Raw genomic sequence first — 254,864 nt, 5'->3', positions numbered from 1 at the left:
TGTCTCGATCCAGGCATCCCCAAACTGGGCCCTCCAGCTGTTTTGCGACTACAATCCCCATCGGAGTTGTAGTCCCAAAACAGCTGGAGGGCCAAGTTTGGGGGGGGGGGTCCCTGTTTTAATCCATCAGGGAAACTCACCAACAAGTCTCATTTTTCTCTGAGTCTTAGTATTTAACTGCCTTTACTTCTGGGGGGTGTCCTGGTTGATATCCAGACTCATCTACATTTCCAGGGGAAATCTTCCTCTCCAGAAAAGTATAATTCACTCACCAAACAATTTCTTCATTTTACAGGACTTGGTAGAACTTCCAATTTGGACAGCTTCTAGCAGAACAGGGAGAGGTCTTTTGGGCCTAGTCGGAGACTTCCTTAGAATAGAGATCAAGGATGGAAAAGGAAGATTCAGCTGCCCACGAAGCAGGAAGAAGTCCTTGTACAAACCAGGCTGGCAGCCCCAGGGAATTCTGGGAAAGAACAGTGCAGAAGGTCCTGGGGAAGGAGGACACAATCGGCTCAGATGTGCAGCGCCAGCGTTTCAGACAGTTCTGCCACCAAGGGGCCAAAGGGCCCAGAGAGGTTTGCAGGCAACTCCACCATCTCTGCTGTCAGTGGCTGAAACCAGAGCGACACACAAAGAATCAGATTCTGGACCTGGTGATTCTGGAGCAGTTCCTGATCATCCTCCCAGAAGAAATTGAGAGCTGGGTGAGGGAATGTGGAGCAGAGACCTGTTGCCAGGCAGTGGCCCTGGCCGAAGGTTTCCTCCTGGGCCAGGACAAGAAGCAGGCAGAGCATCAGGTAAAATATAGTTTTGTCCTGGTACTTCCAAGGGGCTAATAATAATAATAATAATAATAATTTATTTGTACCCCGCCCATCTGGCTGGGCTTCCCCAGCCGCTCTGGGCAGCTTCCAACAAATGTTAAAATACATTAAAATGTCACAGATTAAAAACTTCCCTAAACAGGGCTGCCTTCAGGTAAATGTCAGGTAGTTGCTTATCTCTTTGACCTCTGATGGGAGGGCGTTCCACAGGGCAGGTGCCACTACCGAGAAGGCCCTCTGCATGGTTCCCTGTAGCTTTGCTTCTCACAGTGAGGGAACCTCCAGAAGGCCCTCGGCTCTAGATCTCAGTGTCCGGGCTGAACGATGGGGGTGGAGACCCTCCTGAGGGACGGTGTGCTAACGTTCTCTGTAATTGTCAAACCTTTTCTGGGATTCATCCATGTAGGAATGTCCAAGACCTTTTATTTCTATTGTGCCTTTACTAATCCTTCTCCCCTTTCTCTGTCTTTGATACCTTCATGGTTATTTCAGGTAAAGGGTCCATTTGCAGAAGTGTCTGAAGATTTCTTTGCATCGGAGAAGGTTCTGTCAGAGACCAGACACAATCTCTTGCAAAGGGATAATGTTCAGGAGATAGACAGACATGCCACCTCACTGGGTAAAGAGTAGCTTCATCCCTTTCTATTGATTATGCTATAAATTCTTGGGATGTGTTTTTGCTCTTTGGAAACTTGGTTCAAAAGTGAATTGGCATCCAATACTTGAGAACTTAAACCAGTGCTACTGGCTTCACACTTATGACTGTGTTTCACAGGTGATGAAATGAGGCTGGCAAAACCTCCTCGGGCTTCTCCTTTTTGCAATGAACAAGAAGCAGCTACTGTGGAATCGGATCAGGTAGGTGGATTGATCAGTGTTGAAAGAGGCTTGGAACCACCTAGGGATCTTATTTTTCTGCTCGCCCCTAAACAGATTTCTCTCCTCCTCTTTTTTTCTTTCAGAGCAGCCCTACTAGGGAGGCTGTGAATACCATTAAAGGAGGTTTAAGTTCCTCAGGATAATAATAATCTTTCTTTGAAGAATGTTATGGGTTTTGGTAGTTGCAATGAACCTCCCTGTCACACTACCCTCCCCTGTTACTAAGTTTATTTATTTTTATTTATTTTATTTTTTGGTCAGGTGTTCCGGGTCAAACTAATTAACCACCCCCACCTGTCCCTCGGAGGTCCGTCAATGAAGTTAACTCCCTTGTAGTTACAAAACGGGAGTATCTTAGTAACCGGAGTGTCTTTGTCCAGCTGCCGCGGCCATTTATATTCCTTGCTCTGGGCTTCAGGGCTTAAACACCTTATTGCCTACAGCCCCAGGGTCTCTCTCTCTATATCCCTCACTGTAAACCCTTTTAGCAACTCAGTGGCATTCACAATGTTTCAGCCCGCTAGCCCCTCCTAAGTGAAACCCCTAAGACACAAACTAACACCCCGCAGGACAGTTTGAACTCTTCCCTGGGTTCACCTCTTCATGAGCAGTTATAACCCGCTGGACCCAAGAATCGACGATGACTGACTTATAGCAACACAAACTAGTCTTTATTTTTTTAATAGCATAACGGTTTCAGTAAATCATTAGTTTAAACGTAGTTTCCTAACAGCATAAAAGGTTTTCTATTCAGTATAACATACTAAACCTTCGACCTAGCCTAACCTACCCACCACTATCCTGGTCTCTAACCCTCTCTCCCTCAGTCACCACTCACTCCCTCTTTCTCCCTCCTTGACCAACTGCTGTTCCCTCCTTTTAAAGGGCAAAAAGTCCCGCCTCCTGCGAACGAGCTGCCATTCACACAGAGTGTATTTTAACTCCTAACAAGCTGGGGTTTCTGACCATACCCTGACTTAGGGCAGATCCGTTACAGTAGTCCATTAAGGGAACTAAAGAGAAGGCAAGTTGCACAACAGTACTGGTCCTGGCATGGGGGCAAGAAGTGAAGGACACTGAGAGGGGGAAAGTGGGGCATTTGTAAACAGTGACAGAGGTTTGAGTAAAGCAGGGATGCAGTACTGCTGTGGGGAAAATGGTGGTTTTTAGCAATAGTAGAGGTTTGAGTACAGAACTCAGGGATATTTGAAGTCTCCACATCCTTTATCTCTTCTCTCTCCCATGAGGCAGCTGAAGAATGGGAGAGGGAGAAGTTTGAGTACAGCAAGAAGGAAGAGACACTGAAAGGGGAGAGGGAAGCTGTTTTAAACAATGACAGAAGCTTGAGTAAAGCTGGGGGTGGAGTGCAGGGCCGTCTTAAGCGCATACCGCGCCATGGTGCAACGATCCCTCCGGCGCCCCCTGTGCCCTGGGGAGTGGGGGGGCGGCAGGCCCCGATGACGCAGAGGAGGCCCCTTGGGAGCCGCTCCCACCACGGCTGCTCCCGCCGCTCCTTCAGAAGACAGCGGCTCGGCGGGCAGCGGCTGAGGGGATTCCTCAGAGTCAAAGGAGTGGCTCCTCGTCCAACGCAGCCCGCGCCGCTGCCGCCGTGCACTTCTGGGAGCCACCCGGCCTGATGCTCGAGGCGGAATTCTCCATGCCACTGTGCGGGGAGGGAAGGCCGCCTCGGGGCTCCCCGCGTGCAATGGGAGCCGAAAGCGACCGGCTCACTGCCCGCCCAGAAGGAGGAGGATGGGAGGAGGAGGCAGCGGCGGAGCCATAGGACTTAGTGGCTTGTTGCGCCCCAACCATCTGGCGGCGTGCAGGGGAGGCCGTGGCAAAGCTGCGCAGATCCCCCACTCGCTGGGGTGCCCCAGAGAGGCCAGCGCCCTGGCGCAACGAGCCACTAAGTCCAATGGAAGAGACAGCTCTGGTGGAGGGACAGAGAGGAGAATGGTGGTTTTAAGCAGCAGCAGAGCTTTCAGTAAAGTGGAAGTAAAGGACACACAGGAAAATGGCAGTTTTAAACAGCAGAGCGAGCAGAGAGTAACACTGAGGGCAGGGAAAGTGGCACTTTAAAGAAGAATTCAAATACAGCAAGAAGGGAGTTGGAAACAGCTTTGTTGTGTTAGCTTTTTTTTTGGTGTCAGCGACTGTGTTGTCCCCATCATTGATACTTCTCCTTGTTAAAACTGGTTTGGTTTTTTTGTTTTTTTGTTATTTTTTTTCCAAGAAAACAACATTTATTTATAAAAAATACAACAAGATCGGTTTATGATGAGAAATGTGGCAATAAATACAATTCAAAGAAAAGGCAATTCTACATGGATACATTATGGCACAGGAAATAAAAGTCAACGCACCGTCAAAACATGGAGACTTCTGTGGGCTCAGAATTTATACAAGCTCCCTTTTTAAGCAAGACAGCTCTTTTTCTATAAGCTTGGTCAATTTAGATGAATGGAACACACACAATCACAAATGCACATTTATTATGTCTACTGTGAGTTTAGAGGTTAGCAAGCAAGTACTTATGAATAGACAGAAATCTTGCAGGTAATAAGCCACAACCTCAGTTTTTGTGGCATGGTCCACAATTAAGTCTTACAGTTTTCCACATAATGGAACTGTAAATAAAAACATTTTTTAAAAAGGAAAGGGCTGATATAGTATGTAAAATGCTCATTTCAGAACAAGGTTGTAAAAAAATGCATAGTTTTTATTATTAAAAGACTTGGCTGTATAAGAGAACTCCCCCTTTCACAGTATTCCTTTTTACTTCATATGCAGTTATTGGTTATGCTGTAGACTGCAACTGTTACAGCACTAAAGGCAACTAGAGAAGGAAAGGGCAGAGAAAGGAAAAAGGAATGTTATGTAAGGCAATTATTTCCTTAGGTACATGAAGCATAATGTGTAAAGAAGACGGGTAACAATTCCACAAGGCTAGTTTCGTTCTTTACTGAATAAAATAATAAACTAATACTGAGCTTTTGAGGCAAATCTAATAATCAATGCCCTGGTCACTGTACTGACCGTGGTAATCTCTCTGATATTCATCTTGGTATTCGCCGTGATAGTCATCTGGATATTCTGCCTGATAATCGCTATCGCTGATTTCTGACCCATTAGTTCCTGTTCCTTGACTCCCATTATGAATGACAGGTTCTGTTGGTGCAGCACAATACTTTGGGTCATATACTTGCCGTCCAAGCCCATAAACGCTCATCCCTTTCTGGGAAGCCACTTTGTTGGTGCCCATTTGTAGTGAAATAGTGGTGTTGCCCATGGGTTGTAATGTGAGCTTCTGGTCATAAATGTCTCGTCTTGTACCTGGTGCAAGCATCCCTGCCTGACTAGCCCCTTTGTTAGTACCCATCTGCAGGCTTATTGTTGTCTGGTCAAGTGGTTTATCAGTTTGCATCTTTGGATCATAGAGATGTCTCCTAGTCCCATAGGCAGTCATGCCTGCCTGGCTGGCACATTTATTGGTTCCCATCTGCAAACCAATCACACTTTGTCCAGCCTTCAGTTTTCCTGCATCAAAACTTCTTGCTTGCTTTTCTGCGTATTTGACACCAATATCAATTGTAGTATGAAAGCCTTTGGTTTTTGCCAGACCTGCTAGTGCCACCAGTGATGTCTGAACCTGGGTCATATTTCCGTTTTCAAAGAGATCATTTGCTTCAAATATATCATGTGGTTTCATGCCATATTGTTGTATGGCCTTTATAAAATTCCCAATGTTTTCCAGCTGATGCCAGTTTAGTTTGGATTGATTGATTTTCTTTACTGATCCTGGGTGAAGTTTGTTGATAAGGTCGCACAGTATGATGCCATCCTTTAAACCCAATTGAAAGTTGGCTCCAATGCTCATGCCAGTAACTTCTTCAATCCAGTTGCGGAGATCTTCCTCTATCTGTGGATCATATTTCAAAGCAATCTTGTTCTTGACCTCGGCCGAGAGCCCGTACGAGGGGCCCTTGTTGAAGTGGGTCATGGCGGCGCGTCGGTGTCCGTGTGCCTTACGCCTTGTGGCGCCAGAGGTGGTAACGCTCTGGCTTGCCTATGATGCTGCTGCTGCTGCTGCTACTGCCTGCCTGCCTTCCTGCGCTCAACTGGGCGGCTTTCTCGGTGCTGCCTGAGCGAGAGAGCGAGGGTGGGCCGGGCTCGTAGGGGGAGAGGGAAGGAGGAAGGGAGGGACGTGGGCCAGGCTGCCTGACAGGGGAGCCCCCCTGGTTTGGTTTTTTTAAAAGACCAACCACTCTTTGTCTTTCCATCAGTGCTTTACTCAAATCTCTGCCTGTTTAAAAAACAACAACCCTTTTTTGTCTATCTGTCCCTTGACACCCACTTTACTCAAACTTCTGCTGTTGTTTGAGTACGGTGAGAAGGGGGAGACTGTGAATGAAAAAAGCTGGCTGTTTCTCCCTTTTCCATTCTACAGCTGCCTCATGTGAAAGAGATAAAGGATGTGAAGCCTTCAAATATTCTGTAGTACCTTCAAACAATGTATTTCACTCCTGGTACCATGCATTCCAGATTCAGTGTAGTGATTTAGAAGAAATATTTTTTTAAAAAAAACCTAAACAAAACACCACCCATATATGTTCAACATCTGTCAACTGAACTTAAACTTTTCTAACTGAATAAGCTAACTGACCTGTTTGCTCTTAAGAGTCTATCCATCTTAAAGAAGCAGTAACACATTTTAGCAGGGTGTGTGCGCGCAAAGGGGGCTGCACAATAGAAGAGGGGATAAGGCATGAACATGGGACTGCGTAAGAGAGAGTTGAGAAACATAGGAAGGAGGGTGGAGGAGGGGGAAAGTGAAGTTGAAGATAGGGGTGCAAAGGGAGTTGCAATAAATGAGGGAGTGGAAAGGGAATTGATGGTGAAATAAAGGGCATGAAAGGGTCTGAAGAACAGGAAGACATGGTGGCTTCATAACTGCGCAGAAGCTGGAAAGGGTCCTTAACAATTGCAGCATGTGGGAGGAGGAAGATACAGGAGATTACCATGAGGATGTTTTTTGTCTTATTTTGCGAGTAAGAACAGTGAGCCCGTAAGTGACTGTGGAGGAGGCCAATTCTGGATCCACACGTCCTTCCACAGTGGGGACATAGGTTTCTGGGTGGGAGTTGATCACAGTGAGGGTCTGCCAAGCGTGCCTTCCTCTTAGCACGTTTCTCCCTTTTGTCCTGAGTTTGAATGTCTTCAAAGCCCATGACACCTTTGGTAAAGGCTGTTCCCCAACTGGAGTGCTCACAAGCCAGTGTTTCCTGGTTGTCGTTTATACTACATTTCTTAAGATTTGTCTTGAGAGAGTCTTTAAACCTCTTTTGTTGACCACCATCATTACGCTTTCCATTTTTAAGTTCGTAATAATACTAATACTAATACTAATACTTCATTTGTACTCCGCCCATCTAGCTGAACTTCCCCAGCCACTCTGGGCGGCTCCCAAACGAATGTTAAAACAATAGAGTAGCTGCTTTGGAAGACGATCATCAGGTGGTTTTTGTGCAACAGTAGTTGCACACTATAGCTAGTTTAGTAGTTGCTTGGGGTTAGAAAGAGAAGCTCTAGGGAGTTAATGGGGCGAATGGGAAGGGAATTCATGAGTGGAGTTGGCACAGACACTGCTCCTAGTTATCTATAAAGTAGCAATTATTTTCCTTTCTTTCACCACACCAGTGTGGTGTAGTGGTTAAGAGCGGTAGACTCGTAATCTGGGGAACCGGGTTCGCTTCCCTCCTCCTCCACATGCAGCTGCTGGGTGACCTTGGGCTAGTCACACTTCTCTGAAGTCTCTCAGCCCCACTCACCTCACAAAGTGTTTGTTGCGGGGGAGGAAGGGAAAGGAGAGTGTTAGCCGCTTTGAGACTCCTTCGGGTAGTGATAAAGCGGGATATCAAATCCAAACTCTTCTTCTTTCAGGGTCTAGGGTCGTTTGAGGAGTTTTCTGTGTATTTTACCGAGGAGGAGTGGGATCTGCTGAATCCTGACCAGAAAGCTCTATATAAAGAAGTCATGGAGGAGAACTGTTACAGAACCCATTACAAAATCCACACAGGAAAGAAACCATACAAATGTTTAGAGTGCGGAAAGAGCTTTTGTCAAAGTTCGGACCTCATTACCCATAAAAGGATCCATGTAGGGGTGAAACCATTTAAATGCTTGGAATGTGGGAAGGGCTTCTGTCAGAAGACACTTCTTGCTACCCATCAAAGAATTCACACACAGGAGAAACCACATAAATGCCTGGATTGTGGAAAGGACTTTCGTTACAGTTCTGCCCTTATTACTCATCAAAGGATCCACACAGGCAAAAAGCCATATAAATGCTTGGAATGCGGAAAGAGCTTTTGTCAGAAGATAAGTCTCATTTCTCATCAAAGAATTCACACAAGGGAAAAACCACATAAGTGCTTGAAATGTGGAAAGAGCTTTCGTCACAGTTCTGCTCTAACTACCCATCAAAGGATCCATACAGGGGAGAAACCATATAAATGCTTGGAATGTGGAAAGAGCTTTCGACACAGTTCTGCTCTAACTACCCATCAAAGGACCCACACAGGGAAGAAACCATATAAATGCTTGGAATGTGGAAAGGACTTTTGTCAGAAGATAAATCTCACTAGTCATCAAAGAATTCACACAGGAGAAAAGCCTTTTAAATGTTTGGAGTGTGGAAAGAGCTTCGGTCAGAGGGCTTACCTTACTTTCCATCAGAGAATCCACAAGGGGGACAAACCACATAAATGCTTGGAGTGCGGAAAAAGCTTCATGCAGAAGAGAAGGCTCACTTCCCATCAGAGAATTCATACGGGGGAGAAACCCCATAAATGCCCGGAATGTGGAAAGAGCTTCTGTCAAAAAGCAGATCTCACTATTCACCAAAGAATTCACACGGGGGAGAAGCTACACAGATGCCTGGAGTGTGGAAAGAGCTTCACTCGGAAGACAAATCTCACAATTCATCAAAGAATTCATACGGGGGAGAAGCCACATACATGCCGGGAATGTGGAAAGGGCTTCAGTCAGAAGGCACACCTCACTACCCACCAAAGAAGTCACACGGGGGAGAAGCCACACAAATGCTTGGAGTGTGGAAAGTGCTTCACAGAGAAAAGAGCTCTGGCTTCTCATCAAAAAATCCACACGGGGGAAAAGCCACATAAAACTCTCGAGCGTGGAAAGGTCTTTAATCACAGTTGCGACCTTATTAATAGGCCTACCTGTGGCAAAATGGCTAGCAGTAGCAACAGCTGCAGCAACACGGGCCAGACTGATTTCCCCCCAGTTATATTAGTCCATCTTCCTCCTAGTACTACTTGCGTTGGGCAGCATCAGCTACCTATCCCGATTCCTCACTTTCCTGAATCTTCTGGTAGCGGGGACAAGCCTTCTCTTACTGCCGGGGTGTTGTTTGAGGAGGCAGGAGGCACTGCCAGCAGCAGCAGTCTTGCAGAGTCATCTATTTTAGTCGGAGAAGGGAGAGAGCTCAGCCCACTGATGGACATCAGCTTATCTGAGGAAGTGTCTGTATTGGATGCCCTCAGCTTGATTGAAGGGGAAGATCTCTTCCACTGCTCTTCCCTAGGCAGAGGTGCTTCTGTCTGGAGCACTGTGGAGCAGCAGGAGCACACCCCACCAGTGCCGCAAGGGGGTACCTCCTGCGGTTCCCCCGCTGCTCCTGGGGTGGCGCTGACCCCCCAGACCGAAGGCAGCCAGCCTGATTCACCGCAGAAGCGGCAGAGCACCGTGTGGGAGCACTTTGAGGTGGGGGTGGATCCCAGCACCGCTGTCTGCAGCCACTGCAGGCGGGTAATGAGCAGGGGCAGAGACGCGGCACATTATAGTACCAGCAGCCTGCGCTTGCACTTAAGGAGGCAGCACCCGTCCATCGTGCTAGGAGCACAGGAAGCCAAGTCCCAGCAGTCAGGGAGCAAGGGTAAACGGGTGGCAACCTAGTGCCAGGAGTAAGGGCAAAGTCCTCTGCCAAATCTCTTGTCTCTCCCATGCCAAGAAGCCTAGGCAGGCAACAGTAGGGAGGAGGTGGAACAAGGGAGGTGGGTCACGAGGTGGAGGTTTCGAACACCAGACCCGATCGCAAAATGCACGGAAGACGGTTGTGATGAAATGGATTGGCATCAAAACTAAAACCATATACGTGTAACCAAGTGTTTGGTAAGAGTAATTTAAAGTAGTTCATAGGTAACAATAAATAATAAACATGGAATGAATAAACTTAATAAAAACAGTTTATCCAAATATATGCAACGTTATCAAAACTCTACTTGGCGTCAAATGCTTTAGGTCTTCTAGAGTGATCTTCATTACATGTCTGTATGTACACAGCCACTTTTTGGCTTGAATATCAGATGTTGGAAAACAGTTTGCAAATAATGGCAAATACCGGTACTGTATATGTCTCTAATAGCATTTATTATATCTAATAATATTGATTCTATATTTGCAGGTGTTACACTGCATGGGTGTTGTTGTTTTTTTAATTATTTGCTACATTAAATTGTTCTTTCCAGATAATTGGTTATGTGTATATGATTTTAGGTGTTATCCCAAACTGTTGTTTTAGAACAACCTGATGGCTCTTGTCTTATTTCATGCACTATTTTTGTCACGCTACCTTAAGTGGGAGAGTGGTGCCCCCCAGTGCTAGGCATGCAGGGAGAAAGTGTGTTCCCTTGGGTGCTGTTACCAGTGCCACATAATCCTGGTTCCTCAATTGTGAAAAATCAATATTTTAGTGCAGCAGCATCTACACATTGGAACTCCCTGCCTATTGACACCAGACGGATGCCTTTGCTGTACTCTTGTTTTGCTCCTGCTTAAAACAGTTTTATTTAGACAAGCCTATCCAGACGCATCGATGTTGATGTCTTTGAATCCTTTTCACTCTTAATTTAAATGATCTGTATATGTTTTCAGTTGTTTTGAACTGTTTTCATTGATATTTTTGATATTTCTTGAAACCCACCAAGAGGTTTTACTACAGTTATACAAATTTTGTTAAATAAAATAAAAACCAGCCGGGAACCACATGCCAGTGGTGATTATAGCCAGAGACGAAAGTCATGTGAGTTTTGCATTCCAACCACAAAAGAAGCCAGAGGATTCTACTTCCATTTGCTTCCATCTTGGCATACAAGGGGCACCAACACAATTTAGTCACCCATTCCAGCCAGGCAAAAGTACTTGAGGGGTATGTGTGTGGGAATGTTTTGGATAGTAGAAGATATATTGATTACATTAATATAGCAGGGATTCAAGCTTGTTTCGCAGAACAGAAAGAAAATGACTATAAGGAAAGAAAGACGAAAAGAAATGCAAATGCAATTTTCTGAGAACCTTGGAAATAGAATACAGTATTTAAATTACTGTCTGTATCCCCTCATTTTTATTTTTATTTTGGTATTGTGGGAGAAAAGAAGGGACAAACAATGGGGTTGAGTCTTCTTAGAGGTTCACGCATCCTGTTGAAAGGGAAAATTATTTCATGTGAAAATCTCTGTCAGGAAATGCTGTTCCACTCACCTTCCAATCCGGTTACGATGATTGTCCTCTCCAAATCGAGACCCTCGCACTCAGTGGCAGATTCAGTTAGCGGGTTATCTCGTCTCCTTCTTCCAGAGCATGTCTGTTTTTAAAGCCCAAATTCATATCTAACTTAAAAAACAGAGGAACTGCCGCTCATGGTGACTGTGTTGGAGAGTTAGTGATATATGCAATGCTGTGCACTCAGCGTTCCTCGTCCCACACCTTAGAAGCGAGCAACAGGTATTGGATGATCTGCGAGTTGTTGTTTTTTGTGCCAAATAATATAATAGAGCAAAGTACACTAATAAGAGAGCTTACCCCCCCCCCTTTCCGTTGTGTTCCAGCATAACAACTTAGATGTTAATCCTTCGTCCACTCAGTCTTTTTTTTTTTTTGGCACCTCAGTGGCTGGGTTAATTAGCAGAGTAATTTCTCCCTCCTCGCTCAAAGCATGTCCAAAATTTAAATCCAATTTTTCATCTTAAGAAATGGAACTTGATTCGCTCATGGAGACAGCATCCAGGAGAGCCAGACTCTCTCGTGGGCTTTCCATCCAGTGCCCCCACCCCCTCCTTCCTTCCAAATTTGGGGATGGTTTGCTGGGCATCTGCGGATGAGACTCTGTCTTCCCGTACCCTTGAGAAGATTTTGGGAGGCTTGAGAAGATTTTGGGAGGCTGATTACTCCTATCTCAGTCTCTAATTACTCCCATGGGGTGAGATGATGGAATTTTCAGCCATCTGCCATGGCTCCTCAAGCGGAAGTGGAAGACCCTGTTTTCTGGGACACATTGATTCCACCACTTGGGGAAACAAACCAAGTCAGGGGGGGAGAAGATGTCCAGCCAGTATGCTCCTCCCTTGAGAGAAGGTGTGCACTGGAATGAATTCCGTCCTGTGAGCTGCCTCCCCTGCAGTCTGAGGCAGGACAGATCCTGCCCAGCCATAGATCCACCACTCGGAAGGATGAAGACCGAGAATTTGGATGTCATATAGAGGAGGGTGAAAGGTTGTTTTCTGCTGCTCCAGAGAAACGGACACGGGGCAATGGATTCAAACTACAAGAAATAAGATTCCACCTAAACATTAGGAAGAACTTCCTGACAGTGAGAGCTGTTCAGCAGTGGAATTTGCTACCAAGGAGTGTGGTGGAGTCTCCTTCTTTGGAGGTCTTTAACAGGTCTTTGGAGGCCATCTGTCAGGAATGCTTTGATGGTGTTTCCTGCTTGGCAGGGGGTTGGACTGCATGGCCCTTGTGGTCTCTTCCAACTCTATGATTCTATGATTCTACCCCTTTTATTTAACCTGCCACCTAAGATATCTAGGCGCAATATATCTATAAATCAAAAGAAGAGGTGAGGGTTTCAATATTACCTTGGTCCTATAACTCCCAAGAAAGGACGAAGTGCTGGTTTTCACCTCTTTCTCACGAGGTGGACAAGGAGGAAGAGGCCATGGCACCCTTCGCACTTCAGAAGTAACCCCACCTCTGACAGAGGAAGCAGTGCAGGCCACCCTCAGGCAGAAGGAGGGAGCTGGTGGGTTGCACCCAGTTGCCTGTGGAGCCAAGCCCTCCAAGTGGCTCTGGGAAGTGAGCCCAGCTGCATGTTACAAAGGGTGGGGACAAATTCCATCCTGGTCCCAGAAGTGTGGCCCTCAGCAAGACTTTTTGGGTGGAAATCTCCACCCCCAACTTTAACTATAGGGGTCAGTGTCCCATGTCCTCTAGTTGGGGTGCTTGTGATCATATTTTGCTCTGTTCTGTTTCCCACAGTCCCAGCCCTGTTCTATTCACCTAGTCACTTGTTGAAATATTCCCCCATTCACCAGCAGATAACTGAGCTTCCCTCTACGCCTTGTCAAGTCCGGTATTGCCGATTAATGATTCAACAGGAGAGGCCAGTGTACATGCTGCCAGATCTAGGGATATTTCAGTTGGTTAGACAGCAGCCTTGGGGTTGCCACCTGGTGTTACGATCTCAGGCAGGCAAGCAAGCTCTGAGAAGAATTACTGAGCCTTCAGTAGGTTTATATATATGTTTATTTACAATTAACAGAGAGAGCAGCATTGCACCAGCTACTCTTGGATATGAGTTGCTCAGTCTGAGTCCACGCCTCCTAAGAAGGGTGGCAATGTCTGTTCTTCCCTCCCTTGCCCGTCCTCGAAGGGAGAGTCCTCTAAACAATGCCTTCCTAATCCTGGTTGCATAGCAACCCTCAACAAGGTTGTCTCCCCCCTCATTCTCAGACAGCAACTTTTCTAGTTCTGCTGCTCTATCAGCGACTTGAAACTCTGAAGAAAAGGCAACTAAACTCACCCATTCTTGCCCTGCCTGTGACTGCGTCCTCTCATTTTCAGTCACCCCCCCCTTTTGCAGTAGAGCTGCATGGATCTGGACCCCTGTTGCTGGGTCCCAGGCAGGGGCAGAGCAAGGGGGCGGTGGGTGGGCCGCCTGGGTAGCGCCCTGGGGGGTTGACACTCGGGGCGGGGCCCCACCCCTGCGATCCCCGCCTCCAGGCAGCGGCGAAAAAAGCCGCTGAAAGAGGGGGCTTTCCCCCTTCCAGCAGCTTTTTTCGCCGCTGCGCTCCCTGAAGCAGCAGGAAATGGAGAGGGGCAGGCCAGCGAGGAGGGGTGTCACCCCCCTTGCTGGCACAACCCCTCTCCATGCCCCGGGACAGCTCCGCTCCCAGAGCGGAGCCGGCGGGGTAAGGAGACGGACGGGCCAGCGAGGGGAGCGAGATCCCCCCTCGCTCACCCAACCCCTCTCCATGCCACGAGATGGCTCCGCTCGGGGAGTGCAGTGGCAAAAAAAGCCGCTGCGCTCCCTGAGTGGAGCCCGCGGGGAATGGAGAGGGGTGGGCCAGCTGTCTCCTACAAAGGGTGGCAATGTCTGGTCTTCCCTCCCTTGCCCCTCCTCAAAGGAAGAGTCCTCTAAACACTGCCTTCCTCCTCCTGGTTGCATAGCACCCCCCTCAAGGTTGTCTCCCACCTCATTCCCTGAACTTCTTGGTTCTGCTGCTCTATCAGCGACTTGAAACTCTGAAGAAAAGGCGACTAAACTCACCAATTCTTGCCCTGCCTGTGGCTGCGTCCAATCATTTTCTGATTCGCAACCTCTTTTGCAGTATAGCTGCATGGATCTGGGCCCGTCGATGGGTCCCAGGGCAGGAGTCTCTGCCCCTTTCCCTCCACCCTTTCTCCTCCTTCCCTCTGTGTCCTCTCTTGACCTCCGCCCCCCTCCACCTGATATTACTCCAATTTTCAGAAGAGAGTAGGAAGAGGGGCCATATAACTGGGAGGTTTGTGGAGGGAGAGAAGAGTTTGTTTCTCCTCCCTTTGCATCTACAAACAGGGCTGAGGGGAGGGGGAGCTGAAGGGCGATAGGAAGGTAGAGAAGGGCTGGGGTGGGGAGACTCCTCCCAATGTTTGCACTGCAAGATCCTCTTTGAAGCGCAGACGTTGAGCCAGCCGTTCGGGGGGGGGACTGAAGAAATTAGTTGCCTGAGATTAACCAGAGAAGAGGGCACCCCCCGCCACCAAAGCATCCTTACTGGCACACGGAGGAGTCACCTGGGGGCAACTATCTTCACCCCACAAAAAAGAAAGGCGTGGTCTTCGACGCAGCCTCCTCAACACTGCTTTATATACAGTGCTACCTCAGGTTAAGTACTTAATTCGTTCCAGAAGTCCATTCTTTGCCTGAAACTGTTCTTAACCTGAAGCGCCACTTTAGCTAATGGGTTCTCCCACTGCCGCTGCGCCGCCAGAGCACAATTTCTGTTCTTATCCTGAAGCATTATTTCTAGGTTAGCGGAGTGTGTAACCTGAAGCGCATGTAACCTGAAGCGTCTGTAACCCGAGGTACCACTATATTGGGGCACATCGAGCAGCAGGCTGGACAACAGCCACAAAATGGTTGCCTTTGTTAAGACAACATGGATCACACCGCCATTCAGATCAGAAGCAAACCACAATCCCACCAATAATACGCATCATGCAGGAGCATTTCCTAGGAGCATGTCCAGTTGCAAAGGTGGAGGGAAGCTTTCCACCCTCAAGGCCCAGAGGTGACTCCTGCCTTGGGGCAGCTGGTGGATTTGGAGGAAGGTGACCCTTGGCACTCTCCATTTAGGACCTGCCTGAACCTCCTTCCACATTATACTCATCCATATTGTTTCTCCCCTTCATCATTTTGGGGATAGCATTCTGCACACACTTGTGTCACTGTGCCCCCACCCGCACATTGCTTTGAGATGCTCTGGAAGGTCCCTTTTTCCCTGTTCCCCTTTCCCTCCTCATGCAAGATGCGCAGCTAGGAACAGAGCCATTGCTGGTTATGCCCCTTTTATTTAACCTGCCACCTAACATATCTAGGCACAATATATCTATAAATAAAAAAGGTGAGGGTTTCATTATTGCCTTGGTCATATAAGTAGGTGCTTTCGGTCTTTCTGTGTCTTCATGATTCCATTGTTGCAATTATAACACTGGGAGTAATGCTGCTGTTCCTATAATACTAATCTAACCAACTCTGGTTCCAAAGCAACACCCCAAGTCTCAGCTCCACTTTGTGCAACTCTCCATTCCCAGATACAAACATTTCCAGCTCACTCTCAGTCCATCCTCATTCAGCAGCAACACTCCAAACACACACTCCCCCTCGCTATCTAACGGTATACTAAATATTATATTATGCTTACTATTGTGAAATGTTACCTTTGTTACTTTAAATATATGTCTAGACAATGTTACAAGCAACAAAAGCTCACATATGCTTCATATATTTAAGATTGATTTCCTGTTACTGATGTGAAGGAAAGTGTCAACTCGGAGAGAAACATGTTCTGCACTCTGAATAGATACACCCCATGGAAGTTGGTAGATGTTTTGGAAATCATTCCATAATAACCAAAGTAGATTCCTCACTCCTTCTATTTAAACCGTTTCTCTTTTTTGAGTTACTTGATGGCTTGTAGAGTTCCCACTCTTACAGCTCTTAACACTCAAGAGTCATTTGATGGTTTGAAAGACTTCCACTACAACTGAACTTCTATCCAATTCCCTAGCACTCTGTATGAGTTTGTTGATGTTTTGTAAGAAGTCCACTCCGACTGAAGCTCTTTCCACACTCCATGCATTTAAATGGTTTCTCCCCCGTGTGAGTCCGTTGATGAATTCTAAGGTGTCCAATCTGAGTGAAGCTCTTTCCACATTCCATGCATTTAAATGGTTTCTCTCCCGTGTGAGTCCGTTGATGAATTCTAAGGTCTCTACTGTGACTAAAGCTCTTTCCACACTCAATGCATTTGAATGGTTTCTCTCCCGTGTGAGTCCGTTGATGAATTCTAAGTTGTCCACTCTGACTGAAGCTCTTTCCACATTCCATGCATTGAAATGGTTTCTCCCCCGTGTGACTCCGTTGATGAATTCTAAGGTATCCACTCTGACTGAAGCTCTTTCCACATTCCATGCATTGAAATGGTTTCTGCCCCGTGTGAGTCCGTTGATGAATTCCAAGGTATCCACTCTGACTGAAGCTCTTTCCACATTCCATGCATTGAAATGGTTTCTGCCCCGTGTGAACCCGTTGATGAATTCTAAGGTCTCTACTCTGACTGAAGCTCTTTCCACACTCCATGCATTGAAAGGGTTTCTCCCCCGTGTGAGTCCGTTGATGAATTCTAAGGGGTCCACTATCAGTGAAGCTCTTTCCACACTCCATGCATTTATATGGTTTCTCCCCCGTGTGAGTCCGTTTATGAATTCTAAGGTGTCCACTACCAGTGAAGCTCTTTCCACACTCCATGCACTGAAATGGTTTCTCCCCCGTGTGAGTCCGTTGATGAATTCTAAGGTGTCCACTATAAGTGAAGCTCTTTCCACACTCCATGCATTTATATGGTTTCTCCCCCGTGTGAGTCCGTTGATGAACTCTAAGTGTTCCACTCTCAGTGAAGCTCTTTCCACACTCCATGCATTTAAATGGTTTCTCCCCCGTGTGAGTCCGTTGATGAATTCTAAGGTGTCCATTCGAACTGAAGTTCTTTCCACATTCCATACATTTAAATGGTTTCTCCCCCGTGTGAGTTCGTTGATGAGTTCTAAGGTTTCCTCTTTCATTGAAGCACTTTCCACACTCCATGCATTTAAATGGTTTCTCCCCCGTGTGAGTTCGTTGATGAGTTCTAAGGTTTCCTCTTTCAGTGAAGCACTTTCCACACTCCATACATTTAAATGGTTTCTCCCCAATGCAAGTCTGTTGATGTTTTCTTATTGTTCCACTGTCACTGAAGCTCTTCCCACACTCCATACTTTCAAATTGTTTCTCCTTTCTCTTTTCACACTGTATGTATTTAAATGGTTTCTTCGTTATTTCCATTAACATGGCCCTACAGAGTTCTGACTGCCATCTCAATTGTCTGCTTTGGAGGGCGAAGTGGGGAGGAAATCCTATTTGTTTTCTACGAAGAGAAGAAAGGAATATTACACACATCAATTAGCACCTGCTCTTATTTTAACATTTCTCTCTTGTCCTCCATATGTTCCAATTTTTTGGGAAATGGAAATGGCATAATGGCAAGTAATGGTAATGCATCATCAACTTTTCATAACCCTTAATCATTGTTATTGAGGTAGCATTATCTTAGAATACAGTTGAACGGTGGTATTTACTTTATAAATAAAGAGGTTTGTCACAGGAAAGGGAGCTGCTCTATGTCCATGAACCTATCCACTCTTCATCAGGGTCCAAAGTTCACCATGAAGTTCTTCATCCTCCGCACAATAATCCTCCACCCCTTGGGCCACATTGTCCCCCCTTCTTTATTAATCACCTGCACAGTCCCTTTTGCCTCAGGTGGTGCATATTGACCATTTTAGGAGACCCTTATAAAAGTCTAGTGACAAGGCTTGGTGCATGTGGTTGGCTGAAGGAGTGCTCAGGTAGGAGAATGTTCCTGGGGTTGGACCTCCATCTGTCAGCCATGCATTACATGGAGAGAGCTGGAGATGCAGAAGGAAAGCAGCTTACCCTAATTCATTCTGGAGGTGCGCTGCTAACCTGAAACTGTTCTTAACCTGAGGTACCACTTTAGCTAATGGGGCTTCCCACTGCTCCCGATGCCGCACAATTTCTGTTCTCATCCTGAGGTAAAGTTCTTATCCCGAGGTACTACTTCTGGGTTAGCAGAGTCTGTATCCCGATGTGCTTGTAACCCGAAGTTTCTGTAACCTGAGGTACCACTGTATTGAAAATCCTAAGCCTACTGGCTCAAGTGAAGAGGATTTAGCCAAAATTAGAGCATGGACGCTGAAGAATAGTGAACCCAGAACCATCATTTTAGATGGGATCCATGATGAGCTGTTATCCATGATTGACTGCAAGTGTTGATGCGTCTCAAATATTAAAGGATTCAGAGTACATATATGGAGACACTCATTATGCGTCTAAACAGATTGCAAAGGCCAGAGACACACCCAGAAAAATTGTGTCCTTCAATTGTAACAAAGAGGGCCACAGTGCAAGGAATTGTAAGGCTCCAAAGGCTCAGATCTCCCCTTCCTTATAAACAAGATAAGGAAAAGAAGGGGAGATCTGAACGCCATTTTTCGTATAAAAGGGAATATTGTACTGATATTAATGATATTGCAGAATCTCACATTGAAATCACAGGTGGCAATGTAGCTGAAGCTAAAGGTGCATCTTCTGTGAATTTAAAATTTAATTTAAATGTTTTGCATGTTCCACAACTCAGTTACAGTTTTAACATGCTTAGTGTGTCAAGTTTGGATAGCAAATGTTTCCAGATAACATTTGTAGTTCTTTATCTCTTTGACCTCTGATGGGAGGGCGTTCCACAGGGCGGGCGCCACTACCAAGAAGGCCCTCTGCCTGGTTCCCTGTAGCTTTGCTTCTAGCACCGAGGGAATCGCCAGAAGGCCCTCGGCGCTGGATCTCAGTGTCTGGGCTGAACGATGCGGGTGGAGACGCTCCTTCAGGTATACAGTACGGTATAAAACCTGTAAAACCTTCATTTCCTCCTTGCACAGAGCAGAGAAGCACATAGGCTGCAGTGATTTGACATAGTCTACAATGGACCTATGAATGTTTCCTCACTAGAGAAGAACAGGTACATACTAAATATTTCTTGATGATTTCTCATATCGTGTTGCATATTTCATCAAGGAAAAGAGTGAGACAGTGGACATGTTCCAGAACTACCTTGCAATGGTGAAGAACAAGTTCCAGAGAGCTCCAGCTATGCTGATGACTGACAATGGGGGTGAGTACTGCTCATGTGAGATGCAAACTCTCCTGCCGAAAGAGGGAATTGAACATGTAACCACAATTCCCTACACCCCACAACAAAACTCCATAGCTGAGAGAAAGTTTAGGTCCATCATGGAAATGACTAGATGCATGTTAAAAGATGCATCCCTACCCCCAGAAGCTGTGGGCGGATGCAACAAGTACTGCAGTATAACTCTAGAACAGTTTGCCAACCAAGGGAGCTAAATGCACACCTTTTGAACTTTGGCATGGGAGAATTCCCAACCTGGCACACATTCTTGTATTTGGAAGTCTATGCTACTCCCACGTTCCCAAAGAACATAGACGCAAGCTTGACTCCAGAGCGCAAGCAGGTATCCTTGTGGAATACGCGTCTGGAGGGAAAGAATACAGAATAATGGACTTACAAACTGGTAAAGTGAATGAACATCAAGCAATCTACTTTGATGAGCACAACAAGGCTGACACTAAAAATAGTGTTGTGGATTTATGTGAGGAGTCAGAAAAAGTCAGACTTTAGGGACAACTTCAGCAGGCTGCTAGGGCCTGGAATCAGAAGCTGCACAAAATTTTGATGTAGCTTGAGTACAAGCAAGGGCATGCCGACAAGTCCCTGCACAGCAAGTCAAATAATGGACAATTTTTCATACGTTTTAGCTTTTGCTGATGACTGGATTATTGCCACAGCAAATGACAGACACTATGCACAGGTTGTGAAATACCTAAGCAAAAAGGTCAAGGAACTGGTAAAGATCCGGTACTGACTCGGAATCCAAGTTGAAAGAGAAGAAGATGGGTCATTTATCCTAAATCAACAGCAAAAGATTCATGACATTATCCAGAATTTGCAAATGCAAGATGCACACCCAGTTGCAACACCCATGGCTACTGACTTCTTAAAGAATCAGCAGGATTTGAAACCATTGCCTGACAACATAGAATACATGTCAGCAATTGGTAGACTTTTGTATCTTGTTACCACTTGTAGACCTGATTTAGCAAATGCTGTGGGAATTCTTAGTAGGAAGGTAAATATCCCCACTGAATATGCCTGTGCGGGTGTGAAAATGGGGGTACGGTATTTGAAGGGCACAATGAATTGTATATTGAGATTGCCAGCTGTTAGTAAAGTGGTACCTTGGGTTACATACGCTTCAGGTTACATACGCTTCAGGTTACACCCGCCGCTAACCTAGAAATAACGCTTCAGGTTAAGAGCTTTGCTTCAGGATAAGAACAGAAATGGTGCTCTGGCAGTGCAGCGGCAGTGGGAGGCCCCATTAGCTAAAGTGGTGCTTCAGGTTAAGAACAGTTCAGGTTGAGAATGGACCTCCAGAACGAATTAAGTACCATATTTAGTGCTCCATGGGACGCACTGGACCATGAGGTGCTCCTATATTTTATAGGGGGGAACCAGCAAAAAAAAAATGAATTCTGGTTTTCCGCCTCTAAAAGGCTTGGAGTGGAGCGGGGTAGGAAGGGGCAGCCAGGTAGGAAGGAAAGATAGAAAGAAAGAAATAAGGGATGAGAGAGAGAGAAGTTAGGAAAGGGTGAGAGAGTGTGTAAAAAAGAGGGAGAAGGAAGGAAAGGGTGAGAGAGAGAGGAGAAGAGAGAGGAAGAGAGAGGAAAAAAGAAGGGAGGGAGGGACGGAAGAGAGAGAGAAGGAAGGAAGGAGGGAAGAGTGAGAGAAGGGAGGGAGGGAGGGAGGAAGTGGTAAGAGGGAGAGAGAGAGAGGAAGGGATGAAGGGAAGAGAGAGAGGGGGAAGGAAGGAAGGAAACAATGACTTAGTGCTGACCTTACAAGACCCAGAATACAGTGCAGTAAAAGCACTGGAAACAATACAAGAGTTTGGGCAAGTAGTAGGCTTCAAATTGAACAAGGCTAAAACCAAAGTGCTGGTTAAAAAATTGACATTGGAGGAAAGAAACAGATTGCAAACTCTTATTGGGCTTAGCTTTGTTAAGAAGGTTAAATACCTGGGCGTTAACATGACTGTAAAAAAAAATTAAATCTATATAAAGACAATTATGAAAAATTATGGAAGGAGATGAAAAGAGATTTAGAAATTTGGACAAATTTGAAGTTATCCACTTCAGGCCGAATTTCAGTAGTAAAAATGAATGTATTGCCGGAAATGTTATTTTTATTTCAATCACTGCCAATCATTGATAAGATGGATTGTTTTAAAAGGTGGCAAAAGGATTTGTCGAAATTTATCTGGCAGGGGAAGAAACCAAGAATTAAATATAAGATTTTAACTGATTCAAAGGAAAGAGGTGGATTCTCCCTGCCAGATTTAAGGATTTATTATGAAGCAGCTGCCTTTTGTTGGTTGAAAGATTGGTTTACATTAGAAAATGCTGATGTATTAGATTTGGAAGGACATGATAATGTTTTTGGATGGCATGCATATCTTTGGTATGATAAGATCAAGGCCCACAAAGGTTTTAAATTGCATATAATTAGAAAATCTCTGTTTAAAGTATGGATGAAGTATAAAGATTTGTTAGAAAAGAAAACACCCAGATGGTTGTCACCATTAGAAGCAAAAGCCCACAAAAGAGCAAATACGGATAGACAATGGCCGAAATATAGTGACATTTTGATACAAGAAGGAGAACATTTTAAGTTGAAATCATATGAACAATTGAAAGGACATGTTACAGACTGGTTGCAGTATTACCTGATTAATGAGATATTTAAGTCAGATAGAAAAATTGGTTTTCAGTTAGAAAAATCTAAGTTGGACACAGAATTGATAGAGCCAAAGATTTAAAATCTTTCCAGAATGTATAATTTACTGCTTGAATGGCATACTATAGATGAAATGGTTAAATCAACAATGATAGATTGGGCAAGGCATGTGGGGCACAACATCATGTTGGAGGATTGGGAAAAATTGTGGAAAACTGGTATAAAATTTTCAGCATGTAATTTGCTTAGGGAAAATATAGTGAAGATGATGTATAGATGGTATTTGATACCTGTTAAACAGGCAAAAAATTATCATAGTCAAAATAATAAGTGCTGGAAATGTAAAGAAGCAGAAGGAACGTTTTTCCATATGTGGTGGACGTGCCCAAAGGTAAAAGACTTCTGGGAAAAGATTTATAATGAAATGAAGAGGGTGTTGAAAAACACATTTAAAAAGAAACCAGAAGCCTTTTTACTGGGCATCCTAGGCCAAGAAATTACAAAATGTGATAGAACTTTATTTATGTATGCCACAACAGCAGCTAGAATTTTGATAGCTAAAAACTGGAAGACAGAAGTAATTCCAACGATTGAAGAATGGCAGATGAAAATGATGGACTATATGGAGCTCACAGAGATGACCGGGAAGCTTTGTGCCCAGAGGGACGACGCGGTGGAAGAAGAACGGAAGAAATTTTAATTGTACTTTAAAACATATTGTATGATTGATAATTAGATATAATTTGGAAGAAAAGTTAAACTGTAGATGCAGAGTTAGGTTAAGTGTTTAAGATAGATGAAATATGAGTTAAAATAATAGTTAAGATTAATAAGTAGGTATTTTTATAGTAAATAAGGTTTTGCAAGATGTTTAGAAATTACTAAAGATGATAGACAAGGAACGCAGGAAGAGGAGATAGGAGGAAGTCAATATACAATGTGAAGGACAGTTGTTAATGATAATAAATAAGCATTTTTGTTTTTATTGTATGTTTTCATTGTAGGTTTGTTTTTTAAATAATTGTATTGTTGTGTTTATGTTTGCGTTGTTGTTTTTTGTTTTATAAAATTTAATAAAGATATTTAAAAAGAGAGACGGGGGAAGGAAGAGAGGGAGGGAGGGAGGAAGGGGTGAGAGAGAGAGAGCGAGAGAGAGAAGGGAGAGAAAGAAAGAAAGAAAGAAAGGGGGGGGGAGGAAGCCTGCTCTTGCGAGAGGCAGTGGCGGAATGAGCATCCCAAGAGGAAAGCTTCTCCTGCGCAACCTGATTTCAGGTTGCTCCTCCCTCCCCCACCACTCTGCCGCTGGCAGCGGAGGGGTTGGAGGCAATCCAGTGCCTTTGCTCCATGGGACGCACTTTTTCCCTTTCTTTTTAGGAGGAAAAAAGTGTGTCCTATGGAGCAAAAATACAGTACTTAACCAGAGGTACCACTGTAATCCTTAAAAGTTTGGGTATACTGATGCAGATTGGGCCAGGTGTACCACTGACAAAGGTGGATATGTACTTATGTTTGGAGAAGGTTCAATAAACAACTAACAATAACAAATGATTACACAGGCTGTTGAGGGGGGAATCCCACCCATTTCCATAGCAATCTTCCCAATCCCTTAAATCCCACAGACATGAGAACAGATATAGTGTGAATAATGGAAACCAGGTGGAATGGAGAGGAGTGGGGAACAGTTATCTCTGGGTACAAACCCTTTAGATGTGGATAAGACTTTAGTTGATAAAAGCCTCAAAGGGCGGAAATAATAAAGTGGGCATCCTCCCTTTCCTCTTTCCCCCAATGGTTGGACACCCTATAACAGGCCCAAGCACCCGATCCAGCAGCTGATCTGGGACTTATGGCAGGACAAGGACTGAGCTTCGAGGGAGGAGAGGGTGGGTGCTTTCGGGCTCCTGTTTGGGGATCTGTCCCTGGTCGACTTCAAGTCATGGCAGATTCCTGGGCAGGAGGGAGAAGTCAAGGCAGGCAGCCCCCAGGTCTCTCTCTCTTTCTCCAAGATGGCTTCGATTCCTCCCCCAGGGATGCTTCCCTCCCTCCCTCAGCCCCCTAACTTCCTCTGCCCTCATCCCTCCGCCCCTGAGGGTCTCCCTTGCCCAGCGGCCCCCCCTGCCGGCTCTCCCTTCTTGCCAAATTGCTCCCATCCGGAGGGGCCTCGCCAGATGAGCAAGGAGGGGGGAGAGGAGGGAGGCAGGGTGGGGGTCTCTATCCAGGCCTCTATCGCCTCCTTTAACCCTTCCATGGACTCCCTCTCTCTGATTCTCTATACACAAAGGGGACCCATCAAGGCACGCGGCGCCCCAGGGATTCCTGCCAGGGAGAATCTGGAACTCGCAGAGAGGGGCGGAACTGGGGCCTCGGTTCAAGTCCCAGCCCTTGGGGGGGGGGGGTCCTCACATTTCATTCCCGCAAAAGCGCCCGTGGGGGCCGGGCAGGGCAACTGAGCATCTCTTGACTCTGAGGATGGGGGGCTGCACAGGAGATCTTGCAATGGAAACCCTGCGAATGTAGGGTCTCCGATCTGCAGCCGGATTGCCTGGATCGGGAGCTTTGCAGATAGCGCTACGAAAGTTCTTCGGGGAGGGGGTCTCTGCTGCCTTTCTCTCCCCGCCCATCGCACCCTCCCCCCCCTGCAGCTCTACCTCTTTGTCCTCTCCCGCCCTCCGCTTCCACCGCTCGCTATTCTATTCCGATTTCCTTTCCTGCAATACAAAGGGCTGGGGGCTCTCCAAGGACGCGCCCCCCCCCGGGGACTAAATGAGCAGTGCCTAAATCAGCCCCTCCCCCGCTGGACAGATCTACTTTACTTTCAACCCTCCCCCCCCCCCGCCCAAAAGCCTGCCCTCCGTTCCCAGCTGCCCTGATTGCAGATTCAGGGGGAGGAAAAGCACACCCTTCTCACCCTCCCCACAACCCCAAATCTCCCCCCCATCCCAAAATAATGTTTGCACCTTTTTTTCCTCCTCCTCTGCACACGTGCTCCTCTTCCGGGAATGTGAAAGGCGGCCCCTCCCCTCCAACCTTGGCTCTCCCCCCTCCTCCAAATCTTCCTGCCTCTCTAGGAAGCGGAGCTCACTGATCCATGGGGAGGAATGGCTGGCCCCTCCCTCCCAGAACACACAAATTCTCCTCCTTCCTAACAAGCTCCGTTAGGCTGTTTCTTTCCTGAGAAGGTCGGAAGTTCGATCCCCGGAGACGGCAGGGAAAGAGACCCCCCTTCCCCTCCCCACAACCTCAAGAAATGCCTCAGGGGCACGAAGGTGTCACAGCTTACAGTCCCCCTTTGTCTCTTTTAATCCCTTGCCGGGAGAGGGGGCGGTCCCTTCATTTCCATACCCATTTCACAACGTGGGGGAGGCAGGGCGGTGGGGTAGAGTGTCCCCGTTACAACAATTGCTACTTATTACCAAACTTAAAACCATGGAAATGCCTGGTCTGAATTGGGATACTGTATTGGATTCTTCAGGGACCCAGGTGGCGCTGTGGTTTAAACCACAGAGTCTAGGGCTAGCTGATCAGAAGGTCGGCGGTTCGAATCCCTGCCACGGGGTGAGCTCCCGTTGCTCGGTCCCAGCTCCTGCCCACCTAGCAGTTCGAAAGTTCGAAAGCACATCAAAGTGCAAGTAGATAAATAGGGACCGCTCCGGCGGGAAGGTAAACGGCATTTCCGTGTGCTGCTCTGGTTCACCAGAAGCGGCTTTGTCATGCTGGCCACATGACCCGGAAGCTGTCTGCGGACAAACGCCGGCTCCCTCGGCCTATAGAGCGAGATGAGCGCTGCAACCCCAGAGTCGGACACGACTGGACCTGATGGTCAGGGGTCCCTTTACCTTTATTGGATTCTTATCTCATTATACATGATACAGCTTTTTTTAGCCATCTCACCCTAACAGTCGTGAACTGGTATACCACACCTATTGGCCAAACACCCATTCCCACCACACTTCTGAGTAACACCCTTCCCCACCCCCTCACGATATATAAGGGTCTGGTGACTTCTGTTTCAGTGTATCTGAAGAATTGTGCACACAGGGCGACACCTGGCTTAAGAGCAGTACATGTTGTCCGTTACAATGTGAAAAGGATCTAGGAGTCTTGGTAGATCACAAACTTGACATGAGTCAACAGTGTGACGCAGCAGCTAAAAAGCCAATGCAATTCTGGGCTGCATCAATAGGAGTATAGCATCTAGATCAAGGGAAGTAATAGTACCACTGTATTCCGCTCTGGTCAGACCTCACCTGGAGTACTGTGTCCTGTTCTGGGCACCACAGTTCAAGAAGGATACTGACAAGCTGGAACGTGTCCAGAGGAGGGCTACCAAAATGGTCAAAGGCCTGGAAACGATCCCTTATGAGGAACGGCTTAGGGAGCTGGGGATGTTTAGCCTGGAGAAGAGAAGGTTAAGGGGCGGTATGATAGTCATGTTCAAATCTATAAAAGGATGTCATATAGAGGAGGGAGAAAGGTTGTTTTCTGCTGCCACTTCTACCACACTAACCAGGTCATCACTATTGGTTAGGACCAGATCTAAAATGGCTGATCCTCTTGTTGCTTCTCCCACTTTCTGGTATCTGAAGAAGTGTGCATGCACACGAAAGCTCATACCAGGAACAAACTCAGTTGGTCTCTAAGGTGCTACTAGAAAGAATTTTCGATTTTGTTTTTTCTGGACAATGAAATTGTCTGCAAGGCCAGTGAGGAATCTGTTCGACCTTATGCTCTTGGCTGAGTTTGACATCCAACAAATATCAGGGTAGTTGAAATCCCCCATTACTACTATCTCACTTCCTTTTGAATGCTTGGCCATCAGTTCCAGGAAGGCATCATCTGTGTCCTCAGTTTGGCTTGGGGGTCTATAGTAAACTCCCACAATGAGATCACTGTTATTTTTCTCTCCCTTAACGTTGACCCAGATACTCTCAACTTGACTTTGGAGTTTCAAATCCTGGATCTCTTCACAGGTATACACATCCCTGACATATAATGCTACTCCTCCTCCTTTCCTGTTTGGTCTATTTCTCTGAAATAGATTGTATCCCTCTATTACTACATTCCAATCATGAGACTCATCCCACCAGGTTTCCGTGATGCCTATTATGTCATATTTAGTTTTCTGTACCAAGAGCTCAAGTTCATCTTGTTTATTTCCCACGCTCTGTGCATTAGTATACAGACATTGAAGACCATTGATCAATCGCCCATGGCTCTTATTTAAGGATATTTTCCTCCCACCACTAGGTCTGCGTGCTGTTTGCTCCATTTGGTCCTTGACATTTGGATGATCATCTTCAGTACTTGATAGACTCCTACCTTCAGGACCACTGTCTCCCTCCCCCACATAAGTATCCTTCTTTGGAGGTCTTTAAGCGGAGGCTTGACAGCCATCTGTCAGGAATGCTTTGATGGTGTTTCCTGCTTGGCAGGGGGTTCGACTGGATGGCCCTTGTGGTCTCTTCCAACTCTGATTCTATGGTTCTATGTTTCCTCTCTAGGAAGCGGAGCTCATTGATGCAGGGGGAGGAATGAGTGGCAAAAGGGGATTCTTCCCCCACCCCTCCTCCCAGAAAACATAATTTTCCTTCCCTCCAAACAAGCTCTATAATTCCATTTCTTTCCCGAATAGGTCTCAGGTTCCATCCCAGGCAGCGGCACGAAAAAGACCCCCCAAATCTCTGAAGAGACTCCTCCTCGGGGCATGAAGGCCACACAGCTTGACACCCCCACCCCACTGGAGTAACCCCCCTCCTGCCCCCATTTCAATTCTCTGCTATGCGATGCAGACCCACGCAGAACTCGCACCAGGACCCCGCAATGTAAGCCATGAGCAAATCTCCTCCAGCGACTCTCCCAGCAAATAGGCATAGGGGGTGCATGTCCCCGATGGAGCCCCAAAGAGCAAGAGGCAAAAGGCAGCTCCATCACGTCAGGTTCCCATAGATGGGGGGGCGCTCTAAGGCCATAGCTCTATGGGCACACAAAATGTTTCCAGGACAGAGGAATGAGAGGCGGGAAGTTTTGGGCAGGGGAGGAGGGGCGACAATGGACAATCCTCCCCCTTTCATATTTCAGGAAAGGAAATTGGAGTAATATCAGCAGGGGGGCAGAGGTCAAGAAAGGACACAGAGGTAAAGAGGCCAAGTGGGGGAAGGAGGAGAAGGGGTGGGGGGAAAGTGGCAGAGACTCCTGCCCTGGGACCCATCGACAGAGGCCCAGATCTATGCTGCTGTACTGCAAAAGTGGAGGTGACTCTGAAAATGAGAGGACGCAGTCACAGGCCGGGCAAGAATGGGTGAGTTTAGTCCCCTTTTCTTCAGTTTCAAGTCGCTGATAGAGCAGCAGAACCAGGATATTCAGAGAATGAGGGCGGAGACAACCTTGGGGGGGTGCTATGCAACCAGGAGGAGGAAGGCATTGTTTAGGGGACTCTTCCTTTTAGGAGGGGTAAGAGAGGGAAGAACAGACATTGCCACTCTTCGTAGGAGGCATGGACTCAGACTGAGCAACTCGTGGCCAAGAATAGCTGGTGCAGTGCTGCTCTCTCTGTTAATTGTAAATGAACATATAAACCTTGTAGTGTAGACCCAAAAATCCTTGGTTCTGAAAGCAAGGAATTGTGGGGCTGGGGATTGTTGCTTTGCTGTGGGAAACTGACCGAGGACTGCCCTCGGCCAAGAATGTAGAACGACTTTTACGGCAGATCCGCTGGGGAGTGTGAGATTCACAAGTGGAAGAGTGTCACCCTGATACCCTGATAAGAACCGAGGGGGCCAGCTGGTCATTGTTAAGGCTGAGAGAAATTATGGAGGGAACATCAAAAGAGGCTGCAGCAGCCCTTCTTCTTGACAGGTGAAGAGTAATGATCAAAAGACGTGGATTGGTTAATTGGCTAAAGGAATTGTTTCTCATAGGAGAAAAATCGGGAGTCCACGTGGGGTTGGGGGCTATAACTATCTGACCCCTTTGTGAAGGGAGATCTCAGAAGAATCTCAGAAGGGGAGCCTAAGAAAGCTTAGGAGGGGCATGCCTTCCTCAGAGTCTAGGGCGGGATGCCTGAGAGAGAAGTACCTGTCTTTGAGATGTAGATTCAAGCTAAGAATTAGATCCTTGCCATTCAATGGATAGGGATTAAGTAAGTCTTTAACGCTAGCATACTAGAATGTTTTTGTTTTCTTTGCATGTAACCATTCTTTGCATGTAACCTGTCATAGGGGACCCAGGTGGCGCTGTGGGTTAAACCACAGAGTCTAGGGCTTGTCGATCAGAAGGTCGGCGGTTCGAATCCCTGCGATGGAGTGAGCTCCTGTTGTTCGGTCCTAGCTCCTGCCCACCTAGCAGTTCGAAAGCACGTCAAAAGTGCAAGTAGATAAATAGGGACTGCTCTGGCGGGAAGGTAAACGGCGTTTCCGTGTGCTGCTCTGGTTAGCCAGAAGCAGCTTTGTCATGCTGGCCACATGACCCGGAAGCTGTCTGCGGACAAACGCCGGCTCCCTCGGCCTATAGAGCGAGATGAGCGCCGCAACCCCAGAGTCGGACACGACTGGACCTGATGGTCAGGGGTCCCTTTACCTTTACCTTTAACCTGTCATTGGGAACTATACTTTATGTACCTTTTTAGTAACTTTCAAATAAATGTTTAAAGGAACTGTTGTTCTGCGTTTTTGTTCGTCTCTTGAGTTATGCTTGGCTAAATCCAGGTCTGCCGTGAGTCCCTGCTATCATAAGGGAAAGTATTTATCTCTGGCTCTGTTTCTGAGCCAAGAGGCTGCACAGCCATTACGGGTGGGGGCTGCCCTCTTGTCCCTGTCCTGGGTTTGCAGCTAAGGTGGAAAACTATAGAGGGTGGTGGCAGCGAAAGAAGAGCGTTTGGCTCAGCTTGGAGAAGCTGGGTCAAAACAGAGTAACGCGTGCACCCAGGGCACCAACAGTGGGAAACTGTTGGGCAAGTTGGGGGCACGGTTACTACAAACCTACTGAAGGCTCAGTAATTCTCGGAGCTTGCTTGCCTGCCGGAGATCGTAACACCAAGTGGCAACCCCAAGGGTGCTGTCTCTAACCCACTGGACTATCCCTCGATCTGACTGCATGTACACTGGCCTCTCCTGTTGAACCATTAATGGGCAATACCAGACTTGACATGACGTAGAGGGAGGCTCAGTTACCTGCTCGTGAATGGGGGAATATTTCAACAAGTGACTAAGGTGAATAGAACAGGGCAGGGACTGTGGGAAACAGAACAGAGCAGAATATGATCACAAGCACCCCAACTAGAGGACATGGGGCACTGACCCCTAGAGTTAAAGTAGGGGGTGGAGATTTCCATCCAAAAAGTCTTGCTGAGGGCCACACCTCTGGGACCAGGATGGAATCTGTCCCCACCCTTTGTAACTGCCTTGGGGCAGCTGGTGGATTTGGAGGAAGCTGACCCTTGGCACTCTCGGTTTGGGACCTGCCTGAACCTCCTTCCACATTATACTCATCCATATTGTTTCTCCCCTGCGTCATTTTGGGGACAGCATTCTATACAGACTTCTGTCACTATGCCCCCACCTGCACATTGCTTTGGGATGCTCTGGAGTGGTCCCTTCTCCCCTGTGCCCCCTTCCCTGCTCCTGCAAGATGCGCAACTAGGAACAGAGCCATTCCTGGTTATGCCACTAAATACCCCTTTTATTTAACGTGCCACCTAACATATCTAGGCGCAATATATCTATAAATCAAAAGAAAAGGTGAGGGTTTCAATATTACCTTGGTCATATAAGTAGGTGCTTTCAGTCTTTCTGTGTCTTCATGATTCCATTATTGCAATTAAAACAGTGGGAGTAATGCTGCTGTTGCTATAATATTAATCTAACAAAGCAACACCCCCATTCTCAGCTCCACTTTGTGCAATTCTCCATTCCCAGATACAAACATTTCCAGCTGACGCTCAGTCCATTCACATTCAGCAGCAACACGCCAGACTCATAGATTCCGCTCCCTTTCTAACAGTACATTAAATATTATATTATGCTTACTATTGTGAAATGTTACCTTCATTACTTTAAGTACATGTCTAGACAATGTTACATACAAACAACAAAAGCTCACATATGCTTCATACATTTAAGATTGATTTCCTGTTACTGATGTGAAGGAAAGTGTCAACTCGGAGAGAAACATGTTCTGCACTCTAAATAGTTACAACCCATGGAAGTTGGTAGATGTTTTGGAAATCATTCCATAACTAAAGTAGATTCCACACTCCTATTTAAACCGTTTCTCTTCTTTGAGTTACTTGATGGCTTGTAGAGTTCCTACTCTTACAACTCTTAACACTCAAGAGTCTTTTGATGGTTTGAAAGACTTCCTCTACAACTGAACCTCTATCCACTTCCCTAGGACTCTGTATGAGTTTGTTGATGTTTTGTAAGAAGTCCACTCCTAGCACTTATATGGTTTCTCCCCTGTGTGGGTTTGTTGATGAATTCTAAGGTGTCCACTCTGATTGAAACTCTTTCCACACTCCATGCATTTAAATGGTTTCTCCCCCGTGTGAGTCCGTTGATGAATTCTAAGGTATGCACTCCCAGTGAAGCTCTTTCCACACACTATGCATTGAAATGGTTTCTCCCCCGTGTGAGTCCGTTGATGAATTCTAAGGTGTCCACTCTCAGTGAAGCTCTTTCCACACTCCATGCACTGAAATGGTTTCTCCTCCATGTGAGTCCGTTGATGAATTCTATGGTTTCCACTGTGACTGAAACTCTTTCCACACACCATGCATTTAAATGGTTTCTCCCCCGTGTGAGTCCGTTGATGAATTCTAAGGTATCCACTCCCAGTGAAGCTCTTTCCACACTCCATGCATTTAAACGGTTTCTCCCCTGTGTGAGTCCGTTGATGAATTCTAAGGTGTCCACTCTCAGTGAAGCTCTTTCCACACTCCATGCATTGAAATGGTTTCTGCTCCATGTGAGTCCGCTGATGAATTCTATGGTTTCCACTGTGACTGAAACTCTTTCCACACTCCATGCATTTAAATGGTTTCTCTCCCGTGTGAGTCCGTTGATGAATTCTGAGGTATCCACTCCCAGTGAAGCTCTTTCCACACTCCATGCATTTAAATGGTTTCTCCCCCGTGTGAGTCCGTTGATGAATTCTAAGGTGTCCACTCTCAGTGAAGCTCTTTCCACACTCCATGCATTGAAATGGTTTCTCCCCCGTGTGAGTCCGTTGATGAATTCTAAAGTGTCCATTCTGACTGAAGCTCTTTCCACACTCCATGCATTTAAATGGTTTCTCCCCCGTGTGAGTCCGTTGATGAATTCTAAGTGTTCCACTCTCAGTGAAGCTCTTTCCACACTCCATGCATTGAAATGGTTTCTCCCCCGTGTGAGTCCGTTGATGAATTCTAAGGTATCCACTCTCAGTGAAGCTCTTTCCACACTCCATGCATTGAAATGGTTTCTCCCCCGTGTGAGTACGTTGATGAATTCTAAGGTGTCCACTACAAGTGCAGCTCTTTCCACACTCCATACATTTAAATGGTTTCTCCCCTGTGTGAGTCTGTTGATGTTTTCCTATTGCTCTACTGTCACTGAAGCTCTTCCCACACTCCATGTTTTCAAATTGTTTCTCCTATCTCTGTGCACACTCCATGCATTTAAATGGTTTCTTCATTATTCCCATTGAACATGGCCCTACAGAGTTCTTACTGCCTTCTCCATTGTCTGCTTTGGAGGGCGAAGGGGCGAGGAAATCCTATTTGTTTTCCAGGAAGAGAACAAAGGAATATTACACACATCAATCAGCACCTGCTCTTATTTTAACATCTCATACATTCTCTCTTCTCCTGCATACGTTCCAAATTTTTGGGAAATGGAAATGAGATAATGTCAAATAAGGGTAACGCCTCATCAACCTTTCATAACCCTTAATCATTGTTAATGAGGTAGCATTATCTTAGAATACGGTTGAATTGTGGTAATTTCTTTTTAAATAAAGAGGTTTCTCAAAGGAAAGGGAGCTGCTCTATGTACATGAACCTGTCCACTATTCATCAGGGTCCAGATCACTTTGCTACTATAAGAAAAGATTTTGACTGTTCAGAATCGTGAAAATAAATGTAATAAGTGGATTTTAAATTCAGGAGCTTCTAGCCATTTTTCATACAAAAGGGAATATTTTAATGACATTAATGATATTGCAGAACCTCACATTGAAATGGCAGGTGGCAATGTTGTTGAAGCTAAAGGTGCATGTTCTGTGAATTTAAATTTTAAACTAAGACTAAGGATGGTGAGGTGTATGTTCAAGCCAATCTAATAAATGGCATAAGGTTGATCTGCCCTAGGGTGTCATGCTCAAACCAGAAAGATGTGGCGGACCTGAAGCTGTTACATAGAAGGCTGGGACACGGGGACACCAACGCAATTCAGGACCTACAGAAAAGAGAACTTGCAAGGGGACTGCAGGTAACAAAGACCAACACAGTAGCAACAAAGTGCATAAGCTGTTATACAGAAAGCTGTAAAACCTTCATTTCCTCCTTACACAGAGCAGAGAAGCACCAGAGTTATTGACATACTCTGCAGTGGACCTAAGAATGTTCCCTCACTAGGTACATACTAATATTTCTTGCTGATTTTTCAAAGTATCATGTTGCATATTTCATCAAGGAAAAGAGTGAGACAGTGGATTTCATCAAGGGAAAGAGTGAGACCTGTATTCTATGTTGTCAGGCAAAAGATTCATGACCTTATCCAGAATTTGCAAATGCAACGCCCATGCCTACTGACTTCTTAAAGAATCATCAGGATTTGAAACCATTCCTGACAACATAGAATACAGGTCAGCCGTTGGTAGACTTTTGTATCTTGTTACCACTTGTAGACCTGATTTAGCTAATGCTGTGGGAATTCATAGCAGGAAGGTAAATGCCCCCACTGAATATGACTGTGTGGGTGTGAAAATGGGGGTACGGTATTTGAAGGGCACAATGAATTGTAAATTGAGGTTGCCAGCTGTTAGTAATCCTGAAAAGTTTGGATATACTGATGCAGATTGGGCCGGATGTACCACTGACTACAAATCCACAGGTGGATATAGTATGCATTATGTTTGGGGAGGGATTCAATAAACAACTAACAAGAACAAGAACAATTGTAATAATAAATACACATGCTTGGGGGGGGGGAACCCCACCCATTTCCATAGCAATCTTCCCAATCCCTTAAATCCCACAAACATAAGAACAGATATAGTGTGAATAATGGAAACCTGGTGGAATGGAGAGAAGTGGGGAACATTTATCTCTGCGTAGGAACCCTTTAGATGTTTCTCCACAGAAACACAGGCATGTGGGTAAGACTGTAGTTGATAAAAGACTCGAAGGGCAGAAATAATAAAGTGGGCAACCTCCCTTTCCTCTTTCCCCCAATGGTTTGACTCGCTATAACAGCCCCCAGCGCCCAATCCAGCAGCTGATCTGGGGCTTATGGCAGGGCAAGGACTGAGCTTCGAGTGAGGAGAGGGTGGGTGCTTTCGGGCTCCTGTTTGGGGATCTGTCCCTGGTTGACTTGAAGTCATGGCAGATTCCTGGGCAGGAGGGAGAAGTCAAGGCAGGCAGCCCCCAAGTCTCTCTCTCTTTCTCCAAGACGGCTTCGATTCCTCCCCCATTGATGCTTCCCTCCCTCCCTCAGCCCCCTAACTTCCTCTGCCCGCATCTCTCCGCCCCTGAGGGTCTCCCTTGCCCAGAGGCCCCCCCTGGCCGGCTCACCCTTCTTGCCAAATTGCTCCCATCTGGAGGGGCCTCGCCAGATGAGCAATGGGGGGGAGGGAGAGACATGGTGGGGGGGAGTATCTATCGCCTCCTTTAACCCTTTACATGGACTCCCTCTCTCTGATTCTGCGCGGAGCCAGGATCGCGGCGCCCCAGGGATTCCTGCCAGGGAGAACCTCGAACTCGCAGAGATGTGCGGAACTGGGGCCTCGGTTCAAGTCCCAGCCTTTCGGGGGGCTCCCATTTCATTCCCGTAAAAGCGCCCGGGGGGGGGCAGGGCAGCTGACCATCTCTTGCCTCTCAAGAGGAGATCTTGCAATGGAAACCCTGCGAATGGAGGGTCTCCGATCTGCAGCCGGATTACATGGATCGGGGCCTCTGCAGATAGCTCCCCGTAAGTGAGTTGTTCTTCGGGGAGGGGGGTCTCTGCTCCCTTTCTCTCCCCGCCCATCGCACCCTCCCCCCCCCCCTTTGCAGCTCTACCTCTTTGTCCTCTCCGGCCCTCCGCTTCCACCGCTCGCTATTCTATTCCGATTTCCTTTCCTGCAATACAAAGGGCTGGGGGCTCTCCAAGGACGCGCCCCCCCCCCTCTGGGGACTAAATGAGCAGTGCCTAAATCAGCCCCTCCCCCGCTCGACTGATCCACAGAAAGAAGGGGGAGGGGGAGCACTGCCCTACTTTCCTCACATCCCCCCCCCTCGCCCAAAAGCCTGCCCTCCCTTCCCAGCTGCCCTGATTGCAGATTCAGGGGGAGGAAAATCACATCCTTCTCCCCCTCCCCACAACCCCAAATCTCCCCCCACCCAAAATAATGTTTTTCACCTCTTTTCCCTCCTCCTCTGCACACGTGTTCCTCTTCCGTGAATGTGAATGCCTCCCCTGCAACCACGGCTCTCCCCCCTCCTCCAAATCTTCCTGCCTCTCTAGGAAGCGGAGCTCACTGACCCATGGGGAGGAATGGGTGGCCTCTCCCTCCCAGAACACACAAATTCTCCTCCTTCCAAACCAGCTCCGTTAGGCTGTTTCTTTCCTGAGAAGGTCCCTGGTTCGATCCCCGGAGGCGGCAGTGAAACAGACCACCCCCCTCCCCACAAGCTCAGAAAAAGTCCTCCGGGGCACGAAGGAGTCACAGCTTACACTCCCCATTTGCCTTTTTTAATCCCTTGCCGGGAGAGGGGGCGCTCCGTTCATTTCCATAACCCATTCTAAACATGGGGGATTCAGGGCCGTGGCGTAGAGTGTCCCCACCCCTGACAGAGGAAGCAGTGCAGGCCACCCTCAGGCAGAAGGAGGGAGCTGGTGGGTTGCACCCAGTTGCCTGTGGAGCCAAGCCCTCCAGGTGGCTCTGGGAAGTGAGCCCAGCTGCATGTTAACAAAGGGTGGGGACAGATTCCATCCTGGTCCCAGAGGTGTGGCCCTCAGCAAGACTTTTTGGATGGAAATCTCCACCCCCTACTTTAACTATAGGGGTCAGTGCCCCATGTCCTCTAGTTGGGGTGCTTGTGATCATATTGTGCTCTGTTCTGTTTCCCACAGTCCCAGCCCTGTTCTATTCACCTTAGTCACTTGTGGAAATATTCCCCCATTCACGAGCAGATAACTGAGCTTCCCTCTACGCCTTGTCAAGTCCGATATTGCCCACTAATGGTTCAACAGGAGGGGCCAGTGTACATGCAGTCAGATCGAGGGATAGTTCAGTTGGTTAGAGACAGCAGCCTTGGGGTTGCCACATGGTGTTATGATCTCAGGCGGGCAAGCAAGCGCCGATAAGAATTATTGAGCCTTCAGTAGGTTTATATGTTTATTAGCGGACCAGGCCACACGTTGCTGTGGCTCATTTTGTGAAATGGAAAAGGAAGATATAAAAGAGAAAGCGCATGCCTCCCCACAGCTTCTCCTGTTGAACTCCCGCATGCCTCCTGTCCATCTTTCCCCCCATTTTCACCTGGCTTCCCACAGTTTCTCCTGTTGAACTCCCGCATGCCTCCTCTCCGTCCCCGCCCTGTTTTCACCTGACTTCCCACAGCTTTTCCTGTTGAACCTCTGCCTGCCTGCTCTTCATCTTTCCCTTTTATGCCTTCCTCCCCACAGCTTCTCCCGTTGGACTCCCGCCTGCCTTCTCTGTCTTTCCCCTCCCGCTTTTGCCTGCCTCCCCGTAGCTTCTCCCATTGAACTTCCACTTGCGTCCTCTCCGTCTTCCCCGCTCTTTTGCCTGCCTCCCTGCAGCTTCTCCTGTTGAACTCCCACCTGCCTCCTCTCTAGAGATGTAAAATTTCCAGAAATTTTGAAGCTCAGGGGGGGGGAACCGTCCCCCCCCGGGTTTTTGGGGGGGGGAACGGAAATTTTCGGAAAAATTGAAAAAATGCTACATTAGCACTTCTTTTTTCTTTTCCAGATTTAAAGTCATTCTGTTACTTTAGAAACATAAAATATAACTATGGACAATTTTAATGGGCATAAAATTATCACAACTTAATTAATTGGAATAAAAAAAATTTAAATAATCATTGTGCATTTTATGTTATCAAAGAGGGTAATTGAGCCATTGGTGCTTCAGCTTGTCCCAGGTTCCTTTTGGGGGCAGGTTCCAGGCTGCATTGGGGGTGGCATTGTTTTGCAGCAAGGTTTGATGTCTAGGTGGCTTGCCTGTGCAGTTGCAGGGGAACACAGATTTTGTTTTAAGTTCAGTTCTGAGGTTTGCTACTACATTTGCTTTTAGCTTTTTGGTTTACTTTGTAGGTAGTGTGGTGTGGGTACAGTTGTTTGGGCGCCATATGTGAAATTGAAGGCATAGCACGCATCAACTGTCTCCTCAGATCTGTGTAAACTAGTTAGCTGAGTTGGTTTTTCTTGTCTGGGTGCAGTCTTATGTCTTGCTGAGTTGGTTTTTAAATCAATTATTTCAGAAGGTCTAGTCCCTAAAAAAAGTTCAACAACTAAAAACGAACTGAATCCCTAAAAAACGGGGCATTTCTCATCCCCCCAAAAGTAAACAACTTTGAGCTGAACCCAAAAAAACGGGGGTAGATCACTGCCAGATTTTAATTCTGAAAGTAGATCACAGTCTCTTGGGAGTTGGCCACCCTTGGTATAAGACATGTAACTAGAATAAAAATTAAAAAAAAAATTCAAGCAAATAATTGTAATAACTACCGTAATAAAGCACTGCTATAATTATATATAATTTTCCTAAAATTTTTGTTTCATTCGCCTTTCTGTGCTGAAATGTCACAACCTGAACGACCATGGCTTGCCCCCACCCCTAGTTTTGATCCTGGGTACGCCCCTGGCCAGGGCTCCTGCCTTGGGGCATCTGGTAGATTTGGAGGAACTTGACCCTTGGCAATCTCGGTTTGGGACCTGCCTTAACCTCCTTCCACATTATACTCATCCATATTGTTTCTCCCCTGCGTAATTTTGTGGATAGCATTCTACACACAATTGTGTCACTGTGCACATTGCTTTGAGATGCTCTGGAACGGCCCCTTCTTCCCTGTGGCCCCTTCCCTCCTCATGCAAGACGTGCAGCTAGGAACAGAGCCTTTCCTGGTTATGCCACTAAATGCCCCTTTTATTTATCCTGCCACCAAACATCTATGCACAATATATCTATAAATCAAAAGAAAAGGTGAGGGTTTCAATATTACCTTGGTCATATGTGCTTTCAGTCTTTCGGTTTCTTGATGATTGCATTATTGCAATTAAAACAGTGGGAGTAATGCTGCTGTTGCTACAATATTAATCTAACCAACTCTGCTTCCAAAGTAACACCCCCAGTCTCAGCTCCACCTTGTGCAACTCTCCATTCCCAGATACAAACATTTCCAACTCCCTCCACCAAACACCAAAACCAGCTCACTCTCAGTCCATCCTCATTCAGCAGCAACACTCCAGACTCATAGACTCCCCCTCCCTTTCTAACGGTACTCTAAATATTATATTATGCTTACTATTGTGAAATGTTACCTTCATTACTTTAAATACATGTCTAGACAACATTACCCGTGTTTCTCCTAAAATAAGACACCGTCTTATATATTTTTTCCCTCAACGAAACACAGTATGGCTTATTTTCAGGGGATGTCTTATTTTAACCGCGTCGCATCAGTACGCTGCACAGCCACGCCTCTCCAGGCTGTTTCAATGGGAGGTGTCGCATTACTATGGCTTATTTTCGGGGTATGGCTTATTTTTGGGGAACGGCTTATATTTCGCAAATGCATAGAAATCCTGCTATGGCTTATTTTATGGCTATGGCTTATTTTAGGAGAAGCACAGTACATACAAAAAACAAAAGCCCACATACGCTGCATGCATTTAAGACATCTGAAGGCATCCCTGTTTAAGGAAGCTTTTAATGTGTGATATTTTAATGTATTTTTATTAATTTTTTGTTGGAAGCCGCTCAGTGTCTGGGGAAATCCAGCCAGATGGGCGGGGTACAAATAATAAGTGTTATTATTATTATTATTATTAGTAGTAGTAGTAGTAGTACTAGTATGATTTCCTGTTACTGATGTGAAGGAAAGTGTCAACTTGGAGAGAAACATGTTCTGCACTCTAAATAATTCCACCCCATGGAAGTCAGTAGATGTGTTGGAAAGCATTAAATAATAACCAAAACAGATTCCACACTTCTTCTGGGACCCAGTTTGGTGTAGTGGTTAAGAGCGGTAGACGAGTAATCTGGTGAACCGGGTTCGCATCTCCGCTCCTCCACATGCAGCTGCTGGGTGACCTTGGGCTAGTCACACTTCTTTGAAGTCGCTCAGCCCCACTCACCTCACAGACTGTTTGTTGTGGGGGAGGAAAGGAGACCGTTAGCCGCTTTGAGACTCCTTTGGCTACTGAAAAGTGGAATATCCAAACTCTTCTTCTTTTATTTAAACAGTTTCTCTTCTTTGAGTTACTTGATGGCTTGTAGAGTTTCCACTCTTACAGCTCTTAATACTCCGAGTCTTGTGAAGGTTTGAAAGACTTCTAGTACAACTCAACCTCTAGCCACTTCCCTAGCACTTACATGATCTCTCCCCTGTATGGGTTTGTTGATGTATTGTAAGAAGTCCACTCCGACTGAAGCTCTTTCCACACCCCATGCATTTAAATGGTTTCTCCCCCATGTGAGTCCGTTGATGAATTCTAAGGTCTCCACTCCGACTGAAACTCTTTCCACACTCCATGCATTGAAATGGTTTCACTCCAGTGTGAGTCCGTTGATGAATTCTAAGGTCTCCACTCTGTCTGAAGCTCTTTCCACATTCCATGCATTTAAATGGTTTCTCCCCTGTGTGAGTCCGTTGATGAATTCTAAGGTGTCCACTCCGACTAAAGCTCTTTCCACACTCCATGCATTTAAATGGTTTCTCCCCCGTGTGACACCGTTGATGAATTCTAAGTTCACCACTCCCAGTGAAGCTCTTTCCACACTCCATGCATTGAAACGGTTTCTCCCCCGTGTGAATCCGTTCATGAATTCTAAGGCTTCCACTGTGACTGAAGCTCTTTCCACACTCCATGCATTTAAATGGTTTCTCCCCTGTGTGAGTCCGTTTATGAATTCTTAGGTGTGCATTCTGACTGAAGCTCTTTCCACATTCCACGCATTTAAATGATTTTTCCCCAGTGTGAGTCCGTTCATGAATTGTAAGTGTTCCATTATCAATGAAGCTCTTTCCACATTCCATGCACTGGAATGGTTTCTCCCCCGTGTGAGTCCGTTGATGAATTCTAAGGTCTCCAATATGACTGCAGCTCTTTCCACATTCCATGCATTTAAATGGTTTCTCCCCCGTGTGAGTCCGTTGATGAATTCTAAGGTCTCCACTCTGACTGAAGCTCTTTCCACATTCCATGCACTTAAATGGTTTCTCCCCCGTGTGAGTCCGTTGATGAATTCTAAGGTGTCCACTCTGACTGAAGCACTTTCCACATTCCATGCACTTAAATGGTTTCTCCCCCGTGTGAGTCCGTTGATGAATTCTAAGTGTTCCACTCTGACTGAAGCTCCTTCCACATTCCATACATTTAAATGGTTTCTCCACAGTGTGAGTCTGTTGATGTTTTCTTAGTGTTCCACTGTCACTGAAGCTCTTCCAACGCTCCATACTTTCAAATTGTTTCTCCTTTCTCTTTCCACACTCCATGCATTTAAATGGTGTCTTCGTTAATCGCATAGGACATGGCCCTAGAGAATTATGACTGCATTCTCAGTTGTCTGCTTTGGAGGGTCAAGGGGAAAGGAAATCCTTTTTTTCTAGAAAGAGAACAAAGGAATATTACACACATCAATTAGAACCTACTCTTATTTTAACAATTCATACATTCTCTCTTTTCCGCCATATGTTCCAACCTTTCATAAACCTTAATCATTATTAATGAAGGAGCATTATCTTAGAATACGGTTGAACTGTGGTATTTATTTTTAAAATAAAGAGGTTTCTCACAGGAAAGGGAGCTGCTCTATGTCCATGAACTTGTCCACTATTCATCAGGGTCCTAAGTTAACTATGAAGTTCTTCATCCTCTTCACAATAATCCTCCACCCCTTGGCCACATTTTGTCCCCTTCGACCTCCAGATCTTTATTAATCACCTGCACAGTCCCTTTGGCCTCAGGAGGTGCATACTGGCCATTTTGGAGACCCATGTATAAGTCTAGTGACAAGGCTTGGTGCTTGTGGTTGGCTGAAGGAGTGCTCAGGTAGGAGATTGTTCTTGGGGTTGGACCTCCATCTCTCAGCCTTGCATTGCATGGAGAGAGCTGAAGATACAGCTTACTGTATTCGTTCCAGAGTTCCGTTCTCAACCTGAAACCATTCTTAACCTGAGGTACCACTTTAGCTAATGTGCTCTCCCACTGCTCCTGCCGCTGCACAATTTCTGTTCTAATCCTGTGGTAAAGTTCTTAACACGGGTTAGTGGAGTCTTTGACCCAAAGTGTTTGTAACCCGAGGTGTTTGTAACCTGAGGTACCACTGTATTGAAAATCCTAAGCCTACTGGCTCAAGTGAAGAGGATTTAGCCAAGATTAGAGCATGGAAGCTGAAGAATAGTAAAGCCAGAACCATCATTTTAGATGGGCTCCATGATGAGCAGTTATCCATGATTGACTGCAAGTGTTGATGCGTCTCAAATATTAAAGGATTTAGAGCACTAATTATGTGTCTAAACAGATTACAAAGGCCAAATACACACCCAGAAAAATTGTGTGCTTTAATTGTAACAAAGAAGGCCACAGTGCAAGGAACTGTAAGGCTCCAAAGGCAAAAAAAAACCACAACTTATAAACAAGATAAGGAAAAGAAGGGGAGATCTGAACACACTTTCCTACTATAAGAAAAGAATTTGACTGTTCAGAATCAGGAAAATAAATGTAATAAGTGGATTTTAAATTCAGTAGCTTTCAGGCATTTTCCGTGTGAATGGGAATATTTTAATGACATTAAAGATATTGCAGAATCTCACATTGAAATGGCAGGTGGCAATGTTGTTGAAGCTAAAGGTGCATGTTCTGTGAATTTAAATTTTAATGTGAACAATGAAGTTATGCATATTACTGTTGAAAAAGCTTTGTATGTTCCACAACTCTATCATAACATACTTAGTGTGTCCAGTTTGGACAGCAAAGGTTTCCAGATAACATTTGGGAATGGAAAATGTTTCACTAAAAATGGTGAGGTGTATGTTCAAGCCAATCTAATAAATGGCATATATGAAGTTGATCTGTAAGAGAATCAGTGCTAGGGTGTCATGCTCAAACCAGAAAGCGGTGGTGGACCTGGAGCTGTTGCATAGAAGGCTGGGACACAGGGACACCAACGCCATTCAGGACCTACAGAAAAGAGAACTTGCAAGGGGACTGCAGGTAACAAAGAGCAACACAGCACCAACAAAGTGCATAAGCTGAGTTACTCAGAAAGCTATAAAACTTTCATTTCCTCCTTGCACAGAGCGGAGAAACACCAAAGCGCTTGACATAGTCTGCAGTGACTTGATATCGTCTACAGTTGACCAATGAATTGTAATAATAATAATAATTTATTATTTGTACCCCAGCCACTCTGGGCAGCTACATACTAATATTTCTTGATAATTTCTCAAAGCATCGTGTTGCATATTTCATCGAGGAAAAGCGTGAGACAGTGGACATGTTCCAGATACAGGATGTCCAGATACAGGATGTGTGACACCTGGCTTGAGAGCAGTACATGTGAAAAGGATCTAGGAGTCTTGGTAGACCATAAACTTGACATGAGTCAACAGTGTTATTCAGCAGCTAAAAAAGCCAATGCAATTCTGGGCTGCATCAATAGGAGTATAGCATCTAGATCAAGGGAAGTAATAGTACCACTGTATTCCGCTCTGGTCAGACCTCACCTGGAATACTGTCTCCAGTTCTGGGCACCACAGTTCAAGAAGGATACTGACAAGCTGGAACGTGTCCAGAGGAGGGCAACCAAAATGGTCCAAGGCCTGGAAACGATGCCTTATGAGGAACGGCTTAGGGAGCTGGGTACGTTTAGCCTGGAGAAGAGAAGGTTAAGGGGTGATATGATAGCCATGTTCAAATATATAAAAGGATGTCATATAGAGGAAGGAGAAAGGTTGTTTTCTGCTGCTCCAGAGAAGCGGACACGGGGCAATGGATTCAAACTACAAGAGAGAAGATTCCACCTAAACATTAGGAAGAACTTCTGACAGTAAGAGCTGTTTGATAGTGGGATTTGTTGCCAAGGAGTGTGGTGGAGTCTCCTTCTTTGGAGGTCTTTAAGCGGAGGCTTGACAGCCATTTGTCAGAAATGCTTTGATGGTGTTTCCTGCTTGGCAGGGGGTTGGACTGGATGGCCCTTGTGGTCTCTTCCAACTCTATGATTCTATGTTAAAAGATGCATCCCTACCCCTGAAGCTGTGGGCGAATGCAGCAAGTACTGCAGTATATCTCTAGAACAGATTGCCAACCAAGGGAGCTAAATGCACATCTTTTGAACTTTGACATGGGAGAATTCCCAACCTGGCACACATTCTTGTATTTGGAAGTCTATGCTACTCCCACGTTCCCAAAGAACATAGACGCAAAGCTTGACTCCTGAGAGCTAGCAGGTACAGTGGTACCTCGGGTTAAGAACTTAATTCATTCCGGAGGTCTGTTCTTAACCTGGAACTGTACTTAACCTGAAGCACCACTTTAGCTAATGGGACCTCGTGCTGCCGTTGCGCTGCCAGAGCACAATTTCTGTTCTTATCCTGAAGCAAAGTTATTAACCTGAAACATTATTCCTGTGTTAGTGGAGTTCTTAACCTGAAGCGTATATATCATCTGAGGTACCACTGTATCCTTGAGGAACACGCGTCTGGAGGGAAAGAATACAGAATAATGGACTTACAAACTGGTAAAGTGAACGAACATCAAGCAATCTACTTTGATGAGCACAACAAGGCTGACACTAAAAAGAGTATCTGAAGAAGTGTGCATGCACACGAAAGCTCATACCAAGAACAAACTCAGTTGGTCTCTAAGGTGCTACTGGAAAGAATTTTCTATTTTGTTTCGACTATGGCAGACCAACACGGCTACCCACCTGTAACTAAAAATAGTGTTGTGGATTTATGTGAGGAGTCAGAAAAAGTCCATGATCTTGTGTACTTTATTCATTAACCTTACCATGTCCAAAGCTGTCTTCCAAGGTCATAGCCCCCTCTACAGGTGATGCACAAGGAGAGGAGGCAGAGGACCAGACTCCTAGCGGTACCAGAGATGGAGGATCCGTATGGAGACATGCCATTGTTGGAGGAGGACGAGGAAGCTGATGCCTGGAACCACAAGTTAGATGCTTATCCAGAACCAATAGGTGTCCCACCCGTATGTCTCTCCTTCTTCACAGGGTCGCCGTTACCTCAAGAACCTTCTACATGGGAGGAGATGCCAACTGCAGAACCCTGTCTCTGGAGGAAGGCGCACAGAAGAAGATGGATTGCACTGCATCAGAATAAGACGTGGACCCTTACTGACCTACCTCCCGGTAAGAAGGCCATACAAAGTACAGGTAAGTGGGAGTTTAAGATTAAGAAAGGATGAGAAGAGGGAGTGCAGCACAAGGCTTTTCTCAACGCTATGGCGAAGATTATGATGAAGTCTTTGCGCCAACTGTGAGGTACAGCAGCGTAAGAATGCTTTTGAGCATTGCAGCCTCCAAGCAAATGGAAATTAGGCACATTGACATTGCAACTGCCTTTCTTCGGGGTCAAATCTCAGACTTAAGCAGGCTGCTAGGGCCTGGAATCAGAAACTGCACAAAATGCTGATGTAGCTTGGGTACAAGCAAGGACATGCCAACAAGTGCTGTCAAGTAATGGACAATTTTTCATACTTTTAGCTTTTGTGGTGACTAGATTATTGCCACAGCAAATGACAAACACTATGCACAGGTTGTGAAACACCTAGGCAAAAAGGTCAAGGAACTGGGAAAGATCTGGTACTAACTCACAAACCAAGTTGAAAGAAGAAGAAGAAGAAGAAGAAGAAGAGGAGTTTGGATTTGATATCCTGCTTTTCACTACCCGAAGGAGTCTCAAAGCGGCTAACATTCTCCTTTCCCTTCCTCCCCCACAACAAACACTCTGTGAGGTGAGTGGGGCTGAGAGACTTCAGAGAAGTGTGACTAGCCCAAGGTCACCCAGCAGCTGCATGTAGAGGAGTGGAGACGCGAACCCGGTTCCCCAGATTACGAGTCTACCGCTCTTAACCACTACACCACACTGGCTCTCCAGAGAAGAAGATGGGTAATTTCTTTTAAATCAACGGCAAAAGATTCATGACCTTATCCAGAATTTGCAAATGCAAGATGCACACCCAGTTGCAACGCCTATGGCTACTGACTTCTTCAAGAATCAGCAGGATTTGGAACCATTGCCTGAAAACATAGAATACAGGTCAGCAGTTGGTAGACTTTTGTATCTTGTTACCACTTGTAGACCTGATTTAGCAAATGCTGTGGGAATTCTTAGTAGGAAGGTAAATGCCCCCACTGAATATGACTGTGTGTGTGTGAAACGGGCGGTACGGTATTTGAAGGGCACAATGAATTGTAAATTGAGGTTGCCAGCTGTTAGTAATCCTAAAAAGTTTGGGTATATGGAATCAGAAAGGGCCGGATGTAGCACTCACTACAAATCCACAGGTGGATACAGTATGTATTATGTTTTTTTTTGGGGGGGGGGGTTCAATAAACAACCAACAAGAACAAGAACAATTGTAATAATAGTTACAGATAGGTAGTATGTAGTTACAGGTAGGTAGTGTGTATCTGAAGAAGTGTGCATGCACACAAAAGCTCATATCAAAAAAATTCTTAGTTGGTCTCTAAGGTGCTACTGGAAGGAAATTTTTTTTTTATTTTGTTTCAATTGTAATAATAAATACAAATGCTGGGGTGAGGGGGTAACCCCACACATTTCCATAGCAATCTTCTGAATCCCTTAAATCCCAAAGACGTGAGAACTGATATAGTGTGAATAACGGAAACCTGGTGGAATGGAGAGGAGTGGGGAACAGTTATCTCTGCGTAGGAACCCTTTAGATGTTTCTCCACAGAAACACAGGCATGTGGGTAAGACTGTAGTTGATAAAAGACTCAAAGGGCGGAAAGAATAAAGTGGGCACCCTCCCTTTCCTCTTTCCCCCAATGGTTTGACTCGCTATAACAGCCCCAAGCGCCCAATCCAGCAGCAGATCTGGGACTTATGGCAGGGCAAGGACTGAGCTTCAAGGGAGGAGAGGGTGGGTGCTTTCGGGCTCCTGTTCGGGGATCTCTCCCTTGTTGACTTGAAGTCTGGGCAGATTCCTGGGCAGGAGGGAGAAGTGAAGGCAGGCAGCCCCCAAGTCTCTCTCTCACTTTCTCCTAGATGGCTTCGATTCCTCCCCCCCAGGGATGCTTCCCTCCCTCCCTCAGTCCCCTAACTTCCTCTGCCCTCATCCCTCTGCCCCTGAGGGTCTCCTTTGCCCAGAGGCCCCCCTGGCCGGCTCACCCTTCTTGCCAAATTCCTCCCATCCGGAGGGGCCTCGCCAGATGAGCAAGGGGGGGGGAGGGAGACAGGCTGGGCGGGGGGTCTCTATCCAGGCCTCTATCACCTCCTTTAACCTTTCCACGGACTTCCTCTCTCTGATTCTCCACACAAAGAAGACCCATCAAGGCACGCCTCGGCACCTGCGGGGAGCCAGGATTGCTGCGCCCCAGGGATCATAGCTGTCAACCCTCCCTGCTGTTTCCCAATGCTATAATAAGGGAATTTCCCGCAAAAAAGGGAAAGTTTGACAGCTATGCCAGGGATTCCTACCAGGGACAACCCGGAACTCGCAGAGAGGTGCGGAACTGGGACTTCGGTTCAAGTCCCAGCCCTTGGGGGGGGGGGCTCCCATTTCATTCCCGCAAAAGCGCCCATGGGGGGCAGGGCAGCTGAGCATCTCTTGACTCTCAGAGGATGGGGCGCTGCAAAGGAGATCTTGCAATGGAAACCCTGCGACTGGAGGGTCTCCGATCTGCAGCCGGATGGCATGGATCGGGGCCTCTGCAGATAGCGCCCAGTGAGTTGTTCTGGGGGGGGGGTCTCTGCCCCCTTTCTCTCCCCGCCCATCGCATCCTCCCCCCCCCCCTTTGCAGCTCTACCTCTTTGTCCTCTCCGGCCCTCCGTATCCACCGCTCGCTATTCTATTGCGATTTCCTTTCCTGCAATACAAAGGGCTGGGGGCTCTGCAAGGACGCGCCCCCCCCTCTGGGGACTAAATGAGCAGTGCCTAAATCAGCCCCTCCCCCGCTCGACTGATCCACAGAAAGAAGGGGGAGGGGGAGCAGTCCCCTACTTTCCTTTCAACCCTCCCCCCTCGCCCAAAAGCCTGCCCTCCCTTCACAGCTGCCCTGTTTGCAGATTCAGGGGGGGGGGAACACATCCTTCTCCCCCTCCCCACAACCCCAAATCTCCCCCCCCAAAAAAAAATTTGCACCTTTTTTCTTCCTCCTCTGCAGACCTGCTCCTCTTCCGGGAATGTGAATGGCGGCCCCTCCCTCCAACCATGGGTCTCCCCCTCCTCCAAATCTTCCTGCCTCTCTAGGAAGCGGAGCTCACTGACCCATGGGGAGGAATGGGTGGCCCCTCCCTCCCAGAACACACAAATTCTCCTCCTTCCAAACCAGCTCCATTAGGCTGTTTCTTTCCTGAGAAGGTCCCAGGTTCGATCCCCGGAGAGTGCAGGAAAAGAGACCCTCCCTCCCCACAACCTCCGAAAAAGTCCTCCGGGGCACAAAGGAGTCACATCTTACATTCCCCCTTTGCCTCTTTTAATCCCTTGCTGGGAGAGGGGGCTGTCCGTTCATTTCCATACCCATTTCACAACGTGGGGGAGGGCAGGGCCGTGGCGTAGAGTGTCCCCGTTACAACAATTGCAACTTAAAACCAAACTTAAAACCATGGAAAGACCTGGTCTGAATTAAGATACTGTATTGGATTCTTATCTCATTATACAGGATAGAGCTATTTTTAGCCATCTCACAATCGTGAACTGGTATACCACATCTATCGGCCGAACAGCCATTCCCACCACCCTTCTGAGTAATCCCCCTCCCCACCCTCTCACTATATATAAGGGTCTGGTGACTTATGTTTCTGTATATCTGAAGAAGTGCGCATGCACACAAAAGCTTATTACCGAACTTAAAACCATGGGGGGGGTCATGGATTCTTATCTCATTATACAGTACATGATACAGCTATTTTTAGCACTATCACCTGGGGAGTGGGAGATTGTGGGTATCTCTTTTTGTCTTTGATAGGGAAATTTACCAGCCATCACCTTCCCCACCGCTATGCCTCCCCGGTAGCGAGTGCGGGACTCGTAAAAATCGTTAAAAGCCCGACGATGAGCGGGCATTCTTTCTCCCCCCTTTTCCGGCCATTCCCCTCCACTTTCCAAGTCACACAAGCACCACATAAAACCCTCGCGATGAAGGGTTCCCCAAAATCCCAATCTGCGTTCCGAAAAGCCCCTGGAAAAGCGCTTCTGTCAAACAGCGCTCCGCTGGTCTCCATTTTCTCAATGAACGGGAAACCCACCAATCAGGAGCATGCATTCAGCTCAGCCTGCAAAATGGAACGTTCAGGTCAGCTACAATGATTCAATCATCACCTTCACGCTTGACTGAACACTAAGTGGGTTTTGACAGGCTCCCCGCTGGGAGAACAATGGAATCGAAACCAAAATGTAACCAGTTGGGGAAACTATTAATTATAACTTGCAACAATGTATCAAATGGACAATTTAGACGCTGGGTGGCCCAATTTTGACAGCTCGAAATATTTATTATTGTAAAAATCCACAACTCCTGAACGCAGTGTCCGATTTGCCTGGTTCGGGTGTCTATTTGCTCCTTGTAAAATAACCTTTCCAACCCCTCGGTCCCCGCCATCCTCCGGTCATCAGAAGTATATTATTTCGATGCTACATAATTTTTGGACTCTCCACTCAGTGACTTTCATAATCCCCTAAGCAGCGAGTCACGTCCGCAGGAGGAGATACCCCCTCCCGATAATCCAGTCAAGCACCCATCCATCAGCTACCATGGCAGCAGACATCCTCCTAGGAGCTTTCTATTGTCCTGACGCAGAAGAAACCTTCAATGTGTATTACACCCACCCTGGATCCATTCACCGGTTCCTGCCATCCTTCCTGATATGCAAAACTTGTTTTTCCCCTATGTAAATTTTACTGTAACCTCCTCTCTCCCCTCCCATCTCTGACGTTTCTGTGATGTATTTCGCTATGTATTCTGGGCTATCGCGGGAACTTTTAAAAGTCCAGGACACCCTTTGTTCGGGGTTCAGATTTATCTGGAACCTATTGCGCAATAAACTTTGTGCTTTGCTTTGCTCTGTGGCGGCTGGACTCCTTTTTGTTCCGCAACGTCTTCAGGTCTTTGCCTGACGATCCAGGTGGACGGGTAACGTTGTCCTCAGGGTCTCCGTTTTCCGTGACAGTTCTTGGTGCCGAAACCCGGGAGGCTTGCGGTCCCCCCGTGTTGCCGACCGGGGCTTGTGGGTTCTTCAGCCGGCACCGGGTCTCGTTTTCCCGAAAAGATCTCCAAAGCTTCCGGCCGGTCACCGGGTTGGAATTGTGAGCCTCCGGGAGCCAGCCCGAGAGCAAAGGAACGCTCTGCCGGCTTCATCTGGATCCAGGGAGACGCGTGAGACGCGTGAGTATGAGTTAAAAAATCCAGTGCACTGGTGGGAATTGGGGTGGTATATCCTGGCAACAAAATTCTCTGCCTTCCTATCTATCGTTTTTCTAGCCTTTTCTCTGGTCCAACCTCACGAGGGACCGCGCTCAACTCGAAAAAGGGGAGTTCTGAGCTCTATCTCTTTCTCTCCCTCTCCGGTCAGCCGCACCGATGGGCTAAAACCCCGTCGAAAGCAAGGGATCGGAGCTCTTTTTCGTACCTTTGCCAGCCGCCCCGGTAGGAGAAATCCTATCGAAAGCAAGGGGCAAGGGGACTTCCTTTCCTATTTAACCTCAGCCGCACCAGTCGGGACACGTGTACACGCATGTCGTGTGTGAACCCGCTTCTGAAAGCAAGGGAGGTTTTCCGGAACGATTGCTCTATCTGGGGGTCGCCCGATCTGGCACCGCACTGCGCGGGCGTTCAGTAGGGTCCCTTTTCTAAGTTTAACGATAGGTAGGAGTTGCCAGGAGGGTGCTCGGCTTAGCAGGGCGGATGGTGGCAGAGTGGTGAAGGTAAACCCCAGGAATACGTTAGTTGCAACAGTTGAAGGTCTAGGAGGATCTAGACGGTATAGGTGTTAGCTACGGTTGATTGGACTAGTCAGCTCAGAGTGTTGTCCTGTGGCTACACTCCCTTACCCTTTCCCTCTTGTTTTATTTCCCCGTTTAGACCCCAGTCGACTTAAAAAATGGGTACCCAAGCCTCAAAGCATGAGCGGACTCCCTCAGGGAGGAAGGCTTCTAAGAAGCCATCCAAATCCTTGCGGGACCCTGACTCTCCCATAGAATTTGTCCTCAAGCATTGGAAGGCACTGCCTGGACACGCTTTCCTGTCCAGAGAGAAAATGGAGGATTTATGCCAAAACAAATGGCCGGCCAACACGTCTAGCGCCGAACCGGAGTTGCGTTGGCCCTCAGACGGATCGTTCAACCCAGACCGCCTGAAATTCCTTAAGAAATATCTGAGGGAAGAGAGGCCCCGCCAGCTTGAGTACCTGGTAGTCTTCGAATCGGCCAAAGATTTAATACCCAAAGGAGATGCTCTCCTGCAATTACCCGTGCTAAATAGGAAAGGATCCAATAAACTACGGAGAAACACCATAGAAAGGACTCTACCTCCTCCTTATGAGGCGCCTCTAACAGACGACTCTATGGAACAAGCTCTCTTCCCCTTCTTAAACCGTGGGGCCACTGCACCTACTCCAGAGGAACTAACAGATGACCCTGATAGCGAGGAAGAACAAGGGGCTAGTGGGGGTGGAATGCTCCTTCGGAATGGAACCCAAACCGGGCAGACACCCGCTGTCGCGCCTAAAGAACCAGCGCCGCAAATGCCCTTAAGGGCTCTACCGATACCCCCGGTAGATCCGGCCGACCCTCCCCGAATGATATATACCCACCACCCGTTCCATACGGCCGATCTAATTAACTGGTCAAATCAAATGCCGTCCTTGAGAGATAACCCCGACATCTGCTACCGCCAAGTCAGCACAATTTTTTCTACCCATAACCCGACCTGGGCTGATGTCCACGTCCTCCTGAACGCCCTCTTCAACGAAGCAGAAAGGGCTGATATATTGACGAAAGCAGGGGAGGCGCTGGAACTCCCCAATTACCAGACAGGTAAACCCGACAGAATTGAAGCCCTGACTACACAACACTTGCGGGTCGAACCAACATGGGACTATAATACACCCGAAGGAACATGGTACATAAAGACCTTTAAAAGGGCCATATTAGACGGAATCAAGGCTGCTGGACAACGTACTATAAACTGGACAAAGGTCCAATCCGTTCTCCAGGGCCCTAATGAGCACCCTTCCGACTACTACGCCCGACTTCTGTCAGCCATTAAGACCTGGGGAGGGATTGACCCTGAGAACACCCAGCATGAAGTTATAGTGAAGGGGTTCTTTAAGGACCAAGCAACCCCTGACATCCGTAAAGCCCTAAATCTGCAAATCGGATACGACGGCAAAACCATTAGCGAAATTCTCTCCATAGCCCGAACTATATTTAATAATAGAGATGAAAGGAAGAAGAAAGACCATAAGCCCGACGAGGATAACGTGTTGGCCCTTAACGTGGAGACGATGCCACACAGAGGCAGGGGAGGAATGCCAAGACACAGAGGAAGAGGGGGGGGGCCACCAGCCATACGCAGACCATGGGGCCCCTCGGGGGGGGTTGCTTCCATTGCCAGGAAGAAGGACACATAAAACGATTTTGTCCATATTTAGCCTACCCCCCCCTTCAGTCTCCCTCTCAGCCTTCTCAAGGCTACGAAGTTCAACCAGTAATACCAAATAGTCATCAAAACTGGGCACCGCCGCAGCACATGCCAGTGTACGGGAACCAACAGATGATCCCAGGCGGCTCACAAGCCTTAGCGCCTCAGCCTCAGATGCAAAGACCACCTCAGGCAGCAGGAGTATTCCGGACCGCAAAGCAGTTAGCCAACCTGTCCGTCCGAGATGCCCAGCCTCCTGCAACTCAGCAAACTGGCTTCACCCAATCCGCCCCAACCCCGGGCGGGACGATACCAGAATCTTATTGACAATCAGAGGGGGATCCCTATCCGGCCCAGTCTATTTGCCCTGTTCTCGCTCTTTCCCCTGAGGACCCCATATGCACCATCGAAATTGATGGGCACTCCTATGAGTGCCTCTTGGACACTGGGGCCACCTTTTCGACATTAGCAAACAGCCACTTGGAGCCAGGAAGGGAAACTAAGCGAGTCATGGGACTAGATGGGATCCCCCGCACCTGCCCCCTGTCTCAACCAGCAAAGGTCACCCTAGGACCGCTATTGACCGAGCACACATTCTTACTTACTAGCAGCCCCGTAAATCTCCTTGGAAGAGACCTCTTGTGTAAATTGAATGCTACTATCAAATGTTCCCAAGACGGCATATATTTACATATGCCCGAAGAATCCATCCTTGCCTTCCAAGGAATCCTACAAGATGCTAAGTCGGAACGCCAGTTCCCGGACCTGCCACTCGACCTAGAATTAGAGATGCCACCCTGGTTATGGGGCACAGAATCCACCTCGGTGGGACTCTTAAAGTCAGCAACTCCGGTTAGAATTACTTACCGAACGGACATCCCGTACCCCTGTACTAAGCAGTACCCCTTACCCACTGAAGCGGTGGAAGGATTGACCCCTATGATCCAGGACTTTTTGGAGAAAGGAATCCTAGTTCCCTGTGCCTCACCATGCAACACCCCAGTACTCCCCATTAAAAAGCCAGCTACCGAAGGGGCCCCCGTCCGGTATCGCTTTGTCCAGGACCTCAGATTGGTCAATCAATTTGTAATACCCCGTCATCCAGTCGTGGGCAACCCAAATTCCCTCTTGAATGCCATCCCACCCGGGACCTGCTGGTACAGCGCTGCAGATCTTTGCTCCGCTTTCTTCAGTATCCCCGTAGCCCCAGAGAGTCAGTTCCTCTTCGCATTTACTTGGGGACCCGGTCAATTAACATGGACCAGACTGCCCCAAGGATATGTGGAGTCACCGGCAATTTTTTCGGCTGTCCTCCACCAAGACCTACAGGATGTGCGTTTACCAGCAGGCTCCGCCTTCTTACTTTACGTAGATGACATCTTGGTATGTTCTACCAGTGAGGAAGCGTGTAAGATCGACACCAAGCACCTCCTCATTGAGCTAGCATATAAGGGGCATAAGGTCTCCCCGAAGAAATTACAATTCTGTAAGCAAAATGTGAAATATCTTGGCCATATCCTAGGGGTAGGCACTAGGAGCCTAGCAACAGACCGAGTGGAAGCCGTTGTCAAAATACCCCTACCCCAGACGAAAAGACAATTACGCGGGTTTTTAGGAATGGCCGGGTTCTGCAGGGCGTGGATCGTTTCTTACTCCGAGATAACGAAGCCCCTATCCGCCATGACCCGACAGGATCACCCCGACAAGTTAGTCTGGAGTGAGGAGGCATATAACTGTTTTGAGCGTTTAAAGAGGGAACTCCGCTCTGCACCAGCCCTAGGTCTCCCAGACTACCGCATCCCCTTCAACCTCTACATCCATGAACAAGACGGGGTGGCCTCAGGAGTATTAACACAATCCCTCCGCGATCTACAGAGACCCGTCGCCTATTACAGTGTGCAGCTAGATAATACCGCAAAGGGGGCAGTAAGTTGCCTGAGAGCCATTGCTGCTGCTGCTGTACTGCTCCAAAAGGCCCAGGATACTGTCCTGGGTCATGAGATTACTATCCACGTTCCCCACGCCGTTGCCACCCTGCTAACTTTAAAGGGAACCCATCACTTTTCCAATCCACGCCTGAACCGATATGAAGCCCTGTTACTTACTCCTTCTAACGTCACTATCAAGAGGGTCAACTCCTTAAATCCCGCCACCCTCCTCCCGTTGCCTGGAGATGGCTCACCCCACCACGACTGTGCCCAAATAGTACGACAGGCAGAAAAGCCCCGAGAAGACTTAGACCACATCCCTTTACAGAATCCTGATCTCATCCTTTATACTGACGGCAGTTCCAAAGTGATCAATGGAGAACGGAAGTCCGGATACGCAGTGGTCTCTGATTTTGAGGTAGTAGAGGCTAACCCGATAAATCCACAATATAGTGCCCAGGCTGCAGAATTAGTTGCCCTCATCCGGGCATGTGAACTGAGTGAAGGAAAACGAACTACTATCTATACAGACAGCAAATATTGCTTCGGGTTAGTACATACCACTGGGCAGATCTGGCTCCAGAGAGGTTTTCTAACTGCGGCAGGTTCCCAAATCTCTCATGCCGCACTAGTAGAAAGACTATTAAATGCCATACATATGCCCAAGGCCATTGCGGTTGTACACTGCAAAGCCCACACCAAGGGTAAAGACCCAGTTTCTAAAGGCAACAGAAGAGCTGATAGAGCTGCCCAAATGGCCGCACTACAGGCTCCACAAGACGGAATGGACTTTCAATGTGTCCAAATCCCAGCAAGCATTGACTTTAACATCATGTACCAATCAGCCTCCGCTGAAGAGAGGTCAATGTGGACCTCCCTGGGAGCCACACAAGTTAACGGCATCTGGTTGCTCCCTGACGGAAGGGCCGTCCTTTCAAAAGCCTGGACTCCAAAAGTAGTGAGGGTGGTTCATCAGCAGACCCACTGGGGAAAGGAGAAACTCATAAACTACATCCAGAGATGCTGGTATGCCCCAGGGGCAGCCGTAGCCGCGGTAACTGCTACAAAAAACTGTATAACATGCCAGACCTTTAACCCTAAACGTGAGCCCAGGCGACCACCGGGGGCCAGACCGTGGGCTTTTGTTCCCTTTGAAAGCCTACAGCTTGATTTCATCGACCTCCCCCCGTGTCAAGGATATAAACATGCACTGATAATCATTGACAAATTCTCTTGTTGGACTGAGGGATTTCCTGCTAAAAGAGCCACTGCCACCGTAGTGGCCAGAGCTCTCTTACAAGATATCATCCCGAGGTTTGGGGTTCCCCGCAGATTAGACAGTGACAGGGGAAGCCATTTCACTGCTCAGGTAGTCCAGCAGGTGGCACAAGCCCTAGGCATAAAATGGGAACTTCATACACCATATCACCCAGAATCTTCGGGGCAAGTTGAAAGGATGAACCAGGAAATAAAGGTCCAACTGGGCAAAATCTGTAAGACAACCGGACTGAAGTGGGTGAATGCACTACCTCTAGTCCTCCATAATATTAGGAGTGCACCCACGGGACCTCTGAAATTGTCCCCCTTCGAACTTTTATTCGGCAGACCGCCCCCTGTTTATACCACTCAGTTCCCCCTCTCTGAATTGGAAATAGGTGAATCGGAACTAGTGAATTATGTCATTCAACTCCAAAAACAGTTACAACGTCTCCACCAATATGCGGCAATAGAAGGGCAGAACCTGCCAGCTGATGCCCCAGTACATTCATTCCAGCCAGGAGACTGGATTCTAGTAAAAGTATACCAGAAAGTGCCACTGCAACCTTCATGGGAAGGACCATTCCAAGTGCTCCTCGTTTCCCTCACTGCAGTTAAGGTTGGTGAAAAGAACTCTTGGTTACACCATACAAGGTGCAAACTCACCCAACCTCCGGAAGACAACCAGGAAAGTGGGGGAGAGGACTATACTTTTGATAAACCCCCTTCCACCCCAGATTCTTTCATAGACGGCCAGGACCAAGACCAGGATCGGGACCAGGATCGGGTCCACCAGACTTCGCCTCCGGACCAGGATCGGACTCTACAGACCGGACCTGATTCGGAGCCACAGGATCGGGCTCTACAGACCGGACCGGATTCGGAGCCACAGGATCGGGCTCTACAGACCGGACCTGATTCGGAGCCACAGGATCGGGCTCTACAGTCTGGACCGGATCCCGACGCCACCGAGTGGACATCAGAACTCATACCAGACGGCATCCGACTGCGCTTGAAACGCAATTGATAGCTCAACGCACCCTAGCAACGCACCCCAGCAACGCACCCCAGCAACGCACCCTAGCAACGCACCCCGGCGTCGCACCCCAGTTCCTGTTCGTCGTACCCCAGTTCCTGTTCGTCATACCCCAGTTCCTGTTCGTCGTACCCCAGTTCCTGTCCATCGTACCCCAGTTCCTGTTCGTCGTACCCCAGTTCCTGTCCATCGTACCCCAGTTCCTGTTCGTCGTACCCCAGTTCCTGTTCGTCGCGCCCCAGTCCCTGTGTCACCGTTCCCAAGTCTTGAGGCGTCGTTCCTGCTTGTGTTTTCAGACTTGCCGCTATTGACAGCTTTTGACAGCTGTTTGACAGCCCTCCGTGTTTTCGGACTTGCCGCTATTGACAGCTTTTGACAGCTGTTTGACAGCCCTCCGTGTTTTCGGACTTGCCGCTATTGACAGCTTTTGACAGCTGTTTGACAGCCCTCCGTGTTTTCGGACTTGCCGCTATTGACAGCTTTTGACAGCTGTTTGACAGCCCTCCGTGTTTTCGGATTTGCCACTATTGACAGCTTTTGACAGCTTCTGACAGCTCTCCGTGTCTTCGGATTTGCCACTATTGACAGCTTTTGACAGCTTCTGACAGCTATTTGACAGTTCCCTGTGTTCGTTTCCAAGACTTGCTGCCCTTTTGACAGCTTGCCTTTGACAGCTTGCCTTTGACAGCTTGCCTTTGACAGCTTGCCTTTGACAGCTCCTCCTTAGAAATGAACTCCGTCACGGTACTCTTCCTTTTCCCTTTCTTGGGCAGGCCCCTCGCTTGGACCTCTGAACACTGCCCTGGAATAATGACTGACCACCAATACCTGGACTTTCACCTTTTGGAACAGGGTGGCAAGCAAAATCCGGACCGGATTGGGGATTTTGATTTCTGTCTCCCCGAAAGCAGGACTCTGTTACGCCACTCACTGGTCCCCAAGATGAATGGGACCCAGCAGTGGGAACTGTTCGTACGCTCCAAGGACTATAGGAGGCTGGGCTCAGCCTCCGTCATCCTAGATCAAGGGAGGTATCGCCTTACCTGTGTCAATGGCTCATACCTCCTCTTTAGCCATGGAGAGGTATCCAAGAGCCCTAATTGGACTGAAGTGCAACAAGGTGGGGGCTCCCACACTTTTACTGACACTTCTTCTCCCCCCACGCAAAACCTCATTTTTGGGTTTCAATGTACCCGCCTGGTACCACCGCCTTCCAGACCCCTGATCCAAGGTATCTGCCTGAGACGTTTCTGTTGCTTATGGGACCTGGGTCCCACTGAGGACTGGAGGGGCTCTGACTACCTGGAGGGCTGGTATCACCCCGTCCTACCCTCAGACCCGCCAGTTTGGGATCACACCGGACCCCTGCGATGTGGAGGAATTGCCAAGACAGCCTCCCTTTTAAACACCACTGATCCCCTCCACCCTGTCGGAACTGCTCCACGTCGCCTGGCTGCAGACACTTCCCTCCCTGAGCCAGACTTCCTTTCATCATGGGATCAAAACTCCTTCATCCAACTCCTTGGCAAGGTGGCCAAGGAGACAGAATACCCGAACTGTTGGATTTGTGCCCATGCACCAAGCCACCTCCGGCAAGGACTTCCCCTGGTTCCCTTTGCAGTCACCCTGGAACAGCTCCGCCTAGGAAACGTGGCTTCATGGAACCTCACTGCCTTAAACCTTACCCACCAGTATCTGTATCTCACTGGTCCTACCCACGGACCCCTCTGCCGTGTTTTCTCTGGAGATGGTGCCTCAGTGGGGACTAGTTCCTGCGACACCTCTCTGGAAATCCATGAGAATGGACAAGTGACTGTCAGTACCCAATCAAAATCACATTTGGTTACTGACCTTCCATCAGCCTGGGCGCTGGCAGTAGGTGCCAATCCAGTGGGCCAGACCTCACGCCCCAACATCGCCTTCCTCCACAGCTTCGCCTCTGGCAGACTCGGGACTGACCTAGCCGGACTGTGGTGGATCTGTGCCCACCGTGCCTACCGATGGGTAAGCCCCCACATGTCTGGCTCCTGCTACCTAGGGTACATTGTCCCAGGAGTACGTGTCACCCAAGACCTGCCTACTGGGAGACTGCGGAATAAGCGGGAGGAGCAGGCCCTCTCTGACCTGTCTGATGTGGCTGCGAATGGAGAGACCTGGGGAAGAGCCCTATTCCCAGCATACGGTGCCGGTTCAAACCACGTTGATATCCTGAGGCTCACCGATGTCCTCCTCAAATTCATGCGGGAGGCTGAGCAAATCACGGATTCGCTGACCACCGAACTCTCACAGGTGAGACAACTTGGAATTCAAAACCGAATTGCTACGGACTTTTTATTATCAGCGGAGGGCGGGACTTGTGCTCTGATTGGCTCCGAGTGTTGCACATATGTGACAGATCAAACCCTGAACATTACAGGACATTTGAACAACATCCACCGCCTGACCTCCACTTTGCACGACATTCAACATGAAGGAATGTCAGACTTTGATCTTTGGAGCTGGTTGCCCAACCTGGGGTGGGCAAAACAACTTTTAAAGGGTATTTTTCTGGTCATCATAGTGATAGTGTTGTGCATGTTAGTGCTTTGTTGTATCTCTCGTTGCTGGACCCCATGCTGTTCTTTGACCCGCTGTCCTTTAAACCCACCTTCCTCCTCCATGTTTCCCCTCCGGGCTTACTATCATGGCCAGCCCACCTTCCCTGAATACGTCCAGTTAAGACACCTAGGGGAAGGTGAGTACCAAGTTACGGAGGTGTAGGTGTGGAGAAAAGGATTTGTGGTTCTGCGAACCAGATTACAAATCTTATCTCCAAGTGCGGGACTGATAGGGAAATTTACCAGCCATCACCTTCCCCACCGCTATGCCTCCCCGGTAGCGAGTGCGGGACTCGTAAAAATCGTTAAAAGCCCGACGATGAGCGGGCATTCTTTCTCCCCCCTTTTCCGGCCATTCCCCTCCACTTTCCAAGTCACACAAGCACCACATAAAACCCTCGCGATGAAGGGTTCCCCAAAATCCCAATCTGCGTTCCGAAAAGCCCCTGGAAAAGCGCTTCTGTCAAACAGCGCTCCGCTGGTCTCCATTTTCTCAATGAACGGGAAACCCACCAATCAGGAGCATGCATTCAGCTCAGCCTGCAAAATGGAACGTTCAGGTCAGCTACAATGATTCAATCATCACCTTCACGCTTGACTGAACACTAAGTGGGTTTTGACAGGCTCCCCGCTGGGAGAACAATGGAATCGAAACCAAAATGTAACCAGTTGGGGAAACTATTAATTATAACTTGCAACAATGTATCAAATGGACAATTTAGACGCTGGGTGGCCCAATTTTGACAGCTCGAAATATTTATTATTGTAAAAATCCACAACTCCTGAACGCAGTGTCCGATTTGCCTGGTTCGGGTGTCTATTTGCTCCTTGTAAAATAACCTTTCCAACCCCTCGGTCCCCGCCATCCTCCGGTCATCAGAAGTATATTATTTCGATGCTACATAATTTTTGGACTCTCCACTCAGTGACTTTCATAATCCCCTAAGCAGCGAGTCACGTCCGCAGGAGGAGATACCCCCTCCCGATAATCCAGTCAAGCACCCATCCATCAGCTACCATGGCAGCAGACATCCTCCTAGGAGCTTTCTATTGTCCTGACGCAGAAGAAACCTTCAATGTGTATTACACCCACCCTGGATCCATTCACCGGTTCCTGCCATCCTTCCTGATATGCAAAACTTGTTTTTCCCCTATGTAAATTTTACTGTAACCTCCTCTCTCCCCTCCCATCTCTGACGTTTCTGTGATGTATTTCGCTATGTATTCTGGGCTATCGCGGGAACTTTTAAAAGTCCAGGACACCCTTTGTTCGGGGTTCAGATTTATCTGGAACCTATTGCGCAATAAACTTTGTGCTTTGCTTTGCTCTGTGGCGGCTGGACTCCTTTTTGTTCCGCAACGTCTTCAGGTCTTTGCCTGACGATCCAGGTGGACGGGTAACGTTGTCCTCAGGGTCTCCGTTTTCCGTGACATCTTAAACCAGGCAGCACTTGTGAATGGTGGGTTCAGCCATTCCTGGAAAGAGCCCTGAAAACTGGCCACACCAGGTCCTTCCCCTGGATCTCAAAGGGACCCACAAAAGTCACTCTTTTTCCCAGCAGCTAATGGGTGGGAGAGCCACGAGGCACCTCCCAGGACAGGACGATGTGCTGGTTTTCACCTCTTTCTCTCTTATTTTAAAAAAATAATTTTTATTAAACTTTACATACATTCTTTTAAACATTCATTAACATTCATCTATTATACATGCTTTTGACTTCCAACAACCCTATGTCAGGATTTTCAAATTCACCAATTTCTTACTGTATTTCCCACTTCCCTATTACTTTCTATTTCAACAATTTATTTTCCCCTTCCAAATTTACTTCCATAATATTTCCTAAAATGAACTTTACAAAATTTCCTGCAAGCCTATTAACGTGATTTGTTGTTCACAATTGTCTTTCAAATATTTTTCAAACTTTCAGGAGTCCAATCTTTCAGGAATTCCTGGTCCTGCCGGTTTCGAATTCTTCCCGTCATCTTATCCAACTCTGTATAGTCCATTAGTTTCATCTGTCAGGTTTTCACCTCTTTCTGATGAGATGGACAAGGAGGAAGAGGTCAAGACACACACCCTTCGCACTTCAGAAGTAACCCCACCCCTGGCAGAGGAAGCAGTGCAGGCCACCGTCAGGCACAAGCAGGGATCTGGTAGGTTGCACCCAGGTGGCTCTGGCAAGTGAGCCCAGCTGCATGTTACAAAGGGTGGGGACAGATTCCATCCTGGTCCCAGAAGTGTGGCCCTCAGCAAGACTTTTTGGATGGAAATCTCCACCCCCGACTTCCAGTTGGGGCGCCAAGCTGTACAGTCAGGAGAAACCTCTGCTCTGAGGTTTCTCCGTCGTTGCGGTGGGAGGGGGAGTCGCAACTGCGCTGCAACCCCCTGAAAAACTCCAGGTAGTGAGTCCTGGAGGCTTGGATCCAGCGGGTGCCTGGAAAGCCTCCCCTACTTGCCGGTAAGCCCTAGTAAGGGCTGCCGCGATCGAGCGGGGTTGAAGGCTGGGGCACTGTGGAGCAGACCACTTCCATACAGGGGCGTAGCTAGCTGCTGGACTGCCGGGGGCCGCAAGCCAAGCGGCACCCATGGGGGCGGGGCGTCGCTCCGTGCACATGACGTCATGACGGATGTGCATGGAGCGACGCCTCTGCCCGGGCCAGCTGGCCCGCCCCTCTCCCGCTGCGCTCCCTGAGCGAGCCGTCCCGGGGAAAGGAGAGGGGTTGGGCCAGTGAGGGGGTGTCATTCCCCTCACTGGCCCGCCCCTCTCCTTTCCCTGCGGGCTCTGCTCAGGGAGCGGAGCGGCGGAAAAAGCCGCTGAAAGAGGGAAAGCCCCCTCTTTCAGCGGCTTTTTTCGCCACTGGCTGGAGGCGGGGATTGCGGGGGGCGGGGCTCCACCCCGAGTGTCACCCCCCCGGGCGCTACGGGAGGCCCGCCCCCTCCGTCCCCTTGCTACGCCCCTGCTTCCATTCTGTAAGTACCCATTTCATCAAATAAAAATTTCTTTAAAATTCGGCTTGGAAGGGACTCCAAAAACGGAGGTCGGTCCCTGACAGTTGATACAGTAAGAGACAGTGTTACATTGTAACCGAAGCTGCTGTCAAAGTTTTGAAACAAAGAAGTCTTCTGTAATTGTTTTCCCTGTAAAAGGGAACTTGGATTTGAGATTCGATCTGATTGGATTTGGTTTGGAAAATATATACTGTACGCCTTCTTTCTGGGGGTCTCGAAAAGCTTGGCAAGAACAAAGCAAACTGGCGCTGTACGCAGAAAGGAAATAAGTTGTTTTGACTGGAAAGCTATTTTTCGACCTTGAGCATGGCAAAGCGAAAATGGTCACCGGAATTTCAGGAAAAAACTTTGGAACTCTTGCAGCAGTTAGCTGGGGGAATGGAACGCTTGGGACAGCTGGCTGAAAGAATGGAAGTGATTGCACAGAATAAAGGACCTGAGATTAAGGACAGTCCGGAGGATTTAACACCAGTGCAAAAGGAAGAAGAAAAGTTTAAAGAAGAAATACCAATTGAAGTCTGTGTGCAAAAAGAAATGGGCAATGCGAAAGTCATGGTTCAGGAGGAAGATAAACAAGTGCAATTACTTAGGGCTACGCCACTTCACTGTGAGAATGCTACAAGGCTGCAAGAAGACAAACAGGAACAAGAACCAGCAATTTTTGATTTGTGAGTCGGGTTCTTTGAAAGGGTTGGGGTAGGATAAAAATATTGGACTCATTATAAGGTATTTTACACATATGTGGTTTTGACAAATGGATGCGGACACTGCGACAATGGACAATGTTAAAAATATTAGCCAAAATTTTTGAGGCCGAAAGGAAGGAAGGGGGTAAGAAAAGGGGTGTAGTTTTGAGAATGTGGTTAGAACAGTTAAAATTGGTTGAGGAATTAGGAAAGTGCAGAAGTATAATGAGGCTGAGGTAGTGAAGAAATGTTAGTAATTAATTGTGGAATATTAATGTTTATAAAAGTGTTAAGGAGGAAAGAAATGTGGTTTAAAATAGATTAGAAGATGAGAGGAAAACTGGGAATTATGTATTACTATGAGGTCAGCGGGGGGGGGGGGATCAGAGGAAGTCTATTTAAAAGATGAAATTGTAAGATGTATGAATACCTGGCCCAGGAAGGGGGTTGGAGTTAAGCAATTATTTTTGTAAAGTAGGGGGTTAAAAGCGAAATGATTTTATGTACTCCTGTGAGAGGGGGGTTTGGATATTTTGCTCCCCTCGGTGGGAGAGGGGGGAGTATGAAAAGTTTAACCATGTAATAATTTGTGCTTTTAATTGGAAAATTTCAAAAAAATTAATAATAATAAAAAGTAAAATCTCCACCCCCTACTTTAACTATAGGGGTCAGTGCCCCATGTGAAAAGATTAGGAATACCTGGCCCAGGAAAAGGGCCAGGACTTTAGCAATGATTTATGCCAAATGATGGGTTAAATGTGAAATGATATTATATGTGCCTCTGTGAGAGGATTTTTTTGATATTTGCTCTCCTCGGTGGGAGAGGGGGGAGTATGAAAAATTTAACCATGTAATGATTTGTGTCTTAAATTGAAAAATCTTATAAATTTTAAATAAAAAAGGAGGGAAGGAAAATTAGGTTTTCTGGGAGGAGGGGTGGGGGAAGAATCCCTTTTTACCACTCATTCCTCCCCCTGCATCAATGAGCTCCGCTTCCAAGAGAGGAGAAAAGAAAAGAAAAGAAAAGAAAAGAAAAGAAAAGAAAAGAAAAGAAAAGAAAAGAAAAGAGGCAAGGTTAGAAGCTCTGCTGGCAGGACTTTCTAGGAATCACAGAATCATAGAGTTGGAAGAGACCACAAGGGCCATCCAGTCCAACCCCCTGCCAAGCAGGAGCATGTCCAGTTGCAAAGCTGGAGGGAGGCTTTCCACCCTCAGGGCCCAGAGGTGGCTCCTGCCTTGGGGCAGCTGGTGGATTTGGAGGAAGTTGACCCTTGGCACTCCCTGTTTGGGACCTGCCTGAACCTCCATCCACATTATATTCACTAATGTCATTGTGCCCCCCACCCCAGCACATTGCTTTGAGGTGCTCTGGAACGGCCCCTTCTTCCATGTGCCCCCTTCCCTCCTCAGGCAAGACATGCAGCTAGGAACAGAGCCTTTCCTGGTTATGCCACTAAATAACCCTTTTATTGCTCCTGCCACCAAACATATCTATGCACAATATATCTATAAATCAAAAGAAAAGTTGAGGGTTTCAATATGACCTTTCTGTGTCTTCATGATTCCATTATTGCAATTATAACACTGGGAATAATGCTGCTGCTCCTATAATATTAATCTAACCAACCAAAGTAACACTCCCAGTCTCAGCTCCACTTTGTGCAACTCTCCATTCCCGGATACAAACATTTCCAACTCCCTCCACCAAACACCAAAACCAGCTCACTCTCAGTCCATCCTCATTCAGCAGCAACACTCCAGACTCACACACTCCCTCTATCTAACAGTACATTAAATGTTATACAGTGGTGCCCCGCAAGACGAAAATAATTCGTTCTACGAATTTTTTCGTATTGCGGTTTTTTCGTCTAGCGAAGCGGCAATGACAGCTGCGCTTTCGCTAGACGGAAGAAAAAAAAAGACGACAATTTTTCGTCTTGCGAGGCAGCCCCATAGACTTTTTCGTCTAGCGGGGCAGCCACCCGCTAGACCAGGAGTGGCCAACAGGTCGATCGCGATCTACCTGTCGCGAGGAAGTTCCTGGTAGATCGCGGGTAGATCTTGGGTTCCTTAGTGAACAGCAGCCTAAAAGGGGAATAAAGCTCTCCCCTTATAAAAAGCTCTCCAACTCTTATCTTTCTCCCACTCCCAAAATCTCAATAACAATGGGCAATTACTGGGAAAGCTCCAGAGCTGGACACGCTGTGTGTGAGTGTGTGTTGCGCAGGCTGGTCCCGCCTCCCTCTTGCCGGCAAAGATTTCTTACCCGTGTAAAAGGCTCCTGTCCCTTTGCCTCCACTTTCCCTGCACGCCTGCCAGATGGCTGGCTGGCACCTCCCAGCGATCCCTGCAGAGGCTTAGGATGGAAGCTGAAGCTTCCTTCCCAAGCCTCCCTCCCTCCCCTCCCCCACCGCACTCCCCAGTCTTCCCTCTGTGAAAGTACGGTAGCATTTATTACTACTCAGGAGGAGGAGGCAGCAGCAGCAGCAGCAGCAAGATGAACATTTGGGGAAGGTGTGAATTACTGGTAGGTAGGTAGGTTTGACTTTAAATGGAAATTGAATCAGATTTCTCCCTCATTGCTCCCTCATATGAAAGCCCCCAGAGCTCTCTGTAATGAACAAAAAAAGAAGAAAGTCCCACTTCTTTTGCCTTTATTAAAATAATTGTGTAGGTCCAAACCATACTGTCCTTAGAGCTAAGGGACTCGACGTGGGAAGCTCACATATTTATTGTCTGCCCCCCCTTACTAGGGGATAAAGTCTCTCCTCATTTGTTAATGACAGTGATGGTGGTTCTTAATGCCACTGTTGACTGCTGTTCACTTTACATTGTTGAAATATTATTCTGATATACTGGTAGTTTATTAAATAGTTTAGTTAGTACAACATTTGATTCAGAATACTTTTTTTCCTTGTTTTCCTCCTCTGAAAACTAGTTGCATCTTACGGTCAGGTGCACCTTATGGAGCAAAAAATATGGTATGTGGCCGAAATTGATTCTGTTATTCTGGAGTTAGAAAAAAGATTTGGCAACTTTAAAAAAATGAATTAATTGTAGAGTACATGTCATTTCCATTCATATCTGATTTGGACATTTAAAAAATTGTAGTCATTATCAGTACAAATTACTCATTGTGCAAAACAACTCTTGAAAATGAGATATTAACTCTGAAAAATGACATTTTTCTGAGGGCCCGTGCAGAAGAATAATCATTTTGGAAATTTGTGCCTAGACAGAAATTTCAAAATTTGAGAAGATGCAGCGAAATTTTACACTCATGTTTTGGTTCTACTTATTTGTGTGAATCTGCATTTTCATATTTAAAAATGACGAAGAGTAAGCAACGTTCAAACAAAATCAAAAATTCTTTCTAGTAGCACCTTAGAGACCAACTGAGTTTGTTCCTGGTATGAGCTTTCGTGTGCATGCACACTTCTTCAGATACACTGAAACAGAAGTCACCAGATCCTTAAATATATATATATTTAAGGATCTGGTGACTTCTGTTTCAGTGTATCTGAAGAAGTGTGCATGCACACGAAAGCTCATACCAGGAACAAACTCAGTTGGTCTCTAAGGTGCTACTAGAAAGAATTTTCGATTTTGTTTTGACTATGGCAGACCAACACGGCTACCCACCTGCAACGTTCAAACATGAGAGATGAGCACCTTAACGATTCCCTGAAGCTGGCCCTGACACAGTACTCGCCTGATATCAAACAGTTGGTGATGCAGGTGTCACACTAACAATGGATGAAGGCATGTATTTTTTAAGAAATCTTGATAGGTAGGTAAAAGGAGTGGGTAAAGGAGTTTGTGCAGCGTACAGATTTGTGAGTGCTTTTATGCAACTCTCTCCAAAGAAATCTCTAAAAGTTTCTGTTGTCCCCCGTAAGAAAAGTATTGGGGCAGCCCCCCCAAAAAGGTCACCCTCTCTAAATAAGCTCAACAACTTTGAGCCAAACCCCTAAAAATGGGGCATTCCTCATCCCAATAAAGATCAACAACTTTGAGCTGAACCAAAAAAAACAGGGGTAGATCACTGCCAGGTTTTAATTCTGAAAGTAGATCACAGTCTCTTGGGAGTTGGCCACCCCTACGCTAGACGAATGCCTTCGTCTTGCGGGGCACCACTGTATTATGCCTACTGTTGTGAAATGTTACCTTCATTACTTCAAATAGATGTCTTGACAACGTTACATACAAACAACAAAAGCTCACATACGCTGCATGCATTTAAGATAGATTTCCTGTTACTGATGTGAGGGAAAGTGTCAACTTGGAGATAAACATATTCTGCACTCTAAATAGTTCCACCCCATGGAAGTCGGTAGATGTTTTGGAAAGCATTCCATAATAACCAAAACAGATTCCACACTCCTCCTATTTAAATCGTTTGTCTTCTTTGAGTTACTTGATGGCTTGTAGAGTTTCCACTCTTACAGCTCTTAACATACCTCTATCCACTTCCCTAGCACTTATATGGTTTCTCCCCTGTATGGGTTTGTTGATGTTTGGTAAGATGTCCACTCTGACTGAAGCTCTTTCCACACTCCATGCATTGAAATGGTTTCTCCCCCGTGTGAATCCGTTGATGAGTTCTAAGGACTCCACTTTGACTGAAGCTCTTTCCACATTCCATGCATTTAAATGGTTTCTCCCCCGTGTGAGTCCGTTGATGAATTCTAAGGACTCCACTCTGACTGAAGCTCATTCCACACTCCATGCATTGAAATGGTTTCTCCCCCGTGTGAGTCCGTTGATGAATTCTAAGGTATCCACTCTGACTAAAGCTCTTTCCACACTCCATGCATTGAAATGGTTTCTCCCCCGTGTGAGTCCGTTGATGGTTTCTAAGGTGTCCACTCTGACTGTAGCTCTTTCCACACTCCATACATTTAAATGGTTTCACACCTGTGTGAGTCCGTTGATGAATTCTAAGTGTTCCAGTATCAGTGAAGCTCTTTCCACACTCCATACAGTAAAATGGTTTCTCCCCGGTGTGAGTCCGTTGGTGAATTCTAAGGTGTCCACTCCAACTGTAGCTCTTTCCACACTCCATACATTTAAATGGTTTCTCGCCTGTGTGAGTCCGTTTATGAATTATAAGTGTTCCACTATCAGTAAAGCTCTTTCCACACTCCATACATTTAAATGGTTTCTCCCCCGTGTGACTCCGTTGATGAATTCTAAAGTGTCCACTCCGATTGTAGCTCTTTCCACACTCCATACATTTAAATGGTTTCTCCCCCGCGAGAGTCCATTGATGAATTCTAAGGTCTCCACTCTGACTGAAGCTCTTTTCATATTCCATGCATTTAAAAGGTTTCTCCCCCGTGTGAGTCCGTTGATGAATTCTCAGGTGTGCACTCTGACGGAAGCTCTTTCCACATTCCACACATTTAAATGGTTTCTCCCCCGTGTGAGTCCGTAGATGAATTCTAAGTTTTCCACTCTCAGTGAAGCTCTTTTCACATTCAATGCATTTAAATGGTTTCTCCCCTGTGTGACTCCGTTGATGAATTCTAAGCTGTCCACTCTGACGGAAGCTCTTTCCACACTCCATGCATTTAAATGGTTTCTCCCCCGTGTGACTCCGTTGATGAATTCTAAGTTTTGCACTCTCAGTGAAGCTCTTTCCACATTCCATGCATTTAAATGCTTTCTCTCCTGTGTGACTCCGTTGATGAATTTTAAGGTCTCCACTCTGACTGAAGCTCTTCCCACACTCCATACTTTCAAATTGTTTCTCCTTTCTCTTTCCACACTCCATGCATTTAAATGGTGTCTTTTTTATATGCATTGGACATGGCCCCAGAGAATTCTGACTGCCTTCTCTGTTGTCTGCTTTGGAGGGCGAAGAGGGGAGGAAATCCTATTTGTTTTCTATGAAGAGAAGAAAGGAATATTACACACACCAATCAGCACCTGCTCTTATTTTAACATCTCATACATTCTCTCTTGTCCTCCATATGTTCCAATTTTTTGGGAAATGGAATAATGTCAAATAATGCTAACACCTCATCAACCTTTCATAACCCTTAATCATTGTTAATGAGGTAGCATTATCTTAGAATGCGGTTGAACTGTGGTATTTACTTTTTAAATAAAGAGGTTTCTCACAGGAAAGGGAGCTGTTCTATGTCCATGAATCTGTCCACTGTTCATCAGGGTCCTAAGTTCACCATGAAGTTCTTCATCCTCTGCACAATACTCCTCCACCCCTTGGTCACATTTTGTCCCCTTCGACCTCCAGATCTTTATTAATCACCTGCACAGTCCCTTTGGCCTCAGGAGGTGCATACTGTCTATTTTGGGAGACCCATCTATAAGTCTAGTGACAAGGCTTGGTACTTGTGGTTGGCTGAAGGAGTGCTCAGGTAAGAGAATGTTCTTGGGGTTGGACCTCCATCTGTCAGCCTTGCATTGCATGGAGAGAGCTGGGGATGCAGAAGGAAAGCAGCTTACCATAATTCGTTCCAGAGGTCCATTCCTAACCTGAAACCATTCTTAACCTGAGGTACCACTTAACTAATGGGGCCTCCCACTGCTGCTGCTGCACCATTTCTGTTCTCATCCTGAGTTCTTATCTCGAGGTACTACTTCCGGGTTAGCAGAGTCTGTAACCCGAGGTACCACTGTACTGAAAATCCTAAGCCTACTGCCTCTAATGAAGAGGATTTAGCCAAGATTAGAGCATGGAAGCTGAAGAATAGCAAAGCCAGAATCATCATTTTAGATGGGCTCCATGATGAGCAGTTATCCATGATTGACTGCAAGAGATGATGCGTCTCAAATCTTAAAGGATTTAGAGCACATGTATGGAGACACTAATTATGCGTCTAAACAGACTGCAAAGGCCAGAGACACACCGAGAAAAATTGTGTGCTTTAATTGTAACAAAACAAAAGGCCACAGTGCAAATAACCACACCTTATAAACAAGAGAAGGAAGAGAAGGGGAGATCTGAACGCACTTTGCTATTATAAGAAAAGAATTTGACTGTTCAGAATCATGAGAATAAATGTAATAAGTGGATTTTAAATTCAGGAGCTTTCAGCCATTTTTTTGTATAAAATGGAATATTTTAATGACATTAATGATATTGCAGAATCTCACATTGAAATCGCAGGCGGGAATGTTGTTGAAGCTAAAGGTGCATGTTCTGTGACTTTAAAATTGAATGGGAACAATGAAGCTCTGGAAACTACTGTTGAGAAAGTTTTGTATATTGCACAACTCAGTTGTAACATGCTTACTGTGTCGTTTGGAGAGCAAAGGTTTCCACATAACATTTGGGAATGGAAGATATAATTTGACTAAGAATGTTGAGGTGTATGTTCAAGCCAATCTAAAAAATGGCATATATGAGGTTGATCTGTCAGAGAATCAGTGCTAAGGTGTCACCCTTAAACCGGAAAGATGTGGTGGACATAGAAGGTTGGGACACGGGGACAGCAACACCATTCAGGACCTACAGAGAAGCAAACTTGCAAGGGGACTGCAGGTATCAAACAGCAGCACAGCAGCAGTAAAGTGCATAAGCTGTGTTACTCAGAAAACTGTAAAACCTTCATTTCCTCCTTGCACAGAGTGGAGAAGCACCAAAGTGCTTGACATAGTCTGCAATGGACCTATGACTGTTCCCTCACTACAGAAGAACAGGTACTGGTACATACTAATATTTCTTGATGGTTTCTGGAAGTATCATGTTGCCTATTTCTTCAAGGAAGAGTGAGACCGTGGATTTCATCAAGGAAAAGCATGAGACCTGTATTCTATGTGGTCATGGAAAAGATTCATGACCTTATCCAGAATTTGCAAATGCAAGATGCACACCCAGTTGCAATGCCCATGGCTACTGACTTCTTAAAGAATTGGCAGGATTTGAAGCAATTGCCTGACAACATGGAATACAGGTCAGCAATTGGTAGACTTTTGTCTCTTGTTACCACTTCCAGAAAAACATCTACTTCTGCTTCATTGACTACACAAAAGCATTTGACTGTGTCGACCACAGCAAACTATGGCAGGTTCTTAAAGAAATGGGAGTGCCGGATCACCTCATTTGTCTCCTGAGAAATCTCTATGTGGGACAAGAAGCTACAGTTAGAACTGGATATGGAACAACTGATTGGTTCAAAATTGGGAAAGGAGTACGACAAGGCTGTATATTGTCTCCCTGCTTATTTAACTTATATGCAGAATTCATCATGCGAAAGGCTGGACTGGATGAATCCCGAGCCGGAATTAAGATTGCCGGAAAAAATATCAACAATCTCAGATATGCTGATGATACTACCTTGATGGCAGAAAGTGAGAAAGAATTAAAGAACCTTTTAATGAGGGTGAAAGAAGAGAGCGCAAAATATGGTCTGAAGCTCAACATAAAAAAACCTAAGATCATGGCCACTGGTCCCATCACCTCCTGGCAAATAGAAGGGGAAGAAATGGAGGCAGTGAGAGATTTCACTTTCTTGGGTTCCATGATCACTGCAGATGGTGACAGCAGTCACGAAATTAGAAGACGCCTGCTTCTTGGGAGAAAAGCAATGACAAACCTAGACAGCATCTTAAAAAGCAAAGACATCACCTTGCCAACAAAGGTCCGTATAGTTAAAGCTATGGTTTTCCCAGTAGTAATGTACGCAAGTGAGAGCTGGACCATAAAGAAGGCTGATCGCCGTAGAATTGATGCTTTTGAATTATGGTGCTGGAGGAGACTCTTGAGAGTCCCATGGACTGCAAGAAGATCAAACCTATCCATTCTCAAAGAAATCAGCCCTGAGTGCTCACTAGAAGGACAGATCCTGAAGTTGAGGCTCCAGTACTTTGGCCACCTCATGAGAAGAGAAGACTCCCTAGAAAAGACCCTGATGTTGGGAAAGATGGAGGGCACAAGGAGAAGGGGACGACAGAGGATGAGATGGTTGGACAGTGTTCTCGAAGCTACTAGCATGAGTTTGGCCAAACTGCGAGAGGCAGTGAAGGATAGGCGTGCCTGGCGTGCTCTGGTCCATGGGGTCACGAAGAGTCGGACACGACTGAACGACTGAACAACAACAACAACAAACCACTTGTAGACCTGATTTAGCTAATGCTGTGGGAATTCTTAGTAGGAAAATAATTGCCCCCACTGAATATGACTATGTGGGTGTGAAAAGGGCAGTATGGCATTTGAAGGGCACAATGAATTGTAAATTGAGGTTGCCAGCTGTTAGTAATCCTGAAAAGTTTGGGTATACTGATGCAGATTGGGCTGGATGTACCACTGACTACAAATCCACAGGTGGATAAAGTCTGTATTATGTTTGGGGAGGGATTCAATAAACAACTAACAAGAACAAGAACAAGAACAATTTTAAGAATAAATACACATGCTGGGGTGTGGGTGTGTGGGTGTGCAACCCCACCCATTTCCATAGCAATCTTCTGAATCCCTTAAATCTCAAAGACATGAGAAATGATATACAATAGTGTGAATAATGGAAACCTGCTGGAATGGAGTGGGGAACAGTTATCTCTGGGTAGGAACCCTTTAGATGTTTCTCCACAGAAACACAGGCATGTGGGTAAGACTGTAGTTGATAAAAGACTCAAAGGGCGGAAATAATAAAGTGAGCATCCTCCCTTTCCTCTTTCCCCCAATGGTTGGACTCCCTATAACAGCCCCAAGCACCCGATCCAGCAGCTGATCTGGGACTTATGGCAGGGCAAGGACTGAGTTTCAAGGGAGGAGAGGGTGGGTGCTTTCGGGCTCCTGTTTGGGGATCTGTCCTTGGTTGACTTGAAGTCATGGCAGATTCCTGGGCAGGAGGGAGAAGTCAAGGCAGGCAGCCCCCAAGTCTCTCTCTCTTTCTCCAAGACGGCTTCGATTTCTCCCCCAGTGATGCTTCCCTCCCTCCCTCAGCCCCCTAACTTCCTCTGCCCGCATCTCTCCGCCCCTGAGGGTCTCCTTTGTCCAGAGCCGGCTCACCCTTCTTGCCAAATTGCTCCATTCGGAGGGGCCTCGCCAGATGTGCAATCGGGTGGGGAGGGAGACAGGGTGGGGGGGGTCTCTATCGCCTCCTTTAACCTTTCCATGAACTCTCTTCGGGGGTCTCTGCCCCCTTTCTCTCCCCGCCCATCTCACCCTCCCCCCCCTTTGCAGCTCTACCTCTTTGTCCTCTTTGTCCGCTATTCTATTCCCATTTCCTTTCCTGCAATACAAAGGGCTGGGGGCTCTGCAAGGACGCGCCCCCCCTCTGGGGACTAAATGAGCAGTTCCTAAACCAGCCCCTCCCCCGCTCGACTGATCCACAGAAAGAAGGGGGAGGGGGAGCACTGCCCTACTTTCCTTTCATCCCCCCCCCCTCGCCCAAAAGCCTGCCTTCCCTTCCCAGCTGGCCTGGTTGCAGATTCAGGGGGAGGAAAAGCACGTCCTTCTCCCCCTCCCCACAACCCCAAATCTCCCCCCACCCAAAATAATGTTTGCACCTCTTTTCCCTCCTCCTCTGCACACGCGCACCTCTTCCGGGAATGTGAATGGCGGCCCCTCCCTCCCCTCCAACCACGGCTCTCCCCCCTCCTCCAAATCTTCCTGCCTCTCTAGGAAGCGGAGCTCACTGACCCTTGGGGAGGAATGGGTGGCCCCTCCCTCCCAGAACACACAAATTCTCCTCCTTCCAAACAAGCTCCGTTAGGCTGTCTCTTTCCTGAGAAGGTCCCAGGTTCGATCCCCGGAGACGGCAGGAAAAGAGACCCCCCCCATCCCCACAACCTCCGAAAAAGTCCTCCGGGGCACAAAGGAGTCACAGCTTACAATTCCCCCTTTGCCTCTTTTAATCCCTTGCTGGGAGAGGGGGCGCTCCGTTCATTTCCATACCCATTTCACAACGTGGGGGAGGCAGGGCGATGGCGTGGAGTGTCCCCGTTACAACAATTGCAACTTATTACCAAACTTAAAACCATGGAAAGACCTGGTCTGAATTGAGATACTGTATTGGATTCTTATCTCATTATACATGATACAGCTATTTTTAGCCATCTCACAATCGTGAACTGGTATACCACACCTATCGGCCAAACAGCCATTCCCACCACCCTTCTGAGTAATACCCCTCCCCACCCTTTCACTATATATAAGGGTCTGGTGACATTTGTTTCTGTGTATCTGAAGAAGTGTGCATCCACACAAAAGCTCATACCAAGAACAAACCTGGTTGGTCTCTAAGGTGCTACTGGAAGGATTTTTTTTTTAATTATTATTTTGATTTGACTATGGCATACCAACACGGCTACCTACCTGTAACCCATTACAACAGCCCTGCAATGTAAACCGGACTTATTACACGCGTTTGGGCTTGGAAAATTAATTTACAACAACCCTAAAAGGTAGTCGAGTGTCGTCATTACAAGCGCCTGTTAAAAATAGGGGCTGGTGTTTGAACGAGCGTTGCTAATGAGGTGGGAGGGGTGGATCTCAGTGTAAAGCAGTTGTACCCCTCTTTCGCTCTCTGCTATGTGGGAGAGACCCCTTCTGACTTGCACCAGGATCCTGCAATGCAAGTCAGGTAGCGGCACCAGTTCTGCTTCTGCTTCCCAGGCAAACACAGGCAGGTCTGGCTCCCCTCGCGATGGATCCTCCCATTTCCTCTGGCAGGAATCTGTGGGGTGCTCTGGTCTTCCGTATCTTTTGGTGGGGGAGAGAAAGAGAGTGAGTCCATGGAAGGGTTAAATCACGCAAGAGAGTAAAGATATTCCATAGGTCGTATTTAAGGCCAGTTAAGTTAGCCAAGATATATAAACAGAAATCAAACCTCTGCATATGTGGTGGGTGTGGGGAAAGGTTTAGAAATTCATATAAAATCACTCCTGTGGTGGATTTTCAAAATTCCAACATTGCTTTGCTCAGACAGAAATGGCCACCAGAAGGGGCACTTGAGGCCAGCCATAATCCCTTGAGCGTGTGGTCAGATACCCACCTCACTCATCTGCCCAACTGCATAGGTTTTAATGCTCACCTTCCTGACTCTAGAGTGCCAGACTCAAAACCATTAAGAGAACAATGTCTAGCCAGCCTCGGTGTATTTGGATACTGGGAGGACAGTAGTTGACTTGGCCTGGGGAGTGGGAGATTGTGGGTATCTCCTTTATCCACTTGTGAATGATGGGTTCAGCCTTTCCTGGAAAGAGCCCTGAAAACTGGCCACACCAGGTCCTTCTCCTGGATCTCAAAGGGACCCACAAAAGTCATTCTTCTTCCCAGCAGCTAATGGGTGGGAGAGCCACGAGGGACCTCCCAGGACAGGATGATGTGCTGGTTTTCACCTCTTTCTTTCTCTCTCTCTCTTTTTTTTTAAAAAAAATAATTTTCATTAAACTTTACATACATTCTTTTAAATATGCATTAACATTCATCTATTATACATGTTTTTGACTTCCAAAAACCCTATGTCAGGATTTTCAAATTCACCATTTTTTTACTGTATTTCCCACCTCACTGTTACTTTCTACTTCAACAAGTATTATCACCTTCCAAATTTACTTCCATAATATATCCTAAAATTAACTTTATAAAACTTCCTGCAAGCCTATTAACGTGATTTGTTGCTCACAATTGTCTTTCAAATATTTTTCAAACTTAGTCCAATCCTTCAGGAATTCCTGGTCCTGCCGGTTTTGAATTCTTCCCGTCATTTTATCCAACTCTGCATAATCCATTAGTTTCATCTGTCAGGTTTTCACCTCTTTCTGATGAGATGGACAAGGAGGAAGAGGTCATGGCACACACCCTTCGCACTTCAGAAGTAACCCCACCCCTGACAGAGGAAGAAAAATCTCCACCCCCTACTTTAACTCTAGGGGTCAGTGCCCCATGTCCTCTAGTTGGGGTGCTTGTGATCATATTCTGCTCTGTTCTGTTTCCCACAGTCCCAGCCCTGTTCTATTCACTTCAATCACTTGTTGAAATATTCCCCCATTCACAAGCAGGTAACTGAGCTTCCCTCTGCGTCTAGTCAAGTCCGATATTGCCCATTAATGGTTCAACAGGAGAGGCCAGTGTACATGCAGTCAGATCTAGGGATAGTTCAGTTTGTTAGAGACAGCAGCCTTGGGGTTGCCACATGGTGTTACGATCTCAGGCGGGCAAGCAAGCGCCGATAAGAATTATTGAGCCTTCAGTAGGTTTATATGTTTATTATCAGACCTGGCCACACGTTGCTGTGGCTCATTTTGGTTCAACAGGAGGGGCCCATGTACGTGCCGTCAGATCTAGGGATAGTTCAGTTGTTGTTGTTTTTCATGTACAGATTTACATATTTTTTTACAATTACAGTACTACACTTAAAATAGAAAATGCAATACAACTCACATTAGTGGAGAAAGCTGGGACTAAGTGACTTGTCTACCAAATTGTGATGTGTACACAATATAAATTTAAAGCACATTTTCTCCCTCAAAGAATTCTGGGCATTGAAGTTTCTCAAGGGTTGTTGGCAATTGTAATTCTGTGAGGGGTAAAACACAGTGATCAGAATTATTTGAGGGAAAGAATGTATTTCATTTTTTTTATTGATAACTTTGCAGCGTACAAAAAAAATGATAACAATAAGAAAATCAACTTCACATTACACACACACACAAAACAAATTTGACCACAACAATGCAAAAACTTTAGAATCATAGAATCATAGTTGGAAGAGACCACAAGGGCCATCCAGTCCAACCCCCTGCCAAGCAGGAAACACTATCAAAGCATTCCTGACAGATGGCTGTCAAGCCTCCGCTTAAAGACCTCCAAAGTAGGAGACTCCACCACACTCCTAATGTTTAGGTGGAATCTTCTTTCTTGTAGTCTGAATCCATTGCCCCGTGTCCGCTTCTCTGGAGCATCAGAAAACAACCTTTCACCCTCCTCTATATGACATCCTTTTATATATTTGAACATGGCTATCATATCACCCCTTAAACTTTTTTTGCTAATGGCCTTTGACCATTTTTGTTGCCATCCTCTGGACACGTTCCAGCTTGTCAGTATCCTTCTTGAACTGTGGTGACCAGAACTGGACACAGTATTCCAGGTGAGGTCCGACCAGAGCGGAATACAGTGGTACTATTACTTCCCTTGAACTAGATGCTATACTCCTATTGATGCAGCCCAGAATTGCATTGGCTTTTTTAGCTGCTGCATCACACTGTTGACTCATGTCAGGTTTATGGTCTACCAAGACTCCTAGACCCTTTCAACATGTACGGCTCTCAAGCCAGGTGTCACCCATCTTGTATTTGTGCCTTTCATTTATTTTATTTTATTTTTTTGCCCAAGTGTAGTACTTTACATTTCTCCCTGTTAAAATTCATCTTGTTTGCTTTGGACCAATTCTCTAATCTGTTAAGGTCATTTTGAAGTGTGATCCTGTCCTCTGGGGTATTAGCCACCCCTCCCAATTTGGTGTCATCTGCAAACTTGATCAGGATGCCCTCAAGCTCATCATCCAAGTCATTGATAAAGATGTTGAATAAGACTGGCCCCAAGACAGAACCCTGTGGCACCCCACTAGTCACTTCTCTCCAGGATGAAGAAGAGCCGTTAATGAGTACCCTTTGGGTTCAGTCAATCAGCCAGTTACAAATCCACTGAATGGTAGCATTGTCTAGCCCACATTTTACCAGCTTCTTTACAAGAATATCATGGGGCACCTTGTCAAAGGCCTTGCTGAAATCAAGATAGGCTACATCCACAGCCTTCCCTTCATTTACCAGGCTTGTAATTCTGTCAAAAAATGAGATCAGATTGGTCTGACATGACTTCTCTTTCACAAACCCATGCCGACTTTTAGTGATCACAGCGTTCCTTTCTAGGCGCTCACAGACCGTTTGCTTAATGATCTGCTCTAGAATCTTTCCTGGTATTGATATCAGGCTGACTGGGCGGTAATTGTTTGGGTCTTCTCTTTTCCCCTTTTTGAAAATAGGGACATTTGCCCTCTCCCAGTCTGCTTGGACTTCACCTGTTCTCCAGGAATTCTCAAAGATTATTGCCAGTGGTTCTGAAATCACCTCTGCCAGTTCTTTTAATATTCTTGGATGTAGTTCATCTGGGCCTGGAGACTTGAATACATCTAAACTAGCCAAGTATTCTTGTACTACCTCCTTACCTTTCTGGGCTGTGTTTCCCCTGCTGGATCATCTACTCCATATTATTCCAGTTGGGCATTGTTTTCTTTTTTGGAGAAGACTGAGGCAAAGAAGGCATTGAGGAGTTCTGTCCTTTCTCTGTCCCCTGTTCGCATTTCACCATCTTCTCCTCTAAGTGACCCCACTGTTTCCTTGTTCTTCCTTTTGCTACAGACATACCCATAAAAGCCATTTTTATTGCTTTTAACCTCTCTAGCAAGCCTGAGTTCATTCTGTGCTTTAGCTTTTCTGACTTTGTCTCTACATGTGCTGGCTATTTGTTTGAATTCCTCTCTGGTGATTTCCCCCCTTTTCCATTTTTTGTACATATCCCTTTTAAATCTTGAATCAGTTAAAAGATCTTTAGATAGCCACCCTGGTTCTTTAGGCACCTTCCATGTTTTTGTCTCATTGGTACTGCTTGAAATTGTGCTTTTAATAATAAAATAATATTTAAGAATCTTCTTTAATTCTTTATAGATCATTTCCCAAAATCCCTTCATATTTTTGCAATGCCACCATATATGTATATACATGCCAATTTCTTTGTGGCATCTCCAACATTCGTTACTTGTCCCTTTATACATTTTTGCTAATTTAGCTGGCGTCAAGTGCCATCTATATTGCATTTTCATTATATTCTCTTTTAATACATAATTCAGTGTAAATTTAATATCTCTTCGCCATAAATTTTCCCATTTTTAAACATAATTATTTCCCCCAAATCTTGTCCCCATTTTATCATTGTTTCTTTTATTCGCTCCTCCTTTGTTTCCCATTCCAATAATAAATTATATAATTTTTTACATCTTTCTTATTTCCTCCTAATAATATTTCATCCAATTTGGAAATTTCTTTCTTGAATCCTGTTTTCCTATCTTTTTGAAACCTCTGATTGATTTGGAAATGCTGCAACCAGCTGCTCAAATAAGATCTTTTATAATCTTTTAATTTTAATTTCCCCTCATTTTCCTCTAATAGATTTTTATATGATGGCCAATTATTTTCCATATTCCGTCTTTTTACCCCCTTGATTTCCAGAGGTGATGTCCACCATAGGATTTTGGGCTCAGCCTCTAATATTCCCCAGTATTTCTTCCATATTTTATAGAGGGACTTTCTTATAACATTATTCATAAAATTGCTTTGCATTCTTTGTTTTTCTTCCATTAGGTACCAATGCCATCCAAAATCAACACCAGCTCCCTCCAAATCTAATATTTCAGTATTTTTTAACTCCATCCAATCCTTTATCCAAGTCATAGTTCAGTTGTTTGAGACTGCAGCCTTTGGGTTGCCACATGGTGTTTTCGATCTCAGGCAGGCAAGGAAGCTCCGATAAGAATTAGAGAGTCCTCTAAACACTGCCTTCCTCCTCCTGGTATTAACACCCAAAAGAACCAAGGTCACAACTGACGTTATACCAAACACACAAAGATCGTAACCGGCTGCTAAAGTAATCTCAATTTTCATCAATTGTACATATAACAGATATAATATAGAACTCAAACATAATAATAGATGGGTACAACTATTCAACTGTAAATATATGACATCAACATGTGTCAATATGTATCACGAGATCCACATAAAACAGATCAAGGTCCCAAGGCAGACAAAAGTCAAGCATAGATGTAATAATTATAGTCTTGCCAGTCTGCAACATGAACGTTGCCACAGAGGGGTGTGATAGATATTGTGGAGCATGACGCAGGTTGTAGAGGCTGGCGATGACTCTGTAGTTTCGCCACTCCAAAAGATACAGGTGAAGTTGCCACGAAGAAAACGTCAAACAAAGAAGTGACTCTGTAGTATTGCCACTCCAAAAGAAGAGTTGAAGTTGCCACGAAGAAAACGTCAAACAAAGAAGGACAAGGTTACCCGGATTACAGTCCTTGATTCGCCATAATTAGGCTTCATCAGCAACAAATACGCTGTATGTTATAAAGAAGTACATAATCAGTTTCTTAACCCAAATGTATGTTATCAACCCACAAAATAAATACTGTTATACATACCACTCAAAGTGAATGCGCAAACACAGAACAACAGGAATATAGAGGGTAGAACAAACATACAATGTAAGGATAACTATATATAGGTATTCAACCAAGAGTCACAGGTGTTACCAATTTAGATTTTTCTGGAAAACCCTTAAAGGGACAAACAAAAATACTGTTAGTTAAATTGAAAATTTAAAATGTTTCAAACTTAAAGATCAGGAATGTACATAGAATATGCGTCAGACTCAAAAGAGCAAAGGGGGAGAAGAGACAAGATCTGGATTATAAAAAACAGTTATAGACTATATCTGTATTAAGTCCAGCAGGGTGTAACGTATTAAGTAAGAAAATAAATCTGGCTTCTGGTATTTACTTTTTAAATAAAGAGGTTTCTCACATGAAAGGGAGCTGCTCTATGTCCATGAACCTGTCCACTATTCATCAGGATCCTAAGTTCACCAATAGGTTTTTCATCCTCTGCACCATACTCCTCCACCCCTTGGTCACATTTTGTCCCCTTCGACCTCCAGATAAAACATGCATCCCTACCCCTGAAGCTGAGGGCGGATGTAGCAAGTACTGCAGTATAACTCTACAATAGTTTGCCAACCAAGGGATCTAAATGCACACCTTTTGAACTTTGGCATGGGAGAATTGCCAACCTGGCACACATAGGACTGATATTGAAATATCAGGCTCAGTTACAGTCAAAACCTGCGTTAGCACCAAAAAAAGTATTTTTTTAAAAAATTGCAGAAGATAGATCTATAGATGATGGATAGATATCTTTCCAAAATCAAGCACTGCTAGTTTTTGTTTCTATTTGTTTTCCAATGTATTTTGAATCAATAAAAAATTGGTGTGGCACAAAAAAAAAAAAAAATTTTTTTTTAATATTCTTTTTAGGCTATTTTTGGCACTGCCGGGGTGGGGCCGCAGGGGCGGCCAGCAAGGAGGGGTGTCAACCCCCCTCGCTGGCCGGCCCTTGCGGCTCCGCCCCGGCAGCGCCGAAAATAGCCCCCCCTTCCAGCGGCGGAGCTCGGCATGGAGGCAAGGGGCGGGCCAGCAAGGTGGGGTGCCACCCCCTCCTCGCTGGCCCGCCCCTTGCCTCTTTGCCAAGCTCCGCTGCTGGCTGGCTTGCGGAGCCGGGGCATGGAGAGGGGCGGGCCCGTCCCTCTCCCTGCCCCAACTTGCGCTCCGCCAAGGGAGCCCGGGCAGCGGATTCGGGAGTCTTTGTAGCTTGCAAAGACTCCCGAATCCGCCGCCCAGCACCATTTCGTGCAGTGGCTGCTCACGCAGGCACGAGCAGCTGCGGAACGAAGGGGTGCCAAATGGTCGACCAATTGAAAAAAAAGTCTTGGGGAGTTTCCCATCATTTGTAATTTTTGTCCTTTGTGACCTGTCCATCAAAGTGGAAACTGCCCCATTAAAATCTCCCATAAATATCAGTTTATAATCCAGATAATCTAACAGCATGTCGTGGAGTTTTTTTAATAAAATTCTGACTTACCATCATTTGGTCCGTAGATTCCCAATATCATATATTTTTGGCCTTGTACAGTTATCTCAATCGCAACAATTCTTCCCTCGTCATCCTTAAAAAGCAGTCTTGGATTGTGCCTTTCTTTAGCATATATCACAACTCCTCTCTTCTTGACCCTGTCTGAAGAGATGAATTCTTGGCCTAATTTTTTATTTTGAAGGACTCTTCTATGTTGTCTTGTCACGTGAGTTTCTTGTAAACATATTAAATCTAAATTTTTCTTTTCCAATATATGATTTACCTGGTTCCTTTTAGCCTTAGAATTATAACCGTAATGTTCCAAGTTAATATCTTTAAGGCCATATTGCTGTTTCTCTGAAAAAAAAATTCCTTCTACTCTTGGTCAGGGTCAGGTTCCGGGTCTGTTCCTCCAGCTGCGCCTCGCTGTTCCAATGGATCTCTTCTTGGTAATGGTGATGGTAGCGTAGGAAAGTCGAGTGCAGGGTAGGGAGTCTTGTCTGTTCCTTCGAAGTCAGCTGCGTGTTTATCCAAAAATTTCACTTTATCCTCAAATGATCTAATCCCTATTCTTTTTTCTTTGTAGCTGAAGGAGAGTCCTTTAGAGCGCCATTCTCGACGGCTGGGAGTCTTCTCAGCTCCGAGAGACTCCGGCGATTTCAGATAAAGGGGGTTCCTGTACCCGCGCTACAGACCCCGAAAAAACCCCTGTCGTGAGTCTTGGGGACGTGGGATCCGGCGGGTGCCTTAGAGCGCCCTGTTTACTCCCCGGTAGACCCTGAAGGGACTGCTGAGAGGAGTGAAGAGGAGACACGGCACTATAGATCAATCGCTAACCTGTCTTCGCGAAGCAGTGTAGCTGTCAGTTCTGAGCGCTTCATTCTTCCTTACAATTTGGATTTAAAGTTGGACTACCGTGAGTAGAACTGATTTAAAGAATTTAAATTATAAAGAAAATTTGGCACGGGAGAGGGGTTAAAAGGGAAGTCCACCCCCCCATCTGCGGCAAAGGAAAGTAACGGCAAAGCAGCTGAAGCCGCGAATTTACTTTTCTTTCTTTAAGCGTCTGCTTGAGACTGTGACTGAGATATCCCCCCCTGAAGTGCAGGGGAGGGGGGTAAAAGAGTGTTTTCTATCCCTGTGGATTTACAAATTAATTGCTTAAAAGGCGCCGCTCACCCTCTGGATTAAAGATTCCGGGTCAGTCAGCGGGCAGCCATTGTTAAGATCAAAAGACTTGTTACTTTCATTTCTGAACTGGATACTTTGAAGCTGTGGTGCATGCCTGGATATTATTAAAGTGACTTTGAATTAACTTTATCTGCAACAAGGTAAACCTATGCAATGACTGGAGAAGTGCTTTAGACTCTTTTGCTTCTTTTGACTCAAGTCCTCTGTCTTGGCTATAACTGTCCGAAAAGAAAGGAAACTCTGAAAACTTTGAGGCTTGTCTTGGGAGTTGGGGAAAAGATTGCTGGGAAGAGATAGACTCTATTGTTTGACCTTGAATCAGAGGAGAGTTCCCAGACTCGTTATAGACTTATTGATTTTGTTCTCAAGGCTGCGCCAAATGTCGTAATGGATGCTGGCACACCAGTAGGACAAATTGTCACTAGGAACAAACAGCAAGAAAGAAAGGGCTCTATGAAAGAAGAAGAGCAGATACTGGCAGCAATTGCGAGTCTGTCAGATAGTTTGAAGTCAAGTGTGCAAACACTTTCAAATGATATTAAAGAGCTGGGAAAAGATGAAAAGGAAAATACTGAATTCATTAAGCAAAATACACAAGGTATAAAGAAAATTGGGAAAGACGTAGCTGTATTAAAAGAAGATTAAACAGTAGGTGGCAGGAGTTGACCAAAGATTGGAGTCTTTGGAAGAGGGGAAAATTAAAAATTTAGAAAAACAACAGGAAGCAGCTGAGATTGCGATTGCAACATTACAGCTGAAGGAGAGAGAACAGAATTTGAGAGTGAGAGACCTACCGGAATTAGAGCAAGAAAACTTGAAAGACTATATAGTGAAAGAGTTTGCCACCTTTGGGGACTTAGATGAAGACAGCTTATCTGCTACAATAGTGAAGGCCTACAGATTTGGAAAAAAAGGAGAAGGGGAAAAAAGGCTCTAAGGTGGTGAATGACAGTATGGTGGGTTTTCAAAATAGAGATCAAAGAGACCAGATACTAGGCCTGCATTATAAGAAGAATCTGGTGGTACAGAATCAACCAATTATCCTCTATAAAGACATTCCGAAATATTTTTTGGACGCATTTTCTTCACAAACCTTCTATTTAAACAGTTTCTCTTCTTTTACTTACTTGATGGCTTGTATTTTCCACTCTTACAGCTCTTAACACTCCGAGACTTTTGATGGCTTCAAACACTTCCACTACAACTGAACCGCTATCCACTGCCCTAGCACTTATATGGTTTCTCCCCCATATGGGTGTGTTGATGAATTCTAAGTTTTCCAGCCTCAGTGAAGCTCTTTCCACACTCCATGCATTGAAATGGTTTATCCCCCGTGTGAGTCCGTCGATGAATTTTAAGGCTTCCACTGTGACTGAAGCTCTTTCCACACTCCATACATTTAAATGGTTTCTCCCCTGTGTGAGTCCGTTGATGAATTCTAAGGTGTCCATTCTGACTGAAGCTCTTTCCACATTCCACACATTTGAATGGTTTCTCCCCCGTGTGACTCCGTTGATGAATTCTAAGGTTTCCATTCTGACTGAACCTCTTTCCACACTCCATGCATTGAAATGGTTTCTCCCCTGTGTGAGTCCGTTGATGAATTCTAAGGTATCCATTCTTACTGAAGCTCTTTCCACATTCCGCACATTTAAATGATTTCTCCCCCGTGTGAGTCCGTTCATGAATTCTAAGGTGTCCACTCTCAGTGAAGCACTTTCCACACTCTATGCATTTAAATGGTTTCTCCCCTGTGTGAGTCCGTTGATGAATTCTAAGGTTTCCACTCTCAGTGAAGCACTTTCCACACTCCATGCATTGAAATGGTTTCTCCCCCGTGTGAGTCCGTTGATGAATTCTAAGGTGTCCACTCTCAGTGAAACACTTTCCACACTCCATGCATTTAAATGGTTTCTCCCCCGTGTGAGTCCGTTCATGAATTCTAAGGTGTCCACTCTCAGTGAAGCACTTTCCACACTCCATGCATTGAAATGGTTTCTCCCCCGTGTGAGTCCGTTGATGAATTCTATGGTTTCCACTGTGACTGAAGCTCTTTCCACACTCCATGCATTTAAATGGTTTCTCCCCTGTGTGAGTCCGTTGATGAATTCTAAGGTGTCCATTCTGACTGAAGCTCTTTCCACATTCCACACATTTGAATGGTTTCTCCCCCGTGTGACTCCGTTGATGAATTCTAAGGTTTCCATTCTGACTGAACCTCTTTCCACACTCCATGCATTGAAATGGTTTCTCCCCCGTGTGAGTCCGTTGATGACTTCTAAGGCTTCCACTTTCAGTGAAGCACTTTCCACACTCCATGCATTGAAATGGTTTCTCCCCCATGTGACTCCGTTGATGAATTCTAAGGTGTCCACTGTCAATGAAGCTCTTTCCACACTCCATGCATTTAAATGGTTTCTCCCCTGTGTGAGTCCGTTGATGAATTCTAAGGTATCCATTCTTACTGAAGCTCTTTCCACATTCCGCACATTTAAATGATTTCTCCCCCGTGTGAGTCCGTTCATGAATTCTAAGGTGTCCACTCTCAGTGAAGCACTTTCCACACACCATGCATTGAAATGGTTTCTCCCCCGTGTGAGTCCGTTGATGAATTCTAAGGTATCCACTCTCAGTGAAGCACTTTCCACACTCCATGCATTGAAATGGTTTCTCCCCTGTGTGAGTCCGTTGATGAATTCTAAGGTGTCCATTCTGACTGAAGCTCTTTCCACATTCCACACATTTGAATGGTTTCTCCCCCGTGTGACTCCGTTGATGAATTCTAAGGTTTCCATTCTGACTGAACCTCTTTCCACACTCCATGCATTGAAATGGTTTCTCCCCCGTGTGAGTCCGTTGATGAATTCTAAGGCTTCCACTTTCAGTGAAGCACTTTCCACACTCCATGCATTGAAATGGTTTCTCCCCCATGTGACTCCGTTGATGAATTCTAAGGTGTCCACTGTGAATGAAGCTCTTTCCACACTCCATGCATTTAAATGGTTTCTCCCCTGTGTGAGTCCGTTGATGAATTCTAAGGTATCCATTCTTACTGAAGCTCTTTCCACATTCCGCACATTTAAACGATTTCTCCCCCGTGTGAGTCCGTTCATGAATTCTAAGGTGTCCACTCTCAGTGAAGCACTTTCCACACACCATGCATTTAAATGGTTTCTCCCCCGTGTGAGTCCGTTGATGAATTCTAAGGTTTCCACTCAGACTGAAGCACTTTCCACACTTTATGCATTTAAATGGTTTCTCCCCCGTGTGAGTCCGTTGATGAATTCTAAGGTGTCCACTCTCAGTGAAACACTTTCCACACTCCATGCATTGAAATGGTTTCTCCCCCGTGTGAGTCCGTTGATGAATTCTAAGGTGTCCACTCTCAGTGAAACACTTTCCACACTCCATGCATTTAAATGGTTTCTCCCCCGTGTGAGTCCGTTCATGAATTCTAAGGTGTCCACTCTCAGTGAAGCACTTTCCACACTCCATGCATTGAAATGGTTTCTCCCCCGTGTGAGTCCGTTGATGAATTCTAAGGTGTCCACTGTGAATGAAGCTCTTTCCACACTCCATACATTTAAATGGTTTCTCCCCTGTGTGAGTCCGTTGATGAATTCTAAGGTATCCATTCTTACTGAAGCTCTTTCCACATTCCGCACATTTAAATGATTTCTCCCCCGTGTGAGTCCGTTCATGAAATCTAAGGTTTCCACTCTGACTGAAGCTCTTTCCACACTCCATGCATTGAAATGGTTTCTCTGCCGTGTGAGTCCGTTGATGAATTCTAAGGTTTCCTCTTTCAGTGAAGCACTTTCCACACTCCATGCATTGAAATGGCTTCTCCTCCGTGTGACTCCGTTGATGAATTCTAAGGTGTCCACTCCGAATGAAGCTCTTTCCACATTCCATACATTTAAATGGTTTGTCCCCCGTGTGAGTCCGTTGATGAATTCTAAGGTGTCCATTCTGAATGAAGCTCTTTCCACACTCCATACATTTAAATGGTTTCTCCCCTGTGTGAGTCCGTTGATGAATTCTAAGGTGTCCATTCTGACTAAAGCTCTTTCCACATTCCGCACATTTGAATGGTTTCTCCCCCGTGTGAATTCGTTGATGAATTCTAAGGTGTCCACTGTGAATGAAGCTCTTTCCACACTCCATACATTTAAATGGTTTCTCCCCTGTGTGAGTCCGTTGATGAATTCTAAGGTGTCCATTCTGACTGAAGCTCTTTCCACATTCTGCACATTTAAATGTTGTCTCCTCAGTGTGAGTCTGTTGATGTTTTCTTATGGTTCCACTGTCACTGAAGCTCTTTTCAAACTCCATACTTTCGAATTGTTTCTCCTTTTTCTTTTCACAATGTATGTATTTAAATGGTTTCTTCGTTATTTCCATTGAACATGGCCCTAGAGAGTTCTGACTGCCTTCTCCATTGTCTGCTTTGGAGGGCGAAGGTGGTAGGAAGTCCTATTTGTTTTTTAGGAAAAGAAAAAAGTAATATTGCACACATCAATCAACACCTGGTCTTATTTTAACATCCCATACATTCTCTTCTGTCCTCCATATGTTCCAAATTTTTGGGAAATGGAAATGGAATAATGGCAAGTAATGATAATGCATCATCAATTTTTCATAACCCATAATGATTATTAATGCAGCAACATTATCTTAAGAATACGGTGGAAGGGTGGTATTTACTTTTTAAATAAAGAGGTTTCTCACAGGAAAGGGAGCTGCTCTATGTCCATGAACCTGTCCACTATTCATCAGGGTCCTAATTTCACCATGAAGTTCTTCATCCTCTGACAATAATCCTCCACCCCTTGGCCCACATTTCCCCCCTTCTTTATTAATCACCTGCACAGCCCTTTGGCCTCAGGAGGTGCATATTAACCATTTTGGGAGACCCATCTATAAGTCTAGTGACAAGGCTTGGTGCTTGTGGTTGGCTGAAGGAGTGCTCAGATAGGAGAATGTTCCTGGGCTTGGACCTCCATCTGTCAGTCAAGTATTGCAAGGAGAGAGCTGCAGATGCAGAAGGAAAGCAGCTTACTGTAATTCATTCCAGAGGTCCGTTCTTAACTTATCTCCCCTTAGGAAGATAAATGCTCCCACTGAATATGACTGTGAGGGTGTGAAAAGGGGGGGGTATGGTAATTAAAGGACACAATGAATTGTAAATTGAGATTGCCAGCTGTTAGTAATCCTGAAAAGTTTGGGTATACTGATGCAGATTGGGCTGGATGTACCACTGACTACAAATCCACAGGTGGATGCAGTATGTATTTATGTTTCGGGAGGGATTCAATAAACAACTAACAATAACAATTGTAATAATAACAATTACACAGTCTGTTGGGGGAGGGACCCCCACCCATTTCCAAAGCAATTTCCCCAATCCCTTAAATCCCACAGAGGTGAGAACTGATATAGTGTGAATAATGGAAACCTGGTGGAATGGAGTGGAGTGGGGAACATTTATCTCTGCATAGGAACCCTTTAGATGTTTCTCCACAGAAACACAGGCATGTGGGTAAGACTGTAGTTGATAAAAGACTCAAAGGGCGGAAAGAATAAAGTGAGCATCCTCCCTTTCCTCTTTCCCCCAATGGTTTGACTTGCTATAACAGCCCCCAGCGCTCGATCCAGCAGCTGATCTGGGACTTGTGGCAGGGCAAGGACTGAGCTTCAAGGGAGGAGAGGGTGGGCAGGGGCGTTGCTGGGGAGGGGCGGTGGGGGCGGTACGCCCCCAGTGACAGGGTGAGCAGCGGCGGGTGGGGGTGAAAAGCGGCGGCCCCTCCCGCCACTCCCACGCGCCGCCGCTCCCTCCGTCACCCCAGGAGCAGCAGCACACGGATGGGGTGCTTCTGCCCTTTTCGGCGGGGGGGGGGCCGACCAGCGAGGGGGGTTGTCACGCTTGTCACCCCCTCCTAGCTGGTCACCACCCCCCGCCGAAAAAAACCGCGGGGGGGCGGGGAAAGCCTGGAAAGGAAGCAGAGCAGGCGCGTTTAAGCGCCGCTCTGCTTCTTTTTCCGCTTTCCGCCGCTTTTTTTCGGCGGGGCGGGGGCCGACCAGCGAGGTGGGGGTCACGCATGTCACCCCCTCCCTGCTGGTCACCACCCCCCGCCGAAAAAACCGCGGGGGGGGAAGCCTGGAAAGGAAGCAGAGCAGGCGCGTTTAAGCGCCACTCTGCTTCTTTTCCCGCTTTCCGCCGCTTTTTTTTCGGCGGGGGGGGGGGCCGACCAGCGAGTGTGGGGTCGCGCATGTCACCCCCTCCCTGCTGGTCACCACCCCCCGCCGAAAAAAACCGCGGGGGGGCGGGCGGGGGAAAGCCTGGAAAGGAAGCAGAGCAGGCGCGTTTAAGCGCCGCTCTGCTTCTTTCCCGCTTTCCGCCGCTTTTTTCCGGCGGGGGGGGGGGCCCGACCAGCGAAGTGGGGGTCGCGCATGTCCCCCCCTGCTGGTCACCACCCCCACCGAAAAAACCGCGGGGGGGGGCGGGGAAAGCCTGGAAGGAAGCAGAGCAGGCGCGTTTAAGCGCCGCTCTGCTTCTTTTCCCGCTTTCCGCCGCTTTTTTCGGCGGGGGGGGGGCCGACCAGCGAGGTGGGGGTCACGCTTGTCACCCCCTCCTCGCTGGTCACCACCCCCCGCCGAAAAAAAGCCTCGGAAAGGGGAAATCCCCCTTCTGTATACACGTGCGTCGTGACGTCATGATGCGCGCGTGTCGTGCCCCTCCCCCAGGGGGGTGCCTCTGCGCTGCCGCCGCCCCCAGCAGCGCAGAGGCTAGCGACGCCACTGAGGGTGGGTGCTTTCGGGCTCCTGTTTGGGGATCTGTTCCTGATTGACTTGAAGTCAGGGCAGATTCCTGAGCTGGAGGGAGAAGTCAAGGCAGGCAGCCCCCAAGTCTCTCTCTCTCTTCTCCAAGACGGCTTCGATTCCTCCCCCACGGATGCTTCCCTCCCTCCCTCAGCCCCCTAACTTCCTCTGCCGTCATCCCTCCGCCCCGAGGATCTCCTTTGCCCAACGGCCCCCCCCCCCGCTCATCCTTCTTGCCAAATTGCTCCCATCCGGAGGGGCCTCGCCAGATGAGCAAGGAGGGGGAGAGGAGGGAGGCAGGGTGGGGGGGTCTCTATCCAGGCCTCTATCGCCTCCTTCAACCCTTCCATGGACTCCCTCTCTCTGATTCTCCACACAATTCGGACCCATCAAGGCACGCGGCGACCCAGGGATTCCTGCCAGGGACGACCCGGAACTTGCAGAGAGGTGCGGAACTGGGGCCTCGGTTCAAGTCCCAGCTCTTTGGGGGGGGGGCTCCCATTTCATTCCCGCAAAAGCGCCCATGGGGGGGGGCAGGGCAGCTGCACATCTCTTGACTCTCAGAGGAAGGGGCGCTGCAAAGGAGATCTTGCAATGGAAACCATCCGATGTGCAGCCGGATTAAATGGATCGGGGCCTCTGCAGAAGTGAGTTGTTCTGGGGGGGGGGTGAGTCTCTGCCCCCTTTCTCTCCCCGCCCATCGCACTATTCCCTCCCTCCCCCCGCCAGCCTTGCAGCTCTACCTCTTTGTCCTCTCCGGCCCTCCGCTTCCATCGCTCGCTATTCTATTCCGATTTCCTTTCCTGCAATACAAAGGGCTGGGGGCTCTGCAAGGACGCGCCCCCTCTGGGGACTAAATGAGCAGTGCCTAAATCAGCCCCTCCCCCGCTCGACTGATCCACAGAAAGAAAGGGGAGGGGGGAGCACTGCCCTACTTTCCTTTCATCCCCCCCCCCCTCGCCCAAAAGCCTGCCCTCCCTTCCCAGCTGCCCTGTTTGCAGATTCAGGAAGAGGAAAATCACACCCTTCTCCCCCTCCAGAAAACTCCCCCCTAAACGTTTCTCACCTCTTTTTCCTCCTCCTGCACAGGCGCTCCTCTTCCGGGAATGTGAATGGCGGCCCCTCCCCTCCAACCATGGCTCTCCTCCCTCCTCCAAATCTTCCTGCCCCTCTAGGAAGCGGAGCTCACTGACCCATGGGGAGGAATGGGTGGCCCCTCCCTCCCAGAACACACAAATTCTCCTCCTTCCAAACCAGCTCCGTTATACTGTTTCTTTCCTGAGAAGGTCCAAGGTTCGATCCCCGGAGACGGCAGGGAAACAGACCCCCCCTCCTCCCCACAGCCTCCGAAGAAGTCCTCCGGGGCACAAAGGAGTCACGGCTTACATTCCCCCTTTACCTCTTTTAATCCCTTGCCGGGAGAGGGGGCGGTCCGTTCATTTTCATACCCATTTCACAACGAGGGGGAGGCAGGGCGATGACGTAGAGTTTCCCCGTTACAAAAACGTTGCAAACTTATTACTAAACTTACCCCTTCTGGATCCTGCCTTGTCTGGCGAAGGGGCTTGAATTACTCAGGGAAGCTATGAGCTATGCCGTGCAGGGCCACCCAAGATGGACAGGTCATAGTGGAGAGTTTGGACCAAACGTGATCCACCTGGAGGAGACTGGCAACCCACTACCAGTATCCCTGCCAAGAAAACTCCATGGACAAGACAACAGGCATATAAAAGATATGACGCTGGAAGATGAGCCCCTCAGTCGGAAGGCGTCCAACAGGCTACTGGGGAAGAGCGGAGGACAAGTACAAGTAGATCCAAAGCTGATGAACGGCGGCTGGGCCAAAGCCTAAAGGACCTCAGTTGCGGATATGCCTGGAAGCGAAAGGAAAGTCCAATGCTGTAAAGAAAAGTATTGCATAGGAACCTGGAATGTAAGAACCATGAACCTTGGTAAGCTGGATGTGGTCAAAAATGAGATGGCAAGAATAAACATTGACATCCTAGGCATCAGTGAACTAAAATGGACGGAAATGGGCGAATTCAGTTCAGATGACTATCATATCTACTACTGCGGGCAGGAATCCCGTAAAGAAATGGAGTGGCCCTCATAGTCAACAAAAGAGTGGCGAAAGCTGTACTGGGATGCAATTTCAAAAATGATAGATTGATCTCGATACGAATCCAAGGCAGTCCTTTTAACATCACAGTAATCCAAGTTTATGCACCAACTTCCAGTGCTGAAGAAACTGAAATTGACCAATTCTATGAAGACTTACAACACCTTATAGAAATGACACCAAAGAAGGATGTTCTTCTCATTATAGGGGATTGGAATGCTAAAGTAGGGAGTCAAGAGATAAAAGGAACAACTGGCAAGTTTGGCCTTGGAGTTCAAAATGAAGCAGGCAAAGGCTAATAGAGTTCTGTCAGGAGAACAAGCTGGTCATCACAAACACTCTTTTCCAACAACACAAGACGACTCTACACATGGACATCACCAGATGGGCGACATCGAAATCAGATTGATTATATTCTCTGCAGCCAAAGATGGAGAAGCTCTATACACTCAGCAAAAACAAGACCTGGAGCTGACTGTGGCTCTGATCATCAGCTTCTTATAGCAAAATTCCAGCTTAAACTGAAGAAAGTAGGAAAAACCACTGGGCCAGTAAGATACAATCAAATTCCTTATGAATACACAGTTGAAGTGAAAAACAGGTTTAAGGACTTAGATTTGGTGGATAGAGTGCCTGAAGAACTGTGGATGGAGGCTCGTAACATTATACAGGAGGCAGCAACGAAAACCATCCCAATGAAAAAGAAATGCAAGAAAGCAAGTGGCTGTCCAATGAGGCCTTAAAAATAGCGGGGAGAGAAGGCAAGCAAAATGCGAGGGAGATAGTGAAAGATACAGGAAATTGAATGCAGATTTCCAAAGAATAGCAAGGAGAGACAAGAGGGCCTTTCTAAACGAGCAATGCAAAGAAATAGAGGAAAATAACAGAATGGGAAAAACCAGAGATCTGTTCAAGAAAATTGGAGATATGAAAGGAACATTTCGTACAAAGATTACCACAATTAAGGACAAAAGTGGGAAGGACCTAACAGAAGCAGAAGGCATCAAGAGAGGTGGCAAGAATACACAGAGGAACTATACCAGAAAGATATAGAGGTCTCATACACCCCAGGTAGTGTGGTTCTGACCTTGAGCCAGACATCCTGGAGAGTGAAGTCAAATGGGCCTTAGAAAGCCTCGCTAACAACAAGGCCAGTGGAAGTGATGATATTCCAGCTGAACTATTTAAAATCCTAAAAGATGATGCTGTTAAGGTGCTACACTCAATATGCCAACAAGTTTGGAAAACTCAGCAGTGGCCAGAGGATTGGAGAAGATCAGTTTACATCCCAATCCCAAAGAAGGGCAGTGCCAAAGAATGCTCTAACTACCGCACAATTGCACTCATTTCACACGCTAGCAAGGTTATGCTTAAAATTCTACAAGGCAGGCTTAAGCAGTACGTGGACCGAGAACTCCCAGAAGTGCAAGCTGGATTTCGAAGGGCAGAGGAACCAGAGACCAAATTGCAAACATGCGCTGGATTATGGAGAAAGCTAGAGAGTTCCAGAAAAACATCTACTTCTGCTTCATTGATTATGCAAAAGCATTTGACTGTGTCGACCACAGCAAACTATGGAAAGTTCTTAAAGAAATGGGAGTGCCGGATCACCTCATCTGTCTCCTGAGAAATCTCTATTTCGGACAAGAAGCTACAGTTAGAACTGGATATGGAATAACTGATTGGTTCAAAATTGGGAAAGGAGTACGACAAGGCTGTATATTGTCTCCCGGCTTATTTAACTTATATGCAGAATTCATCATGCGAAAGGCTGGGCTGGATGAATCCCAAACCGGAATTAAGATTGCCGGAAAAAATATCAACAACCTCAGATATGCTGATGATACAACCTTGATGGCAGAAAGTGAGGAGGAATTGAAGAACCTTTTAATGAGGGTAAAAGAGGAGAGCGCAAAATATGGTCTGAAGCTCAACATCAAAAAACTAAGATCATGGCCACTGGTCCCATCACCTCCTGGCAAATAGAGGGGAAGAAATGGAGGCAGTGAGAGATTTCACTTTCTTGGGTTCCATGATCACTGCAGATGCTGACAGCAGTCACGAAATTAGAAGACGCCTGCTTCTTGGGAGAAAAGCAATGACAAACCTAGACAGCATCTTAAAAAGCAAACACATCACCTTGCCAACAAAGGTCCGTATAGTTAAAGCTATGGTTTTCCCAGTAGTAATGTACGGAAGTGAGAGCTGGACCATCAAGAAGGCTGATCGCCGAAGAATTGATGCTTTTGAATTATGGTGCTGGAGGAGACTCTTGAGAGTCCCATGGACTGCAAGAAGATCAAACCTATCCATTCTCAAGGAAATCGGCCCTGAGTGCTCACTAGAAGGACAGATCCTGAAGTTGAGGCTCCAGTACTTTGGCCACTCATGAGAAGAGAAGACTCCCTGGAAAAGACCCTGATGTTGGGAAAGATGGAGGGCACAAGGAGAAGGGACGACAAAGGATGAGATGGTTGGACAGTATTCTCGAAGCTACTAACATGAGTTTGGCCAAACTGCGGGAGGCAGTGAAGGATAGGCGTGCCTGGCGTGCTCTGGTCCATGGGGTCACGAAGAGTCGGACACGACTGAACGACTGAACAACAACAACTAACTTAAAACCATGGAAAGACCTGGTCTGAATTAAGATACTGGATCCTTATCTCAATATACAGTACAGGATACAGCTGTTTTTAGCAATCTCACCCCTTGCTTTTCCTGTAAGACCTCCTAGAATCATAGACTCATAGAGTTGGAAGAGACCCCAAGGCCATCCAGTCCAACCCCTGCCAAGCAGGAAACACCATCAAAGCATTCCTGACAGATGGCTGTCAAGCCTCCGCTTAAAGACCTCCAAAGAAGGAGACTCCACCACACTCCTTGGCAGCAAATTACATGGTCGAACAGCTCTTACTATCAGGAAGTTCTTCCTAATGTTTAGGTGTAATTTTCTCTCTTGTAGTTTGAATCCATTGCCCCGTGTCCGCTTCTCTGGAGCAGCAGAAAACCTTTCACCCTCCTCTATATGACATCCTTTTATATATTTGAACATGGCTATCATATTACCCCTTAACCTTCTCTTCTCCAGGCTAAACATACCCAGCTCCCTAAGCCGTTCCTCATAAGGCATTGTTTCCAGGCCACCTTAAGTTGTTAGCAGTCCTCAACAGGTTTACCACACCTATCGGCCAAACACCCATTCCCACCACCTTTCTGAGTACCACTAGAGATGTAAAATTTCCGGAAATTTTGAAGCTCGGGGGAAAAAAATCCGTTTTTTTCAGGAAAAACCGGAAATTTTTGGAAAAATTTAAAAATGCTACATTAGCACTTCTTTGTTCTTTTCCTGTTACTTTAGAAACATAAAATATAACTATGGACAATTTTAATGGACATAAAATTATCACAACTAGCATATTAAAAATATAGTGTATCCAAACAATTATTACAAACAGAATTTACTTTTAAAATAATATTTATTTGTATTGTAACAATGAACTGTTTACTAGTTTTGTGGAACAAAAAAAAAAACCAGAAGTAACAATTATTAATATTTCCTCTCCATTTTTTTTTAAACATTCTCATAAAAGGAACTGAAGAAGGAAGTGGGACTAAGTTTCAATGAATGGGCATGAAATTTAATCAGAATCATTTTCTGAGCTGTAATTGTTGTTGTTCAACAGCACCTCCTAAAGGAAGAAGTGTATCTTGTTCTTGCATTGGAGAGTTCAGTTGTAACCTAGGACTTGCTTGTCCTCACAGAAATTAGAATAATCTGATACCATACTATTTTTTAGAAATGATTATAAAATATTTGAACCCCTTGTCTTAAAATATTTTATTCATCATGTTGAAATAAATCATTCCATAATCTATTTTTTAATTTTTCCAATTTTTTGAAAAAAAACAGATACGGCTTCAGGAAAAAAGGAAGAAAACCGTTCCCCCCCTTCCCGAATTTTTCCAGTTTTTTTTCCGGGCCTTCACATCTCTAAGTATCACCCACCTTCTCACTATTAGGGTCTGGTGATCTCTGTTTCAGTGTATCTGAAGAGGTGTGCATACACACAAAAGCTCATACCAACAACAAACCTAGTTGGTCTCTAAGGTGCTACTGGTGCCTTTTAAAAATAGGGGCTGGTGTTTGAACGAGTTTTGCTAATGAGGCGGGAGGAGCGCAGCTCAGTGGCAGAGCAGCTGTACCCCTCTTTCGGCTCCCCGCTATGTGGGGAAGACCCCTCCTGACTCGAACCAGGATCCTGCGCCAGTTCTCCTTCTGCTTCCCAGGCGAACACAGGAAGGTCTGGCTCCCCTCGCGACGGATCCCCCCATTTCCTCCGGCAGGAATCTGTAGGGCACTCTGGACTTCCAGCGAGTTTGTCTTTAGTGTCTTTCGGTTGGGGGAGAGAAAGAGAGGGAGTTCATGGAAGGGTTAAAGGACACAAGAGAGTAAAGATTTTCCACAAGGTAAAGGGACCCCTGACCACCAGGTCCAGTCTTTCTGACTCTGGGGTGGCAGCGCTCATCTCGCTCTATACGCCGAGGGAGCTGGCATTTGTCCACAGACAGCTTCCAGGTCATATGGCCAGCATGACAAAGCTGCTTCTGGCGAACCAGAGCAGCGCATGGAAACGCCGTTCCATAGGTGGTATTGAAGGCCAGTTAAGCTAGCCAAGATATATAAATTGAAATCAAACCTCTGCTGGAGATGTGGTGGAGAAATAGGAACTGTGGGATGTAAACACAGAGCAGCCAAACACAACACTCCTAGAGGGGACATGAAGGTAACTCAGTCCTCCAGGCTTAACTTCCTGTTTACCTGGACTGAGTTACAGGAACCAGAAGTAGGTGTGGTCTTACCTGGGAACAACATCCCAAAGATCACTCTCCATTTTGCCTTGTCGTTTGAAGAAGCAGGATGCTCTCTCAGCCTGCAGCCGAGAGAAGCAGGGGTGAAGGCTGTTCCCTTATGGAAGCAGCTTCACCACATGTAAATACATTTATCTAAGTTTGTCTGCCTCTCTTTTGCCTGTACTGTGACTCGTGGATGTCTGTAAGTAAACTCTATTATATCTAATAATCAGTACCGTATTGTGTCTTTTTGCTTTTAAGAGGGAACAAGGGGAATATACCAGGAATATAGCTGGCTTAAGCAAGCCTATGCAAACGTTTTCTGCTGTGTTTTAAAAGGGAATGTAAACTCTGCTAAGTTTGGAGCTTGCTCACACAAGCTGGGATTGAGATATATAAATAATATACTCATCCACATTCCTAACATTCCCACAGGAACAACAATACATGTATGGTGGAGATGTGGGGGAAAGGTTAAGAATTCATATAAAACCACCCCTGTGGTGGATTTTCATAATTCCAACATTGCTTTGCTCAGAGAGAAATGGCCACCAAAGGGGCACTTGAGGCCAGCCATAATCCCTTGAGCGTGTGGTCAGATACCCACTTCACTCATCTGCCCAACTGCATAGGTGTTAATGCTCACCTTCCTGACTCTAGAGTGCCAGACTCAAAACCGTAAGAGAAAAATGTCCAGCCAGCCTCGGTGTATGTGGATACTGGGAGAGACTAAGGACAGTAGTTGACTTGGCCTGGGGAGTGGGAGATTGTGGGTATCTCTTTTTGTCTTAAACCAGGCAGCACTTGTGAATGGTGGGTTCAGCCTTTCCTGGAAAGAGCCCTGAAAACTGGCCACACCAGTTCCTTCTCCTGGATCTAAAAGGGACCCACAAAAGTCCTCTTCTTCCCAGCAGCTAATGGGTGGAGAGACGAGGGACCTCCCAGGACAGGACGACGTGCTGGTTTCACCTCTTTCTCACAAGGTGGACAAGGAGGAAGAGGCCATGGCACACACCATTGGCATTTCAGAAGTAACCCGCACCCCTGAAAGAGGAAGCAGTGCAGGCCACCCTCAGGCAAGCAGGGAGCTGGTGGGTTGCACCCAGTTGCCTCTGTCCTGGAGGCTCTGGCAAGTGAGCCCAGCTGCACGTTACAAAGGGTGGGACAGATTCCATCCTGGTCCCAGAGGTGTGGCCCTCAGGAAGACTTTTTGGATGGAAATCTCCCCCCCTACTTTAACTATAGGGGTCAGTGCCCAATGTCCTAGTTGGGGTGCTTGTGATAATATGCTGCTCTGTTCTGTTTCCCACAGTCCCAGCCCTGTTCTATTCACCTTAGTCACTTGTTGAAATATTCCCCCATTCACGAGCAGGTAACTGAGCTTCCCTCTACGTATTGTCAAGTCCAGTATTGCCCATTAATGGTTCAACAGGAGAGGCCAGTGTACGTGCTGCCAGATCAAGGGATAGTTCAGTTGGTTACAGGAGCCTTGGGGTTGCCACATGGTGTTACGATCTGAGGCAGGCGAGCAAGCTCCGATAAGAATTACGGATCCATCTGAAGGTTTATATGTGTAAGGTTTTTCCCTTGGTTGCTGATGAGTAACCAGTCTGTGTCTGTCTTGTCTTTTATCCGTTTATTGGTGCAAACTATTTACAGTGCAGAGCTTCAAGGTTTCATGTCTGTCTCATCCTTCCGCAGAATCCGGGATTGGCCCCTTCCGGTTCTTACCCCAACATAAGAGTCTCGGGATGTGGAACCCCCTCCTACCATCCCTGCGCCTAACCCCTCTGTGCAAGTGGGGAGATGGAATGGGTGCTTCTCCCTCTGCGCTCGCCTGGTGTAAGGGCTCTCCGACAGCTCTAGAGCCCTGGTCCCTCTCTCCCTGGACTGTCTCCCGTTCCCCACTAGAGGCTTCGCTGCCCTGGTCCCTCTCTCCCTGGACTGTCTCCCGTTCCCCACTAGAGGCTTCGCTGCTACTTCCACTGGACGAGGAGGTGCTGCTGATCAGGGGTTTCTGCGGTTCTCTGTAGCATCCCGAGAGCGCTTCCAGTCCACCAACCACCCTATTCCCTGACAATATGTTTATGTACAATTAATAGAGAGGAGCAGCACTACATCAGCTACTCTTGGATACTCAGTCTGAGTCCACGCCTCCTACAAAGGGTGGCAATGTCTGGTCTTCCCTCCCTTGCCCCTCCTCAAAGGGAGAGTCCTCTAAACAATGCCTTCCTTCTCCTGCTTGCATAGCACCCCCCTCAAGGTTGTCTCCCGCCTCATTCCCTGAACTTCCTGGTTCTGCTGCTCTATCAGCGACTTGAAACTCTGAAGAAAAGGGGACTAAACTCACCAATTCTTGCCCTGCCTGTGACTGCGTCCAATCATTTTCTGATTCGCAACCTTTTGCAGTATAGCTGCATGGATCTGGGCCCATAGATGGGTCCCAGGGCAGGAGTCCCTGCCCCTTTCCCTGCCCCATTTCTCCTCCTTCCCTCTGTGTCCTCTCTTGACCTCCACCCCCTCCGCCTGATATTACTCCAATTTCCTTTTCTGCAATATAAAGTGGGGGCGTTGTCCACTGTCGCCCCTCCTTCCCTGCCCAAAACTTCCCACCTCTCGTCCCTCCAGCCTGAAACACTTCGTGTGCCCATAGAGCTATGGCCATAGAGCACCCCCCCCCACCCTGTGGGAAGCGGACGTGATGGAGCTGCCTTTTGCCTCTTGCTCTTTGGGGCTCCGTCGGGGACACCCTCCCCCCTGCCTATTTACTGGGGGAGTCGCTGGAGAACATTTGCACATGACTTTCATTGATGGGTCCTTGTGCAGAGTTCTATGTGGGTCAGCAGCGCATAGCAGAGAGTTGAAATGGGGGCAGGAGGGGGGTTTACTCCAGAGGGGCGGAGGTGTCAAGCTGTGCGACATTCAAGGGATGGAACCCGAAACCTTTTCAGGAAAGAAATGGAGTTATAGAGCTTGTTTGGAGGGAAGGAAAATTATGTTTTCTGGGAGGAGGGTTGGGGGAAGAATCCCTTTTTGCCACTCATTTCTCCCCCTGCATCAATGAGCTCCGCTTCCTAGAGTGGAAACAAGTTTTTTAAAAAGAAAAGAAAAGGGCAAGGTTAGAGGGGAAGGGTTTCCATCCTCATTTTCAGAAGAGAGGAGGAAGGGGGCACATTAGTGGGAGGTTTGTGGAGGGAGAGAAGAGTGTATTTCTCCTCCCTTCCCATCTACAAACAGGGCTGGGGGGGGGTCTGAAGGGCGATAAGAAGGGCAATAGGAAGGTAGAGAAGAGCTTGGGTGGGGAGACTCCTCCCAATGTTGCATTGCAAGATTGAGCAACCTGGGGACAACTATCTTCTCCCCACCCAAAAAGAAGGGGTGGGCTTAGATGCAGCCTCCCCAACACTGTTTTATGTATTGGGGCACATCCAGCAGCAGGCTGGACAACAGCCACAAAACGGTTGCCTTTGTTAAGACAACACAGATCACACCGCCGTTCAGATTGGAATCAAACCAGAAGCCCACCAATGGATACGCATTGTGCTCTGCTGGCAGGAGGACTTCCTTGGAGCATGTCCAGTTGCAAAGGTGGATGGAGGCTTTCCACCCTCAGGGCCCAGAGGTGGATCCTGCCTTAGTGCAGCTGGTGGATTTGGAGAAAGTTGACGCTTGGCACTCTCAATTTGGGACCTGCCTGAAACTCCTTCCACATTATACCCATCCATATTGTTTCACCCCTGCGTCATTTTGGGGACAGCATTCTGCACACACTTGTGTCACCCAGCATATTGCTTTGAGATGTTCTGGAACGGCCCCGTCCCTACTCATGCATGACGTGCAGCTAGGAACAGAGCCTTTCCTGGTTATGCCACTAAATAACCCTTTTATTGATCCTGCCACCAAACATATCTATGCACAATATATCTATAAATCAAAAGAAAAGGTGAGGGTTTCAATATTACCTTGGTCATATAAGTAGGTGCTTTCAGTCTTTCTGTGTCCTCATGATTCCATTATTGCAATTATAACAGTGGGAGTAATGCTGCTGTTCCTATAATATTAATCTAACGAACTCTGATACCAAAGCAACTCCCCCAGTCTCCACTTTGTGCAACTCTCCATTGCCAGATACAAACATTTCCAACTCCCTCCACTAAAAACCAAAACCAGCTCACTCTCAGTCCATCCTCATTCAGCAGCAACACTCCAGACTCACACACTCCCCCTCGCTATCTAACGGTACATTAAATATTATATTATGCTTACTATTGTGAAATGTTACCTTCATTACTTTAAATACATGTCTAGACAACATTGCATGCAAACAACAAAAGCTCACATACGCTGCATGCATTTAAGATTGATTTCCTGTTAATGATGTGAAAGCAAGTGTCAACTCGGAGAGAAACATGTTCTGCACTCTAAATAGTTCAACACCATGGAAGTCGGTAGATGTTTTGGAAAGCATTCCATAATAACCAAAGCAGATTCCACACTCCTTCTATTTAAACTGTTTCTCTTCTTTGAGTTACTGGATGGCTTGTAGACTTTCCACACTTACAGCTCTTAACACTCCGAGTCTTTTGATGGCTAGAAACACTTCCACAACAACTGAACCGCTATCCACTGTCCTAGCACTTATATGGTTTCTCCGCTGTATGGATTTGTTGATGAATTCTAAGGCTTCCACTGTGACTGAAGCTTTTTCCACACTCCATGCATTTAAGTGGTTTCTCCCCCGTGTGAGTGCGTTCATGAATTCTAAGGTTTCCATTCTGACTGAAGCTCTTTCCACTTTCCGCACATTTAAATGATTTCTCCCCTGTGTGAGTCCGCTTATGAATTCTAAGGTGTCCACTCTCAGTCAAGCACTTTCCACACTGCATGCATTGAAATGGTTTCTCTCCCGTGTGAGTCCGTTGATGAATTTTAAGGTTTCCACTCTGACTGAAGCACTTTCCACACTCCATGCATTGAAATGGTTTCTCCCCCGTGTGACAGCGTTGATGAATTCTAAGGTGTCCATTCTGACTGAACCTCTTTCCACACTCCATGCATTTAAATGGTTTCTCCCCCGTGTGACTCCGTTGATGAATTCTAAGGCTTCCACCCTTTGTGAAACACTTTCCACAGTCCATGCATTGAAATGGTTTCTCCCGTGTGAGTCCATTGATGAATTCTAAGGCTTCCACTGTGACTGAAGCTCTTTCCACACTCCATGCATTTAAGTGGTTTCTCCCCCGTGTGAGTCTGTTCATGAATTCTAAGGTCTCCACTGTGTCTGAAGCTCTTTCCACACTGCATGCATTGAAATGGTTTCTTCCCGTGTGAGTCCGTTGATGAATTTTAAGGTTTCCACTCTTACTGAAGCACTTTCCACACTCCATGCATTGAAATGGTTTCTCTCCCGTGTGAGTCCGTTCATGTCTTCTAAGGTCTCCACTCTGTCTGAAGCACTTTCCACACTCCATGCATTGAAATGGTTTCTCTCCCGTGTGACTCCGTTGATGAATTCTAAGGTGTCCATTCTGACTGAACCTCTTTCCACACTCCATGCATTTAAATGGTTTCTCCCCCGTGTGACTCCGTTGATGAATTCTAAGGCTTCCACCCTCTGTGAAACACTTTCCACAGTCCATGCATTGAAATGGTTTCTCCCCTGTGTGACTCCGTTGATGAATTCTAAGGCTTCCACTGTGACTGAAGCTCTTTCCACACTCCATGCATTGAAATGGTTTCTCCCCCGTGTGAGTCCGTTCATGAATTCTAAGGTTTCCATTCTGATTGAAGCTCTTTCCACATTCCGCACATTTAAATGATTTCTCCCCCGTGTGAGTCCGTTCATGAATTCTAAGGTCCCAACTCTGTCTGAAGCTCTTTCCACACTCCACGCATTGAAATGGTTTCTCCCCCGTGTGAGTCCGTTGATGAATTGTAAGGTTTCCACTCTGACTGAAGCACTTTCCACACTCCATGCATTGAAATGGTTTCTCCCCCGTGTGACTCCGTTGATGATTTCTAAGGCTTCCACTGTGACTGAAGCTCTTTCCACACTCCATGCATTGAAATGGTTTCTCCCCCGTGTGAGTCCGTTGATGAGTTCTAAGGACTCCACTCTGCATGAAGCTCTTTCCACATTCCGCACATTTAAATGATTTCTCCCCCGTGTGACTCCGTTGATGAATTCTAAGGCTTCCACTGTGACTGAAGCTCTTTCCACACTCCATGCATTGAAATGGTTTCTCCCCTGTATGAGTCCATTGATGAATTCTAAGGCTTCCACTGTGACTGAAGCTCTTTCCACACTCCATGCATTGAAATGGTTTCTCCCCCGTGTGAGTCCGTTCATGAATTCTAAGGTTTCCATTCTCACTGAAGCTCTTTCCACATTCCGCACATTTAAATGATTTCTCCCCCGTGTGAGTCCGTTCATGAATTCTAAGGTCCCAACTCTTTCTGAAGCTCTTTCCACACTCCATGCATTGAAATGGTTTCTCCCCCGTGTGAGTCCGTTGATGAATTCTAAGGTGTCCATTCTGACCGAAGCACTTTCCACACTCCATGCATTTAAATGGTTTCTCCCCCGTGTGACTCCGTTGATGAATTCTTAGGTTTCCACTCTGACTAAAGCTCTTTCCACACTCCATGCATTTAAATGGTTTCTCCCCCGTGTGACTCCGTTGATGAATTCTAAGGTTTCCACTCTGACTGAAGCTCTTTCCACATTCCATACATTTAAATGTTTTCTCCTCAATGTGAGTCTGTTGATGTTTTGTTATGGTTCTACTGTCACTGAAGCTCTTCCCAAACTCCATACTTTCAAATTGTTTCTCCTTTCTCTGTTCACACTCCATGTATTTAAATGGTTTCTTCGTTATTTCCATTGAACATGGCCCTAGAGAGTTCTGACTGCCTTCTCCATTGTCTGCTTTGGAGGGCGAAGGTGGGAGGAAATCCTATTTGTTTTCTAGGAAAAGAACAAAGGAATATTATGCACATCAATCAACACCTGGTCTTATTTTAACATCCCATACATTCTCTCCTGTCCTCCATATGTTCCAAATTTTTGGGAAATGGAAATGGAATAATGGCAAATAATGGTTATCCATCATCAACCCTTAATCGTTGTTAATGAAGCAGCATTATCTTAGAATACAGTTGAACTGTGTTACATACTTTTTAGTTAAAGAGGTTTCTCATAGGAATGGGAGCTGCTCTATGTCCATGAACCTATGCACTATTTATCAGGGTCCTAAGTTCACCAATCAACCTCTGCACAATAATCCTCCACTCCTTAGGCCACATTTTGTCCCCTTCAACCTCCACATCTTATCACCTGCACAGTGCTTGTGGTTGGCTGAAGGAATGCTCAGGTAAGAGAATGTTCCTGGGGTTGGACCTCCATCTGTCAGCCTTGCATTGCATGGAGAGAGCTGCAGATGCAGAAGGAAAGCAGCTTACCGTAATTTGTTCCGGAGGTCCGTTCCTAACCTGAAACCATTCTTAACCTGAGGTACCACTTTAGCTAATGGGGTCTCCCACTGCTGCCACTGCACCATTTCTGTTCTCATCCTGAGGTAAAGTTCTTATCCCGAGGTACTACTTCCGGGTTAGCAGAGTTTGTAACCCGAGGTACCACTGTACTGAAAATCCTAAGCCTACTGCCTCTAATGAAGAGGATTTAGCCAAGATTAGAGCATGGAAGCTGAAGAATAGCAAAGCCAGAATCATCATTTTAGATGGGCTCCATGATGAGCAGTTATCCATGATTGACTGCAAGAGATGATGCGTCTCAAATCTTAAAGGATTTAGAGCACATGTATGGATACACTAATTATAAGTCTAAACAGATTGCAAAGGCCAGACACACCCAGAAAAATTGTGTGCTTTAATTGTAACAAAACAAAAGGCCACAGTGCAAATAACTGTAAGGCTCCTAAGGCAAAGAAACCCCTTCATCATAAACAAGAGAAGGAAGAGAAGGGGAGATCTGAACGCACTTTGCTATTATAAGAAAAGAATTTGACTGTTCAGAATCATGAGAATAAATGTAATAAGTGGATTTAAATTCAGGAGCTTCCAGCCATTTTTCGTATAGAAGGGAATATTTTAATGACATTAATGATATTGCAGAATCTCACATTGAAATCGCAGGCGGGAATGTTGTTGAAGCTAAAGATGCATGTTCTGTGAATTTAAAATTTAATGGGAACAATGAAGCTCTGGAAACTACTGTTGAGAAAGTTTTGTATATTGCACAACTCAGTTGTAACATGCTTACTGTGTCCAGTTTGGAGAGCAAAGGTTTCCACATAACATTTGGGAATGGAAGATATAATTTGACTAAGAATGTTGAGGTGTATGTTCAAGCCAATCTAAAAAATGGCATATATGAGGTTGATCTGTCAGAGAATCAGTGCTAAGGTGTCACCCTTAAACCCGAAAGATGTGGTGGACATAGAAGGTTGGGACACGGGGACACCAACACCATTCAGGACCTACAGAGAAGCAAACTTGCAAGGGGACTGCAGGTATCAAACAGCAGCACAGCAGCAGTAAAGTGCATAAGCTGTGTTACTCAGAAAACTGTAAAACCTTCATTTCCTCCTTGCACAGAGTGGAGAAGCACCAAAGTGCTTGACATAGTCTGCAATGGACCTATGACTGTTCCCTCACTACAGAAGAACAGGTACTGGTACATACTAATATTTCTTGATGGTTTCTGGAAGTATCATGCTGCCTATTTCATCAAGGAAAGAGTGAGACAGTGGATTTCATCAAGGAAAAGCGTGAGACCTGTATTCTATGTGGTCATGGAAAAGATTCATGACCTTATATAGAATTTGCAAATGCAAGATGCACACTCAGTTGCAATGCCCATGGCTACTGACTTCCTAAAGAATCAGCAGGATTTGCAGCTATTGCCTGACAACATGGAATACTAGTCAGCAATTGGTAGACTTTTGTATCTTGTTACCACTTGTAGACCTGATTTAGCTAATGCTGTGGGAATTCTTAGTAGGAAGATAAATGCCCCCACTGAATATGACTGTGTGGGTGTGAAAAGGGCAGTATGGCGACTTCCGGCGGCGACGCCATCGCGGGCGGTCGTGGGTTGCCTCGGCAGCGAGGCGACCCAGGCTGGCCCGGCGGTTGGAGCCCCGCTACCGCTAAGCGGGGCTCCAGTGGGGCGTGAGCCTCTTCCCGCGCCCTGGGCTCCCCGGCGGGCCCGCAGAGGCTCCGAACCCTTCCCCCGTTCCCCCTGTAAAGGGGGAGTGGGGGTGAAGGGACAACGGAGCCGGGCCATTAGGGGACATGCCCCAACCGGGTCGGCGAAGCGGCGGCCGCCCCCCGCGGTGAGCAACAACGTTCTCCCTGCAAGGATAAAAAACAAGGAAGCCCGGTGGCTGTGAGTAGATGATTGGATTAACTTTTTGTTTTTTAACGACCCGGGAGGTTTCATGGAAAGGAAGCCTGCCTCCCTCCCTTCGGTGGATAGAAAATAACTGTTTCAAGAGACTGCTGTTACACCGATGGTTACAAAGTATTGTTTTTCTTTTTTGACAAGTGAGACTATTCTGATCTCCCTTTGGGGGAGCAAGGCGATGGAGAATATCTCTTTTTAAAATTGTGGTCTTTGCGCCCTGGCTACAGGGAAAATGGCTGCGAAAGATTGTGACTGAGTGGAAATTTACTGGTACTAAGATGGAAAAACTCTGAAATTGAAACTGAAATTTGATACCTATGCCCGCTTCTGCCATGCTGGGTTTCGTTTTTGAGTTGGTTACGAACCATGGATTGACTGATGAACAAAGGATTATCTTTTTGAGACTGGAACTGCTTAATCGAAAATTGGTGATATTGAACCGGGATATGGCAGAAAAGGTATTTCCCACAGAGGAGACTTTTCAGGACATGGCTGCACTGGAAGAGAGCCTTGGCAAAGAGCTGAAGGGGATGATTGAAGAACAGAGTAAAATGGCTTGGCGACTCCGGAAAAAAGAAACGTCCTTTGGGGGTAGCAGACCCAGGACGGAGATAAAAGAAGAATGGAATTTTGAATCGGAGAAGCTGGAAGAAGATGATCTGCGTACCCTGATGCTCTATGCAAGGACTGTTGTGGACTTTGTCTGGATCTGTGGACTTACAAGAAAAGAGAACAACTTGAGGAGTGGCTCCGGAGCAAGATGGACAAGGAAAATGGACAGAAGGGGGATAGGGTGAATTGTATTAAGGGTAAAGTAAAAATGATTTATTACGGTACCCTGAAGCCGGTGTGTCAAGACTTTAAGCTTTGAATTAGAAAAGGGATATTTTGATTTTTTTTTATTAGCAGCAGTTTAAGGGAAAGAAGATGTTTGTTATGATCTGATTTAAGAATAATATGTTAAGATATGGGGTTTTGTGATTAATGAATACGAAGTTATAATATGATCTGATTTTAGTTAAGTTAAGAAGTGGAATAATATTGTAAACTAAAAAATAAGATGTTTAAGAAGAATGTTTAGCTTTGAAGTTTTAAATGAATTTAATTTTTAGAATATGAAGTTATTAAAGTAAAATTTGGAATTGGAACCGAAGGAGAGAAGGCAGGGGAAGTCTAAGGTAAAGACTCGACCAAGAAATTTTTTTTTGTATCAGAAGAATTGTTGGTATGTTTGTATTTGTTTAGTTTTAGTTGTGGTGGGTAAGTGTTAGGTTAATGTTGGTGATGGTGTTGGATTGTTTGTTTGTTATGGAAAAATTAATAAATTCTTATAAATAAAAAAGAAAAGAAAAGGGCAGTATGGCATTTGAAGGGCACAATGAATTGTAAATTGAGGTTGCCAGCTGTTAGTAATCCTGAAAAGTTTGGGTATACTGATGCAGATTGGGCTGGATGTACAAATCCACAGGTGGATACAGTATGTATTATGTTTGGGGAGGGATTCAATAAACAACTAACAAGAACAAGAACAATTTTAAGAATAAATACACATGCTGGGGGTGTGTGTCCGTGTAACCCCACCCATTTCCATAGCAATCTTCTGAATCCCTTAAATCCCAAAGACATGAGAAATGATATACAATAGTGTGAATAACGGAAACCTGGTGGAATGGAGAGGAGTGGGGAACAGTTATCTCTGGGTAGGAACCCTTGAGATGTTTCTCCACAGAAACACAGGCATGTGGGTAAGACTGTAGTTGATAAAAGCTTCAAAGGGCGGAAATAATAAAGTGGGCAACCTCCCTTTCCTCTTTCCCCCAATGGTTGGGCACCCTATAACAGCCCCAAGCACCCGATCCAGCAGCTGATCTGGGACTTATGACAGGGCAAGGACTGGGCTTCAAGGGAGGAGAGGGTGGGTGTATTCGCAGGGATCTCTCCCTGGACGACTTGAAGTCATGGCAGATTCCTGGGCAGGAGGAAGAAGTCAAGGTAGGCAGACCCCAAGTCTCTCTCTCTTTCTCCAAGATGGCTTCGATTCCTCCCCCAGAAATGCTTCCCTCCCTCCCTCAGCCCCCTAACTTCCTCTGCCCGCATCTCTCCGCCCCTGAGGGTCTCCTTTGCCCAGAGGCCCCCCCTGGCCGGCTCACCCTTCTTGCCAAATTGCTCCATTCGGAGGGGCCTCGCCAGATGAGCAATCGGGCGGGGAGGGAGACAGGATGGGGGGGTCTCTATCGCCTCCTTTAACCTTTCTATGGACTCTCTTCGGTGGTCTCTGCCCCCTTTCTCTCCCGGCCCATCGCAACCCCCCCCCCTTGCAGCTCTACCTCTTTGTCCTCTCCGGCCCTCCGCTTCCATCGCTCGCTATTCTATTCCCATTTCCTTTCCTGCAATACAAAGGGCTGGGGGCTCTGCAAGGACGCGCCCCCCCCCCTCTGGGGACTAAATGAGCAGTGCCTAAATCAGCCCCTCCCCCGCTCGACTGATCCACAGAAAGAAGGGGGAGGGGGGAGCACGGCCCTACTTTACTTTCAACCCTCCCCCCCCCCGCCCAAAAGCCTGCCCTCCCTTCCCAGCTGGCCTGGTTGCAGATTCGGGGGGAGGAAAAGCACGTCCTTCTCCCCCTCCCCACAACCCCAAATCTCACCCCACCCCAAAATAATGTTTGCACCTCTTTTTCCTCCTCCTCTGCACACGCGCACCTCTTCCGGGAATGTGAATGGCGGCCCCTCCCCTCCAACCTTTGCTCTCCCCCCTCCTCCAAATCTTCCTGCCTCTCTAGGAAGCGGAGCTCACTGACCCATGGGGAGGAATGGGTGGCCCCTCCCTCCCAGAACACAAAATTCTCTCCTTCCAAACCAGCTCCATTAGGCTGTCTCTTTCCTGAGAAGGTCCCAGGTTCGATCCCCAGAGGCGGCAGGGAAAGAGACCCCCCCCCTCCCCACAACCTCCGAAAAAGTCCTCCGGGGCACAAAGGAGTCACATCTTACATTCCCCCTTTGCCTCTTTTAATCCCTTGCTGGGAGAGGGGGCGGGTCCGTTCATTTTCATACCCATTTCACAACGAGGGGGAGGCAGGGCCGTAGCGTAGAGTGTCCCCGTTACAACAATTGCAACTTATTACCAAACTTAAAACCATGGAAAGACCTGGTCTGAATTGAGATACTGTATTGGATTCTTATCTCATTATACATGATACATCTATTTTTAGCCATCTCACAATCGTGAACTGGTATACCACACCTATCGGCCAAACAGCCATTCCCACCACCCTTCTGAGTAATACCCCTCCCCACCCTCTCACTTGTATATAAGGGTCTGGTGACATTTGTTTCTGTGTATCTGAAGAAGTGTGCATCCACACAAAAGCTCATACCAAGGACAAACCTGGTTGGTCTCTAAGGTGGTACTGGAAGGAAATTTTTTAAATTATTATTTTGATTTGACTATGGCATACCAACACGGCTACCTACCTGTAACCCATTACAACAGCCCTGCAATGTAAACTGGACTTGTTACACGCGTTGGGCTTGGAACATTAATTTACAACACCCTAAAAGGTAGTCGAGTGTCGTCATTACAAGCGCCTCTTAAAAAATAGGGGCTGGTGTTTGAACGAGCGTTGCTAATGAGGTGGGAGGGGGTGGATCTCAGTGTAAGAGCAGTTGTACCACCTCTTCGGCTCCCCGCTATGTGGGAGAGACCCCTTCTGACTTGCACCAGGACATTGCAATGCAAGTCAGGTAGGGGCACCAGTTCTGCTTCTGCTTCCCAGGCAAACACAGGCAGGTCTGGCTCCCCTCGCGATGGATCCTCCCATTTCCTCTGGCAGGAATCTGTGGGGCGCTCTGGTCTTCCGTATCTTTTGGTGGGGGAGAGAAAGAGAGTGAGTCCATGGAAGGGTTAAATCACGCAAGAGAGTAAGGATATTCCATAGGTCGTATTTAAGGCCAGTTAAGTTAGCCAAGATATATAAACAGAAATCAAACCTCTGCATATGTGGTGGGTGTGGGGAAAGGTTTAGAAATTCATATAAAATCACTCCTGTGGTGGATTTTCAAAATTCCAACATTGCTTTGCTCAGACAGAAATGGCCACCAGAAGGGGCACTTGAGGCCAGCCATAATCCCTTGAGCGTGTGGTCAGATACCCACTTCACTCATCTGCCCAACTGCATAGGTTTTAATGCTCACCTTCCTGACTCTAGAGTGCCAGACTCAAAACCATTAAGAGAACAATGTCCAGCCGGCCTCGGTGTATTTGGATACTGGGAGGACAGTAGTTGACTTGGCCTGGGGAGTGGGAGATTGTGGGTATCTCCTTTATCCACTTGTGAATGATGGGTTCAGCCTTTCCTGGAAAGAGCCCTGAAAACTGGCCACACCAGGTCCTTCCCCTGGATCTCAAAGGGACCCACAAAAGTCATTCTTCTTCCCAGCAGCTAATGGGTGGGAGAGCCACGAGGGACCTCCAGGACAGGACGATGTGCTGGTTTTCACCTCTTTCTCTCTTTTTTTAAAAAATAATAATTTTCATTAAACTTTACATACATTCTTTTAAATATGGATTAACATTCATCTATTATACATGTTTTTGACTTCCAACAACCCTATGTCAGGATTTTCAAATTCACCATTTTTTTACTGTATTTCCCACCTCACTGTTACTTTCTACTTCAACAATTATTATCACCTTCCAAATTTACTTCCATAATATTTCCTAAAATTAACTTTACAAAACTTCCTGCAAGCCTATTAACGTGATTTGTTGCTCACAATTGTCTTTCAAATATTTTTCAAACTTAGTCCAATCCTTCAGGAATTCCTGGTCCTGCCGGTTTTGAATTCTTCCCGTTATTTTATCCAACTCTGCATAATCCATTAGTTTCATCTGTCAGGTTTTCACCTCCTTCTGATGAGATGGACAAGGAGGAAGAGGTCATGGCACACACCCTTCGCACTTCAGAAGTAACCCCACCCCTGGCAGAGGAAGCAGTGCAGGCCACCGTCAGGCACAAGCAGGGATCTGGTAGGTTGCACCCAGGTGGCTCTGGCAAGTGAGCCCAGCTGCATGTTACAAAGGGTGGGGACAGATTCCATCCTGGTCCCAGAAGTGTGGCCCTCAGCAAGACTTTTTGGATGGAAATCTCCACCCCCTACTTTAACTATAGGGGTCAGTGCCCCATGTCCTCTAGTTGGGGTGCTTGTGATGATATGCTGCTCTGTTCTGTTTCCCACAGTCCCTGCCCTGTTCTATTCACCTTAGTCACTTGTTGAAATATTCCCCCATTCACGAGCAGGTAACTGAGCGTCCCTCTACGTCATGTCAAGTCCGGTATTGCCCATTAATGGTTCAACAGGAGGGGCCCGTGTACGTGCCGTCAGATCTAGGGATAATTCACTTGTTGTTTTTCATGTACAGATTTACATATTTTTTATAATTACAGTACTACACTTAAAATAGAAAATGCAATACAACTCACATTAGTGGAGAAAGCTGGGACTAAGTGACTTGTCTACCAAATTGTGATGTGTACACAATATAAATTTAAAGCACATTTTCTCCCTCAAAGAATTCTGGGCATTGAAGTTTCTCAAGGGTTGTTGGCAATTGTAATTCTGTGAGGGGTAAAACACAGTGATCAGAATTATTTGAGGGAAAGAATGTATTTCATTTTTTTTATTGATAACTTTGCAGCGTACAAAAAAAATGATAACAATAAGAAAATCAACTTCACATTACACACACACACACAAAACAAATTGACCCACAACAATGCAAAAACTTTAGAATCATAGAATCATAGTTGGAAGAGACCACAAGGGCCATCAGTCCAACCCCCTGCCAAGCAGGAAACACTATCAAAGCATTCCTGACAGATGGCTGTCAAGCCTCCGCTTAAAGACCTCCAAAGTAGGAGACTCCACCACACTCCTAATGTTTAGGTGGAATCTTCTTTCTTGTAGTCTGAATACATTGCCCCGTGTCGCCTTCTCTGGAGCATCAGAAAACAACCTTTCACCCTCCTCTATATGACATCCTTTATATATTTGAACATGGCTATCATATCACCCCTTAAACTTTTTTTGCCAATGGCCTTTGACCATTTTGTTGCCATCCTCTGGACACGTTCCAGCTTGTCAGTATCCTTCTTGAACTGTGGTGACCAGAACTGGACACAGCATTCCAGGTGAGGTCTGACCAGAGCGGAATACAGTGGTACTATTACTTCCCTTGAACTAGATGCTATACTCCTATTGATGCAGCCCAGAATTGCATTGGCTTTTTAGCTGCTGCATCACACTGTTGACTCATGTCAGGTTTATGGTCTACCAAGACTCCTAGACCCTTTCAACATGTACTGCTCTCAAGCCAGGTGTCACCCATCTTGTATTTGTGCCTTTATTTTATTTATTTTATTTTTTTGCCCAAGTGTAGTACTTTACATTTCTCCCTGTTAAAATTCATCTTGTTTGCTTTGGACCAATTCTCTAATCTGTTAAGGTCATTTTGAAGTGTGATCCTGTCCTCTGGGGTATTAGCCACCCCTCCCAATTTGGTGTCATCTGCAAACTTGATCAGGATGCCCTCAAGCTCATCATCCAAGTCATTGATAAAGATGTTGAATAAGACTGGCCCCAAGACAGAACCCTGTGGCACCCCACTAGTCACTTCTCTCCAGGATGAAGAAGAGCCGTTAATGAGTACCCTTTGGGTTCAGTCAATCAGCCAGTTACAAATCCACTGAATGGTAGCATTGTCTAGCCCACATTTTACCAGCTTCTTTACAAGAATATCGTGGGGCACCTTGTCAAAGGCCTTGCTGAAATCAATATAGGCTACATCCACAGCCTTCCCTTCATTTACCAGGCTTGTAATTCTGTCAAAAAATGAGATCAGATTGGTCTGACATGACTTCTCTTTCACAAACCCATGCCGACTTTTAGTGATCACAGCGTTCCTTTCTAGGCGCTCACAGACCGTTTGCTTAATGATCTGCTCTAGAATCTTTCCTGGTATTGATATCAGGCTGACTGGGCGGTAATTGTTTGGGTCTTCTCTTTTCCCCTTTTGAAAATAGGGACATTTGCCCTCTCCCAGTCTGCTTGGACTTCACCTGTTCTCCAGGAATTCTCAAAGATTATTGCCAGTGGTTCTGAAATCACCTCTGCCAGTTCTTTAATATTCTTGGATGTAGTTCATCTGGGCCTGGAGACTTGAATACATCTAAACTAGCCAAGTATTCTTGTACTACCTCCTTACCTTTCTGGGCTGTGTTTCCCCTGCTGGATCATCTACTCCATATTCTTCCAGTTGGGCATTGTTTTCTTTTTTGGAGAAGACTGAGGCAAAGAAGGCATTGAGGAGTTCTGTCCTTTCTCTGTCCCCTGTTCGCATTTCACCATCTTCTCCTCTAAGTGACCCCACTGTTTCCTTGTTCTTCCTTTGCTACAGACATACCCATAAAAGCCATTTTTATTGCTTTTAACCTCTCTAGCAAGCCTGAGTTCATTCTGTGCTTTAGCTTTTCTGACTTTGTCTCTACATGTGCTGGCTATTTGTTTGAATTCCTCTCTGGTGATTTCCCCCCTTTTCCATTTTTTGTACATATCCCTTTTAAATATTGAATCAGTTAAAAGATCTTTAGATAGCCACCCTGGTTCTTTAGGCACCTTCCATGTTTTTGTCTCATTGGTACTGCTTGAAGTTGTGCTTTTAATAATAAATAATATTTAAGAATCTTCTTTAATTCTTTATAGATCATTTCCCAAAATCCCTTCATATTTTTGCAATGCCACCATATATGTATATACATGCCAATTTCTTTGTGGTATCTCCAACATTCGTTACTTGTCCCTTTATACATTTTGCTAATTTAGCTGGCGTCAAGTGCCATCTATATTGCATTTTCATTATATTCTCTTTAATACATAATTCAGTGTAAATTTAATATCTCTTCGCCATAAATTTCCCATTTTAAACATAATTATTTCCCCCAAATCTTGTCCCCATTTTATCATTGTTTCTTTTATTCGCTCCTCCTTTGTTTCCCATTCCAATAATAAATTATATAATTTTTTACATCTTTCTTATTTCCTCCTAATAATATTTCATCCAATTTGGAAATTTCTTTCTCGAATCCTGTTTTCCTATCTTTTTGAAACCTCTGATTGATTTGGAAATGCTGCAACCAGCTGCTCAAATAAGATCTTTTATAATCTTTTAATTTTAATTTCCCCTCATTTTCCTCTAATAGATTTTTATATGATGGCCAATTATTTTCCATATTCCGTCTTTTTACCCCCTTGATTTCCAGAGGTGATGTCCACCATAGGATTTTGGGCTCAGCCTCTAATATTCCCCAGTATTTCTTCCATATTTTATAGAGGGACTTTCTTATAACATTATTCATAAAATTGCTTTGCATTCTTTGTTTTTCTTCCATTAGGTACCAATGCCATCCAAAATCAACACCAGCTCCCTCCAAATCTAATATTTCAGTATTTTTTTAACTCCATCCAATCCTTTATCTAAGTCATAGTTCAGTTGTTTGAGACTGCAGGCTTTGGGTTGCCACATGGTGTTTTCGATCTCAGGCAGGCAAGGAAGCTCCGAAAGAATTCGAGAGTCCTCTAAACACTGCCTTCCTCCTCCTGGTATTAACACCCAAAACAACCAAGGTCACGACTGACGTTATACCAAACACACAAAGATCGTAACCGGCTGCTAAAGTAATCTCAATTTTCATCAATTGTACATATAATAGATATAATATAGAACTCAAACATAATAATAGATGGGTACAACTATTCAACTGTAAATATATGACATCAACATGTGTCAATATGTATCACGAGATCTACATAAAACAGATCAAGGTCCCAAGGCAGACAAAAGTCAAGCATAGATGTAATAATTATAGTCTTGCCAGTCTGCAACATGAACGTTGCCACAGAGGAGTGTGATAGATATTGTGGAGCATGACGCAGGTTGTAGAGGCTGGCGATGACTCTGTAGTTTCGCCACTCCAAAAGATACAGTTGAAGTTGCCACGAAGAAAACGTCAAACAAAAAAGGACAAGGTTACCCAGATTACAGTCCTTGATTCGCCATAATTAGGCTTCATCAGCAACAAATACGCTGTATGTTATAAAGAAGTACATAATCAGTTTCTTAACCCAAATGTATGTTATCAACCCGCAAAATAAATACTGTTATACATACTACTCAAAGTGAATGTGCAAACACAGAACAACAGGAATATAGAGGGTAGAACAAACATACCATGTAAGGATAACTATATATAGGTATTCAACCAAGAGTCACAGGTGTTACCAATTTAGATTTTTCTGGAAAACCCTTAAAGAGACAAACAAAAATACTGTTAGTTAAATTGAAAATTGAAAATGTTTCAAACTTAAAGATCAGGAATGTACATAGAATATGCGTCAGGCTCAAAAGAGCAAAGGGGGAGAAGAGACAAGATCTGGATTATAAAAAACAGTTATAGACTATATCTGTATTAAGTCCAGCAGGATGTAACGTATTAAGTAAGAAAATAAATCTGGCTTCCGGTATTTACTTTTTAAATAAAGAGGTTTCTCACATGAAAGGGAGCTGCTCTGTGTCCATGAACCTGTCCACCATTCATCAGGATCCTAAGTTCACCATTAAGTTTTTCATCCTCTGCACCATACTCCTCCACCCCTTGGTCACATTTTGTCCCCTTCGACCTCCAGATAAAACATGCATCCCTACCCCTGAAGCTGAGGGCGGATGTAGCAAGTACTGCAGTATAACTCTACAATAGTTTGCCAACCAAGGGATCTAAATGCACACCTTTTGAACTTTGGCATGGGAGAATTCCCAACCTGGCACACATAGGACTGATATTGAAATATCAGGCTCAGTTACAGTCAAAACCTGCGTTAGCATCAAAAAAGTTCTTTTTAAAAAATTGCAGAAGATAGATCTATAGATGATGGATAGATGGATAGATAGATGGATAGATGATGGATAGATTTCCAAAATCAAGCACTGCTAGTTTTTGTTTCTATTTGTTTTCCAATGTATTTTGAATCAATAAAAAATTGGTGTGGCACAAAAAAACAAAACAAAACAAAAAATTAAAATTCTATTTAGGCTATTTTCGGCACTGCCGGGGTGGGGCCGCAAGGGCTGGCCAGCAAGGGGGGTTGACACCCTCGCTGGCCCACCCCTTGCCTCTTTGCCGAGCTCCGCTGCTGGCTGGCTTGCGGAGCCGGGGCATGGAGAGGGGCGGGCCCGTCCCTCTCCCTGCCCCAACTTGCGCTCCGCCAAGGGAGCCTGGGCAGCGGATTTGGGAGTCTTTGTAGCCTGCAAAGACTCCTGAATCCGCCGCCCAGCACCTCTTCGTGCAGCGGCTGCTCACGCAGGCACGAGCAGCTGCGGAACAAAGGGGTGCCAAATGGTTCGACCAATTGAAAAAAAAGTCTTGGGGAGTTTCCCATCATTTCTAATTTTTGTCCTTTGTGACCTGTCCATCAAAGTGGAAACTGCCCCATTAAAATCTCCCATAAATATCAGCTTATAATCCAGATAATTTAACAGCATGTCGTGGAGTTTTTTTTAAATAAAATTCTGACTTACCATCATTTGGTCCGTAGATTCCCAATATCATATATTTTTGGCCTTGTACAGTTATCTCAATCGCAACAATTCTTCCCTCGTCATCCTTAAAAAGCAGTCTTGGATTGTGCCTTTCTTTAGCATATATCACAACTCCTCTCTTCTTGACCCTGTCTGAAGAGATGAATTCTTGGCCTAATTTTTTATTTTGAAGGACTCTTCTATGTTGTCTTGTCACGTGAGTTTCTTGTAAACATATTAAATCTAAATTTTTCTTTTCCAATATATGATATACCTGGTTCCTTTTAGCCTTAGAATTATAACCGTAATGTTCCAAGTTAATATCTTTAAGGCCATATTGCTGTTTCTCTGAAAAAAAAATTCCTTCTACTCTTGGTCAGGGTTAGGTTCTGGGTCTGTTCCTCCAGCTGCGCTTCGCTGTTCCAATGGATCTCTTCTTGGTAATGGTGGTGGTAGCGTAGGAAAGTCGAGTGCAGGGTAGGGAGTCTTGTCTGTTCCTTCGAAGTCAGCTGCGTGTTTATCCAAAAATTTCACTTTATCCTCAAATGATCTAATCCTTATTCTTTTTTCTTTGTAGCTGAAGGAGAGTCCTTTAGAGCACCATTCTCGATGGCTGGGAGTCTTCTCGGCTCCGAGAGACTCCAGCGATTTCAGACAATGGGGGTTCCTGTACCCGCGCTACAGACCCCCGAATAAACCCCAGTCGAGAGTCTTGGGGACGTGGGATCCGGCGGGTGCCTTAGAGCGCCCTGTTTACTCCCCGGTAGACCCTGAAGGGACTGCTGAGAGGAGTGAAGAGGAGACGCGGCACTATGGATCAATCGCTAACCTGTCTTCGTGAAGCAGTGTAGCTGTCAGTTCTGAGCGCTTCATTCTTCCTTACAATTTGGATTTAAAGCTGGACTACCATGAGTAGAACTGATTTAAAGAATTTAAATTATAAAGAAAATTTGGCACGGGAGAGGGGTTAAAAGGGAAGTCCACCCCCCCATCTGCGGCAAAGGAAAGTAACGGCAAAGCAGCTGAAGCCGCGAATTTACTTTTCTTTCTTTAAGCATCTGCTTGAGACTGTGACTGAGATATCCCCCCCTGAAGTGCAGGGGAGGGGGGGTAAAAGAGTGTTTTCTATCCCTGTGGATTTACAAATTAATTGCTTAAAAGGAGCCGCTCACCCTCTGGATTAAAGATTCTGGGTCAGTCAGCGGGCAGCCATTGTTAAGATCAAAAGACTTGTTACTTTCGTTTCCGAACTGGATACTTTGAAGCTGTGGTGCTTGCCTGGATATTATTAAAGTGACTTTGAATTAACTTTATCTGCAACAAGGTAAACCTATGCAACGACTGGAGAAGTGCTTTAGACTCTTTTACTTCTTTTGACTCAAGTCCTCTGTCTTGGCTATAACTGTCCGAAAAGAAAGGAAACTCTGAAAACGTTGAGGCTTGTCTTGGGAGTTGGGGAAAAGATTGCTGGGAAGAGATAGACTCTATTGTTTGACCTTGAATCAGAGGAGAGTTCCCAGACTCGTTATAGACTTATTGATTTTGTTCTCAAGGCTGCGCCAAATGTCGTAATGGATGCTGGCACACCAGTAGGTCAAATTGTCACTAGGAAAAAACAGCAAGAAAGAAAGGGCTCTATGAAAGGAGAAGAGCAGATACTGGCAGCAATTGCCAGTCTGTCAGATAGTTTGAAGTCAAGTGTGCAAACACTTTCAAATGATATTAAAGAGCTGGGAAAAGATGTAAAGGAAAATACTGTATTCATTAAGCAAAATACACAAGGTATAAAGAAAATTGGGAAAGACGTAGTTGTATTAAAAGAAGATTTTGAACTAACTAAACAGCGGGTGGCAGGAGTTGATCAAAGATTGGAGTCTTTGGAAGAGGGGAAAATTAAAAATTTAGAAAAACAACAGGAAGCAGCTGAGATTGAGATTGCGACATTACAGCTGAAGGAGAGAGAACAGAATTTGAGAGTGAGAGACCAACCGGAATTAGAGCAAGAAAACTTGAAAGACTATATAGTGAAAGTGTTTGCCACCTTTTGGGACTTAGATGAAGACAGCTTAGCTGCTACAATAGTGAAGGCCTACAGATTTGGATAAAAAGGAGAAGGGGAAAGAAAGGCTCTAAGGTGGTGAATGACTGTATGCTGGTTTTTCAAAATAGAGATCAAAGAGACCAGATACTAGGCCTGCATTATAAGAAGAATCTAGTGGTACAGAATTTACCAATTATCCTCTATAAAGACATTCCGAAATATTTTTTGGACGCATTTTCTTCACACACCTTCTATTTAAACAGTTTCCCTTCTTTTACTTACTTGATGGCTTGTATTTTCTACTCTTACAGCTCTTAACACTCCGAATCTTTTGATGGCTTCAAACACTTCCACTACAACTGAACCTCTATCTACTGCCCTAGTACTTATATGGTTTCTCCCCCGTATGGGTGTGTTGATGAATTCTAAGTTTTCCACCCTCAGTGAAGCTCTTTCCACACTCCATGCATTGAAATGGTTTCTCCCCCGTGTGAGTCCGTCGATGAATTTTAAGGCTTCCACTGTGACTGAAGCTCTTTCCACACTCCATGCATTTAAGTGGTTTCTCCCCTGTGTGAGTCCGTTCATGAATTCTAAGGTGTCCACTCTGACTGAAGCTCTTTCCACATTCCGCACATTTGAATGGTTTCTCCCCCGTGTGACTCCGTTGATGAATTCTAAGGTGTCCATTCTGACTAAACCTCTTTCCACACTCCATGCATTGAAATGGTTTCTCCCCCGTGTGAGTCCGTTGATGAATTCTAAGTTTTCCACTTTCAGTGAAGCACTTTCCACACTCCATGCATTGAAATGGTTTCTCCCCCATGTGACTCCGTTGATGAATTCTAAGGTGTCCACTGTGAATGAAGCTCTTTCCACATTCCATACATTTAAATAGTCTGTCCCCCGTGTGACACCGTTGATGAATTCTAAGGTTTCCATTCTGACTGAAGCTCTTTCCACATTCCGCACATTTAAATGATTTCTCCCCCGTGTGAGTCCGTTCATGAATTCTAAGGTCTCCACTCTGTCTGAAGCTCTTTCCACACTCCATGCATTGAAATGGTTTCTCCCCCGTGTGAGTCCGTTGATGAATTCTAAGGTTTCCACTCTGACTGAAGCACTTTCCACACTCTATGCATTTAAATGGTTTCTCCCCCGTGTGAGTCCGTTGATGAATTTCAAGGTATCCACTCTCAGTGAAGCACTTTCCACACTCCATGCATTGAAATGGTTTCTCCCCCGTGTGAGTCCGTTGATGAATTCTAAGGTGTCCACTCTGACTGAAGCTCTTTCCACATTCCGCACATTTGAATGGCTTCTCCCCCGTGTGACTCCATTGATGAATTCTAAGGTGTCCATTCTGACTAAACCTCTTTCCACACTCCATGCATTGAAATGGTTTCTCCCCCATGTGAGTCCGTTGATGAATTCTATGGTTTCCACTGTAACTGAAGCTCTTTCCACACTCCATGCATTTAAATGGTTTCTCCCCTGTGTGAGTCCGTTGATGAATTCTAAGGTATCCATTCTTACTGAAGCTCTTTCCACATTCCACACATTTAAATGATTTCTCCCCCGTGTGAGTCTGTTCATGAAATCTAAGGTTTCCACTCTGACTGAAGCTCTTTCCACACTGCATGCATTGAAATGGTTTCTCCCCCGTGTGAGTCCGTTCATGAATTCTAAGGTTTCCACTGTGACTGAAGCTCTTTCCACACTCCATGCATTGAAATGGTTTCTCCTTCGTGTGACTCCGTTGATGACTTCTAAGGTGTCCACTCCGAATGAAGCTCTTTCCACATTCCATACATTTAAATGATTTGTCCCCTGTGTGACTCAGTTGATGAGTTCTAAGGACTCCACTTTCACTGAAGCTCTTTCCACATTCCATACATTTAAATGGTTTCTCCCCTGTGTGAGTCCGTTGATGAATTCTAAGGTGTCCATTCTGACTGAAGCTCTTTCCACATTCCGCACATTTGAATGGTTTCTCCCCCGTGTGAATTCGTTGATGAATTCTAAGGTGTCCACTGTGAATGAAGCTCTTTCCACACTCCATACATTTACATGGTTTCTCCCCCGTGTGAGTCCGTTGATGAATTCTAAGGTTTCCATTCCAACTGAAGCTCTTTCCACATTCCATACATTTAAATGGTTTCTCCCCCGTGTGAGTTCGTTGATGAGTTCTAAGGTTTCCTCTTTCATTGAAGCACTTTCCACACTCCATGCATTTAAATGGTTTCTCCCCCGTGTGAGTTCGTTGATGAGTTCTAAGGTTTCCTCTTTCAGTGAAGCACTTTCCACACTCCATACATTTAAATGTTTTCTCCTCAGTGTGAGTCTGTTGATGTTTTCTTATGGTTCCACTGTCACTGAAGCTCTTCCCAAACTCCATACTTTCAAATTGTTTCTCCCTTTTCTTTTCACAATGTATGTATTTAAATGGTTTCTTCGTTATTTCCATTGAACATGGCCCTAGAGAGTTCTGACTGCCTTCTCCATTGTCTGCTTTGGGGGGCCAAGGTGGGAGGAAATCCTATTTGTTTTCTAGGAAAAGAACAAAGGAATATTGCACACATCCATCAACATCTGGTCTTATTTTAACATCCCATACATTCTCTTCTGTCCTCCATATGTTCCAAATTTTTGGGAAATGGAAATGGAATAATGGCAAGTAATGATAATGCATCATCAATTTTTCATAACCCATAATCATTATTAATGCAGCAACATTATCTTAAGAATACGGTTGAAGGGTGGTATTTACTTTTTAAATAAAGAGGTTTGTCACAGGAAAGGGAGCTGCTCTAAGTCCATGAACCTGTCCACTATTCATCAGGGTCCTAAGTTCACCATGAAGTTCTTCATCCTCTGACAATAATCCTCCACCCCTTGGCCCACATTTCCCCCCCTTCTTTATTAATCACCTGCACAGCCCCTTGGCCTCAGGAGGTGCATATTAACCATTTTGGGAGACCCATCTATAAGTCTAGTGACAAGGCTTGGTGCTTGTGGTTGGCTGAAGGAGTGCTCAGGTAGGAGAATGTTCCTGGGGTTGGGACCTCCATCTGTCAGCCTTGCATTGCATGGAGAGAGCTGGAGATGCAAAAGGAATGCAGCTTACCGTAATTCATTCCGGAGGTCCGTTCTTAACCTGAAACCGTTCTTAACCTGAGGTACCACTTTAGCTAATGGGGCCGCCCACTGCTCCCGCCATCGCACATTTTCTGTTCTCATCCTGAGGTAAAGTTCTTATCCTGAGGTACTACTTCCGGGTTAGCGGAGTCTGTAACCCAATGTGTTTGTAACCCAAAGTTTCTGTAACCTGAGGTACACCACTGTATTGAAAATCCTAAGCCTGCTAGCTCAAGTGAAGAGGATTTAGCCAAGATTAGAGCATGAAAGCTGAAGAATAGTAAAGCCAGAATCAGCATTTTAGATGGGCTCCATGATGATCAGTTATCCATGATTGACTGCAAGTGTTGATGCGTCTCAAATCTTAAAGGATTTAGAGCACATGTATGGAGACACTAATTGTGCGTCTAAACAGATTGCAAAGGCCAGAGAGACACCCAGAAAAATTGTGTGCTTTAATTGTAATAAAGAAGGCCACCGTGCAAGAAACTGTAAGTTTCCAAAGGCAAAGAAACCCCTTTATAATAAACAAGATAATGAAAAGAAGGGGAGATCTGAACGCACTTTGCTACTATAAGATAAGAATTTGACTATTCGGAATCGGGAAAATAAATGTAATAAGTGGATTTTAAATTCAGGAGCTTTCAGGCATTTTCCATATAAAAGGGAATATTTTAATGACATTAATGATATTGCAGAATATCACACTGAAATAGCAGGTGGCAATGTTGTTGAAGCAAAAGGTGCATGTTCCATGAATTTAAAATTTAATTTAAATGTTTTGTATGTTCCACAACTCAGTTATAGTTTTAACATGCTTAGTGTGTCAAGTTTGGACAGCAAAGGTTTCCAGATAACATTTGTAGTTGTTTATCTCTTTGACCTCTGATGGGAGGGCGTTCCACAGGGCGGGCGCCGCTACCAAGAAGGCCCTCTGCCTGGTTCCCCGTAGCTTTGCTTCTCGCACTAGGGGAATCGCCAGAAGGCCCGCGGCGCTGGATCTCAGTGTCTGGGCTGAACGATGGGGGTGGAGACGCTCCTTCAGGTATACAGGACAATATAAAACCTGTAAAACCTTCATTTCCTCCTTGCACAGAGCAGAGAAGCATGCACACAAAAGCTCATACCAACTTGGTATCAAGGAACAGAGTGAGACAGTGGACATGTTCCAGAACTTCCTTGCAATGGTGAAGAACAAGTTCCAGAGAGCTCCAGCTATGCTGATGACTGACAATGGGGGCGAGTACTGCTCACATGAGATGCGAACTCTCCTGGCGAAGGAGGGAATTGAACATGTAACCACAATTCCCTACACCCGACAACAAAACTCCATAGCTGAGAAAAGGTTTAGGTCTATCATGAAGATGACTAGATGCATGTTAAAACATGCATCCCTACCCATGAAGCTGAGGCCGGATGCAGCAAGTACTGCGGTATCTCTCTAGAACAGTTTGCCAACCAAGGGATCTAAATGCACACCTTTTGAACTTTGGCATGGGAGAATTCCCAACCTGGCACACATACATGTATTTGGAAGTCTATGCTACTCCCACGTTCCCAAAGAACTTAGACGCAAAGCTTGACTCCTGAGAGCTAGCAGGTATCCTTGTGGAATACACATCTGGAGGAAAAGGATACAGAATAATGGACTTACAAACTGGTTAAGTGAACGAACATCAAGCAATCTACTTTGATGAGCACAAGGCTGACACTAAAAATAGTGTTGTGGATTTATGTGAGGAGTCAGAAAAAGTCCAAGATTTTGTGTACTTTCTTCATTAACCTTACCACGTACAGAGCTGTCTTCCAAGGTCATACAAGCGACGCACAAGGAAAGGAGGCAGAGGACCAGACTCCTAGCGGTACCAGAGAAGAAGAGGAGGATCTGTATGGAAAATGCTAGCAATGGAAGAGGAGGAAGAAGCTGATGCGGTCCTGGAACCACACGTTACATGCTCATCCAGAACCAACAGAAGTGTCCCACCTACTTTGCAGGGTCGCCGTTACCTCAAGAACCTTCTCCATGGGAGGAGATGCCAGCTGCAGAAGCCTGTCTCTGGAGGAAGGCAGCACAGAAGGAAATGGATGCACTGCATCAGAATAAGACGTGGACCCTTACTGACCTACCTCCCGGTAAGAAGGCCATACAAAGTAAGTGGGTGTTTAAGATTAAGAAAGGCGCAGAAGAGGAAGTGCAGCGCAAGGCTTTTCTCAATGCTATGGCAAAGATTATGATGCAGTCTTTGCACCAACAGAGAGGCACAGCGGCATAAGAATGCTTTTGAGCATTGCAGCTGCCAAGCGAATGGAAATTAGGCACATTAACATTCCAAGTGCCTTTCTTCAGGGTCAAATTTCAGAGGCAACCTAAAGCTTTTATAAACCACATGAGGGACATTTAGTGAGTAAACTGCAAAAGGGACTTTATGGAATTAGAAACTGCACAAAATGCTGATGTAGCTTGGGTACAAGCAAGGGCATGCCGACAAGTGCCTGTACAGCAAGTCAAGTAATGGACAATTTTTCATACTTTTAGCTTTGGCTGATGACTGGATTATTGCCACAGCAAATGACAGACACTATGCACAGGTTGTTAAACACCTAAGCAAAAAGGTCAAGGAACTGGGAAAGATCTGGTACTAATTCACAATCCAAGTTGAAAGAGAAGATGAGGCATTTCTTCTAAATCAATGCCAAAAGATTCATGACCTTATCCAGAATTTGCAAATGCAAGATGCGCACCCACTTGCAATGCCTATGGCTACAGACTTCTTAAAGAATCAGCAGGATTTGAAACCATTGCCTGACAACATAGGTCGGCAATTTGTAGACTTTTGTATCTTGTTACCACTTGTAGACCCGATTTAGCTAATGCTGTGGAAATTCCTAGTAGGAAGGTAAATGCTCCTCCTGAATATGACTGTGAGGGTGTGAAAAGGGGGTATGATATCTAAAGGACACAATGAATTGCAAATTGAGATTGCCAGCTGTTAGTAATCCTGAAAAGTTTGGGTATACTGATGCAGCTTGGGCCGGATGTACCACTGACTACAAATCCACAGGTGGATATAGTATGCATTATGTTTGGGGAGGGATTCGATAAAGAACTAACAATAACAATTGTAATAATAACAATTACACAGACTGTTGGGGGAGGGACCCCCCACCCATTTCCAAAGCAATGTCTCCAAACCCTTAAATCCCAAAGAGGTGAGAACTGATATAGTGTGAATAATGGAAACCTGGTGGAATGGAGAGGAGTGGGGAACATTTATCTCTGCGTAGGAACCCTTTAGATGTTTCTCCACAGAAACACAGGCATGTGGGTAAAACTGTAGTTGAAAAAAGACTCAAAGGGGGGAAAGAATAAAGTGGGCATCCTCCCTTTCCTCTTTCCCCCAATGGTTGGGCACACTATAACAGCCCCCAGCGCCCAATCCAGCAGCTGATCTGGGACTTGTGGCAGGACAAGGACTGAGCTTCGAGGGAGGAGAGGGTGGGTGCTTTCGGGCTCCTGTTTGGGGATCTCTCTCGACTTGAAGTCAGGGCAGATTCCTGAGCTAGAGGGAGAAGTCAAGGCAGGCAGCCCCCAAGTCTCTCTCTCTTTCTCCAAGACGGCTTCGATTCCTCCCCCAGGGATGCTTCCCTCCCTCCCTCAGCCCCCTAACTTCCTCTGCCCTCATCCCTCCGCCCCTGAGGGTCTCCTTTGCACAACGCCCCCCCCCCCCCGCTCACCCTTCATGCCAAATTGCTCCCATCTACAGGAAACCGTTCGATGTGCAGCCGGATTAAATGGATCGGGGCCTCTACAGAAGTGAGTTGTTCTTCGGGGAGGGGAGTCTCTGTCCCCTTTCTCTCCCCGCCCATCGCACCCTTCCCCCCCCCTGCAGCTCTACCTCTTTGTCCTCTCCGGCCCTCCGCTTCCACCGCTCGCTATTCTATCCCGATTTCGTTTCCTGCAATACAAAGGGCTGGGGGCTCTGCAAGGACGCCCCCCCCCTCTGGGGACTAAATGAGCAGTGCCTAAATCAGCCCCTCCCCCGCTCGACAGATCCACAGAAAGAAGGGGGAGGGGTAACCCTCCCCTACTTTCCTTTCATCCCCCCCCCCCGCCCAAAAGCCTGCCCTCCGTTCCCAGCTGGCCTGGTTGCAGATTCAGGGGGGGGGGGAAAGCACGTCCCCAAATCTCCCCCCATCCCAAAATAATGTTTGCACCTTTTTCCTCCTCCTCTGCAGACCTGCTCCCCTTCCGGGAATGTGAATGGCGGCCCCTCCCTCCCCTCCAACCTTGGCTCTCCCCCCTCCTCCAAATCTTCCTGCCTCTCTAGGAAGCGGAGCTCACTGACCCATGGGGAGGAATGGGTGGTCCCTCCCTCCCAGAACACACAAATTCTCCTCCTTCCTAACAAGCTCCGTTAGGCTGTTCCTTTCCTGAGAAGGTCGCAGGTTCGATCCCCGGAGACGGCAAGGAAAGAGACCCCTCCACCTCACAACCTCCGAAAAAGTCCTCCGGGGCACAAATGAGTCACATCTTACATTCCCCCTTTGCCTCTTTTAATCCCTTGCCGGGAGAGAGGGCGCTCCGTTCATTTCCATACCCATTTCACAAGGAGGGGGAGGCAGGGTGATGGCGCAGAGTGTCCCCGTTACAACCATTGTAACTTATTACCAAACTTAAAACCATGGAAAGACCTGGTCTGAATTAAGATATAGGAGCCTTATCTCAATATACAGTACAGTATACAGCTATTTTTAGCAATCTCACAACTTGCTTTTTCCTGTAAGACCACCTAGAATCATAGAATCCTAGAGTTGGAAGAGACCACAAGGGCCATCCAGTCCAACCCCCTGCCAAGCAGGAATCACCATCAAAGCATTCCTGACAGATGGCTGTCAAGCCTCCGCTTAAAGACCTCCAAAGAAGGAGACTCCACCACACTCCTTGGCAGCAAATCCCACTGTCCAACAGCTCTTACTGTCAGGAAGTTCTTCCTAATGTTTAGGTGGAATCTTCTTTCTTGTAGTTTGAATCCATTGCTCCGTGTCCGCTTCTCTGGATCCAGGTCCTTCTCCTGGATCTAAAATGGGCCCACAAAAGTCACTCTTCTTCCCAGCAGCTAATGGGTGGGAGAGCCACGAGGGACCTCCCAGGACAGGACAACGTGCTGGTTTTCACCTCTTTCTCACAAGGTGGACAAGATGGTGGCCACAGCAAACACCCTTCACATTTCAGAAGTAACCCCACCCCTGAAAAAGGATGCAGTGCAGGCCACCCTCAGGCAATCAGCGAGCTGGTGGGTTGCACCCATTTGCCTGTGTAACCAAGCCCTCCAGGTGGCTCTGGCAAGTGAGCCCAGCTGCACGTTACAAAGGGTGGGGACAGATTCCATCCTGGTCCTAGAAGTGTGGTTCTCAGCAAGACTTTTTTGATGGAAATCTCCATCCCCTACTTTAACTATAGAGGTCAGTGCTCAATGTCCTCAAGTTTGGGTGCTTGTGATGATATGCTGCTCTGTTCTGTTTCCCACAGTCCCAGCCCTGTTCTATTCACCTTAGTCACTTGTTGAAATATTCTGCCATTTACGAGCAGATAACTGAGCTTCCCTCTATGTATTGTCAAGTCCAGTATTGCCTATTAATGGTTCAACAGGAGAGGCCAGTGTACATGCTGCCAGATCAAGGGACAGTTCAGTTGGTTACAGGAGCCTTGGGGTTGCCACATGGTGTTACGATCTCAGGCAGGCGAGCAAGCTCCGATAAGAATTACTGATCCTTCTGAAGTTTTATATGTGTATGGTTTTCCCTTGGTTGCTCATGAGTAACCAGTCTGTGTCTGTCTTGTCTTTTATCAGTTTATTGGTGCAAACTATTTACAGTGCAGAGCTTCAAGGTTTCATGTCTGTCTCATCCTTCCGCAGAATCCGGGAATGGCCCCTTCCAGTGCTTACCCCAACGTAAGAGTCTCGGGATGTGGAACCCCCTCCTACCATCCCTGCGCCTAACCCCTCTGTGCAAGTGGGGAGATGGAATGGGCGTGTCTCCCTCTGCGCTCGCCTGGTGTAAGGGCTCTCCGACCGCTCAAGAGCCCTGGTCCCTCTCTTCCTGGACTGTCTCCCGTTCCCCACTAGAGGCTTTGCTGCTACTTCCACTGGACGAGGAGGTGCTGCTGATCAGGGGTTTCTGCGGTTCTCTGTAGCATCCCGAGAGCGCTTCCAGTCCACCAACCACCCTATTCCCTGACAATATGTTTATGTACAATTAATAGAGAGGAGCAGCACTACATCAGCTACTCTTGGATACTCAGTCTGAGTCCACGCCTCCTACAAAGGGTCGCAATGTCTGGTCTTCCCTCCCTTGCCCCTCCTCAAAGGGAGAGTCCTCTAAACAATGCCTTCCTTCTCCTGCTTGCATAGCACCCCCCTCAAGGTTGTCTCCCGCCTCATTCCCTGAACTTCCTGGTTCTGCTGCTCTATCAGCGACTTGAAACTCTGAAGAAAAGGGGACTAAACTCACCAATTCTTGCCCTGCCTGTGACTGCGTCCAATCATTTTCTGATTCACAACCTTTTGCAGTATAGCTGCATGGATCTGGGCCCATAGATGGGTCCCAGGGCAGGAGTCCCTGCCCCTTTCCCTGCCCCATTTCTCCTCCTTCCCTCTGTGTCCTCTCTTGACCTCCACCCCCTCCGCCTGATATTACTCCAATTTCCTTTTCTGCAATATAAAGTGGGGGCGTTGTCCACTGTCGCCCCTCCTTCCCTGCCCAAAACTTCCCACCTCTCGTCCCTCCAGCCTGAAACACTTCGTGTGCCCATAGAGCTATGGCCATAGAGCACCCCCCCCACCCTGTGGGAAGCGGACGTGATGGAGCTGCCTTTTGCCTCTTGCTCTTTGGGGCTCCGTCGGGGACACCCTCCCCCCTGCCTATTTACTGGGGGAGTCGCTGGAGAACATTTGCACATGACTTTCATTGATGGGTCCTTGTGCAGAGTTCTATGTGGGTCAGCAGCGCATAGCAGAGAGTTGAAATGGGGGCAGGAGGGGGGTTTACCCCAGAGGGGCGGAGGTGTCAAGCTGTGCGACATTCAAGGGATGGAACCCGAAACCTTTTCAGGAAAGAAATGGAGTTATAGAGCTTGTTTGGAGGGAAGGAAAATTATGTTTTCTGGGAGGAGGGTTGGGGGAAGAATCCCTTTTTGCCACTCATTTCTCCCCCTGCATCAATGAGCTCCGCTTCCTAGAGTGGAAACAAGTTTTTTAAAAAGAAAAGAAAAGGGCAAGGTTAGAGGGGAAGGGTTTCCATCCTCATTTTCAGAAGAGAGGAGGAAGGGGGCACATTAGTGGGAGGTTTGTGGAGGGAGAGAAGAGTGTGTTTCTCCTCCCTTCCCATCTACAAACAGGGCTGGGGGGGGGTCTGAAGGGCGATAAGAAGGGCAATAGGAAGGTAGAGAAGAGCTTGGGTGGGGAGACTCCTCCCAATGTTTGCATTGCAAGATTGAGCAACCTGGGGACAACTATCTTCTCCCCACCCAAAAAGAAAGGGGTGGGCTTAGATGCAGCCTCCCCAACACTGTTTTATGTATTGGGGCACATCCAGCAGCAGGCTGGACAACAGCCACGAAACGGTTGCCTTTGTTAAGACAACACAGATCACACCGCCGTTCAGATTGGAATCAAACCAGAAGCCCACCAATGGATACGCATTGTGCTCTGCTGGCAGGAGGACTTCCTTGGAGCATGTCCAGTTGCAAAGGTGGATGGAGGCTTTCCACCCTCAGGGCCCAGAGGTGGATCCTGCCTTAGTGCAGCTGGTGGATTTGGAGAAAGTTGACGCTTGGCACTCTCGGTTTGGGACCTGCCTGAAACTCCTTCCACATTATACCCATCCATATTGTTTCACCCCTGCGTCATTTTGGGGACAGCATTCTGCACACACTTGTGTCACCCCAGCATATTGCTTTGAGATGTTCTGGAACGGCCCCGTCCCTACTCATGCATGACGTGCAGCTAGGAACAGAGCCTTTCCTGGTTATGCCACTAAATAACCCTTTTATTGATCCTGCCACCAAACATATCTATGCACAATATATCTATAAATCAAAAGAAAAGATGAGGGTTTCAATATTACCTTGGTCATATAAGTAGGTGCTTTCAGTCTTTCTGTGTCCTCATGATTCCATTATTGCAATTATAACAGTGGGAGTAATGCTGCTGTTCCTATAATATTAATCTAACGAACTCTGATTCCAAAGCAACACCCCCAGTCTCCACTTTGTGCAACTCTCCATTGCCAGATACAAACATTTCCAACTCCCTCCACTAAAAACCAAAACCAGCTCACTCTCAGTCCATCCTCATTCAGCAGCAACACTCCAGACTCACACACTCCCCCTCGCTATCTAACGGTACATTAAATATTATATTATGCTTACTATTGTGAAATGTTACCTTCATTACTTTAAATACATGTCTAGACAACATTACATGCAAACAACAAAAGCTCACATACGCTGCATGCATTTAAGATTGATTTCCTGTTAATGATGTGAAAGCAAGTGTCAACTCGGAGAGAAACATGTTCTGCACTCTAAATAGTTCAACACCATGGAAGTCGGTAGATGTTTTGGAAAGCATTCCATAATAACCAAAGCAGATTCCACACTCCTTCTATTTAAACTGTTTCTCTTCTTTGAGTTACTGGATGGCTTGTAGAGTTTCCACTCTTACAGCTCTTAACACTCCGAGTCTTTTGATGGCTAGAAACACTTCCACTACAACTGAACCGCTATCCACTGTCCTAGCACTTATATGGTTTCTCCCCTGTATGGGTTTGTTGATGAATTCTAAGGCTTCCACTTTGACTGAAGCTCTTTCCACACTCCATGCATTGAAATGGTTTCTCTCCCGTGTGACTCCGTTGATGAATTCTAAGGCATCCACTCTCATTGAAGCACTTTCCACACTCCATGCATTGAAATGGTTTCTCCCCCGTGTGACAGCGTTGATGAATTCTAAGGTGTCCATTCTGACTGAACCTCTTTCCACACTCCATGCATTTAAATGGTTTCTCCCCCGTGTGACTCCGTTGATGAATTCTAAGGCTTCCACCCTCTGTGAAACACTTTCCACAGTCCATGCATTGAAATGGTTTCTCCCCTGTGTGACTCCGTTGATGAATTCTAAGGCTTCCACTGTGACTGAAGCTCTTTCCACACTCCATGCATTGAAATGGTTTCTCCCCCGTGTGAGTCCGTTGATGAATTCTAAGGTGTCCATTCTGATTGAAGCTCTTTCCACATTCCGCACATTTAAATGATTTCTCCCCCGTGTGAGTCCGTTCATGAATTCTAAGGTCTCCACTCCGTCTGAAGCTCTTTCCACACTCCACGCATTGAAATGGTTTCTCCCCCGTGTGAGTCCGTTCATGAATTGTAAGATTTCCACTCTGACTGAAGCACTTTCCACACTCCATGCATTGAAATGGTTTCTCCCCCGTGTGACTCCGTTGATGAATTCTAAGGCTTCCACTGTGACTGAAGCTCTTTCCACACTCCATGCATTGAAATGGTTTCTCCCCCGTGTGAGTCCGTTCATGAATTCTAAGGCTTCCACTGTGACTGAAGCTCTTTCCACACTCCATGCATTGAAATGGTTTCTCCCCTGTATGAGTCCATTGATGAATTCTAAGGCTTCCACTGTGACTGAAGCTCTTTCCACACTCCATGCATTGAAATGGTTTCTCCCCCGTGTGAGTCCGTTCATGAATTCTAAGGTTTCCATTCTCACTGAAGCTCTTTCCACATTCCACACATTTAAATGATTTCTCCCCCGTGTGAGTCCGTTCATGAATTCTAAGGCCCCAACTCTTTCTGAAGCTCTTTCCACACTCCATGCATTGAAATGGTTTCTCCCCCGTGTGACTCCGTTGATGAATTCTAAGGTATCCACTCTCAGTGAAGCTCTTTCCACATTCCGCACATTTAAATGATTTCTCCCCCGTGTGACTCCGTTGATGAATTCTAAGGCTTCCACTGTGACTGAAGCTCTTTCCACACTCCATGCATTGAAATGGTTTCTCCCCCGTGTGACAGCGTTGATGAATTCTAAGGTTTCCACTGTGACTGAAGCTCTTTCCACACTCTATGCATTTAAATGGTTTCTCCCCCGTGTGAGTCCGTTCATGAATTCTAAGGTTTCCACTCTGACTGAAGCTCTTTCCACATTCCATACATTTAAATGTTTTCTCCTCAATGTGAGTCTGTTGATGTTTTGTTATGGTTCTACTGTCACTGAAGCTCTTCCCAAACTCCATACTTTCAAATTGTTTCTCCTTTCTCTGTTCACACTCCATGTATTTAAATGGTTTCTTCGTTATTTCCATTGAACATGGCCCTAGAGAGTTCTGACTGCCTTCTCCATTGTCTGCTTTGGAGGGCGAAGGTGGGAGGAATTCCTATTTGTTTTCTAGGAAAAGAACAAAGGAATATTATGCACATCAATCAACACCTGGTCTTATTTTAACATCCCATACATTCTCTCCTGTCCTCCATATGTTCCAAATTTTTGGGAAATGGAAATGGAATAATGGCAAATAATGGTTATCCATCATCAACCCTTAATCATTGTTAATGAAGCAGCATTATCTTAGAATACAGTTGAACTGTGTTACATACTTTTTAGTTAAAGAGGTTTCTCATAGGAATGGGAGCTGCTCTATGTCCATGAACCTGTCCACTATTTATCAGGGTCCTAAGTTCACCAATCAACCTCTGCACAATAATCCTCCACTCCTTAGGCCACATTTTGTCCCCTTCAACCTCCACATCTTATCACCTGCACAGTGCTTGTGGTTGGCTGAAGGAATGCTCAGGTAAGAGAATGTTCCTGGGGTTGGACCTCCATCTGTCAGCCTTGCATTGCATGGAGAGAGCTGCAGATGCAGAAGGAAAGCAGCTTACCGTAATTTGTTCCGGAGGTCCGTTCCTAACCTGAAACCATTCTTAACCTGAGGTACCACTTTAGCTAATGGGGTCTCCCACTGCTGCCACTGCACCATTTCTGTTCTCATCCTGAGGTAAAGTTCTTATCCCGAGGTACTACTTCCGGGTTAGCAGAGTTTGTAACCCGAGGTACCACTGTACTGAAAATCCTAAGCCTACTGCCTCTAATGAAGAGGATTTAGCCAAGATTAGAGCATGGAAGCTGAAGAATAGCAAAGCCAGAATCATCATTTTAGATGGGCTCCATGATGAGCAGTTATCCATGATTGACTGCAAGAGATGATGCGTCTCAAATCTTAAAGGATTTAGAGCACATGTATGGATACACTAATTATAAGTCTAAACAGATTGCAAAGGCCAGAGACACACCCAGAAAAATTGTGTGCTTTAATTGTAACAAAACAAAAGGCCACAGTGCAAATAACTGTAAGGCTCCTAAGGCAAAGAAACCCCTTCATCATAAACAAGAGAAGGAAGAGAAGGGGAGATCTGAACGCACTTTGCTATTATAAGAAAAGAATTTGACTGTTCAGAATCATGAGAATAAATGTAATAAGTGGATTTTAAATTCAGGAGCTTCCAGCCATTTTTCGTATAGAAGGGAATATTTTAATGACATTAATGATATTGCAGAATCTCACATTGAAATCGCAGGCGGGAATGTTGTTGAAGCTAAAGATGCATGTTCTGTGAATTTAAAATTTAATGGGAACAATGAAGCTCTGGAAACTACTGTTGAGAAAGTTTTGTATATTGCACAACTCAGTTGTAACATGCTTACTGTGTCCAGTTTGGAGAGCAAAGGTTTCCACATAACATTTGGGAATGGAAGATATAATTTGACTAAGAATGGTGAGGTGTATGTTCAAGCCAATCTAAAAAATGGCATATATGATGTTGATCTGTCAGAGAATCTGTGCTAAGGTGTCACGCTTAAACCGGAAAGATGTGGTGGACATAGAAGGTTGGGACACGGGGACAGCAACACCATTCGGGACCTACAGAAAATAAAGCTTGCAAGGGGACTGCAGGTATCAAACAGCAGCACAGCAGCAGTAAAGTGCATAAGCTGTGTTACTCAGAAAACTGTAAAACCTGCATTTCCTCCTTGCACAGAGTGGAGAAGCACCAAAGTGCTTGACATAGTCTGCAATGGACCTATGACTGTTCCCTCACTACAGAAGAACAGGTACCGGTACATACTAATATTTCTTCGTTTCTCGAAGTATCATGTTGCATATTTCATCAAGGAAAAGAGTGAGACAGTGGATTTCATCAAGGAAAAGCGTGAGACCTGTATTCTATGTGGTCATGGAAAAGATTCATGACCTTATCCAGAATTTGCAAATGCAAGATGCACACTCAGTTGCAATGCCCATGGCTACTGACTTCCTAAAGAATCAGCAGGATCTGAAGCAATTGCCTGACAACATGGAATACTAGTCAGCAATTGGTAGACTTTTGTATCTTGTTACCACTTGTAGACCTGATTTAGCTAATGTTGTGGGAATTCTTAGTTGGAAGATAAATGCCCCCACTGAATATGACTGTGTGGGTGTGAAAAGGGCAGTATGGCATTTGAAGGGCACAATGAATTGTAAATTGAGGTTGCCAGCTGTTAGTAATCCTGAAAAGTTTGGGTATACTGATGCAGATTGGGCTGGATGTACCACTGACTACAAATCCACAGGTGGATACAGTATGTATTATGTTTGGGGAGGAATTCAATAAACAACTAACAAGAACAAGAACAATTTTAAGAATAAATACACATGCTGGTGTGTGTGTGTGTGTGTGTGTGTGTGTGTAACGCCACCCATTTCCAGAGCAATCTTCCCAATCCCTTAAATCCCACAGATGTGAGAACTGATATAGTGTGAATAATGGAAACCTGGTGGAATGGAGAGGAGTGGGGAACCCTTTAGATGTTTCTCCACAGAAACACAGGCATGTGGGTAAGACTGTAGTTGATAAAAGCCTCAAAGGGCGGAAATAATAAAGTGGACATCCTCCCTTTCCTCTTTCCCCCAGTGGTTGGACACCCTGTAACAGCCCCCAGTGCCCAATCCAGCAGCTGATCTGGGACTTATGGCAGGGCAAGGACTGAGCTTCAAGGGAGGAGAGGGTGGGTGTATTCGCAGGGATCTCTCCCTGGACGACTTGAAGTCATGGCAGATTCCTGGGCAGGAGGAAGAAGTCAAGGTAGGCAGACCCGAAGTCTCTCTCTCTCTCTCTCTTTCTCCTATTCCTATTTCTTCGATTCCTCCCTCCAGGGATGCTTCCCTCCCTCCCTCCCTCAGCCCCCTAACTTCCTCTGCCCGCATCTCTCCGCCCCTGAGGGTCTCCTTTGCCCAGAGCCGGCTCACCCTTCTTGCCAAATTGCTCCATTCGGAGGGGCCTCGCCAGATGTGCAATCGGGTGGGGAGGGAGACAGGGTGGGGGGGGGTCTCTATCGCCTCCTTTAACCTTTCCATGGACTCTCTTCGGGGGTCTCTGCCCCTTTTCTCTCCCCGCCCGTCGCACCCTCCCCCCCCCCCTTGCAGCTCTACCTCTTTGTCCTCTTTGTCCGCTATTCTATTCCGATTTCCTTTCCTGCAATACAAAGGGCTGGGGGCTCTGCAAGGACGCCCCCCCCCTCTGGGGACTAAATGAGCAGTGCCTGAATCAGCCCCTCCCCCGCTCGACTGATCCACAGAAAGAAGGGGGAGGGGGAGCAGTCTTCTACTTTCCTCACAACCCCCCCGCCGCCGCCCAAAAGCCTGCCTTCCCTCCCCAGCTGCCCTGATTGCAGATTCAGGGGGAGGAAAAGCACGTCCTTCTCCCCCTCCCCACAACCCCAAATCTCCCCCCACCCCAAAATAATGTTTGCACCTCTTTTCCCTCCTCCTCTGCACACGTGCTCCTCTTCCGGGAATGTGAATGGCGGCCCCTCCCTCCCCTCCAACCTTGGCTCTCCTCCCTCCACCAAATCTTCCTGCCTCTCTAGGAAGCGGAGCTCACTGACCCATGGGGAGGAATGGGTGGCCCCTCCCTCCCAGAACACACAAAGTCTCCTCCTTCCTAACAAGCTCCGTTAGGCTGTTTCTTTCCTGAGAAGGTCCCAGGTTCGATCTCCGGAGGCGGCAGGGAAACAGACCCCCCCCCTCCCCACAACCTCCGAAAAAGTCCTCCGGGGCACAAAGGAGTCACATCTTACATTCCCCCTTTGCCTCTTTTAATCCCTTGCTGGGAGAGGGGGCGGGTCCGTTCATTTTCATACCCATTTCACAACGAGGGGGAGGCAGGGCCGTAGCGTAGAGTGTCCCCGTTACAACAATTGCAACTTTTTACCAAACTTAAAACCATGGAACGACCTGGTCTGAATTGAGATACTGTATTGGATTCTTATCTCATTATACATGATACAGCTATTTTTAGCCGTCTCACAATCGTGAACTGGTATACCACACCTATCGGCCAAACAGCCATTCCCACCACCCTTCTGAGTAATACCCCTCCCCACCCTCTCACTATATATAAGGGTCTGGTGACATTTGTTTCTGTGTATCTGAAGAAGTGTGCATCCACACAAAAGCTCATACCAAGAACAAACCTGGTTGGTCTCTAAGGTGCTACTGGAAGGAATTTTTTTAAATTATTATTTTGATTTGACTATGGCATACCAACACGGCTACCTACCTGTAACCCATTACAACAGCCCTGCAGTGTAAACCGGACTTAATACACGCGTTTGGGGCTTGCTTTTTCCTGGAAGACCAACTGCAGTCTTTAAACAGATAGGTTTACCACACCTATCGGCCAAACATCCGTTCCCACCACCCTTCTGAGTAACACGCCTCCCCACCTCGTCACTATATATAAGGGTCTGGTGACTTCTGTTTCAGTGTATCTGAAGAAGTGTGCATGCACACAAAAGCTCATACCAAGAACAAACCTACAGTAGTTGGTCTCTAAGGTGCTACGGAAGGATTTTTTTTATTTTTTATTTTGTTTTGACTATGGCATACCAACACGGCTGCCTACCTGTAACCCATTACAACTGCCCTGCAAAGTAGACCAGAGCTGTTACAAGCATTTGGGGCTTGGAACATTAATTTACGACAACCCTAAAAGGTAGTCCAGTGTCGTCATTACGGGTGCCTTTTAAAAATAGGGGCTGGTGTTTGAACTAATGGTGCTTTGCTAATGAGGTGGGAGGGGCGCAGCTCAGTGGCAGAGCAGTTGTACCCCTCTTTTGGCTCCCTGCTATGTGGGGGAGACCGCTCCTGACTCGCACCAGGATCCTGCAATGCAGGTCAGGTAGCAGCGCCAGTTCTGCTTCCGCTTCCCAGGCGAACACAGGCAGGTCTGGCTCCGCTCACGACGGCCACAAGGGGGACGCCCCTCCTCACTGACCCGGGTGGAGGCGTCGCTCCATGCGCATGCGCCATGACGTCATGCACACCGAGCGATGCCCCGCCCCTGGGGGTGCCGCTTGGCTTGCCGCCCCTAGCAGCCAAGCGAATCGGTACCCCCCTGCAGATAGGGGCACTTGAGGCCAGCCATAATCCCTTGAGCGTGTGGTCAGATACCCACCTCACTCATCTGCCCAACTGCATAGGTGTTAATGCTCACCTTCCTGACTCTAGAGTGCCAGACTCAAAACCATTAAGAGAACAATGTCCAGCCGGTTTCGGTGTATTTGGATACTGGGAGAGACTAAGGACAGTAGTTGACTTGGCCTGGGGAGTGGGAGATTGTGGGTATCTCCTTTATCCACTTGTGAATGATGGGTTCAGCCTTTCCTGGAAAGAGCCCTGAAAACCGGCCACACCAGGTCCTTCTCCGGGATCTAAAAGGAACCCACAAAAGTCACTCTTCTTCCCAGCAGCTAATGGGTGGGAGAGCCACGAGGGACCTCCCAGAACAGGACGACGTGCTGGTTTCCACCTCTTTCTCACGAGGTGGACAAGGAGGAAGAGGCCATGGCACACACCCTTCACACTTCAGAAGTAACCCCACCCCTGACAGAGGAAGCAGTGCAGGCCACCCTCAGGCAGGAGGAGGGAGCTGGTGGGTTGCACCCAGTTGCCTGTGGAGCCAAGCCCTCCAGGTGGCTCTGGCAAATGAGCCCAGCTGCATGTTACAAAGGGTGGGGACAGATTCCATCCTGGTCCCAGAAGTGTGGCCCTCAGCAAGACTTTTTGGATGGAAATCTCCACCCCCTACTTTAACTATAGGGGTCAGTGCCCCATGTCCTCAAGTTTGGGTTCTTGTGATCATATTCTGTTCTGTTCTGTTTCCCACTGTCCCGGCCCTGTTGTATTCACTTCAATCACTTGTTGAAATATTCCCCCATTCACGAGCAGGTAATTAACTAAGCTTTCCTCTACGTATTGTCCAAGCCCATTATTGCCCATTAATGGTTCAACAGGAGATGCCTGTGTACGTGCCGCCAGATCTAGGGACAGTTCAGTTGGTTACAGGAGCCTTGGGGTTGCCACATGTTGTTACGATCTCAGGCAGGCGAGCAAGCTCCGATAAGAATTACTGATCCTTCAGTAGGTTTATATGTTTATTTACTAGCTGACCCGGCCACGCATTGCTGTGGGTTTTTTAAATGATTATATTGACCTAGTTTGCGGCACCCAGTTTTCAATTACCCTATTTTGGCCCTCCCCCGTTTTCAAGTACCCTCTTTTTTGCCCCCCTTTTCAATTACCCTATTTTTGGCCCCCCTTTTCAATTACCCTATTTTTGCCCCCCCTTCCCAATTACCCCCTCCCCCCTCCGTTTTCAATTACCCTCTTTTCGGGCCTTTTCAATTACCCTATTTTCGCCCCTCTTTTCAATTACCCTCTTTGTGGCACCTCCCGTTTTCAATTACCCTATTTTCGCCCCCTTGTTTTCAATTACCCTCTTTTGCCCCCCCTTTTCAATAACCCTCTTTTCAGCACCCCCGTTTTCAATTACCGTATATACTTGAGTATAAGCCTAGTTTTTCAGCACACTTTTTGTGCTTTAAAAGCTGCCCTCGGCTTATACTCAAGTCAACCATTCCTTAAGAAGTGTACAAGAACGGTGGTTCTTTACTCTCCCCAGGCAGCTTGTTCCATTCCTGAACTGCTCACATAAATGCAAAGTTTAGACCCCAGAAGGCAGAAAGCCTATCAGTTAAGGAAGTATTAAAACCCCACAGGTGCTCACTTTCCCTGGCTCCTGCTTAAACAGGACAGGATCCCAGCCTTCTCTGTATAACACAAGGGAACATTGCACTGTGAGTTAAACCACAGAGCCCTAGGGCTTGCTGATCAGAAGAATGGCGGTTCGAAACCCTGCGACGGGGTGAGCTCCACAGCAGCAAAGGAGGAAGAGGAAGGAGCAGCCCAGAGGGCTGCTTTGGGCTGCTCGTTCCTCCTCTACCACAGTGGCAAAGATGAACCGGCTTATACTTGAGTCAATAAGCTTTCCCACATTTTTGTAGGGAAATTAGGTGCCTCGGCTTATATTTGGGTCGACTTATACTCGAGTATATACGGTACCCTATTTTTGGCCCCCCTTTTCAATTACCAGCTTGTGATATTGCAAATGGCTGACAGAGCTCTGACAGGGGAAGCTGTATTAGCTGCAGTACCAGTATAACCGTTGCTAGTGGCACCAAGGTCTAGCTTCTGTAGCTGCAGTACCAGTGTAGCCGTCACTAGAGGGCGCTGTTTTGCTGGTGATGTATAATGCGTGTGCCCTTTTTTGCCTTTATTCTATATTTTAGGCATGACAGGTGTGTTTTTTTTATTATTAAATTATGATGCCAGATCCTTCCTTGATGGTCCTGTTACGCTTTGTCCTAATTTGATGCTGTTTGGTGCAGCGGTTACGGAGAACATTGGTTTCCGGCGTACATGCAATGGGAACATTTATATATATGTACATTAACAGAGAGAGCAGCACTGCACCAGCTACTCTTGGCCACGAGTTGTTTAGTCTGACTCCACGCCTCCTACGAAGGGTGGCAATGTCCGGTCTTCCCTCCCTTGCTCCTCCTCAAAGGAAGAGTCCTCTAAACACTGCCTTCCGCTATTGCAGTAGACCTGCATGGATCTGGACCCCTGTCGATGGGTCCCAGGGCAGAAGTCTCTGCTCCTTTTGCTCCACCCCTTCTCCTCCTTCCCCCACCTGGCCTTTTTACCTCTGTGTCCTCTCATGACCTCCGCCCCCCCCCGCTGATCTTACTCAAATTTCCTTTTCTGCAATATAAAGGGGGGTGTTTCTCCCCTGCGTCATTTTGGGGATAGCATTCTACATACACTTGTGTCACTGTGCCTCCCCCCTTCCTTCTTCATGCAAGATGTGCAGCTAGGTACAGAGCCTTTCCTGGTTATGCCACTAAATACCCCTTTTATTTATCCTGCCACCAAACATATCTATGTACAATATATCTATAAATCAAAAGAAAAGGAGTGGGTTTCAATATTACCTTGGTCATATTAGCAGATGCTTTCAGTCTTTCTGTGTCATGATGCTATTATTATTATTAATAATAATTATTATTGCAATTAAAACAGTGGGAGTAATGCTGCTGTTCCTATAATATTAATCTAACGAACTCAGTCTCAACTCCAGTTAGTGCAACTCTCCATACCCAGATACAAACATTTCCAACTCCCGACTTCCGGCGGCGGCGCCATCGCGGGCGGTCGTGGGTTGCCTCGGCAGCGAGGCGACCCAGGCCGTCCCGGGGGTTGGAGCCCCGCTACCGCAAAGCGGGGCTCTGGTAAGGCGCGGGAAGAGCGTCCCGCGCCTTGGGCTCCCCGGCGGGCCCGCTATGGCTCCGAACCCTTCCCTCGCTCCCCCTGTAAAGGGGGAGTGGGGGTGAAGGGACTACGGAGCTGGGCTATAGGGGAAATGCCCCAACCGGGACGGCGAAGCGGCGGCCGCCGCTCGCGGTGAGCGACATCGTTCTCCCTGCAGAAAGAAAGAAAAAAGAAAGCTTGGGGGTCGTGAGTACTGAACTGGATTTATTTTTGACATTTAACGACCCGGGAGGTATCACGAAAAGGAAGCCTGTTCTCCTCCCTTCGGTGCAAAGAAAATAACCGTATTGACAGACTGCTGTTACAGTGATGGATACAATGTTATAACTTTTGACAAGTGAGACTGTTTGAATTTCCCTTCGGGGGCTAAGACAGTGGAAAATATCTCTTTTTGGATTTGTAATCCTTGCGCCCTGGCTCCAGGAAAAATGGCTGCGAAGGCTTGAGACTGAGTGGAAAAGTACTGGCACTAAGACGGAAAAACATTGAAATCTGACACCTATGCCCATTTCAGCCATGCTGGGCTTCGTTTTTGAGCTGGCCCTGGACTCTGGACTAACTGAAGAACAAAGGATTATTTTTTTGAGGCTTGAACTGGCTAATCAGAAATTGGTGTTGCTGAACCGGGATATGGCAGAGAAGTTATTTCCCACAGAGAAGACTTTTCAGGACATTGCTGCAATGGAAGAGAACCTTGGCAAAGAGCTGAAGGGGATTATGGAAGAACAGAGTAAAATGGCCTGGCATCTCCGAGAAGAATTAAGTCTACCAACAAAAGAAGAATGGAATGTCGAAATGGAGAAGCTGGAAGGCGAAGAATTGTGTACCCTGATGCTCTATGCAAGGATTCCTGTGAACTGTGTCTGGATCTGTGGACGTACAAGAAAGAGGACAATTGGCACGCCTACCTATGGCAAAATAAGATTAAGGTACACAAAGGATTCGGCAACCATGTTTTCAGAAAATCCCTTTATGAAGTATGGGAAAGGTACAAAAATTTATTAGAAAGAAAAACTCCGTGGTGGCTTTCACCATTGGAGATGATGTCTCTAAAAAAGACAAACATGAGAGAGAACTGGCCAACATACGAAATGCTACTTAAAAAGGATGGAGCAACTTGGAAATTAAGACCATATGAAGAAGTTAAAGAATACGTAAATGATTGGCTACACTATCATCAAATAAATGATTTATTCAGAAATGATTTGAAAAAACATGGCTTTAGTGATGTTAAATCAAAATTTGAAATTGAAATACTTAATAACAATCACAAAACATTGTCCAAAATGTATAAAAACTTGCTGGAATGGGAACTGAAAGATGAGGAGGTGAAGTCGGTTATGGTTAAATGGGCAAGGGACTTTGGTTATAACATTATGATGTCAGATTGGGAAAGATTGTGGAGAGAAGGGTTAAAATTTACGGCTTGTAATGCGCTGAAGGAAAATATATTTAAGATGATCTATAGGTGGTATATAACGCCAGCAAAATTGGCAAAAATGCACAAAAGTGACAAGTGCTGGAAATGTAAAGAAAAGGTTGGAACTTTCTACCACATGTGGTGGGAATACCAAAAAGTCAAAAGTTATTGGAATGAAATTTATAATGAGATGAAAATGATATTAGGATATAACTTTGTCAAAAAACCAGAATCTTTATTACTGGGCATCACAGGCATAGGAATTAAAAAAGATGATATAAAGTTATTTCAATATATGGCAACAGCAGCCAGAATCCTATTGGCCCAAAACTGGAAACAGGAAATATTGCCGACGAAGGAGGAATGGGTTTTGAAAATGATGAATTACGCGGAGCTAGATAAAATGACAGGGAGAATCAGAGAACAGCGAGACCAAAAATTTATTGAGGATTGGGAAAAATTTGCAAATTATTTAAAGAAATATACACAATTGAATACGTTAATAGGATTACAGGAAGCTTTGTAGTAAAAAATAAATATTATTGTATGACGACATTAACATTAATTATTTAAGATATGAAGATTAAAGCAATAATTTATGGAACAAATATAATAACAAAGATATTTGTATTGTTGAAACCAGGCGGAAGGATTGATGGAAGTCCAGGCCTGAAGAGGCCAAAACACCGAGTGATTAATATGTAACGAACTGTAAATATACTGTATATTAGTGAAACTTAATAAAAATAATATGAAAAAAAAGAGGACAATTTGAGGAGTGGTTCTGAAGTAAGAAGAAAAAGGAAAATGGTTAGAAGTGGGATAGGATGAACTGTATTATTATCTGGAAGCCGGTGTGGCAAGTGATTTCTTTTTAAGCCTTTGAACTAGATAAGGGATATTCTGTTTTATTTTATTTTTATTAGCAGCAGTTTTAGGGAAAGAAGTTGTTAGATATGATTTCATCCAAGAATAATTTGATAAGATATGAAGAATAAGTTGTTAAGATATGTTAATAATATGTTAAGTTATAAAGAACAATATGTTTTGTTACTAACTATATGAAGTTACAATATGATTTGATTTTATACAAGATAAGGAGTGAAATATTATTGTAAACCAAAAAATAAGATCTTTTGAAGAATGTTTAATTTTTGAATTGTTAAGTGAATTTAATTTTAGAGATATGAAGTTATTAAAGTAAATGTGGAATAGGAACCGAAGGAGAGAAAACAGGGGAAGTCAATAATGTAGATTCGACCAAGATTTTTTTTTTTTGTAAAACAAGAAGAAGAATCGTTGGTGTGTTTGTAGTTGTTTAGTTATAGTGGTGGGTAAGTGTTGGGGTTTATGTTGGTGAAGGTGATGGAGTGTTTTGTGTTATGGAAAAACCAATAAATTCTTTATTTAAAAAAAAAACATTTCCAACTCCCTCCACCAAACACCAAAACCAGCTCACTCTCAGTTCATACTCATTCAGCAGCAACACTCCAGACTCACACACTCTCCCTTCTTATCTAACAGTACATTAAATATTATATTATGCTTACTATTGTGAAATGTTACCTTCATTACTTTAAATACATGTCTACACAGCATTACATACAAACAACAAAAGCTCACATACGCTGCATGCATTTAAGATTGATTTCATGTTACTGATATGAAGGAAAGTGTCAACTCGGAGAAACATGTTCTGCACGTTTTTCTTCTTTGAGTTACTTGATGGCTTGTAGAGTTTCCACTCTTACAGCTCTTAACACTCCAAGTCTTTTTTTTTTATAAGATTTTATTATTTTTCCATAAAACAAAACAAAACAACATTAAACATACATAAACACAATAAAAACATAATACACAATCAACAATATAAAACACAACAATACCATACAAAAAAGAAAACTTATACAAACCTTACTAACTATTTATCTTTGTTTCTCTACTTTTTTAACTTCTTAGGGGGGACTTCCCCTGGTCCCTCCTCTGTCTTCAAAAACATATATACTCTTTAGGTAGCTTCATTTCTTTTCCCATTAACTCATGCTCAGTATCCTAGTGTTCTTTAAATTTGTCTAAACCAATATATTTCTTAACTTGTATTCTATATCATAACACCTTCTTATACAAATAGATCTATCACATCAATATTTCTTCTACCACCATTATAACTAACCTTAAACTTCTAAAGCCGATTCTTTTATATATTTCTGCACAAATATTCAAACATTCAATTTAACATACTTAACTAAATAGTCCTTGAATTTCTTCCAATCTTGCGACACCTTCTCCTCCCTCTGGTCTCGGATTCTGGCGGTCAGATCTGCGAGTTCCATATACTCCATCAATTTCATCTGCCATTCTTCAATTGTCGGTATCTCTTCACCCTTCCAAGTTCTTGCCAATAGAATTCTAGCCGCTGTCGTGGCATACATAAAAAATACTCTATCCTGACTGGGTATCTCTTCGTTGGTCATGCTCAAAAGAAAAGCCTCTGGTTTCTTACAAAAGGTAATTTTCATTACCTTCTTCAGCTCATTATAAATCTTATCCCAGAAGGCTTTTACCCCTGAACACGACCACCACATATGATAAAAGGTACCTTTCGACGCTTTACATTTCCAACACGCATCCGACATTTTAGAATTCATTCTAGCTAACTTAACTGGTGTCAGATACCATCTATATATCATTTTCATTACATTTTCTCTTAAACTATTACATGCCGTAAAATTGATACCTTTCTGCCACAATCTCTCCCAGTCATCCATCATAATATTATGACCCACATCTTTTGCCCAGTCTATCATTGTTGATTTAACCAATTCATCTTTCGTATGCCACTCTAGCAACAAGTTGTACATCTTGGAAAGGTTTTTAGAGTTCGATTCGATCAGTTCTGTTTCCAGTTTTGATTTTTCCACTTGAAAACCAATTTTTTTGTCTAGTTTAAATGTTTCATGAACCTGATGATATTGCAGCCAGTCAGGGACTTGACTTTTGACCTGATCATAACTTTTCAACTTAAATGAGCCCCCTTCCTGCTGCAATATGTCCATATATCGTAACCAACTTGCAGACATGTTTGGTCTCTTATAGGCCTTGGCCTCCACTGGTGATATCCATCTAGGAGTCTTTCTCTCCAGTAAGTCTTTATACCTAATCCAAACCTGATACAGAGATTTCCTGATTATGTGGCTCTTAAAAGTTCTGTGGATTTTAGCTTTGTCGTACCAAAGGTATGCATGCCAACCAAACATGTTGTCGTGTCCTTCCAAGTCCAACACATCTACATTTTGTAGTTTAAACCAATCTTTTAACCAACAAAAGGCCGCTGCTTCAAAATAAAGTCTTAAATCCGGCAGGGCAAAGCCTCCTCTCTCTTTGGAGTCTGTCAAGATCTTAAACTTAATTCTAGGCTTTTTGCCCTGCCATATAAACTTCGATAAGTCCCTTTGCCATATCTTAAAACAGTCCATTTTATCCAGAATTGGTATGGCTTGGAATAAAAACAGCATCCTTGGTAGGACATTCATTTTGATCGCTGCTATTCTTCCCATTAACGACAGTTTCAATCTTGTCCATATCTCCAGATCTTTCTTTATCTCTGTCCACAGTTTTTCGTAATTATCTTTGTACAGGTTCACGTTTTTTGCTGTGAGATTGATACCTAGATATTTTACAGATTTAACGAAATTGAGGCCTGTGCCTTCTTGTAATCTTTGTATCTGTTCTGCACTCATATTTTTACTTAAAACTTTGGTTTTCTGTTTATTTAGTTTGAAGCCAGCTACACGTCCAAATTGTTCAATTAATTCCAAGGCTTTGGGGACACTGCTTTCCGGTTCTTGCAGGGATAGCATCAAATCGTCTGCGAAGGCGCGTAGTTTGTATTCTTTCTCTCCCACCCTGATTCCTTTTATCTGTTTCTCTTTTCGTAGCATATTTAAAAGGACCTCCAGGACCGTGATAAATAATAAAGGGGAGATAGGGCACCCTTGTCTTGTTCCTTTTTCAACTTCAATTTCCTCCGATATCACACCATTTACTATTATTTTTGCTCTTTGTTTTGTGTAAATGGCTTTAATGCCATTTAGAAATCTTTCTCCAACTCCCATCTTTTCCAAATTCTTTTTCATAAACATCCAAGATACCTTGTCGAAGGCTTTCTCCGCATCAATAAACAATAGTGCTGCCTCTGTATTTATGTTTCTTTCCAGTTTTTCCAAAATGTCCACAATAATTCTTGTATTATTACTTATTTGTCTTCCTGGAAGGAAACCCGCTTGATCTTTATGTATGTAGTCTTTCAGCACTCTTGTATTTTCTACTCTTACAGCTCTTAACACTCCAAGTCTTTTGATGGCTTGAAACACTTCCACTACAACTGAACCGCTATCCACTGCCCTAGCACTTATATGGTTTCTCCCCTGTATGGGTTTGTTGATGAATTCTAAGGTCTGCACTCCGACTGAAGCTCTTTCCACCCTACATGCATTGAAATGGTTTCTCCCCCGTGTGAGTCCGTTGATGAATTCTAAGGCTACCTCTTTCAGTGAAGCACATTCCACACTCCATGCATTGAAATGGTTTCTCCCCCATGTGACTCCTTTGATGAATTCTAAGATTTCCACTGTGAATGAAGCTCTTTCCACACTCCATACATTTAAATGGTTTCTCCCCCGTGTGAGTCCGTTGATGAATTCTAAGGTATCCACTCTGACTGAAACTCTTTCCACACTCCATGCATTGAAATGGTTTCTCCCCCGTGTGAGTCCGTTGATGAATTCTAAGGTTTCCACTCTGACTGAAGCTCTTTCCACACTCCATGCATTTAAGTGGTTTCTCTGCCGTGTGAGTCCGTTGATGAATTCTAAGGTATTCACTCCGACTGAAGCTCTTTCCACACTCCATGCATTTAAGTGGTTTCTCCCCCGTGTGAGTCCGTTGATGAGTTCTAAGCTGTCCATTCTGACTGAAGCTCTTTCCACATTCCGCACATTTGAATGGTTTCTCCCCCGTGTGAGTCCGTTCATGAATTCTGAGGGCTCCACTCTGAATGAAGCTCTTTCCACACTCAATGCATTGAAATGGTTTCTCCCCCGTGTGAGTCCGTTGATGAATTCTAAGGTTACCTCTTTCAGTGAAGCACATTCCACACTCCATGCATTGAAATGGTTTCTCCCCCATGTGACTCCTTTGATGAATTCTAAGGTTTCCACTGTGAATGAAGCTCTTTCCACACTCCATACATTTAAATGGTTTCTCCCCCGTGTGAGTCCGTTGATGAGTTCTAAGGTATCCACTCCGACTGAAACTCTTTCCACACTCCATGCATTGAAATGGTTTCTCCCCTGTATGGGTTTGTTGATGAATTCTAAGGTTTCCACTCCGACTGAAGCTCTTTCCACACTCCATGCATTGAAATGGTTTCTCCCCCGTATGAGTCCGTTGATGAATTCTAAGGACTCCACTCTGCATGAAGCTCTTTCCACACTCCATACATTTAAATGGTTTCTCCCCCGTGTGAGTCCGTTCATGAAATCTAAGGTTTCCACTCTGACTGAAGCTTTTTCCACACTCCATGCATTGAAATGGTTTCTCCCCTGTATGGGTTTGTTGATGAATTCTAAGGTTTCCACTCCGACTGAAGCTCTTTCCACACTCCATGCATTGAAATGGTTTCTCCCCCGTATGAGTCCGTTGATGAATTCTAAGGACTCCACTCTGCATGAAGCTCTTTCCACACTCCATGCATTTAAACGGTTTCTCCCCCGTGTGAGTCCGTTGATGAATTCTAAGGCTTCCACTCTGACTGAAGCTCTTTCCACACTCCATGCATTTAAGTGGTTTCTCCCCCGTGTGAGTCCGTTGATGAGTTCTAAGCTGTCCATTCTGACTGAAGCTCTTTCCACATTCCGCACATTTGAATGGTTTCTCCCCCGTGTGAGTCCGTTCATGAATTCTAAGGGTTCCACTCTGAATGAAGCTCTTTCCACACTCAATGCATTGAAATGGTTTCTCCCCCGTGTGAGTCCGTTGATGCATTCTAAGGCTACCTCTTTCAGTGAAGCACTTTCCACACTCCATGCATTGAAATGGTTTCTCCCCCGTGTGAGTCCGTTGATGAATTCTAAGGTATCCACTCTGACTGAAACTCTTTCCACATTCCATACATTTAAATGGTTTCTCCTCAGTGTGAGTCTGTTGATGTTTTCTTATAGTTCCACTGTCACTGAAGCTCTTCCCGAATTCCATACTTTCAAATTGTTTCTCCTTTTTCTTTTCACAATGTATGTATTTAAATGATTTCTTTGTTATTTCCATTGAACATGGCCCTAGAGAGTTCTGACTGCCTTCTCCATTGTCTGCTTTGGAGGGCCAAGGGGGGAGGAAGTCCTATTTGTTTCCTAGGAAAAGAACAAAGGAATATTGCACACATCAATCAACACCTGGTCATATTTTAACATCCCATACATTTTCTCCTCTCCTCCATATGTTCCAAAATTTTGGGAAAAGGAAATGGAATGGTTTAACAGCTAAATACTACAAAATACTAAAAGACTGGATGATTCAACCATTTATGGAAGTATGCAATAATATTTTAAGGGGAAGCAGGGCACCAGAGTCATGGAATGATGCTTATATTACTCCTGATACCCAGGGGCGTCGCTGGGTAGGGTCGGTAGGGTCGGTACACCCCCAGTGACAGGGTGAGCAGGGGTGGGTGGGGGTGACAAGCGACGGCCACTCCCACGCGCCGCCGCTCCCTCCGTCACCCCGGGAGCAGCAGCACAGTGTGTGCGGTTCTGCTGCTCCCAGGGCGACGGAACGAACGGCGGCACGTGGGGTGACAAGCGGCACCCACTCCCACCACTCCCACGCACTGCTGCTCGCTCCGTCGCCCTGGGAGCAGCAGCGCAGTGTGTGTGGTGCTGCTGCTCCCGGGGCGACAGAACAAACGGTGGCACGTGGGGTGACAAGCGCCGGCCCCTCCCACCACTCCCACGTGCCGCCGCTGCGCTACCTGCCCGCTGGGCTCAGGGAGCGGAGCCCGAAGGAAAGGACAGGGGCAGGCCAGCTGGCCCAACCCCTCTCCTTTCCCTGGGACGGCAGCGGGAGAGGGGCGGGCCAACTGGCCCACGCGGAGGCGTTGTTCCGTGCGCATGCGTCATGACGTCATGCGCACTGAGCGACACCCCGCCCCCATGGGTGCCGCTGGGCTTGCCGCCCCCGGCAGCCCAGCGGCTAGCTACGCCCCCGCTGATACCCAAACCTGATACAGATAGGGCTCAAATGAAGTACTATCATCCTGCTGAAAGTGGATTATAAAATATTTACAAATATATTGGCCACAAGATTGAAAAGAGTTTTAAAAGACTATATCCATAAAGAGCAATCAGGTTTTTTGCCTGGAAGACATTTGAATAGTAACATTAGGAATCTGGTGGATATATTGGAAATATTAGTTTAAAAAATCAATACAAAAGCTATATTGATGTTTATAGATGTGGAAAAGGCCTTTGACAATATTTATTGGAGTTTTATGAAGTAAACGTTTACCAAAACGGGGGTTGGGCAGAATTTTCTAAATGGGTTGAATGCAATATACTTTGAGCAAACTGCTAAGATCATAGTGAATAATGTGGTAACAAAGGAAATTAGAATTGAAAAAGGGACCAGACAAGGCTGCCCAATTTCCCCGTTATTATTTATAGCAGTCCAGGAGGTCCTGCTGAACATTGTTTTCTGCTGCTCCAGAGAAGCGGTCACAGGGAAATGGATTCAAACTACAAGAAAGAAGATTCCACCTAAACATTAGGAAGAACTTCCTGACAGTAAGAGCTGTTGGACAGTGGAATTTGCTGCCAAGGAGTGTGGTGGAGTCTCCTTCTTTGGAGGTCTTTAAGCGGAGGCTTGACAGCCATCTGTCAGGAATGCTTTGATGGTGTTTCCTGCTTGGGATGGGGTTGGACTGGATGGCCCTTGTGGCCTCTTCCAACTCTATGATTCTATGAGATCGGGCTAAAGATGTAGGGCACAACATCATGATGGAGGAATGGGGAAAATTGTGGAGAACAGGTATAAAGTTTTCAGCATGTAATACGCTTAAAGAGAATGTTATGAAGATGATGTATAGGTGGTATTTAACACCAGTTAAATTAGCAAAAATGTACCATGTAAGCGCGTTGAAGGAACTTTTTTCCATTTGTGGTGGACATGCCCAAGGGTAAAAGACTTCTGGGACAAGGTTTAAAAAGAATTGGAATAAAGTGTTGAAAAACACATTCTGTAAAAAACCAGAAGCCTTTTTACTTGGAATGTATGCCACGGCAGCAGCTAAAATTTTAGTAGCTAAAAACTGGAAGACAGAGGAATTACCAATGATAGAAGATTGGCAGATGAAAATGATGGACTATATGGAGCTTGCTGAGCTGACCGGGAAACTCCGTGACCAGAGGGACGACGCGGTGGAGGAAGATTGGAAGAAATTTAAATCCTACTTAGAAGATTGTTGTAAGATTAAAGATTAGAAGTATACTGGAAGATTAGATAGGTTGCAGAGATAGAATTGTGATTTAAGATTTAGAAATGTTTGAATATGTTAATAATAATAATAATATTTTTTATTTGTATACCGCCTTTCTATCTTACGATACTCAAGGTGGTTTACAAGCAGAAGAAACAAAAAATTTACATCAAGTAACAATACAATGCAATACAAAATGTGATAATAAAACAACACTTTAAGCAACCTACATCAAAAAGTAACATTCAACAATTATTGGTAATATAAAATAATATCAACATATAAAAGTTAAACAGAAATCCACTCAACATTTACAATAAACAGTTTCTAAACTAATCTATAAAACATCAGCAAGCCACAGTACACTAAATACAAAACAAACTGAGAAGCAAAGACTAGAAAGTGGGGCAAGGGAGGTGGAAAGAGGCCTCTCCCCTCACAGTTCTTCCTCCAGACCAGCTCCCTTCTGAGGACACCTAGGTGGGACAAGGCAGGTGGAAGGAGGCCTTGCCTGATGGAGTCTCTACCCTCACAGTCCTTCCTCCAGGACCAGCTCCTTTATGAAGAGTCCCAAGGCCAGGGGGTGGGGCAAGGCAGGTGGAAGGAGGCCTTGCCTGATGGAGTCTCTCCACTTATGAAGAGTCCCAGGGCCAGGGGGTGGGGCAAGGCAGGTGGAAGGAGGCCTTGCCTGATCGAGTCTCTCCACTTATGAAGAGTCCCAGGGCCAGAGGGTGGGGCAAGGCAGGTGGAAGGAGGCCTTGCCTGATGGAGTCTCTCCCCTCACAGTTCTTCCTCCAGGAACAGCTCCCTTATGAAGAGTCCCAGGGCCAGGGAGTGGGGCAAGGCAGGTGGAAGGAGGCCTTGCCTGGTGGAGTCTCTCCACGTATGAAGAGTCCCAGGGCCAGAGGGTGGGGCAAGGCAGCTGGAAGGAGGACTTGCCTGATGGAGTCTCTACTCTCACAGTCCTTCCTCCAGGACCAGCTCCCTAATGAAGAGTCCCAGGGCCAGGGGGTGGGGCAAGGCAGGTGGATGGAGGTTAAGGGTAATAGATAAGAAGAGATGTTAAGAATAATTAATAAAGATGACTTAAATAATGTAAAGAAATTACCAAAGATGATGTTCATGGAACGTAGGAAGAGAGGATGAGAGGAAGTCAACCAAAAATGTTAAGGAAAGAACATAGGTAAACTAAGATTTCAGTGTTGTTGTGTTATATTTGTGTTATTGTTTTTACTGTTTTTATATGTTGATTGTTATTATAGTGTGATATAATCAATAAAAAATTATTTTAAAAAATACAGTGGACCTATGAATGTTCCCTCACTAGAAAAGAACAGGTACATACTAATATTTCTTGATGGTTTCTCGAAGTATCGTGTTGCATATTTCATCAAGGAAAAGAGTGAGACAGTGGACATGCTCCAGAACTTCCTTGCAATGGTGAAGAACAAGTTCCAGAGAGCTTCAGCTATGCTGATGACTGACAATGGGGGCGAGTACTGCTCACACGAGATGCAAACTCTCCTGGCGAAGGAGGGAATTGAACATGTAACCACAATTCCCTACACCCCACAACAAAACTCCATAGCTGAGAAAAGCTTTAGGTCTATCATGGAGATGACTAGATGCATGTTAAAACATGCATCCCTACCCCTGAACCTGAGGCCGGATGCAGCAAGTACTGCAGTATATTTCTAGAACCGTTTGCCAACCAAGGGATCTAAATGCACACCTTTTGAACTTTGGCATGGGAGAATTCCCAACCTGGCACACATACATGTATTTGGAAGTCTATGCTACTCCCACGTTCCCAAAGAACTTAGACGCAAAGCTTGACTCCAGAGCAAAGCAGGTATCCTTGTGGAATACACGTCTGGAGGAAAAGGATACAGAATAATGGACTTACAAACTGGTAAAGTGAACGAACATCAAGCAATCTACTTTGCACAGGTTGTGAAGCACCTAAGCAAAAAGGTCAAGGAACTGGTAAAGATCCGGTACTACCTCGGAATCCAAGTTGAAAGAGAAGAAGATGGGTCATTTCTTCTAAATCAGCGCCAAAAGATTCTTGACCTTATCCAGAATTTGCAAATGCAAGATGCACACCCAGTTGCAACGCCCATGGCTACTGACTTCTTAAAGAATCAGCAGGATTTGAAACCATTGCCTGACAACATAGAATACAGGTCAGCAATTAGTAGACTTTTGTATCTTGTTACCATTTGTAGACCTGATTTAGCAAATGCTGTGGGAATTCTTAGTAGGAAGGTAAATGCCCCCACTGAATAAGACTGTGTGGGTGTGAAAATGGGGGTATGGTATTTGAAGGGCACAATGCATTGTAAATTGAGATTGCCAGCTGTTAGTAAAGTGTTACCTCGGGTTACATACCCTTCAGGTTACATACGCTTCAGGTTACAGACTCCGCTAACCCAGAAATAACGCTTCAGGTTAAAAACTTTGTTTCAGGATAAGAACAGAAATTGTGCTCAGGCGGCGCAGCGGCAGCGGGAAGCCCCATTAGCTAAAGTGGTGCTTCAGGTTAAGAACAGTTTCAGGTTAAGAACGGACCTCCAGCACAAATTAAGTACAGTGGTGCCTCGCAAGACGAAATTAATTCGTTCCGCAAGACTTTTCGTCTTGCGGAAATTTCGTCTTGCGAGGCACCGTTTCCCATAGGAACGCATTAAAATTTAATTAATGCGTTCCTATGGGAAAAAAAGTCCGGGGGCCCCTTCCGACCGTCACCGGAGCCTCGCCGCGCCGTGTTTTAAAGCTACAGGGAGCGAACAGCAGCACTGCTGTTCGCTCCTTGCAGCTTTAAAACGTGGCGCGATGAGGCTCCGGTGGGGAGAGGCGGCGTCGGATCGCGCACGGCCATCCAAAATGGCGGCACGATCCCACTCCGCCCCCCCGCGCACCGGAGCCTCGCCGTGCCGTGTTTTAAAGCTGCAGGGAGCGAACAGAAGCATTGCTGTTCGCTCCCTGCAGCTTTAAAACGCGGCGCGATGAGGCTCCGGTGCGCGGGGGGGCGGCGTCGGATCGCGCACGGCCATCCAAAATGGCGGCGCGATCCCACTCCGCCCCCCCGCGCACCAGAGCCTCGTCGTGCCGTGTTTTAAAGCTGCAGGGAGCCAACAGCAGCACTCCTGTTCGCTCCCTGCAGCTTTAAAACGCGGTGCCGCGCCATTACAGGGAGCTGTAAAGGCTTACCTTTTTCTCCGGTCGGGAGGGGTGTTGTGCATCGCATCCATCTTGGATCGACTGTGCATGTCTGCGATCTCCAGACATGCACAGTCGATCCAAGATGGACGCGATGCACAACACCCCTCCCGACCGGAGAAAAAGGTAAGCCTTTACAGCTCCCTGTAATGGCGCGGCACCGCGTTTTAAAGCTGCAGGGAGCGAACAGGAGTGCTGCTGTTGGCTCCCTGCAGCTTTAAAACACGGCGCGACGAGGCTCCGGTGCGCGGGGGGGCGGAGTGGGATCGCGCCGCCATTTTGGATGGCCGTGCGCGATCCGACGCCGCCCCCCGCGCACCGGATCCGCGTCGCGCCGCGTTTTAAAGCTGCAAGGAGCGAACAGCAGCACTCCCTGCAGCTTTAAAACACGGCGGGGCGAGGCTCCGGGGGGCGGGGGGGATCGCACCGCCATTTTGGATGGCCGTGCGCGATCCGACGCTGCCCCCCGCGCACCGGATCCGCATCGCGCCGCGTTTTAAAGCTGCAAGGAGCGAACAGCAGCACTCCCTGCAGCTTTAAAACACGGCGGGGCGAGGCTCCGGGGGGCGGGGGGATCGCGCCGCCATTTTGGATGGCCGTGCGCGATCCGACACCGCCCCCCGCGCACCGGATCCGCGTCGCGCCGCGTTTTAAAGCTGCAAGGAGCGAACAGCAACACTCCCTGCAGCTTTAAAACACGGCGGGGCGAGGCTCCGGTGCTTACAGTAGTACCTCGCCAGACGAATTCGTCTTGCGAAAAAGAGCCATAGACGAATTCGTCTCGCGAGTCAACTAAAAACTCGCAAAACCCTTTCGTTTTGCGAGTTTTTCGTTGTGCGAGGCATTCGTCTTGCAGGGTACCACTGTACCGTATTTATTGCTCCATGGGACGCACTGGACCATGAGACGCTCCTATATTTTAAAGGGGGGAAACCAGCAAAAAAATATTTTTCTGGTTTTCCTCCTCTAAAAGGCTCGGAGTGGGGCAGGGGAGGAAGAGGCATCCTGGTAGGAAGGAAAGATAGGAAAAAAAGAAACAAATAAAGGATATGAGAGTGAGAGAAAGGAGGGGTGAGAGAGAGAAAGAAAGAGACAAGAAAGGAAAGGAAGGGGTGTGAGAGAAGAGAGAACAAGAGATAGGGAAAGAAGGAGGGAGGCTGGGAGGGAAGAGAGAGAGAAGCAAGGAAAGAAAGAGAGAGAGAGAGAGAGAGAGAGAGAAGGAAGGAAGGGGTGAGAGAGAGTGTAAGAAAGGGAGAAGGAAGAAAGGGGTGAGAGAGAAGAAGAGAGAGGAAGAGAGATGGAAAGAAGGAGGGAGGGTGGGAGGGAGGAGAGAGAGAAGCAAGGAAAGAAAGAGAGAAGGAAGGAAGGAAAGAGAAAGAGAGAGGAAGAGTGAGGGAAAGGAGGGAGGGAGGGAAGAGAGAGGGAAGGAAGGGAGGGAGGGAGAGTTGAGAGAGAGAGAGAGAGAGAGAGAGAGAGAGAAGGGAGAGAAAGAAAGAAAGGGGGGGAGGAAGCCTGCTCCTGCGAGAGGTAGCGGTGGGATGAGCACCCCAAGAGGAAAGCGTCTCCTGTGCAGCCCGATTTTGGGTTGTTCCCCCCTCCCCCACCACTCTGCCGCTGGCAGCGGAGGGGGTGGAGGCCGTCCAGTGCCTTCGCTCCATGAGACGCAGACATTTCCCCTTGCTTTTTAGGAGGAAAAAAGTGTGTCCCATGGAGCAAAAAATATGGTACTTAACCAGAGGTACCACAGTAATCCTAAAAAGTTTGGGTATACTGATGCAGATTGGGCCAGATGTACCACTGACTACAAATCCACAGGTGGATATGTATTTATGTTTGGGGAGGGATTCAATAAACAACTAACAAGAACAAAAACAATTCTAATAATAAATACACATGCTGGGGGGGGGGTAACCACACCCATTTCCAGAGCAATCTTCCCAATCCCTTAAATCCCACAGACGTGAGAACTGATATAGTGTGAATAACGGAAACCTAGTGGAATGGAGAGGAGTGGGGAACAGTTATCTCTGGGTAGGAACCCTTTGTATCTCCACAGAAACACAGGCATGTGGGTAAGACTTTAGTTGATAAAAGCCTCAAAGGGCAGAAATAATAAAGTGGGCATCCTCCCTTTCCTCTTTCCCCCAATGGTTGGACACCCTATAACAGGCCCAAGCACCCGATCCAGCAGCAGATCTGGGACTTATGGCAGGACAAGGACTGAGCTTCGAGGGAGGAGAGGGTGGGTCCTTTCGGGCTCCTGTTTGGGGGTCTGTCCCTGGTCGACTTCAAGTCATGGCAGATTCCTGGGCAGGAGGGAGAAGTCAAGGCAGGCAGCCCCCAAGTCTTTCCCTCTCTTTCTCCAAGATGGCTTCGATTCCCCCCCCCCCCCGGGATGCTTCCCTACCTCCCTCAGCCCCCTAACTTCCTCTGCCCTCATCCCTCCGCCCCCGAGGGTCTCCTTTGCTCAGAGCCCCCGCTGGCCGGCTCACCCTTCTTGCCAAATTGCTCCCATCCGGAGGGGCCTCGCCAGATGAGCAAGGAGGGGGGAGAGGAGGGAGGCAGGGTGGGGGGTCTCTATCCAGGCCTCTATCGCCTCCTTTAACCTCTTTGTCCTCTCCGGCCCTCCGCTTCCACCGCTCGCTATTCTATTCCGATTTCCTTTCCTGCAATACAAAGGGCTGGGGGCTCTGCAAGGACGCGCCCCCCCCTCTGGGGACTAAATGAGCAGTGCCTAAATCAGCCCCTCCCCCGCTCGACTGATCCACAGAAAGGAGGGGGAGGGGGAGCACTGCCCTACTTTACTTTCAACCCTCCCCCCTCGCCCAAAAGCCTGCCCTCCCTCCCCAGCTTCCCCGTTTGCAGATTCAGGAAGAGGAAAATCACACCCTTCTCCCCCTCCCCACAACCCCAAATCTGCCCCCTAAAAGTTTTTCACCTTTTCCCCCCCTCTTCCGGGAATGTGAATGGCGGCCCCTCCCCTCCAACCTTGGCTCTCCTCCCTCCTCCAAATCTTCCTGCCTCTCTAGGAAGCGGAGCTCACTGACCCATGGGGAGGAATGGGTGGCTCCTCCCTCCCAAAACACACAAATTCTCCTCCTTCCAAACCAGCTCCGTTAGGCTGTTTCTTTCCTGAGAAGGTCCCGGTTTCGATCCCCGGAGACGGCAGGGAAAGAGACCCCCCCTTCCCCTCCCCACAACCTCAAGAAATGCCTCCGGGGCACGAAGGTGTCACAGCTTACATTCCCCCTGTACCTCTTTTAATCCCTTGTGGGGAGAGGGGGCGCTCTGTTCATTTTCATAACCCATTTCGCAGCGTGGGGGAAGATGGCCTTTTAGCCTGGGGGTTCCATATGATTTATCAGTATATGTATATATTTGTGTACCAGACTGGTCTTTCTCCAGTGTTTTTATCTGTTTTATCAGTATTCTTAGTTGCAATGGCTTGTTGGCTACTTGAATAAAGTTTGATTTGATTTGGCGCAGTGTCCCCGTTACAACAATTGCAAACTTGGAAAGACCTGGTCTGAATTGAGATATTGGATTCTTATCTCATTGTACATGATAGAGTACATTTTTAGCCATCTCACCCCTTGCTTTTTCCTGGAAGACCAACTGCAGTCTTTAACAGTTGTCAACTGGTTTACCACACCTATCGGCCAAACATCCATTCCCACCACCCTTCTAAATAACACGCCTCCCCACCTCGTCACTATATATAAGGGTCTGGTGACTTCTGTTTCAGTGTATCTGAAGAACTGTGCATGCACACAAAAGCTCATACCAAGAACAAACCTACAGTAGTTGGTCTCTAAGGTGCTACGGAAGGAATTTTTTTTTAAAATTTTGTTTTGACTATGATCATTGCAGATGGTGACAGAAGTCACGAAATTAGAAGACGCCTGCTTCTTGGGAGGAAAGCAATGACAAACCTAGACAGCATCTTAAAAAGCAAAGACATCACCTTGCCAACAAAGGTCCGTATAGTTAAAGCTATGGTTTTCCCAGTAGTAATGTACGGAAGTGAGAGTTGGACCATAAAGAAGGCTGATCGCCGAAGAATTGATGCTTTTGAATTATGGTGCTGGAGGAGACTCTTGAGAGTCCCATGGACTGCAAGAAGATCAAACCTATCCATTCTTAAAGAAATCAGCCCTGAGTGCTCACTAGAAGGACAGATCCTGAAGTTGAGGCTCCAGTACTTTGGCCACCTCATGAGAAGAGAAGACTCCCTAGAAAAGACCCTGATGTTGGGAAAGATGGAGGGCACAAGGAGAAGGGGACGACAGAGGATGAGATGGTTGGTCAGTGTTCTCGAAGCGACTAGCATGAGTTTGGCCAAACTGCAGGAGGCAGTGAAAGATAGGGGTGCCTGGCGTGCTATGGTCCATGGGGTCACGAAGAGTCGGACACAACTGAACGACTGAACAACAACAAGCTTATAAGGAATCAAGGAATGGTTTACTGCAGTATATGAATATTCAGTGCTATCTGTTGAAAGGCAAAAGGGAACCTGTTGCTCGAGGCCAGAGCCACCTTTCCCTTTGGGCTTACTGGTGCAGTGCACCACGGTGCAGGCCTCTCAGGGGCGCCCCAGCGGGGTTCCTTCCCTCCCAGCAAAGCGCCCCCTGCCCCCTCCCTCCCTGGCTGACTCTCTGGCAAGACAGCAGCTGGAGTCAAAGCTGCTCCTCTCCCTTCTGCTCCTTCCCCATCTCACAGCCCCAGTGGGGCTCCTTCCCTCAAGACAGGATGGGGCTTATGGCCCAGAGAGTAAAAAAGGTGGGTGATCCTTGCTGTTGCCCCATTAAGGTGAGGGATCGATAGGACGGGTTGGGGAGAGATCTGCCAGGCTTTTCCTGCAAGCTCTTCCTTCCTCCTTCAACTCTCCACCCGTTGTGGATTCTCCCCACAGAGCTTGCCAACCCCCCCCCTCTCTCTCTTATCCCCAGGCTTTAGACTTCAGCATTTAATCCTAACCCCCTCTTCCTCTTGTGACACTCTAGTTCACTTCTGTCCGGCAAGTTGTGAAAATTATTGCGATAAATGTCCTCAAATGTTTTGCTTTTTAATGTATCTTTTTAGCAGCACCTCCTCCTGTGCCCATTGTTGTTCGTTTGAGCTATCCTTGGCACAGTAAGAATCCCAACCAGTTGGACAACAGTCACATAAAAGAAGGAGCTGTGAGATCAAATCCAGTTCGCACCCCAAGTAGATTTGCTTGGGGGCAGGGATTCAATATGCATCTTGCAAATCCGGGACATTCTTTGGTTTCAAAGGAAGAGCCTGTGTATTTCAGTTCTTCACCTCAATGGCAAAGGGAACAATAGTAGGCTGCTAATTTTGTATCACTAAGCAGTTAAAAAGGACATTGCATGATGTTCAGTAAGTTTTACTCAGAGTAGATTTATTTAAATTAATGGACCAAACATGTTCATTAATTTGAGTAAAACTTAGTTGAATACCACCCATCATCCCTACTGACCAGCAACAGCATCACCTGCATGGGGTGGGGTGGCTCTCTGACAGATTTCAGTTTTCAGTCAAACTTTGAACTCATTCCTCTGAGCCACTTTGCTGCCGGTAACAAATAAAGGAACTGTGCCTGAGTTTTCAATAGGCCTAGCAGTTTCACAACAAGGGTAATGAGAATGTCCATGGGCTCTGGCCAAGCTGTCTCTGCTTCAAATGTGTGTGTGTGGGGGGGGGGTCTTCTAGATCTCACTTGCTGGAAATCAGCCTTCTTTAAGTCAAGAGTGAGTCTCTGACTCCATTCAGCATGAAACCCAGGAGGACAGGATCCCTGAGACCTGCGAGTATAGTAGTAATAATAATAACAACAACAACAACAACAACAACAACAACAATAATAATACTTCAGTTTCTCCCTGTAGGTTTGGACCAGGTCCAAGAGAGATGACCCCCTTGTTACTTCTTTTTATGATTATTAGCTATTTTAAATAGTTCTTTCTATGTACAGTATATATCTTTATTAGAATAGAATTACTTGTTAAGGATTATGTTAGTTTTCCTGTTTTATCTGAAAGCCAGCTTGACTCCCAGTCTTGGAAAAAAGGAGGCATATGATCATAGAATCCTAGAGTTGGAAGAGACCACAAGGGCCATCCAGTCCAACCCCCCTGCCAAGCAGGAAACACCATCAAAGCATTCCTGACAGGTGGCTGTCAAGCCTCCGCTTAAAGACCTCCAAAGAAGGAGACTCCACCACACTCCTTGGCAGCAAATTCCACATCATGATGATGATGATGATGATGATACTATTGTTCTCAATGGTCACTGGATCCTGCATGGGGCACCTGCTGGAGGAGAGGATCCTGTACTCGGGGCCTGATACTGCAGGGATTTCTACCCAAAATCGGGACTCCTCGCTCTCCGCCCGGAGCGGCCAAGAGGTTCTTCCCGCTCGGCTCCGCAAGGGTTAAGGCTAATCACAGAGCCGAGGTTCCTAGAGCGGAAGGGAGTCCTGCCTGGGAGGAGGAGAGTCTTCCGCTTCCTGTCCCGGGGCTGCCTTTCCTTCCTTCCTGTATGACGCAGCTGCCTGACGTGGAGGGTCCTCTCTGCCTTCCTCTTCTTCCTCTCGGAGGATCTTCTCCCGTTCTTTCTCCGCAGGGGAGGCTGTCTCTCCTGCCGCCTCCGGGTGAGATGTGGGGAAGGAAGGAGGGAAGGAGAGACGGAGGAAGGAGGAGGAGGAAGGTATGTGTGAAGTTCTGGGGGTTGGTCTTGGACTACAGGGTGGGCGATTGCAAAAGTCTTTATAGGGGCTTCGGGATGCAACTCCCTCCTGAGTGTGGTGAAGGGGGATCCTGTTGCAACAGTTCATTTCCTTGAATAAAGATCAGCATAGCTGTCAAGTTTTACCTTTTCTCATGAGGAAGCCTATTTGGCATAATGGAATTTCCCTTAAAATAAGGGAGAACTTGACAGCTATGAAGATCAGGCTTACCAGCCGCTTTACTATCAATATACTCTGCTTGGCCTCTGCTTCCTCCGACTGATAGAGATCCCCTGAGGGACTCTGGGTGGGCTCTATATACCCTATAAAGGGAATTAGAGGTATTTTCTTATGACAACACCTTGCCTTGGAGTGCCTACAAAGAAGGGAATGGTTTTCTTCTTCCAGGGACCAGTGAGCTTCGATGAGGTGTCTGTGCATTTCACCAACGAGGAATGGGCCTTGCTGGATCCGGGACAGAGAGCTCTGTACGAGGAAGTCATGGAGGAGATTCGTGAGATGATGGCATCTGTGGGTAAGGATCCTTTCCTCCTTAATCCGTAGCTAGCGAAGATGTGAATTATTGTTGGTGTACTATCAGTGAGATCACTAGAAGGCGCGTTGGTAATTACTCCTGGACTAAAGAACATTTGAAGAACCCTGTTGGATCAAAGCAAAGGCCCATGTACCATGTAGTCCAGGATTCTGCTCATTCGCTTGCCAACCAGAGGCCCACAGGAAGCTATTAAAGAATGGACCCATTGGCTATGAGTTACCTGCCTTGGTTTCCCTTTTTTCTGGCCAGGGAGGTCGCTTGTTCAGATTGGGTGAGGGGTGAACCACTTTGATAGGATTGTGCTTACAACTGCATGTCACAGAAACAAAAGGCTGAAGAGGTCTGCTGTGTGCTGGTTCCAATTTATTGTATTGGGGGAGAGTCATAGTCTGCTTAAGTGTGTAGCTTGCTAAGCAGTGTACAGGACTGAATGGATGGAGTGGCAGGGATCTGAACCTCCTCTCTGTCCCCACCGACTCACAAAGAGAATAGGAGGAGCCAACTGATTTGGAAACTGAGCCTACACAGGAGGGTTGTCTGCGAGAGGGGGGAGATCCTCAAGCCTGTGCGGGAAATGACACCCAACACTCACCTTACAGTTCTGTGCATCAGTTATTCTGCAGCACAATTATTTCTGGATTCTGCTTGTGGAAGGGAGAGGAAAGAGTCGTGAGGGGTAAGGGATCTCCAGCCCAGCCAGCCTCTGAATCTTATTCTGCCCCCTGAGTAGGAATGCTCCCCAGGGCCTCCTTTGCCCCATCAGACGGGTGTGGGGATGCCTTGCTCCCTCTCAGATGTTACTGGATCACAACATCCTCTCTGTCGATGGTCCATGTTTGCTGCAGCTGATGGGACTTATTTCAGCAGCGTTTGGAGAGCTAAAGGTTCCCTATTCCTGCCTTAAGGACTTTCAACTAAAAAATGAAAAACACCCAAAACTCTGGTATCTAGTTTCTCTATATTAGTGTTTCCCAACCGGGGCCCCAGGATATTCCATGGTGGTCCCAGGTGAAAATTATGTAAAGGGGGGGCACAGCACGATGCAGGGGGGGCAGAGATGGAAGTGAGAATAAAAGGGGGGAATTCATTCCCCCCCTTTAAAAATCTTTATTGACTATTTGCTTGGCCAGTCACTAGTAGGTAAGGGGGCAGCCCACAAGGGAGCATCTAGTAAATAGCTAAGTGTCTACTCAGAAGAAAGCAGCACTGTGTTCAGTGCACCTTACTCTCAGGTAAGGGTTCCTGGGGCTATAGTTTTGTCTAGGCAGCTAGGGCTCGTCCGGATGACAAGATCTTTTCGCATCAGGTCAGTGAAGACCACTTGTTTTTGTTTTTTAAAATTCTCCTATATATACAGAACTCCCTGTGTGCCTTTTGCAGACCTTCCCAAGTGTCCCTATTTTCCAGGGTCGGTCCTCGATTTACAGAAGTCATACCAGTTTCTGATTTGATCCCAAATGTCCCGCTTTTCTTTAGGATGTCCCTATTTTCACTAGAGAAATGTTGAAGGGTATGGAATTATCCTCCTGCTGAGCCATCTGAATGCAGCCCTGTACAGGGAGGTTTTTTTTTAAAAAAAATCTTTAATATTTTATTATGTTTATATATATGTTGGAAGCTGCCCAGAGTAGCTAGGGCAACCAATCAGATGGGCAGGGTATTAATAGTAAAATGATTATTATGGAATAGGTGTCCCTATTTCCATCAGATAATTGTTGGAAGGTGTGCTTTTGGGCAGTTACCTGTAGCTTTCCCCCTCTGTGTCAAACAACTGGGGTCAAATAAGTGTTGTTGTCTTTTTATAATACATGGAAGATGGATCTTCCCCGGGAGTCAGCAACCTTTTCCAGCCATGGGCCGGTCCACCGTCCCTCAGACCATGTGGTGGGCTGGACTATATTTTTTGGGGGAAAATGAATGAATTCCTATGCCCCACAAATAACCCAGAGATGCATTTTAAATAAAAGCACACATTCTATTCATAAAAAACACCAGGCAGGCCCCACAAATAACCCAGAGATGCATTTTAAATAAAAGCACATGTTCCACTCATGTAAAAACATGGTGATTCCCGGACCATTTGTGGTCCGGATGTGGCCCAATTGCCTTCTAAATCCGGCCCACGGGCCTTAGGTTGCATACCCCTGTTCTAGACACTCCTTCCTTGGGGTTTCTAAGCAGAGGTTGGATGGCCATCTTTCATGGATACTTTAGTTCAGTTTCCTACGTTGCGGGGGTTGGACTAGATGACTCTTGGGTTCCCTTCCAGATCTATGATTCTATGTTTTTCTGCTTCAACAATATTTCATTATGCTCCTATCAATTTATTTAGTTGCATTTTGTATAAATTATAAAAATTATAAATAAAGCATGTTCTGTTTACAAAGAAAACATTTAAATAGCTACCTTTCTGCCAGTAGGATGGGGTTGAGGGGTCACAGGAAGGAAACAAGGTTGGAAGGGGACCACGGCTGGAAAAATGTTGGGAAACTCTGCTCTACATCATGTTTCTGAATTTAAGAAATGTAAAGTCAAGCTTTCACTTAGGAGGATTTTCTGTGGATGATGCAAAATAAAAAATAGAGATGCAAGCAGCTTCAAGTCAGCGTTAAAGTCTTGTATGGATGAGGCCTTATAGAGACACAGCATCTTACCAGTTTTCCTTTTTAATCCATTAGGAGATGTTTGGAGGATCCTGACTGAAGGCGAAACATCAGAAGTGCAACGTGAAAGAGTGGAGGAGCGGAAGGAGCAACGGAAACTGCTGGTTCAAGTTGGAAGCAACAGAAAAGAGGGGACCCAAATGGAGAAGGTGGGGAGGGAATCCACTGCTGCTCAGGTTAATGAGAATGAAATCCACAGAGAGAAGTATGAATGTACTGTGTGTGGAAAGAGGTTTCCTTATCGCTCAGTGCTTACTTCACATCAAAGAGTGGACTTGGGTGAAAAGCCATATAAATGCTGGGATTGTAGAAAAAGCAATATGCATCATACAACCCACACAGGGGACAAGCCGTATGAATGCTTGAAGTGTGGAAAGAGCTTCCGTCAGAGGAGCACCCTCACTAGACATAAAAGAACTCATACAGGGGACAAGCCGTATGAATGCTTGAAGTGTGGAAAGTGTTTCTCTCAGAGCAGCAGCCTCACTGTACATCAGAGAACTTATACAGGGGACAAGCTGTATGAATGCTTGGAGTGTGGAAAGAGCTTCCATCAGAGGAGCACCCTCACTAGACATAAAAGAACACATGCAGGTGAAAAACCTCACAAATGTTTGGACTGTGGGAAGGGCTTCAGGCACAAAGGCACCCTCACGAAGCATCAAAGAATTCATACAGGGGACAAATCTCATGAGTGTTTGGAGTGCGGAAAGAGCTTCAATCGCAAAGACTCCCTTACTTTGCATCAAAGAAGTCACACAGGAGAAAAGCCTTATAAATGCTGGGAATGTGGAAAGAGCTTCCGTGAGAGTGGCTCCCTTACTCGGCACCAAAGAACTCACACAGGGGAAAAGCGTTATCCATGTTTTGAATGTGGAAAGAGCTTCAGTCAGAGTTGCCACCTTATTGATCATCAAAGTACTCATACGGAGGAGAATCCTTATAAATGCTTTGAGTGCGACAAGAGTTTTCGTCACATTAGCTCCCTAACTAAGCATCAAAGAACTCATAGGGAAACATCTTAGAAGGGGTTTTTTGCTTTCAGCTTGCTTTTTAAGTATGGAATCAGTTTGTGGCCTTGCTTCTTTAAGCCAGCAGGAGTTTGAGTGGCGGGTAGGATGGATAGTGGAATATTTATAGGGAGGTTAAGTGCCACCCGTGAGGCAAGAGGCGGAGTGGTGGTCATAGAGGAGAGCCAAGAGGAAGGCAGGGGAGGAATTGCAGGAAGGCCCCAAGGTGGAAGAGAGGGTCCCAGAAAAGAGTCCGTCTCTTTCCATATGATCCTACTTGGACCCTGAGGTCATCTTCTGAGGCCCTTCTTCACGTACCTCATCCATGAGAGGCCTAGAGTGTGGCATCACAAGAACGGTGCCTTTTCGGCTGTGGCTCCCTGTTTGTGGAATACTTTCCTCAGGGCATCTAATGCCCTTTTAAAATGTGTTTTTTTGGTGGGGGAGTTTTTGTTTTGATAATATATTTTGCGTTTTATATTGTGATTTTACCCTGTGAACTGCCCTGAAACCTGTGTGTATAGGGCAGTATACAAATTTAATAAAATGGTGTGTGTAATAATAAATAATAATAGCTGGAGGTGTCATGCAGGAGAAGTCGCCGGTTGCTTGTGCACACCAGATCAGGCATATTGAAATTGCCTAGTCTCTGTCTTGAGCCAGCACATTCCCCCACATCCATCCTTTATCTCAGGAATGTGTGTATGGACAGAGACATGTACAAAAGTCATTACTGCATTGCATTCAGGTGGGGAGAGTCTGTGAGTGGCTGTATCTAACTAAAATCCCAAAATTTATATTAATATAAAAAGCACACCCAAACCCCTTAAAGAGGCAAACGATATCTAAAATTCTGCATGTTAAAGGTCAAAGCTTAGCTGAAAATAAATATTGTTGCCTCTCTCCTCAAAGTAGCCTCCTGGGGTGGTGCTCTTTGGGTACCTCCCTGGGCAGAGCATTTCTTAGGTGGGAGCCACCACTAAAAATCCCATGCTTGGAGGAGGGCACAACACAAAGTGATGAATGCAGGTTGTGGGCTGATTCTTGAAGGAAGAGATGAAAATGGAATTGAATAAAAAACAAACAAATGGTTGTCAGTGCAGTCACTTCAGAATTGGTTTTATATGCTCAGAGCATCTTGAACCAGTCAGCAATCTGGCCCCCAGTTTCTGCCGCAACTGTGGTTTCTGAGTCTTCACAAAGAGCCCCACATATAATGCATTGCAGAAATCTAGCCGAGGTGTTAGTTCAGAGCTCTCCAAACTGGGTACCATGACACGTTACAGTGCCAGCTACTGTGTGCAGGTCTATTGTTCCTTCTGGGGATGGAAATGGGTTCGTTTAACCTCCTGTTTGCTAGTAAAACTGAATTACTGTGTCGCAAAATGACGCATGTCTAAAAAGCGTGTCACCAACATGAAAAGTTTGGAAAGCTCTGCGCTAGAAGAACCTGACGTCTCTTGTGGGCCTGTGCATTGGTATATGTTTGCCCCTATTAGTGCACCATGCTTTATATTTTGACAGTAGCAGAAGTATTAAAAACAAAATAAAAAATAAAAAAATCCTTCCAGTTGCACCTTAGAGACCAACTAAGTTTGTTCTTGGTATGAGCTAAGAACAAACTCAGTTGGTTTCTAAGGTGCTACTGGAAGGAATTTTTTATTTTTTATTTTGTTTTGACTACGGCAAACCAACATGGCTACCTACCTGTAAATTTACCATTGAAGAGATTAAAGAGGCATTAAACTTTCGAACCCACTAACATGAGTTTGGCCAAACTGCGGGAGGCAGTGCAGGATAGGTGCGCCTGGCGTGCTCTGGTCCGTGGGGTCACGAAGAGTCGGACATGACTGAACGACAACAAAACTCTCATATGGTGAGGATATATGTATATGAATAACTATTTTAAAATATATCAAATACTGTAATCATACAAGAAGTACCGGTAACCAGGTCCTCACCTCCCTTCCCTGACAGCTTGTCATTGTAAGAAGAACCAGTTTTGAACAGGTACGTTGGCTTTTTCCCTTTCCCCTCATTCTGGAACCCTATTTTGCTGCTCAGCAAATTACAGTGTCTCAAAGTAAATAAATAGTGCTGTGTTTAGGAGGCTTACCCCTATAGAAAATAATAATAATAATAATAATAATAATAATAATAATAATAATAATAATAATAATTTATTTGTACCCCGCCCATCTGGCTGGGTCTCCCCAGCCACTCTGGGTGGCTTCCATCAAATATTAAAATACATTTAAAACATCACAGTTTAAAAACTTCCCTAAACAGGCCTGCCTTTAGGTATTTTCTGAATGTCAGGTAGTTGTTTAATCCCTTGACCTCTGATGGGAGGGCGTTCCACAGAGCGGGTGCCACTACCAAGAAGGCCCTCTGCCTGGTTCCCTGTAGTTTTGCTTCTCGCAATGAGGGAACCGCCAGAAGGCCCTCGGCGCTGGATCTCAGTGTCCGGGCTGAACGATGGGGGTGGAGACGCTCCTTCAGGTATACAGGACCGAGGCCGTTTAGGGCTTTAAAGGTCAACACCAACACTTTGAATTGTGCTCGGAAACGTACTGGGAGCCAATGTAGATCTCTCAGGACCGGTGTTATGTGGTCCTGGCGGCCAGTCCCAGTCACCAGTCTAGCTGCCGCGTTCTGGATTAACTGCAGTTTCCAGGCCACCTTCAAAGGTAGCCCCACATAGAGCGCATTGCAGTAGTCCAAGCGGGACATAACCAGAGCATGTACCACTCTGGTGAGACAGTCTGCATACATACTGTAGCAGCCGCAAGACACGTACACGTTAGCTCAGTGAAGTTGAGTTTGTTTAAAGCAGACCTTTTCAGTTGATGACTGATCTGAAGGTTCAAGGTGGGTCTTCTGCCCTTTTAAACCTCTCAAGAACACCATCTTCTTCCGCCTCCTCTGCGACGACAATTTCCCTTTCTCTTGCACCCCACCCTTCCTGCCTTCCTCCCAAGTAAAAGGTAACGGCTCTGAGCACTCCCCCCTATCTTATCTCTGTCTGCTTCCATGACAACCTGCTCTCCCAGCATATCTGAAGTGTATCTGAAGAAGTGTGCATGCACACGAAAGCTCATACCTAGAACAAACTTGGTTGGTCTCTAAGGTGCTACTGGAAGGAATTTTTTATTTTTTATTTTGTTTTGATGATACTATGGTTTTCATAGGTCACGAGATTATGCTTGGGGCATCTGCTGGAGGAAAGGATCCTAAGCTCGGGGTCTGATCCTGCAGGGCTTTCCGGACAGAATCCGGGCGCCTCTCCTACCGGAGCAGCCAAAAGGTTCCTGCCGCTCGGGTCCGCAAGGGTTAACGGAACCACGGAGCTGAGATTCCTAGAGCGGAAGGGGAGTCCGGCACCAGAGGAGGAGGAGGAGCTTCCGCTTCCTGTCCCTGGCCTGCCCTTCCTTCCTGTGGGACGCCGCTGCTTGAACTGGAGGGGCCTTTGCCTTTATCTTCTTCTTTCTCCTGGAGGATCTTCTCCGGTTCTTTCTCCGCAGGGGCGGCTGCCTCTCCTGCCGCCTCCGGGTCAGATGTGGGGAAGGAGAGACGGAGGAGGGAGGACAAGGAGGAGGAACTGAGCCACGAAGTATTTATTATTATTATTATTATTATTATTATTATTATTATTATTATTATTATTATTTATTTCTCCGCAGGGGAGGGAGAGACGAGGAGGGAGGACAAGGCGGAGGAATGTATGTATGATGTTTTGGGGGCTGGTCCTGGGCTACAGGGTGGGCAATTGCAAAAGTCTTTGTGGTTTGGGGTTCTCCTACCTCCTGCGTGTGGTGAGGGGGGATCCTATTGCAACACTTTATATCCTTTAATAAAGGTCAGGCTTCCTCCTGATTCCAAGACCCCTGTTGGATCAAAGCAAAGGCCCATGTAGTCCAGGATTCTTCTCTCACGGTTGCCAACCAGATGCCCGCAGGATCCCTTGTCTCTGATACAGCCATCAAAGAATGGACACATTGCCTGTGATTTAATTGCCTTGATTTCCCTTTTTTTCTGGCCAGGGAGGTCTCTTGTTCGGATTGGGTGAGGGGTGAACTTGCATTTTTCATAGGATCGTGCTTACAACAGCATGGCACGGAAACAAAAGGCTGAAGAGGTCTGCTGTGTGCTGGTTGCGATTTATTGCATTTGGGGAGAGTCATAGTCTGCTTAAGTGCATAGCTTGCTAAGCAGTGTACAGGACAGAATGGATGGAGTGGCAGGGATCTGAACCTCCTCTCTCTGTCCCCACCCACTCAACTCACCGGGAGAATAGGAGGAGCCAGCTGATTTGGGAACAGAGCCTCCACAGGAGGGGTTTGCACGAGAGGGGGGAGGTCCTCAAGCCTGTTGGGGAAATGGCACCCAACATCCCCCTTGTGGTTCTGGTTCCCAAACATGCTCCAAGACCCTTGTCCAGTAAATGTGCACCCGTTATCCTGCAGCACAAGTCTTTCTGGATTCTGCATGTGGACGGGAGAGGAAAGAGTCATGAGGTGTAAGGGATCTCCGGCCCAGCCAGCTTCTGAATGTTATTCTGCCACCTGAATAGGAATATTCCCAAGGGCCTCCTTTTCCCCATAAGACAGGTGTTTCCCAACGGGTCATTTCCAGAAAGTGGTGGTGGGGGATGAGTGTTCAGACCCCGGGCTCTCACTTGTGGGGTGCCTCAGGGTTCCATCCTCTCCCCCGTGCTTTTTAACATCTACAGGAAGCCACTGGGAGAGATAATCGGGGGTGGGGGGTGGGGCTGGGTGTTCATCAGTATGCGGATGATACCCAGCTCTACTTCTCTTTTGAATCAGAAGCAGAGGGATGGAGAGTGGAAACAAGTAAACTCTGTGGCAAGAAAAATCCCTTCAGGCTTCCTTTGCTTCTGCCTCCCTCCCAGTAACCTGCAGCTTGTTTAAACTTCTGAGTTCTGCAAAATAGTTTCAAAGAGTCGGGATCTGTGATCCTAGAAATGACCTGAGCTGGGGCTCCCCACCTCCAGCACCATCTGAGGCTGAGGGAGGTCAGCTGAGTTCCAGGGATGGTGGGGGGGAGAAATGGATGGACCCTCCCCCAAGTGAGCAGAAAAGACAGAGTGGGGAAGAATAGGCAAGAAAGACTTGACTGGAGGAAGGAAGGGGAAGAGGACCAATGTGTTTTTGGGTGTCAGAAGAGGAAGAATATGGATAGCAGTCCTTTGCAGATTAAGCTCCACAGAGTTCGATTTGATCTTTTTTTAGGTCACTACTATGCGTACCATGCCAGCCTTAAGAAAGGATAGAGGAAGCAGACAGATTAATTTGGAATCACAAAAACATATTTTAAAACTATTGGGGACTGCTGCAGAGGGGATGCCCTATTTGAGCAGAAGCAGGGGCAGGAGAATATCTAGGGCAGAGGAATCCCTGCAACTTCTCTGAGGCTCCTTTTACTTTTCCTTCCCTCCCAAGGAACCTGCAGCTTCTTTTGCCTTCAGAGCTCCTCAGGAAGGATGAAAGAGGCTGATCCTGCAAACCTAGCGAGGATGGAAGGAGGAAGATGGACGGTTGACCTGGTCAGGCTGTCTCCCACAACCTCTGACTGTTCTCTCCCAGGACTCTCAGAGAGATCTGGTGAGTTCCAGGGAATGGAGATGGGGACCTGGGGAGATGTTTGGGGGGGGGGGTGAGGAAGCTCCCCTGGCAAGAAAATGAGGAAGGCTGCAGGGCCAGAGCTCTAGGTTGGCTGAGATAAAAGGTAGACAGAAATGGAAAAGTTTTTAAAGGCGATGTGAAGAAGATTCTTTTCCAGGCAGGACTCCTCCTTTCTTTAATAGTGGGGTTCAGAAGGAAGACACCCCACTTTTACCATGGAAACTGTGAGTGGGAGCTCTACACCTAAGGAGGGTTCCACAGCCTCCTTATGATCTACTTTCAGGTCACTACTATGCCTACCATGCCCTGAAGGCTGGAAGGAAGACCTTCTCCCTACTGCAAGGCCCATTTCCACCTGGCCTAGGGGGTGGAGCCCAGACTCACCTTGAACTGGCAAAACAGGCTCCTGGGCGGCCACTGGGACATTGCTGGGACAACTCTTGGGTTGGGAGCAAATACAGTTCTAGTTTTGGTTCCTCTGCTTTCTTTTTGTCAAGTTGGTGTTAGTTAAATGTTTAGGGACGCAGGTGGCGCTGTGGTCTAAACCACTGAGCCTCTTGGGCTTGCCGATCAGAAGGTCAGCGGTTTGAATCCACGCAACAGGCTGAGCTCCCATTGCTCTGTCCCAGCTCCTGCCAACCTAGCAGTTCAAAAGCACACCAGTGCAAGTAGATAGATACCGCTGTGGCGGGAAGGTAAAGGGCGTTTCTGTGTGCTCTGGTTTCCACCACGATGTCCCGTTGCACCAGAAGCCATTTAGCCATGCTGGCCACATGACCCGGAAAGCTGTCTGTGGACAAACACCAGCTCCCTCGACCCGAAAGCGAGATGAGTGCCACAACCCCATAGTCGCCTGGGACTGGATTCAACCGTCCAGGGGTTCTTTACCATAAATATTTAGTTGGTGTTGGTGGTTATTTTAATTTGGGTATAACTGTAAACCATTTATTACTGCTGTTGTTATTGTTATTGTTATTGTTGTTGGTTTGTTTGTTTGTTGCCTGTATAGGATATTCTGTTTTGTGTTTGATGTTTTGTTGTGTTTTCATATATGCTGTTAGTCGGACAGGGTGGCTGTGAGAACACAACCAGATTGGGGGATATAAATTTTATATATATGCCCCATTTGGGCTTCTGCAGGGACAAGAGAATATCTAAGGGAGATGAATCCCTGCAGCTTCTCTGAGGCTCCTTTTACTCCTTTTACTCCTCCTTCCAAGGAACCTGCAGCTTGTTTTGCCTTCTGAACTCCTCAGGAAGGATGAAAGAGGCTGATCCTGCAAACCTAGCAAGGATGGAAGGAGGAAGATGGACGGTTGACCTGGTCAGGCTGTCTCCCACAACCTTTGAATGTTCCCTCCCAGGACCATCTGGTGAGTTGCAGGGAATAGAGAGAGGGGATCTGGAGGGAAGTTGGGGGTGAGGAAGCTCCCCTGCAAGAAAACGAGGAAGGTTGCAGGGTCAGAGTTCTGGGCTGTGAGAGATAAAAAATAGAAAAGGAAAGGAATGTTTTTCAGTGTTGGCATGGGCGCAGGATTTTTGTTGGGGGGGGGGCAGGACTTTTGTTGGGGCAGAACCGGCGCAATTGGTCAATTAGTTAAGTATTTCTAATGTTTTACTTGATCTGGGATGCTTTTCAACATCTACATGCAGCTGCTGGGAGAGATCATCAGGGGGTTTTGGTCTGGGTGTTCATCTGTATGCAGATGATACCCAGCTCTACCTCTCTTTCAAATCAGAACCAGTGAAGGCTGTGAAGGTCCTGTGTGAGTGTCTGGAGGCAGTTGCAGGATAGATGGTGGTTAACAGTTTGAGGTTGAATCCTGATAAGACACAAGTACTGTTTTTGGGGGACAGAAGGTGGGCAGGTGTGGAGGACTCCCTTGTCCTGAATGGGGTAACTGTCAGTAGGATGGGATGGGGGGCCACAGGAACAAGGTCTTAGGGGGGCCATGGCTGGGAAAAGGTTGAAACTCTGTTCTACATCATGTTTCTGAATTTTAAGAGGTTAGGGCAAGCTGACACTTAGATTAGGAGAATTTTCTGTGGATGAAAATTAGTGATGCAAGCAGCTTCAAGTCAGAATTAAAAGTCCTGGGTGGATGAGGCCTTATAGAGACACAGCATTTACCAGTTTTCCTTTTTAATCCATTAGCAGATGTTTGGAAGATCCTGACTGAAGGCGAAACATCAGCAGTGCAACGTGAAAGAGTGGAGGAGCGGAAGGAGCAACGGAAACTGCGAGTTCAAGTTGGAAGCAACAGAAAAGAGGGGACCCAAATGCAGAAGGTGGGGAGGGAATCCACTGCTGCTCAGGTTAATGAGAATGAAATTCACACAGAGAAGTATGAATGTACTGTGTGTGGAAAGAGATTCTCTTTTCGCTCAACGTTTGCTTCACATCAAAGAGTGCACTCTGGTGAAAAACCATATAAATGCTGGGAGTGTGGGAAAAGCTTTAGTCGGAAAGACAACCTTATTGTGCATCAAAGAACTCATACAGGAGAGAAACCTTATAAATGCTGGGAGTGTGGAAAGAGCTTCAGACAGAGTAGTCAACTTACTTTGCATCAAAGTATTCATACAGGGGAGAAACCTCATAAATGCTTTGAGTGCGGAAAGACCTTCTCCCGGAGTGGCTCCCTTAATAAGCATCATACAACCCACACAGGGGAGAAACCGTATGGATGCTTAAAGCGTAGAAAGAGCTTCCATCAGAGGAGCACTCTCACTAAGCATAAAAGAACACATGCAAGTGAAAAACGTTACAAATGTTTGGACTGTGGCGAGAGCTTCAGGTACAATGACTCCCTTACAAAGCATCAAAGAATTCATACAGGGGAAAAACCTTATGCGTGTTTGGAGTGTGGAAAGCGCTTCAGTCGCAGAGACTCCCTTACTTTGCATGAAAGAAGTCACACAGGGGAGAAACCTTATAAATGTTTGGAATGTGGAAAAAGCTTCATTCGGAGTAGTCACCTCACTGTACATAAAATAACTCATACCGGTGCGAAACCTTATAAATGTTTCGAGTGCGACAAGAGCTTTAGTCATAGTGGTTCCCTAACTAAGCATCAAATAACTCATACAAGGGGAAAACCATATAAATGCTGTGAGTGTGGAAAAAGCTTCAGTAGGGAAATAGGCCTTACTGTGCATCAAAGAACTCATACAGGGGAGCAACCTTATAAATGCTTTGAGTGCGGAAAGAGCTTCAATTGGAGTAAATCACTTTCTCAGCATCAAAGAACTCATACAGGGGACGAATCTTATGAATGTTTGAAGTGTGGAAAGATCTTTCATCACAGTAGATCCCTTATTCGGCATCAAAGAACTCATAGGGAAACATCTTAGAAGGGGTTGGAGTGGGGAATGATCTTCAAGCACATCATGATCTCATAGAATCATAGAGGTGGAAGAGACCACAAGGGCCATCCAGTCCAACCTCCTGCCAAGCAGGAAACTGTTGTGAGACTTCCCGGGGGGGCATGTTGTTAGACTGACCCCCAGGCAGGAACAAAGCCTCTGTGCCTTCCTGGCTACTCGAGTCCAGGAAGTATTAGTAATATGTGATTGTTCCCAGCTTGAAAACAACACACACAAGCCAGTGAAGGCTAAAACCTACTTTATTGTAGATAAAGTGCAGAATATATCTCTGCGTAGCAAGCTCATAAATTCAGAGCTGTGCATAATACGTCTAGCATCCTTGAGCCGGAACAGAAAGTAAGGATACAACAGTAAATTACAATGACATCACATGTGTGGGAGGCTGGTATGGCCAGTGTGTTTCCCACAGAGTGAATACATGACTCATGGTCAGGTGACCTTGCTTCTTGCAGCTCGGTTTGTAATAATATCACAACAGAAACACCATCAAAGCATTCCTGACAGATGGCTGTCAAGCCTCCGCTTAAAGACCTCCAAAGAAGGAGACTCCACCACACTCCTTGGCAGCAAATTCCACTGTCAAACAGCTCTCACTGTCAGGAAGTTCTTCCTAATGTTTAGGTGGAATCTTCTTTCTTGTAGTTTGAATCCATTGCCCTGTGTCCGCTTCTCTGGAGCAGCAGAAAACAACCTTTCTCCCTCCTCTATATGACATCCTTTTATATATTTGAACATGGCTATCAAATCATTCCTTAACCTTCTCTTCTCCAGGCTAAACATACCCACTCCCTAAGCCGTTTCTCAAATGGCATCATTTCCAGGCCTTTGACCATTTTGGTTGCCCTCCTCTGGACATGTTCCAGCTGGTCAGTATCCTTCTTGAACTGTGGTGCCCAGAACTGGACACAGTATTCCAGGTGAGGTCTGACCAGAGCGGTATACAGTGGTACTATTACTTCCCTTGATCTAGATCCTATACTCCTATTGATGCCGCCCAGAATTGCATTGGCTTTTTTAGCTGCTGCATCCTACAGGAAGCAAACCAAAGATTGAGAGTTTGTTTTTAATTTTGCTTACCTCACTCATTTTAATCAAAGCTTTTGCTTGTTCTTCGGACTTTTGAGCCTAGTTTGCCTGCTAATGTCCACCGTTGAGTAACAGGGTTTTGTATTAGATTTCCTTGGTTTATTGGCTTCTCCTTGCACCATGGCATTCTGAACAAAGGAGGGCAAAGGGTGGGCTTGCATTAGATGAGGAAGAGCTGTTGTGTAGATGAGGCAAAATAAAAAAGAGACACAAGCAGTTTCAAGACGACCTTAAAGTCCAGTGTGGATAAGTTATTACAGTGGTGCCCCGCTAGACGAAAATAATTTGTTCTACGAATTTTTCCGTCTAGCGGTTTTTTCGTCTAGCGAAGTGGCAATGACAGCCGCGCTCCGCTAAACGAAAAAAAAGACGTTTTTTTTTCATCTTGCGAAGCAGCCCCATTGACTTTTTCGTCTTGCGGGGCAGCTTCCGCTAGACGAATGCCGTTCGTCTAGCGAGTTTTTCGTCTAGCGAGGCATTCGTCTAGCGGGGCACCACTGTATACAGTCAGGCATATCCACAGCCTTTTGTTGTTGTTCAGTCGTTCAGTCGTGTCCGACTCTTCGTGACCCCATGGACCAGAGCACGCCAGGCACGCCTATCCTTCACTGCCTCCCGCAGTTTGGCCAAGCTCATGTTAGTAGCTTCAAGAACACTGTCCAACCATCTCATCCTCTGTCGTCCCCTTCTCCTTGTGCCCTCCAGCCTTTTACCAGCTTTCTTTTTTTATTCAACAACAATTTTATTGTTTGTACCCTGCCCATCTAACTGGGTTCCCCCAGCCACTCTGGGCAGCTCCCAACATATATAAAAACATCTACCATTGAAAAGCTTCCCCATATAGGGCTGCCTTCTAAAGGTTATCAAGGTTACTCATCTCCTTGACATCTGGTAGGAGGGCATTCTCTGCCAGGTTCCCTGTAACTTCTCACATGGAGGGAACCGCCAGAATACCCTCGGTGCTGGACCTGTGGTCCTGCTGTTGCTTCAACCCTTATTGATGTAACAGAGTTCTTTGCTAATAATAATAATAATAATAATAATAATAATAATAATAATTTATTTGTACCCCGCCCATCTGGCTGGGTCCCTCCAGCCACTCTGCGCGGCCTACAACAGATATTAAAATACATCAAAATATCACAGGTTAAAAACTTCCCTAAACAGGGCTGCCTTCAGGTATTTTCTGAATGTCAGATAGTTATTTATCTCTTTGGCCTCTGCTGGGAGGGTGTTCCACAGGGCGGGCGCCACTACCGAGAAGGCCCTCTGCCTGGTTCCCTGTAGCTTTGCTTCTCGTAGTGAGGGAACCGCCAGAAGGCCCTCGGTGCTGGATCTCAGTGTCCGGGCTGAACGATGGGGGTGGAGACGCTCCTTTAGGTATACAGGACCGAGGCCGTTTAGGGCTTTAAAGGTCAACACCAACACTTTGAATTGTGTTTGGAAATGTGCTGGGAGCCAGTGTATCTCTCTCAGGACCGGTGTTATATGGTCCCAGCGGCCGCTCCCAGTCACCAGTCTAGCTGCCGCATTCTGGATTAATTGCAGTTTCCGGCTCACCTTCAAAGGTAGCCCCACATAGAGCGCATTGCAGTAGTCCAAGCGGGAGATAACCAGAGCATGCACCACTCTGGCAAGACAGTCCGCGGGCAGGTAGGGTCTGAGCCTGCGTACCAGATGGAGCTGGTACACAGCCGCCCTGGACACAGAATTGACCTGTGCCTCCATGGACAGCTGTGAGTCCAAAATGACTCCCAGGTTGCGTACCTGGTCCTTCAGGGGCACAGTTACCCCATTCAGGACCAGGGAATCCCCCACACCTGCTCGCACCCTGTCCCCCAAAAGCAGTACTTCTGTCTTGTCAGGATTCAACCTCAATCTGTTAGCCGCCATCCATCCTCCAACAGCCTCCAGGCACTTACCCAGGACCTTCACCGCCTTCACTGGTTCTGATTTGAAAGAGGTAGAGCTGGGTGTCATCCGCATACTGATGGACACCCAGCCCAAACCCCCTGATGATCTCTCCCAGTGACTTCATATAGATATTAAAAAGCATGGGGGAGAGGACGGAACCCTGAGGCACCCCACAGGTGAGAGCCCAGGGGTCTGAACACTCATCCTCCACCACCACTTTCTGCACACAGCCCAGGAGGAAGGAGCGGAACAACTGTATAACAGTGCCTCCAGCTCCCAACCTCTCTAGATGGTCCAGAAGGATGTTATGGTCAATGGTGTCAGAGGCTGCTGAGAGATCCAGCAGAACTAGGGAACAGCTCTCACCTTTGTCCCTAGCCCGCCAGAGATCATCGACCAGCGCAACCAAGGCAGTTTCAGTCCCATGATGAGGCCTGAATCCCGATTGGAAGGGATCCAAATGGTCCGCATCCTCCAGGTCTGCTTGGAGTTGTTCAGCAACCACCTGCTCAATCACCATGACCAGGAATGGTAGATTTGAGACTGGGTGATAGTTGGCCATATTGGCCGGGTCTAAAGATGTTTTTTTAAGAAGCGGTTTAATGACCAATAATGATGAACAAAAGTAGCAATTGCTTGTCCTCATTGGGCTGTGTGTGTCCTTGGGCTTGAAGCTTTGAGGGCCTGAGGCTTTGGATCATAAACACAGTGTTAACAAATTAATAATAATAATAATAATAATAATAATAATAATAAACTTGAATCAGATCCTGCTTGCAAACACATACCTCGGGTTAAGAACTTAATTCATTCCGGAGGTCCGTTCTTAACCTGAAACTGTTCTTAACCTGAGGTGCGCTTTTGCTAATGGGGCCTCCTGCTGCCGTGCTGTGTGATTTCCGTTCTTACCCTGAAGTAAAGTTCTCAACCTGAGGTACTACTTCAGGGTTAGAGGAGTTTTTATCCTGAAGTGTTTGTAACTCGAGGTGTTTGTAACCCGAGGTACCACTGTATATTTATATATGTATGTATATATAATTTATTGTTTTTTATTGTAGTGTGCATGCACAAATACACATATAATTATAGTTGTGTGTTTGTGTGTGTGTAATTTTATTGTTTAATATCTTTGCTTATTCCCAGGTGGGGTGCCTACTTCCCCATCTTCATTTTCCAGTTCTTTGTTCTTCTGCATCTCTCAGGTCTTTCGAGGAGCTGCAAAACACAGAAACATTCCTTATGGTTGCTATGCTGCAGATTGTTTTCCCGAGGAGAGTTAAATGTACAAATACATAGTTTATTTCCTTTGGCACGTAAAACATTCCTTGCATTTAATGTTCCGCACCCCACACTTACACATCTGTGTAATAATTTTAACAGATTTCACCTAAGGAAACACAAGATTTTAAGGGCCTAAGCTGATTTTAGTTGCATTTTATCATTCCTACACGGGTCATGTAGATATTGGTCAAACCAAGCCCTGTGGAACTCCTCCCATCAGATGTCAAGCAGCTAAAGAACTACACAACTTTTAGAAGACATCTTAAGGCAGCCCTGGGTCGGGAAGTTTTTAATGTTTGATGCTTCATGATGCTTTTATATGTGTTACAATTTTAAATAATGCATGGGTTAGAAAAGTGGATAGAAAAGCGTTTCTGTCCCCCAGTCATTAACTCCAGAACATGAGGAGATAAAACACGGCTGCTTCATACAGAATGTGAACTACACAATCTGCTCCCGCAGGAAACATGGTGGCTTTCAAAGAGGATGAGGCCCATTCATGGAGGATGAGGCTAGTCCTGGACTTTGCAACTCCTGCCCTAGAGAAGCTAGATTGGCTGCCAGCTGATGAACCCCTCCTTATGTCAACAAAATAAAAAAAAAATCTCTTGGAGTTTAATCACTTCTTTTTTTATTTTATCAATAAACTGTCTTGACTTACATTCTTGGGAAAAGGCCATAAACATAATATTAATACAAATGGCAATGAGGATTTTCATGGGTTCTGGCCAAGCTGGCTCTGCTTTAAATATGTGTCCGGGGGGGGGGGGGCGCTTCTAGTTGTCTCTTGCTGGAAATCAGCCTTCTTAAAGTCCAGAGAGCATCACTGACTCCACTCAGCTTTCCCTTCCCACCGTCTCATGAAACCCAGAACCACAGGATCCCATTCTACTAGGAAATGGTCACTTCCTCAGGAAGACCCCAGTACTGTACTTGTTTTTTTGGGGGGGTTATTGGGATGTTTTTGTTTTGATTATGTATTTTCTGTTTTTATATTCTGAATTTATATTGTGAACTGCCCTGAGATCTGCGCATATAGGGCGGTATGAAAATTTAATAAATATATAAATAATAATAAGTTGTTGTTGTTCAGTCGTGTCCGACTCTTTGTGACCCCAAGGACCAGAGCATGCCTATCCTTCACTGCCTCCCACAGTTTGGCCAAACTCATGTTAGTAGTTTCGAGAACACTGTCCAACCATCTCGTCCTCTGTTCCCTTCTCCTTGTGCCCTCCATCTTTCCCAACATCAGGGTCTTTTCTAGGGAGTCTTCTGGAGCCTCAACTTCAGGATCTGTCCTTCCAGTGAGCACTCAGGGCCGATTTCCTTGAAAATGGATAGGTTTGATCTTTTTGCAGTCCATGGGACTCTCAAGAGTCTCCTCCAGCACCATAATTCAAAAGCATCAATTCGTCGGTGATCAGCCTTCTTTATGGTCCAGCTCTCACTTCCGTACATAACTACTGGGAAAACAATCGCTTTAACTATACGAACCTTTGTTGGCAAGGTGATGTCTCTGTTTTTTAAGATGCTGTCTAGGTTTGTCATTGCTTTCCTCCCAAGAAGCAGGCATCTTCTAATTTCGTGACTGCTGTCACCATCTGCAGTGATCATGGAGCCCAAGAAAGTAAAATCTCTCACTGCCTCCATTTCTTCCCCTTCTATTTGCCAGGAGGTGATGGGACCAGTGGCCATGATCTTATTTTTTTTTGATGTTGAGCTTCAGACCATAGTTTGCGCTCTCCTCTTTCACCCTTAAATACTTCGTGGATCAGATCCTCCCTGTAGGTGAGGACCAGGTCCAAGAGGGAGGAAACCCTTGTTGCTTCTTTTTATGATTATTAGCTATATCTTTAATAGTTATCTATATATTTTTATTAGAGTGGAGTTCCTTTTTAAGGATTATATATGTTCTCCTGTTTTATCTGAAAGCCACCTTGACTCCCAGTGTCAAGAGAGCCAGTGTGGTGTAGTGGTTAAGAGTGGTAGACTCGTAATCTGGTGAACCGGGTTCGCGTCTCCGCTCCTCCACATGCAGCTGCTGGGTGACCTTGGGCTAGTCACACTTCTCTGAAGTCTCTCAGCCCCACTCACCTCACAGAGTGTTTGTTGTGGGGGAGGAAGGGAAAGGAGAATGTTAGCCGCTTTGAGACTCCTTCGGGTAGTGAAAAGCAGGATATCAAATCCAAACTCTTCTTCTTCTTCCCAGTCTTGGGGAAAAGGAGGCATATACATAGAATAAAAAATAATAATGATACTAAGGCTGTCACTGGATCCTGCATGGGGCACCTGGTGGAGGAGAGGATCTGCCCTCGGGGCCTGATCCTACAGGGCTTTTCAGGCAAAATCGGGGCACCTTTTCTCACTGTTTGCCCGGAGCAGCCAAGATGTTCCTGCCGCTCGGCTCCGCAAGGGCTGTGGGATGCAGCTGGTTTGCCTGGAAGGGCCCCTGCCTTTCTCTTTTCCTCCCTCTTGGACCTGGTCCTCACCTACAGGGAGGAATTGAGCCACGAAGTATTTATTATTATTATTATTATTATTTCTCCGCAGGGGAGGGAGAGACTGAGGAGGAGGAGGAATGTATGTGTGATGTTTTGGGGGCGGGTCTTGGGCTACAGGGTGGGCGATTGCAAAGTCTATAGGGGCTTCGGTGTTGTGTATTAAATAAGATATTCTGGCAGCAGGGTAAAGTATTGTTATTGGTCAATTTGAAGTGTACAATCACAATCCACAGCCTGATTGGGTCCCGCCGGAAAGTTTGAATATTATTGGTTCCCGCTAAAATGTATCTTTTCCCTCAGTCCCAATGTGTCTATAAATAGAGCTTTCCCTACCCCCTATCCCCAGTCTTGTCTAATCCCTACAATAAAGAGCTGTTTTCACTAAGACGTGTAGCTGGACTTCTTGCTACTAGAACCCACGACACAACATACTGGCGACGAAGGTGGGATTGAATTAGGCCGGCTGAGGGCTGTTGACCCTAGCGACCTGATTCTGGCGACAAGACTCCCTGTGACTGACAGGACAGATCAGTCCACTAAGATGGCTGCGTCACGGTTCATGGAACCATTTCAGCCCGGAGCAACTGAGGCCTGGGATGCTTACCTCGAGCGCTTTGAATTCAGCGTGGCTGCAAAAGGGGTCACTGACGAGGAAAAGAAAAAGGCGTTGTTCCTGAGTTGCTGCGGGGCAGAGACCTTTGAGTTGGCTCGGGCAATTCTGGCCCCCACAACCCTGCGGGAGGCGTCGTTCGCGAGCATTACGGAACACCTCTCGAGTCACCTTAATCCTACAGCGTCGAAGATGACATGGTGCATCGAATTCCATAAGAGGCAACAACGACCTGGCGAGACGGTAGCAGTTTTTCTCACCGAATTAAGAAAGCTGGCGAGACACTGCAAATTCGCCAACTTGGAGGAGGCCCTGCTGGATCGGTTTGTGTGCGGCCTTCGCAGCAGCAAGGGCCGCAGGCGGATTGCAGCAAAACAAGACATGGATCTCTCGACAGCGCTCCGTGAGGCCATTGCGACAGAAAGCGCTGAGAGAGAGGAGCAAAACCCGGGCCAGCGAGCCGAAAAGAGAGCTGGAGAGGCGACCCACACCGTGGACAACCAGGATGTCAGCCCCAACCAAAGCCCTGTGCGGGGAATAGAGATGGTGCGACAGGAGAGCACAGCAAATAAAGGTCGGCAGGGGGTCTGCCCTGGCTGCGGCGGATCACATGAGAGAAGAAAGTGCCGGTTCCGTGATGCTACGTGTCATGCTTGTGGGAAAACGGGGCACATAGCCAGGGTCTGCAAGTCGAGTGGCACGTCGGGGTCCGCGAAATCAAGAGGTCAGAGGACATCCACAGCGACGCACCAACTCTACGATTGCAACTACCTCACGCAAATACAGGGCAGAACTGTGCCATTCCCAGCCCAAGGGAAACCAGCTGTGCGGGTCCTAATCGAAGGGAAGCCGTGTAACATGGAGGTGGACTCCGGATCCGGATTCTCCATCGTCTCGGAGGACACGGCCAGATCGTTATTTCCTAGAGGTAAGCTTCCGAGATTGGAGCCCTTCCCGGCTACTCTACAATCCTACTCCGCCGGCCGCATTGACATTTTGGGGATGTGCGCAGTGAACGTACAGTTCCGCGAGAGGGAGGCCGTATTAAAGCTTGTGATCGCAAAAGGGAAGCGCACTAGCCTGCTGGGTACGGACTGGTTCCCGGCCTTAGGGTTGGGAATCTCAGGGCTCAACACGGTCCAGATAGCTTCCGAGACATTTAGCACCCTGTACACGGAATTTGGGGAGCTATTTAATGGAGAGTTAGGATGTTATAAAGGGCCTCCAATTGACTTAGAACTGGACCCGGGGGTTGCGCCAATCCGCCTCAAACCCAGGCGGGTTCCATTTGCGCTACAGCCTAAAATAGAGACTGAATTGGAGAAGCTAATACAGCAAGGGGTGCTTTCACCAGTGGACTCTGCTAAATGGGAAACACCCATTGTCACACCCCGGAAGGCTAACGGGGAAATACGAATTTGTGCGGATTACAAATGTACGATTAATAAGGCCATCAGGGGCAACTCTTACCCAATCCCAGTAGTGTCCCAACTATTAGTGAAGCTGGCTGGGGGCAAGGTGTTTGCAAAGATTGACTTGGCACAGGCATACCAACAGCTTCCAGTGACTCCAGCGTCCGCAGAAATCCAGACAATTGTGACGCACAAGGGCGCCTTTAAGGTGAATAGGCTGCAGTTTGGAGTCTGCGTGGCACCTGGCATATTTCAAAGTCTTATGGAGCGCCTGTTACGGGGCCTGCCAGGTGTCCTGCCGTATTTTGATGATGTGTTAATCGCGGGCAAGGATGCTCAAGAACTACTGGGACGCATCCAGGCAGTCCTATGCAAATTCCGGGATGCGGGGTTGAAACTTAAAAAAGAGAAATGTAGTTTTGGGGTAGCAGCTGTGAACTTCTTAGGGTACAGAATTGATGCTGCTGGCATCCACCCCATGGAAGACAAGGTTAAGGCTATCGCCGCAGCACCGACACCTAGTAACAAGGCTGAGCTGCAGTCCTTCTTGGGCCTCGTCAATTTCTATCACGCCTTTGTGCCACACAAGGCATCGATAGCCGAACCACTGCATCGGCTACTCCAAAAGAAGTGTGCATGGCGTTGGGGGCAACCGCAACAGAGAGCTTTTGAAACGCTGCGGGGCGTGCTGTCAAAGGAAAGTACACTCGCCCACTATGATGCTGCTAAACCATTGGTGCTGGCGTGTGATGCCTCACAATATGGCGTGGGGGCTGTCTTGAGTCACAGGGAGGCGGATGGGTCGGAGCATCCAATCTCATTCTATTCCAGAACCTTGAGCCCCACAGAGCGGAACTATGCCCAGATTGATAAGGAGGCACTGGCTATAGTCACAGGAATCAAGAAGTTCCATGACTACGTGTACGGCCGCCCTTTCACAATTCAAACGGACCACAAGCCTTTGCTGGGTTTGTTCAGCCCGCATAAACAAACGCCTCAAATCTTGTCCCCACACATGCTCCGATGGTCCATCTTTTTGAATGGATTTCAATACGAACTGTGTCATGTGAAGGGTAAGCTGTTGTGCCATGCGGACGCGCTGAGTCGTCTACCACTACCTGGAGCAGCCGACGACGACCCAGCTCCGGCCGAGCACGTCATGATGATGGAGACACTTCCCGGACCACCCGTGACTGCCGTCGACATCGCCGCGAGAACTAAAAGGGACCCCGTCCTCGCCCGTGTCCTTGTGTGGGTGGGGAGGGGATGGCCAAGTGGGACTCAGGAAGAGAAATTTAGACCTTTCATGGCAAGACAAAATGAGCTGTCTCTCCATAAGGGTTGCATATTGTGGGGCGATAGGGTGGTTATTCCAAGGTCGCTACAGAATGAGGTGTTAGACACATTACACATGGGTCATCCGGGCATGGTTCGGATGAAATCGTTAGCCAGGTGCTATGTGTGGTGGCCAGGGATGGACAAGGACATTGAACAATGGGTGCGCACCTGTCGAGCGTGCCAGGAGGTGCACCCAGAAATGCCCAGGGCACCAGTGCATTGGTGGGAGCGGGCTAAGAAACCGTGGAGTCGGCTCCATGTAGATTTTGCAGGGCCGTATCAGGGAAAGGTGTTCTTAATTGTAGTAGACGCCTACTCGAAATGGCTGGAGGTCTCAATTGTGCCAAACATGTCCTCAGCTGCTGTAATCAGGGCCCTTCGCATTTTGTTTGCAACACATGGGTTACCCGAGACCATAGTATCAGACAACGGGGCGGCTTTTATGTCCCAAGAGTTCAGGGCATTCCTGGCCGATAACTTCATTAGGGGGGTAACTTCGGCTCCCTTTCATCCATCCACGAACGGCCAAGCCGAACGGATGGTGCGCACAGCCAAGGGTGCAATAGCACGCCTCTTGGAAGGGGATTGGTCTGCTCGCATTGCAAGGATGTTGTTCCTGCAGCACACAACGCCGTGTGCATCCACAGGCAAGTCCCCAGCTGAATTATTAATGGGAAGGAGGTTGGCCACAATCCTAGACTATGTCCACCCTGACAAGGTGCCGGGCCGTGATACAAGAGAACCACCGGCTGCCGAGGGTGACAGAACCCGATACCTGACAACAGAGGATTTGGTTTGGGTCCGGAACTATGCAAGGGGACCAGCATGGGTGCCGGGGGTGGTCACCCGACCCAGTGGGCCAGTGTCATATTTTGTGACGTTAGAGGATGGCAGAGTAATGCGCCGCCACATTGACCAGCTAAGGCGCCGGGTTCCAAGCAGGGTAAGCCCGAGTGGGGAGGAGCCGCACACAACTCTGCCGGCGTCCAGTGAATCGCAGCAGTCTAGTCAGGATGACTCCGGGCCACAGGAGGTGGAGGGCTCAGAGAGTCAGCAAACCGAGATCACCACTGATGAACCTAACCCGGGGACAACTAGTCAGCCTAGAGAGTCAGCTAGTGACACAGCTCCAGCTGAGGTACCCGAGGTTATTGGGGAGAGAAGTCTGACCACGGACAGTCCAAGGAGTGACACACCGGGGGTTAGGCGATCCGGTAGGACTCGAAGACCTCCGCAACACTTGAAAGATTATGTGTATAGTATCAACTGGGTGCGGGGGAGTGTTGTGTATTAAATAAGATATTCTGGCAGCAGGGTAAAGTATTGTTATTGGTCAATTTGAAGTGTACAATCACAATCCACAGCCTGATTGGGTCCCGCCGGAAAGTTTGAATATTATTGGTTCCCGCTAAAATGTATCTTTTCCCTCAGTCCCAATGTGTCTATAAATAGAGCTTTCCCTACCCCCTATCCCCAGTCTTGTCTAATCCCTACAATAAAGAGCTGTTTTCACTAAGACGTGTAGCTGGACTTCTTGCTACTAGAACCCACGACACAACATCGGGATGCAACTCCCTCCTGCGTGTGGTGAAGGGGTATCCTATTGCAACACTTTATTTCCATTAATAAAGTTCAGGCTTCTGCTTGGCCTCTGCTTCCTCCGACTGATAGAGATCCCCTGAGGGACTCTGGGTGGGCTCTATATACCCTACTAGCTGGCCCAGCCACGCGTTGCTGTGGGGTTTTTTGCTTTTTTAAATTCACTTGCCTCTCTGACTCCACTCAGCTTTCCTTTGCCTCTGTCTCAGGAAACCTTAGGAGGACAGGATCACTTTTTATCAGGAAATGGTCACTTCTTCACAAATATCCCAGTACTTTGTGTTGGTTTTTTTTTTATTGGGTTGTTTTTCTTTTGATTATGCATTTTCTGTTTTTATATGGTGAGTTTGTTTTGTCAACTGCCAGTATAGGACGGTATACAAATTTAATTAAATAACAACAACAACACTTCAGTCTCTCCCTGTAGGTGAGGACCAGGTCCAAGAGGGATAACCTACTAGTTGTTTCCTTTTAAGATTATTAGCTATATCTTAAGTTAGTTTTTCTGTTTTCTCTAAAAATCACCTTGACTGCCAGCATTCGAAACACACACACACACACCATAGCTGTCAACTTTTCCCTTTTCTTGCGAGGAATCCTATTCGGAATAAGGAAATTTCCCTTAAAAAGGGGAGAATGTTGACAGCTATGACACACACACACACACACACACACACACACACAAATAATGATACTCCAGCTCTCAATGGTCACTGGATCCTGCTTGAGGCACCTGCTGGAGGAGAGGATCCTATACTCGGGGCCTGATCCTGCAAAGCTTTCCAGACAAAATCGGCGCGCCACTGCTCGCGCTCTGCCCGAAACAGCCAAGAGGGTTCTTGCTTGCCGCTCGGCTCCGCAAGGGTTAACCAGAGCCACAGAGCCGAAATTCCTAGAGCGGAAGGGGAGTCCGGCGCCAGAGGAGGAGCTTCCGTTTCCTGTCCCGGGTCCTTCCTGTGGGAGGCGGAGGAAGGAGGTGGCTGCTTTGCCTAGAGGGGCCTCTGTCCTCCTCCTCCTCCCGGGGGATCTTCTCTGGTTGTTTCTCCGCAGGGAAGGCTGCCTCTCCTCCTGCCGCCTCCGGGTCAGATGCGGGGAGGGAAGGAAGGAGAAGGGAAGAGCTGGGGCTCCCTTAGGGCAGCAGAGGGGCCTCCTCGGAGGACGAAGGCCAGGCGGACCCGCGCAGGTGAACCCGAGAGAGAGAGAAAGAGAAAGGTGTTGTGTTTTTTTTAGTAGAGAACGAAGGCCCTGCTCCCCTGCACTGAAAATATTTCATTTTAAGATAAATTGCTGGTCCTTAATAATGTGTCCTGGACAGTAGTAGCTGTAGTTATTAAATGTTTTCAGAATATCTAAACTCTTCCTCAGAAAAAAGTGTTCCTCTTCACTGAAAATATTTCATAGGAAAATGTCGGTCCCTCAGAATGTATCTTGTAATTATTTTAATTTATTTTCAAAATATCTAAACCCTTTATCAGAAAAGTATGCAAGTGGCACACAGGTGAAAATAAAGATAGAACACGGCTAAAATTCACAGAACCATGCAGAAACAAATATACATAAAGGCATCGGTATTAAATAATAAATACTGTCTCTCTTTCGCCCACCCTTCTTTCACTCCTTTCTCTTGCCTGCTGTGAAAGGTGCTGGGCAGGTTTGCACATTACTTTGTGGCTTGAATCCACAACCTGAGATTTAAATGCTCTACTGACTGAGTTATCTCAGCTGCCCATGAAATCCATTCTGTCCTTGCCTATTTTAAGCATACGTTTAAAAGTTAATTTTTATATTAATATTTTGTGTTTCCATATGCATCATTTGCATATTCTTTTAGTTATTTTCCCACATTGCCTCAGTGTGTAATGTGCTGCTGATTTCTGTTTTATAATCATTTGCAAGGGCTAATTAGGAACTTCTTTTTCTTTTTCTATTGATTTTTATTGAATAGTTTTGATTTACAAAAAAAGAAGAAAGGAAGGGGGGGAAATATCTTAATCCAACCATGAACCAATGTTTTCATGAATTCTTTGGTGACCTTTCCTTTCACAGGCTGTGCAATGGCATCAGACCAACATTGTGGATTCTCCTTACATTACTCAGGAGAGGAAGTTACCACCATGTGTCCAGCTAAGGTAAGAGAAAGATACTCGGGGAGAGATGTTGGGGATAGCTGGAGTTGGGTCCGTATTTGTTACAGAGAACGTTCTTGCAGAGACTCAGCTCTTGTACCTGTGCTCCTGAGGCTTCTGCCTCTGAGGAAGTGGGTTGACTTGACTGAGTTTTGCTCATGAAACCTCAAACATGACCGAAGATGAGCCTGGCTGGTGGATCAGGCCATTAACCCACCTAGCTGAGCATCCTATTCCCACATTGACCAAGCAGATGCCTCTGGGAAATTTGCAACCAGGAGCTGAGTACTACAACACTCTTCAGGTGATTCCCAGGAACAGGCAGTGAGGAGTATACTGCCCAAAACAAGTGGAGGCAGTGCATAGTCATCATGGCTGGTAGTTAGTTGTAGCTTTATCTGATTTGAATTTGCCTAATTCGCTTTTAATTTGGTGGCCATTACTGCATACAGTGGTACCTCGGGTTAAGTACGCTTCAGGTTAAGTATGCTTCAGGCTTAAGAACTCTGCTATGCTTCAGGAGAATAACAGAAATTGTGCTCTGGTGGTGCAGCGGCAGCAGGAGGTCCCATTAGCTAAAGTGGTGCTTCAGGTTAAGAACGGACCTCTGGAACGAATTAAGTACTTAACCCGAGGTACCACTGTATTGCATTAGTGAATTGCTGAGTTTTAACATTGTGAAGAAGTGCCTTATGAGGAACGGCTTAGGGAGCTGGGTATGTTTAGCCTGGAGAAGAGAAGGTTAAGGGGTGATATGATAGCCATGTTCAAATATATAAAAGGATGTCATATAGAGGAGGGAGAAAGGTTGTTTTCTGCTGCTCCAGAGAAGCGGACACGGAGCAATGGATTCAAACTACAAGAAAGAAGATTCCACCTAAACATTAGGAAGAACTTCCTGACAGTAAGAGCTGTTTGACAGTGGAATTTGCTGCCAAGGAGTGTGGTGGAGTCTCCTTCTTTGGAAGTCTTTAAGCGGAGGCTTGACAGCCATCTGTCAGGAATGCTTTGATGGTGTTTCCTGCTTGGCAGGGGGTTGGACTGGATGGCCCCTGTGGTCTCTTCCAACTCTATGATTCTAAGTGGTTCCTTTAGTTTGTCCTTAATCTGTGCACAATTAGCTTCATTAGACAGCCTTGAACCACAGTGTCATCCTAGAGGGAGAAACACCTTCCTCTCTCTTATTTCTAAACACCATGCATATCTTTATACATCTCTATCGTATTTCCCCATAAGCGCTTTTGTACCAGATTAGTAATTCCTCATATTTTTTAAACCCATTAATTATTTTGTTTGTTCTTTTCCCAACGTTTTCTGAATTTACAATATTATTTTTGAGGTCATGCAACTGGAACCATACCATTTTCTAAGGGCAGCTGCACCATAGATTTGTATGTTGGCTGCTCCGTTTTGAATCTCTTTACCAGTGTTCCCTAATTTGGCATTGACCCATTTCACTACTTTCAAACCCTGTGCCAATATCTTTACTGAGCTATCTGCTTTGATCCCAAATGTCAGTCATCACCAATTCTAATCCCATTTTCAGACTTGTTAAGTTAGGAATTTTTTGCTTGAAGGTGCACTATTTAAATTAGGTAGATTCCATCGGCATTGGGTGATTTCTGAACACTTAAGAGCTCCAGTTGCCTATTTCCCCACACCTTACCTTGGATGGACTATGAATAAGGGAATTGTTTTCCTTTTCTAGGGATCAATGAGCTTTGAGGAGGTGTCCTTGCATTTCACCGACGACGAATGGTCCTTGCTGGATCCACGCCAAAGAGCACTGTACAAGGAAGTCATGATGGAGATTTATGAGATGGTGGCTTCTGTGGGTAAGGATCCTTTCCCCCTTGAAGGTGTGAACTCCTGTTGGTCACTAGAGAGTTCTTAATTTCCCCTGTACAAAAGAACATTTGAAGAACCCTTTGGGTCAAAGAATAGACACATTGGTTAAGAGTTAGATATAGGTAGGTAGCCATGTTGGTCTGCTGCAGTAGAAACAAAATAAATAAATCCTTCCAGTAGCACCTTAGAGACTAACTAAGTTTGTTATTGGTATGAGCTTTCATGTGCATGCACAGTTCTTCAGATACATTTATATATATATAAATGTTCAAGATGGGTGCATGGACGCGAAGGCCTTGCTCCATAACAGTTTGACCAGTTTCCCTCAAATTTGGACACAGTGTTCCATGCCCATCTGGGTGTGCTCTTGCATAATTATATTCCAAAAATACCACACCTTTCATACCTGAAAAATTGATTTTCCACCAGTGGACGTTAGCAGCAATAACACAGTATAGCCGCCTCTGCCGCCTCCCCCTCTTCTTCGGACGTCACTGCCATCATCCAATAGAAAGGCAGATCGTCCGAAAACGTTACCCAACCTGCACAGACCAGCAAAGCTCCGCCTGCCATTTGCAAACTCACCTCGACCAGCGCAAAAGAGAGCAACTTTCCGATGGCCCCTCCACGACCTCTGTAGAGCCGAGACACGTGGACTGGTAAATCCCTGTCCGCCATTTGCTGCCTCCCATCGCCAAGCTCCCAAGGCAGCGACTTTCCGCCACTGCCTCCAACGCCTGTTTGTCATTTGCTGCCTCCCGTCACCCACCTCCCGAGGCAGTGATTTTTAGCCACCGACTCCAACGCGTGTAAATAAATAGCTGGGACGAAAAATAAGCTGCATCTGGGGAGGAAGGCGAAAATGGGGGGGGGAGACAGAGAGGAGGCAGGCGGAAGTTCAATGGCAGAAGCTGTGGGAAGCCAGGTGAAAACGGGAGGAAAGACAGAGAAGAGGCAGGCGGAAGTTCAACAGAAGCTGTGGGGAGGAAGGCGAAAACGGGGAAGATAGAGGGGAGCAGGCAGGAGTTCAACAGGAGAAGCTGTGGGGAGGCATGCGCTTAATCTTTATATCTTCCTTTTCCATTTCACAAAATGAGCCACGGCAACGCATGGCCGGGTCCGCTAGTATCTGAATAAGCGTTCATACATAAAAAAGCTCATACCAATAACAAACTTAGTTGGTCTCTAAGGTGCTACTGGAAGGATATTTTTTCTAATTTGGTTAGGAGTGACTTACCTTGATTCTCCTTTTTTCTGGCCAATGAGGTCTCTGGTTCCGATTGGGCGAGGGGTGAACTCGCCTTTTTGGATAGGAATGTGCTTACAACTGCATGCCATGGAAACAAAGGCTGAAGGGGTCTCGTGTGCGCTGGTTGCAACTTATTGCTTTTGGGTCAGTCATAGACTGCTTAATCACTTCGCTTGCTTAGCAGTATACACAACAGAATGATGGCGTGGCAGATATGCATTATTATTCATTTCATTTAGTTGCTTTTTCATGAAAGGTCAACTCAAAAGCAAGTTACCATACGATGCAAAAATTAATGCCACTATAATTCCTTAAGGTAAAGGCCCAAAGCCTGGCTGAAAAGAAATGTTATTTGCTGGGGTGATAGGAGTTGTAGTTCAGCAGCATCTGGAGGGACAAAGATTCCCCATTCCTGTCGTAAGAACTGGGTACTTTTTAAAACACCTTTTAAAAAAGAAAACCCTCTTTATCCACCTAAACTTGGGAAAGGGAAAGGTGAGATATCTGTTGGATGAGGATGTTCTGTGGATGATGTAAAATCAAAAAAATACAGACACAAGCAGATTCAAGGCCACATTGAAGTCCAGTATGGGCAGGTGTGCATTTTACCAGCTTTTCTTTTTAATCCACCAGGAGATGTTTGGGGATTCCTGGCTGAGGGGGACCCATCTGAAGGGCCACCTGAAACAGCTGAGGAGCAACAGAAGTTAAGGATTCAAGATGGAACCAACAGACAAGAGGGCAGACGAACGCAGAAGGCGGGGAGGGAACCCACTGCTCAGGTTAATGAAAATCAGATAACACACACAGGGGACAAACCTAAAGAATGTTTGGAGGGTGGAAAGAACTTCAGTGGCAGAGCCTACCTTATTTTTCATAAAAGATATCATACAGCAGAAAAATCATATAAATGCTGGGAGTGTGGAAAAAACTTCAGTCGGAAAGAACACCTTACTCTGCATCGAAGAATTCATACGGGCGAGAAACCTCATAAATGCATGGAGTGTGGAAAGAGCTTCAGGCACAGTGACTCCCTCACTAGGCATCGAAGAATTCATACTGGGGAGAAACCTTATAAATGTTTGGAATGTGGAAAGAGCTTTATTCAGTGTAGCGTGCTCACAAGACATAAAAGAACTCATACAGGGGATAAACCTTACAGATGTTTGGAGTGCGGAAAGAGCTTTAGTGACAATGGCACCCTTACTCGGCATCAGAGAACTCACTCAGGGGGCAAACCCTATAGATGTTTGGAGTGCGGAAAGAACTTCAGTCGCATAAAGTCCCTTACTTTTCATAAAAGAAGGCATGCAGGGAGAAAACCTTACGAATGCTTGGAATGTGGAAAGAGCTTTACTGTGCGTAGCCAACTCAAAAGACACTTAAGAATTCATACAGGGGAGAAACCTTATAAATGTTTGGAGTGTGGAAAGAGTTTCAGCCGGAGTGGCCACCTTTTGCAACATCGAGGAACTCACACAGGGGAAAAACCTCATAAATGCTTGGCGTATGACAAGTGTTTTAGTCAGAGTGTTCACCTTACTCAGCATCTAAGAACTCATACAGGGGAAAAACCTTATAAGTGTTCGGAGTGTGAAAAGAGCTTCAGTCAGAATAGTCGCCTCACCATACATAAAAGATCACATACAGGGGAGAAACCTTACAGGTGTTTGGAGTGCGGAAAGAGCTTCACTGTCAGTTCGTCCCTTTCTAAACATCAAAGAATTCATACAGGGTACAAACCTTATGAATGTTTGGTGTGTGGAAAGAACTTCAGTCGCCTAGATTCCCTTACTTTTCACAAAAAAAGGCATACAGGGGAGAAACCTTATAAATGCTCTGTGTGTGGAAAGAGCTTCAGTGGCTCCCTTACTCAGCATCTAAGAACTCATACAGGGGAAAAACCTTATAAATGTTTGAAGTGTGACAAGAGTTTTAGTCAGAGTGGCCACCTTACTCAACATCTAAGAACTCATACTGGGGAGAAACCTTATAAATGCTCTCTGTGTGGAAAGAGTTTCAGTGGCTCCCTTACTCAGCATCTAAGAACTCATACAGGGGAAAAACCTTATAAATGTTTGAAGTGTGACAAGAGTTTTAGTCAGAGTGGTCACCTTACTCAGCATCTAAGAACTCATACCGGGGAGAAACCTTATAATTGCTTGGAGTGTGGAAAGAACTTCACTTACAGATATTCCCTTAACTCACATCAAATAATTCATAGAAGGGAAACATCTTAAGCTTGGAAGGTAGAAAAATATCCAGTGATCTCAAGAGCTCCTAAGAGAGCAAACCAAAGATTCTACTCAGTGTTAGAATTCCCTTCCTTATCTCCAGCTTTTACAATAGACCCTTGTTTCTTCTGAGGCATTTGGAGCCCAGTATGCCTTCTGTTTTAGGGAAGCGGGTGGCGCTGTGGGTTAAACCACAGAGCCTAGGCCTTGCTGATCAGAAGGTCGGCGGTTCGAATCCCCACGACGTTGCTCGGTCCCTGCTCCTGCCAACCTAGCAGTTCGAAAGCACGTCAAAGTGCAAGTAGATAAATAGGTACCGCTCCGGCGGGAAGGTAAATGGTGTTTCCGTGCGCTGCTCTGGTTCGCCAGAAGCGGCTTAGTCATGCTGGCCACATGACCCAGAAGCTGTACGCTGGCTCCCTTGGCCAATAAAGCGAGATGAGCGCCGCAACCCCAGAGTCGTCCGTGACGACCTAATGGTCAGGGGGTCCCTTTACCTTTACCTTTTATACCCTCCATTTTAGAGGAGAAAGGGGCTTTTGAATTCAACCTGCTTTTTCAGTATGGAAGCAGTTCGTGGGCATTCTTCTGTAAGCCAGTGTGAGGGACGGGCAGGTGTTTGAGTGGTGGGTAGGATGGGTAGTGGAAGATTTACAGGGAGGTTCAGTGCCACCCATGAGGCAAGAGGTGGTTGTAGAAGAGAGGCAAGCTGAAGGCAGGAGAGTGGTTGCAGGACGTCTCCAAGGTGGAGGAGAAGGTCCCAAAAAAAGAGTCCTGCCATTGGACCCTCCTCAATCCCCTCACCCACTGTCTCCACTTACAACGAGGGGCATAAAGCAATAGCAACAAAGACTGCCTCTTTCCATATGAACCTACTTGGACCCTGAGGTCATCTTCTGATGCCATTCTTCACGTGCGTCTTCATTGAGAGGCCTGGAATGTGGCAACATGAGAATGGGTCTTTTCTGCAGTGGCTCCCCGTCTGTGGAATATTTTCCTCAGGGAGTTTCACCCATCGCCTAGGCACTAGGCAAAAGCCTTTCTCCTTAACCAGGTTTCTGACTGATAGACATCTAATTCCCTTTTAGAAAATGGGTTTTTTGTGGAGTGTTGTTTTTGTTAGGATTACATATTTTGCATTTTTATGTTGTGATTGTATCCTGTGAACCAACCCGAGTTCTTCCCAGAGCTGGAAAGGGCTTCATTTAACCTTCCGTTTGCTAGTAAAACTGAATTACTTTGTTGTGAAATGACACATGCCTAGAAATCGTTTCACCAGCATGAAGTTTGGAAAGCTCTGCGTTAGTAGAAGAAACTGAGGTCTCTTGTGAGCCTGTGCATTGGTATATGGTGGCCCCTGTTAGTCCACCATATTTTTTCTTTTAACATTAGCAGAAGTGTTAATTATATCCCTTGCTGATGTAACCAAGTGTTTTGCCAATAAAGAACTGAACTTCCTATTGTTTTCCACATTGGGCTGGGGCTCTGGATTATGGACAAAAAAATTATTAATTAACACCTTGGAAGAGACCTTGCTTTTGAATCTTGTATGTATAAAATTTTATTGTTCCATATTTTTGCTTAGTTCCAGGTAGGGTGCCTACTTCCCCATTTCAGTTTCCCAGCCTTTTTTTATCCACATCCTACCTATAGGATCTGACATTTATTTCTCATCTCTTCTGAAATTACAAAATAATAATAAAATAGATTGATTCCTTGTAGTGGCTGTGCTGCAGATTGTTCTTCTGAGTAAAATTTACATATCCATGTTCCATTTTTTTTTTGCACGTAATCATTCGTTACATATGCTGTTCCGTATTTCTCCGTTCCCCAATATTTATTCATGTGCTGTGAATTTCCCTTTGATGTCACCAGGCTGATATCTTTCAAAGATGGAAATGCTTTACCTAATATTCTGCTGACATACATTAAGTATATCTTTCCAAAGAGTGTAGAAGAAGAAGAAGAAGAGTTTGGATTTGATATCCCGCTTTTCACTACCCGAAGGAGTCTCAAAGCGGCTAACATTCTCCTTTCCCTTCCTCCCCCACAACAAACACTCTGTGAGGTGAGTGGGGCTGAGAGACTTCAGAGAAGTGTGACTAGCCCAAGGTCACCCAGCAGCTGCATGTGGAGGAGTGGAGACACGAACCTGGTTCCCCAGATTACGAGTCTACCGCTCTTAACCACTACACCACACTGGCTCTCAGATCACCCTCTTCATGGACGAAACATCTCCCTCAGCCCCTGTCAGGAAGGCCAGAAATAATATGGATATTTAATAGCTCCTCTAATTGTTTCATTGTGCAAGACATTGCTATTTGTTTGTTTCCAGTTATCATGAAGTCTGGGTTGATTCTGTTTTTACTACATTTAGCCCCTTACGAATAAATGCTCATTAAAAGCAGTCGTACCTTGGTTCTTGAATGGAATCTGTTCCAGAAATCCGTTTGACTTCCAAAAATGTTCAAAAACCAAGGTGCAGCTTCCAATTGGCTGCAGGAGCTTACTGCACTAAATCGGAAGCTGTACCGGACGTTCAGGTTCCAAAGAACGTTCGCAAACTGCAACACTCACTTCCAGGTTTGCGACGTTCGGGAGCCAAAACAACCTAAGCTGTTCAAAATCCAAGCTATGACTGTATAATAAACCTCATGACTCAAGAAACCACAACAGGGTAGAAGGTTTATTAATTTTCCATACTAACATGTAAAAGTGTGTTAATGTTTCAGACTTCATGTTTCTTCACGTTCATGAAGGTTTCAAGTTTTATGCTTCTGAAATGTCCAGACTAGAGGAGGGTTCTTGTTGTTGTTGTTCAGTCGTTCAGTCGTGTCCGACTCTTCGTGACCCCATGGACCAGAGCACGCCAGGCACGCCTATCCTTCACTGCCTCTCGCAGTTTGGCCAAACTCATGTTAGTAGCTTCGAGAACACTGTCCAACCATCTCATCCTCTGTCGTCCCCTTCTCCTTGTGCCCTCCATCTTTCCCAGCATCAGGGTCTTTTCCAGGGAGTCTTCTCTTCTCATGAGGTGGCCAAAGTACTGGAGCCTCAACTTCAGGATCTGTCCTTCTAGTGAGTACTCAGGGCTGATTTCTTTGAGAATGGATAGGTTTGATCTTCTTGCAGTCCATGGGACTCTCAAGAGTCTCCTCCAGCACCATAATTCAAAAGCATCAATTCTTGGGCGATCAGCCTTCTTTATGGTCCAGCTCTCACTTCCGTACATTACTACTGGGAAAACCATAGCTTTAACTATACGGACCTTTGTCGGCAAGGTGATGTCTTTGCTTTTTAAGATGCTGTCTAGGTTTGTCATTGCTTTTCTCCCAAGAAGCAGGCGTCTTCTAATTTCGTGACTGCTGTCACCATCTGCAGTGATCATGGAACCCAAGAAAGTGAAATCTCTCACTGCCTCCATTTCTTCCCCTTCTATTTGCCAGGAGGTGATGGGACCAGTGGCCATGATCTTAGTTTTTTTGATGTTGAGCTTCAGACCATATTTTGCGCTCTCCTCTTTCACCCTCATTAAAAGGTTCTTTAATTCTTCCTCACTTTCTGCCATCAAGGTAGTATCATCAGCATATCTGAGGTTGTTGATATTTTTTCCGGCAATCTTAATTCCGGTTGGGGATTCATCCAGTCCAGCCTTTCGCATGATGAATTCTGCATATAAGTTAAATAAGCAGGGAGACAATATACAGCCTTGTCGTACTCCTTTCCCAATTTTGAACCAATCAGTTGTTCCATATCCAGTTCTAACTGTAGCTTCTTGTCCCACATAGAGATTTCTCAGGAGGCAAATGAGGTGATCCGGCACTCCCATTTCTTTAAGAACTTGCCATAGTTTGCTGTGGTCGACACAGTCAAATGCTTTTGCATAATCAATGAAGCAGAAGTAGATGTTTTTCTGGAACTCTCTGGCTTTCTCCATAATCCAGCGCATGTTTGCAATTTGGTCTCTGGTTCCTCTGCCCCTTCGAAATCCAGCTTGCACTTCTGGGAGTTCTCGGTCCACATACTGCTTAAGCCTGCCTTGTAGAATTTTAAGCATAACCTTGCTAGCGTGTGAAATGAGTGCAATTGTGCGGTAGTTGGAGCATTCTTTGGCACTGCCCTTCTTTGGGATTGGGATGTAGACTGATCTTCTCCAATCCTCTGGCCACTGCTGAGTTTTCCAAACTTGCTGGCATATTGAGTGCAGCACCTTAACAGCATCCTCTTTTAAAATTTTAAATAGTTCAGCTGGAATATCATCACTTCCACTGGCCTTGTTGTTAGCCAGGCTTTCTAAGGCCCATTTGACTTCACTCTCCAGGATGTCTGGCTCAAGGTCAGCAACCACATTACCTGGGGTGTATGAGACCTCCATATCTTTCTGGTATAATTCCTCTGTGTATTCTTGCCACCTCTTCTTGATGTCTTCTGCTTCTGTTAGGTCCTTTCCACTTTTGTCCTTTATTGTGGTAATCTTTGTACGAAATGTTCCTTTCATATCTCCAATTTTCTTGAATAAATCTCTGGTTTTTCCCATTCTGTTATTTTCCTCTATTTCTTTGCATTGCTCGTTTAGAAAGGCCCTCTTGTCTCTCCTTGCTATTCTTTGGAAATCTGCATTCAATTTCCTGTATCTTTCACGATCTCCTTCGCATTTTGCTTGTCTTCTCTCCCCCGCTATTTGTAAGGCCTCATTGGACAGCCACTTTGCTTTCTTGCATTTCTTTTTCATTGGGATGGTTTTCGTTGCTGTCTCCTGTATAATGTTACGAGCCTCCATCCACAGTTCTTCAGGTACTCTATCCACCAAATCTAAATCCTTGAACCTGTTCTTCACTTCAACTGTGTATTCATAAGGAATTTGATTTAGATTGAATCTTACTGGCCCAGTGGTTTTTCCTACTTTCTTCAGTTTAAGCTGGAATTTTGCTATAAGAAGCTGATGATCTGAGCCACAGTCAGCTCCAGGTCTTGTTTTTGCTGAGTGTATAGAGCTTCTCCATCTTTGGAGGGTTCTTGGTGGGATATATTTGTGCTGCATGTGGTTCACCCAGCTCCTTTGCCCTAACCTCCAGCCCAAGGAACCTTCAGAAGAGAGTTGCTGCTAAGGACACTATGTGCATTTTAATGAAATGAATAGAATGAAAGAATCTGCTGCACAAATATAAGATAGGGGAAATCTGACTTTCTAGCAGTTCATGTGAATAGGATCCAGGAGCCTTAGTAGACCACAAACTTAACATGAGTCAGCCATGTGGTGCAGCAGGAGCAAAAAAGAAATTAATGCTATTCTAGGCTGCATCCACAGAATTAGTATCAAGGGAAGTAATAGTACCACTCTATTCTGCCTTGGTCAGACCACATCTGAAATACTCTGTGTCCAATTCTGGGCACCACAATTTAAGAATTCTGACCAGCTGGAAAGCCTTAGGAAGAGCACTTGAAGGAGTTGGGTATGTTTAGCCTGAAGAGGAGACTGAGAGGAGATAAGGTCTTCATATATTTTAAAAGGCTATAACATGGAAAAGAGAGCAATCCTGTTTTCTCCTGCTCTGAATGGTAGGACTTATGGTAGGGAAGTAATAGTACCACTATATTCTGCTCTGGTCAGACCTCACCTGGAATACTGTGTCCAGTTCTGGGCACCACAGTTCAAGAAGGATACTGACAAGCTGGAACGTGTCCAGAAGAGGGCAACCAAAATGGTCAAAGGCCTGGAAACAATGCCTTATGAGGAACGGCTTAGGGAGCTGGGTATGTTTAGCCTGGAGAAGAGAAGGTTAAGGGGTGATATGATAGACATGTTCAAATATATAAAAGGATGTCATATGTAGGAGGGTGAAAGGTTGTTTTCTGCTGCTCCAGAGAAGCGGACACGGGGCAATGGATTCAAACTACAAAAAAGAAAATTCCACCTAAACATTAGGAAGAACTTCCTGACAATGAGAGCTGTTCGGCAGTGGAATTTGCTGCCAAGGAGTGTGGTGGAGTCTCCTTCTTTGCAGGTCTTTAAGCAGAGGCTTGACAGCCATCTGTCAGGAATGCTTTGATAGTGTTTCCTGCTTGGCAGGAAGTTGGACTGGATGGCCCTTGTGGTCTCTTCCAACTCTATGATTCTATTGATGCAGCCCAGAATTGCATTGGCTTTTTTAGCTGCTGCATCACACTGTTGACTCATGTCAAGTTTGTGGTCTACCAAGACTCCTAGATCCTTTTCACATGTACTGCTCTGAAGCCAGGTGTCACCCATCCTGTATTTGTGTCTTTCATTTTTTTTTGCCCAAGTGTAGTACTTTACATTTATCCCTGTTAAAATTCATCTTGTTTGCTTTGGCCCAGATCTCTAATCTGTTAAGGTCATTTCGAAGTGTGATCCTGTCCTCTGGGGTATTAGCTACCCCTCCCAATTTGGTGTCATCTGCAAACTTGATCAGGATGTTGAGATCAAATTATTGTGCATTTTAACATGTATATATGTGTGTATTTTATATAGGTGTAAGCCTCCTAAACGCAAATTTATTTGAGACATTATAACTTGTTCATCAGCAAAATAGGCTCCCAGAATGAGGGGAAAGGGGAAAAACCCAGGTACCTGTTCAGGGCTGGTTCTCCTTACAGTGACAAGCTGGTACAGTTCAGAGAAAGGAGGTGAAGACCTGGTTACATCTTCTTAGGATTATTTGCTATACTTTAAATTGTTATTCATATCCATATATTTTCACCATATGGAAGTTTAATGCCTCTTTAATCTCTTTAATGGTAAAAATGATCTTTTCTACGATCTCAGACTCTCAATTGATGATGATGATGATGATTGTATGGTACTAACGCTGCCCATGGTCACTGCATCCTGCATGGGGCACCTGCTGAAGGAAAGGATCGTGCACACGGGCCTGATCCTGCAGGGCTTTCCAGACAAAATCGGGGCGCCTCTCCTCGCTCTCCGCCCGGAGTAGCCAATAGGTCACTGCTGATCGGCTCCGCAAGGGTTAAACGGAGGCACAGAGCCGAGATTTCTAGAGCGGAGGTGGAGTCCGTCGCCAGAGGATGAGGAGCTTCCGCTTCCTGTCCCGGGTCTGTTCTTCCGGAGGGAGGCGGGTGTTTTGCCTAGAGGGGCCTCTGTCCTGATCCCGGAGGACCTTCTCCCGTCCTTTCTCCGCAGGGAAGGAGGCCTCTCCCACCTCCGGGTCAGATGCGAGGAAGGTGAGACCGAGGAGTAGAAGGGAAGAGCTGGGACTCCCAAAGGGCAGGAGAAGAGCCTCCTCGGAGGAGAACGAAGGCAAGGCGGACCCCGCGCAGCTCAACCAGAGAAAGAGAGAAAAAAAGGTTTTTAAAAGAGAATAAAAAGTGTTCCTCTGCACTGAGAATATTTTATAGGAAAAAATGTCGGTCCCTCAGAATGTATCTGCTATTTTATTTTATTTTCAAAATATCTAAACCCTTTGTCAGAAAAGTATGCAAGTGGCACACAGATTAAAATAAAGATAGAGCCCAGCTAAAATTCACAAACCCATCCAGAAACTATTATGCACAAAGACCTCATTCTTAATAACAAAGAAAGCTAAATAATAATACTAAGTACTGTTACCCTTACAGTTCTTCGCTTCTTCCCTACTTCTCTCTGTTTCCCTTTTGCCTGCTGTGAAAGGTGCTGGGCAAGTTTGCTCTTGACACACAAAATTTGAGGTTGCAGGGAGAGGTCATGGGGAAAGGATTTTCAAAAATCCATTAGGTGTGGGCAATTTCTTTCAATTATAGTTTTCTCTGTGTGTCTCCTTTTCCCCAGTATTAAATTTAGTCACCCAGACATCGACATCTTATGAAAAGAAAGGGCCTTTTGCAAATTTTCTGGCATTTTAGTGCAGATTTCTACTAATGAACACATAGTTTCCCTAATATTTATATTGCCCTAATATAATGCATTTCTGTACATAATTTTTCCTAAAATAATGCTTTTTATGTGCTCTTTCCCTTTATCACCTGGCAGGGCAAATCCAGACTTTTCTCCCTCTTTCCTTGCTATGCTGTCTACTATAAGACCTTGTGTTTCCTTGTACCCTAACAGAGCTTTGGGGGGGGGGGTCAAGGCACACCCTAAAACAGTGGAAAACCTTGTGTAGTTGCTCCTCATGTTCTTGGGATAATTTTACGTGGGTTGATTCTCTGTTTGGAATTTTCTGGATCCTATATCCTAGATAAAAGATTTATCTCTAATACCACTTATCTAAGGCCTGCAATTTCACTCTGGATTGGTAGCTGAGTTTTTTTCATCAGTTCAGTGGCTGTGTATTTTGGTGGAGTTCAGGCAGGCCTATGGAGAATTCAGCAACGGTTAAATTGTAGATAATTTTAACCTTGCATATTCTTTTTCTGAGTAGACATAAATTTAAAAGTTAAGTTGTATATTTATAATTTATAAGTGTATAAATTTACAACTCCAGAACCATCATTTGCATATGCTGTTGTTTATTTCTCCCTCATTTATATGTTTCCTCAATGTGTGATGTGCTGCTGATTTCTGTTTGATAATCTTTTGCTCGTAACTTTCATAAGTTCAGAGGCTTTTACTGGTCTTCTATTGAGGTACTTAAAATAAATCTCTCCAAAAACTCTTTAGCTTCTCAGGTCCTGTTTGTCACACTCTTGTGCATTTGGGCAAATTAGGATTGTCATCTTCAATGACCACCACTTCCCTTTCACAGGCTGTGCAATGGCATTGGAGCAACACTGTGGATCCTCCCTGCTTTACCCTGGAGAGGAAGCGACCACCATGCATCCAGTTGAGGTAGGAGAAAGGTCATCAGGTAGAGATGTTGGGGATAGCTGCAGTGCATCCTTCCTTGTAACAGAGGGCCTAACTCTTATCCCTGTGCTTCTGAGGGTGCAGCCTGAGGAAGTGGGTTGGCTTGACTGAGTTTTGCTCATCAAGCCTTGAACATGACCAAAGAAGAGCCTGGCTGGTGGATCAGGCCATTAACCCCCCTAGTGCAGCATCCTATTCCCCCAGTGACCAAGCAGATGCCTCTGGGAAATTTGCAGCCAGGAGCTGGAGTACAACAGCACTCTTCAGGTGATTCCCAGGAACTGGCAATGAGGAGTATACTGCCCATAGCAAGTGCAGGCAGCACACAGTCATCATAGCTGGTAGTCAATCATAACCTTATCTGCTATGAATTTGCCTAATTCTCTTTTAATTTGGTGGCTATTACTGCATGTTGCATTTGTGAACTGCAGAGTTTAACATTGTGAAGTAGTGCGTCCTTTAAAAAAGGTAAAGGGACCCCTGACCATTAGGTCCAGTCGTGTCCGACCCTGGGGTTGCGGCGCTCATCTCGCTCTATAGGCCAAGGGAGCCGGCGTTTGTCCACAGACAGCTTCTGGGTCATGTGGCCAGCATGACAAAGCTGCTTTCTGGTGAACCAGAGCAGCGCACGGAAACACCGTTTACCTTCCCGCCGGAGCGGTCCCTATTTATCTACTTGCACTTTGATGTGCTTTTGGACTGCTAGGTGGGCAGGAGCTGGGACTGAACAACAGGAGCTCACCCCGTCGCAGGGATTCGAACCGCCGACCTTCTGATCGGCAAGCCCTAGGCTCTGTGGTTTAACCTACAGCGCCACCTGGGTCCTTTAGTTTGTCCTTAATTTGCACACAATTAGCTTCATTGGACGGCCTGGGACTACGGTCTCATCCTAGAGGGAGAAACACCTCCCTGTCTCCCATTTTCCCATCCTTTGCATACCTCTTTATATCTCCTATCCTGTTCCTTCTTAAGCAATTTTGTTCCAAATTAGAAACTCCTCATATATCTCTAATCCCTTGCTTATTTTCTTTGGTTTCCCCCCCCCCAAACATTTTCTGCCTCTACAAATTATTTTTGAGGTCAGGAAACCGGAATCATACAATTTTCTAAGGATACCTGCACCATCTGCATGATGTATATCTGCACGATCATATTGGCAGCATTATTTTGAATCACTTTACCAATGGTCTCTAACACAGAATTGATCCATTTCACAACTTCCACACACTGTGCCAATTTCTTTACTGAGCTATCTGTCTCTCCTTCTCATTCATCACCTACTCAGATCCCATGAGTAGTCTAGTTAAATTAGAATTATTTTTTCTTGAATGTGCATTACTTAAACTTGCTTACAAGATTGAATTACGGTTGTACCTTGGTTGCTGAACGCCTGGGAACTCATACGTTTCAACTACCGAACAATAAAAAACTGGAAGTGAGTGTTCCGGTTTTTGAACAATTTTCGGAAAACGAATGTCCGGTGCTGCTTCTACAACTTCCTTTAAAAAAAAAACTTGTTTCTTTTCATGCTTATTTCCAATCTTATTACATACAAAACAACAACACCGAAAAGGGGTACAACTTAAGAGGGGAGGGAAAAGGAAAGAAAATAAAATTACACAATACGAGAGAGAGACACTGCACACACCTTTGTAAATCAAGAAAATCTTTAATAAAAATACATTTTTAAAAAAAATCAGGCTTACTAGCTGCTTTTCTTCTCAATAATAAAAAAACAATCTGTTAATAAGATAAAAATTATGACATAAATTTGTGACTGTAATTTCACATTGCAATAAAAATTAAAATCTCATTATCTTTTATAACCAACCTCCCATTTATTCCTTAATTCTTTTTACATAAATTTACTGCCATATCAAAATGCTATTTTTATATATTTATATAAGCAATTAATAAAAACTGCTGGGATCACTCAAAGCTGCTACAGTTTTTAACATGGTATAATTTTGTTTAAGATATGTTCTGAAGGCCTCCCATTTTGATACAAATTCAATTCTCGGTTTATTGTTTATTTTTTCAGATAGACTCTTAATTCAGCATATTCAGTCAATTTTTGTATCCACTCTTGTCTAGAAGGAATTATGTCGCTCTTCCACCTTGTAGCTATAAGAATGCATTAAAAAAAAGATCTTTATTTTTTTTTAGGAATATCTGAATCAGTAATGCCTAACAAATATGCCTCTGGTTTCCTAATAAATGAAATTCTTAACATTTTTTCTAGTTCAAAGTGGATTTCTTCCCAAAATTTATTTACAGTGGTATACCTCGGGTTAAGAACTTAATCCATTCTGAAGGTCCATTCTTAACCTGAAACTGTTCTTAACCTGAGGTACCACCGCATGATTTCTGTTCTCGTCCTGAGGTAAAGTTCTTAACCCAAGGTACTATTTCTGTGTTAGCAGAGTCTGTAACCTGAAGTGTCTGTAACCTGAGGTACCACTGTATTTTGCTACATTGCCACCATATATGATACAGTGAGCCTGTTTGGTTCCCACATCTCCAACAATTACTTTTGGCTCCTTTGTACATTTTGGCTAATTTCCATGGAGTTAAATACCACCGGTGTTGCATTTTTAACAAGTTTTCCTTTATGTCATAGCACGTAGTAAATTTCTTCCACAGGTTTTCCCATTGGGACATTGTTATAGCATACCCAAAGTCTTGAGACCACTTTATCATGGCTGATGTAACTTCCTAAGCTTTAGAGAGGGTTTTACTTTTTGAATTTATTACGTAGGATTCAAATCTCGAGGTTTCCTTGTCTTCCCTAATTTGGTTATGTAATACTTCCATTACTAAGATGAAAATTAGGAGTGATAAGGGGCATCCTTGCCTAGTTCCTTTATTAATTTTGCATTCCTCTGAGATATTACTTGATTATTTTTGCCTTTTGATCAGAATATATTGCCTTAATTCCTCTAAAATTTTCCATGGCTTCCAATTGAGTGCAGGAAGCTCCTGCAGCCAATTGGAAGCCACGCCTTGGTTTTCGAACGGTTCTGGGAGTTGAACGAACTCCTGGAATGCATTCTGTTCAACAACCAAGGTACGACTCTACTTGCTTAAACACCTTGAATTACGTTTGCTGTTCAGTGTTCAATTCAATTTGAGGACATCCTGTTGGAGCTCTCTGCAATACTCCGTTGTGAACAGCTAGGTTGGCTATATATATAGGTTGGTCATATATAAGCTATTTAAAAAGCAGTCATCCCAATACTGATCCTTAGGGGCCTTCACTCCTAGCATTCCTTCCTTGTGAGAGTTGGCCGTTTCTTCCCATTCTCTTCTTTCTGTTCTTTAAGCAGTTGCTCATCCATAAGGCCGGCTCTCTTCTTCTTCCATGACTCACCAACACGTTGGTGAGAGACTGTACTAAAAGAATTTGGGTGTGCTGTCAGTTGCATACCCTCTAGACACACTCAAAAAAATCAAATGACTTGTGAGTCACTCTTGCAAAAGCCATGCTGATTCGGCTTCAGCAGGGCTTGTTCTACTATACATTTGGTTTTCCTGTTGTCTTTAATAATGTTCCCCATCAGTTTTCCTGAAAGAGACCTTAAACTAACTAAGCTGGTTAGTAATACCCCTAAGTTGGTGAGTAATACCCCTCCCCACCCTCTCATTACATATAAGGATCTGGTGACTTCTGTTTCAGTGTATCTGAAGAAGTGTGCATGCACACGAAAGCTCATACCAAGAACAAACTTAGTTGGTCTATAAGGTGCTACTGGAAGGAAAATTTATTATTATTATTTTAAGCTGGTTTCTAGAAACCGTTTTTTTTAAATGTCACTTACCTTTGCTTTCCTCTTGAAAGACAACATGCAAGTTACACGGTCCTGTTAGAAGATTTGACTTCTTTAAGAACTAGTGCGGTGTTTCTCAAATTTAGTTCCTCAGCTGTTGTTGGTCTACAATTCCCATCACCCCCAGCTAGTATGACCAGTGCTCAGGGATGATAGGAGCTGTAGTCCAACAAAAGCTGCAGATCCAAAATTGAAAAACACTGAGCTAATGGGTAAATGAAATCTGCATTTGCTGATCTCTGAACACTAAAGGTAGACTCCCCAGTTGCCCCATCTCCCATTGGAGTGGGAGTGGAGGAGAGATGCTGCCCACACCTTGCCTTGAAGTATCTCCAAGGAAGGGGATTTTTTTTTTTCTTCCAGGGATCAGTGGGCTTCGAGGAGCTGTTCTTGAATTTCACCAATGAGGAATGGGCCTTGCTGGATCCAGACCAGAGAGCTCTATATGAGGAGGTCATGCTGGAGATTCATATGATGGTGGCCTCTCTAGGTAAATATCCCTTTCCCCTTTACTCAATAACTATAAATCCTTGTTGGTGGTACTATCAGTTAGCTCACTAGAAAGAGTGTTGGGATTTTCCTCTGGACAAAAGAACATTTGAAGAATTGTGCTGGATCAAAACAAAGGACTATGTAGTCCACAGTTCTGTTCTCACAGTAGCCAACCAGATGTCCAGAGCAAGCCCAAAAGCAGGACATGCATCTGATATAGGCATCAAAGAATGGACACATTGGCTATGAGTTACTTATGCAAACCCTTGCAAATCTTATTTTGCCCCTGAGCAGGGTTGCTGCCAAGGGCCTCCTTGTGCCCATAAGACAGGTGTGCAGACCCCCCTTGTCCATACCATGCTGAATCACAATTCTGAATCACCCTGTCTGTCCCTGGCCATGCTTGCTGGGGCTGCAGGGTTCTGCAGTTTAACAGCTTACTGAGACGCTCAAAGGTTCTTCATTCCTGCCATAAGGACCAGACAATTTTTTGTGTGTGGTTTTTTTAAGTCTCTAGTTCCTGTGGCGAGAGCAGGAAAGTGGCAACTTTAAAAACCTCTTCATTCTGTTTCTCCACACTATGTTTCTGAATTTAAGAGAAGGAAGGGTGGGCTACTGCTTAGATGAGGAAGATGTGGGAATGATGTAAAAATACAGACACTAGCAGATTCAATGCCACATTAAAGTCCAGTATGGGCAGGTGTGCATTTTACCAGGTTTTCTTTTTAATCCACCAGGAGATGTTTGGGGGATCCTGGCTGAGGGGGACCCATCAGAAATGCTACCTGAAAGAGCTGAGGAGCAGATGGAGCAACAGAAGCTGTGGGTTCAAGATGTTACCAACAGACAAGAGGGGAAGGAAATGCAGAAGGCGGAGAGGGAATCCACTGCTTCCCAGATTAACGAGATAACTCACACAGGGGAGAACCCTTATGAATGTTTGGAGTGTGGAAGGAACATCATTTGCATAGACTACCTTGCTTTTCAAGAAAGATGTCACACCGCCGAAAAACCATATAAATGCTTGTTGTGTGGAAAGAGCTTCCGTCAGAGTGGTCACCTTAGTTTGCATCAAAGAACTCATACGGGCGAGAAACCTTATCACTGCAGGGAGTGCGGAGAGAGCTTCAGGCACAGTGACTCCCTCATAAAGCATCAAAGAATTCATACAGGGGACAAACCTTATAAATGTTTGGAGTGTGGCAAGAGCTTCAGGCAGAATATCCACCTCACTAGGCACAGAAGAATTCATACAGGGGAGAAACCGTATAAATGTTTGGAATGTGGAAAGAGCTTTATTCAGTGTAGCGTGCTCACAAGACATAAAAGAACTCATACAGGGGAGAAACCTTATAGGTGTTTGGAGTGTGGCAAGACCTTCAGTGCTAATTGGTCCCTTTCTAAACATAGAAGGACTCATACAGGGGAAAAACCTTATAAATGCATGGAGTGTGACAAGAGCTTCAGTTGGAGTGGTCACCTTACACAGCATCTAAGAACTCATACAGGGGGGAAACCTTATAAATGCTTGGAGTGTGACATGAGTTTTAGTCAGAGGGGTCACCTTACTCAGCATCTGAGGACTCATACCTGGGAGAAACCTTATAATTGCTTGGAGTGTGGAGAAAGCTTCAGTCAGAGAGATTCCCTTAACTCACATCTAACGAGTCATAAAAGGGAAACATGTTAAGCTTTGAAGGTGGAAAGAGATTCAGGGATCTCAAGAGCTCCTGCAGAGAACAAACGAAAGATTCTACTCAGTGTTAGAATTCCCTTCCAGCTTTTAAAATAGACTCTTGTTCCGAGGCCTTTGGAGCCCAGTATACCTTCCATTTTAGAGGAAAAGGGTTTTTTGCTTTCAACCTGCTTCTTCAGTAGGAAACAGTTTGTGACCTTTTTTCTGGAAGGAGTTTGAGTGGTGGGTAGGATGGATAGTGGAATATTTATAGGGAGGTTCAGTGCCACCCGTGAGGCAAGAGGCGGAGTGGTGGTCGTAGAGGAGAGCCAAGAGGAAGGCAGGAGAGGAGTTGCAGGAAGGCTCCGAGGTGGAAGAGAGAGTCCCAGAAAAGAGTCCTGCCATTGGACTCTTCTCCATCTCCTCGCCCACTGTCTCCACTGACAACGAGGGGCATAAAGCAACAGGAACAAGGACTGTCTCTTTCCATATGAACCTACTTGGGCCCTATGATCATCTTCTGAGGCCCTTCTTCATGTACCTCGTTCATGAGAGGCCTAGAGTGTGGCAACACGAGAACGGGGCCTTTTTGGCTGTGGCTCCCTGTTTGTGGGCATCTAATGCCCATTTAAAATATGTTTTTAATTTTTTTGGGAGGGAAGTTGTTTTTGTTTTGAGTACCGATATATATTTTGTGTTTATATATTGTGATTTTATCCTGTGAACTTCCCTGGAACTTGTATGTATAGGGCAGTATACAAATTTTAAAAAATGATGAGTGTAATAACAAATAATAATACAGTGGTACCTCGGGTTACATACACTTCAGGTTACATACTCCACTAACCCAGAAATAACACTTCAGGTTAAGAACTTTGCTTCTGGATAAGAACAGAAATCGTGCTCTGGCAGCGCAGCAGCAGCGGGAGGTCCCATTAGCTAAAGTGGTGCTTCCGGTTAAGAACAGTTTCAGGTTAAGAACGGATCTCTGGAACGAATTAAGTATGTAACCAGAGGTACCACTGTAGCTGGAGCTGTCGTACAGGAGAAATCGCTGGTTGCTTGTGCATACCAGATCAGGCGTGTTGGTGTAATTTTATAAATGAGTGCTGTTGTTTCCCCCACATCTGGATGTTGGGAGATAGAGCACCAGGTGCACTGCGTAACCTAGCAACAGTCAAAGGCCAGATTCTGCCTGCTGACTCATCCATCCTTTATCTCAGGAATGTTTGTATGGACAGACACATGTATAAAAGTCATTACTGCATTGCATTCAGGTGGGGAGAAGCTATGAGAGCCTGTAAGTGGCTGTATCTAACTAAAATCCAAAAAAATCATGTATACATAGAAAGCACACCAGAGCCCCTTAAAGAGGCCAAGAATATCTAAAATTCTGCAAGTTAAATGCCAAAAGCATTGTTGAAAATAAATACAGTGGTGCCCCGCCAGACGAATGCCTCGCTAGACGAAAAACTCGCTAGATGAAGGCATTCGTCTAGCGGAAAGCTGCCCCGCAAGACGAAATTGTCTATGGGGCTGCCTCGCAAGACGAATTTTTTGTTTTCATCTAGCGAAAACCGCGGTTTGCATTGCCGCTTCGCTAGACGAAAAAAACGCTAGATGAAAAGATTCGCAGAACGAATTATTTTCGTCTAGTGGGGCACCACTGTATTGTTGCCTCCTCAAAGTAGCCTCCTGGGGTGATGGGAGCCACCACTAAAAGTCCCATGCTTGCCACCCCTCTGAACCTCGCTTGGAGGAATGTAGAGTGAAAAAGACCTCATATGATGAATGCAGGTTGTGGGCAGATTCCTGAAGGAAGGCTTTATATGCTCAGAGCATCATGCACCAGTTGGGAATCTGGCCGCCACTTTCTGCAGCACCTGTGGTTTCTGAGCCTTCTTCACAAAGAGCCTCATGTATAATGTATTGCAGAAATCTAGTCAAGAGGTAGGTAGAAGAACCTGAGGTCTCTTGTGGGCATGTGCCACTGGTATATGTTGGCTCCTATTAGCACACCTTTGTTTTTAACACTAGCAGAAGTGTTACATATATCCCTTGCTGATGTAACCAAATGCTTTGCCAATAAAGAACTGAACTTCCTATTGTTTGTGCTCATTGGCCTGGGCTCTGGATTATAAACAGAACATTATTTAATTAATAAAAAAACTTGGAAGAGATTTATTAAGCTGGAACGTTTGCAAGGGAAGGCACCCAGGAGGATGAAGGGTCTGGAAAACAAGCCTTATGATGAGCGCCTGAAGGAGTTGGGTATGTTTAGCGTGGAAAAGAGAATGAGAGGAGATATGATAGCCATTTTTAAATATCTCAAGGCCTGTCACATGGAAGAGGGAATAAGTTTGTTTTCTCCTGCTCTGAAGGGTAGGACTCGAACCAATAGCTTCAAGTTACAAGAAGGGATGTCGACTAAACATTTGGAAAAACTTTCTGATGGTATAGGCTGTGCATTTTAACGTGTATAGGTATGTATTTTATATAGGTGTAAGCCTCCTAAACATGACACTATTTATTTACTTTGAGACATTGTATATTGCTCATCAGCAAAAAAACTAGTTCTTCTAACAATGACCAGCTGGCTCAGAGCAGGGGAGGCGAAGAACTGGTTGCTTCTTTTTAAGATTATTTGGTATATTTTAAAATAGTTATTCATATCTTTATATTTTGACCATATGGGAGTTTAATGCCTCTTTAATCTCCTTAACGAAAAGATTATCCTTTCTACGATCTCAGACACTCAGTTATGGGGAAAGGCAGGGTATTTATAAATATAATAATAATAATAATAATAATAATAATAATAATAATTATAATAATTATAAATATTGATGATGATTCTTTGACACTAAGGCTGACCACTAAGGCACTGGATCTTGCATGGAGCACCTGCTAGAGGAGAGGATTCTGCACTCGGGGTGCCAATGACCGGATCCTGGAGGACTTCCCTTCAGCTCCAGGAAGGGCAGCTCTGTGGCTCCGCAAGGGTTAACCAGGGCCACATAACACAGATTCCTAGAGCGGAAGGGGAGGCCGTCTCCAGAGGAGGAGCTTCCGCTTTCTGTCCCGAGCTTGTCCTTCCTTTCAGTGTTGTCATAGGAACGCAGCTGCTTTGCCTGGAGGGGCCTTTGTCTTCGTCTTCCGTTCTCCGCAGGGAAGGCTGCCTCTCCTGGCAACGCAAATCCTTGTGGCGTTTATGAGGCGAGAACCTCATCCCGCCTCCGCCGTCGGTTCCCCACGAGAAGCGGCCGCCCGTTGAATTCTGCAGGCGGCTCCCCCTCCCTGCCCGGAGAAAACCCTGTGAGGAGATCCGGAAGTGATCGGCAGCAGGCGCGAGTCTAGCAATAGCAGAGGCCATAGAGTGTCCAAGCGGCGGTTGGCCGTTGGGTGCCCCCTAGCAACGCCTCACTTGCCCTTAGCAACGCCCCGCGGCAGTTGGGCGCCTCTAGAAATGCCTCCTGGGACTCCCACAGGGCAGGAGCCTCCTCTTAAGGAGGAAGGCCAGGCGGACCCCGAACAGCTCAAGCGGATGAAAAAGGTTTTTTTAAAAATAGAGAACGAAGGCTCTGATACTCAGCACTGAAAATACTTCACTTTGAAATAAATTACTGGTCCTTAAGAATGTATCCTGGCCAGCAGCAGCTGTAGTTATTTTATATTACTTTAAATTTTATATTACTTTAAATATTTCTAAACCGCTTCATCAAAAAAAAAAAAGTCTCCCAAGTGGATCGCAGATAAAAGAGAGAACGCAGCTAAAACCCACAGACCCACGTGGAAACCGATATATGCCTAAAGCCATCATATATGTGTGTGTGTGTGTGTGTGTGTGTGTGTGTGTATGATAGCTAAATATTAAATCAATATTTGCTTTTCCCCTCCCTATCTGCTTGTCTTTTGCCTGCTGCGAAAAATGCTGGGCTGGTTTGCTCTTGACACATGTTAAGATTTGGGGCTGTTGGGCAGAGAGTAAAGGAAGGAATTAAAAGGAACTAATAAGGCCAGGGCAAACCTTTCAGTTTTCTTTCCATGTCTCATTTTTCTAAAACAAAATAAAAATAAAATAAAAAATTCCTTCAAGTAGCACCTTAGAGACCAACTAAGTTTGTTCATGGTATGAGATTTCGTGTCCATGCACACTTCTTCAGATACATTTTTCCAAGTGTTAAATGTTTTGTTGTTCTTTAGCCGTTTATTCGTGTCCGACTCTTGGACGTGACCCCATGGACCAGAGCACGCCAGGCACTCCTGTCTTCCACTGCCTCCTGCTGTTTGGCCAAACTCATGCTAGTCGCTTCGAGAACACTGTCCAACCATCTCGTCCTCTGTCATCCCCTTGTCCTTGTGCCCTCAATCTTTCCCAACATCAGGGTCTTTTCCAGGGAGTCTTCTCTTCTCATGAGGTGGCCAAAGTATTGGAGCCTCAGCTTCAGGATCTGTCCTTCCAGTGAGCACCCAGGGCTGATTTCCTTAAGAATAGATAGGTTTGATCTTCTTGCAGTCCATGGGACTCTCAAGAGTTTCCTCCAGCGCTATAATTCAAAAGCATCATATATATATGCCCCATTTGGGGTTCTGCAGGGACAGGAGAATACCTAGGCAGAGGAATCCTTGCAGCTTCTCTGAGGCTCCTTTTACTCCTTTTACTTCTCCCTCTCTCCCAAGGAACCTACAGCTTGTTTTGCCTTCTGAACTCCTCAGGAAGGATGAAAGAGGCTGATCCTGCAGACCTTGCAAGGATGGAAGGAGGAAGATGGACGGTGGACCTGGTCAGGCTATCTTCTACAACTTTTGAATGTTCCTTCGCAGGACCCCCAGAGGGATCTGGTGAGTTCTGGGGAATGGAGATGGGGACCTGGGGAGATGTTGGGGTTGAGGAAGCTTCCCTGGCAAGAAAACGAGGAAGGTTGCAGGGCAAGAGTTCTGGGCTGTGAGAGATAAAAGGTAGAAAAGGAAAGGAATGTTTTTCAATGGTGGCATGGGTGCAGGGTTTTTGTTGGGGCAGGACTTGGTGGGGAGCAGGACTTTTGTTGGGGGAAGAACTGGTGTGGTTGGTCAGTAAGTTAAGTATTTCTAATGTTTTATTTGATCTGGGAGGCTGCTCCCCCTTGGCTATGCCCATGAATGGTGGTGTGAATAAAATTCTTTTTCAGCGAGTTCCATAGTGTAACGTCGTGTTGGGTCCTGATTCTGACAGTCACTGGTAGCTGCAGCAATTGCCAGATAAACGGGCTGAATGGGCTTCATCTCAGTTTTGAGAAAGATTTTTTTGGTTTGCAGCAGCTAAGCTGCCGGGTCAGCAGAGAAAGACTTGAGGGTCATGGCAGCAGTCCCTCTCTATCCCACGAAACCATTTCCCTCAAACCGTGTCCTGCTGCCCTACATTTGTGGCATCAGGAGTGGGACGGGTAAGGATGTGACTGGAAAGTACCGGAGCTTCAGCTTCAGGATCTGTCCTTCCAGTGAGCACTCAGGGCTGGTTTCCTTAAGAATGGATAGGTTTGATTTTCTTGCAGTCCATGGGACTCTCAAGAGTCTCCTCCAGCACCATAATTCAAAAGCATCAATTCTTTGGCGATCAGTTTTCTTTATGGTCCAGCTCTCACTTCCATACATCACTACTGGGAAAACCATAGCTTTAACTATACGTATGGACCTTTGTCGGCAAGGTGATGTCTCTGCTTTTTAAGATGCTGTCTAGGTTTCTCATCACTTTCCTCCCAAGAAGCAGGCGTCTTTAAATTCGTGACTGCTGTCACCATCTGCAGTGATCTGCAGTTTACTGCAAGAAAGTAAAATCTCTCACTGCCTCCATTTCTTCCCCTTTTATTTTCTTAATTCCGGTTTGGGATTCATCCAGCCCAGCCTTTCTCATGATGAATTCTGCATGGTACCCGGTAAGTTAAATAAGCAGGGAGACAATATACAGCCTTGTCATACTCCTTTCCCAATTTTGAACCAATCAGTTATTCCATATCCAGTTCTAACTGTAGCTTCTTGTCCCACATAGAGATTTCTCAGGAGACAGATGAGGTGATCGGGCACTCCCATTTCTTTAAGAACTTGTGATAGTTTGTTGTGGTCGACACAGTCAAAAGCTTTTGTGTAGTCAATGAAGCAGAATTAGATGGTTTTTCTGGAACTCTCTAGCTTTCTTGACAGCCATCTGTCAGGAATGCTTTGATGGTGTTTCCTGCTTGGCAGGGGGTTGGACTGGATGGCCCTTGTGGTCTCTTCGAACTCTATGATTCTATGATTCTCCATAATCCATCACATATTTGCAATTTGGTCTCTGGTTCCTCTGCCCCTTCAAAATCCGGCTTGCACTTCTGGGAGTTCTCGGTCCACATACTGCTTAAGCCTGCCTTGTAGAATTTTAAGCATAACCTTGCTAGCGTATGAAATGAGAACAATTGTGCAGTAGTTGGAGCATTCTTTGGCACTGCCCTGCTTTGGGATTGAGATGTACACTGATCTTCTCCAATCCTCTGGCCACTGCTGAGTTTTCCAAACTTGCTGGCGTATTGAGTGTAGCACCTTAACAGTATCATCTTTTAAAATTTTAAATAGTTCAGCTAGAATATCATCACTTTCACTGGCCTTGTTATTAGCAGTGCTTTCTAAGGCCCATTTGATTTCACTCTCCAGGATGTCTGGCTCAAGGCCCATTTGACTTCACTCTCCAGGATGTCTGGCTCAAGGTCAGCAACCACACTACCTGGGGTGTACAAGACCTCCATATCTTTCTGGTATAATTCCTCTATGTATTCTTGCCACCTCTTCTTGATGTCTTCTGCTAGATCTGATTTTGATGCTGCCCATCTGGTGATGTCAATGTGTAGAGTCGTCTCTTGTATTGTTGGAAAAGAGTGTTTGTGATGACCAGCTTGTTCTCTTGACAGAACACTATTAGCCTTTGCCCTGCTTCGTTTTGAACTCCAAGGCCAAACATGCCAGTTGTTCCTGTTATCTCTTGACTCCCTACTTTAGCATTCCAATCCCCTATAATGAGAAGAACATCCTTCTTTGGTGTCATTTCTAGAAGGTGTTGTAAGTCTTCATAGAATTGTTCAATTTCAGTTTCTTCAGCACCGGTAATTGGTGCTAAACCTGGATTACTGTGATGTTAAAAGGTCTGCCTTGGATTCGTATTGAGATCATTCTATCATTTTTGAGATTGCATCCCAGCACAGTACAGCTTTTGTCACTCTTTTGTTGACTATGAGGGCCACTCCATTTATTCTATGGGAGTCTTGCCCACATTCATCCAAACTGAATTTGCCCATTCCCATCCATTTTAGTTCACTGATGCCCCAGGATGTCAATATTTATTCTTTTCATCTGATTTTTGACCACATCCAGCTTACCAAGCTTCATGGATCTTGCATTCCAGGTTCCTATGCAATATTTTTCTTTACAGCATTGGACTTTCCTTTCTCTTCCAGGCACATCCGTAACTGAACGACCTTTCAGCTTAGGCCCAGCTGCTTCATCAGCTCTGAATCTACTTGTACTTGTCCTCCACTCTTCCACAGTAGCATGTTGGACGCCTTCTGACCTGAGGGGCTCATCTTCCAGCATCATAACCTTTATATGCCTGTTGTTATTGTCCATGAAGTTTTCTTGGCAGTCATACTGGAGTGGGATTGCCGGTTCCTGCTCCAGGTGGATCATGTTTAGTCAAAACTCTCCCCTATGACATGTTCATCTTGGGTGGCCTTGCACGGCATAGCTCATAGCTTCTCTGAGTTATTAAAGCCCCTTCACCACGAAAAGGCAGTGATCCATGAAGGAGGTGTTAAATGTAAAAAGGTAAAGGTACCACTGACCGTTAGGTCCAGTCACGGATGACTCTGGGGTTGCAGCCTCGCTCTATAGGCTGAGGGAGCCGGCGTTTGTCCGCAGACAGCTTCTGGGTCATGTGGCCAGCATGACTAAGCTGCTTCTGGTGAACCAGAGCAGCACACGGAAACGCTGTTTACCTTCACACCAGAACAGGACCTATTTATCTACTTGCACTTTGACGTGCTTTCGAACTGCTAGGTTGGCAGGAGCTGGGACCGAACAACGGGAGCTCACCCCATGGCAGGGATTTGAACCGCCGACCTTCTGATCGGCAAGCCCTAGGCTCTGTGGTTTAGACCACAGCGCCACCCTCCTCCCAGGTGCTAAATGTACGGTAGTTACCCCAATCTTCTCGTTTTATTAAAAGAAATGCCCTTATAAAAAGAAAGAATCTCCATAGGCTGCTCCTTATTTCTCCCTCTTTTTTTCCACATTTCTGCAATGTGTAGCATGCCACTGGTTTCTCATTCATAATATTACTGTCCGACCTTTCGTAACTTAAAAAGCATTTGCTGGTCTTCTGTTGATGTATTTCAAATAAATCCTTCCAAACACTCTTTAGCCTCTCAGGTCCTGTTTGGTCACCACACTCTTGTCCGTTTGGGCAATTAGGAACGTCCTTTTCATTGTTTTCATGAGTTCTTAAGCTCATATTTCCTGCGTCTAATAGCAGAAACGCAGAATTTGGCAACATTAATCGTATGAGCTATCCATTGACAATGTGCAGGCAAAGGCAAATGTTTAATTTTATTTAAGATCTTAATTTTGAAATGCTGTTTTTTCGTGTGTTTGTCTTGTGTGTGCTTCATTGTTCAGTTGAAGAGGACGATTTGGTCTGTGACCGTTTAATAAAATTTGATTTGATTTGAGTTCTTAAGCCACCGTCTTCCCTTTCACAGACTGTGCAATGGCATCAGAGCAAGACTCCCTACGATACCCTGGAGAGGAAGAGATCACCATACGTCCAGCTGAGGTAAGGGAAAGATAATTGAGGAGAGATTTGGGGGATAGCTAGAGTGCGTCCCTCCTTGGAGGGATCAGACTCTTACCCGTGTGCTTCTGAGGCTGCTGCTTCTGAGGAAGTGGGTTGGCTCGAGACCATAAACATGAGATCATAAACATGACCTACGAAAAGCCTAGCTGGTGGATCAGGCCATTAGCCCACCTAGTCCAGCATCCTATTCCAACAGATATTAACTACAGTGGTGCCCCGCTAGACGAAAATAATTCGTTCTGCGAGTATTTTCGTCTAGTGGGTTTTTCGTCTAGCGAAGCGGCAATGTAAACCGCGGTTTTCGCTAGACGAGAAAAAAAAGACGAAAAATTTTCGTCTTGCAAGGCAGCCCCATAGACTTTTTCGTTTTGCGGGGCAGCCTCCCGCTAGACGAATGCCTTCGTCTAGCGAGTTTTTCGTCTAGCAAGGCATTCATCTAGCGGGGCACCACTGTAGATGCCTCTTGGAAATTTGCAACCAGGAGCTGAACGCAACAGCACTCTTCAGTTGATTCCCAGGAAGTGGCAGTCAGGAGTATTATACTGCCCATAACAAGTGGAGGCAGTGCACAGCTGTCATGGCTGGTAGTCCATCATAACCTTATCTGTTATGAATTTGCCTAATTCTCTTTTAATTTGGCAGCCGTTTCTGCATGTTGTTGTAGTGAATTGCAGAGTTTAATGGTATGAAGAAGTGCTTTCTGTTGTTTGTCCTTAATCTGCTCACATTTAGCTTAATTGAACGGTCCTGGGCTTCAGTATCATCTAGAGTAAGAAATACCTTCCTCTAGCCTCTTTCTTCACACCATTCTATAATATTCCTTCTTAGCACCTTTGGTGAAACCCTTTATTATTTGTTGGTTCTTTCTCAATGTTTTCTGGCTCTGCAATGCAATTTTTGAGGATAGCCAGTTGGAACTATACAGCATTCTAAAGGTAGCTACACCAGCACTACGATATTGGTAGCTTTATTTGGAATCCTCTTTAAGAACTAATGGGTAGATGCCATTTGCATTTGTTTATTTTCTAAATAATTATTATTATTATTATTATTATTATGATTATTATTATTATTTGGGCCATTCCGTGAAAAATGAGCCTGATAAGAATGCTACATGAGCACTGGACTTTGGTGAGGAAGATTCCAAACGTGCAGTCTAACCATTTTTTAAAAAGCTAAAGACAAAAGAAGTTTATTTTATGGACCTTCTTTTCAAAAGTCCACCCACGTAGTCTTCACAGAAGTGTTCAAGTTAAAAGTTTTCTGATGATTGTCCACCCGTGACAGCATTTTTCCTTAATTTTGTATCGTTAAATTTCTTAAACTTAATTCCTGATTGCATAGTTGTAACCAATAAACATTGATTTAAACAGATATGCTGAGTTTATCATTGATTCACCTCCCAACTCACAGAGTTTTTCCATAAATCAAACTTATCTCAAGCTCCATGTCCTTTTTTTGTCCCACCCGTGACACACTTTTAACATTAATAAAATTGTCAAAATATCCATAAAAACAATAAAAAATTAGTCAAATGTTCAGTATCTTATTAAGAACATAGTTTAAATTTTGGTTGTTAATTTTTATGTGTATTTACATTGTTACACATGTGTGAATACCAAAAAACATGGTCAAAGTGTCCCACCCGTGACAATGGAATGGCCCATTTGTACCCCGCCAATCTGGCTGGATTTCCCCAGCCACTCTGGGTGGCTTCCAACAAAAATCAGAATACATTAAAATATCACACATTAAAAGCTTCCCTAAACAGGGCTGCTTTCAGATGTCCTCTAAATGTCTGGTAGTTGTCTATCTCTTTGACATCTGAAGGGAGGGAGTTCCACAGGGTGGGCGCCACTACCGAGAAGGCCCTCTGCACTGGAATGAACGAAGGTAAAAAAACCCAAATTGCCCACTCTCCAAATGGATTGGAGGGTAGATTGTTTCCATACCTTTCCCTGAATAGTATATGAGGAAGGGAATTGTTTTCTTCTAGGAATTGGTGAACATTGAGGAGGTCTTCAGTTTTACTGACGAGGAATGGGTCCTGCTGGATCCAGGACAGAGAGCTCTGTATGAGGAGGTCATGCTGGAGATTCATGAGATGGTGGTATCTGTGGGTAAGGATGCTTTTTTATTTTCTGAAATTAGGAGGGAGAAGAGTGGGCTGCCACTTGGATGAGGACATTTTGTGAATAGACTCACTGAATTGTAGAGTTTGAAGGGGTTCCCAGGGACATCTGTTCCGACTCCCTACAAAGCAGGAGTCACAGCTCAAGTATTCCTGACAGATGGCCCAGACTTCTGTTTAAAAATCTCCAATAAAGGAGAATTAACCACATTATGAGCGAGGTGAACAGCTGTTTTCAGGGAATTGTAGTGAGGTCCAAGTGAGGCCCAAGGGATCTGAACCTGCTCTCTTTACCCAGTCACACAGAGAGGGGGGGAGGGGGGAGCCAGCTGATTTGGGAACTGAGGCTACACAGTAGGTGTTTCTGGGAGAGGGGAGAGATCCTTGAGGCTATTTGGGAAACTGCACCCAACAGCCACACTAGTGGCTCCCAATCCTCAAACAAGTTCTAAAACCCCTTCTTCTACATCACAATTATTTCTAGATTTTGCTTGTGGAAGGGAAAGAAAAGAGGGATGAGGGCTAAGGGATCTCTGACCCTGCAAGCCCCTACAAATCTTTTTTTGCAACTTGAGTAGGTACACTCCCAAGCATCTCCTTGCACCCATAAGACATGTGTAGGGGCCCCATGTCCCATTCAATGGCTTGCTGAACAAGAACTCCCATCATCCTCTCTGTCCACCAGCCATGGTTGATGGGGCTGATGGGAGGCCCAAAGATTTCAGTCGCTGTGGCAGAACAGTAGGCTGCCCATTTGAGGACGAGGATTTCCTTTAGATGATGCAATATAAAAGAAGGAGACACAAGCAACTTCAAGTCCACATTAAACTCCAGTGTGGCAGAGGCCTTATACAGACAGGCTTTTATAAAAATGCAGCATTTCATTAGCTTTCCTTTTAATCCACCAGGAGATGCTTGGGGGATCCGAAGAGATGGGGAAGCATCAGAAGTGGCACCTGAAAGAGCTGAGGAGCAGGAGGAGCAACGGAAACTGCAGTTTCAAGTTGGAGCCAAGAGGGAAGAGGGAAGAGAAATTCAGAAGGCGGGGAAAGATTCCACTGCTTCTCAGGTTAATGGAAACCAAATCACCAAAGGGGAGAAAAAGTATGAATATAAAGTGTGTGGAAAGAGATATCCTTCTCGTTCAAGGCTTACTTCACATCAAAGAGAGCACTCAGGTGAAAATCCATATGAATGCTGGGAGTATGGGAAAAGGTTCATTCACAGTGAGTCCTTTGCTACGCATGAAAACACTCATATGGGTGATAAGCCTTATAAATGTTTGGAGTGTGGAAAGAGCTTCAGTCGCACAGACTCCCTTACTTTGCATCAAAGAAGTCACACAGGAGAAAAAACTTACAAGTGTTTGGAATATGGAAAGAGCTTCATTAAGAGTAGCCACCTCACAAGATATACCGGTAAATCAACTCATGCAGAGGATAAACCTTATAAATGCTGTGAGTGTGGAAAGAAATTCAGTCACAGTGACAACCTGACTAAGCATCAAAGAACTCACACAGGAGGAAAAGGAAAGAAGCCACCTTCGTTTGCATCAAATAACTCATATGGGGGTAAACTTCATGAATGTTTGCAGTGTGGAAAGACATACAAGCACCGTAGCATTCTTAGCTTACATAAAAAAATTCATACAGGGGGAAAATCTTATAAATGCTTGGAGTGTGGAAAATGTTTCCGTGATAGTGGCCACTTGAATCGGCATCTAAGAACTCATACAGGGGAAAAACCTTATAAATGTTTGGAGTGCGACAAGAGCTTTAGTCAGAGTAGCCACGTTAATCGGCATCTAAGAACTCATACAGGGGAAAAACCTTATAAATGTTGTGAGTGTGAAAAGAAATTCAGTCACAGTGACAAGCTGACTAAGCATCAAAGAACTCACACAGGGGAAAAAGGAAAGAAGCCACCTTTGTTTGCATCAAATAACTCCTACGGGGGGAAACCTCATGAATGTTTTGCAGTGTGAAAGACATACAGGCACCGTAGGGCTCTTAGCTTACATAAAAGAATTCATACAGGGGAAAAACCTTATAAATGCTTGGAGTGTGGAAAGTGTTTCAGTGAAAGTGGCCACTTTAATCGGCATCTAAGAACCCATACAGGGGGAAAACCTTATAAATGTTTGGAGTGTGGAAAGTGTTTCAGTGAGAGTTGCCACTTTAATCGGCATCTAAGAACCCATACAGGGGGAAAACCTTATAAATGTTTTGAGTGCAACAAGAGCTTTAGTCAGAGTAGCCACTTAAATCGGCATCTAAAAACTCATACAAGGGAAAAACCTTTTAAATGTTGGAGTGCGACAAGAGCTTTTGTCAGAGTAGCCAACTTACTAACATAAGAGCTTGGGTTGCAGAACCTACCAGACTAGACCTCAAATAACTCAAATAGGGGAAACATCTTAGAAGGGGTTGGAGTGTGGAAAGATCTTCAATCATATCAAGAGCTCCGGCAGCAAGCAAACCAAAGATTGTGCTTTCTGCTAGATTTTGCTTCTGACACTTTAAGTTTATTTTTCCTTAACTCTGTTTTTTTTATAATAGACTTTTTTGTTATGAGGCCGTTTGCCTTCCATTTTGGAGGAGAGGCCTGCCTCTTCAGCATAGAGGCAATTTGTGGCCCTTCTCCATTAAGCCAATGTGAGGTACTGTCAAAAGTTCAAAGATTGGTCTCTCTTTTTTATTTCTTATTTTCCAGTGAATTTTGCCATTAGTGCATATTCCATTAATTTTAATTGCCAATCTTCCTTAGTCAACTTTTAAAAATAGAATGGGGAAAATTTACTGATTATTTGAGGACATGTTGTAAACAAAACGTTATTGGGATTGATATAAACACGTGCAGTAAGAGATAATTAAGGGGAGGATAGGGGAAGATTTATAAATATCTTTGAATTGGATATGTAGTAACAAAAAGATATGAAATAACTGCAGAAGGGAGGGGGGAGTTGAAGGGAAGGGAAATTAGATTTGTAAAGTCTTTGTTTTTGTGGCTTAAAAGTTTGTAAAAGTTGAAAGTTAAAAATAAAATTTATTTAAAAAGTCCAGAGATTGGGCAGGGTGACAGGGTAAAAATGCAGGGGAACAGGCCATCAATTGGTGGTCTCTGCCACCCTTGAGGCATGAGATGGATGGTGGTAGAGGAGAAGTCTGGGAGATCAGAGGTGGAGAGGAATTTCAAGGAGGCTCAGAGGTGGAAGACCAAGTCCCAGATAGAGTCCAGCCATCAAACTCTCCTCCATCCCCTCCTGCATTTACTCCATGGTCAAGGAGCAGCTTAAAGCAAGAGGAACAGCTGGAGTTGTCATGCAGGAGAAGCTGCTGGTTGCTTGTGCATGCCACATCAGGCGTGGTGGTGCAGTTTGGAAAATGATCGGGCTGAAGGCTTGGTCTGTGTTTTGAGGCAGCACATCTCCCATGTCTGGCACAAGTGCCCTGGCTAACCTTGCAGAAGTACAAGGTTGAATATCTGGCCTGTTGACTCATCCATCCTCCCTTCATCTCAGGTATCTCCATGCCTGCAGAGGCAGGTGTAAAAGTCAAGACTGCATTGCATTCAGGAGGGGAGAGTATGAGCAGCTATATTGGGTGAGTTTTGCACACCAGTGTGAGCCACCGTGGAAAGTGCTAGTGGATCTCACTTGTATATTTCTAAGACCAGAAGAACTGTCTGATAGTAGTTGTTAGTGTGTTTATCTTTGCCCTGTGTTTTAAGACAATAAACACTTTATACTTTGAACTGAACCGCATGGGAAATGAGTTTTTCTCTTAACGGAAAACTGGGAAAAGCTGGCTACGGGGAATCCTCCAATGTTCTGCTGCATACTCTGCTGACCACACTGGTATCACAGGCATGTCCAACTTCAGGTTGGGTGTGGTCTACTCTCCAGAATTTTCACCTTTTTCTGACAAGTGCCAAAGAAAGCACTGTTTTGTTTTTACATGTGGTGGGCTCGTTGCAGGCAGGGGTCCTTCCATTCAGCATTGACTGTGCAGATGAATTTAACTCAGACCCACTTCGCAGAGGACTCGGAAACCCACCACTTTTGAGGTGCCTGCATGTATCTCTCAAGGTCCATTCCCACCAAGACCCCCAGGATGGTGGGCTCCCCCCCAGACTCGCATGCCAAAGCCTCCCAGAGAGAGAAAAAGGGAGGGATCTTCCAACATCGGAAGTGGATCCAGAGGAAGCCTTCTCCTCCTCCTCCCTTGTAGCTAGTCACCGGGCTCCATCCCTGTGGCTTTGCTCACCTGCTTCCCTACAGTAGCTGGCAGAGGAGGAGGAGGTGGGGACAGCAGCTACTCCCTCCTTCCCTGTCGGAGGTATAACTCCCTCTCACATCCATCCTGGCAGCTGCCCCCTTCCCCATTGGGAAAGCCATACTAAGCCCTGAAGGCAGACCTGTTTAAGGAAGCTTTTAATATTTGATGAATTAGTGTATTTTAATATTTTGCAGGAAGCCGCCCAGAGTGGCTGGGGAAACCCGGCCAGATGGGTGGGGTATTATTATTATTATTATTATTATTATTATTATTATTATTATTATTATTATTATTATTAATTTATTGTTATTATTTAGTGTTATTATTAGCCCCCTCTCTTCCATCAGCATCACACACACCTCTCCCCAGCTCTCTTACTCTGCCTGCTTCTCATTGCTCCTTCCACCATTTTCCACGCTCCCATCATCACACATATCTCAGTCCCCCCCCCATCATGTTTTCACACTGTTCAGGAGGGCTTCCTCCCCAGTAAATGTGTAATTGGTGGGGGAACCGTAGCCAAGCTCCCCTGCTTCCTTCCCAGAGGAGGAAGAGGCGAACGGCATCCTCCAGACGCAGCACCGCTGCAGCCCTGACCCACTTTCTTCGGTGCTTGGAGTGACGCTGCCACCTTGCAGCGTGGATGGTACGATCGAAAAATATGAAAGGCAAAAGGTAAAAAGGACCCTTGGGCGGATAAGTAAACAAGTGTCTCACGATCGACGGGTTGGACATGCCTGAAGTATCACCTGCAGATGGTGGGCCCATGTCTGACAGGTTATGGGGCAAATGACTTGTACAAGGCCTAGAAAGCACATTAGCAGAAGTGGCACATATATCCCTTGCTGATGTAACCAAATGCATTGTCAATTCCTTGTCCATATTGGGCAACATAAAGAGAAATATAAAAATAAATGTCCTCATTGGTTGCTTTGGAATATAAACAGAAATATAAAAATTGATAAATAAATATAATAATAAACAACTTGGAGCAGGTCTATCTTTTGTATCTTTTGTTGTTCAGTTGTTTAGTCGTGTCCGACTCTTCGTGACCCCATGGACCAAAGCACACCAGGCATGCCTATCTTTCACTGCCTCCCACAGTTTGTATCTTGCATGTATATAAGTTTCTTGTTTGATATCTTTGCTTATTCCCAGGTGAGGTGCCTACTTCTCCTTTTTAATTTTCCAGCCTTTCACCATCATCTCTGTTCTTCTGCATCCCTCCCATAGGACCTGACATTGATCTCTTAGCTCATTCCTAAGAAAAAGAAAAACAGAACAATTCCTTACAGTGGCTATGCTGCAGATTGTTCTTCTACGTGGAGTTATATTTACATATCCATGTTTCAACTTCTTTTAATGCCAACCCCCCCCCCCCGCTCCAAATAATAAAGCATTTTTTCACTGCCATTATTGCATGCTGCCCAACAAAGGACGGTTCAATAAATAAAACAATTTGGATTAAAAATAAGATATAAAACTGTAACATTAATGCAGGTGTCCACACCGATGGGATTCTATGATTGCCAGTAATTGTGGCCAACTGATGCCTGTTTTAGCTTAATGTATCTGCTGTTTGATTCCTTCTCCTTCCCGAATTTCTTGTGCCTGGGTCCCATTCCCACAATTAAATTTAAAGCCAGCAATATGGAAAGTTTCTTTAGTTTGGCAAGCACTAGTAAAAAGTCAAACAGGGCAATCAGCAGACATGCTCCCATTTACACACGTGCCAAAAACACCTGCCACTAAAAAGGGGGTTGGGATGGAATGGAGGAATTCCCATTTACCTGAGAAAGTGGGGTTTCCCTATCGCACAGGGGTAATGCAATAAGAACTTGGATGGTCAAGGCAGCCGTAAACTCAAAAAGTTTGAAATTCACTGCCCTTAGAAAACAGGAAACAGATTTTTAACGGTCTAAGCTGATTTTATAGGTATTTTATCGTTCTACACTGGCTGGGCAACTATTTTACCAAATGATAGTTCCACAGAAAACAGTATCTCTTGACCTCCAGATTCCAGCACTGTCTTGTTTTGGTATTCCGTCTTCTAGTTATGAAAATGTCACAGGGCCCACCTTCACTAGTACCACCCACAGCAGAAAGGATGTATAGATTTGTCACAATTTTAAAAGAAAAAAATTTAAAAGCATTCCCCTGAAAGTGACATTTTGTTTTAGGAGGCGGATTTTGTTATTTGGCCTGATTCCATGGTAATCCCTTTCAACTTGCTTGCCTTATTGTACATTAATTTGAATTAAGGATGTCTTAATGTTGAGATGAAATGGTTATTATGTATTTAAACATAGGTATGCATATTATATAGTTGTAACCACCTAAACGACGTATTCTTTATTTACTCGGAGCCTTTGCAACCTGCTCCTCAGCCAAAAAGGCTCCCAGTGAAAAAAGGAAAGAAGAGCGAAGGGGAGGTTCCCGCCGCTGGGCTCCGCAAGGCTTAAGCGGAGCCACGGAGTTCAGATTCCTAGAGCGGAAGCGTCGCCGGAGGAGAAGCTTCCGCTTCCTGTCCCGGGTCTTTCCTTCCTTCCTGTGAGAGGCGCCTGGTTGGCGGGGCACGTGGCTGCTCTGCTTGGAGGATCTTCTGGACTCCTCGCAGAAGATCTTCTCCCGTTCTTTCTCCGCAGGTAAGGCCGCTTCTCCTCCAGTCCTGCCCCCTCCAGGTCCCATGCGGGGAAGGAAGGAGGGAGGGAGAGACCGAGGAAGGTGGAAAGAGCTGGGACTCCCATAGGGCAAAACAAAATAAAATAGAAAATTCTTTCCAGTAGCACCTTAGAGACCAACTAAGTTTGTTCTTGGTATGAGCTTTCGTGTGCATGCACACTTCTTCATAGGGCAGAAGAGGAGCCTCCTGAGAGGCTCAACCCGAGAGAGAGAAAGTTTTTTTTTAATAGAGAACGAAGGCCCTGCTCCTCTGCAGAATATCTGTTACTTTCAGTTTGTTTTCCAAATTTCTAAACTGCTTTATGCAAAAAAAAAAGTCTCCCAAGTGGATTAAAATAAACAGGGAACGCAGCTAAAATCCACAGACCCACGTGGAGACCAATATGCATACAGCCACCACTTCTAAAAACAAATAAGCTAAATATTAATATTTCTACCACCACAATTCTTTGCTTTATCCTCCCTCTCTGCTTGTCTTTTGCCTGTTGTGAAATAGGCTGGGAAGGTTTGCTCTTTACACAAGTTAGAATTTGGGGCTTTCGGGCAGAGAGTATGGGGAGGGAATGCATTAAAAGGAACTCCTAAGGCCTGGGCAACCCTTCCAGGTTTCTCTCTGCGTCTCACTTTTCCAAGTGTTAAATTTACCGGTAGTTACCCACACGTTTGATTAAATGAAAGGCCCTTATAAAAAAGAAAGGATCTCCATAGGCTGCTCCTTATTTCTCCCTCTTTTTTCCACATTTCCTGAAAACGCATTTACTGGTCTTCTGTTGATGTATTTAAAATAAATCTCACTAAACACTCTTTAGCCTCTCAGGTCCTGTTTGGTCACCACACTTGTCCATTTGGGCAGTTAGGAACTTCCTTTTCAATGTTTTCATGAGTTCATAGGCCACCATCTTCCCTTTCATAGGCTGTGCAATGGCATCGGACAAACAATGTGGACCCTCCCTACGATACCCTGGAGAGGAAGCAATCACCATGCGTCCAGCTCAGGTAGGGGAAAGATCATTGGGGAGAGAGTTTGGGGATAGCTGGAATGCGTCCTTCAGGGACCTTGTTGCAGGGGCCGGACTCTTAACTTTTGCTTCTGAGGCTGCTGCCTCTGAGGAATTGGCCTGGCTCCACTGAGTTTTGCGCATGAAACTGTAAACATGACCTACGGAAAGCCTAGTTGGTGGATCAGGCCATTAGCCCACCTAGTCCAGCATCCTATTCCAACAGATATTAACTAGATGCCTCTGGGAAATTTGCAACCAGGAGCTGAATGCAACAGCACTCTTCAGGTGATTGCCAGGAAGTGGCAGTCAGGCGTATTATACTGCCCATAACAAGTGGAGGCAGTGCACAGCGGTCATGGCTGGTAGTCATAACCTTATCTGCTATGAATTTGCCTAATTCTCTTAATTTGGCTGCCATTTTTCCATGTTGTTGGAGTGAATTGGAGAGTTTAATAGTGTGAAGAAGTGCTTTCTGCTGTTTGTCTTTAATCTGCTCCCATTTAGCTTAATTGAACGGTCCTTTAGCCTGTTTCTCCACACCATGCTATTATATTCCTTCTTCACCCCCTTTGCTGTAAATTAGAAAAATCCTCATAGGGGAGTTTCTGAAAATGGAATCTTCTTTAAGAACTAATGGGTAAATGCCATTTGCATTTGGTTATTCTCTAAACACTGAAGGGAAAAACCCCACACTTGCCCACTGTTCAGTTGGATTGAAAGGTACATTGTTTCCACACCTTTCCCTGAAGTATATATGAGGAAGGGATTTGTTTTCTTCTAGGGATTGGTGAACATTGAAGAGGTCTCCTTCAGTGTAACTGACGAGGAATGGGCCCTGCTGGATCCAGGACAGAGAGCTCTGTATAAGGAGGTCATGCTGGAGATTAATGAGATGGTGGTATCTGTGGGTAAGGATGCATTTTTATTTTCTCAATTTAGGAGGGAGAAGAGTGGGCTGCCACTTGGATGAGGACATTTTGTGAATAGACTCATTGAATTGTGGAGTTTGAAGGGATCCCCAGGGTCGTCTGTTCTGACCCCCTACAAGGCAGGAGTCACAGCTCAAGTATTCCTGACAGGTGGCCAAGACCTCTGTTTAAAAATCTCCAATAAAGGAGAGTCCACCCCATTATGAGCGAGGTGAACAGCTGTTTCCAGAGCATTGGGATTTGTAGTATAGTGAGGTCCAGGCCCAGACTCTGCCTGCAAAGGATCTGAACCTGCTCTTCTCTTCCCAGTCTCTCTCTCTCTCTCTCTCTCTCTCTCTCTCTCACACACACACACACACACACACACACACAGATGTGGGGGAGGAGCCAGTTGATTTGGGAACTGAGGCTACACAGTAGGTGTTTCTGGGAGAGGGGAGAGATCCTTGAGGCTCCCAACCCCCAAACAAGTTCTAAAACCCTTTCTTCTCACTCCCAAGCATCTCCTTGCACCCATTAGACATGTGTAGGGTCCCCATGTCCCATTCTATGCCTTGCTGAACAAGGACTCCTATCATCCTCTCTGTCCACCAGGCATGGTTGCTGGGGCTGATGGGAGGCCCAAAGATTTCAGTCGCTGTGGCAGAACAGTAGGCTGCCCATTTGAGGAAGAGAATTTTTTGTAGATGATGCAATATAAAAGGAGACACAAGCAACTTCAATGTGGCAGAGGTCTTATACAGACAGGCTTTTATAAAAATGCAGCATTTCATTAGCTTTCCTTTTAATCCACCAGGAGATGTTTGGGGGATCCGAAGAGAGGGGGAACCATCAGAAGTGGCACCTGAAAGAGCTGAGGAGCAGGAGGAGCAATGGAAATTGCAGGTTCAAGAGGGAACCAGGAGACAAGAGGGGAGAGAAATTCAGAAGGCGGGGAAAGATTCCACTGCTTCTCATGTTAATGGAAAACAAATCACGAAAGGGGAGAAAAAGTATGAATGTAAAGTGTGTGGAAAGAGATTTCCTTCTCGATCAAGGCTTTGTTGTTGTTCAATTGTTCAGTCGTCTCTGACTCTTCGTGACCCCATGGAGCACTCAGGTGAAAAACCACATGAAGGCTGGGAGTATGGGAAAAGGTTCAAGCCTTATAAATGTTTGGAGTGTGGAAAGAGCTTCATTGACAGTAACTCTCTTACCCTGCATCAAAGAATTCATACAGGGGAGAAACCTTATAAATGTTTGGAGTGTGGAAAGAGCTTCAGTCGGGGTAACACTCTCAGTATGCATCAAAGAATTCATACAGGGGAGAAACCTTATGAATGTTTGGAGTGTGGAAAGAGCTTTAGGCACAGTGCCTCCATCCTTAAGCATCAAAGAATTCATACAGGGGACAAACCTTATGAATGCTTGGAGTGTGGAAAGAAATTTAGTCGCACAGACTCCCTTATTTTGCATCAAAGAAGTCACACAGGAGAAAAACCTTACAAGTGTTTGGAATGTGGAAAGAGTTTCATTAAGGGTAGCCACCTCACAAGACATAAAAGAACTCATACAAGGGGCAATCCTTATAGATGTTGGGTGTGTGGAAAGAGCTTTAGTCAAAGTGAACATCTCACTACCCATCAAAGAACTCACACAGGCATAAAGCCTCATAAATGTCTGAAATGTGGAAAGAACTTCAATCGGAGTGGCCAGCTCACTATACATGAAAGAACTCATACAGGCGATAAACGTTATAGATGCTGGGAGTGTGGAAAGAGCTTCATTGACAGTAACTCACTTACCTCGCATAAAAGAATTCATACAGGGGAGAAACCTTATAAATGTTTTGACTGTGGAAAGAGTTTCCGTCAGGGTAACTATCTCAGTATACATCATAGAATTCATACAGGAGAAAAACCTTACAAGTGTTTGGAGTGTGGAAAGAGCTTCAGTCGCAAAGACTCCCTTGCTTTGCATCAAAGACGTCACACAGGAGAAAAACCTTATAAATGTTTGGAATGTGACAAGAGTTTCGTTCAGAGTAGCCAGCTCACAAGACATCAACGAACTCATACAGGGGGCAAACCTTATAGATGCTTGGAGTGTGGAAGGAGCTTTAGTGACAGTGACACTCTTACCAAACATCAAAAAATTCATACAAGGGAAAAACTTTTTAAGTGTTTGAAATGTGGAAAGAACTTCAGTTCCAAAGACTCCCTTACTTTGCATCAAAGAACTCATGCAGGTGGAAAGCCTTATAAATGCCTCAAATGTGGAAAGAGCTTCAATCGGAGTGGCCGGCTCACTATACATGAAAGAACTCATACAGGGGAGAAACCTTATAGATGCTGGGAGTGTGGAAAGAGCTTCAGTCACAGTGCTGCCATTAATCAACATCTTACAGTTCATACAGGGAAGAAACCTTATAAATGTTTTGAGTGTGGAAAGAGCTTCAGTTCGGGTTACTCTCTCACTATGCATCAAAGAATTCATACAGGTGAGGAACCTCATTCATGTTTGGAGTGTGGAAAGAGCTTTCGTTACCCTGCATCCCTTACCGTTCATCAAAGAACTCATACTGAGGAAAAGCCTTACAGATGCTGGGAGTGTGGAATGAGCTTCAGGGAAAGAAGCCACCTTCGTTCGCATCAAAGAACTCATACGGGGGGGAAACCTCATGAATGCTTGCAGTGTGGAAAGACATACAGGCACAGTAGCTCTCTTACCTCGCATCAAAGAACTCATACAGGAGAAAAACCTTATAAATGCTGCGAGTGTGGAAAGAACTTCATTGACAATAGCTCTCTTCGCTCACATCAAAGAATTCATACAGTGGGGAAAGCTTATAAATGCTTGGAGTGTGGAAAGAGCTTCAGTCAGAGTGGCTACTTTAATCGGCATCTAAGAACTCATACAGGGGAAGAAACCATTTAAATGTTTGAAGTGCAACAATAGCTTTAGTCAGAGTAGCCACTTACTAAACATAACAGCTTTGGTTGCAGGACCTACCTGACTAGAGTGCAAATAACTCAAATAGGGGAAACATCTTAGAAGGTTTTGGAGTGTGGAAAGATCTTCAGTTATATCAAGAACTCCTACAGGGAGCATATGAAAGATAGTGCTGAGTGCATCTGAAACTTTAATGTTAATTTTCCTTAACTCTGTTTTTTTGTAATAGGATTTTTGCTGTTGTTTGCCTTCAATTTTGGAGGAGAAGGCTACCTCCTCAGCATAGAGGCAATTTGTGGCCCTTCTCCTTTAAGCCAGTGTGAGGTACTACCAAGAGTCCAAAGATTACTTTCCCTTCTTTCTCTTCTTTATTTCTTATTTTTTTCAGTGCGTTTCTCCATTTTTGCATATTCCATTAATTTTAATTGCCAATCTTCATTAGTGGACTTTTAAAAAAATAGAATGGAGAAAATGTATTGATTATTTGAGGACACATTGTAAACAAAACATTAGTGGGATTGATATAAACACGTGCAGTAAGAGATAATCAAGGGCAGGATAAGGGGAAAATTATAAATATATTTGAGATGGATATGCTGTAACAAAAATATATGAAAGAAATAACCGCAGAAGGGAGAGGAGGGAAGTTGAAGAGAAGCTAAATTAGATCTGTAAAAACTTTGCTTTTCTGGCTGAAATGTTTGTAACAGTTGAAAAATAAAAGTCTGGAGACTGGGCAGGAGAAAGATCTAGGGGAATAGGCCATCGATTGGTGGGGTTCTGTGCCAGCTGTGAAACAGAGGATGGGTGGTAATGGAGGAGAAGTCTGGGAGATCAGAGGTGGAGAGGAATTTCAAGGAGGCTCAGAGGTGGAAGACAAAGTCCCAGATGGAGTCTAGCCTTCAAACTCCCCTCCATCCCCTCATGCATTTATTCCACAGTCAAGGAGCAGCTTAAAGCAAGAGGAACAGCTGGAATTGTCATGCAGGAGAAGCTGCTGGTTGCTTGTGCATGCCACATCAGGCGTGGTGGTGCAATTTGGAAAATGATCGGGCTAAAGGCTTGGTCTGTGTCTTGAGGCAGCACATCTTGTACGATGTTTAGATAGAGCAACAAGCGCCCTGGGTAACCTAGCAGAAGTACGAGGCGGAATATATGACCTGCTGACTCATCCATCCTCCCTTTATCTCGGGTATCTCCACGCCTGCTGAGGCAGGTATAAAAGTCAAGACTGCTTTGCATTCAGGGGAGGGGAGAATCTTTGAGCAGCTATATTTGGTGGGTTTTGTACAGCGGCGTGATAGAACGTGGTAAAGCGCTAGTGGATCTCTCTGTATATTTGTTTCTTTACTTCTAAGACCAGAAGAACTGTATGATAGTAGTTGTTAGTGTGTAACCAAGTGTGTTGCCAATTCCTTGCCCTCACTGGTCGCTTTGGAATATAAACAGAAATTTAAAAATGAAGGAATAAATATAATAATAAACAACGATCTATCTTTTGTATCTTACATGTATATAATTTTCTTGTTTGATATCTTTGCTTATTCCCAGGTGAGGTGCCTACCTCCCCTTTTTAATTTTCCAGCCTTTCACCATCATCTCTGTTCTTCTGGATCCCTCCCATAGGACCCGACATTGATCTCTTAGCTCATTCCTAAGAAAAAGAAAAACAGAATAATTCCTCATTGTGGCTATGCTGCAGACTGTTCTTCTATGTGGAGTTATATTTACATATCCATGCTTCAATTTCTTTTAATATTCTCCCCGCTCCAAATAATGATTCACTGCCATTATTTGCATGCTGCCCAACAAAAGACCATTCAATAAATAAAACAATTTGTATTAAAAATAAGATATAAAACTAACATTAATGCAGGTGTCCACACCGATGGGATTCTATGATTGCCAGTAACTCTGGCCAACTGATGCATGTTTTGGCTTAATGTATGCTGTTTGATTCCTTCTCCTTCCTGAATTTCTTGCGCCAGGGTTGCACACTTAAATTTAAAGCCAGCAATATGGAAAGTTTCTTTAGTTTGGCAAGCACTAGTAAAAAGTCAAACAGGGCAATCCACACCTGCCGAAAACACCTGCCACTAAAAAGGGGGTTGGGATGGAATGGAGGAATTCCCATTTACCTGAAACTGGGGTTTCCATATCGCACAGGGGTAATGCAATAAGAACCTGGCGGGTCAAGTCAGCCGTAAATTCAAAAAGTTTGAAATTCACTGCCCTTAGAAAACAGATTTTTAACAACCTAAGCTGATTTTATAGGTATTTTATCGTTCTACACTGGCTGGGCAGCTATTTTACCAAATGATAGTTTAATTATATGATAGTTAAATTATAGTTTCATTATAAATGATAGTTTAATTATAACAAAATAAAAATTTATTTCCAGTAGCACCTTAGAGACCAACTAAGTTTGTTCTTGGTATGAGCTTTCGTGCGCATGCACACTTCTTCAGATACACTGAAACAGAAGTCACCAGATCCTTAAATATAGTGAGGGAGTGGGGAGGGGTATTAATTATAGTTCACCAGTTTAATTATAGTTCCACAGACAACAGTATCACTTAACCTCCAGATTTCAGCATCGTCTTATTCTGTGTTTCTGTTATGAAAATGTCACAATGAAAATGTCGCAGCCTTTGCAACCTAGGCTCCCAGAGTGAAAAAAAGAAAAAAAAAAGGGGAGGGGACGTTTCCACCTCGGCTGTGCAAGGGTTAAGCGGAGCCACGGAGCTGAGATTCCTAGAGCGGAAGGAGAGCCGTCGCCAGAGGAGTAGCTTCCGCTTCCTGCCTCTGGTCTTACTTCTTACTCTGGTCAGCTTCTCGCGGAGGATCTCCCGTTTTTTCTCCGTGGGGAAAGCCGCCTCTCCTGCCGCCTCCAGGTCCGATGCGGGGAGAGAAAGACCGAGGAGGAAAGGAGGAGGAAGGAGGAGGAAGGAGCTGGGATTCCCATAGGGCGGAAGAGGAGCTCAATCAGAGAGAAAAAAAGGTTTTTCAATGGAGAACAAAGGCGCACTGGAAATATTTCATTTTAAAATAAATTGCCGGTCCTTAAGAATGTATCCTGGACAGCTCCAGCTGCAGTTATTTTATATTATTTTCAATATTTATAAACCTATTTTTTTAAAAAATAATTAAAAAAAATCACGCAAGTGGAACGTAGATAAAATTAAAAGAGAGAACACAGCTAAGATTCACAGGCCCACTTGGAAACCAGTATCCCTAAAGCCATGATTTCTAAAAAAACAAAAATAGCTAAGTAATAAATACATTTACTCCCACTGTTCTTTGCTTCTTTCCTCCCTCTCAGCGTCTTCTTTTTGGCTGCTGTGAAATATGCTGGGAGAATGTATGGGAAGAATAGGCATGGACAAACCTTTCAATTTCAGTTTTATCTCTGTCTCATTTTCCCCAGTGTTAAGTTACATTTAGTTGCCCACATTTTGACGTATTATGAAACAAAAGGACCTCTTGAAAATTTAGTTAGCATTTTAGTTCCAATTTTATTTCTGTATATAATTCCCCCTAAAATCATGCATTGCTGTGTGCTCTTTGCCTTTGAACAGGTGTAGAAAATCTTTTATCACCCAGCAGGCCAGATCCAGATCTTCTTTTCTCCCCACACTCAACTGTAGACCAACTTTGGTGGGTGGGTGACCTTCATATGCTGTTATTTCCCCCTCATTTCTCCACATTTTCTCAATGTGTAACGTGCCATTGGTTTCTCTTTCGTAATATTGCAGTCAGACATTTGTAATGCATTTACTGGTCTTGACATATTTAAAATAAATCTCTTCAAACACATGTTACACCAGGCATAGGCAAACTCCGGCCCTCCAGATGTTTGGGACCACAATTCCCATCATCCCTAGCTAACAGGACCAGTGGTCAGGGATGATGGGAATTGTAGTCCCAAACATCTGGAGGGCCGGAGTTTGCCTATGCCTGTGTTACTCTTTCAGGTGCTATTTGGGCAAATTAGGAATTTTATCTTCAATGTTTTTATGAGTTCTTTGGCCATCATTTCCCTTTCACAGGCTGTACAATCACATCTGAGCTACACTGTGGATCCTCCCTACCTTACCCTGGAGTAGAAGCGACCACCATGTACCCTGCTCAGGTAGGGGAAAGATCATTGGGGGCAGATGTTGGGAATAGCTGGAGTGCCTCCTTCCTTATTACAGAGGGACTCTTTGCAGGGGCCTCTTACACCTGTGCTTCTGAGGCTGCTGCCTCTGAAGAAGTGGGTTGGCAGCTTCATTTTTCTGTATTTCTTAGTATGTTCAATGTTTTTTAATGGTCTTCTTGATGGTGGCACCTGCCCTGTGGAATGCCCTCCCATCAGATGTCAAGGAAATAACAACTATCTGACTTTTAGAAGACATCTGAAGGCAGCCCTGTTTAGGGAAGTTTTTTATGTTTGCTGTTTTATCATGTCTTTAATATTCTGTTGGGAGCTGCCCAGATGGGTGGGGTATGTATCTATGAATGTGGTTGTGTGTGTGTGTGTTTTATTGTATTTTTATGTTTTTTGCGGAGCTGCCCACAGTGGCTGGGATAACCAAGTCAGATGGATGGTTAATAATAATAATAATAATAAATAACAACATCGTTTGTCCTTAATTTGTCCACATTCAGTCTCATTGGATGGCCCTGGATTACAATATTATCATAGAGCAGGGGTGGCCAACTCCCAAGAGACTGTGATCTACTTTCAGAATTAAAATCTGGCAGTGATCTACCCCTGTTTTTTTGGGTTCAGCTCAAAGTTGTTGATCTTTATTGGGATGAGGAATGCCCCATTTCTAGGGGATTGGCTCAAAGTTGTTGAGCTTTTTTTAGAGAGGGTGACCTTTTTTTTGGGGGGGGGGCTGCCCCAATACTTTTCTTAAGGGGGACAACAGAAGCTTTTAGAGATTTCTTTGGAGAGAGTTGCATAAAAGCACTCACAAATCTGTACGCTGCACAAACTCCTTTACCCACTCCTTTTACCTACCTATCAAGATTTCTTAAAAAATACATGCCTTCATCCATTGTTAGTGTGACACCTGCATCACCAACTGTTTGATATCAGGCGAGTACTGTGTCAGGGCCAGCTTCAAGGAATCCTTAAGGTGCTCATCTGTCATGTTTGAACGTTGCTTACTCTTCGTCATTTTTAAATATGAAAATGCAGATTCACACAAATAAGTAGAACCAAAACATGAGTGTAAAATTTCGCTGCATCTTCTCAAATTTGGAAATTTCTGTCTAGGCACAAATTTCCAAAATGATTTTTCTTCTGCACGGGCCCTCAGAAAAATGACATTTTTCAGAGTTAATATCTCATTTTCAAGAGATGTTTTGCACAATGAGTAATTTGTACTGATAATGACTACAATTTTTTAAATGTCCAAATCAGATATGAATGGAAATGACATGTACTCTACAATTAATTCATTTTTTTTTAAGTCGCCAAATCTTTTTTCTAACTCCAGAATAACAGAATCAATTTCGGCCACATACCATATTTTTCGCTCCATAAGGTGTACCTGACTGTAAGATGCAACTAGTTTTCAGAGGAGGAAAACAAGGGAAAAAAGTATTCTGAATCAAATGTTGTACTAACTATTTAATAAACTACCAGTATATCAGAATAATATTTCAACAATGTAAAGTGAACAGCAGTCAACAGTGGCATTAAGAACCACCATCACTGTCATTAACAAATGAGGAAAGACTTTATCCCCTAGTAAGGGGGGGGGCAGACAATATGTGAGCTTCCCACGTCAAGTCCCTTAGCTCTAAGGACAGTATGGTTTGGACCTACACAATTATTTTAATAAAGGCAAAAGAAGTGGGACTTTCTTCTTTTTTGTTCATTACAGAGAGCTCTGGGGGCTTTCATATGAGGGAGCAATGAGGGAGAAATCTGATTCAATTTCCATTTAAAGTCAAACCTACCTACCTACCAGTAATTCACACCTTCCCCAAATGTTCATCTTGCTGCTGCTGCTGCTGCTGCCTCCTCCTCCTGAGTAGTAATAAATGCTACCGTACTTTCACAGAGGGAAGACTGGGGAGTGCGGTGGGGGAGGGGAGGGAGGGAGGCTTGGGAAGGAAGCTTCAGCTTCCATCCTAAACCTCTGCAGGGATCGCTCTCCTCCCATGGACGCTTGGGAGGTGCCAGCCAGCCATCTGGCAGGCGTGCAGGGAAAGTGGAGGCAAAGGGACAGGAGCCGCTTACACGGGTAAGAAATCTTTGCCGGCAAGAGGGAGGCGGGACCATCCTGCGCAACACACACACACACACTCACTCACACACAGAGTGTCCGGGGGGGGGGGGCCCTTTCGGGAACAGGAAGGAGCTTTCCCAGTAATTGCCCATTGTTATTGAGATTTTGGGAGTGGGAGAAAGATAAGAGTTGGAGAGCTTTTTATAGGGGGAGAGCTTTATTCCCCTTTTAGGCTGCTGTTCACTAAGGAACCCAAGATCTACCCGCGATCTACCAGGAACTTCCTCGCGATCGACAGGTAGATCGCGGGGCCACTCCTGTCATAGAGGATTGATAATATCTCTCCCTTTTCTTTGCACTAGGCATAACTCTAAATTAGAAGATCTTTTTATTTCTTCAACTCCTTGATTATGTTGGTTCCTCTTTTCCCAGCGTTTTCTGGGTCAACAATTCTTTTTTTGAGGTCAGGTAACCATACAGTATTACAAGGGCAGGTGCACCATAATCTGTATACCTGCACAGCGATATTGGCAGCTTTGCTTTGAATCTTGTCCCTAACGCGGAATGGACACATTTCACAGCTTCCACAAACTGTTGTCAGCTGGGTCAATATCTTTGCTGAGCTATCTGCAGTGGTGATTTCTGAGCACTGAAGCTAAAATCCCCACTTGCCCCATGCCCCATTGGAGTGTGACTGGAAGGGAGATGCTTTCTACACCTTCCCTTGGAGTGTCTACAAGGAAGGGAATTGTTTTCTTCTTCCAGGGCTCAGTGAGCTTCAAGGAGGTTGCCGTGAATTTCACTGACGAGGAATGGGCCCTGCTGGATCCAGGACAGAGAGCTCTGTATGAGGAGGTCGTGCTAGAGATCCATGAGATGGTGGCCTCTCTGGGTAAGGATCCTTTTTTCCTTAATGAGTAGCTACAGAAGGTATGGATTCCTGCTGGTGGTACTATCAACTAGCTCACTAGAAGGAGTGTTGTTTATTTCTCCTGGAGAAAAGAACATTTGGTTCAGAGGAAAGTCTTTCTTAAACCAGGATTCAATTCTCACAGTGGCCAGCCAAATGCCCATAGGAAGTCCACAATCAGGACTTGCCTCTGATATAGTTGTCCTGGGCTCATTGGCTATGAGTTACTCTACTTAATTCATTTATTCTCTCTTTTTTCTGTCGAGGGAGGTCTCTTGCTCAGATTGGGTGGAGGGTGAACATGCCATTTTGATAAAATTGTGTTGACAACTGCATGGCATGGAAGCAAAAGGCTGAAGGGGTCTCCTGTGTGCCGGTTGTGATTTATTGCTTTTGGGAGAGTCCTGGATTGCGCGGTTTCCGTTCTCATCCTGAGGCAAAGTTTGTAATCCGAGGTACTACTTCCAGGATAGCGGAGTTTGTAACCTGAAGTGTTTGTAACCCGAGGTGCCACTGTATTACATAATTCATTGCATTCAGTTGCTTTTTTATGAAAAGTAAACTCAAAGCAACTTACTATATGACAGAAAAATCTGAGTTCTCCTGTGGGCCTGTGCATTGGTATATGTTGGCCTCTATTAGCCCAACACCATACGTTAACTTTTAAATGTTAAAAATTCCAAGTTCTCGGCTATATCTAGGGAGGGCTACCCCTTGGATGAGGAGGACATTTTGTGGCTTGAATCATAGAGCTGGAAGGGCTCCCAGGGTCATCTAGTCCAGCCCCCTGCAACGCAGTAGCCGGAGAACAAGGATCCTTGACAGGCGGCCACCCAACTTACAAGGGAGTCTGTACCACTATTCAACAGCTCCTACCACCAGCTCTCTCCAGGGTGCTGGGGATTATAGTTCAGCGTCAGGCTTTCATAGCTGGCATCTGAATCTGTTCTCTGTCCTCAGCAACACACAGGAAGAGAAATGGAAGAGCCAACTGATTTGGGAACTGAGGTACACCAGAGGGGTATGTGGGAGAACGGAGAGGTCCTCAAACCTGTTGGGGAAATGACACTGAACAACCACCCTACAATTCTAAAACCGTTCTCCAATAAATGCTTTCCCCTTATTCTGCAACACAATTATTTCTGGATTTTGTTTGTGGAAGGGAAAGGAAAGAGGGGTGAGAGGAGTAGGAGACCTCTGGGCCAGCCACCCCCTGCAAATCTTATTCTGCAACCTAAACCACAGAGCCTAGGGCTTGCTGATCAGAAAGTCAGCGGTTCAAATCCCCGCGACAGGGTGAGCTCCCGTTGCTCAGTCCCAGCTCCTGCCCACCTAGCAGTTCAAAAGCACGTCAAAGCGCAAGTAGATAAATAGGTACCGCTCCGGCGGGAAGGTAAACAGCGTTTCTGTGCGCTGCTCTGGTTCGCCAGAAGTGGCTTTGTCATGCTGGCCACATGACCTGGAAGCTGTACGCCGGCTCCCTTGGCCAGTAATGTGAGATGAGCGCTGCAACCCCAGAGTCGGACACGACTGGACCTAATGGTCAGGGGTCCCTTTACCTTTAAGCAGGCATATCCCCAAACTTCTCCTTGCACCCATAAGACAGGTGTGAGGATCCCTTGCCCTCCCTCAGACAGTGCGGATGGCACTTGTAGTTCAGTAACAAGGAGGGCCAAAGGTTCCCCATTGAAGCTGCCACTTTGATGAAAAGGATGTTTTGTGGATGGTGCAAAATAAAGAAATAACAGACACAAGCAGTTTCAAGTCCACATTAAAGTCCCGTATGGGCGGATGTGCATTTATACAGAAACTCAAATAAAGTCTGTGGAATTTGCTGCCAAGGAGTATGGTGGAGTCTCCTTCTTTGGAGGTCTTTAAGCAGAGGCTTGACAGCCATCTGTCAGGAATGCTTTGATGGTGTTTCCTGCTTGGCAGGGGGTTGGACTGGATGGCCCTTGTGGTCTCTTCCAACTCTATGATTCTATGATTCTGTTATTTACTGTGTCATATTAGCATATCAACAAAGATGAGACATACAGATTAACTGAAGGACCAGAAGACCCAGTGGATAAGATGTCTCTCCAATGAGCTCTTGAAAGAGTTCAAACATATATTAAAGTCTATTCCACATGCGTAGGAACATGTAGTCCAAAACAAACCATATATGGGTATTGTAATTCCACAAAGCAGAAGTCCATTCCACATGTATTTGTTCATGTAGACCAAATGTAGTTCCACAAGACAGAAGTTCAAACGACAAGGATTTCCGGAATATCTTATCAAGGCGGAAGGATTTCCGGAATATCTTATCCTTGTTTTGCTATCCTAGGCTTCATCAGCGACATAAATTCAAATAAGATGTAACATGACAGTGGATCTACAGTATGTCTGTGTGTCTCATCTTTGTTGATATGCTAATATGACACAGTAAATAAGACTTTATTTGAGTTATAACACAGCCGGTTACGTTTATTGTGTTTGTTTATACAGAAACAGCATGTTACCAGTTTCCCCTTTTAATCCACCAGGAGACGTTTGGGGGATCCTGGCTGAGGGGGACCCATCAGAAGTGCCACCTGAAACAGCTGAGGAGCAAAGGAAGCTGGGCGTTCAAGATGGAATCAACACACAAGAGAGGAGACAAATGCAGAAGGCAGGGAGTGAATCCGCCGCCTCTCAAGTCAACGGAAGTCAAATCACCAGAGAGGAGAGGAAGTACGAATGTAAAGTGTGTGGAAAGATGTTTGCTTCTCGCTCAGGTGAAAAACCACATGAATGCTGGGAGTGTGGGAACAGCTTCAGTCGGAGTGGCCCCCTTGATCTCCATCAAAGAATTAATACAGGCGAGAAACCTTATAACTGTTTGGAGTGTGGAAAGAGCTTCGGCGACCGTAGCAGTTTCTCTAGACATAAAAGAACGCACACAGGGGGGGAAACTTACAAATGTTTGGAGTGTGGAAAGAGCTTCAGGCAAGGTTACTCCCTTACTCAGCATCAAAGAACTCATACAGGGGAGAAACCCTATAAATGTTTGGAGTGTGGAAAGAACTTTGGTCGCCTAGGCTCCCTTACATTGCATCAAAGAAGCCATACAGGAGTGGAAACTTACGTATGCTTGGAGTGTGGAAAGAGCTTCTATCAGAGTTGGCACCTCGCAAGACATAAGAGAACCCACACAGGGGAGAAACCTTACGGATGCTGGGAGTGTGGGAAGAGCTTCAGTGATGGGGGCTCCCTTACTAGACATAAAAGAACTCACACAGGGGAAAAGCCTCACGAATGTTTGGAGTGTGGGAAGAATTTCAGCCGCAGCTGCAACCTTACTTTGCACCAAAGAAGTCACACAGGGGAAAAGCCTTATGAATGTTTGGAGTGTGGGAAGAGCTTCGTTCGGAATAGCCACCTCACTAGACATAAAATAACTCATACAGGAGACAAATGTTCGTATGAATGTTTGGAGTGTGGAAAGAGCTTTAGTCGCAGTAGCTATCTTACTCACATCTTAGGCTTGGAGTGTGAAAAGATCATGATTAGATAGGAGGGGGGTGGGGTAAAGTAGGAATACTTAAAGGGGATATTATAAAGGCTGACCACGGAACTCCGAAACCAGAGGAGAAACGGCGTATGAGACTGGAAGAAACATTTAGGTAAATGATAAGATGTGATTTTTTAACATTTGATAATATTTCAATATTTGATAATATTTTAATATGTAATATTTGAAATTGGAATCAGAAGAAATATAGGCTACAGTATAACATAGTTTAGTTAAGAGAGGATAAAAGAAGTTGAGATGTGGAATTCGATGTTCTGTTTGATAAGAATAAGATTTAAGATATGTTGATTATAACTGCAAGATAAAGATTAGGTGTAAGAAAGTAGATTCTACAATGTTACAAAGCTACTAAAGAAGATTAGAAATGAACACAGAAGAGAGGACGCGAGGAAGTCCCAAATTTAGGATTATAAAGAGGATAAGGATGGATAAATAAGTGTTTTGCTTGTCTCTATTTTGTTTTGTAGTTTTTGTAGTGTTTGTATTTGTGTATGTTTATTATTAAAATCCAATAAATTCTTATAAAAAAAAGAAAAGATCATGATTAGTCCTATCAAGAGCTCCCACAGAGACCAGAGCAAATACTGTGCTCAGTGTTAGAATTTGAATACTGTATCTTTGGTTAATTTTATATTTGCTTAACTCCAGTTTTTTTTTTACAATAGACATTTGCTTGGTCTGAACCCCATTTGCCTTCTATTGTGGGGGAGAGCAAGGGTTTTTGCTCTGAACCTTCCTGTTCAGCCAGTGTCCGTAAGGGGCAGGAATCTGAGTAGTGGGCAGGGTGGCAGGTATTAGAATCATAGAGTTGGAAGAGACCACGAGGGCCACCCAGTCCAACCCCCTGCCAAGCAGGAAACACTATCAAAGCATTCCTGACAGATGGCTGTCAAGCCTCCGCTTAAAGACCTCCAAAGGAGGAGACTCCACCACACTCCTTGGCAGCAAATTCCACGGTCGAACAGCTCTTACTGTCAGGAAGTTCTTCCTAATGTTTAGGTGGAATCTTCTTTCTTGTAGTTTGAATCCATTGCTCCGTGTCCGCTTCTCTGGAGCAGCAGAAAACAACCTTTGTCCCTCCTCTAGATGACATCCTTTTATATATTTGAACATGGCTATCATATAATATCATTCTCTATTAATAGTTATCATTTCTGTCAAAACTGAATTCCAAAAATCTCGCACTAAACGACATTCCCACCATAAATGATAATATGTACCAAGTTTCTTGCAAACCCTCCATACAATTTCGTTACGCAGAGTAATACATTTTTGACATTTGCAAATAAGTCCTGTACCATCTGTGTGATAACAAGGCATTTTCCCTAAGAAAACTGGAAACCAGTTTTAAGGGTCTAATCTGATTTCACAAGTATTTTATCGTTCCCACACTGATCATGTAGATATGTTAACTAATGATATTTTTAATCGAAGTTGAACACACGTCCGTGTATCACATAACCTCCAAATTGCAGCCTAGTCTTATTCAGCCAGTGTGGTGTAGTGGTTAAGAGCAGTAGACTCGTAATCTGGTGAACCGGGTTTGCGTCTCCGCTCCTCCACATGCAGCTGCTGGGTGACCTTGCGCTAGTCACACTTCTCTGAAGTCTCTCAGCCCCACTCACCTCACAGAGAAAGGAGAATGTTAGCCGCTTTGACTCCTTCGGGTAGTGAAAAGTGGGATGTCAAATCCAAACTCTTCTTCTTCCATTTTTCTGTTATGAAAATGGAAGTGTCATAGTGACAGAAAGGATGTGAGGGGAGACAGTCTCTGTGCTGACCACCTCCATCTCAAGGATCCTTCAGAAGGGAATTGCTGCCAAGAGCGTTATGTACAGGTGTAGTCTGATGCATTGAATAGAATGGAAGTTTATGAGTCATGGAGGAGGAGAGAGCACATGTACAAATTCAACACTTTGTTTTGTTGCTATTCTGTTAATGTTAATACTGTTTTATAGATATGGATGCTGTCGTACTCTGCGAATCCTATGATTCTTGGTGTAACTGTGATGTTTAGCTTATTTTTAAGTTGTTTTGTTAATAGTGTTACATAGATGGTAATTGTTTTATTTAGGATTTGTGATTGTTTTACTGATGATTTGTTAAGTATTCTATACAATTTATGCTGCGATGTTCCATGATGTTATTTTTATCTTTCATTTGTAAACCGCTTCGGGATTTATTTGAATAAAAAGCAGCATAGAATTAGAATCAATCAATCAATTTGTAGTATATTATCCTGATCTTCTGACTTTTTCAAAACAAAATAAAAAATAAAAAATACTCCTTCCTGTAGCACCTTAGAGACCAACTAAGTTTGTTCTTGGTATGAACTTTCATGTGCATGCACACTCCTTCAGATACACTTTTTGTTATACGTGGGATTTATTTATTTTTTTGTTATGTTCAGCTTGTTTTATTGGTCATGCCTTATGACCCATCTTCATGTCTCCCACGGAGGCCGTCTTCTAGAATGGGTGCTCCCAGATGACAGCTGAGGGAGAGGGGGTCTGGCAGAGCTTACATTTTAGCATGTGAGGGGGATATCAATGATGGTGATGATGATCTAATTTAACATTACGAGAGTGCTCCAATTGGAGAACAGCCTTTGCCAAAGGTGTCATGGACTTTGAAGATGCTGGAACTTGGGACGAAAGGGAGAAACATGCTAACAGGAAGGCACGTTTGGGAAACCCTCACCGTGATCAACTCCTGTCCAGAAACCTATGTCCCCACTGTGGAAGGATGTGTGGATCCAAAATTGGCCTCCACAATCACTCAATCAGAAGCTGCGGAAGCCACGTCGGACATTTGGGTTCCAAAGAACTTTCGCAAACTAGAACACTCACTTCCGGGTTTTGCGGCGTTCGGGAGCCAAAATGTTTGAGTCACAAGGCGTTCAGGATACGACTGTATAATAAATAAAAAACCAACTTGGAGCAGATCTTGCTTTTATATCTTATATATATTTCAAATGTTCTTGTTTAATACATTTGCTTATTCCCAGGTGGGGTTTCTACTTCCCCATTTTAATTGTTCAGTCTTTCCCCATCACCTCTGTTCTTTTACATCCTACCCATAGGATCTGACATTCATGGAGACTGCTTGAGCTGTCTGGATTCTCTTAGAAATAAATGCTGTTTTAAAAAAATGTGTAATAAACCTCAGGACCTAGTCAAGAAGGTAACCGCAACAGGGTAGAAGGTGCATCGATTTTCGAGACTTTCCATTTTTGTGTGTTGTTGATGGGTCCCTGCTTCATTGTAGGTTTTGTCACCTTTATCCTTGCACAACAGCTTTCAATTTTTATGACTCCAAAATGTCCAGACCAGGGATTGGTGCTTGTGGGATATATTGGTGCTATGTGAGATTCACCCAAAACCTCCCCTCTATTAGTATTACCCCCCACCAAGCGTATGTTCTGGAAACCTGAAGTTCACTGTGCACCTGTGTGCAGGTATTTGTTTATCCAATAATCTAATAAAGTCCAACCTCACCCAGCACACAAATGTGTGTGTGGGAGGAAAGTTTGAAATGCAGCCTTTAGATAAATCAGATTTGCACAGAAGAGCAGGCAAAAAATGAGGAAATATGTGCGTTGCTCTATGCTGGGCACAGATTTGGAGTTACTCGTATAAAAGGCTGCTGCTTCTTTCCCTATCGTTTCCCAGTTTCTATAGCTGCAGATAAAACCTAATAAATGTTTGGGATGTGGAAAGAGATTTGTTCTGCTTTACATAACATCAATATACAGTGGTACCTCGGGTTAGGAACTTAAATTTGTTCTGGAGGTCCATTCTTAACCTGAAACTGTTCTTAACCTGAGGTACCACTTTAGCTAATGGGGCCCCCTGCTGCCGCCACACCGCGATTTCTGTTCTCATCCTGAAGCAAAGTTCTTAATCTGAGGTAGTATTTCTGGGTTAGTGGAGTCTGTAACCTGAAGTGTCTGTAACCCGAGGTACCACTGTGTGTGTGTGTGTGTGTGTAGCGTACACACACACACAAACGAGAATCAGTCTGAGCAGACAGGACATAAACAGTTACAGGTGGGTAGCCATGTTGGTCTGCCATAGTCAAAACAAAATAAAAATTTAAAATTTTCTTTCCAGTAGCACCTTAGAGACCAACTAAGTTTGTTCTGGGTATGAGCTTTCGTGTGCATGCACACTTCTTCAAGAAGCACACTATCTGAAGAAGTGTGCATGCACATGAAAGCTCATACCAAGAACAAACTTAGTTGGTCTCTACGTGCTACTGGAAGGACATAAACAGACACCAACAAATGTTCCAGTTACGGGTAGGTAGCCGTGTTGGTCTGCCATAGTCAAAACAAAATAAAATAAAAAATTCCTTCCAGTAGCACCTTAGAGACCAACTAAGTTTGTTCTTGGTATGAGCTTTCATGTGCATGCACACTTCTTCTGTAACTGGAACTATGGAAGGCACCACATTGAGCCGCATGAAATGGAAGTCCGTCAACCCCACCAAAAAACTTGCACATGTACAGACCGACATCTTCTGTCTGAGGTAACTGAAGAAGTGCGCACGCACACGAAAGCTCATACCAAGAACAAACTTAGTTGATCTCTAAGGTGCTACTGGAAGGAATTTTTTTATTTTGTTTTGTTTTGACCAACAAATGTTGTAATAGACAAATATTGCCATTCAGCACTACCTGGTAAATGGAACCTGAACCACAAATGCAGGAACTATACAAATTAACCATCTGTGATCTACCAATGATCTAATGTATCAATCCCACAATCTACACATTTTGTCCACAAAAGTGTTGCCTCTCTTTTAAATCTAGGTTTATTAAATTAAAAGGTAATTTAGCATGAGCATATGGATCAATTTGTAACTGACGAGACAATATATATATTCTCTAGTCGCTAAAACTGAAATTGGCACAGGATCGTTCTTTTTTAACATACCTAGACATCCAAAAAGGGGTGTTAAGTATGACACTTCTTTGTTTGGTGTGCTGGGATACTCACAGAGAACCAATTTTTTGTGCGTTCTGGCAAATATGTCTCACTGGTACAGACTGATGTCTGGAAAAATTAAATCCTTCCGGTATAGGAAACAACATTTTTTTTAAGTGTTAAAGAATGTGGAGAAGTACCCCAAATAAAAGTCTGAAATAATGCATTGATCCTTTTTAAAATAGGCTTGGGGAATGTTTGGAAACGAACATGTCCCCACGGGCTCCTATTTAATAAATATTGTGTGCCAGATTCAGCTAAATAGTTGCACTAAGAGGATCCAGCACAAGTCCTGCTAGTACAAAGGGCCTTTCCCCCTTTCATTCCCCCCCCTCAAAAAAAATGGCTCTGGGGAGGTCAGGGGAAACCGCAGAACAGTGTGCATGGGAAGGGGTCATTTCACATGGGAAGCAGAAATGTTGTGTTTCAGAACACTGAATTCCATCCATTATTTGGGGTGTGGGGGGTATTAGGGGAGGGATGGTGCCTCTGGTGGGGGACATGTCTTGCTCCTTATGGGGTAGTTTGTCCCCCCTTTGGTTCCCAAACTGCACTCGGCTCTCACCTGTGGCTCCTAGATGCTGTCAGCATGCGACAGCAGTCACACCTGGGGAAAGGGCTTCACCTGGCCAGCTAAACCAGGTAAGAGGAGCCAATGGGTCTCAAACCCTGCACATGTTGCAGAGGGAAGTGAGAGACAGATGGGGTTTGTCCACCTGGGAAGGGAGACCATCGAGGAGAAGGAAAACTCTGATCCTAAACCTTCACTGCCTTGCGGGATAACTTCAGGAGAAGAAAAGGTATCGGGAGCAAACCCTACATAAATCCAGAGTGGAGTCCTAAAGACGGCTGGATGGCGCCTTGTACTCCTCCTTTGGGCAACTCCTGCAGCTCAGCTGATGCCGAATGTCTTGCTCTGCTTTCCTTTGGACCCCATCAGCGAGGCCGGGGGGGGGGGTCTTGTCATCTGGGCAGCGCAGGACCTCCAGACACACTGCCCAGGCTAGTGCAGCAGTTTGACTTCACCCCAAAGATGCACCCCATTGTCTCTTGAGACAGACGGATGCGAGCAACGACAACAGTTTGTGTTCAGTGCTGTCAACTCTAGCTTGAGTTCTGCTCCTGTTTTTCTATTCTGCTGCCAGAATTCTGCTACCAGAATTGGCCAAACTGCGGGAGGCAGTGGAGGATAAGGGTGCCTGGCGTGCTCTGGTCCATGGGGTCAAGAAGAATCGGACACAACTGAACGACTGAACAACAACAACCAGAATTAATTAACTGAGCAACTCTAGATGCTTGTGTTGTTACTTAGGCACAGTCACTCTTTTTCCTTGAAGCTTAGCTTAACTGTCACAGCAATTTCTGCATTTCCTTTCCATCGAACCTCAGTATTTTGATTTTCCTTTGTACACCCACATGTGTATACAGGCAGCTCCCCATTTGCGCATGTGTTCAGAGCAAGTGTACACCATTTCCGGCTCTGGAAGTGGGTGCAACAGGGTGTGGTGGGCTTACCTGTGCACCGTTGACATGCACGATGACCTGGAAGGGAACCCCCACAAAAACTGAGGGTGTGTGTGCACAAATTGGGGGAGTGCCTCCTGACTGAGATAAAACCATGTAGCTGATGATGTGAACTTTAGGCCGTAACAGCTTATGCTTCAATAAACTGGTTTCAGTCTTTAGGTGCCAGAAAAGCCTTGCCCCTCACGGCTGCCCTAATTCTTGAAACTAACAAACACACATTAATACAGCCGTTTATACTAGATACAGCTAACCATCTTCACCGATCCACTGATACGAGGTAAGGCTGCCACTCCCACTGAAGCTTTTCTCACATTCCACTCGTTTACATCGCTTTGCCCCTGTGTGGGTTCTCTGATGTGTATTGAGATTCCCTCGACGACTGAAGCTTTTCCCACATTCCGTGCATTCGAAAGGTTTCTCCCCTGTGTGGGTCGTCTGATGTCTGTGAAGGCTTCCGCCCGTGCTGAAGCTCTTCCCGCACTCCGCACATTTGTAGGGCTTCTCGCCCGTGTGCGTTCTTTCATGTTTCGTAAGGTGTGTCCTCTGACTGAAATCCTTCCCACACTCGGCACATTTAAAGGGCTTCTCCCCTGTGTGAGTCGTCTGGTGTCTGTTAAGGCTTCCGCTCGTGCTGAAGGTCTTCCCGCACTCCGTGCATTTATAGGGCTTCTCTCCCGTGTGAGTTCTTTGATGTAAAGTAAGCTGCTGGCTCTCGATGAAGCTCTTTCCACACTCTATGCACTTATAGGACTTCTCTCCCGTGTGGGTTCTCTGATGGGAAAGAAGACTCCCACTACGACTGAAGCTTTTCCCACACGCCATGCATTTATAAGGTTTTGCCCCGGTGTGAGTTTTCTGATGTGACGTAAGATTATAGCTTTGGCGGAAGCTTTTCCCGCACTCCAGGCACTTATGTGGCTTTCCCCCCGTGTGAGTTATTTCATGCGCAGTCAGACTTTTGCCATCACTGAAGCTTTTCCCACACACAACACACTCGTATGGTTTCTCCCCTGGGTGGATTCTTTGCAGAGAATTAAGGCAACCGCTACTAACAAACCTCTTTCTACACTCCATACATTTATAAGGTTTCTCCTCTGTGTGGGTTTCGGGATGTGCGTTAAAGGGACTGCCGGAAGCAAAACATCTCCCGCAGTCCACGCATGCGTACATTTTCTCCCTTGTGTGGATTCTCTGGTGTGCATGAAGGCTTCCGCTGTGGATGAAGTTCTTTCCACATTCCAGGCACTTATACGGTTTTTCGCCCGTGTGAGTCCTTCTATGCGTATGAAGGCTTCCGCTGTTGCTGAAGCTCTTTCCACAGTCCGTACACTTGTATGGTTTCTCCCCTGTATGAATTCTTTCATGGGTAGTAAGGCTTCCGCTATCGCTGAAGGCTTTTCCGCACTGTGCGCATTTATAGGGTTTCTCCCCAGTGTGAGTTCTCTGATGAACGGTAAGATGGTGACTGTGACCAAAGCTCTTTCCACATTCCAGGCACTCATATGGTTTCTCCCCTGTGTGGGTTCTACAATGCCTGTTCAGGTTTGATTTATCTTTGAATGTTTTCCCACACTCTGGGCATTTTTCTTTTCTGTTTCCTTTCTGATCTTCCTGTGGGATTAGGAGTTTGTGGAAACTGGCACCCTGAGAAACAGAGAATCTCTTCCTCCTCCCTGCCTTTGGTTGGTTTCCCATGTGCTTTTTCCATCCCCTCTGAATGCCAAGCAGCTCCTTCCCCACTGAATGGTTAGCCGTTCCTGATGACACCTCAGATGGCTCCGCAGAATTCTCATTGTCCTTCTGTCTGAGGCCTGCTTGCAGAAAAGTAAAACTTCATGTTAGGAGTTCAAGGCAGAAATCTCATCAGGGGGACTGAGTCAAATTAGCCATTTCCCTAATGACAACATCTCCAAAATTCTCCCCATTCTCCCCTGTGCGCGCTGCTGAAATCTAGCTTACAGCAGGCGCTCAGCTGTATTCCTCTCAGCTCTAAAGATTGCTGACTGCAATGTTTTGCATGATTATTTCCAAAAGCTTTACAGTATTCCAAAGTTCACTACAATGCCCAAGCCCTGGTGCACTATTCAAAAGTATAATAATAATAATAATAATAATAATAATAATAATAATAGAATAAAACAATTTATTTATTGGTAAAAATATTTCATAGAATCATAGAATTAAAGATTTAGAAGGGATCCCAAAGGTCATCAAGCCCAACCCCCTGTTATGCATTAATGCTGTTCATAGCCATCCCTCCCAGGGCTCGAACCACCAACCTTCTGGTTAACAGCCAGATGCACCGACTATGTTCCGTGGTGGCAAATACTCAGAACAGGAGTTCCCCCTCTCCAACATCAATCAGCCAAATAGATCTTTACCCACAGAGTCCAGATTCCCACAACTCTCCATCGTGGCTTCCTTGCACAAAGCTCTGTGGCCTGGATTGCGGAGATTTTACTCCCCTTTGGCGAAATATGCAGACACCTTCTTCTCTGCTGAAAGAAAGGGAGGATACTTTACTCCAATGTAATTCCCCCCACATGCACCACTGCTCCCTGTTTGAAAGGGGGAATAATGGTGTGGCCAATGAATAAGCCAGACGGATGCATAAGCCAAGCAGGGGAAAACTTACAAAGCTGCTGGGAGAGTATTTTATTTTATTTTATTTTATTTATTTTATTTACCGGTATTTATTTATTTATTGTCTACCAATAGTGTGGAGGCTTATGAAAAATGCAGCAATTTGATTCTTACAACCGGATTCAACTAAATAGTTGTGCTGGAAAGAGCCAATGCAGTGAGTCCTGTTACTGCAAAAGTGCTTTCTCTCTCTCTCTCTCATTTTTAATAATTTTTCTGTTTTACAATTTAGAATGCTCATTTAAACAACCTTAAAATATCCATGACTTCCCTTCTCTTTCCATGGTTCATTCTGCATATCATATATCCCTGCATATTTTAGGTAAACTAAACCATTCAGTATTCCATTATTGCATCCATCAAAGCTTATTTACACTGCTGTATTTATCTTAATGCTGCCAACGTTTTCAAGTGTATTTAATTCCCTGCATATATTTAACAAACATTTCCAATCTTCTCAGTGCAACAGTGCTTTCCCCCTCCTCCCACCTCAGTGCCCCCTCTCCAAATCAGATGGGGGGGCAGGAGAACCACTGCCTGCAGCACTGTGTATGATATGATATGAAAAAGGCAACATGTGGACCAAATAATGCAGCACTGTACATGGCAGGGAGAGGCAAGAGAGGGTTGTTTCTTTTTTTAACTGTTTTGTTTGTTACTCTGCTGTGCATTTGTCTTCTTATAATGCAAACCACCCTGTCCGGCTGGGGGACGTGTCGCTACATCCAAAATCAATTTGAAGTCCACAGCACGGTGATGGATCAATAATATTCGACATGGGCGATATGTCGTGAATCACGGTGCGTGTGCACTCTAGTTTTTTAAAACCGTGATGCGGTAAAAATAAATGACCAAATTATGTTAATTTGGATATGCAGAAGATATTAAAAATAAATTTAAGGAACCACAGAAAGAGGGGGAAGGAAGTCAAGCTTTGAAATGTCAAAATGATGGTAAAATCAGTGAAATGTATAAACCTGAAAAGTATTTAAAAATATATATGAAATGGACAAGGCTGATTTTGCAGATGGGGAAGGGGAAGCGATAACATCCTGCAGTGCCAAATGTGAAGAGAAGGAAGGCCCCCCCCCAGCTGCCTCCAGCATCTCTCCCCACGAGTCTCTTCCCTTACCTGAGGCGTCTGTCAGATTTTGCACTCCAGCCCCCAAAAGAGACGATCTAGGTGGGGCTTCTGGTGGCACCATAGTGGCTGGGGTGGGGTGGGGAGAGACAGAGGAAGCATGAATCCTATGCCAGTTTACCTGCCAGGTGTGGCTGGACTACACCTCCCACCGCCTTTTACCATTTGTGATGACGGCTGGGGATGATGGGAGTTGTAGTCCAGCCACGATCTGGAGAGCACCAGTTTGGCAAAGGCAAGGGAGCCCTCCCAGATGCAAGGAAAAGCAAGCCACAGGCATAAGCTAAGCAGGTTTTCTCCTGCTCTGGAGGGCAGGATCTGTACCAATGGATTTAAGTTACAAGAAAGGAGATTCCGACACTAGGAAGAACTTTGTCACAGTATGAGCTGTTCAGCAGTGGAACAGTCTCCCTCAGGAGGTGGTGGACTCTCCCTCCTTAGAGATTTTTAAGCAGAGGTTCATAGAATCACAGAATGGTAGAATTGGAAGGGACCCTGAGGGTCATCTAGTCCAACCCCCTGCAATGCAGGACTATTTCACGCAATGTGGGGCTCGAACCCACAACCCTAAGATTAAGAGTCCCATGCTCTACCGACTGAGCTATCCCAGCTCATTTGTCATGGATGCTTCAACTGAGATTCCTGCATTGCAGGGGGTTGGACTAGATGACTCCTGGGGTTGCCTTCCAACTCTACCATTCTGTGATTCTAGGTGCAAAGCGCACCAGATCCGAACTCTGTTTGGTAGCAGGTCTGAGCCTGCCTATCCCTGGCAGAGAGAAAGCAAGTATTTCGACAAGTCTTCCGGCAGGGATTCTTGCATGGCAGCGGGGTTGGACTAGATGCTCCTCTGGGGTCCCTTCCAACTCTACAATGGCATGATTCTGCAGTCCTCCCTGCAATGCTGTCTCTTCTGTCCCGGGGTTAGTGGAGAGAGATATCTGAATGAGAAGGGAGGGCAAGAAGACAATGCAATGCAAAGCGGGAGGGGGGCTTAGAGGGGCAGACCCCCTTTGCAGCTGCAGGAACTCGGAGTCTTTTTTGGGGAGAGAGTCTTTTTCACACACCCCTCTCTCCCCCCCCCCACCTCGCAAGCAGGGCTGATTCCCAGACACCCTCTTCTTTCCCCCAACCCACACATTCCCCAAGCGAATGAATGATGGGATGGGCAGGGAGGGGGGCGTGTCGCTTCAAAGGGGATCGTGCAATGGAAACTTGGCAGATATTTTGAGCCCCTTTTGGGTTGCATAGATCACGACCCCCTCCCGCCACCTGCGAGTCTAAGAGAGGAGTTAGACTTTCCCTTTCTCTCCCAAAAGGGAAAATCCTCCCTGTTCCCACCTGCTGCCCCTCCCAATCCATCCCTCCAGTGTCGCCCCCTCCTCCCAATTTATTCATTTTTTTTTGGGGGGGGGTCTTATCCTTTTCTGCACAAACACACCCACCCCTCCTTCCTTCCTTCCCTCCCTCCCTCCTGCTGAATCTCACCTGGCCTGTCCTCCTTTCACTGGGAGGCGAAGGCACCATTGTCTGGCAATTCCACCCTCACTCCCACACATGGGGAAAGCTTCCTGCCTCTCTAGGAACCACAGCTCAGTTCCTAAGGTTCTTTGGAGGACTGAGTTGGCAGGAGCTGCCTCCCCTCCCCCCCCACAAAAAAAGAAATCACAGTTGCTTGAATTATTCTTTCTCTGTGTCTCTCTCTTTCTTTCTCTTACACACGCAGAGCAGACTCTCCAAGTGCCCCTATTTTCCAAGGACAGTCCCAGATTTTCAGGTTTCTGATTTCTTTCCTTAGGGTGTCCCTATTTTCATCAGAGAAATGTTGGAGGGTATGGAGTTATAAATTAGAAGACGCCTGCTTCTTGGGAGGAAAGCAATGACAAACCTAGACAGCATCTTAAAAAGCAAAGACATCACCTTGCCGACAAAGGTCCGTATAGTTAAAGCTATGGTTTTCCCAGTAGTAATGTACGGAAGTGAGAGCTGGACCATCAGGAAGGCTGATCGCCTAAGAATTGATGCTTTTGAATTGTGGTGCTGGAGGAGACTCTTGAGAGTCCCATGGACTGCAAGAAGATCAAACTTATCCATCCTTAAAGAAATCAGCCCTGAGTGCTCACTGGAAGGGCAGATCCTGAAGTTGAGGCTCCAGTACTTTGGCCACCTCATGAGAAGAGAAGACTCCCTGGAAAAGACCCTGATGTTGGGAAAGATGGAGGGCACAAGGAGAAGGGGACGACAGAGGATGAGATGGTTGGGCAGTGTTCTCGAAGCTACTAACATGAGTTTGGCCAAACTGCGAGAGGCAGTGAAGGATAGGCGTGCCTGGTGTGCTCTGGTCCATGGGGTCACAAAGAGTCGGACACAACTGAACAACAACAACAACAACAACAACAACAACAACATGGAGTTATACCACCCCCAAGCCAAGGAGATAAATAATGGGAAGACACCTGAAGGCAGCCCTGTATGGGGAAGTGCTTTTTTAATGTTTAGTGTTGTCTTGAGGGGGTGGAGTGGTTTGATAAAGAATTCAATGATTTACAGGGACATTGGACTTCCCCTTGTTATAAAATATATAATATACAATAATATAAATTATAGCGCTCTTCCCGGGTTACAGACTCCCTTCTGGAGACGGACCCAGTTACAGAATTTTTATGACACCCTCCTTGGAGGTCCTAAAGAACAGACCAGAGAGCTGTAGAATCATAGAATTTTAGAGTTGGAAGAGACCCAAGGGTCATCTAGTCCAACCCCCTGCAATGCAGGAATGTTAGCGGAAGCACCCGTGGCAGATGGCCACCCAACCTCTGCTTAAAAATCTCCAAGGAACGAGAGTCCACCACCTCCCGAGGGAGACCGTTCAAAGAGCTCTTACTGTCAGAAAGTTTTTTCCTGATGTTTAGTCGGAATCTCATTTCTCGCAGCTTGAAGCCATGGGTGGGGCAGCTTGAAGCCCCCAGAGTGGCTGGGGAAACTCAGCCAGATGGGCGGGGTATAAATAATAAATTATTAAATTATTATTATTATTATTATTATTATTATTATTATGGGTTCAAGTCCTGCCCTCCAGAGCAGGAGAAAACAAGCATGCTTTGTATGCCCTGCATCGAGCAGGGGGCTGGAAGAGATGCCCTAGGAGACCTCCAGCGCTGTGGCTCTGAACTGTAGCAGAAAATCCTCCCAGAGCTGCAGAAGAC

At 45.6% G+C, this 254,864-nt stretch overlaps 15 protein-coding genes and 1 pseudogene across 19 annotated transcripts; 8 read left to right on the top strand and 8 right to left on the bottom strand.

Moving 5' to 3' along the window:
- Positions 1-139: 139 nt before the first annotated feature.
- LOC117042541 (zinc finger and SCAN domain-containing protein 31-like) lies at positions 140-3,489 on the top strand. Its single transcript, XM_033142082.1, has 4 exons — positions 140-800; positions 1,320-1,446; positions 1,603-1,685; positions 3,226-3,489. The coding sequence occupies exons 1-4, from the start codon at positions 390-392 to the stop codon at positions 3,487-3,489; spliced, it is 885 nt and encodes a 294-aa protein (XP_032997973.1). The 5' UTR covers positions 140-389.
- Positions 3,490-4,404: 915 nt separating this feature from the next.
- LOC117042774 (calponin-3-like) lies at positions 4,405-5,820 on the bottom strand. The gene has a single exon (XM_033142420.1). It carries the CDS (start codon positions 5,704-5,706, stop codon positions 4,711-4,713), a length of 996 nt encoding a protein of 331 aa, XP_032998311.1. The 5' UTR covers positions 5,707-5,820; the 3' UTR covers positions 4,405-4,710.
- A 1,823-nt stretch (positions 5,821-7,643) lies between these two features.
- On the top strand, positions 7,644-10,590 carry LOC117042675 (zinc finger protein 2 homolog). The gene has a single exon (XM_033142268.1). The coding sequence runs from the start codon at positions 7,740-7,742 to the stop codon at positions 9,681-9,683; it is 1,944 nt and encodes a 647-aa protein (XP_032998159.1). The 5' UTR covers positions 7,644-7,739; the 3' UTR covers positions 9,684-10,590.
- Positions 10,591-15,882: 5,292 nt separating this feature from the next.
- On the bottom strand, positions 15,883-68,212 carry LOC117042623 (annotated as a pseudogene).
- A 14,610-nt stretch (positions 68,213-82,822) lies between these two features.
- On the bottom strand, positions 82,823-90,826 carry LOC117042629 (zinc finger protein 729-like). Of its 2 annotated transcripts, none has more exons than XM_033142179.1 (2): positions 90,779-90,826; positions 82,823-87,366 (listed from the first exon to the last, which is right to left on the bottom strand). In XM_033142179.1, exon 2 carries the CDS (start codon positions 87,292-87,294, stop codon positions 84,115-84,117), a length of 3,180 nt encoding a protein of 1,059 aa, XP_032998070.1. In that variant the 5' UTR covers positions 87,295-87,366; positions 90,779-90,826; the 3' UTR covers positions 82,823-84,114. The 2 variants fall into 2 exon arrangements, with proteins under 2 accessions (XP_032998070.1, XP_032998071.1); XM_033142180.1 differs by lacking the exon at positions 90,779-90,826 and adding an exon at positions 90,456-90,565.
- Positions 90,827-102,006: 11,180 nt separating this feature from the next.
- LOC117042540 (zinc finger protein 14-like) lies at positions 102,007-108,856 on the bottom strand (the record flags this gene model as incomplete). The annotated part of the gene is made up of 2 exons (XM_033142081.1): positions 108,781-108,856; positions 102,007-103,649 (listed from the first exon to the last, which is right to left on the bottom strand). A coding segment is annotated over exon 2 (1,560 nt), but the record flags the coding sequence as incomplete, so codon positions are not given.
- A 5,400-nt stretch (positions 108,857-114,256) lies between these two features.
- Positions 114,257-126,179, bottom strand: LOC117042669 (oocyte zinc finger protein XlCOF6-like). Of its 3 annotated transcripts, XM_033142260.1 has the most exons (4): positions 126,133-126,179; positions 116,739-121,329; positions 115,395-115,469; positions 114,257-115,250 (listed from the first exon to the last, which is right to left on the bottom strand). In XM_033142260.1, exon 2 carries the CDS (start codon positions 121,244-121,246, stop codon positions 119,159-119,161), a length of 2,088 nt encoding a protein of 695 aa, XP_032998151.1. In that variant the 5' UTR covers positions 121,247-121,329; positions 126,133-126,179; the 3' UTR covers positions 114,257-115,250; positions 115,395-115,469; positions 116,739-119,158. The 3 variants fall into 3 exon arrangements, with proteins under 3 accessions (XP_032998151.1, XP_032998150.1, XP_032998152.1); XM_033142259.1 differs by having other exon boundaries at positions 114,257-115,469; XM_033142261.1 differs by lacking the exon at positions 115,395-115,469.
- Positions 126,180-130,323: 4,144 nt separating this feature from the next.
- On the bottom strand, positions 130,324-132,369 carry LOC117042722 (zinc finger protein 709-like). The gene has a single exon (XM_033142344.1). It carries the CDS (start codon positions 132,295-132,297, stop codon positions 130,714-130,716), a length of 1,584 nt encoding a protein of 527 aa, XP_032998235.1. The 5' UTR covers positions 132,298-132,369; the 3' UTR covers positions 130,324-130,713.
- A 14,228-nt stretch (positions 132,370-146,597) lies between these two features.
- LOC117042687 (oocyte zinc finger protein XlCOF6-like) lies at positions 146,598-152,949 on the bottom strand. The gene is made up of 2 exons (XM_033142289.1): positions 152,658-152,949; positions 146,598-148,533 (listed from the first exon to the last, which is right to left on the bottom strand). Exon 2 carries the CDS (start codon positions 148,448-148,450, stop codon positions 146,612-146,614), a length of 1,839 nt encoding a protein of 612 aa, XP_032998180.1. The 5' UTR covers positions 148,451-148,533; positions 152,658-152,949; the 3' UTR covers positions 146,598-146,611.
- Positions 152,070-164,854, top strand: LOC117042539 (zinc finger protein 25-like). Its single transcript, XM_033142080.1, has 5 exons — positions 152,070-152,201; positions 158,879-158,892; positions 160,428-160,530; positions 161,014-161,140; positions 163,840-164,854. The coding sequence occupies exons 1-5, from the start codon at positions 152,070-152,072 to the stop codon at positions 164,847-164,849; spliced, it is 1,386 nt and encodes a 461-aa protein (XP_032997971.1). The 3' UTR covers positions 164,850-164,854.
- Positions 164,855-172,643: 7,789 nt separating this feature from the next.
- LOC117042767 (zinc finger protein 135-like) lies at positions 172,644-174,917 on the top strand. The gene is made up of 2 exons (XM_033142409.1): positions 172,644-173,866; positions 174,899-174,917. The coding sequence occupies exon 1, from the start codon at positions 172,760-172,762 to the stop codon at positions 173,831-173,833; it is 1,074 nt and encodes a 357-aa protein (XP_032998300.1). The 5' UTR covers positions 172,644-172,759; the 3' UTR covers positions 173,834-173,866; positions 174,899-174,917.
- Positions 174,918-186,615: 11,698 nt separating this feature from the next.
- LOC117042678 (zinc finger protein 420-like) lies at positions 186,616-193,226 on the top strand. Of its 2 annotated transcripts, none has more exons than XM_033142274.1 (4): positions 186,616-186,790; positions 187,654-187,736; positions 189,442-189,568; positions 191,464-193,226. In XM_033142274.1, exons 1-4 carry the CDS (start codon positions 186,694-186,696, stop codon positions 193,068-193,070), a joined length of 1,914 nt encoding a protein of 637 aa, XP_032998165.1. In that variant the 5' UTR covers positions 186,616-186,693; the 3' UTR covers positions 193,071-193,226. The 2 variants fall into 2 exon arrangements, with proteins under 2 accessions (XP_032998165.1, XP_032998166.1); XM_033142275.1 differs by having other exon boundaries at positions 186,776-186,819; positions 191,464-193,224.
- Positions 193,227-200,170: 6,944 nt separating this feature from the next.
- Positions 200,171-208,387, top strand: LOC117042760 (zinc finger protein 525-like). Its single transcript, XM_033142397.1, has 4 exons — positions 200,171-200,267; positions 201,767-201,849; positions 206,058-206,184; positions 206,924-208,387. The coding sequence occupies exons 2-4, from the start codon at positions 201,775-201,777 to the stop codon at positions 207,874-207,876; spliced, it is 1,155 nt and encodes a 384-aa protein (XP_032998288.1). The 5' UTR covers positions 200,171-200,267; positions 201,767-201,774; the 3' UTR covers positions 207,877-208,387.
- Positions 208,388-210,083: 1,696 nt separating this feature from the next.
- LOC117042537 (zinc finger protein 420-like) lies at positions 210,084-230,651 on the top strand. The gene is made up of 10 exons (XM_033142079.1): positions 210,084-210,132; positions 212,542-212,703; positions 216,621-216,694; positions 218,712-218,835; positions 219,755-220,264; positions 223,668-223,769; positions 225,679-225,768; positions 226,719-226,801; positions 227,588-227,714; positions 228,532-230,651. The coding sequence occupies exons 1-10, from the start codon at positions 210,084-210,086 to the stop codon at positions 230,649-230,651; spliced, it is 3,441 nt and encodes a 1,146-aa protein (XP_032997970.1).
- Positions 230,652-233,604: 2,953 nt separating this feature from the next.
- On the top strand, positions 233,605-242,154 carry LOC117042798 (zinc finger protein 436-like). Its single transcript, XM_033142450.1, has 5 exons — positions 233,605-233,664; positions 234,714-234,798; positions 237,659-237,785; positions 240,332-241,326; positions 241,897-242,154. The coding sequence occupies exons 2-5, from the start codon at positions 234,784-234,786 to the stop codon at positions 241,957-241,959; spliced, it is 1,200 nt and encodes a 399-aa protein (XP_032998341.1). The 5' UTR covers positions 233,605-233,664; positions 234,714-234,783; the 3' UTR covers positions 241,960-242,154.
- A 5,949-nt stretch (positions 242,155-248,103) lies between these two features.
- Positions 248,104-250,356, bottom strand: LOC117042719 (zinc finger protein 345-like). Its single transcript, XM_033142340.1, has 2 exons — positions 250,256-250,356; positions 248,104-249,685 (listed from the first exon to the last, which is right to left on the bottom strand). Exons 1-2 carry the CDS (start codon positions 250,284-250,286, stop codon positions 248,121-248,123), a joined length of 1,596 nt encoding a protein of 531 aa, XP_032998231.1. The 5' UTR covers positions 250,287-250,356; the 3' UTR covers positions 248,104-248,120.
- Positions 250,357-254,864: the final 4,508 nt, after the last annotated feature.

This window comes from Lacerta agilis, chromosome 2 (assembly GCF_009819535.1).
Source record: "Lacerta agilis isolate rLacAgi1 chromosome 2, rLacAgi1.pri, whole genome shotgun sequence".
NCBI lineage: Eukaryota > Metazoa > Chordata > Lepidosauria > Squamata > Lacertidae > Lacerta > Lacerta agilis.
The sequence above is the reverse complement of the archived record's forward strand: the minus strand, read 5'-3'. Positions and strand labels throughout refer to the sequence as shown.

Excerpts from the sequence above, each read along its gene's own strand:
- LOC117042675 (XM_033142268.1), top strand. The coding sequence starts at position 7,740 with ATGGAGGAGAACTGTTACAGAACCCATTACAAAATCCACACAGGAAAG.
- LOC117042767 (XM_033142409.1), top strand. The coding sequence starts at position 172,760 with ATGCAGAAGGTGGGGAGGGAATCCACTGCTGCTCAGGTTAATGAGAAT.
- LOC117042687 (XM_033142289.1), bottom strand. The coding sequence starts at position 148,450 with ATGGAAATAACAAAGAAATCATTTAAATACATACATTGTGAAAAGAAA.
- LOC117042678 (XM_033142274.1), top strand. The coding sequence starts at position 186,694 with ATGCGGGGAGGGAAGGAAGGAGAAGGGAAGAGCTGGGGCTCCCTTAGG. Across the intron at positions 186,791-187,653 it reads GGCCAGGCGGACCCGCGCAG|GCTGTGCAATGGCATCAGAC; the intron begins GTGAACCCGAGA and ends TTCCTTTCACAG. Across the intron at positions 189,569-191,463 it reads TGAGATGGTGGCTTCTGTGG|GAGATGTTTGGGGATTCCTG; the intron begins GTAAGGATCCTT and ends TTAATCCACCAG.
- LOC117042541 (XM_033142082.1), top strand. The coding sequence starts at position 390 with ATGGAAAAGGAAGATTCAGCTGCCCACGAAGCAGGAAGAAGTCCTTGT. Across the intron at positions 801-1,319 it reads AGAAGCAGGCAGAGCATCAG|GTAAAGGGTCCATTTGCAGA; the intron begins GTAAAATATAGT and ends TGGTTATTTCAG. Across the intron at positions 1,686-3,225 it reads CTACTGTGGAATCGGATCAG|AAGACAGCGGCTCGGCGGGC; the intron begins GTAGGTGGATTG and ends CCGCTCCTTCAG.
- LOC117042669 (XM_033142259.1), bottom strand. The coding sequence starts at position 121,246 with ATGGAAATAACGAAGAAACCATTTAAATACATACATTGTGAAAAGAAA.
- LOC117042629 (XM_033142179.1), bottom strand. The coding sequence starts at position 87,294 with ATGGAAATAACGAAGAAACCATTTAAATACATACATTGTGAAAAGAAA.
- LOC117042774 (XM_033142420.1), bottom strand. The coding sequence starts at position 5,706 with ATGACCCACTTCAACAAGGGCCCCTCGTACGGGCTCTCGGCCGAGGTC.
- LOC117042798 (XM_033142450.1), top strand. Across the intron at positions 237,786-240,331 it reads TGAGATGGTGGCCTCTCTGG|GAGACGTTTGGGGGATCCTG; the intron begins GTAAGGATCCTT and ends TTAATCCACCAG. Across the intron at positions 241,327-241,896 it reads TAGGCTTGGAGTGTGAAAAG|ATCATGATTAGTCCTATCAA; the intron begins ATCATGATTAGA and ends AAAAAAGAAAAG.
- LOC117042539 (XM_033142080.1), top strand. The coding sequence starts at position 152,070 with ATGCTCCAGAACTTCCTTGCAATGGTGAAGAACAAGTTCCAGAGAGCT. Across the intron at positions 160,531-161,013 it reads GTCTCTCCTGCCGCCTCCGG|GGACCAGTGAGCTTCGATGA; the intron begins GTGAGATGTGGG and ends TTCTTCTTCCAG. Across the intron at positions 161,141-163,839 it reads TGAGATGATGGCATCTGTGG|GAGATGTTTGGAGGATCCTG; the intron begins GTAAGGATCCTT and ends TTAATCCATTAG.
- LOC117042537 (XM_033142079.1), top strand. The coding sequence starts at position 210,084 with ATGAAGGGTCTGGAAAACAAGCCTTATGATGAGCGCCTGAAGGAGTTG. Across the intron at positions 223,770-225,678 it reads GCCACCTTGCAGCGTGGATG|AGGCGCCTGGTTGGCGGGGC; the intron begins GTACGATCGAAA and ends CCTTCCTGTGAG. Across the intron at positions 225,769-226,718 it reads CTCCCGTTCTTTCTCCGCAG|GCTGTGCAATGGCATCGGAC; the intron begins GTAAGGCCGCTT and ends TCCCTTTCATAG.
- LOC117042719 (XM_033142340.1), bottom strand. The coding sequence starts at position 250,286 with ATGGAGAGTTGTGGGAATCTGGACTCTGTGG. Across the intron at positions 249,686-250,255 it reads TGGGAATCTGGACTCTGTGG|GCCTCAGACAGAAGGACAAT; the intron begins GTAAAGATCTAT and ends TTCTGCAAGCAG.
- LOC117042760 (XM_033142397.1), top strand. The coding sequence starts at position 201,775 with ATGGCATTGGAGCAACACTGTGGATCCTCCCTGCTTTACCCTGGAGAG. Across the intron at positions 201,850-206,057 it reads CCACCATGCATCCAGTTGAG|GGATCAGTGGGCTTCGAGGA; the intron begins GTAGGAGAAAGG and ends TTTTTCTTCCAG. Across the intron at positions 206,185-206,923 it reads TATGATGGTGGCCTCTCTAG|GAGATGTTTGGGGGATCCTG; the intron begins GTAAATATCCCT and ends TTAATCCACCAG.
- LOC117042722 (XM_033142344.1), bottom strand. The coding sequence starts at position 132,297 with ATGGAAATAACGAAGAAACCATTTAAATACATGGAGTGTGAACAGAGA.